This window comes from Apostichopus japonicus, chromosome 15 (genome assembly GCF_037975245.1).
Source record: "Apostichopus japonicus isolate 1M-3 chromosome 15, ASM3797524v1, whole genome shotgun sequence".
Classification (NCBI taxonomy): Eukaryota; Metazoa; Echinodermata; class Holothuroidea; order Aspidochirotida; family Stichopodidae; genus Apostichopus; species Apostichopus japonicus.
The window spans coordinates 7,868,089-8,080,000 of record NC_092575.1 but is presented as its reverse complement, the minus strand read 5'-3'; the positions used below and the strand labels follow the sequence as shown (position 1 = coordinate 8,080,000).

At 36.5% G+C, this 211,912-nt stretch overlaps 1 protein-coding gene across 4 annotated transcripts; it reads left to right on the top strand.

Moving 5' to 3' along the window:
* The first annotated feature begins 28,769 nt into the window (after positions 1-28,769).
* Positions 28,770-208,781, top strand: LOC139980704 (RNA-binding protein Musashi homolog 2-like). 4 transcript variants are annotated; one of them, XM_071992556.1, is made up of 15 exons: positions 28,770-29,026; positions 32,738-32,778; positions 40,401-40,482; positions 55,008-55,092; positions 66,827-66,868; positions 103,478-103,570; positions 152,985-153,033; positions 182,565-182,647; positions 183,802-183,898; positions 186,110-186,157; positions 187,894-187,983; positions 190,821-190,913; positions 198,613-198,815; positions 202,245-202,329; positions 202,959-208,781. In XM_071992556.1, exons 1-14 carry the CDS (start codon positions 28,965-28,967, stop codon positions 202,290-202,292), a joined length of 1,116 nt encoding a protein of 371 aa, XP_071848657.1. In that variant the 5' UTR covers positions 28,770-28,964; the 3' UTR covers positions 202,293-202,329; positions 202,959-208,781. The 4 variants fall into 4 exon arrangements, with proteins under 4 accessions (XP_071848657.1, XP_071848656.1, XP_071848659.1 ...); XM_071992555.1 differs by having other exon boundaries at positions 186,110-186,166; XM_071992558.1 differs by lacking the exon at positions 190,821-190,913 and having other exon boundaries at positions 28,771-29,026.
* The last annotated feature ends 3,131 nt before the right edge of the window (positions 208,782-211,912 follow it).

Genomic DNA, 211,912 nt, shown 5'->3' with positions numbered 1-211,912 from the left:
CCACCCCGCATTTACCCCGGGCCCGGGCTGCATCTCCAGACCCCCCCCCCCCTCCCCCCTCGATACCCTTCTTCTCAGGCATGGTCGCATTTTATCGTATCAATCCTTATGTAAAGTAATTCTTATAGCCTACTTACGAGTACGGTATATATCTAAAGATATGGCTTGCATTATAATCCTTCATATGCACGCTGCGGGAAGATCACGTGCTCTTGAAGGTTCTATGCTAATTTGCATTAACTCGCCCCGAGATACGGTCGGTGTTCAATCACTGCTTGTGACGTCACGATCAGGCAAGAAGCTGTCTTATAAATTGATTCAGTAAAAAGTTACCAGGTGACGTCACTATAATAGATTCGACTACATGTAAGCAAGCTGCAGAGTTGATGTAATATATACCATAACTGCAGCTATAGGTGGTAAATGATAACATAAACGTGAGCATTTTCATACTGAACGATACTGTTAGGATGTGCTGTTCGTTGCAAGTTAAGTGTTAAACACGAACAGCACATTTCTAGAATCCTGAAATGTAAATGAAACTCGAACGGCATAGGTCGAAAAAGGAATAGAGAGTCACTATGCAGTGATAAAAACGCGAATTAGATTAGGATACTGTTAACGGGAGTATCGTGATTGGCATGAGTTAGCTTTTATATCAGTATAGGATATTACAAGTTGTAAACTCTCACACTCTCACACATAATACACATCCACACATGCATTCACAAATATAAAGACTATTCCATGGAACAAGTATACAAATGTCTGATAGTAAATACTCAGTAGGCTTCACTCTTCTGTCCAGGTCTTCTTTATTATATGCCTCGTCTTCCAGTTTTATCATCTCTTTGAGTTCTGTTTGAGGCTGAAATAACTAGATTGTTGACATTATGTCCTCGAATTGATGTCAGTGGCAGACGGATCCCGTTGCAACCTTTATTACATGATCAATGGATGACAGATATACGGTTATTGTATATATTATATTATAAAGGTTTATATTACGATTAATATCGCTCTTAGTTTTCAACAGCGAAAAGAGTTGAAATGTGGGTTTGACCTTGTCCATTCAAATGTATATATCTTTTCGGTATACTAAACCTATGAACATTACCGTTCTGAACAAATTTGTGCAATATTTTTCCCAACACTGGGTATGTATGGAACAAAATGTGAGCAAAAGTTTGCCCCAAAAAACAATTAAAATGCAGACAATTTTGGTAATTAAGTTGGTTAAACATAATTCTAAAGGACAACGTCAATAACGTTGACTGGCTTGTATGCACGCACCATATAGGGAACACTACTTTTCACCATCATGACCCTAGTACGGTCCTAAAGGTCATCAGTCTTGTCAAATTGAAAGTCAAATAATGGCCAAGCAGGCCCAGACGACTTTATTCAGTTAATTACCACCTCCGTATAAAGTTGATTTGTCCAGACTCTAAGAAGGCATCTCATTCTGTAATGTACCGTAACACATCTCATCACGAACCAGTTCCACGAAAATACTTTTATAAACCTATATAAACAGGTTTTAGCAAGCTAAAATGTGTGGCTATACCATGATGCCCTTTAAGCACTGGCACCCATGGCCATTATGACTAAAAGCATATACACTCTATTTCATTTTCTTTAAGCTCATATGTTACGATTAAATTATTTCCTACAGGAATCTTTGTATAGTAGATATTGGCAAATCCATAAACTGGGTGATCAATTCTGAATAGTGTACTTCCTGATGTGAAGAATAGTAGATACGAGAAGCGAACATCCTTATCGACATAATTCATAGATGCTACAGGTTATCAATACGGCGTTGAAATCTTTTGAAGGACGAAAGTGTAATTTTAGCAATAAGAATTGATTTCTGAAAGACGCCATTCAAGTAATAGGCTACATCTCCCGTGCAAAATTCCGTCCAAAGTCTATTGTGAATACGTTAGTTATTAGGTAAGCATGCATGTATTTATACACACACACACAAATATATATAGCCTATATATATATATATATATATAGATATATATAGCCTATATATATATATAGATATAGATATATATATAGGCTATATATATATATATTGTCTTGGTTTAGGTATACTGTAGTGTATATTATTGCAACAATAACAGTTCAAACGTTATATTGCATATGCATCTAACTAGTTGAGAGATATTGATGTGCTAAAAATAATAGCTCACAATATACTGAAAAGAAAAAATGAAAGGCTGGTGTTATCTACATGAAGCTTAACAAGTTAAATATTTTACAAAATAAATGACGAATTAATCAGAACATATTTTACCGGTAAATATTTTAACATTTTTCTTGAAATTTTTTTTTAATGATGAGATTCATATTTAGTCGATTCAGCGTTTCTCGGAACCTTCTTGAACTACTAACTTACTTTATAACTGAATAATATACAACTTGAGAAAAAAATACACGTTACGTAAGTCATACATTTGTGGCAAATAGTTCACATATTAATGAATCCATGTAACAGCTAGTAGAAAATGATAACTTATATTTAAATCACATTTTATCATTTTGAAAGAATGTTAACGTGTCCACAGTAGCATGACACGTCTATAGTTGGTTGCCTTTTATAGTTGTCACAGTTGTGTAATTTCGAGAGAATATCATGTCAAAGCGTACAAAAATACTTTATAAAGGCCTATATATGCCCACATCATTTCTGCATCCAGTCCATCCTAATCAAGCCTGTTGCCAAAGTTCGATCCTTTTTTGGAAGGGGGGGGGGGGAAGAGGTGGTGGGGACATCATCTTGGCAGTCCTTCCTAAGAAGGGGTCTAAGCGGAGAAGATTTTGCTTGGGTAAAGAAGGAAAATGGTGCTATCATATAAATTACATACAAATGTTACGATATGCCACTGTCCACGCATTTCTTAAAAATGTATGCTATTTGAAAGAGAGTTTGAAAACTCCCCCCCCCCCCCCCACCCGTGACTACGGCCCTGATCCAAATTTGCATAAATCAATTAAGGTGAACATTGTTATTAACAATATACCGTAAGTGGTTAGGCTAATTACCAGTTCATATCAACTTGATCCACAAAGATATTCTTTATATCGTTTGTACTCTGGCCTGTTACCTTTTTTTGAATCTGGTGATGGCCACAAGCAGGGAAGTGTTAATAATGATGTAATGTTAATACTAAAACGCTATAGAGGGCAGTAAGGTTAATGCACACTACTGTGATGTGGCTGGGAGTTAAACATTACTTTAAATATTACTGTAAATTAATACTGTAAATTATATCAATCAGCATAACAGCTGAGCTTTCGGACTTGTTCAATTAGTTGAGGTCACGTGCCCATATTTCCGCCCCTTTCCTGATTACAGCCCTTCCGAAACGCCTATATACTTATAATACTTCACGACAGTTAATTAATTGTGGTAATAGGAATGAAGTTAAAACGAATTACGGTATCCAAGGATGAGGGTGAAAGCCAAGGCAAGACAGTGTCACTGACCATTTGTTACTGCATTGTTATCATCTTTTAAACCCTTATGGTTTGCAAACTGGAGGTCACGACCATTTCAGGATCGCTAAACATACTTATCGGGAAAATTACCGATATTTCTTCAAAGCATGCAAAATATGACACCATTTTGCAACTTAGCACGTTGAACCATATAAAACAAAATCAAAAGGGAAGGGAACTTCACGTCCTGTCTGTAGACCCCTTCCCCGGGTAACAACATCCACCACTGGAGGGTTGCCACCATGATGAAGGTAAAAGTTGGGGTCCATCAAGCAAAAAGGTCTGAATACCTGCAGGGATTTAAACAGTATTACAAAGATTATTCATGATGTTGATACGTCTGAGCATGTGTGTGTGTGGCGGAGGGGAGGGGGGGGGGTGTTCTCCATAAAATTGAGTGTTTTATTATATTTTTAAAGTGGTCGCTTTACTGCCTTAGATTTAAGTTTTAATCAATAAGGCTGGAGTTTCAGTCAATCTAGCTCAGAAAACCCATATGTCACATGATCCTTCATTCGTTTACCCTTTCCTATCGTTCAAATAGGCTAATGAAAAGTAACGCTTTTGTCGCCGATGACAGCACGAATGCGAACAAGTAACAATATATGTTTAAACTCAGCCACCGTTTCCTTAATTCCTTAAATTTATTTTCTCAACAGAGGGACTTACTTCAATTAACAACAAATGCAGTCCGTCTCTTTCAAGCGTTCATTCCTTTGAAAATGTCAAAGAGTGAAATAGTCACGGATGACAAGAACTGGTCTCGTCCTCTCAGCGTGAATAGAGCCGACAAAAGATGATGATAACCTGAATATTCTCATCTTGTAGTCACCTTGAGCAGAGACAGGTCCTGCCTTCATCTCTGCTCTCAGCGTCAGTTACCATCCTGTTCAATACCAAACAAAGCAAAAATAAAATAAAATAAAAAAGACAAAAAAAGAAAAAGAACTTCACAAAAATATTGAAAACGTATTTATGTTATGGCTATCTGTCAGAATCAGAGCACCCAGTTATTCTCTCAGAATATATATATAAAGATCAGGTGAGCGTAAAATGGACTTTTTTTCCTTCGTTGGATATGCGATGGCTCGAAAGAAAATTCCACAGCGGGGATCTTTTTAATGGGCAGTGGCATAAAATTAGCTCCACTACGTGTTCAGTTCGTGGCCATTTTCATATGCACGGCACGTAAAGACAAATTTTAATAGCTTTACCCCGAATAAAAGTCTTGAAGGAATCGATTTCTTCCCGAATGAATTCTTCGTTTTGTCGTGGAAACGTGGATTTCTTGACCTGAACATTGAAGTTCATTTTTTTACCCGGTCTGGGGAATCGAAGTTGTAATGGATGTTTGACGTAGCAAATAAAAAGTGATATATATTATACGCGCGTGGACAATGTGTGTGACTCAGTAATACAGATCCTAGGCTGTCAACAAGTTTGACCTGCTTGTTCGCGTCTGCTTACCTTAGTCAATTTTTATGTCATGAGATTTACATGTTAATGTTATCTAGTGTTACTAGAGTTATCTAGTGTTACTAGTGTTATTTAGTGTTACTAGTGTTATCCGGAAGGAGACTGGTCTTGATAGTGTGACTGGTGTCGGGACTGAAACGGATCTCGACTCAGAAATAAGTCTCGAGTCGGACACAGTTCTGGAAGCCAGGACTGGTCTGGCGCCTACTGCTCTGCAGAATGTGCCTAGTCTGAAGACTGAATCTGATCTGAAAGACATAGACTGGTCTCGACAATGCGACTGGTCTCGCAAACTGAGACAGTTTACGATCTGTGACAGGGACGGAGACATATCTCGAGACTGAGTCTGAGACTGGTCTGGTGATTGATATTTGCCTGGTTGTGTCACCGACCGGCCGAGACTGGGACAACTGTTTCGACATTGGTATACTGCCTTGCAAACTGAGACTACTTTGAAGACTATAAGATTGGTATCGAGACCTGGACTGTGTCGAGACTGATACTGGTCTGGAGAGTTGGACTAGTCTGTAAAATCACACTGGTCTGGACACTGAGACTAGTTTGAAGACTATAAGACTGGTCTGTAGACTCTTGGTGATCTGGAGACTGAAACTGGTCTCTAGATTGAGACCGGTCTTGGAAATATGTTTTCCATCTCCGATTCAAATGACGCGATATCAAATTTAAGGGCTGAATATCGCGAAACCCAAGGAAGTCTAAGACCGGGAAACTCTGTCATCGCTGTAGTCTTGGTCCGAGACCTGGAAACTCAGTCATTGATGTAGTCTCGGTTCGAGACCTGGAAACTCAGTCATTGCTGTAGTCTTCGTCCAAGACCGGGAAACTCAGTCATTGCTATAGTCTTGGTCAGTGTAGAAAAGCAACTTCACAGAGTGAGCTTGCACTGTTAGACAGTCTGCAAGATGGTGACTATTATAAGGAATGATTCCATACTTTGCTGAGAGTAAATTCACCTCAAGTGGAGTCAATAGTATTAGATCTAACTTCATTGAAACCAGTCCTTGATAAGAATGGAATTCACTCATTACTGTGCGTGGATTCTATCAAAGAGTGAATTATCATTGTTTGTACTTTTAGGTGTACCGTGTTCATCCGAGTATGGACTATCAATGATTTTAAAAACAACTCCATGTTAAGATCTCCCTCAATTAATCGAAAACTGACACTAAGCAACTTGAACATGAAACCTTGGCCATATATCTATATGATTAATATGTAGCAACCATTTATCTCAACAAAGTTGCAAGCAAGTATGAAACAGATAACGGCCTGATATGTTTTTAATTTATTAGTTTGTAAGATGAAAAACTCAGCGAATCAAATGCACGAAAACAACATTTCTATCCTACTTTTATTGAATCATGTGGAACACGAATGTAATTAATTAGGAGGTAAACCCGGGAAAGCATGAGAATAACTTTGGCTATTCTTAATTTAAAGATTTCGCCTTTTCAATGTGTTACATCTCTGAACATCTCCCTCAAGACAAACTGGATGGTCACATAAGCTTCTTTTTACTAAATGTTAATGTTGATTCATTGTCTAACAAAAAAAAAATATATAATTCAATCAAACTATGGTGATATTACTTCGTTTATAACAACAGTACACATTTTCTTTTTTCTTGAAAGAAATTGTAATGCATTGTAAAGCAGGCATAATGGTCTTTTTGTTAGACTAAGTAGTCCAGCCAATTAAATTGATGACCCTCAGATGTTAGCATGGTCATTTCTCTAAAACTGGAGAAAAAAAATACAGTAGAAATTCAATCTGGACTGACAAACAGTGTGTTTTAAATGTTGTCTATAACATATATTATGCCTGTACCAGAAAATAGGAAAACAGCCATTCAATGTGTTAATACAGATAAAATAAGATGGCCGATGACACTAAACTGGTTGTTTATCGATTGATGTATCAAGTGTATCTGGTAATCCTAGTATATTGGTCGACAATTCATGTTGAAAATTGATAATCCTATTTTATAAGCAGTTTGAACCTGTTTTACCTCTTGGTAGTCCAAGTTCATCGACCGATAAATCACGTTCATCTATTTTTGGACTGTCATAGGTGGCATATGTATGTAATGCATTTATTTATGTATGTGGCGTATGTATGTGGCGTATGTATGTGGCGTATGTATGTATGTATGTCGATGGGTCAAAAATATTTATCAAAGAAATACTTCCCTCTAACTATGAATTGCTGGCTACGGGTCTGCAGTTAGTATTTGCAATATTGCTGTTGACATTATGAAGCTTCTAACCTTATAATGTCACTAATTTCAATAACAGTTTACGGCTCACTGTATTCAATAACAATGTAAACAGAAAAGCAGAGAATTATATCATATGTGGCTTCCAGATGGCACTGCATCACAAGTGTGCAGCCTCTAGCAATAATTGTGCATCTCACAAGGATCAACGTGAATATTTTTTCCTTAGTTGTTTCGAGGGAATTGCTCATGATATGCAGAAGTATATGTGATAAAAGATGTAGGTGGTTAGTGTGCTAACCACCAAAGATGGTTAATGTGCTTCTCAGGGCCTGCATGAAAGCCATCGACAGAAACAAATATTTCCATTCCAAGTTTGAATGTGTAAGTATTCTCAATTTGACAAGTCTCTCATATGTAAATGTGTGGTTGCTCTCTGACTCTGAAACATGACAATTATAGAATAGAAAACAAAGAATAAAGACTCTCACCTTTAGTGTACGACATTTCACGGGGTATGCTGACCCTCAACAATGCAAGCTACTGAATTTTAATTGAGATAGGCGCCCTCTTTTGTTGTACCTCTTCCTTGCCCCTCCAACACAGAGGCGGTTTCATGAGAAGAATCGGTGATGGATCCCGTCTAAAGCAAAACGTTCCAACTGCAAATACGTATGAGAGTATAATATTGTCTCGCTTGAAGTGATTCCAATGATTCTAATGACTTTAAGAGGGGGTATTCTAGTAACTTTTCAACTTTCAGTTTCGATGACAGTATAACCTTTGCAGCGTCATAGGTTGTGTTCGAATATGTCTGCGTGTGTCCAAACGTGTCACGTGATACCTATATTTTAAAGCACAATACCCAATTATGTACACGTTTCACAAATATCATTTTTTTTTTTTGTATATGTTTGACCTATGATGAGTTCATGCAATATTTCAGGCAAATATCATTTAAAATTATCAGAATTTTAAATGTGAAATGTCTCAAATATCAAGTATGTAACTAAAAAGACAAATTGAGAAGGTTTCCTTACCCCACACTGACAACAAGAAGAGCCTCTGTTTCAGTGCAGGTGAAAGGTCATCTGAGGTCAGGAAACACCAACATATCAAACCATGTTAACATGATATCACGTCACACAAATGTATAATATTAAGGACACATTAAAACTGTTTTAATGTGTCCTTCCTGTTTTCTTTTCAATTTGCCTTTTAATAAGATCCTGCTAGGGATCGAAAGGTCATGCCCCAAAAATTTCACATTTAAAATTTGTAAATACGATACTTTGCTTCAACACAGTAGTTAATATTCGGCATACTTACGATAAATACGTCTAAGTTAAGACGCGATCAAATATTACCGACATGGGCGTAGGAGCCCAATTTGATTGGGGGGGGGGGCGTGTAACAATGTGTCACGAATGTAACGAATGTGTAACGTTGTAACCAATATTGGAAGGGCGTACTGGTGAGATCGCCCTCGCATTTGAGAATTTTTTTACCAGATGCATAATGGTGTGACAGTTGGAAGTAAATTCGAATTCGTTAAGAGGAACGCCAATAGTGATACATATCATAACAACGTCTTGGACAGGGAAGGAAAGCATAGAGCGCCAACTATATCCAAACTCCACAACATCAATGTCAGATTAGTCAGCAAGCTTAGTCTAATTACCTGAGTAGTTTGGAACTAGTTATGGAACTACTGACTCTCATCAAACAAGATTATTGCAGGTTATTTTTTTTTTTGCAGTGCCCGAAACATTATCAGCAGATTGCCCGAATTTTCACGGAAATATCGTGTTTGGGGGCGGGGGGGGGGGGGTGTGCAGCCCTCCCTCCCTCGCCTCCTACGCCTACGGTTACCGAGTTGCAGAATATTCAGGTTGTAGAATAAAAGTAGGCCTACATGTAAACTGCTTAGCTCGTACATTGCATAATCGAAACCGAACTGGATTTTGGCAGTCTTGACTCATTGCTTTAACTTTAGTCTCATTGATTCTTTTCATTTTTATTTTCTCCTTTGGTTTTCATTTTCTGCTTTGTATTAGTTATATTTTGTACCCTGATGAGAAAGGGGTGGTCAGGGGAGGGTGGGGGGGGGAGGTATGGCTATCGGATGTTTGGTCATCAGATCTGTTAAGGCCTGCGTCCACGTAAAATCACACAGGCTCTATCTATGATTGATACATACACATGGCATATAGGCAAGGTTGAAATGTGTCATGCATAAATGAAGTTCAAAAGCGCAACAGCTTTGATATCATATTTAGAGGACGGTTTTTCGTTTTCATTGCCCTTCGGAGGACTTCCTGCTGAGGCAGTGGGTTTGTGGAAGCTTCTGAACACGCAGGGCTTGAGTCTACAATTTCAACTTTCCCACAAAGATTCGTTGCTAGTATATATGATGTATATGTCACAGCTAAATAGTAACACCTGGTGTATGGCAAAATGTTAGCCAATGCACAGATTGACCAACAACTCGTGGGAGCGGAGCGAACTAGTAATTAGTTGCACCCTCGTTATCGGCTGTACGGTAAAAGCCACAAGTTCGTCACAACAACACCCAGACAGTGAGGAGACCGCCAAAATATGGTTTCGCTCTCAGTCATAGAACGAGATTGGACACGATTACGGAACAAGCTGGTTTACTTACTTTGATGACGTAATTGTGGCTATTTCAACAACAAAAGGTGGTGGTGGGGGGGGGGGGGACAAAAGGTAAAAATGGAAAAAGAAAGAGCTATCATTTTATATGGAAATATCCTCCCCGAAGACTTTCTTTTTTCGAATAATCGAGCATTTGCTGAATTTGTTTCGGATAGAATATCCGGGCCGCTCTGCGCTCTTGTTTCACTCGGCAGAAGAATTATCTCGCGGAGTGAAATGATAAAGGCTGGACATGAAATTTTACTAAATACTTATTCATTTCACCAAACACGGCATCATCCTCGCACCTATGTTTTAGGAATTGCTAAATGGCGAAGACATCTTTTTTTCCCCGATCTAACAGTTCTTCGTGCAAACCAATCGCATGACGAAATAAATATTAGATCGTATATAGTAGGTACAGGTCTTTCCCGTTGTGATAACCTGTTTATACAGACAGACTGTTACCGACATGATCTACACAACCAGTCTTTATTAATCATCAGGGCGGAGACTCACGATATCATTGCTTCTGATATAAAGTCGGTCTGTAAATGTATATGTTGGCCTTCCATGATGACTAGATATCCGCTCACTAAGAAATAAAAAGAAAGAAAAGTAAAACAAGACAAACAATTTTATTGTAGTGTGTGTTTCCTGTATAGGGCTATATATGCGTCATGCATGCACTGTCCATGTTATATCTCTAACATTATTGTACGGTATGTATAGGTCTATGTATGTAATTATACAGCCTACTCATTATGACTTCCATGCAACTCAGCACATGTGTTTCTACTTATAAGCGTGGCCTACATTTTTAAAATGCTTTGGTACTTTACATACAGCAAGCTATTCTCATCAAGCTTTGTAGTTGTTACTGTTATACACCTCCGGAGGGGGGGGGGGGGGGGGAACTGAGACATAAATTTATACCAGCGCAGTGATCCAACCGTGTGGGCTGGGCCCTTAAAGAAAGCGTCTCGGACCATCTGGCGGCGCCATATTTGGCGCCTCGAAAACAGCGACGCACTTTTGTCTTTGCATACAGGCTCCTCCTTTCCGTCTTCGAATACTATAAATGAGATTTAAAAAAAGGGTCCATCATGACCGACTGTTTTACAGTAAAGATATTACAACCTGCTTTTACATGCATGGTCACTTATCGAAACTGATAAATTTACAATGAATATTAATTACTGAATGAATGTAAACCCCCTACCCCCTCCTGCCCCCCCCCCCAAAAAAAACAATTGATTCTGATGTCATCCATAGGTAATGTCACAGTGTCTGTGATTCGATTCCTGGTCCAGACACTAGTTTGAGTTGAGTTTCAAACAACCCGATCATAGGTACCAAATTTAGCGGAATTCCGCGCCTTCATCGCAAACCCTGTTACGTGTTTTATATATAAAGGCGAAACTACTTTTGTCAGCGAGTTCAAATACCCTAAATCCGAAACTGCTATTTTAGGGCAACAGCCAGCTCTCTGGATATCCGGTGTTCTCCTTGGAGTCAAAATATCACCGGTTTGAGAAATAACAGAAAACAGCTTTCGCCCACCCAGGTTAATACTCTTCTCTTTTTGTCGCACTCAATCAATTGAAACCGATACAGCCTCTTTATTTCACCAGTGACTCTTCGAAAACCCATCAAAAATGACGAAAATCTTTTCTTTTTGTTAACATTTTGCAATACGACCTAAGTATAGTTTCGTCACGTTCCATTGTGTAGGTTAAATAGCGCCTTTTATCGCCTGTAATTAGGACTCGTTAATTACAACGAGTTTCTCACGTTACTGCTTAACACTAGGCTGACGAAGTTATGAGTCATTCTATATAGACGATGGAGATAAAAGCGTACACATGAGAAGCTGTCCGCGGCGAACTTCAAAACCAACACGTTGATGTTTTATTTCTCTGTTTATTTGAGTAAAAACTTATCAGGCACCGTAATACAACACACGAATAGGTTTTATATATACCCTTTTGGATTTGTTAAGCATCGCTTGTTCTTTAATTAAACAAAAGATCAACAGAAATTTATGTTGGTGACGTCAGAAAGGTCCGTTTGAACTAAGATGTGTACTTTAGAGTCACAAAAGGGAATTTGGTGGTCTTCAGTGATGCATATAGACAGATGTGTGTACCTATATGTAGTATGTAATGGATGACCGTACACACACACACATATATGGGTATACAGAATAATTCATTTAAATCGAATAATGTTAATATAATGCTAGTGAGATAAGGGAAACGTTTTGCAAAGTTAACCGTTTTCTACCACTTTTCATTAAAAGTATGGGATTCATGGTAGAAAAAATGCAATGAGTCCATCATGATGGTCATTCGAAGCAAAAGAAGGACAGATAACGAAGACTTTTATCTTTTGATTAACGCTAATGAAATAAACAGCAAAGAAAAGTTACAAATAGTTACTTGCCTGGGTTTCACGAGTCTAGCTTTTCTAATTAATTCGATTAAAGTGTGAGCTAATGGGGTTCATGAAGTCGCGTTTCAATTCATGTGGAAACATGATTATCCATGACGACTGCTTATAGAGTCTTTCAATATTTCGTTGGTTGCACGATTTCATAGAATACAAGTTCTTACAAGGTCAAATTTTATTCTAATAATTTGAAGGGTTTGTAGACTCTCATCCTAAAACAGGATGCACTTATCCCTACGACTTTCACAACCTAGTCAAACGTTAAAAAATACTCGGTTTATTATAATTATTATTATAATTATTAATGATAAAAATAATAATAATAATAATAATAATAATAATAATATAATTATAATGACAATAATGATAATAGTAATAATAATGATAATGATAATAATAATAATAAATAATAATAATAATAATGATAATAATAATAATAAATAATAATAATAATAATAATAATATTATAATAATAATAATAATAATACCCCTCCTTGACCCCTCCCCTGTCACAGGTTTTCCCTTGAAGCTCAATCCTTCATTTTGATAACCATTTTCGTTTACGCCCTCCAATAAGTATCATGTTTGTTGTCAGTTTCAGTTGAAATAACATCGTCTGCTGCAGGGACTATTTTAGAATCATGACTCATCTGATATTGTGACGGCAGACAATTGTCAGTGTCATGGTTTACCTATATCCTGTGTTATCATATTATTTATTTCCTCGTAAAATGTTCGTTTCGCTTACTTGTATGTGACGGAATGGTCTAGCCTTAATCGTCCAGGCGTTTTTTCTTTACCCAACATGTGTATGTATACCATGCAATATCAATTCCACCAGTTGTGACTAATTTTCCTTGTGTAGCATTTGGCAAGGCGTTCTGTGACTTCCACCGTTGGAATAGATGTCTGACCAGGATTTTACTGGTACATCCTTGGTCTGAGTTATTTCCTTTCAAATCAAGTTGAGCGAATCGCCTCTTTTCCGAACTAGTAAGCAGATTCATTTGGGAAGGTATAGGTCAATGACAAGGTTACAATTACATTGGAACGCCAAATCAGACAAAATATACCAAGGAAACGTCCCTCGAAAATATAATAATAATAATAAGAAAACGAAACAGGAATGAAAACAAGAAAACAGTCACTAAGAAAATAAGGATTCCTTCAGAATATTCAACGTATAAATTGTTCGGGACTCCCGAATAAACCCCGTTTGTATAATGCCGAAAGTAGATAGAGGGGGAGAGAGTGTGTGCCAAGGTTAATTATAGTCAGCTAGAACACACAGGGACCTGCATGCTCAGTGGACTAAACAGCAAATCACTGGGAAGCTTTGGTCCATCGGCCTTGGTGTGACCTGTTCATTCACCTTTAATTCCAAAGAGTCACAATTCTCAGAGTATCCAGGATGACCAGCTCGATCAGAAAATGTCCTCTTGCGAAGATAGGCCTATTAACATATAAACCTAAGAGCGCGGCCCATGAGCAGATTTTATGTGGCCCTGAAGTTTTTCAAATTTCTAATAATGTTTTTTTTTTTTTTTTAGTAATCAGAAAATGAAATAGGCTATGTACACTTTGGTGAGTTATGGGGTCTTTGACAAGATATTTGAACATATAAGATGAACTTTCTGATCGACCCATGCATGCATGCATGTAATGTAATATTTCTAGTTTTGTCACGAGACAAAGTACTGTGGCCCGCGGATTGGGTACAAAATTCGTGTAGGCTGGGCGACGAAATTCCTAAAATTAAAAGTTATCGTTAATTATACTCACTAATTAACGTTTATTGGGAGCATGAATCTAAGAATTTATCCCAGTTGAATCTTTTACAATACAGTAATTTTGAGTAATTCTAGACAGATTTGATAAAACGGCTGGAAAAGGTAGACCAAACGCAAACACCTAGAAGTTGCCAATTCTTAAATGGCATCACCTTTTGCGACGATGTATTGAGTCACGTGATTATAATAATGACCAAAATCTATTTTTGCTGGAACAAATGAAAATCCCTTGTTTGCTATAAATTGCTGTCTAAGTTTCAAAAACCTCCACGGATCCATAGCGGGTATAGGACAAAATAGAGCATAGAGTTTTAGCCGGCTGAAGAGTCTGTAACAAAAAAATTGCTATTGATTCTTGGGAAATTTATACGATAAGCTATAACCCGAGGTCCTTGGTTGCAAGGCATTTAATATAACATGCACTACTTATACAGTTTAACAGTGACACTATACCTTGCCTGTGTATATCTCTGGCATTTAAGCCGGTTGATTAGAACTATATGGCATTGATGTGGGTGAAAATGTCCAATTAACCGGGCAATATGATCACGATTCCAGCTTCCTTTGTATTGTGGCTATGACCATAAGGTATATTCTTAGGCCGGATATTATCCTCAGTTATGTCAATATTTTTGTTTGATTTTGGGCTTGACTATAGTCAAGACCGTTCGTTCTGGGCTGCAATCTGATAGCGTATATTGGTTCTGCGTGTACATCAGTACTGAAACTCACTGTATACAATGAATACTAGTGTGTATAGAACCGATACAGATAAAGAACAGTTAACGGTAATATATATATACTGATATATTTTCAACACGGTTATTGATCCATTCAACCTCAAACAAAAGTGAGGGTTGAAGACTTCCAGTTTTCATTACAATTTTTCCTATGGGAACTGTTGACCTCTGAATTATTCCTTTAACTCTCCTGAACTTTGCCCGCAAAATTTGTGCATAACAGAGCATGTGGAAAACAAAATGTCAGGGCAATTGACATTGTCATGTATAGTTTTCCTTATGCTTGAATAGAAATAGCCAAACAAAAATAACATGTGCAATGTGCTCGGTAATAACATGGTCTGTGTACTAAAGAGAGGTTGACCCGTGTCCTAACGCCTAATAAAGCACGATTCAAAATGCACGCTGTCACCAAGGCACCCTCCCTTCTTCACGACTTTCCCCTCCCCGTCCTTTCTGTCCTGCCCCCATCCCTCCCCTACATGCCCTTCTGATACCCTCCATCATTTTCCAAGACTGTATATATTGCAAGTTTAACTAGAAGTCCTTCATGCATAAATTCATGATTGTAAAACCCAATCCACTCAAATCTGAGTGAACTCTTTTGTGCGTGTTTAAATGAAAGTCGTATCAGATCATAAAAGGAGCTGTTCATCTCCATGTGTATATTAAGACACCTTTAACTTATATTTAGTTCTCTGTGGAGGCTTATATACCAGATCTACAGTTTTACCAAATTTTTGATAGGTGTATATGTTGAAATCTCTTTCTCGTGAAAATTTAGTTTCATTTTGGATCCATTATTCCATGGCCTTAAATCCATTGTGTTTTCATATATGAGACATTGACCCAATGCTGTATTCATCGGGCCTTCTGCATAGCGGCCCCCCCTAGCAACGTATCTCCACTATATATTAAACACTATACCTTTACTGATATAGGTCAAATAGTATATTTAACAGACCTATACATTTTTTCTCTTCATTCTACTATTTTACGGTAAGAGTGGTGGCTGGGGTGGGGTTTGGGTTGGTTGTATAGCTTGTTGGTGACTTCATAAATAACCACATTCGGGAATAAACTGATAAATGTTAGCATGTTTCAAGCTTTGAACTTAACCACGACTTGCCATTATTATATAGGCGTTACACGTATAGCGGTAGCGTGCCAGTTTAAACATATTTGTATGCAATAGCAAGCTGGTGACAGCCAGGTTCAACAACTAACTTGGATACGTAAACTGTCCAACACATAATCGTTTAATTGCCATCAATATTATGGAACTTTCATGACCTCAATAACTGCTTGTTTGTCATTTTCACTTTGTTTATGTTCCCTATTGTTAAACTTTAACCATAAACCGATAAGAGCAGGATAAATATAAATATCGCGTGTTTCTCTTCCTGATAAAAAAAAAAAAAAATTATGAAAATAATGCATCATTTTCCTTTCATTTTTCCTTTCGACAAATACATTTCACGCGAGAGTACTTTAGTTATTCAAGCTAGAAAAGTTGTGATAGTCACGCGAATCTGCCATAGTTTCGAAAATATGTTGTATCTTGATAACAAGTCAAATAAAATCTATTTCCTCTTGTATCTTCGTTGGGTGTCAACAGTTTTGTGCTGGAGAACATTTGCAGCTTTCATCACGTCACTCGTGTCCAGATGGCGACCATACTGCTTAAGGTTTTAACTTGCTCGGGACATATAGAGACATAGAGAAGTTGAACTCTGTAACGGAAACTGACATTAACGATAACATCGTCCGTTATCGCATGTTTAAATTCAACATTTGAGAAAGGTCTCAAAGGTCCTTGACCACCCGACTCTAAAAATATAGGACAAAAGCAAGACTTCAGAGTGCATAATCATTCCTTCACAATCTTGCATAGGTCTATATGGTAAAGTTTAACATTGCTTCAACAACCACTTCTTGGTGCACTTAATGTAAACAAAATGATTCAAAGTCAATTGATAGCACATTTTCAGACAGATTCGATCCAACTCTTTTAATTTTTATCTCGTACTATATATATGAGCCTGCAAGGCTGGCTAATGGTCAAAATAGTTCTTGTTATTGTTGCATCTTTCTCGTACTATATGAGCCTGAAGGACGGGGTATGGGGTGGTCGTCCCGTCGTCAGACGGAGGTGGGGGGGGGGTGGTTCAGTCGGGAGACTTTTAACATTCAGCCGGGGACGAATTAGACTACTGTTACGTGTGAGTACCACCTTTATCGACTTCTCACACAAAAGAATCAAGAGTATTTATTAGCACGACCCGATTGACACTCTCTTCCTTTATTGCCCTATACACACACACACACACACACACATATATATATATATATATATATATATATATATATATATATATATATTTATATATATAAACCCGTTCATCACCAAACGAAAACGGTTCAAATATTGTGTGGCCGATAGCCTCTAAGTGTCGCCGTATTGTTACGGAACAACTCCCTGGTGTCGCCGAATAAACCTTTGCGTATTCACTCTACATTTTAAAAAAAGAAGTCCGATTTAAACCGTTTCCGCCCTTTATATATATATGCAAGCCAACAACATCTAGTTTTGTTTGTTTATTTATTTGGTCAGTAGAAGACTTTCCATTACTGGCAATGATGCCTTAGACTTTTTACAGACCTCTTAAAAATTTGCCTTATATATAGACTATATAACGAGAGAAACTTTATCGTATAAATCAACCTAATGAAACCCATCAATGGGAATCTTGAACAGAACTGAAAGTCAAAAGGGGGAAAAAACAGAAAAGCGAATCTTTCCCTCATTATGAGTGCGTCACAAAATGAAGTTGTTAATGGTCTCATTTAAGTTATGCCAATATTAGTCCATATCGATTCATATGTCCTTACATGTTAATTATACAGTGACTGCCAACTGTATAAAGGAATAAGCAACAACGATTGCTGACGTCATTAGGCCCTATTTTCTCGAAGGTTTTCATGATACGTACATCTGATATATTTCTGTTTTACATACGGAGCATTATACTGAAGGTTACTAGTTCACATTTGTACGTAAAAGTAGGGATAAAGGTTGATTGGATGGGAATTCTACGACATCAGTAGTGAAGCGAGCGAGAGCGCGCGTGTGTGTGAGAGGGGACGGGTTTGGTAGGGCTTAGTTTGGAGTGTCTGGGGGTATAGTTGTATTTCATAGTGAGATTTTATAATTTAATCTCTAAATTGATCTTACGTTTCGTATTGATATGGACGACCAGGTCGTAACTGAAGCTAACTGTGGGAAGGAATCCCATAGTAACGCTATACGTATACTGACTATAATGACACATTAAGTGGTGAATAATTATCGACATATATAGAGTAAAGAACGATCCACGTGGTGCGCCGTACGTATGTACATGTACCGTATCATATATACGGAGGCATATAGGATAGCCTATATCTGGTACAGATAAATATAAATGCGAACGACAGAAAGGCATAGCCTATAATGTGGCTAATGGAGACTATGCAGTCATTAACAATTTATCAGAGAATGATAAACTCAGTAAGGTCCGTGACTGCAGCTAAAGTGGATGGACCGCCATTGGCCCGTGAAGTAGAATCCCTGGTTGTCAGTTATTGTTCTTATAACTTCCGAGGTTCTACATGTTCTAGTGTTTTGTATATATGATAACTTTGAACATTTTGGTCAGGGAGATTTGATACCTATGTGGTTGCAGACCGCTTACTTCGGTATGACTTTTATCCATCAGTTTAATTTTTCATCATTGCTGGGTGACTTGTCAAAAGAGACGTTACCGTCACTTGGAAACCGTTGTATGTAACAAGTGACTACTTACATGAGAATTCAACAACACGAATCAGGAAGGTTACCCTGGATAATGCAAAGGGGAGGAAATTGGTATAACGCATCATCAGACATGATTGAACGTATAGTCAGTGGCGTCACCAGACTTTTCAGTCTGGGGGGGCACAGGGGGGGCACCAGCATTTGATGGGGGGGCACTGAGGTGGATACGGATAAACGTCCTGGGAGGGGTCTAAGGGGAGGGGGTGCCCCTCCAGGCGCGGCGGAACGGGAAAATTATTGGGGGGGGACTAATGTGTAGAGACTATCTAAGCGGAGCGCCACCATCGGTTGGCGCGGAGCGTACAAGAAAATTTTGGGTTTTTCAAACCCCCAGATGGCCGGAAACGGCACTTCCCGAGTGTTTTATGCTGCGAATACCTAGCCCTAAAATATGGGTCTCAAGCCTGCAATTTCTCAGATTGCAAGCCCCCAAGCCCCCCCCGGTTCCGCCGCCACTGCCCCCCCTCCCCTTTGGAAAATTTTCGCATACGGAGGATGGGCTAGATGCAAAATGCTGCCACATTTGATGCTAAATTCGATCTGAAGATATCTCCAGAAATTGCTATTTTTGAGGGTAATGATTTTAACAAGGCGCAGAATTTTGCAGAGGATATGAACCACATGCTGTCGATATTATGCCTAACCCTATAAATAGAAGCTACATTTGTTGAATTAATGTGTGCATGACCCCGACTCCTTTCTTGTCCTTCTCGTTTTCGCCCATTATCTATTAAGATGTAACAGGTTCCAGCATCGTTATTGGCTCCTATCAGGGGGATCTCACCATGCAATCCAAAGTTTTATCACACATCGAGTATGGCTCAGTATGCAGGTGTGAACATTCGCCATTTGTTCCTACAAGCATCTGACCTCAAATGACCTCTGCACCCCTTACACAACAGGGTTAATATATGGGTCCACAAATATAGGCAAGTATGGTGCCTGCGGACCCTCACATTCTCACATTTCGTCAGCTCCTAACCTGTCAACCTCAGACCAAGGCAACATATTGCAGTACCCTCCCTTCTCACAGTCATGTAGCTCGCGAAGCGGACTTGTATATCCGCTGGTATGGCGTGAGCACTGACACATTCAATGTAAATATCGACACCTGTTGTGATGGCGCGGGTTACGACTTCGATACCCGACGTTCAAGGATAAACTTGTTAATTTTTTCGCAGCTCATTTGAAGAAAATACGAATTACTGTGCTTCTTTGTCCTTATGAAAAACCAACTCAGATGATGGGAGTTGAATATAACAAAATATATATATATTTTTTTACCAACCCAAATCTCAGATGGGGGGGCACCCGGGGGGCACTAGGTTTTCCAGGGGGGCACGTGCCCCCCCTGGCCCCCCCTTGGCGACGCCACTGCGTATAGTGTTCATTGGATTTTAACTTTCTCTTAAATGAATGAAGGCTTAATACCAACCCACTAACGCCATCGATTGTGAATCGACAAATCAAACTCCATTCCGCTCTCTGTATACAGCAAGCAATTGTGTCATTTTACTCCGGAATGCAATTTATGATCATAACTCAATGAATGATATGAATACGATATACCACAGCTTGCAGTGACATGAAACCTTAAAACTGGCGAAAACGAGGTCGTAAATTTGGGCAGTTTGGCCGATAATCGGTAGAAATTATATCCTAGAAACTCTCAAAAACATGTCGCAGTTAGTATCAGGCCTATATATACTAAGAACTATACCCAGCGATGACGTTAGATTTAGATTGCAGCGAGAAGGTATATCTTATTTTACTGCTGTAATATTCCATAGATATCGTTATAGTCAAAAGATCTGGTGATTGGTGCTAGGAATGGGATTAGTTTGGCAGTGTTGATGTCAATTCTGGTGGTAGTGCGCATAACTTAATTGTCTATATGAGGTTGACTAGTTTCGTACAGCCTGCTAATAGACGTGTAGTACCATACGTATTATGTGGCATTTCATTCTAAAGATAGATATCACGTTGTGAATAGACCGATGACAGTAACTTTGGCATGAAGCTATAAATAGCTCCGTGCTTTGACCAACCATATGTGCACCTTTGTGGATAGTGAACCTGCGGTCGGAGCCCGGGGGGGGTGCGGGACGGGGGAGGGGGGTCAGCAATACTCTTTTCAATGTTCGTAAGTGTGACCGTATTTTAAATTTGTTCTTCAATCGATCGTTCGTGACAAGTGACCTTTTCTTGAAAATATCTCCTCATCTTGACACCATAGACAGATTTATTGTTTTCTTAAAGTGTTGTATCTTTCAGCCTTCGCTGTGCTTTAATTATCATTGTTATAGTTGTTATTATTATTCTTATCAACACAAAAAACATGAATGTTGCAATATACATTGAAGTTGCTGTATACCTAATTAAGAAACAAAAATATACATTAAATGTTGTTACAATAACTTCAATCAAACACTGACTGTAAATGTGCCCACCCCTACCTCCGCCCTCCCCCTCCTCACCTAGTAGAAATGAGGAGCACAATCGAGATCATGCATAGAGCTGTAAAATATGGTGTAGGTCGTGGGGTTATGGTTGTGGCAAAATGTACCTACGCAGGGCCGATTGAAGGAGCTGCGCGCATGGATACGTACCTACTGCAGCCATGTATTTGGTTTGTTATTCTTGTAGGTTTATACTGCACAGGTGTTCCTGAAAAGTTTCCTCAGAGTTGATGTCCTAATGATTGTATTAGTAGTGTACCAGCTAGCAAACATGACAACGTATTAACCAAACTGACATTTAGAGGCGTAGGCGTGATTCAAATACAAATCAATAAGTCAACAATGTTATCTTATTTGTGTTGAGAGGTAATCATGATTTGTATACACAGATCCAGGTGAAGGATGGTATATGGTATACGACTGGGCTATTCTAACATTGTAGCATCGTACAGTCTGCAACAGCATGGGCTATAGACATACGTTTCTGATCCAAGTTTCATCGAAATTATTTATGTTAAATATAACTGTTTTTTTACTAATGCCGTAAGCACAGTGTCAAATATGTATACAGTACATTGTTTCAATGTCATTCAGAGAGTTACTGTACATTCGTCAATAGGATATCACAGTTTATGGGAATCGTATATGTAGGCTTATACCGGATTACCGGTCTCTGTGAAGGAAATTAGACTTATTAGGTTACCTTGTTAACAAGCATGTATATAATATTAAACTAGAAGCATGAGCGTAAACACACACACAAAAACGTTTAGAGAAAGATACTATTGATTTCATGCAGTGACTGATACATGAAAATACAAGGAAAGTGAGGGGGGGGGGGGGGTGAGGCAATTTATATATTGCCCAAACTGATGTAACGTATATAGGGATGAGCCTAACGGTGCCTTGGACCCGCACGAGTGGTCTTTTTTGTCCTCGACCGACTGAATGCACAATATTTCCCGACTGACAATAGAGGTGAGGAGACGGCTTTCGCACGCCATTGCTTCACCGTGTTATTCCTCACGCCGCCAAAAAAAAAAAAAATTAAGCTGAATTTTGCCTTGTATTTACTTCAACCTGTTCATTACACACTGCACCGTGCAAGGAAACAATTGAACCTATGATGTTTTTATTTTATTTATTTAGTTAGTTACTATTATTATGGACGGGTTGTTCACACTCTCGTTGGTGTTCCTAGTCTACCCCCCCCCCTCCCCTCTCCAACCACATGCTTTGGGTGGCATTCCCATATGGTTCTCTATTTCACCATGTAGATCACAAGACCGTCACATGGATGCCATCTCCAAGAATAGGAAAGATGACGTGATGATGGGAGGCAGTGATGTCACAGTATATTGAGACAAACTCCAGCTGCAGACATGAGTGCAAGTCTCCTTTAATCGCATTTTCGAATCAATTACCAGGAATTTAAATAATCAATAATTCTGGATCACAAAGACTATATTTATAAACACAAAAGCGATACGAAACAAAAACAAAAACAAACTCCGAATAGAAGTGACTTTCTCTTCCTGTAAAACAACGAATTTACAGGGATACGGTGCTACTCTAAACTGATCTATGTCATTTCTTCATTTGAAACGAGTATTTCTGATAATATCATTGACTTGTGTTTATTCAGTTGTTCTGGACAGCCATATACAATAAACTATATAGTTAGCCGATTCCCTATATCACCTGTATATGGTACAGCCTGTATAGCTGCAGCACTGATAACTTACTAATCAAGATGCTGTCCACTCTCGTACTAAAAAACCAACATGAACATTTTCAATTCAGTGAGGTGTTCCAAATACATCTTTTGCTGGTATTCGTTCCCGTCAAGGTAGATTTACGCACACGCAATGTACGGGTTGGAGTTTCCATACGATATTGGTTGGAAAAAGCTGTTTTTTTAATCAGGATGCAGACATGTTTTTTTTTTAATTTGATAAAACTATGAATGCATATAAAGGGTTAGTCCAATGTCGACCAATTATAAAGAGATTAAAGTTGAAAATCATAGAGGAGGTATAGGCCTAAGATTTAAATTTTGGAAAGAATCAAATAGGCCTAGTACAGTCATAACTCCCCCCCCCCCCAACCCTCGTCCAAATAAACATGGTTGGGTCTCAGTCGAATAATATGGTTGATATTTATGAGGAGTACATGGTGGGTGTATACCTTATTGGCATGGCGGGAATAACAGAAGAAAATTAAGAACTTAAGCTAAATACAAATTGTGAAGTAACTTATCATCAACACAAATTTATTTTGTATTACTTTAATTGTTACGTTTATGTCATAAATGATGATTAGGTTCTGATATAAGCCTTCTTCAAAGAGCTGCTTTATATTTAACACAGAACCATGATAAGTTCATTGCAACACATTAACAGTAGATATAGGCCTACATATTGATATATACATTATAGGCCTATACTTGGGAAGAAAGTCGTTATTGTTATCATCATTCACTGTATAAACGTATGTTAGTTGAACCATGGAGGTAAAACCAGCAGGTAATAAAACCAGGGAGCTGCTATCTGTAGCTCCCTGATAAAACCTGTTGGCAACTGTACTATAATACTTTATTGTTCATATGGAACGTTTCACTATTTCTTCAGTGTACATGAATATTTATATATATATATATATATATATATATATATATATATATATATATATATATATTTGATTGCTAGGAAATCATTTGCAAACTCTTAACTCCAGGCATATACGGAAGCAGTGTCAAACATGTTAAAGAATTATGTAAAGTATGTAATCCGTATTCGTCCAATATTCAAGAAAGGTTTCACACATTTCATGCCAATAACTTCTTTATTCTTGTCGTGATTTCAAAGCAACGTAACAGTAATTCTTCTCATTTTGTTAAGAATACCCCAAAAAGCTTTGTTAAGTTCAATTTTTCAAGTTCATTCTGTCTGCATTTGTAGCGAAAATTAAACAAAGGGAAGAAATGGTGTTGTAGTGCAAGTTTACCAACACAATGGTCCATAGACAATTAAAGTTGCTCACTGGGGAGAACTATGACTCACGGTAACAGGTCAACTGTAACCCCGTCGGGTCAAAAGAAAGTTCACAATGAAGTTAAAGGAAGTCACAGCCAAGGTATAGGCTATATGTGTTAAAAGGACCTGTGAAGTGTACCGTATAGTACGAAACACTTTTTGGCGGAATACTGAACAAATAGCCCATTTTATAGGTCTTTATTTTGTGAATGGCTGAACTGTGTTAAGCGCACGCGCACAAAAGGTTTACCTAGTTACTTTGTATGTTGCTCTACTGAGTTATGAAGGAGCATAAGGAAAGGCATATATCTTCTTTACCGTAAATGGCAGAGGTGTTTGGAAAGACGAACTCCGTCAAAAAGCTAACCGTCACATATCTTGCTTTCTGATCTGATAATGATGTTAGGGGGGGGGGGGGGGGAGACATTTTCTATATATTAGCCTATATATGCAATAATGCCATTTGTTGCAGCTTGTTTTTATCAACATGGGAGCACACATTCCTAACTATCATTAAAGTGTATATTATGTTTCTATCGTTCGTTTGTATTATGTAAAATCACACATAGATCAACATAATGTAGAGTAGCATTATTTTGTTGTTTTTAAGTTTGTTTTTAGTTTTTTGTTGTTTTCTAAGACAGCGTCCCCTCACCGTAGATCAACAGCTTTACCGTGACCGTGCTTGCTTCGTTTCAAGGGGCTATATGCCGAAATGGTCACAAAGATTCACAGTAAGCTTAAAACAAACTTTTCAGCTATATTAGGATAAATTTTGAACAGCTATTGGAATGGCATCATTTTGTATCAATTTTGTTTTCCAATTTTTCCATGATGTCATAAAGGACTCTGCGTTGAATATTTGCACCATCAAGCGACGCTTCGTTTGTTTCACTTTGCAGTCACTGGTTCAAAGAAACAAAAATTGTCGGCATCCTTCGTTCATATTAGTTTGTATATGCATGCTATAGGTTAGAGGCAAAATTGAGAGTATTTTACTCGTTGACCTTATTTGATTTTGGTTTCATTGTTTGAAGAATATTTGGTATGCAAAATAAATATACTCATGACAGAGCATATACTATAAATATATAGCAAACAGTGCTACGCGGCTGCATACAGGGCTCACACTTTGTGACCACGCCGTAGCGACTGCTTTTCATATGGGAAATGGAGTACTAATGGCCTTCCAAGGTTATTACATGATTTTAATAAAGTGCTTTGAGCGTACAATCCAATTCGGTTATTACATATAACTTTCTGATCAATTACTTTTGGCATTGCAACTTGACTCTACCTGCATCAGTTTAAGGAGACACAAACTACAATCGTGAAATTTGGATTATGTCATAGAGAGGTAACTGTCATGAATAACTCCCCCAAACAGATAAGAAAAATCTGATTCTATTTGAGAGATTTCGCAGATTTAGTGTTCCTAATTCAAACACCAGGCTGAAGACTTGATCAAGTCTATATATGACATCATCGAATCACGTGTACTTCAATTATTGTGTCTTTCCCAATTTAGCATAACGTTTATTTTCGGTAATAGCGGTGGGTTTTGCAAATGTTGAATCTAAAAATATTGAACCCCATATAATGATGTCATTTTGGCTTCAGGTTAAACACTGTTTACATTCAAACTTGACAAGATGAGAAGAGAAGCAGAGAAAGTAATAGGTTTCATATCCTAGACCTGGTGGCACTATGACATCACAGACTTACAAAATAACAGCTCAGAGACACTACCCTCCACCTACGATGTAATAGGTTTCCTATCCTAGTGGCACTGTGACATCACAGAATTTTAAAATAACAGCTCAGAGACACCACCCTTCACCTACGATGTAATAGGTTTCCTATCCTAGTGGCATTATGACGTCACAGACTTACAAAATAACAGCTCAGAGACACTACCTTTCACCATGGAGCTCTGTTTATAGCTCCATGCTTTCACCTACGATGTAATAGGTTTCCTATAGTGACACTATATATGACATCACAGACTTATAAAATAACAGCTCAGAGACACTACCCTTCACCTAAGATATCTCTCAAGCGGAACAAGATTTTTCTAAGCTGTTTAAAGAGGTTGTTTCTTCACAATGATCTTTGTCATACAAGCCAAAGATAATGCCTCCGTTTATGACACCCTTCGGGAGGGGTATACTACGCGAAATAGGGTCTACATATATATCCCCAATTTATTGTCATTGGCAACACTCTCATTCAGGAGTAAAATGCTTGATCTTTCAGTTAGGCTATATTCCACAACATTCCTTTCCGTCCCAACAACAGGCACACGACATACACATATATACCGGTACTACACTGCATTCTCCTAATATTCATGCATACATGCATGATGGCCTATACATAATAATAATACACGACACCATGTGTTGTTATTTGAACACTTCTAGAATTTTCATCTCACGTCACGGTGATCATTTCTTTTAATCATTTGTATATTTCGTTGTTAGGGGACTGAATCTACAATACCATATATCATTATGTATTCCCGGTGCTACAGTTTCGCTGTCATATTTGCTACAATTTATATTTCTATAACAACGACTCTGACGTCACCAGAAATTGTTGGCCGAGTTCCCTTTAATTAGCATCTTAGATTCAAGTTATTTCATCGGCGAAGTTGATGAATATGTTACGCGTCATCAGTTCACGTGGATGATGGGGATTAAGTTGGCTTTTTATTAGTGTCTTTAGCAAAATACATATAGCCTAAGTTATACTTAACCACTAGAACGGTAGGTTTTAATAGCGCAGTGTACCCAAATGAGGAAGGAGGAGGTGGGGGGGGGGGGTGGGTGGCACGAGAAGAGGAGGAGACGATACATGGGGGTAGGGGATTGTCCACCATCGGCTAGGAACTTTCTCGTAGGGTGGATTGTTTAACAAATTGTCTAAACATTGCTCGCCCGTATTGCACAGTTTTTTCATTTTACGGTGCAACTTTACAAGTATCCATGGTGATCTAATATTAATATTTTCTAGAAAAGCTGGAGGTGGACCCCCCCCGCCCACCCCAATTGACTGCGTCTCAACCCCTCTAATACCTCCTGTTTACCCCCCCCCCCCCCATTTACTGTAAGTTTCTTCCAATCTGAACAATGGTTTGAGGTCATACCGTGCTACCCCTCCACCTCTTCTTATATACCACCCCTCCCCCCATTTCGTTGGTTACCAACTTGTCCTTTATCCACTTAGGAAATCCCTATCACCAGTGGAAATAATCTGTCATTCAGTAGTTCCATTCGACTGGTTTTGTGTTCCTGTATAGACCTATGTTACATACCGTACACTCAATTTACACTTAACATTATTTTTTTTGCAAACAATACGTACTGTAGCCACTTGGCTTATATTGCTTCTTTAAGTAATATTCTTTTCACCTTCGAAACACGTACTACGAATGCGACGAAGTGATTAAACATCGTCACCGTTCAATCTTCATTTCGTCCTTAAATTGCTTTCGGTATATAAATCCCTTAAAAACGGTATACGGGCCCTGAACGCAATCGACCGAAAAAACAAACCAAAACATTTCCTTGGATTTCAAGTTTGGAGGCGATCCTACGAGCAAGGTGTAGCCATTTTGGTTCTCCATGGTAACGGCACGGAATTCCGTTAGTTCGTAAATTCCTCGATATTTTAGATGCCTTGTATTTCACCGTTCGTTATGACCACATTTCTGAAGATCGCTTTCCTGTCGTAATCGTACCTTTTGAAGTAAATAAAAGACGTAGGCCTAATGAACACGGTGGTGTCTAAAATTACGGGAATATAAACTCTCTTCTCCTTTTTAATTGCATCAGGCCTGCAACATGAGAAAGTTTCTCTTTTGTCAAATACACCAAAACGTTTTTCCTCCATTTTTTTCAGGCGCTAAACGTGATAAATTTTGCCTGCCCGAGTCCTGTTGTGATATCAAGTTTGCTGTTAAGGCCCCACCCTAAACATAATATCTTTATATTACAATATGTTATTGCTTGCGGTATGAAATAATGTAACGTTCACGTGGGTAAAACCAAAACATTCAGGAAAGTTTTGAGACCTACATGATTCCTAGCTTGCCCGTCGGCTCGATTCCTTTTATTGTTCCAGTAACCTTCCGAAAACAATTCAGATACATGCAGTTTAAGTTTGCACATTTTCCCTTGATGCAATGCACGAATTACAGAGAAATCCTTCGATATCCTTTCCTATCATCAAAAGCAACCGTACAGCAACGAACGTTTTATGTATAAAGAAAATAAAAATATTGCGAACAAATTTCTGGTCACTCCTTTAATACATTTCTCGTTGAGAAGTTTTACAGCGTTATGTAGTGTTCGAGGAGTGCCGGAAGTGTAGTTGAAGGTGACGTCATCACCATTGATCTAATCGCTACGGTGACCAGTGAATGACCGCATTTTAAGCCAATCAAAATCGGTCTAAATCTGTCAATCAAACGCGAACGCGCCCTTTGTGAATGCCGCGCGTTTCAATTGTTCCCGCCCACACACAATGTGTAGAGTAAGTTGGAGCTCTTTGTACGTATTCTTGGCTTAGTTAGATCACTTTATGTACGTCGACTAGGACACTCACGTGCGGGACTATACAGATTAGTAGCGTGGGGACAGTTTACAGTACCTTCTTCCCCCGGTGTAGATTATTTTGCTCTTAAGTTTGTAGCTTACTTTCCTCAGGATCGCATCTCTTAGATTTTTGTAGTTCACAGAAATACCACGTAATGGATTCTACGAGCCAGCAAAGCACCCCTCGCATTGAGGATAGCAATGTTCACGACCCCGGGTAAGTATGATCAGACTGTACGGGCGAACGCCGTTGAGTAATTTCGTCCTCATCCGCATAGACCGCGAATTTTGCAGATGTTATTGTGGTTTGAAAATCAGCTGTGGTGAGATTTTTAATGGATGACTCACGTGAAGTACTCCATAACAGTGGATTGTCTATATAGAAAGTGCTTGAAATGTGTACCGATACAATGTTTTGCGATGGATGACAACCAATCTACACATGCTCACTGTAATTCAAGTGATGTTTGAATTAATTTTCGAAATATTTGAGAAGTGATGTTTGTAAAATTCGCAAGGATATACTACGTAGAGTTACCTAAGCTTATCAAACCATTTTAATGTATAAACGTGCTAAGTATCAATATAACGTTAGTCATAGCGCGAATCTGGGGTCCATAGTGGTAGAATGTCTTTAGGTACAGTTAGGCCTAGGCCCAGGTCAGCAGCTCGGAGTGATAGGCCGATTATTTTCAGCTTAATACTTGGCTCATTTGTAGGGATGCTCAGTCATGAGGAGGTAAACAGTAGTAGTCACTGCTTTTTCGATCATTATATAATTTTTATAGCAAATGTAGAATAGTAGAAAGGCAATGAGTGTTTTCAGCAAACCTTCAAGACCTAGGTATAATTAATAAAGACTAAAGTTAGGCGTATTCTGGGTTTGAAGTTGTACAGTTAAGGTCGAAAACTACAGGCAGGGGGAAGGGAGAGCTCAAGCATCAATGGAAAATCAAATATTAATAGTGCAATATAATATAGCACAAAGTTCATCAAGGTATAATTTCCAAAATACATCATCCAATTAAAACTATCAAAGAATTCAGAATGCTAGAAGGAAAATTTAAGTACATTCAAATTTTTTAATGAAACAGCTCATTTCACATTGATCTGGTTGAACTGAAAACAAGTCTACACTGCTGATGATTTAACTATTTCCCAAATATTTAATCTAGCCGCAGCTAGGCCAAGTGAGTAGCTTTGGCTACCTACCAAGTTACTTACAATCAGTTCCAAGAGCTAACAAGCTTTCAAATCTGTTCCAGCTAATAACTAGGAAATGAATTAATAGCCCCCTGTCATGGGAAATTACAAAGCCATGTCAATAAGGCTATTGATGTGACCACCTGTATTATTCCAGGTATTGTCCTAGCATTACTGTTTCTGGTCTACCTTCTACCTTCCCATAGTTACAGCTTAGCTAGATCGTCTCAGGTTGTGTGCTAAGACTCATGGTTACTACCCCTCAAGTATGATTTTGTCAATGGCATGAGACATAATTTCTCAATCAGTTAGATTCCTGTCAGCCAGTTTGGTATTTCCTATGGTTGATTGATACCCCAAATTTAAAGGCACATTTCAATTATGGCAGATGGTAGCATAAATGCTGTTTTTCCATATTCCTTCACCTCCCCCCCCCCTCCAAGTTGGGCCCATTGTTGCGTTACTCAGAGTTTGCATCATCGTAATCTTCACAATTATTTTGGAAAGTGACAGTCGAACAGATGAGCATTCATGTATAATAAATGAATACTGCCGAATGATTGTCAAACACAATTCCAGCTCTGCTTGGTTGAAAAGGGCTTTTATATTTTGTGATATGACTTTGCCCAAGATTGCTTGTCAAACTTTGTTAATTCAGTCCCGGAGTCATGAAAATATTGAGAGATTGTTTCTGCAGTGACCTTCTCTTGAGATCATGCAGGGATATTCAGCTTTTAAAACCAAGTAGAGGAGCACAAGTAAAACTTAAAAGACGTCTTAATTTAACTGTAGGCTGTCTTCCAGTGTTCATGTTCGCCAATGTTTGCTGATCAGAAGAGACATGTGTGACTAACATACAGTATTGATCCATCATAGGGAACTTGCACATAGTTGACTGTTTCTTGTTTGGTTGACAAACAAAATACGATTGCAATTGAGGAAATTAAAATATTTGCTTTGGCTTAAATTATGTTAGTAAGTAAACAAAAACATTACAGCAACCAAGGAATAGTTTTCAGTTCACCTTTTTGCATATCAACTTTGAGGTTTACAAAAATTTTTTTTTTTTTTAATCATCAAATAATGTTAGGGTACTATGGTACTATGTATCTTAGCATTGTAGTTGCCTAATTTGAGTAGCGCTAATTCTGTAGCTTAACGATACCAGATCATTCTGTGCATTCCATTGCTGAGGCCTCTTATTTGCCAGTACTTTCACTGCCTAATTAAGCTAAGCTATTGATACATGATAGAATTATAGAGACACCAAACACTGCTGGGTTAAATTTACATGACATCTACCCAGTAGAAATGTCGTCGGTTCCTTCTTTGCTATTTAATTTAAGCTATGGGCCAGTAGGAGTTAAGTCAGTAGAACCAAACCAACTGAATATAATAGCATTTTGAATAATAATCCCTGTTATTACAATTCCTGAGATTTCTTGAAAATCTTTACAGAATCTCTTTTGCTGCTGTCAGTATTTCTTTGACAATTTCCTCCTCTGACTCTCTTGTCATTATTAGAGCTGTTGTCCTTCATCAGGGGTCCATATGTCTTAAAGCTGGGACAATATTTGATTAAGATTAATGGAGTAGCGGGCAAGCCTTTATATTTGTCATGGAGTGATGTAAAAAGGGGATTGGCAATGCCCTTTTTTGCTCTTTTTGTTCTGAAAACAATAGGCCTGGTGTGCACAGTCTACAGTGTCAGATCATCTCTCTGGTCACAATGCTAAGTTTAATGGACTGTGCAAACACCCCCATCTTACTAGGGACCAGGAAATTCATCCATTTGGCTTCAATCATCAAACAAAGGGCAAGGTTTAAAGATATTTGTCTATTTTGTTGGTTGAAGTTTGTTAGTTCAAGGTTGCACGTCTTTGGGAGTTGGTTTTGTAAATTCTGAACAGTTTTACTTTGCATTGCTGTGCTGAAGCAAGAGCGAGATTGTGCAACTCATGTTAACAGGTTGTCTTACTTAAATAGTGGGTTCTATGTGCCATTTGGGCTACTTTGAGGTTAAATTGATAGCTCAAAGTTTTGATTTCTATAACTTGTGGAACAGAGATATGATATGTTTCGATCCCAACCAATCTGGCACGACATACAGGTGTGACATAGGGGACCATTGGGCATAGCTTTATATTAGGTTCAGGGGGGGGGGGGGGGAAGAGACAGCTGGTTACTGAGTGTTATGTAAGTTTGCTGGTCTTAGTCACATGATGATCAGTGCTAAGATACTGTACCAAGGTGGAAGACCACTAAGATAACATGTTGACAATAGCTTACAGTGATTATATGTGACATCATATATGTTACATGATTATATGTGACATTATATGTGACATGGTGGCAGTAGATACAGTTAGCTCTCTAAATAATCCAGTTGCTTATAAGTTTCTAGCAAGCAGATCAAGTTTGCCGTGTAACCGTTTATTTGTAGTGCTCAGGAATCTTGACATGTAAGATGCATTTATGGGTTCTTTTTCCAACACTACTACTCTCCAGTCCATCTTTTGCTTCCCCAATTGATCTGAGTTGTTTGGTCGCTATAGTACTCAGGACAGCATGCGTTCCATTCTTAATTTTTTCATTGATCATATCAACACTTTGACCTTTTTAAGAGCTGATAATTGGTTATGGATTTCCTGCATATATATATTTAGATGCTCCCAATTGTGAAATTTGAGATGTTGTGTAACTGTTTTTGTTATTTATTTTTCAGAAAAATGTTTGTCGGTGGTCTCAGCTGGAATACCACCTCTGGTAAGTGTTATGATTTCCGTTGTTATCTTCGAGTTCCCTGGTTCCTGAATTTTGTTTTTTCAAAGCTTTTTTGTAAACACCTGGTCATGATTAGATGAAATGAAATTGAAGATTCAATAGAGCGCGGGCTGGCTTAATTATGAATGATGAAGGCTGTGTTAATCATTAGTATTAACAGCTTGCTGTGTTAATAATTGTAGCAGTTCACTGTGTTATTAATAGTACAAATAAATAAAAAATAAAAAAATGTCTATGCATAACTATCCTTTTTTGAAATGTGATTTTATCCATAAATAATGTTGCTAATGCCAGTTAAACAGATTTCTTTACAGTGCATTAATCGACGTACAAAAGTATTATTTTGCACTTTTACAAATTTTCCCACAAGTGGGTCTTTGATATCACTTACATGGTTGGATGGGCAAGGGTGTACAATGCCTGCTTCAATGCCTGCTTTATTGAAGGAACAATGGCGTGTTAAACCTGCGAATACAGGGAACAAAAAAGGATTTGATCCTTCCAGTTTAGGACAATGAAGTGTGAACCCTAACCAAGGGTTAGCTTGATAAAGAGAACTGTAAGGAAGTCAGAAAACTACACAACGTCCTCCTGTCATATTAGCATGTGCTTTAGTACAGTACAGTTGATACATACATGTTGAGTGTGTATGATCGAAAGCATTCAATTCATGTCTCATAAACAATATATATATTTCATTGGTAGTTACTGTAAAGTCTTAAAACTCCTTAGTGAGTACCTGAATATCCGTCAAAAATTTCTTTTTTGAAAATTTGGTAATGTTTTTTTCAGTAATAAAAAAAAGTTTCTGTTTAATATGCTTTATCACAATAACATAGGTTTATGTTTAAGTGGCCACATACTTTTGTGTCTTTTGTTGTTGTTGTTGTTGTAATTGAACATTTAACTTCAGTCTTGACTACATTTCAAACAGAACACAAATCTGAAGTACTATTCTGGAAATTTTTTGAATCAACCAGTTACTTTGCTTTAAGTTTAAGACTATTAATTTTGTAGTTATTGCCAAAAGTTAAACTGCCAATGTTGTTAATTAGTGTGCTCAGCCTTTTGTTGCCAAGGCAGCATTGGAGACCTTTCCTCTGACTGCACTTATTTCCAAGAAATGATTGTATTTTATGGCTGACAGGAAGTTCCCTGATAGTTGTGTGTGTGACTACTGATTGTGTGGGTAGGAGTGGAGAGTGAATTTCCCCAGGAGTTAGTTCTGACTGTTTCTGTGAGCTCAGTACCTGCTGTTTTGTGCGTTGGTCGCCTACACAGTCGCAAGTTCCCATTGACAAGATGCTACAGTGTAGCTGTGCACTGTTACAATGTGTAGTAAACAAAGGTCTAGAACTGTGGTCTGCACTTTCCAGTGTAGTATGTAGTACCATTTCCTACCTATTAAATTCACCATGCAAAACAGAGGAAAAAACAATGAGATTGAGTTGTGTATTTTGTTTGCATATTCTAGTATTGATCATAATTTGGATATAGGTACCATTCTTCTAGCTTCCTTACATCATTTGTTTGGACAGGGAACTGCTTGAACTGAAATTTTCACTTTTCTGCCAAAAGTAAATAAATAATGGATACTTTCTTTATCCTTTGATATATGACTGAAGTTGGTTTCATTCTTTTAATAGCTTTCTCAAAACGAGAGAACCATGTGTGATATCCTTCTAGCTACATGTAACTGATGTGGGTAATTATTGATCACAGGGCAAGAATACTCAACCTAAGAAAATCAATGCAATTTGGATTACAGTTTGAACCTTTCTTAGGTATCTCAAAAGGGTGACATTGTTCTGCTATTGTTACAGGGGCAGCCCCTAGTTAAATAACATTATGGCTGATTTTGAAATCAATAGGTTGCTTTTAATTTTTCCACTCAAGAGTGTGTTATTTATGGTCCACAAGCCACTGATTTTAAATTGAATGAAGCTATGTTGCATCAACATGCGGACGTGTCTTTTATTCGATACCTTGATTCCCGATATGTATGGTCAAGTGGAGTCATTCTGAAAACACATGGACAAGATAGACAATATAGCATAGTTGAAGCTCGGTATTAGTTGCATACAGTACCTATGTTGAGAACCTCAGTGTGTTAGTTCTAAGCCTGAATACAATGTAATGATTCCAAAAGTTGTAAATTTGGTTGGATCTCATGTATTGTAAATGTTTTAATGGAGATTAATATTAAATGGTACAATGATTGTTATACATTACAAAGAAAAATAATATATAAAATGCAAGGAACCAATTGGCAAGTTGCTGGTACATGTTTGTGAATACAAATACTGGCTTTCACAGCTCAGAATGAACCATATCATACAACATTACACCCTTGATTTACCACCCTGCACAATACAGAGAAACAATCTGTCTGTGAGTCTGTCTATTCCAAAGGGAACTATGTTGATATCACATTATAACAATTTGATAAGCTGGTTAATGAAATGTTAAAGCCACACTTTGAGAACATGTAAACAATTTTTCATATTAGCGCAACACACCTTATAAAATGACACGACTGTGTTCAAGAAGGGTTGTATGCTGTGATTTGTGAAAGCTTTACCTTCACTGTTTCACATACAAACAACACTTTTAAAATACCCCAATAGCCTAGATTTGTCTTACTAGGTCACTTGGCATTCAAAACACAACCAACCAACCACATAGTTCGCACACAAAGAGCAGGAAGGGAAGTTTATATTTATAAACTAGTTTCAATCTAGCTGCAGTATATAAGTGTATAACATCAGCAATATGGTCGAAATTGTTATGATACTGTATATATGGGTGGAGGAGGTACTACAGTGTATATATATTGGAATCATGAACACTGCTTGTCTTGATAAATTTTATACTTTGAATTGGCGGATACATTACTACTGTAATACTAATACTGTGGTGTATTGTAGAAGCCCTGAAATGAAATATCTACTTATTGTTCATTCCTAACAATTCTTCTATGGTTCAATTCTGTTATCTTCTGATTGAAATATTAAATAGCTACAGATCAAAACACTTCCAGAAGTCTTCAAAAAATCTGTCAAAAATACTTGTGGCTTGTTGTAAAAGTGGCTTGTTGAGTTGATTTGGATAGATCTTTTGCAGACCAACACCGACAACAATGATATAATCCTAATGCATTGATTGGCCAGTCTCACTTGTTGTTACAAGTTAAACATTTACCAATTTGGTGGATTGCAATGTTCCTCCTGAAACCTGATGTTCCTCTACTTTGAGACATAATGTTGTTCAAAATTGCTCAAATGCATTGATTAATTATCAGCCTTTGGAATTCCATTAATAGGGAAGAGAGGAATTTTTCTCCAGGGCTACCAATGTTTTTTTTTTCCTTTTTGAATTTTTTAACTATCATGAGCGAATTTCCCAACAAAAGAATTGTTTTGGAGAGAATTGCGGGTATTTTTAGCTTCCACTGGAAAAGCCTCTCAATGTTAGGTAGTGTTAGTGTTTGTTGATCTACACATCACTCTTTGGAAAGTTCTGACACTAATCCAAATGCTGCTGTTGAAAGATGGAGTGTTGTTGGATAAAAAAAAATGGCTTTTATCTCAGGAGACCTTCTCCAGATGTAAAGTTGTCAAAGACAGTGTGCTGCTGTCTGAAAAAAAGAAACTCTGGATAGGACAAAGTTACTCTCTGTGATTTCTAGCAGAGATTTAGTTGTTGGATGAACTCTGGGAGTATTTCTGAGAGAAGAGAACAGGATTAAAATTATGATCAGTTGGAAGCTTGTTTGACGTTTGGTGACGGGAGGCTAAGGGAGAGCCTCCTGTCTACTTTACAACTCATAAGAAGGTAGTTGTGATGATAAAGGACCTGTTTAGGTACTTTGCTTTTATCAGAATTAAGGTGATTATGGGGTCAATATTAGTTTGTAAAAAGGGAAATAGGGAGGATGGTTTACTTTGACAGGTTTCCCTGATGTCTCACCTAGATTCAAACAGTGTATTGACATAATGTTCTAATGTCAGTGCTGCAATCAGACAGGGCCTTAAATCTTAATTTTCAATTCCCAACTCTGGTGACATTGAAGAGATGTTACAGTGTAGACAGATAACATGATCTGGGAGGCACATTATTGTTAAATGTCTCGAGCTTGAAGACAATGCTCGCTCTGCTAGATTTTATGTGAGGTAATATTTGAATTTGTCTATTTATGTGGCCATGATCTCATGCATCAACCTCGATTTTGAGCTATAGTTGCTATGGTGATAATGAGTGTTTCTACTTTCACCATACTGCTGGTAGAGTCGTTGTTGGTCGGTTGCCTTGAACTTAATACTTAGTATTGTAGATACAGCTTGGTGAGTGAAATAATCCTATTGAAATTGGTTGGGCTCAAAGGTCACATGAGGTCAACAGGCATCAAAGTCTGGAAACCTGTTAAATATGATAACTCCAAACTCAGAGCTACAATTAACCTGTGAATTATCCAATGCTATGATTTTGGTGAACATAGTTTGGTCAAAGTCATTTCGGTTTAGTTTGTGAAGGGGGCTCTATAGGTCTTCAACGAAACATACATTGGCATCCAGATAATGAAATCTGCTTTGAACAGAGTTTATACTCATGCATTAAAGTTGCTCTAAAACCTCCCATCAGTTTCCTCCTCTGAGCCTCAAGGGGTCAAAAGGTTATCTCAAATGATGGCAAGATTGGCCAATTTCTCAAAAATATTTCATAAATGTATAAACAATATCATGTAACTCTGAACAATTTTTAAAGGGATTGCTAACTTGAAATTTGTAAAAATTGGAATGCGTCAATTATCACATAGGAAGACTTCTTTCTGGATATTGGAACAGTTTGGTTTAAAATTCTATACTGAAAACTTCTCACCAATGAATGACATGGTTGATGACCACAATGGATTGCTAAGAACCTATTCTGGTTCTTTCTAAATTCTTGGGTAAATCTCACTCGCTCTACATTAAGTCAGATTATTATCTTGAATTTTGAGGAAATTGTATGGCAAGGAATCACAACGCTTGGCCTAACTGGCTTTCCGGTTTTGTTTCCACCAAGGAGCTGGAATAATATTAAGTATGTTAGACTAAGAAATCCAGTCACTTTGCTTGGTGAGCAGCTGTCGCCTACAGACATTTCTCTATGTACAAAAGCGGTATAGAATTACAAACTAGACTGCTTGTAGTAGTGTCTTGTAAAGGAGATGCAAACCCAACCATAATTATTGATCTATGTGATAGAGATAACACTGTCATGATCAACCCTCCTCCCCCCTCACCCTTCCATCCTCCCCCCTCCCCTCCCCCTCCTCCCCCTCCCCTCCCCCTCCTGCCCCATCCCTCCCATCTTCTGTGTGGCTTTTTATGATCCAGTACAAGAAACTTGAAGTAACATTCATCCTTTAGAAGAAGTTTACATGTGATTTACTGTACTTCATGGCTGGTGATTTATTGAAAGAATGAAATCATTAAATTTACCTAGCTCTCCTCTCTGTTGTTGCCCTTTCTCATCTACATCTCATCTTTACACCCCCTATTCTGCACCCTTTGATCCACTTTTGGTCACAACTACTGCCTCCCTTGTCCAATCCTTTTGTTAGGCCTGCACTGTTTTAATTATACAGTTTGCATCTATGCAAATTTTTGGGGACAAAATTACCCCGTCTGTTGATGTCAAACTACCACACATGCATACTTAAAAACTTAAAAAATGGGTGAGCATTGACCTAGGTAATTGGCATTTTACACAGTGAGTGGATTCTTGTCCATGTGTTTAACTGTAAGACTCTAACCCCCCAGATACCATTACTTAACTGATTAATCTAAAATTATAAATCAAAAGTCCCTCTCTCTCTCTCACTATTCCTTCTTTTAAAGTTTTTCCGTGTCCAGTGCAAGTAACTTGTTATCCAATTTATTATACAGTCTAAAAATACACCCATATTTATGGTGTCCAAATAGCCTAACGTAATAGATACCCCTCTGCCAGGCCTCCACTAGTGTTCAAACTCACTAATATCTCGGACATGGATATGAAATTTGTCAGAAACCTGAAAGCTTTGCTGAGTTACAAGATTGAGGAGTTTTTTGTTGTTGCTTTTGTGGAAAATTAACATGAAGGATTGGGTGGTTTGGTTCTTTCTGGTGAGGAGCTGACATTTGAAATCTAGGCCAATCTGGTGCGCTTGAATTATGCCAGAGCAAGGCTCTAGGGAACGTTGGACGACCGCAGAGTCGCAGCGCGCTAAGGTAGCAAAGTTTTCAGGTGTAGTGTCAGTCAAGCCGTACATCAGGTGACCGTTTATCCTTACATCAGGGGCCTGATATGACTGCTCTTACCTTGAAGGCTTTTCATTCGAAGAGAATGATCTATTTTTTCTCTTACTTATCAAACTAAATAGCAAAAAGAAATGAAATAGAAAAGGGAAGAGTAAAGAAGGTGTACAAGGTTGTATTTTTAACAAGCCTGGTAAGAGAGAAAGTTGTTTCAGAAGTGAGTCACCGAAAATCTGATCGGACTTGTTTTCCTAGGGCAGAGATAGTTTTGAATTCAAAGTTGACACTTTTGTTCAATTTAGGGGAAAAAGGGAGTAAAGGATGGCAGGCAAAGTGACGTTATTAATGCAAATAGAGTAAGAATACAGTAGGGAAAAAGAAATTCATGCAGTTTTTACCTAAAAAGTTGTCAAGCATATGCACTGGCCTGTAGCAAGATTAGGAAGGTGTGACAAGCTGACTGTAAAATCTTTACGCAACATACAAATATGTTGCTGAAACCGAACGAGTGCTGTGTCGTTGTCTTGAATGAATTATCAGTTGCCGTGGGAACAGACGATGTAACTGACTGACTAAATGGAGCCCTTTAAGACCTGAACCGTTGATAATTTTGAGTGTAGAGGAATGCACAGTTTTAATCATTTAATCCGTACTATATTTGTCATTATAACCTGTCATGAACTTGAAATCCCTTATCTCACCTGTTTTCAGTATAAGAGCTGTTCAAATAACATATTTGCATATTGTGAGCTAACAATCGTATTTGAATAATTTGAGCTTTGGTCTGGCATTTTATGTGTTCCCATTTAATGACTCACATGGTACAGTTGATGACAATACACTATTCAAATTACTCTTAAAAAACTAACATGCTTATCTTAATATCAAAATTCAGGAGTATAGAAATCTTTGCTTGCATTCTGTACATTTATACATGTACCTCTTTACAACTGCATTGTAGTACTTTCATATCTTCTGCGGTTAATTTTCGTATTAATTGGTACATCACCAACACTGTCCCTATATGACACTTTCTGTTGTCATGCACAGTACTTATATGTAGAGTTTATCTGCTATCCTGTGTCAAGGAGAGTAATATGTTCATTTGGGAATGCATTCACTGTATGTCAGTGTTGCGATGAAGGGAGAGAGAGAGATAGCTAGCTAGCACGGGATACGCATTTCAGAGGAGATTTGAGAGAGCTTGTCAAGTCTCCCCATCATGAATGTAAACACCTTGTCAAGGCTCTTCTTGCCATATAAAATTAATGGTCAACTTGCCATCCAGTCGCCATTTCCCACTGTTTGTGTTTTGCCTTTCAGATACCCTCAAGGAATACTTTTGCAAGTTTGGAGAAGTCCGGGAATGCATGATTATGAGGGATCCAGAATCCAAGAGATCGAGGTGAGAACAAATTTAAATCTGACTTATACATACTTATGAATATACATGACTTATGAATGACTGACTTATGAATATACATGTCTATTATTGAGATCAGATAATATTCTTTACACTTTGTATCCAGAAATGAATGTGTTCCAGTGTATAATGATTGCAAGGAGCCTTGGAAAGTATTTATGCCCAGCCGATGCTTGTGTTAGGTTTGGCTGCAGAGCACAAACTGGAAAGAAAGCTTCCTATTGGTTTCAAGTCTCATACCATCCATGTTCAATATCGTTGACTTCATTTACTGTTTTTGGCTATCTGTTGCCATAATTTCATTCCATCCTAAACACATAACTGTCCAACTGCTAACACAGAACACTCGGTATACATATGAACGCTGAAAAATATCATTGATAATAAAATAAAGTAATCTCATTACAAGTCAGCCAAACAGGAAACCTTAATAAATAAAAAAATGAAGTTAGGACGGATCCGTTATCCTTACAACAATGTTCAACGAAGGACGAGATGTTAATTGAATGCGGATAGAATGTAACCATCTGTTACTGGATGTTCATGAGTGTGCGGGGAGGTACTCCTGACCGTTGTCATCCTCCTCGGGCTTACATGATTCCATTCAAGATGTCTTTGTTTAATGTTACTGCGGGTCAGAGTGAGGTACGGCAGCATGACATCCTGATGAGCTTTGTTTAACTCTGATGGGATGAAAGAGGAGAACATTAACTTGTAAATCAATTCAAACAAGTCAACTCTGCCAGTAAAAGTTAATGTTTTCACCTCTGACACCTTTTGACTTTCCTTGGTGATTGATATACTGATGCTGGTTCATTGTCACTATGTTTTCAGTGCTGTAGGGAGCCATTACTTTGTACTGTTTTGAAGGTATTAATGTCTCAAGTTGACAGTTCTTTAACCCGTTGTAGGTAGAGTAAAAGTTCTTTGGTTTCGAGGATAAAGTTGATAAAGTTATAGGTATTTATAGATTAGAGTGATTTTATATCTGTCCAACCTCAAAAAAGAAAGTTAAAAAGGAAAGGGGAAAAAAAGAAACAATAAATGTTGAATGGCCATAAATAAATCTGCTTGTGATAGGGCCATATATAAACCTGGTTGTGAAAGGGCCATATATAATCCTGCTTGTCATAGGTCCATATATAAACCTGCTTGTCATAGGTCCATATATAAACCTGGTTGTCATAGGTCCATATATAAACCTGGTTGTGATAGGGCCATATATAATCCTGCTTGTCATAGGTCCGTATATAAACCTGCTTGTCATAGGTCCATATATAAACCTGGTTGTGATAGGGCCATATATAAACCTGTTTTTCATAGGGCCATATATAAACCTGCTTGTCTTATAAATAATCCATTTTGTTAAATACATTTCAAAGCTTTAATTTTGTACCTCTGGGCCAGTGTATCTGAGGACCTTTGCTGACTGTTAATAATTGTCACATTAAGTTCCCAACATTATTTACACATTCACGTCTCCTTTACAGCTCTTGGACTTCCCCTTGCCCTCTCTAGCTCCCAACACCCTGCGTGCAAAGCATGAAAGACAAACTGTAGCTGACTGCTGCAAGAAACACAGGAAACCCTAAGCTTGCAGTACTAGTAAAATAAACATTATGAGGAAGCATTAAATAAAAATGACATTAAAAGAAAAATGAGAATGTATCGAGAGATCTATCAACCGTGATCTCTTGGCTGACACAGCAACCTTTTTAATAGTGAAATCACCAACTTAGGTAGAATTGTTCTTAAAGTCATTCTCCTTCTTTGCCTAGAAGGGAAAAATGTCTTGGAGGTAAAATTTGGCCCCCATATCTAATGACTGTCAGATTTGCTCAGAATTCGTGCCCTTGAATAATTTCTTTACCAGATCGGGGAAATCTTATTTGTCAGCAGAAGGGATCCATACAGTGTTTGACATTTGAAAATATTATTGCAAAATACCCCACCAAATCTTGACAGAAACTTAATGGTTCCAGACTTGGTGGAGTTTTCAGGGCTGTTGGGATGGCTTTGATTAGTTTTCAATATTTTCTGAAGTAGATATCATCGGATGAAGGGAGAGGTATTTGTAGGTTGAGGTAAATCTAGAGCCTGGAGAATGCACTTTGTGTTCGTTGCTAAGGACAGTCGTTGCCTTCAGTTACCCTGTCTTATCATGGTCTATGAAAGGGTTCTGATCAAGTTGTATGCCCTTCTATGACTAAATAAAACACTTATATCTGAGTTTTCAAGTTATGATGGTAAAGTATTGTTATTTTGCTGTACAGTAGATTTCTGTCACCTTCATACAGGTAATTGTTTTAATTTGATAGAATATGCCCATTTTTGTCTCTGCAATGTTAGAGTACATGAGAATTATTAAAAAAAAGAAGAAAAAGAAAAAAAAAGATAAAAATAACAACAGAGAATTGTGCATTCAGGCTCAAAACATTGTGAAGATTGAATAACATGCATGGTTTATAGTAATGTAATACTCACAACTGTGAGTATAGCAGTGTTGAAATGCCACTGTACAACACTGCAGGCTTTCTTCATGTTCCCAGACTCAGAAATCCCTTTAACCTTCAGAGCGAGCGGGCAAACTGATTAGCTTTTGTTGAGGACAGGAAAAGAGGATTGCATCGCACAAATCTCTGGTTCCCAAATAAAAATCCTTACGCAAAGATTGAATGGCCTTTTGTCCTGAAGTAAATATGAGTCTCACCAATAGGGTGGAAGGGGGAAATCCTCTTAGTCATACCAGGGAGCCATAACAACTCTCTGGTCATACAGTACCTCAAGATGGGTTCACTGTAGATTCAACAGTAAAAATACTTGCTAGTGTGGACTGCATAATTATAAAGTTTTTGTGAAAGGAAAGTTATTTCTATTCCAAAATACCAACTTCAGGTACCAATATCTATCATCAAGAATAAAATGAAACAGCGTTTTCTGGTGATAGTGTCTGGCCAATGGATTATGTTGCTCATTGACCTTTATGTAATGAGAATATCCAGGAAGGTGTCATAGTTTTATCAAATGAAATCTTATTTTTGAGTGAGAATCTTAAAGAATGGTTAAAAAATGCAAACCGATGGCAACTACTGTAGGATTCTTTAACTGTTAAGTTATGATCGCTAAAGTCTGCAGTCACAGTAAGCCTTCGGGAGTACGCTGTACTTAGGGTAATGATAACTGATAAGAGGTTGGTACTCAGCACCAGATAATGAAGATTTACTGTAGGTAAACAGCTAAACTACTGTTCCTCTGACTAGATGCAACTACTGTTTATTGTTTTGTCTTAAGTAATTTGTTTTTAGGACTAATTGCTTTTGTGAAGTTTTGATAAGATTTGTAGTCGAGGTGAGTGCTTTTTGGTTCCTTGCTTTTTGCAAAGCAAGGAACCTATGCGTTCAACTTGGCGTGTGTGTGTGTGTATGTGTGTATGTGTGTGTGTGTGTATGTGACGCTTGGCTTGTGTACACGATATCTCAATAAGGAAATGATGTATCATGATCAAACTTGGTGGATGGATAGCCCATAGTAAGAGGAAGATCCCTATTGTTTTTGGTGCCCGCAAAGGTCACCAAAGGTCAGTTAGATGCCAAAAACCAATATATTAAAAACAGCAATAACTCCCATTGACAGGGTCCGACATGGTTGATATTATGGGAGTAGTTGTAAATGGGGTAAGGGATCGTTTCGAAACATAACGGTAATGTGATCGAAGGTCAACAAAGGTCAAATAATGATAAAAAACTAGTATTTTTGTGATAACTTGAGAACGAAATGTCCGTTAGGGTTGAGAGTTACTTCAATGTTATCCAATTGTCGACCCGCATCTGGGTGACCTTTGACCTCAATTTGACCTCTGGTGACCTTTTCGTGTTTTGTGGATTTTTACAGTTTCTATGCTATTTTCAGATGTTAAAGGTACCTTCTGATCATAAATGTCAATTGGTTGACACCCGTGTGACCTTCGTGTGTGAAGTTATATGAGGTCAAAGTTAATTTTCAGACATTTAATGCAATAACTCCCAGTGCCAAGGTGTGATAAGGTTGATTTTTTGGACAAGTTGCAAATGGTATATAGGGGAATATTTTCAAACTTAACGGTCATGTGATCCAACGTCACCAAAGGTCAGCTAATGTTAAAAAAGTAGTATTTTGGGGGGAGAAAATGGGCAAAGTAAAAATGTTTAAATTTTTACAGTCATGCTCTATTTAGGTCTCACCGATCAAATATGTCAATTGGTTGACCTCCGGATGACCTTTGTGTGTGAAGTTATGTACATACAAGTTCAAAGTTAATTTTTAGACATTTAATGCAATTAAATTTCAATGCCAAGGTGTGACATGGTTGATATTTTGGAACAAGTTGTGAATTGGGTGGTGGAACATTTTGAAACTTAAAGGTCATGTCATCTGAGGTCACCAATGTTATCATATCTGTTGACACGCTTGTAGGTCTCTTATATTTCTTACATTTTCGACGCCTTATTTAGATCTCAAAAGTGACTTTTGATCAAAAATCCGATCACATTTTGTGATCACAAAAGTGTTGGCTATAGTGATGGTTACTTTATGGGAACATGTAGGACCACAATTACTTGGACTATTTGAGCCCAATCTTGCTTGATAATATTATGTGTATTGTCATATACCCCAAGCAAGGAACCACAGTGTCCTTGGGCTCTTGTTAATTTTAACACAAACCTCTCCTCTCCCCCTCACCCAAAGACAAAACAAAATTACACAGACAGATTCAATAGATTTGTCTTACTTTCATTACTTTAAAGTAGCTTTTTACTTTGGTGATGGTAAATTTAAAGCACTGACATTAATAAAAAACAATCAGGAGAAATGCAATTTGATAACTGAAATGACCTGTCAAATTTGCTGCGAATAAATGATGATGAATTTGAAAGTTGTGCAAGTTTCCAGACCTTTTTACTGTTGTATTTGAATGAAGAAAAACAAATTCTTTGTTTTTCAGATCTATGAAACTTTTTGATGACTGAATCAAATAATTTTTGCAAATTTTTAGCTTTCGATTGCTAGGAAAATGTCATTCATTATCTTTGCAAGTTTGGTGAATATTCCTTAGTTTTAGCCAACATTTGTGGTGAAATTGATGGAAACTGCCGTTAGTATTAGTAAGTTTAATACATTGTAACATTAACCATTTTAAGAATGGAAGAAACAGGAAGTGAGAGTTTTTGGCTTCATAACTGTACAATGTTGATAAGATGCCTAGTCACAATGAGTAAGTGGTTCTTAATGACTTTCGCTATCTGTCTTTTCTTGCCTCCCCCCCAAATACCTGTTATTTCTTACAAGTTCTTTTGGCACTACTTCCTGATTCATTTCAGAGATAGGACAAAAAGAGGAAAGAAAGGTTAAAAATTGAGAGCAATCCTGTAGTTTGTTTGATATTCTGTGCAAGCCTGGTCTTTGGTACGTTTCCCTTTATGCATGACAGGATAAGTCAGCCTTTGTTTGATCCCGGTTCAGCACTTCCTGGTTGGGACTTGTCCTGAATAAGTTTACATTGTACCAATACTGACCTACTTTGAACTGCCAAGTCCCCAACTGTCTTGAATTTCTAGCCTTATCTATCCAGATTTAGTGACAGCTTTTTACTTAGGTCATGGAGGTAAAAACAGTTTAATCTCCATGCTAAGGTGAAAAAAATTTTTGCCTAGCGTTTGTAATCAGAGTTCTGCAGTAAGTTGGTTGGTGACCTAAATTTGCAAGTTTGTTTTGTTTTTGTTTTTTTTGCATTGCAACCATTTTAGAAGTTTCTTTATCTCAATTAGCTTATGGAAAACCGCAGAATAAGATAGCTTTTGTCTTTGAACTGACTGTTTACTGGGTGTTATTCACCTGGCAAGATCCTAATGGGATTCTGATGAAGACACATTGTTGCATATCGTAACAACATTTAAACTTTAAAGGTTGATGTAACTTGTAACCCTGATTAAAGCCTCAATTTCCAGTGAACTATTGGCTTGCAGTTCTACTACTTTGAAGCACTTTCGTAAAGCTTCGGGAGATTTAGCAATTTCTATGTGGGGGAACAAGGAGAGGGAAAAGGAAAAATGTAACATCTTGACTAAATTCACCCATTATACCATTTTTAGATGTGAACTGCAAATTAAAATATGCTAAAGGAGTATCAAGTGGAAAAGAAAGGTATTTAAATTGTTCGATTTGGTTTCTGTTCACCCAAGCTACTACTAGTGCACACTATTATATTGATCGTTTTGTAGCCAAAAGCACATGTGTCGGGAGGGGGTGCACCTCTTTTTTTGGCAACTGCATTCGTCAGTGAATGAGAAACACATCAAGGGACATCTCGGAAACTTTAAACTGCTGAAAATTGTCAGAGGTGTTGGAGATAGTGATGTGGCTGAATTTATAGATGTGTTACACCATTAGTATGTGACGTAACCTTGTCCTATGTGAAGTTTATCGATTCACTTGCGGCCAGCCTTATCCTTTGATTTCACACTTTGCAGACTATTTTGGACTTTCATGAGCTGATAAAATTTCAACACAAAATACTTCAGCCTTTGATGTGAATTTTGTTTAATTGAGGAAACTGTATGATAGGATATGTTGAACTTTTTTTTTTTGGAAAACTAGAAGAGGTTAGGCAGGGAAGAGTGAGTTTTAGGCCTTGGGGGAATATTTCTTTGCTTTTAAATGTGTTCGAACTACACAGATATTCAAGGAACAGTGAGGATAACTAACTATGCGGTTATGAATTAAAGAGAGCACAATTTTACTATCTAAAGTTTTTATGTACTTTAGATCAAGTACAATTTTTGTGCAGTTTAACATACATGTGTATACACTGCACTGTTAAATGCTAAACTGGGATATGTAACATATGTGTTGACAGCTCCCCAGATCAGGAAAGAAATAAAAAAAAATAAACAGAATCGTGAGTTTATAAACTTTAGCACTTCAAAGTATATTAAGATTCATAAGCTTTGCAAAATGGAATGCCGTGGTTTATTTATAAAATGCTTTATTTCCTGGTTGAAGTAATTGCTCCTTATGCAAAAACAAAATGATCCAAACTGTGTCAGGACTGGAATAGGTTAATTGTTCTGATGTTAATAAAATCAAATTGAGATTATAATCTAGTGAGGTTTGCCAAATAGGTAACACAGTGTGAATGAAGTAGGTATGATACTGTATGGTTCGTTTCACTGGCTGTAATTGTAGCTTTTAATAGTTTCTATAAAAGAATTTTGGAACTCTGATATTATCCTTGCAGTTTCTATTAAACTTGGAATTGTGTACAGTGTAACCTTTGTCTTGAAAAAGCAAAAAAAAAAAAGAGAAAAAAATCATACAAAAAGCAAAAGCAAAACAAAAACAGGAAGTCTTTCAAGAATATTGTGTTACTTTCACAGCCTAGGGTAAACAAAGGCGGAGAGAATTGGAGGAATACATGCTCCTTTGATTTAGTATTTAGTTGTTGTTTTAACATTTTGTTCCAGGATCATGCAGTTAATATTGGTTAGTGAAAGGTGAACATGGTCAGGTGACATTTATCCATGTCTTAGACTTGAAGCCCCAGTTAATAAGTTAGATACAGGTTAAGAGCTAAAAGTGTTTATAATAGGAGGGTATACAAGCTCCTACTGATATTGTGAACTGTCAATGCACCACCGCTGTGTGGAAGTTTGGAAACCAAAAGTTGTAAGAGAGGGTCATGACTTGACGTAATATAACGTGAGGCCATGCCTCCATGCCTTTATTAATTTCAGCCCGATTGTCATGTTAATTCACACAGTTCGCATATCATTAGGCAAAAATGAATATTAAAGGAAGAGCTTGTATTTCTGTTTAGTTGTTATCAAATTTCAGTTGAATATCTCGACCACTATGTAATGTTGCACAGTTATAAATTAACGGAATCATTTCTTGATTACTTTGTGACTCTGTTGATTTTGATTTACGATGTCAGTCGATACAAAATTCATTTAAGCAATCTAGTTCATTAACTTATCTAAGTAGGTTTTTTTGTACAAATCATGAGAGTAAATCATCAAAAGATGTAGCACTTTTGTAATTTACTGTTTATGTGAGCTAATTCCTAATATGAATAAAAAAAAGGTGGCCAGGATGATGAACTGTATGTAATCATTCATTGCTGTAATCAGTACTTGCTGGCTGAATTAATTATTCGGTGAAAACATCAAAGGGGAGGTTTCTTACTTTGATCAATTTGCAAAACTGAGAGAGTACCAAATATATTGTGTCCATAGCTGAGAGCCCGAGACTTTATATAAAGTGCCTTCATGGATATTCTGCTCGGTTTACCGCTCTGCAGTACTTGGGAAATTTAACCCTGCTGTACTAGATGAATTTTGTGCCGAGATTTCTTTCTGCATTGATAAACTACTGCCTGAGATGCTGCTGGTACAGAGTGTATCTAGAGATTAATATTTATTCCTGTCAGTAGCATCTCTTGCCAGAGGCAGTGGGAGCGGCAGCTTACCTGCTATATTGGTTAGAGATATAGTCATTGATCTGGGAAGGGTCAAAGGTCAGTCAACCGTACTTGAAAACAGCCCTCTCATCCAGACTGACAAGTACTGATAAGTTGAAACCAAACCTTCCAACAAACAGCCTAGGCTGATTGCCTATGGGGATATAATGAGAGTCATATTCCTGACCTAACAGCCAGTGGTTTTCAATAACCTTGTGGTCTGAACTTCCTGGTTCCTTGCTAAGGACACCAAAATAAAAAGTATGTTTTCTTTAAGTTGAGGGTTACTTTACTGGGACACAGGCACTTGGGCATGGCTTTTCTTAATGAGATCCACATGTATGGTATATATTGCCTATTGTTCCATGGAACACAACAGGGATCTGGAACGGGTGACACATGGGTTCATATTTAAAGGATTGTGTGTTTCCTGTGCACTTAGTGGTTCCCACATGTGTAATCAGGTATGTTTCCTGTATTGAGGGATTCTAAGAGCATTTCTGATGGCTACAAGTGGGTTCTGTCTAGTCCATTGCTTTGTCCTGACCTATAGTGTCCCTCACACACACATTTGAATTCAGTTACTGTAGGTAGTTGATGATGTCAGAATTGAACAAAGAAATGGACCAGTGTTACAGTATCTAAGTTACAGAATGTAAAAAAATGAAAAAAATGAGCAAATTTCATAAATTGAATGATTTCATCAGCCATTATTGGCTTACAATGTCTTTTTAGTTTAAATAAAGCATAAGGGACAGAATTTGCCTAGTTTCCAAATTAGGAAAATTTCTTTGTTTTGTTGAATAGTTGGTGTCAGTTTGGCAGTGTTAACAAGTTACTATTTATCATAGAATGCATACAATAGTTTTAGATGATAAGTTCAAGATTAATTTTTTGGTGAATGTCAAGGTCAATTTGGGAGGTCACGAGAGGTTATTTATGAAAACCAAGAAGGGGAAGTTGGATGGATCTCAATTTTTCTAGGCCCTGCGTAATGAGTTCTTTAGCTCAGGTAAAAATGTGAAATTTTGTGAACATGATCTCACAACAAGGGAAAGTTTGGATGGTTCTCATTCTTACTGTGAAGATGCCTAATGAGTAGAAAGCCTTATAGTGTGTAAAATAGGCCAAACTTCACTGAGATCAATGTTATATATATCTCTAATTGCAAACATTGTCAACACTGTCTCTAGAGGATTATCCAGGTGCATCTAGATCATTTTCCCGAAAAGTCATAAAAAACCTCAGTGCATTTAATATAACAAGAAAGTTACATTTAATGTGGTAGGTGGACCACAGCTGGTTTTTCTAGCTTTTCACATAACATTAGAACAGTGCAAGAAGATCTCGTCCCAGGGAAGTTGTTTACACGTCTTGTGCAAGTGTTCCCTCAGACCTCAGTCATACACTGTCCGCTTATTATTACAAAGTCCTATGGCACCCACATGGAATGTGTTTGGCTGGAAGGCAAATATTTGACCTGTACAGTTTATGCCATGTCCTTAGTTACCAACCAGCCCTGTAGATGGAAGTACAGTACTAATGTAAGAGATGTTAATCACAACAGAATGATGCGTTAGAATTGAATCCATTCAAAATGTCACCATTGGTAGCGTAGCTTTCGGAAGGCCATCAATGCCAGGTCTCCCCCCTCGAGTAGATGAAAAGTGCTGTACTCCTTGATTATTTAGATACATAATTCATCTGGCCCGCTTGACCTTTCTCCCAAGCACAAAGTGGGATTTAAATTTCAATTTAAAGTTTCTTTAAACCTTTGATGAAGGAAGAGATTGTGACATTCTTGTTGTCAAAGAGTTGATGGACAGCTCAAAATGTTATTGACTCTGGGTAGTCTGCCTCCTGCAAGCCTTTTAAATAAAGATATTCTGATGTTAATTTCAAAGCAGCGCAGATTGAGTTATGTCTATGGAAATGAATAGTTAACTTGAGTAAAGTGTAATATGACTTGCCTAGTCATTGCCAAATTATAAACTACTGTATGTGCCATTATGCTGGTAAGGGATCATGCTTTGTCCAATTTTGTGTTTCTGAATAGTTTTTCCCATGTTCCAAATGTCCATAACTTTTGACAAAAGTCCATAAGACTTTTCAACCAAGGCTTCTTATGACAGTAAAAAAGACTGAATGACCTAGATGAAGAAGGTGAGCTATTTTAAGGCTAAGGAATGTGAGGTTATGTTAAACTTGACCTTGTACCATATTGAGTTCAATTAAGCAATCTAGGAAACTATTAGAAGGATTGATCAAGATATGCAAGTAGTTCATTAAGATTAAAGTCAGAACCAATTCGGTAATTTCTTTTGTTGTTTGTTGTGAACAAATGGTAGGGTTTCTCGTTTCAATTCACTGCTTTTCAAACTTTTCTCTAAAAAAATTCTACAGTAAAATGTTTACTTCCAAACTGTATTATATCCCAGTCAGTCAGTCATAATGGAATTACATTTTCTCGTATCTCGTGATTCCCCCCTCCCCCTCCTCTTACGCCCATTTTCATTTTGTTGTGAAAAGATATCCTCAAGTATCTGTACTTAATTTTTCTTAAAACTAAATAGAGTTTGTGAAAATCATCCGATAAATTGCATATGATAATATTCAATACATGAAGCGGGAGGGGGGTTTAGGTTATAAGAGTCTAAGGAGAAACTATTTATGTTTGCTTCAAACAAGCTTCCTGACGAATCATGGATGCATGAAGAGGAGTCAGTCCTTTTTCATACCTTCCATTAATCACTGGTAAAATGCAAACCGGGGAAATTTTGTAAATTTTAACTTCATTATTTGGAATAGAACCTTGACAAAAGGTCATGAAATACACTGTTATGGGATTTAAGCATAGCACACCATAGAATTGACAAATTGACTTAAGTAAGGTATTGTTGCTATGTTTTTATAGTGTTATCTATAGATGTCTGTATTCCAAGTACCAGCCAAAACTAGTGTAAGCCTTTGGTAGGCATCATAAGGGGTTCAGAGCTTATAATATCCTGTATGACTCACCGGATAAAAATTACCACCCACTACTGCAGGATGGTAATGTGGAATGGATATTGTTTAACATACCTCCGTGGTATTTATTCAGGTAAGAAATAAGTAATGTGGAAAACATTTATTAAATATATTAATAATTATGATATAGGCATAGTACCCAACCAACAAAATACAAAAAATATATTGGCTGCTTGGGGGGGGGGGAGGGGGACTTTATTGTGTGAGGGATGATGCTTTGGGGCAAGTTTTGGGGCATCGCACTAACAAACTGAAATAATGTTGGTTGTCTGAAGTCCCAACTGAGCTGTTTGTTTTGGTTAAATGGAATTCTGTCCAGCCTGTCAGAAACATCAAAATTGTTGTTCATCAGTTAATGCTTACAATTTAAATCTAGATTTTACCTGTTTGAAGTGAGTTGTCTCCTATGGAGTACATTTGGAAGATATTTTTTCATTAAATACCACTTCTAGCTGTTTGAGGATCCATTTGTTTGATTCAATGCAGCTAATTGAAACTTGAGCACTGCATCTTGGGAGTCCCTGAACAAAGGTTTATAGTACCTACTGACACAGAAACACACACACACACACACACACACACACAATGACCTCTTGTGCTCTGTGCACAATCCATACATACAGTACGTTTGCATGTCCTTTGATAGCTTTGAATAATTATAACAATGGAACTTTAGTGAAATACTCTTCAATATGGAAATTTAACTTGACTCGGTCTAGATATTATTCTGAAAGATTCAGATCATCGCTGGGCATTAGTTTGTATTCTTGTTCTGTGTTATTAACTTGGACTGTGTGTAGTTCATTAGTAATACAGTTCAGTACAATCCACATTGGCTTTTACAGCTCATCTTCAGGTATTACTCCAGATTTGTGGTTGTCATGGTTTTCTTTAACTCTGTAATTTTGAAATGCAATTAGGTCATGTCAGTTTGATCTGATGGGATGATGTAGTGTGTTTTGAGGATTGCGACCAGTGAAGGCCGTGACCTAGGATCAGAGTTTTCATGTATGTGGGGATTTGGTCATGGATATTCTATTTGGTCATGATTATTCATTAATGAAGCATCAGCTGGTTATGTGTAAATCAATTTGATTGAGATGTGGTGAATGTATAGTAGACTTTTGTCATAAGCATCGCTATACATGTATTTGTTGCTATCAACAAGATGCAAAAGGACTGGTATTATCTATACATCATAGACAGCTAGCTAGCTATTAGATAGTATATAACTGTGATCATAATAGTGAATAGCTAGATGTAGCTATGTGTACATACTTACATACATTATTGATCAATAGCTAGATGTAGTTATTTGATTATATTGATAGCTTGTATATACATCATGGGCTGTAATCATTAGAGCTAAGATAGCTAGATTTAGCTGTGATGTATGTACATGATTGATCAATAAAAGCTAGATGTAGCTATTGCATAGTTTGTATAAACTACTATATTGACTACTATCTGTTATCATATCGCTGTATGTACAGTAACTACTGGGTAGTGGGTAACTAACTATATACATGATTATTAGCTGCGTCGCATGTCATGTTCCAGGACATTACAAAACGAGTAATGCACTATTAATACCTACGAATTCAACTCGTTTGATTAAAAAAAACAATTGTAAAAATGTACAAAATTATAATTGATCAGTAATTTTATGACCAATAATAAACTTGCATGATAACACTTTTCTATACACTTTGCTTAAACTTTTTCTCACTCCTATAATGGTAAAGTTTTCCATTTATTAACTATGAGATAAAGACAGTTTTTGTATAATTAGAAAGTTTACTTCCATAAATTATTATTCAAAATGATGAGCATTCAGCACATGCTCATAATCGTAGTCAGCAAACCAACAGATGAGATAAACGTCATTCATGTCTACAAAATTCTACTCAGATAAAATGTATCCACAATTCTCTTTATATTAACATATTATATTTCTATAATTTCGTTTAATGGTGTACATTCCTGATAGAGAATCTTGTATTGTAAACGAAGGATATGAAGATTTTAAATCACTATGAGGTTTGGTACATGTGCCCAGAGTGGAATTTAAATTAGATCCCCTTTTAAACACAAATACTGTATCAAGCCAGAACAGGATACTTCATCCCATCGGGCATGTCTTGAATCCTATATGACAAGTGATACTATTGAAGAAATAAAACCAACGGTAAAGAATTATTATAAACTGTAACACATCCAATATGGTTAACTTTCTCTAATAAAATGTACATAATTTAAGTGAGAACCCTATGGAATATTGAACTGTATTTTTGGGGGGGGGGGGTGAGGGGATGGGATGTGATGTGATCTTGTTGGTCATATGAACTATGTATGACTCTCATCATGTTAGTTGCCACTACACATGTTGCCAATTAGACAGCTGATGTAGGATTTTATATGAATCCTTGAATTGGTGAGGAGTATGTGTGACAACTGACAAATTTGCACCTTACTAGGATTTCTTGTGAGCACTATTTTTGTGAATTCCACCTTTTCATTTTTGACGACAGATTTTGTTTCATTTCTGTGCAGTATCCCAATTGAAACCACATTGTATGCCTGGGTAATTGAGAAGTTTTTCCATGTGGTCTTTTCAACACTATGAGAAGAAATCAATATGACAATTTCTGTTTCAGTTTGATCAGGTTTAACTACGTTAAGTCACTGGTTTATAACTTTTGATTGATCACTTTGGTTTAAACAGTGTAATAACACTTCACTCCTTCACTCTTTGTCTTACCTGCCTCTCACTACAATTGCATTCTTCCCATATATGGTATACCAACAGTACAAACTGTTCACAAGGCAGTTGGGATGAGTACTGTTATCACTCTTGAGTTGTGTACAGTTAATCAGTGCTGTCACTCATGAATACTAAACATATATTTGTATCATGGATTAAGGTACATGTCAATATGTTGAGGTTTTTAATTGATGTTTTTTTTATCTTATGTTCTCTCGCCAGGGGTTTTGGATTTGTGACTTTTGTTGATCCGCTGTCTGTAGATCAAGTCTTGCAAAGCGGAGATCACAGAGTAGATGATAAAAAAGTAAGTCAACACTTCCCACTGATTTTTCTGATAAGGGATAAACCCTTTCCAGTTTGATGTGATGATGAGTCATCGCCGGTCATGCTAAGAGAGGAGGGAGGATGGATTAAGAAAGATATGACCATCAACAACAGCTAGTGTTTCCCAGTTTTTATCTAGTCTAGAGGCATATATATATGTTCTACCAACACAACAACTAGCGGACAGACCAAGTAACAGACTTGCAAATTGGCATTTTATGTTAAATTTTATCACATTTTTGTGGTGCTATATTCCTCCGCTGTTGAAGAAATGCTTAGGAACCTGAAAAACACCTGAAAAAAAAAAATGAAATTAGGATTGAGCTATAAATTTTTTTCAAATAAGACAATCAATCACTTCACTTAATCTGAGGGACACAGAATAACATTTTCTTAAGTGGATGAAATGGTATTTAAATTACAAATTACTGCATGGTGCGTGCATTCAAAGGTATTAGCATCATCAAAGGTATTAGCATCATCATCAATTGCTTGATCCGATTGAGAGCATATATACGTGAACATTACTTGGCAAAATAACGCAGTGTGATGATGATACAGCCCTTATAGAAGGCTTTAATATTCGAAAGAGATGTGCAAATCCATAATTTTTCTATGATTATTTTCATATGATTGGCTGATTTGTCAGAAACTGGGAAAGGAGGAGTGCAATTCCTGATTAACTGATTATGTCTGACAAAGGGAGAGAGATCTTTAAATTGGTTTCTCCCAGAAAACTGATTTGTAACCACAGGGGACAAATGGTATTTGAAAAACCTTGCCTGCTTTATAATGCATACCATCTTAAAATCATATGCATGCATACCATTCGATGAATGTCAGAGCAAGACATGTCAAAATACTAAGTCTCTGACAAATTGTTTTGGGAGGGATTGAGAATCCACTAAGAAAGGAAAGTGGACCTCAGCTTGGTAAGCAAAATATATTTTGAAAGTCAGATTGATCAGCCCTTTATGAGTGGGAATAAAATAGAAGAAGCTAGTTGTTCTGGTGAATCGATAAATGACTCCAAGGACTTCTTAGAGATAACAAACTCAGGAGGAGGAGGACAAGAGGATACTGTAGGTTCATTGAGGGAGCAATATGGAATGCATGCTGCTGGATTGAAATGGTGGTGGGGCAGGGTGGACAGGAGTGGGAGGGGTCAGTCAAGGGGAGGGATGATCGTGCTACTGAATGTAGGATGACAAGTTCTATTACCTGGTTATGGAGGGTACTGGGAAATTGATAAACATCAAGCAATCACTTCTTTGGGAAGAAATTATGTTGCACGACCCAGGACTATGTCATGAATAATTTATTAAAACAATTCATTATTAAATTGTTTTGAATTCAGTTGGTATTACGAATCTTTAATGAATTACCTTTCACGTAGATGAAATTAACTAGGATTCAGATTTAGCTTCCTCATATCTTCTCTAACTCCTCCCTGCCAGTCCCCATTAAAACCCACAACGATCCATTCCTCTTAGGTAGGCCCAAACTCCCTCATCCCATTTACACCGGTTGCAATGGTAAAATACAAAAGACCACTCCCTTATAAACTGCCCATAGGTGCCAGTTATCTTGGGTATATTTTCCTGGATACAAAAACTATTTGATGCAATATTTTCAGATTCCTTTAAAACTCTCTCTTTCTTTACTTCATTCTGAAAGACTGTCTTCCTTTCTTCTCCATTATTATGGAACCAAAAGTTTTTTTTTCCCCAGTTTGTATTCCTGAAGTTATTGCTTTTACATAGAACATTTCACCTATCTTATGAATTATTGATGCGTGTGTATGAAAATAAGTGATTACATGTAGTATTGAATATCACAAAATTGATTTTCTTCTCTGGCTTTGGCAAAAGTGAGTTTGAATTATGTTTACAGGGGAATGTTCGACGCTGTTTTATTGATCTGCGGTTGCTAATTAGTCATAGTTAATGCCTGCGACCCACAAACAATACAGTTAGATGAATTAATGGCCATTGCTAGTTAGGAAATGCAGCTGAAGATGTAGCTGTAAGGCCTGATGCAGCTGTGTGAAGTAAGAATAAGTCTAGCAATGTTTGTAGGTGAAGCAATTCTTGGCCTATGGTTATTATTGGTTACTATTATGTGTTGACGAACTGTGATATCCTAACACATTGACTGCACTTGGCAGTTGGTATAGTTCTAGCAGCTTTCAGTGTGATGTAAGCTTAATATCTTGAACTGACACAACACCTGCTGCCACTGTGGAGAGGATTATGGTAATTAGGAGGAAAGGGCTTTTGTGGACCTTAGGTTGGAAGAGGCAGAATGTTGTAATGTTTTAAAAGATAACATTAATTTTAAGTTACATTTTAAGAGGAAAAAACTGCTAATTTTCTGTTGTTTCATCTTAATAGAGGGCTTTTTGGAAAATATTCCTAAACTTTGTATTAAAATTTGGTGACCTTTATTTCTGTTGACTTTTTAAACAACACAAGAGAAACAGTTGCTATGACTTCAATGATTTAAAAGATTATACCAATATAAAATAATTGAAATGTAAGGAATTCTTAGTCACCTATCTCCAATGTGTGTAAACTTTTAATTTAACCCTCTAAAAATGATAACTCAGAAGTAAGAATTTGTATGAACTTCACACTGATTATTTCCTTCACAAAAGTGAGTATAATAAGAACCCTATTTTTTTTTTGGTTGGGGTGGGGGAGGGGGGGGGAAGTTAGTCAACAGTCACTTGGACCAAGAAGAGGTCAAAATATGATAATCTCATGATTTGTGAGTCTGGATCCATAGATGTAACTCTGTTGCTTAGCCCATTATGGTTTCACTGTTAGTAATAATGTACCTTTCCTACAGAACAAAGTGTATGTCACCAGAATATTCATTGAAATTATCTTGAAAATACTCCTTATCAAGCGAGATTTATATAGTTTTGCCCATTTTTAGGACTGCAGGAAATGAAACAGCATAGTAGAAAACGTTGCCAGTGGATTTTCTTTTTTGGGTTGAACTGTAACGCTCTGTTAACGGTTCCAGGGGCACTGACATTTCTACTATACCGTAGTAGAAATATGCCGGTAGTCTTACTCTTAGTATAATAACATCAAATTCCCTGTACAGTTGCAACCCTGTTTGCTCAATTTAGCAAGAACAGTTGAAGTGTACCGCAATATAATTTTATCCATAATCTGTCCAGCAGGTTGTTGGAAATAACAGGGTGTGAAGAAGATCTTAGTCTGTTAAGATTGAATTATTTATCTGGAAGTTTGCATTGGTTGTAAGAGCTCTGTAAGTTTGCACAAGTATTTAATTGGTTATGAGGATTTTAGAAATGTTTGCCCAACATGATAGAAAAAAAAGAAGAAGAAGAATAAAAGAAGATATATACACCTCCTGAACACAAGATAGGAAATGTCCTTTCAGTCTCACTGTAATGGCGGATTCATTAAGACACTGGAGACCAGTCAGGCTGTATCATGATCGGCTAACTTTGAAAAGTTAATCGGAGACTGTTAATAGGTTTCCTTAAATCAGACGGTCTTATATTTGGTGACTTACAGTACAGTGAACATTACAATTACAGCACTGTTGTTTTTGTCTTTAAAAATCATTGAGACATATGGTACTAACAGTTTATATGTACTCACTGAACTACAGTAGCTAACACATTCTGCTATTAATGGTGTATACCTTTTAGGCGATATTTTTCTACTATTTGTTTTAATGTTTCCTGTATATTAATTGTTTCGATTCCTGTAAGGCGCTTCGAGCAGCGTTGCTGATGAACGCGCTATAAAAGTACTATTTTATGATATTATTATTATTATTAAAAATGTTTGACCATTTTCACCAAACACCCCTTTATTCTGCAGACAGCTACTGTTGTAGACAATGTCAGTGATCCATGTAGTAAATAGCCTCCCACTGCATCATAAAGAATCACTGACATGAGCTTAATTTTGTGCAATGTAAGTTAGTTCCACTTGACACTTATTGATTGTCTAAATCAGAGCTAGTTTCATCAATGGATAATGTTGTTTGTACTACTACACTATCATATATTATGTAACTGTTCTCTACTTCCGATATTCCTGTACAATGATAAAAGAGTGGAACCTTTTTTGGGCAATGAGTTTGGTAATTGACAACCATTTCATGACACAATTTTTGTCCCTTGTTCTTCACACTCTCTGTCAATGTACTTTGAGTGCTTGAATGTTTGGCAATGATTGTCCTTAATTGCCTGATAAGTGCTATATCCTTGAAACAATAATATCTCTGTAGTTCCCTGTTCAACTCTAGGAGTCAATTATTCATACTGTTTACGATGAACACGACCAATAGGGTTATAATTGCTTCAACAATTAAGTGAGTACTTACAGATAAGCAGCAGTCTACTTTAAAAGTTGTTCTCCTAAGTTATCATATCTTACGTTGGAATATTAAGTGATTTTTCCGTGTGAGGTGATATAAAAACAAACTGCTTAAAATCGTAACATAATAGTTGACATTATCGTTGACATCATCTGAGGCCAAAAATCATTGATGTGTTCAATGATTTCTCATTACAAAAAAGTGTCAAAAATGAAAAACAACTGAGCAGATCAATCATAGAGAGGTGTGGACAGTAACCCTAGAAACTGTTGCAACTGTTCAGGAATTAGCTATAGGTTGTAGGTAAGAACAGGAAACATGAATGCAGGCACATTATGCATAAAGTCTACTTAGTATATATCTCAATATTTAGAGTAAATTATGGAAAAATCATTAACATCCTTCATGATATCAAATCGGAAATGGAGTGTCCAAGAAGACTGCTCACCAAACCGAGAGAGTTGAGACAAATTCCTGTCCACTACCTTTTGTTAGGTGAATATGATTTCTAGTGCAAGATAAAAGGATACCAAGGCTAGTTTCTTGATTTTTAGGTGATATCAGCAGCTATATATGTTCCGTGCATTCCCAGTGGAATATAAGATTCAAGATTTAGTCCATCCTTATTAAACCCCTAAAAAAGGACTTTTTGTATCAAGGTTATTGTAATACTGGCTAACTTCAAAATAATTAGCTTTCAAATGTTCTTCTTATATTTGACTAAGATTAGTTTCCTCAGGGCAGTTTGCTTTCCTTTGACCTGTTGTGTATTTTACATGTTCTTCTACTGTACTCGTCTCATACTTATACGTACATACTGTCTGCTCAGGCCTTCGAATATTCTTCTTGCATTATGATTGTACGTATCTGTCACCATTAACACCTTAGTCATGTCCATCAGGTACCAGACAGCATAGAAATATTCCACCAAGATCTGTAAGGTCAGTTGCCGTCATTACTTGCCTAATTACGTGATCATTTTCTCCCATAAATTTTGTGAAATTGACAATGTATGAGTCATTAAGATACTTTTGTCTTAAATACCCCCCCCCCCCTTGCCTTTATCTGTGATGTGCAATCAGCCACACTAGTACTTAATAAAAATACCCAGGTGATTTAAAAAATTCCCACCTGGAATCATCTGTGAAGGCATAAAATGAATGTCTTTTATGCTTGTCACAAAATATAGGTGTATGTTAAACAGCCATGGTTTATTTAGTATCTACTTGGGTTGAAAATATTGCAGACCATGTAGTACAGTAGAATTATCAGCTCCTTTTGTACGAAACCAAAAGAAGTTTGAAAAAGTGTTCTTAACTTTGTAGTCTATATTCTCTTTCGTGGTGTAAAGGTTGGTTTTATGTTAACAGGCTACTAGTGGCACATACAGCTTAGCTGTTGAACACTGGCATACATGCTTTGTAGCAAATGTGAAAATGGTCAATGGAAGCTAAAGATATAATACTGTAATGCACCCACCAAAGATATAACTGCCTGGTTTAGCTGACGAGCATATATACATAATATATCTGCTGGCTTGACATTAATATATTGCACTTTTCTATTTATTTGTGTTGTGTACATACATCTCCCTCCGGTTTACATGCTAGGAATAGTTAGTTTTCCACATAACCTAGCATCCTCTATAGGAGATTAAGAATTCCAGTTATTTATGATGGCTTCTAATTACCACCAAGTATGAAAATCATCCCAAGAGGTCGTACACTCTGAGTAATGACCCAGCTTCACACACAACAAGCTGAGCTCAGCATTCTAGCCTCCTCTTTATGTAGTTCTCGGCTCTGAGGCTTAACTTGTAGCCATGGGCTACGTAGTTTAATCATGATTGAAATGGCCCCCCATAATTATTATTCTAAATTTTTGGCCCCTTAAATGATAGGATATGCCTCGATAAAAAACTGTTTTTTTCACAGAAAAGGGATGCTGTTACTCTGCAGTAGCTACAATGGGTATCACTTTTACCGTTTTTGGAACAGGTCATTATGATTATGATAGATTGATGAGAAATGATAGACCAGTGACTATTCAGATCTGCTAAATAAACAGGTACTGAATATAGTGCAGGTCGGGGATTCATATTGTATGTATGATATCATTCAGGTAAAATGAATAGCCAAATAATGGTTCTTTTTGTACATAATAACAATAACAAGGCCATGAAAAATAAATTTGAAAAGACCCCTGTACTGTAAGTATTATTAAAGGCTCTATTCTCATTCCTCATTCACTCACCTTCCAAGTGGTTATCCTGACATATACTCATATGACATACATCTGTGATGCAGACTGGTAGCCAGGATTTTGAATTGGGGGGGGGGGGGGGAGGAGGGAGAAGGGTGGTGGCGGAGGGACAACACAAATGTTGGCTGATTTCTATCTTGGGAAGGGGTCTGCGATGCTTTTGCTGCTACATCTTTTATGTGAAGAATTAATTAATGCTATTGTACATTCTGTGTATACTGCAACTGTCCAGATGTACTAACATGTTCAAACTTAAAATACTCATGCCAAAAGGTTCAATTCTTCAATGTTAACACAGAAACCACAGCCTACACAGACATCAGTTAGATGTTACAGAACACGTTTTTAGCATGATTGCACATTTATGTGCAGAAATAATTGGCAATGAACCTCAAACAACTTTCAGACTCTGTTTTTACTTACATCGACAAAGAACCTAGAAATGTTAAAGCTACAGTAAGCTACTGACAGTGCCATTGTTATAGCCTTCTAGGCCAGTTGCATTCAACAATGCAACCCAAAATATACTTTAGTTGAACATAAAAAAATCCTTTTAGAGACTAATGCTTGAAGTGAGATTGAACAAATAAGGCATGTATGAGGAACAAGGCATGTGTGTCAAAAAAATAATGAGCTCTTGTCATCCAGTTAAGTAAAGGATTAATTTTCTGTGGATTGGCAGAAATTCTTCCCTTTCAGGAAACTCATAGCTGCCAGGTTTGGTAAGCAAACCTTTAGTTTGGCTATCTTAAAGTGAAGCTCTCTCTCTATAAATATATATATATATATAGCTTTGAAACCAAAAATTGTTGTAACCATGAAGTGCAAGTTAGTCTTTGAACTCAAGATCAAGGAACTGAACTGAACTGAACTGAAGCTTTCTTCAAAAAGTTAATATTTTCCTAGAATCGACTGTGGGATAAAGACCTGGCCTGCTACCGTAGAACCGTGACTCTTGGATGGTTAAAATTTACTAAAGAGTTTTGCTGTAATTGCATAGAAAAAGCTTGGATGATTGCCAAATTTTCTTTCCTGTACAGCTGAGCCTGATTGAAATTTGTTCCCCTTTTGCACGCACACTTTGAGTTTGTGGCTGCAGCATCATTGGTCACAAATTGAGCGCTTCAGGCCTGGGGTACTCATTAGATAGGAGAAGAGAGGCAGGCTTGTGCGGGAATATCTGAAAGGACTTGAAGAAGAAAAATGAGTCTAGAGGGCAGGTTTAAATTGAGGAAAAGTGCCCAGAACTTTCAGCTGTTGCGGCCAGTTGAGCCTGTATTTATTGCTGTGGTAACAATGTTAGTGGGGGTGGAACAGGGTGTCAACAGAAGATTGGGCTACTAATATTGATTAGTTGAAAGAGATGATGCTCTAGTAGAGCTACAAACACCAGCGGGGGAGGTGGGGGGGGGGAGATTCTCCTGCCTGAGTGCACAAAAGAATGGGGTCCCTTGGGTTAGTTTTCGTATAGTGTAACAATGAGTTAACGTGAATGACATGACAACATCTGCAACAGCTCAAAGTTAAAACAATAGTGTCCCCAACCATACAGCAGCCTCAGATCAGATGGCTAACAAGCAGGAAGTGAGGCTAAATGAGGAATTGGCAACGAAATGAAAGATGAAAGGAACATTCCGATAGCTAAAGTTGATAACTTGATCAAATTTTGCTGATATTCTGCAGCTACATATCCAAAGCACATGATCGTAGCATTTTGTGTGACGAAGATATGGCCTTTTTTAAACATCGTCGGTTTTATTGTGAATGTATCTGGCATAACAGAGTAATGATGTCATCACAGAAAATTCAGCTGAAATTGTTTTTGGTGATTTCTTTGTAATTTCTAACTCACTTATTCAAGGAGGAAAATAGTTCTTCTACAAGACTGGTTGTACTTTGATAACATTCTAGATACAGAGAACCTTGGCAGCTAGTCTAACATTCCCAATGTATCAGGTTTCAGGGATAAATCAACCAATGAACTTTTGGGTAATTGGACTGATCAGTCAATTTTGACCACAGACCTGTAGGAATTTAAAACTAGAGGCCCTAGAAATTGATCAATCAAGCAACCACAGAGCAGCCATATTGATTTCTGATCGATTAATTTACATGGACTTATTATCAATAATTTTATATTGGCTATATAAGTTGTACAATCAATTAGTAATAGACCTTCATCGAATGGTCATCAATTGATGCGGTTATCTTTATTAGTAGATCAGTCAATGCCACAAGTTATTGATTTATGATCAATCTCTTAAAGATTACATCAATTGATATAAGAACATGATAAGTCACATCTTCACCTAATGTTGATAAAAAAGTTAAAGGTCAAATGATATCATACAATGCAGTCATTTTTTAAATGTCATTTAAATGACATAACTATTCTCTCATAAATGTTATACATTCTATGCATAGCATTCTTAGTGTAGCTACTGCATTTTCATTTAGCCTATTTAATTTACAAGATTTGTTTTTAGGCTCATGGTGTATATAGCACTTAAGTGACTAAACATTGTATTTTGAGGTGAATGGTATTTCAGTGTTATTAACAGGCTACTGCATGCTGTCCTAAAGAGTGATAATCTTTGTAAAAGAAAGTGCTTCATTTCTGACCATCTCAAAACTTTAGTTACTACATTCTCCTTTGTGGTCCTTTAATGTACCATGAGATTAAGACCAGTTCTGTATCCTTTACCTTCTTATTCAGTTATGAACCAATGATTTGAAATGATAGTCGTTTATAAGGTACAGCTATTGTCTCAAACATTGGTCAAGAAGTCTAAAGGGACGCTATAGGAAGGTGTTCAGGAGTGGGATGGAGGGGGAGAGAGAGGGAGTGAAGGAATCATCCAGGCTAACGGCATTTCTAAAATATCTTATGTGGATATCTCAGTTTAACAACATTGAAATTGAGCATAGACTTTAATAGATAGATATCTGCAGTTTAAACTAGCATGTGGCCTTGAATGGTGCTGGGCGCTATAGTGTCCCAAGGTTTGTGATAAACGTGGACAGTGTTCTCATGCATGTTCTCTCCCTATTGATGTAAGTGCAGGGAGAATTTAATACGGGGTCCTTGAGAACGACAGGTTTGAGTTTGGGAAAGGCCCTTGAAAAGTGCTCAGGTGGGGCACTCTTATGATCTTTGTAAAAATATCAACACTGTATATACTACCCTTGAAAATTAGACAAAGAAATAATGGTGTTGTCCTTGTGTTATTATCAAAAAGTCAATTCCCTTGCGGAGCTTGATATATATTCATTATATTGACCACTTTGTTAGCTGGTTCATGCTCGTCGTCATGGTAACATGGACAGCAAGGTTATAAGATTTCTTTGGATTCCTGTGAACTTTCATTTTACCTAAAGTTATAAACAGGGAGGGAGCCTCTAGTTGTCCAAGTAGCAGCTCTTTGGTACAACTATAAAACCACATGTTATTTTCTTAGGTTTGGCTTAAACAAGATGAAAAAGAAAAGATAAAAAATTGAAAGCAAATAGACTATAAAGCATTTTATATCAAATTTTTGCCACTTAATTACAGCAATTTGTTGGACAGTTTCAGGCCAAAGGCTGTTAGTTTAATGGGATTGTAGTATATAGCAAAAACCCTTTCAATTCAATGGAATGCTTCTTCAAACCAAGCTAGTAGAAAGTAAAGTAGAAATTGAAATTTGAGGAGATGTATTAGTCTAACAGGCACAGTGTATAGTATGCCTGTAGATATGAATGTTTCAATAGAGATTAATTACTGTTCTTATAAGGTCTTTCCGGTTTCTTGATTGAAGAAAGAGTAGACTTGAAATACTCAATCAAAGTCACATTAGTTCAGGTGGTTTACGTTTATTGACAACTTGATCGATCAAGGCATGTAACGGGAACAAGACAAGTTGTCATAACTTTACCTGTAGCCAAACTTGCCAGAAGATGAAACATTATTTATCAAACATCATAGAGCTTTATAGCTAGTTCTTATACTGGATTTTTTTGGCCATAAATGAATTTTGTATTTAATGAACAAAAATATGCTTGTTGAGTGGTTGAATGAAGCCTGGGTTGGTTGGTACGTGGACAGGTTCGTGGTCGTAATATTAGTAACTTTATGGGGCGGGGGGGGGGGGGAGAAAATGATTTCATTATGAAGCATCAGGCAGGGGATCATACTTTTGTTGCAAGTGTCGTGGAATGTTTCTAAGGTATTTGCATATTTGTACAAAGAATACCTACTTATCTGTGCAATAATTTTTAAAGCAACCTGCTATTTAATACCTTCAAATGGGTTCCATAAGCCCTGAAGTGACTAAAATGATTTAGAAAAAAATTACTACAGCTGTCTCAACTCAAAGAATTTTATTTTTCTGCAACTTTGTTCATTATGATGATGTTCAAATATATGCAAACTATTATACGAAGAACTCACACTTGAAAATGTTAATTACAAAAGTTTGTAGTCAGTTCATAAGTGAATAGTTTGATAGAGGTATTAGAGTTCTCCCTGATATCATTGAGTTTACATGTTTAGCAAGTATTGTTAGTACTTAGTCAAGTACCAAATTTCTTATTTCTCATTGATTTTGTTTGGACTATTACAGTAATGGGACTTGAGTTTCAGGCGCCTGGTTGTTCCCTTCAATAATAGTTGGATATAATATGGTACCAGTAGATTATGATAGCAAAACTGCACAGTGCAGCCTAATACACATATACAGTATAGTGTATATTAGACTGTATATATACAATGGTGGAGGTTGTCATAGTTATAAAACAGAGAAGTCTAGCAGGAATGGCTGGTTTCAGATTCAATTTAGCTGAATTATACAACCAAGTAATGGTTACGTTGCACTACTCTAAGTGGGTTGAGGTTCATATCCACAATGATGAGTGATATTTAGAAAAGTGGAAGGAAAAGAGCGGAGGTCTTTGTTTGTTTCATTACGGTTTTTTATCAATATCATGAGAGGAAATACTTGCTGCAAGATTTATTTCCATATGTCACTTGCATTCCTGCTGCCCAAATCTGGCAATAATCTTAATAAACATCAATTTCCGATATTTCTAATTTTGTATCTTTTCAGGTCGATCCTAAGAAAGCGATTCCAAAGAAAGCACAAGTGAAGGTAAGTCCTGCATTTTGGATGTGGTTTTGTTTTTTCGCTCCCCGTTTTTTTTTTTTTTCTTGGCTTCTTTCCTCTTCTTTCCGTTGTTTTGTTTTTAAGACCCATTTTGTTGAAAGGTTTATATTTATCGCTAAGCCTTGGGAAATCAGAAGGAACTGTGCTTTGTGAAATCCATCGGTTGGATAATCTTGCTGCTAAAGAAAAGGATTTGGAAAATGGAGTAACGGATCTGGTCGAATTCAATTCCATGTGGCTGTCAGTTTCTTGTCTATCCCTGATTATTTTAATATTTTGCTGAGTTCTGTACAGATTTGCTGTGGAGGTCCTCGGAGGGGAACATAAAAAAACTTGCATTTGAGGTGCATACTTTGTCATCATAAAAGTGATGCTGATTGCTTGGATGTTTGTGTAAAAAAAAGGTCTAAAATGGCATTCCAAGGATATACATGCTTGCTTCTTGAAAGTCGCTGGATTTTATATTACTGAGCTTAGACTTGAATTTATGTTGTCTGTACACCAGTGGGATGTTTGGAAACCCTTCCAGATATGTACAGTGCAAGAACAGGTTGTCTGTTAAAGTTTTAGCTTGGTAGGCTGCTGTCGGTGTGTCCTACTTTTCTTAAATCTGCATCATGCATTTGAAAAGTGTGTAAAGAACTTGGTTAACTTGGAAAACTACTCAACAATTTGACCTTAAATGACTTAAACATGGTAGCAATTGATTAAGAAATTTTAGTCTCCTCACAGTTTCAATAAACATTAATTTAAAGATTGTGTAACAATCATTCTAAATTGATGAGCATCCGCTACCAGTCCTCACTGTCAAGAAAACACATTTGCTAGTTCACAGATGTAACCTTGTTAACCAATAACTAAATACATGAACCGACTATTTATTAAGTTTGATTTACCAAATCCGTCTCATGTCAAATGGCGTGTTTGGTTAATTGGTCATGGTGCAGCTTCCTTATCTTTGCAGTCGTTAACATTAATTATGTTTGAAAATGGGTAGAGGGGCTTTTGCATCATAACATTGCAGTACCTCTTCTTAGTTGCCATGGTGATGACAAGATCACAAAACTGCCCCAATTGAGTTGTAAAAATTTCATTTCCTGTTTTGATATGATGTTTGACAAAGGCAGTGTTGGAACTATGTACTTACATGTTTGCACTTTTCTTATATCACCTTCAATTAATTTTCGCAAAGGCCAGTGTTGGCTTGTAACAGTGTGTACTGAAATCCATTTCAAGTATGTACAGTAGTGTGTCTGAAACACTGATCGTTATCCTGGTATGAGAAATCATAAAATCTGAAATCCCAGTATGCCAAGCAGTAGGAGGAGGGGGAGGTCCAATGTATTTTGAAGAGTTCGGAGGTATTTCATACCAATCAAATAATAACCCAACAAATACAAAACTATGGAAATCCTATGTAGACTATTGATCTTAGTGCAAATAACTTGTAATTGTATTTAACTGTAATGTAGCACTAGACTGGCAAGAATTCAACTAACGAGAATATTGGTAACAACCAAGCAGTTTGTATCACTTATTGATACATAAATGATACTGGCAAGCATCATGACCAAAATGTTTTCAATCTATATGCCAGCAGATTCTAATATAGAATGAACAATGCTTGTGTTTTGTATTTTACTAGCTGACAGCAGTGTGTACCCCTTAGAGTTGTTGGGGGAGCAACAAACAGAATGCTGTCAAAAGTTAAAAACTAGTGAAAAAAATCTTAAAAGTCACAAGTTGTTATTAAGATGAAATTACAATAAATGAAACTGGCCATTTAGTGGACAGGTCTGACCTCGACAGTTTAAACCGCCAAACACGAGTGACAGTTGAAGAGAGTAGTACACTGGGCCAGTCGATTCATCATATAATACCTGTAAATCATACAATTCCAATGGAAACACCTTAAGCTGCCTCCTTTACAATCAGTCATTTCTTATTGATGGTTTTTTTTTCTGTTTTTTTCTTGTGTTTCTTGAAAATGTCCCTTTGGAAATTCATCCTGATTACTTAGGCAATAAATTCAGGAAAATGCAGGACGTGGAGGCTTGGAAAGTAAAACAAATGTAGCCACGGGCTGTTTGGATTGCCTGATGCTTGGCCCCAAAGATGAGCAGATGAATCGCAAAGCTAAGCCAATATGGCGGAACTCGCCGGGAGCAAAGATTGCCCTATATCTTATGCGGGAGGGGAAAAAACATTAAAAATGCTGGCGATATGTTATTACCAACCCCTCCAGGTAATTTTTTGGGGAAAAAAAAAACAAGGAAAAAGATGATTAAAGAAAAGAATTGGGCAACTTTGAAATGTGAATAGGTGAAGAGATCAACCGCTGTTGCGTGATCCATCCACAACTTGGGCGTTGTCAGACTATAGTGAAGTGGCATATATGTAAGTAAAGTATAAGGTCATACAGACTGCAGGTCAGCTTAAATGATTCTAAAATATGACCGAAACATATATCTGTGAGTAAAACAATGCATTTTAAATAAGTTTTTCACTGTATGGTATCGAGTTAATGTTTGTTATCTGCAGAAAAATGTTGAAGAATGGCAAATATTTTGTCCCTTGTTTCGCGTACTGACGAATGTTAGAAAGTTATCTATCACGATCCAAATCAATTCACTGCTTTGCAACTGAATGTTTGATCACAAATAATACCTTTTAAGCAGTATCCTAATTTTATGTTACAAGACAACAAATTATATTTTATAGCCGTTTCAAATTTAAAGGATGTAGAACAATTTTTAAGGGCATATAAATGTTTTAAAAACATTCGTCACTACGTAAAACAAAATAAAATAATATGCATATTCGTCAGTGCGTGAAACAAGGGACGATTTGTAGGTTGCAGATGGAGAAGCTACTGAAAATACGAACACATTAGCAATTGATAGAGGGCTGAACATCATGTAAGCGAAATCTACAGATGTAATGAAATTTTGCACTCCGTTCTTAGTGGTGCTTGAAAATATTTAACATGTACAGTAACAAACAAAACAATATGATGTAATGTTCGAGGAATTCATGCAAATTATGAAGATTGCTCTCAGAAATCTAACAGACTAGTTGATGCAATTCATCGTCATGTCACTCGGTGTCAAACATTTTTTCAGATGTGGAAAATGGTGTAAATAAAATATAAAAGATGTAAATTTCGTTTTTTTAAAATTAACAAACAAAAATCCCATTTAAGTTTCAGGCTGGTGGTTCAAAGCCAAACGTTTGGTTGCTTCATAACAAGTGGTATGAGATTTATGTATAGCAGTTACGTTTGTATTCTTTGGCTTTTACTGCATTTAATAAAAAATAAATAAATGCAGAAGCCTCAAAATTGCTACACAAAATGTAGTTGATAAGTTGTTAATAACATCTACTATTTAATAATTAATTTAAACGCCAGCTGTGTTGTACCCCTGGCAGCCTGCCAAAAATACAAGAAGGCTGTCTTGTTTGTTGAAAATCATCTACCTTTTTTGTCCTTTTGCACAGATAATTTTTGTTTGAAATGTTGTAAATTTACTAAATTGCAAGGATGCTTAAGGAAGGTAGGAAAGGGCTATAGTACTGCTAATGATGTAAACAACAACATTAGCTGTGGTTTTATAATATAGATTGTTGGCCATAAAGATTTTCATACCAATGAAATTTATTCAAATAACTTTTTGTTGTTATTAAACTAAAATCTACTGGACAAATGCCTTTTCACACTTTCAATTGGGAGTAGTATAATGGAGTGCGTATTTAAATTTCTATTCTGATGAATCGGTGGAGATATACTTGACACTTACAGTGTAATGTTAAGAGCTGAAAGCAACGGAACCTGTTTACGAACTCCCGCTAATATTTAACACCTCACTCTAGCCAGCTTTGAAAAGTAATGGCTCCCTCGGGTCAAACACTGGTGAAAGTGAGTCAACATGTTGGTTTAACAAACTGTCATCCTGATACATTGATTAACGAGATGGATCATTAATCCCGAATTGGATTGGATTGGGTGCAAGCAGGGGATGGTCAGAGTATAGAAGGAAAAAACCCCCAAAAGATAATTGACAAAAGAAACTACCTTCACTTGTCACAAATAGATAACAGTTTTAGCAACGGTATCGGTGATGTTCGTTAACAACACCAAAGTAAGTTTGCGATAAATCTAGGAGGTGAAACTTATTAGAGTATTTTGGATTGAGTTTGAAAAAGCAATTGCAAATCAATAGCTTTAAATGTTAATGTTTATTCATGTTGAAGTATCAAGAATATTTATTCGCAAGTATTATGAAATTGAAGCACATTGGCTTGCATCTAAACCAGTGATGATGTAAGTGAAAGCGTCTTGTGTTAGAAATGTCTTTCAAGGATTGAATGGAATTCTTTTCCTTCTTGTCTTTCTTCATTTCTTTGCAAAATTAGAAATCTTTGAAGGCTATGGTTGAAAGCTAAGATGAAATTCCCTTAGTTTGATTCATTATTTTCAACAGTTCTGGATAGGTTCGATATAAACTCTACAAAAATCAGTGATGAAACAAATACTTTTAGATGATTCCACACAGGCTTTTTCATGTATATTTGATCTCATTTCCAACACCAATTAATTAACTGTTTATTTAGTTTTATTACTTTTCACTAGGTGTGCATTACTATTTCTACGTAGCGTATATTGTTATTGATTGGAAGATGAGCCACAGCCACATTGATATATATATCTGAAAAGTCATTTCGAGATGCATTTTTCGAGAAAAACTGAAGCAGTTTATCTGTGTGTTTTCGTCATATCTGGGGATTACATTTGTTTACATACCTTTCTCTCCCTAATCCTGTACCACGAGAACCTTTGCTTTAATCTTCGTTTTGTTCACCTATCGCTGCTGTCTACTTAAGCCGTTAATGGCCTCCTCAGTCCTTTTGTTGTCCCCGGGGACCAGTGGATTAGCAAACCAGGCCAGGTGAAAGAAAAAGGCCACTTTTGGAATAGTTAAAACAAGTCTAGGTCAATTGATGTTTGTGTGGATAGGTAAGATCTATGGGTAGTAGACCTGTATGTCCTACCGATTGAAACCAATTTGGCTCTCTTTGCTTTCAAGTAACCATGAAGTAACCAAGACCCCATTAGCTAGCTGTATATTCTAGACCATGTGAATTTGGCAGAGTTCTTGCTTACCTCAGAGAGTATCAGTATTTACTTAGTTTTTAATTTCCATTATCTCTGAATGATATTCCTTTGAAAATGTGATTTATGCACACTCTACTAAAAAGATTATGAGAGATACATAGGTCTGGCTCTTTGTGTTTGCTTATTGTGATAGGCTAGGCTGAACATGCTTCAAAGGGTTAATGACTTGCAGAGATAAGTTATGCAATGTACTGACCAAAGACCAATCATAATTTGCAACTTATCAACCATATATATACAGTAAAATGATTGAATTCTGGAGCTAATATTATTTTAGCCTGACCGTAGGAGAGCTTTTAATCATGAGTGATCGGTTTCCATAAGCAGTACTGAGTTCTTCCCCTGCAGAGAGCCAAGGTTAATTCTTTGTCCTAGGAGGCTGTTTCTGTTGCTGCTACATTAAGCATGTAGACCATTGAACTACAGGTGTCCAGTTTATAATAGTCTAAGTGGCTTTGTCCAATTTACTATATTGGTTGTTCAATCAGTTATCTGTTAGTGTTCTTGAAAACTGCTTAGACTCTCATAGGTTAAGGCTTCTCCTGTGTGTAGGCTATTGATTCTGGTTTTGTGAGATTCAGGTATATAAGCACAAATGACAGATGGTAATATTTACATTTCATAGTTTTATGATTTTGCACTTTTGAGCTAACCGTGGAAAATGAGTTTGATTGTTTTTACTGCATTGTTTTTGTCAATAGTTTGTTGGTTTGTTTGTGTGTGTGCTGCAGGTGACAACAAAGTCTAGCAGCTTGACGAGTTTCCATTGCAGAATGTTGTAACAGGCTGGATTCAGTCAACAACAATTTAGACCTGATGAGTATTTCAAGAGAAAGGTTTTCTCCTGAGATAAATGTAAAAAGAAGGCATGTTGCCAATTTTAATATAGACTGCAATTAATAAGATTAACATTACATTAAATGAATAGTCCAGGTCAAAAGTTCTTTTTGATATGGAGCAAACTGGTGTGACGTCATTGTGACACACTAATAAATAATGTTTTGTTTTCCTTTTTAAATTTACGTCAAATTTTATGCTCCACAATTGGATGCATCCATAATGTGAATGTACCATAGGTATTGGTATTTTATAATCTTCACATCCCCTTTAGACAAACTAGTAAGCCTATCCAATCCAAGGTCAAATCAATAGACTGAAAAATAAAGAAAAAAACAAAACATTTTTTTTTCGGTGTGTAACTATGACATCACACCTGTTTGCTTCAAGTTCACTTGTGGTAGAATATTAGATAACTTCAACGGTCAAAATCTCAAAAACGGTACATAGGAATTGAATACAAATTTCACTAGAATGCTTAGATTGTTCCTCTGTAACATATCAAAAAGAAAGTTTGACCTGGACTATTCTTTTAAGTTGCGAGTAATTAGAAAATTCCATTAACTAACCAAACTGTTGTCACCCAGACTTTTTTGCCTTAAAGGTTGGTACTAATCACTTTTGCAAAGTGAATTGGAAACTTTGAGATTTGCAAATGGTCCAAATGTTTGAATTTAGTCGAACTTGATATTTGATATGAAACCTGACCAAGGAGTCATTGAACTACACAAATGAGATTTCAGTATCAAATACAATGCAGTATATAAAATCCACTCTTTTTTTGGGCAGTCTGTTTAAGCATCCAATGGCAGCATCATTCCATCATCCAGTAAGTACATGAAGATTGCCAGCTGTTGACAAACTGTTTTCACAATCATTGAAACATGGGGAGGCCCAAGGTTGAAAAAGTACCACATAAATATGTAGGCTGCTTGATATAATGACGTTTGTTTTATAGTTTATTTATTAAGCTGAGCTGAATTTGTTGAGAAAAAAAAATGACAAATTCAATAGAAAAGAAGAAAGCACTAGGTAGTGAATATTCATTTATACGTTATGATATCTTGGATTTTGGACAAACTGGACACTCTTCATCCTAATATTTTTGTATTTTTCTACTGACCAATCAAGTTACATACAAATTATTTGGATACTTATGGTTGGTAGTTAATGGACAGAAACTCGTTAAGTAACTGTCTTGTTGCTCCATTACATTACGGAATTGGTAACTTTGCTTCCTTCTTGTACGTGGTGATAAAAAAAAAATATAAAAAAAACCCTGTTCTTTGTAAATGTTCATTTAGGGTATAGATTCATAATTGCACAACTAACAGGTTTAATACCTTCCAATGCAACGTGGTGCGCGATAGAATCTGTTTGCCGTAACCTTGATTTTTCTCACAGACAGAACACAAGATATGTGCGAATTTGGCAGACTGAAGCTAGTTGCATTTCAATCACCCAAGGATTTCACACATAATACACACCAGCAGCTTGGCTCCCACCCTCAACATAAACATCCTACAACCTTCCATTTGTTTTCTACAGACCACAGATTGACGAACAAGGTCGCAGCAGCTTTAGTTGTTCACTCTCTAGCTAGCCGATGATGAATTGTGTACAGATTTGAGGCAAACTTTTCCACTAGAGAAGATATAACTTGAACTTTGACCTTCAATGCAAATATATGTGCTGTGTCTATGGCTTTGATTGACAGGGCCACTCATCCCATTCATGCCTATGTATTGAGATGAATAAGCAAATTCTCATAACACATTCCAGATGGTTTAGGTTTAATTGAACACTGGGATCTGTATAGACTGGATATTATTAAGCCTCACCCTTCCATTTTAGGATCCTAAGGACACATATATATCTGACAATGCTAGATCTGAAACTAGCATATTATAATACAGTTTGCTAAAACCAGGAATCGTTTTTGTTGAGTTCAAATTGTATTCCCCAGAGTAAGAACCTTTCAATTGTATTGCCAACAGATTATCTGGTGGAGGATAAAGGCAACCTGCTAAGGCAGCTTAAAGCTGTTTTTTATGCGTTGAATTTGCTACAGTCTGATGGTAGTCATACTCGAAGATTAAAGGAACAAGAATTTGTACCTGAAAGAACTGTACAGTTGTTAACCTAGAGTCTATAAAATTCATATAAGAACTTTGAAATTAGCCTTTAAAGTCACAAAGAATGCATTTATGGAAAAAATGAAACATTTACATTGAATTTGGGGGACACACAATATTTACGGTATTAGACTTAACCATATTTTGCTTCTTCAAGTTTTTATATGAAATATAACACTAAGAAATCTCATGCAAAAGTGTTTGATTCCAAAAAAAAAACAAAAAAAAAAATTACACTGCTTTAAAATTACAAGAAAACATTCCAGGTGCGTCCTTACTGAGACCACCGTCAAATTTGAACTCTTTCTTTATTTTGCTTTGATATGGAAAACTGTTACACCTACCTTGGTAACAAAATAGTTTGAAAAGCAATCTGAGGGTAGAAACACGAGTGAAAGTTTGTTTTCTTGAAAAGTAAATTAAAAACAGCAACCCTTAGTATGTTGCAGCTCCCCCCAAAGTATGTAATTCTATAAGAATTCTCTCCTCAGAGAGTTTCCCTTCTGACATTCAGAGGTTAAAAGGGTAATGGATTAGACCCTTTGCAAGCCTAAAGAAAACAACCATTTAGTGCAGTTGCTGGGAGATGCATGAAGTACGTATAGTAGTATAGGAGGTTTGTTGTGTGTAAGGTTTGTAATGTAGTAATGTTACCGTATCAAGGGTGTTAGGACAGAGAGGAGGTTCAGGGTACAGACCAGCAAAAAGAGATTAAGGGTACAGCCAGTAGGACCAGCAAAATGAGAATAAGCAGGCTTCATCTATGATTTTTGTTCCCCATGAATTGTGTGGGTTTGTGCTATATACCAATGTGGTAATGGTAGGGACCAACTCAATGTGAGAAGTGGATGCTTCAAGTCAAGGCCATGGTCGTCACATGTCTTGGTTCCTATTTTGGGTCCAGGGGAGTGATTGCTGAAGAATGAGTGGATTTACTTGTGTAATAAGTTCTACTTTATGTAGAAGGAGAGGAATATTTCATCGACCTTATTATTATCGAGAGATAGCTAGGAAAGGTCTCTCTTGTCACCTCAGGCTCTGTGTATCCTTGGAGATGACTCATTCTAATTACTACTAAAAAGACTGTCATTTATCTTTCTGAATAAAACGAACCACAAATATTGACTAAAAGATTGTGTTGTTGATACGTCTCCCATCAAACAAACATAAACTGTAAACACAAGTTAAGTACCAAAGCCTACAGGACCAACAGTGATAGCATGTTGTTTGGTTTGACAATCTTTGCAGAGATCATGGCCAAGGAATATTGGATTAGTTTTAATTGTTCTGTATTGGTTAAGAAGGAGAAGGAAAGGGACTGCTTGCTTTGCCTTGATGAAAAAGGTTATGTTGATATGAGGCTCCTGTGTTGGGTTTAGCTTATTACGAAGGAACATAATTTTGAATTTCATTAACTGTTTTTTGGGTAGATATCTGTAATCTGCAATAAGTGTCTATATTCGTGCTCTGAAGAAGTGTTGGTCGAGATTTAAAGTAGGTGTTTGCATCCCTCCCGATATCATAGAATTAACATTAAAGTGACATGACTTCAATGGACACAATCTTATCATTCATAAATCTGTGAGTTTTACTGCACTCCATGACCTCTTGCAGTTTCTTATAATATCTCCTCTAACCTTGCAACTCATAAAAACAGACAAGTTTCTCCCTTTTATTTTTTTACACTCCATGTTGTTTTTCGGTTACTAAGAATCATAAACAAAAGAAAACACTTTTGTTTTTTGCACTAAATTGTCCAGAGCAATAGCCGAAAGAATCAGAAGTGACGTGATAAAAGGGCATCGCATTTAACACTTCTTAGATTGATAAAAAAAAAAAAAAACTAGTCACAGCATCTGGAACGTGAATATGCTACTACACCAGAACGATGAAACCGGCCAATCAAGTTGAAACTTAGCAACAAAGCTGCAGCTAACAGAGAAATGTCATTACGGACAAGTGGCAGGATTCTTTGCGTTCACTGGGTCAGAAAAGGAAGGGGAAAAAACGTAGAGATGGATAAGAAACTGCAATCCTGAATAAGCTCAACGAGCGAGCGGGGAGAGTATAAAGCAAACCATCGCCACGAGTATGAACCGTGAATATTGTTTACTAAGATTCAGAAAGGAAAGGAAATTTAAACCAAGTATTATAAGTTGGTAATAGAACCCAAAGAGCTTGAAAAACTCTTTTGAAAATGTCGTCATCTCGCCCTGTTCGTTTTATGTTTTTTAAGACGTAGATAATTTCTCTCTTCTTTCTGCTACCAGCATGATTGACCATTTGCTTAAAACTGATTGCTGAGAGTAATTTAGTTTGATTTTATGTGACATGTACTTTATCCCGCCCCGCCCCCCCAAAAAACGTAAAAAATATAGCTATTCCTTATTATGGCTGCGATAGCCCTAAACCTTCGAAATCATGTTTGAAAGAAGGCTTATTTACGATTGAATGAGATGTACGGATCATAAAAGCCGGTAATAAAAAGGAACTGTAGATAATTTTTGCTCAATAAGTTGACCTATCATGACGTTTATATCGCTATGCCAGGAACATTTGCGTGCAAATTAACAGCATAAAGCCACAAGTACCACCGCAGTGCACTAACTTCGGATGTAACAACAGTGGAATTGGTATTTTCATCCAATTATGTTACTTTAGGAGAAGGAATTATTTGATTTTTAGGAGTTTTGAAGGATGATTCAATTATTGTCAGTAACGTCATTCTCTCGTTAAAAAAAGGACAGCATGAATGTAGCAACTCGAACTAGAAGTGTGTGCCATTAAGCCACATAAGTGTTAAAAAGCATTTAAATCCACATGATATTCTATATCAGTGAGATAGCATAATGAGAGAGTAGCGTTGATCATGAGCTCCTTAGTAGTGTAGTGCAAGTAACAAAGAGTTGTTCATTCCCAGCTTCCATGTGACCTGTGTCATCATTTTGCGTCTTTTAATATCTTATTGTTGGTCATTATATTTTGACCATGCTCAGTATACGCTGTGGCATTAAATTGACGATTCATAATGTTCTGATTAACTAGTATTACTTCGAGGTCCTCCCTCCTCTGTGATAAGGTGAGTGGGATACTGTGGATGCCATTGCAGACTGTGGCAATGTCAGCTGAAATCATGAAATATTACTTTAATGAGATTATTAGTCATTGGTTTATTTCTCCATACTACACAGTACCTATAGCAGTCCGCACTAGCTGCTAAAGAAAATTCTTATTTATATTGTCATTTGTCATGCTGCACATAACATTAAGAGCCCCCCCCCCCCTGTTAAGCATAACTATATGTCTTATATTTTTAATCTGGCAGTTAATGCAAAAGATCTAGATTTCAATGGCATCCAATAATTGAACGGGAAATCCAATTTTAAATTATGCATAGCAAGTCTTACACTTTCTAAAAAAAACGAAAAAAAAAAAAAACGTATGCATAAAGCCACTCATACAATTTTGCACAGATATTGTATGTGTAGCAATACGACCTACTGTGCATTGGTATAGATATATTATTGCCGGTTACTGAATAGATGAACGGAAATGACATTACCTCTCCAATAGCAAGGTGCTCTCTCTTTCTACAGGACTGAACATTATATACTTGTTCCCATTATTGTCACATAATTATCAAATTTCTGTTCAGACAAGTCTAATAAGCATGTAACATTTTTTAATTGCTTTCGTTTATGCTGTAGATAAAATCAGCTTTGATTGTTCATGAGAATCACCTTTCTCATCAGTATCCTCATAACTGCTCTGTCGTTCTTCGTAGACTTTATCCAACATTGATGCAACATGAAGAAGACACATTCCCGCAGCCCTCACGGAGGAGGGAAAAAAAAAAAAAAAACACCGATAGAAAAAACATTTTAAGAAGTTTGCAAAAAAGATTATAACGATGTTGAGAGGCTTCATTGTTGTACATATTTGTCTGCGTTTAACAAATTAACTTGTGCGTGATGTTATTTGAGTCAGTAAAAATATAGGCCTTCAGTCGACGTCTTCGTCTTCATATTTTAAACTGAAGAATTATGCAGCTGTCCAAAGGTAAACATACTGCTGTACCCACTGTAGTATCGCTGAAAGATAATTTAGGGAGTCGCAGAGGAAGTGCATAGCAACCAATATCAATGGAAGCTTATAATTCATTCCAATTTTGACTCATAAATTATGAAAGGCGAGGAAATAACTGGAAGCACTCCTTCTTTACGATGATACAGGTAGCAGGTGCTGTAACACAGTCAGGATCTTCATTTGACACGTTTGGAAATTGCTTTAATCTGCCATTTTGTAGACTTTTCACCAGTCAACACATTTTAAGAGGTTAACACATGCGAGCTTTCATCTGTATCAGCTCTTGAGAGTGTGAAAACTGAGATGGAATTTTGCAGCTTTGAGATATATAGCAATAAGGGGAGAAACTAGTCATTGACTTTGTACTAACACACACACCATAGAAACACCAAATGTTCCTTGCTTAAAAAAAAAAAAAAAATTACCAAAGGCCATCTAACCTTCTAACCAAAATAAAAGAAATTGAGTCTATAAGCAATACATTAGTGTTGAAGAACAGGTAATACGTGCTGATAAAGATATAGCACAGAATCAAAATGTACACAGCTGCTTGCATATGTACACTGTAGTATCAGTTTATTGAGCATTGTTGGAGATTTTCTCGTCTAAACATTCTAATTCTATTACTTGTAAAGATATAATCTCAAAAAGGAATTTTGCATGGGACGTTCTTCCATACATGGACCTCATTTTAGTGGATGTTTGAAGTAAATTTTTACACGCATAGTTATAATTGGCATTAAGGGATATAAAAGTGCAATTATTTAGTTTATAAGGCATTTATTATCAGTAATAATTCATCATGGAAAATCACCTATATAGTATTTGTACACAGGTTTTTCAAAATGTGTCATTCAAGATACACATGGCATGAATTATTTTTGCACTTTCAGCATGCACAGGTTATTAATAAGAAAGTGGAATTAGGTACTGGGTTATTACAATTAGGCAATTATAAGCATGTGCCTGTATCTATTTAAGTAAAACAACTGAACACCATTCTTAAAGACATAGCGCTCGCTCGTTCCTTTCCACTTAAGTCATTGAGAGGTCTTCCTGCTGTTTTTAGCCTCATTCTCTGTTATTTGAAGGAAGAGCATTGATGGATGATCAAAAATTAGCTCACATGGATTTCCTACAAGTCATAGCAGCAGCGATGGTTTCATCTAGTATTGAAGCAAAAGTGAAACTAACTACAGTACACAGTCATTCATGTAGTAAGTTTTTCCTTGTTTCGAAATGTGTGCAATGAATGGTTATAGGTTCGAAAATCCCGTAAAATTTCTCCAATATTTTTTTATGTTTCCTGATTGTACAACATCATTTTCAGAGTACCTTCCTGATTATTGCATCTGACAGAGAGAAACGCCATCTGGATATTTTGTAGCAGTTCTTTTCTCTCGAAGCAGGATTGTATCGTTCGTCGTTAACTAGCTTCAGCTGCATCTTGGTTCGAACATTAAGATAACACAGAGAGCAATTGTGCCTGGATTTTCCAATCAATACACTAAGTAGTGAGAAACCAGACACCACTGGGCCTCTGTCCATAGGGTCACAGGAATATTCACTATGAAATCATATACACTTCATCCATTGCAAAGGGATCTTAAAGATCTGCCAGTTACCCTGGGCCCCCTGATAAATATCGCTGCTGACAATTCTTGACCTTCAACTATGGCCAGATGAAGAGATGCTTATTATAAGAAAGAAAACTTGCTGCAGTAGCTCTTGGAAAGTTTTCTTTTACATTAAACAAAATAGCAGCAGCAGCGCCCAATCTCTCAGGTATCATACTTATACTCATACTTACTATCTTTACAGAAACAGTTTGTCTGTACAGTCACCTGATATATTTAATGGTGCCCTTGATCCCAACCAGTCTGGACATTTTTATGAGGTTAACTTTTCCCACAAGTTTACCAAATTTAGAGTCTCAATGTGTCCATTAAAGCAGCATTTTGTTGTATTAGGTTGAAGATTTTTGCAGCAATTTTGACTTAAAAAAATGTTAAATATTGTTTTGGCATATGATGGGAATGTAATCAATTTGAGACTCCTGTTGATCTTTTTATTTTATTACTGAAAGATAATAGCAAGTAATTTCTTCCTGATGAACCCAGTTTTACTCAGATTGTTTGTGCATTGTTTGTGGAAAAGCCGGTCGGCGACTTCAGTGTTGAAGGGGTTCCTATGTTATGAAATATAAAGTCTTATGGAAAATGAGGAATCATGATGGAAAATATGTATTTAACTTATTCAGAGTTTAAAAATTGAAAGTAAATTTGAAGTTTTGCATTTTATGATATCTAGTGATAGAGTACATGAATAGTTTCTGATTTTATAAAAAAAAAGGAAGTTCATGACTCATTAAACTGATTAGTTAAATTATCTAGCAATATCTAAGAGCTATACTTGTGGTCATTGATTAGAATGGGTTTTTTTTTCATTGTCACTGCTTTCACTTTTGACTTAATTGAAAACAAATCTGAGTAATATTTTGTAATGATGTATGGATTGGATACATAATACTTCCCCAAAAGTTTAGAAATAAGGTTGGCACAGTATGTGGGGGAAGGGAAGGTGAGAGGAGTTAAGGTTTGTACAGTAATCTTCAGGTCCTATGTCTGATATTAACTTGCGGAAAGCAAAGACCCACGATGTAAAGGATCACAATAGGCCAGCATACAGAGAGTTAATACTTGGCTCAATTTGAAAGTTTGGAAGTTAGAGATGTTCGGAAGACTAGAGACTTCGATGGTAGAAATAATATGGAGACAGGAAATTCTGCAGTTGCAGTTTACTACCTGTAGCATATTAAATGCTCTGTACAAAATATTTACAAAATGCAAAATGCAAAGTGGTAGGCTCAGATTCTCAGCTCAAGAGTGACTGTACTGGGATTAAAACTACCAGTCTTTATATACAACTCTGGACTCTCTGGAGGTCGCACAAGCCTCCTATGTTAGGTGTGCTCTCCATACATGTTAACTGTGCTATCTCTCATATGTTAGCATATATGTTAATTGTGCTATCTATCTCTTATATGTTAGCATATATGTTAACTGTGCTATCTCTAATAATAGCATATATGTTAACTGTGCTATCTCTTATATGTTAGCATATATGTTAACTGTGCTATCTCTAATATGTTAGCATATATGTTAACTGTGCTATCTCTAATATGTTAGCATATATGTTAACTGTGCTATCTCTAATAATAGCATATATGTTAACTGTGCTATCTCTTATATGTTAGCATATATGTTAACTGTGCTATCTCTAATATGTTAGCATATATGTTAACTGTGCTATCTCTTATATGTTAGCATATATGTTAACTGTGCTATCTCTAACTTGCTAACTTGTTAGCATCTGTTAGCAGTGCTGTCTACCATATTTTACTATATATGTTAGCATGTTAGCTGTAGTACTGTACTAGGGGAATACGCAAGGTCCCGTGATCACAGACTAATTCCCAGAATGCTTACAGTTGTAAAATGGTCCAATTCACTAACCAGATACATTGAACAACTAACTGACTGAACATGTCCAAATATACACTAACAATATAGCAGGTTAGAAATCATGATAATATTTAGCAAATGACAATAATTGAGCAAATACTCCAATTATTTACACGTCCATCAGTAGACTTCAAGTTTTTGAGACATCAGAGAATGGGGCTTGTATGTAATTCCTTGTCACTTCAACATCCATTGATGTGATAGTTTACTGGTGACATATTTACATTGTTGTATATTAAAAAGCAGGTGGGTATTGAATATGGGAAACTAAAGAAAAAGTAACACTTAAAAAAATTAATTTTTAATGCGTCTCTGAATTTTTATCATCTGTTCGGTAAGGACTAGTCTAGATTATAAAATTTAGACAGTTATACTTTAACGGCACACAATTAATCTGATCAAGAGATATTTTTTGTCTGAAGTGGCTTGTTCGTTTAAAAGCAGTCAATTTCTTTAACTATATGATACTGAAATCCTATAGTATCAATGGAATTCATGAAGTCCTTTACTTGGTCAACTTTCATTTCGAACGGAAGACTGAAAAAAAAAGGGAGAAAGAAAACAAAATCCAGGTTTCTACTTTCTAGTACCCTGCTTGCATCTGATCATTGCTATGAACTTAACTGAGCTATCCAGTTTGGAAAATCATGCATTAACATACTTGATAAGAAATGCGCATCTGATGAAAACCTATTTAGCACTGTGCCCACTCTGTTCACTATTCTTGGGTTTAAATGTCTACTTAAAATCCAGAAGCCACACCACAGACGTAGGAAGTGTGGGAGTGAGGGGAGTGGGGAGCTTCAGCCCCCTATCCAAGTGTGGAGAGTGGGGGGCTTCAGTCCCCCCAACAAGATACTTCCATGAAAATTTTGGCAATGTGCTGATATTGTTTTCGGCACTGCAAAAAACATACTTGTTTATTGAAGTTATTTTGGTTAATTTTGCGATATAGAAATTATAGAAGATGATGTATTTCTTATCCAGTTAAGTATGCGAGAAGAAATTGTTGTTCAGCTGATTTTTATTAGGGTGACAATTGTCAATTCATAGGATATACTGGCAAGTCGGTGGCAAATAGCTTGTGAGTGAGTTCTTTCCTAGTAAATGCACAATGTGATTGCTTCCAACGTTAAGCCAACCCTATACTATAATCGAGATCACAACTGAAAATTCTTGGATATAAATTTTACCTCCAATGGGTAGCACCGTTATGCATCTAAGTACCCTTAGTTTGGTCAAAATTCTCAAAGGTGAGGGGGATCTCACCAGTAAACCCTGCCATATTGGTTACTTTTGTCGGGCAAATCGTTACAGCCCCCCCCCCCCCTGCACTCAAATTCCAATGGGGCTCCTACTCCTATGCCAATGAGTCTGACACATGTTTTATTACACATTTTCATCTATTCACAACAAGCCATTTGAAATGTTTCTGAAGAAATCATTCAAGGCTAATTAGAGGGTATTTCTTCTTATTTTTCCAAACTGCCCTTCTACCCAATTCCCCTCTTCCTTACCATCACTGGGTGGATCTCCTGTCTTTAAGCAATGTTTATTTCAAGTGCAACAGGATTTATATTCCTATCAGTTCATGGTTGGATATCATTGCCTTTGTCTAATGAGTATGGTTTGAAGTGCATGCTACTCAATGCACTGAAATCTCTCTTGGCCGATTACCAGCACAATAGCGAGTGGCATGAACAATACAGCAGAAGACTACGGAGAGAAGAAAACCGCAGAAAGCTATCAATAGTTATGAAGGAAGTAGTTGTCACCTCTTCAAACTGTATTGAACAACCTCCCTACTTTTGTTATCCACAAGCTTAGGGTAGGTGGTGGGTTGACCAGTAATCAAATGGGCACATTGATTTACTCCTGCAGGTGACAAGGTCACTGGTATATCAACATAAATAGGTTTTTTATATAGCTTTTTTCAACCTAATGGGAATGGTCTGTTTGTTTATGTAGGACTTGGGACAAAAGTGGCCACAATAAAGATGAATGAGTGGTGCGTAGCTAGTAGCAGTATAAAGCATAGAGTTTGTATAATGATTGCACTGTCAAGGTTGTGGAATGATATGAAAGTTACTTCAGTCAGGTTATGGCTTCATCCTGCTTGGGGGGAGGGGGAGGGTAGGAGGGATAGGGGAACTGGCTTCCCCATGTTTTAGGCAAGTGCTCCATGAGTATGTTTATTTATAACACCCATTGTAAGAAAGAGAGAAGTTTAGTGTTCAAAGTAACATTGAAACTATTTTAGTATTTCATGGCAGCTCAATTGATACAGGTTTAGACTATTTGCTGGCTATCAAGGTCGTCATGGTTATTGCTCTCAAATGTGTTAGGATTATAATGTATCGGGTTTGTTAAGACTCAACATTTCCAATAGCATCATTGACCTGCCACCCTTATAACATCTTGCTATCATTGAGTATGTATATTGAATTCTCTCCTCACTGCCTGGATACAATTTTGTGGATATTAGTACACGTATGTAGGATTAGATACACTTGTAATAACAATTGTTAGCATGCTTAACTTTGGGGCTACTGCCTCTTCTTAAATATACTCACTCCAACAGTGCTATAATTACCAACTTATTACTTCACCTTCAAGATTGTCAAGGAACATAACCTCAAAATACTTTTAAAAAATAAGAGAAAAAAATGCTTTGAACTTAGAAACATTCAAATAAATTGATTTTGAAGAAAAATTCCTTTCTAGTTATTTTCTGCAATGTCAAGAGAGCTGTAGATTTTAACCTTTGACTCCAATGTGACCCCTATGGCCCCATAAGTCTGAACAATTTGTTGACTGACAGACTCTTATTTGTTTGGCGTGACCTTAAGGTCTCTTGTGAGTCACTACTGTTGACTGGAATGAAAGTTATGAAACAAGGGTAGGCTTTGTGCAGTAGTCTGCTGTTAATATATATATATATATCACTACGATTTCAATTCCATATATATATATTTATATTTAGATATATATATAGCTATCTGTCCTTTGGAAAACTTTGAGAGGGAGTTGTTACACAACACAAAATAGAAAAACTGATATTCAATGGCATGTGGTGTGTGTGTATGGGTTATATGCTTGATGAAGAAAAGAAAGAGTCTTGTAGCTTTTGTCATCATCAATGAGATGAGTTGAAGTATGGATAGAGAGGATTAGAGAGGTTTAGAGAGGATTAGAGAGGAAGTATGGATAGAGAGGATTAGAGAGGAAGTATGGATAGAGAGGATAAGAGAGGTTTAGAGAGGAAGTATGGATAGAGAGGATTAGAGAGAAAGTATGGATAGAGAGGATTAGAGAGGAAGTATGGATAGAGAGGATTAGAGAGGATTAGAGAGGAAGTATGGATAGAGAGGATTAGAGAGGAAGTATGGATAGAGAGGATTAGAGAGGTTTAGAGAGGAAGTATGGATAGAGAGGATTAGAGAGGAAGTATGGATAGAGAGGATTAGAGAGGATTAGATAGGAAGTATGGATAGAGAGGATTAGAGAGGTTGGGGAGGAAGAAGGGTTACAGGAGGGGTAGAGAGGAATGAGGCAGCAGACACACATGCATTCTACCAAATAGTGACTTGATCTACTTCTTGTAGCAATTGATGATGATGATGATACTAACTTATTTTAGAGAAGGAAACCTGCTTCTGTAAAACTGATGACAGGTTCTTTTCAGGTAATAGTGAGCTTTCAGATATAGGTTTCTGCATTAGTATGTTTATGCATGAATAAAGTTCTGCTTCGTGGTACTGTTGTCTCTACTACCGCGTAAAACCGTGCAATGCTTGTCTTTGTCTTGCACAGGCTCTCTGACAGAAATTAATGACTATATAGCCTTATAAAAGGTAGATCATTTACTTGCTTTCCCAGTTTCTGTAGTTATTTATTTAGCAGCTTGTCCGCCCCTGGTGTATTGTACAAACATCTCAAACAGAAACCAAATTTAGTTCCAGTTTTATGATGAGAGAGTGTACACAGAAAGTAAAACCAGTACTATATATATTCTGTAGTAGTAGTAGCTTACCAAGTCATTATGTTTTGAGATGCTTTGAGCTATATTATTAGTGTTGAACTTAAACAAAGGAAAAAAAGGGTTTTTAAGACTGAAATGTCTCAAATTTTGATGGAACTGAAAGTGATGACATCATTCTTGATGAACAGATGTTGACTCTTCAATATTTACTAGTGATCATATTTGATGGTTCTATGTGCGTATATGCAGTTTGTATTATCATGCATAATAGATAGTACTAGTGATGGGGTTCTACATGGGTATATGCAGTTTGTATTATCATGCATAATAGATAGTACTAGTACTAGTGATGGTATTTGATGGTTCTACATGGGTATATGCAGTTTGTATTATCATGCATAATAGATAGTACTAGTACTAGTGATGGTATTTGATGGTTCTACATGGGTATATGCAGTTTGTATTATCATGCATAATAGATAGTAGTAGTACTTGTGATGGTATTTGATGGTTCTACATGGGTGGGTATATGCAGTTTGTATTATCATGCATAATATATAGTACTAGTGATGGTATTTGATGGTTCTACATGGGTATATGCAGTTTGTATTATCATGCATAATAGATAGTTCTAGTACTAGTGATGGTATTTAATGGTTCTACATGAGTATATGCAGTTTGTATTATCATGCATAATAGATAGTACTAGTACTAGTGATGGTATTTGATGGTTCTACGTGCATATATGCAGTTTGTATAATCATGCATAATAGATAGTACTAGTACTAGTGATGGTATTTGATGGTTCTACATGGGTATATGCAGTTTGTATTATCATGCATAATAGTTAGTACTAGTACTTGTGATGGTATTTGATGGTTCTACATGGGTATATGCGGTTTGTATTATCATGCATAATACATAGAACCAACTACATGGTACAGAACCCTTGCAAGGTGTCTGAGGCATGTGTGTTACGATGACTGCCCCCACCCCCACAAAAAAAACAAAATAACAATGGTACAAAATAATGACCTGTATTTCTGGAAGCTGGCATATAAATGTGAACAAGTGTTTGGAGCAAAGAAGATTACTAGATCTCATCAGTTCATATTTGAGTTATGGAAATTATGCCACAGCCATTAGAAATTGAGCAACTTCTACTTAAATCACTAAAGCTACTGTTTCGTAGAAATAAAAAAAAAGAAGAAAAAAGACAATAACAATGTTGTCTCTTGTATCAGTGTTGTTGATCTAACTTCAGCCGTGCAATGACATTACAATCGATACCAAGTGAAGGAGTTACGATTAACCAAAAGTGCCAGAAATGTCACTTTCTCTCTGGCTGGGAGTCGTAGTTGAAAAGAGTTCCAATGTTGTTTAACCGTGTAATAGTTTGTAAATGGGTGCTTGTCATATTATCAGCTGAAAAGTGTAAGTTAAAAATCGTTATTAAATATGCACGTCTTCCAGTGGGCAGCTATTGGTCAAGCCTTCTGTCAACATTATTAATAGATAAGCAGCAATGTACAAAACCTAACTGGACGCTGACTTTAATATTGAAACGGGATGCACACTATAAGCATTTACAGTTCCTGAAACTAAAGCATAAGTATCTAGAGCAATATTTGGCAATTTTATGAACATAAACATAATTGTACTCATTCAAAATAAGATTAAAATTGATCAAATATCGGACAGTTTGTTAATCATTTCGTTTGTAGCAGACTCAGCATTACTGAAAGCAATTGCAGAATACCAATTCAATATTAAAATCATAGAGCCCAATATAATACTGTTTATTTCTCATATTACTATTTAAATAATTATGAAAAACAAAAGGGTAAATTTTCCATCCACAATTTTCAGTTTGTTTCATTCAAATGAAGACCAAACAGCAAACTACATGAAATTTACATTTTTTTTGGATGATAGCATCCAAAGTTATAGAAAACTAGAATCCCAAAATAAATTAATTGAAGCTGACGATGAATTTAGAGAGCAGTGTGTTCGTAGAACCGTAAGTACGTTAGATATCTCTCTCAAATCCAGCTGTCTAGAGTGATAGTAATGGCGGTTGTGTAAAACTCCTCTTCACATGTTTCAGTTTGAACATTCAGGGATATTTGATCATGAATGGGTGTCTTAAATGTGCAAAGATTTTTTATATCATTATTTTTATTAAGAATGAAGTAGAAGTATTCATGAGTATTGGTGACAATACTTTGATGTTTCACACAATCAGATGGAAGTATTTGTCTGTTTTTTCCGCCCTTGTGGGCTTAAAAAATACATGACCGTGAGAGCGGATTGATGTTTCTTTATATTATGATTGATTGTTAAACACTACAGTACTAGAAAATTCTCATGGCTGCAAGATCACATTCTTCATCCTAAATGGGACACAATTTCCTAAAATGTACTTAGAAAATAATGATTTTGTTGGAACAAATTTCCCACCAGTTGGCAGTCTTGTTTTAAAATATTTGAGCTGGAAGAGTGAGAAATGACTTCCAAATTGTAAACAGCTTCCTAGCTAGTTATATCAGGACTGCTGTCATTTACTAGTTATATCAGGACTGCTGTCATTTACTAGTTATATCAGGACTGCTATCATTTACTAGTTATATTAAGACTGCTATCATTTACTGGTTATATTAGGACTGCTGTCATATACTAGTTATATCAGGACTGCTGTCATTTACTAGTTATATCAGGACTGCTGTCATTTACTAGTTATATCAAGACTGCTGTCATTTACTAGTTATATCAGGACTGCTGTCATTTACTAGTTATATCAGGACTGCTGTCATTTACTAGTTATACCAGGACTGCTGTCATTTACTAGTTATACCAGGACTGCTGTCATTTACTAGTTATATCAGGACTGCTGTCATTTACTAGTTATATCAGGACTGCTGTCATTTACTAGTTATATCAGGACTGCTGTACTAGTTATATCAGGACTGCTGTCATGTACTAGTTATATCAGGACTGCTGTCATTTACTAGTTATATCAGGACTGCTGTCATTTACTAGTTATATCAGGACTGCTGTCATTTACTAGTTATATCAGGACTGCTGTCATTTACTAGTTATATCAGGACTGGTGTCATTTACTAGTTATATCAGGACTGCTGTCATTTACTAGTTATATCAGGACTGCTGTCATTTACTAGTTATATCAGGACTGCTGTCATTTACTAGTTGTATCAGGACTGCTGTCATTTACGAGTTATATCAGGACTGCTGTCATTTACTGGTTATAGCAAGACTGCTGTCATTTACTAGTTATATCAGGACTGCTGTCATTTACTAGTTATATCAGGACTGCTGTCATTTACGAGTTATATCAGGACTGCTGTCATATACTAGTTATTTCAGGACTGCTGTAAATTATAAGCAGCCGACAGATAAACATATTGCTCACAGGGCGTGAATGTCTGCAGGAATGAAGGCAATTGTCAGTAGTGTACATTTTTACAGTTTACATAAGTTAATCAGCGTTTACATGATTGGGAATGAGTTTGAAAATGTATGTGCATATGGCTATAGGGGTCCTGACAAGGGAGGCGATGAATGGGCATTGGGCAATCAAGATGTTTTGAAATGCTTTTAAAAAAATTGTACATAAATGGAACTTGTATAGTCCAGCTATGAAGTAAAGTTTCATTGTTATGTGAAGAGTTTAATGAAATTACAATACTACGGAAAAATAGCCAAAATCGGGGCAAACTCTTGTTCAATAGGAAGAAGAATAGAAATTACATACAGTCTAGTAACAAATTCTACATTTGTAGGGATTTTGCTGATCCTCTAGAACTTTGCTGCAATTTTTATGTTTTGCTAAAAAAGATTGTCTTCATTCACCTTGTTTTCTATGTGTGAGAAGCTTCACAGAAATATTGAAAAAAAGAAGGAACCTTTTATCCTAATTTTCACACCACAGAATTGAAATCAGATCTAACATAAAAGGCCTTGTAACCCTACCTAGTCAGGCATGGCCTAGCAACCAACATGAAAACCACTATCAAAATGTTAACATGTACGTTAACAATGACATGTACACAAACTTGTGTGATGCCAGTCTTTGCCAGATATAATTACAACATGTTCCTTAACCTATGCAACAAATTGAAACAGACATAAAAAAAAGAAAAAAAAAAAAGAAAGAATGTTTACTGCTTTGTGCTTGAAGATTATTTAACAATTTCCATATGGCAAGCCCCTTAATTGTCTCTAATAAGGAGACTTTCTGTGGTTATTCCCTTGTTGCTAATTGTATTTTAAGTCTCCACTTTTACGATTTACATTTCCAAAGTGTTGTTCGCATTGGTATTTCTCATCTGGTTGTATTTTGTCTTTGGTCCTCTTTAAAAAAATATGGAAATGTCACAAGGGTAAAATCAAATTGAATTAATTGCTATAATTGGTGGAGTTTCAGGTTTATGAATTTGGTTTCAGTTGTATTCAGATTGAGAACATGAAAAAGAAAGGAAGAAAAAAAAAGAGAAGGAAATATCCAAATGAGAATCATAAACGAAACACAGGGGGGACCAATTGATAAAAAGCAGAAAGTTAAAATAGGAACCTAGTTTGTTTGTGTGTAGGACTGTTTAAATGTAACAGCTTGTGGTAATCAAACATGTTAGCAAGGTTTGCCATAAACTGTGCAGAATAAAGGTTCTCTTTGTGAAATTGAAGGATTTAAACTTAAGTAACCTTACAGCTATGCATATCCAATCTCCATGTAAGAAGGAAGATTGCTCTGAGTGATAATAATATAGAAAAACCTTGTTTTACTCGCTTAGGTTGAAAGAAATGAAAACTCTGCTTTTGTTACCAAATCTATAGGTGATTATTGCAAATTCTAACAAAGTTTTAAAGGTACTTGCTAGAATAACCATGACTCCACAATTGCTAGGTTAAGGCTAAAAAAATGTGTATAGTTTTAGAAGACTATTTTTATACTTTTAATACTAATTTTAATACTTCTGTATTAACAATTAGTTGGAGTACATTTGCCAAGATATTCCGCGTAGTGTTTATCAAAGCACTAGACTGTTTCGATGAAGGCTGTCAACGTATTTTGAAACCTTTGACACATTCTTTATCTTGTTGTTCACTGTGTCTAGTCCTTTGTAACCAGTTATGGATTCATCTAACTCAGCTGTTAGAAACGTTTTGACAACATTTTGAAACATTGTCACTGCAGACTTTTCCTTTTCAATCCGGTCGCTTTTGGCAACTATATAGCGCTCATGTGTGCTTTTACTTATCGCCAAAGACTCGCAGCAGCAGCAGAGAAGAAGAGGAAGATTTTATAAATGTGCAATCAATCATTCAGTCAATAATGCATGTGAGCCTATATTTCATCTAGTTTCTCTTAACAGCCATTGATTTCTCAGGTTCTTATGCCCGTAATCACCTCATGAGCTTCAACCTTGCCAAAGGGCAGTATGTTGTCTTCCACGCATACGACAAATACTTAAAGGAATCGTTCGGAAAGCCATTCACCTTAAAGCAGACTCTGTAGTTTTGCATCCAGTCGTATTATTAGGTCACCTGACCATGCCAGCCCTGTAATGTTCAGGCATTGTACTTGGATGACTCTTAAAGGAGACACAAACCCAAACTATCATCATTATGTTTTGGATTTTGTTATGAACAAATCCTCCAAACAGCATAAAAAAGTTTTGCTCAGTTTGGGAGATTTTCTAGTTTAAAATTCATGTCTGGGAGCTGTCAGTTTGTAAATATGTTTTGTCATGGGATCTGATATTTCTTAATTTTCTGGTAGTTTTCATATTTGTATATTTTCACACAGTTTTGACACTGGCAACCAATGCCACCGTCATTAGGTCATGTTTAAAGCCGCCTCCATATTTTAGAATTAGTATTTGCAAAACCAATATTCATTACAAAAACTATGCATTGTCATCAATAAGTATGAAACAATTATGCACAAGTGTCTTGATGATTTTATATTTAGACTTGCTCAAGTCTTTAGCCTTTGTTGGATGATTGAACATTAAACCTGTGATTGGTATATCCCAAATGGATTCTTAGTTGTATGCACCCTAGGCTACATCAGTTGTATGCACCCTAGGCTACATCAGTTCTATGCAACCTAGTCTACATCAGTTCTATGCACCCTAGGCTACATCAGTGATATCTATGTACTCTAGGCTACATCAGTTCTATGCACCCTAGGTTACATCAATTCCATTCATCCCTCATCTTTGTCCTTTCTCTCCACCCTGGTCTCCAGGTTTCTAGTTTTAGTTCCCAACCACTGCTGCATGAATTGACAGTATTATCTGTTCTTTCTTTGTATTCTTTCTCAGTAACAAAAAAACTGATTTATGATCCTCAACTACTTGTGAATGGAAGCTGTAACTGAACATACATTAATGGTTGGCAGAGCTTAAGTAACATAACTCACCAAAATGGTTATTATCAGAGAATATTCAGGGAGAACTCACAAGATGATGAAATGAAGTTAAAATGTACCATTTAATCTCGCTAGCCTGTCACGAGAGTGAAAATTAGAGCTAACAGAATAAAAATGCTGGCTGGTGTGTTGTATCACAGTCTGTAGTCAGTCGACAGACTATCAACCGTTTGTTTAAATTGAATTTTAAATCAAGTTAATGTCCTTCCTTCTAGTCTCTATTCCTACCAAAAGAACTCTCCTTTAAGCTGTTAAAATGTCTTGGTCAAGAGTTACTGAAGATTAACGACTGTCTGCTCAGGAGAGGAGAGGAGTGGAGAGGATTCGGTGCATACAGTTGGCCGTTGTGGGCCCCTATTGGTGAATGTGCTTACCGGGTGGGCTGTTAGTGCCAGCTAATGCTACAGATAAATCAGACCGATAGTGGAATCAACTTAAAAAACCTGGCCTCAGAGGGCGACACATTTATCACTGTTTCGATCGTGGAAGTGGGGACGCAGACCTTTACTGTGCATCCAAGCAATGAAAGTCAATTTCTCTGCTAATAACTATTGAAAGTTTGTTTCTTGCTGTTGCTAGCCAAATAATGCTTTTGGATAGAAAATATTTGGAGATAAAATGGGTATCTAGGCTCTGAGGAAACACTTCCAGGGTCTGAGGGTTGAAACCGCAAAGTTGTTTTCGTTGACTGTGGTTGTCGAGTGTAAATGGTTGTATGTGTGGGTGTTAAATTGGAATGTACCAAAATATTGTCAGAGTGTTTTGAGACCTGTCAGGTAACTCTGGAAAACGAAAAACACTTAACCATAACCTAAAGCTTTTTGTTATTTCGACTGCCCATAAAAAAAAAACCTTTGACAACCAGAATGTTAATTTTGTGAACCTTCAAGATAAGTTAGTTCAGCCTTGTGTGGATAAGATTTAATGGCTCGGTCAGCCATGAATGTGTCTTCCTTACACAGATTCATCACATTTCAATTGGCGTTTTTTCTAGAATCTTATCTGACCCAAGAAGTGGCCATTCACATAGATCCAAATCTGCTTTATTGTAAATGGTTATTTGGCTATTTGTCATATAGTGATAACACACAGTAGTAACCATAGTAGACCAGGAGGTCTACATGTGACTTCTCTTTTTTTGCCAATTCGAGAAGCTTCTATTACGTATCTTGCCTGAAAAGTCATAAAGTAGACTACTCTTCTATATGAGATATTATTAGTTAAGCCATGCTGGGAAACATTGCTCTGATCGTTACTAAGCTTGAAGCAAGATTCTCACCCTGCTTCGTGGCATTGCGATCTAACTTCTACGTCCGTAATTGTGACGCAAAAAGTCAGGCAAGACTGAGAGTGAGTCAACATTGCCTTCAGTTTGTCCCTAGCAACTCTTGTTTTCTTTACTAAATATACACAGATGTGTAAGTAAAGAATTGTTAGGCTTGGGAGATCATTTATTTGACCCTGGCAACTAACACATAAGAGAAGAATGGGAAGAAAAGAAATGAAAATCTAAAAAAAAAACCACAAGGACTTATATGAAAATAGAAGAGCCTAGTCCATTCAAGAAGTGTGTGAAGTGTTGATATAGGTGATCGTGATTAAGGTGTGTAGGATCAAATCTTTTGCAACCTGATCATGCTGCACCTACAGTTAAGTGTTGCTGCTTTCAGTAACCTTCTTCAATGTGCCTATAAGGTTATTAACTAAAGCAAACAGGTATTAAAGGCTGCACGCATGGGAACCTTTATACGCTGGGAATAGGCCGTTGAACATGTTCAATGAGTTTGCAAAACTTGTGACATACATAAGCAAAATGCGTAGTGACAGAATGTGGAGGTGTCTGCAATGCTACGGTCCCATGAATGGATTCCTGTTTGTGAAAACAAGTGACTCTAGCTTCCTTGGATGTCTAGAGCTAAGCTAAACATTTGCCTTACCATGCTCAGAACAATATGATGACATCACCACTATGGATGTCAAAGTATGTGGTCAATGTATGTGGCTCTAGATGTGTGTGGCTCTAGCATGGATGTCAATATTGAACTCACAGGCTTTTAACTTTATCACCGGTAACAATTACACAATTCTAGTAGTCCACTGGTCACTACTGGCCAATTCTAGGGATACATGTTGATCCTTGTGACCAGTTCTTGTTTTGGCTCTGACATGTATTAAACATAACATAACTTTGTAATATTGTTGTATATGTTACATTTTAACCTTTTACCATTTCTGCCTATATAGTGAAATTCCAAACAAATCCCTATTGCTGCCAGTTTCAGAGTGACTCATTCATCCAGTTATAGCTGGAAGTCAAATTGTTATCAGCAGAATATTATTTTTCACGCTTGACTGGGCATTGCATATTGAATTCAGGCCAAATGGAGATTGAGAGCATGAATGATTCTGTGCTACCATAAATACAGATGCTCTGTGACTTTGTTTAATGCATCCCTGGTAAAAGAGTTACATCAAGCTGTTGCCATCATTAATATTGCAGATTTGGACCATTGTTTAAGGAGTGCTTCATCTGGTGGTATTTTATTTTTTCACAAGTAGATCTAAGGCCAGTTATTAATGAACTTCCCACAGCTATTGTTTGGCAGGTCAAGAATTTGTAAACTTGAAAAGTAGTCTTCCTTTCCTGCACTTTATATCAGATATTTCACTTTTGTTATTTGCAAAATGTCAGACTCTAGAGAGCGATACATTACCTGTTTACACAGGCAGTACTACTGTACTTACAACGACCTGCATATTCGGTGGTACCTGCCTGATTATCTTACAGGCTATGAGATACACAATCGTAATCCTAACAGTACTTAATGCCTTTAATGATACATGTTTAAGTTGTGCTTGTCTTTGGTAGGGATTGGTTGCTTCACGTGAACTTACCCAAGCATGTCATCTTTTTAAGAACAATTGTTGTAAATTGTTACCTTTAAAACCTGTCATAGGATTATCATGAATCTTGTGAATCTAGCTAGCATTTTTGACATTTTTAGATGTTTTGGTCACTACCGATGCCCACAAGTTTAGGAACAGAATATATGTCAAGATATTTGTCTCATTTAAAACCCACTTCATTAAGTTTTAGCTGCTTTTCAATTTGTAGTTGCCATGCTGATAAGTTTCTTTGATATAAGAAAGTGTAGTGACCTTTGTCCCCAAGGTCAATCATTGGGATGTATTTCTCAGTGGGAAATGGCTTCCATTTTATTGAGATGATTTTTGTCCTAATATCTTCACTGGTGGGTGGTGGAAGCATTCCACAGCCCTTTTTACAAAGTGGTCTGTCTCCTTGGTGGTGATCTTTGTATCATTGTTTCCTTAAATCCACTGTTAAACTGTATGTGAACATTGTAATGTGTTGGTGAATGATGTATTGTTTAATACAGTGTAGGAGAACTGTCATCAATATGAGATATTAGCTGTCAAGAAGGTACTATACCTAAATGGTCACATGGTCCGTAAGTAAGCTCGCTTGATTGGATGTTTCTATGGACAGCTAGAGAGAGATGTGGAGTAAACTGTTAGCCGAAAATGAGAGATATATTTACCAGCTTTGGCAGTCGGTACTTGCTTAGATCCTAAAAGTAAAAAAGGAAAAATCACATGAGGTGCTAAAAGATATACTGTCCCCCCCTCACCCACTATTTTCAACTTGATGACATTAGAGGTAAAACCAGAAAGGCTCATGTAGCTGGTAGAATTAGATACCCAACAAACCAATTGTACTGATTGTCCCAAGGTGTATCATCAATACAGCAATGGCTTAATGAATTAGCTGACAGTATCGCTGTTTCCACCAAGCTGTAGATACATATACTGCCACTCAAGGAGCTATCAGCCAGTTTAGATTCAATCACTAACTGTTATTGATTATCCTTTCAAAGCCACATAAAGATTTTCTCCTAAGAACCTCCTCCTTTAGACACCCCTATCACAATTCAACAATGACTTTCCCTAACCCATACTGAATACTGCTCTCCTTGAGGGGACACAGGCGTGCACTCTCTAGGTCTCTCTGCATTCTTAGTTTGAAGTTTATAATCTCATTGTTTGTTATTTAAATAACTTAGAATGAAAGAAGTCTCAAGGATGGGGGGGTTTCTCTGTCCTTAGAAGTTCCTCTCCTGCAGCTGCAGAGGTGAAAGTTTAATATCATATCACATGGTTTTCTCCAGCTGTGTGACTAATTCCAGGAGATTGTTGGGTCACACAGGATTCAATAAACTCCCATATTTATTGGAGCAGTCGTAGGTCTACGGGATAACAACTAAAATAAACTTGGCAGCATTTCCAGCCAAGGATCTCTGTCAACATATTATATACACAGTACTTAATAGTCTTATGGATGGTAAATTTTAACTAGTGTTTTGACTGCAATTTAAACAGCAAGTAAATTGTATATTTTAATTGTGTGTAGAAATTGTATGCTTGAGATGAAGCATCCTTATATGTTTGTTTTGAAAGTAAATTCTGCAGCAAGGGATAGCTTTATTTTCTTAGTAAACTTTTTGTGGACTTCAGTATTTCGACACTGAGGAAACTCAGGAAAGAACTGCCTTGATCCACAGATGCATAGGAATCTTTACCAGCAGTTTCAATTCTGCATTTTCTGGTTACCAAAATATACAAGTAACATTTCATTTAGTACAGACAATGGAAAGCATATATATCCCTCTAAAGTGGACCCCTTCCACTAAATTACAAGAAAGCTGGATATGACTTACACTGTAAGAAAACTGACTACTTGGTATGAAACCTTAAGTTACAGGCCACAGACACATTTACATAATTGATAATACTAAGGCTTAAAGGTCATCAGTGTTAATTGCCCCTAAATATTCTCAAAATTCACATTTAATGCACGGTCACCCATGATGGAATTTCAACAAGCATTTTACTGCCGCCACTCTTAACGTCTATTTAATCACTCCTGATTGCTTTTGAAAGAGTAGAGTGATCAGAAAATCCAGGAAAAATTATACTGTTGAAAACTGAAGCTATTTCTAGTGTGCTTAAATACAGATTATATGACCATCAAATGCAAAAGATTAGTTGACATTATGATTGCAACCTAGGCCGTATATTGTTTGACCGATCTTTTCATTTAAAGCAGTTCCCCAATGAATATGCACATCTGGACTTCCCTGGTAGTCATTAAGGTTCAGACATGGAAGAAGGAAGTGGTTGTCAAAATTCATTCAAACCAAATAATAATCTCTTAACTATCGAATGTTCATGGTAATTAGAGTTATCTACGATTATCATATGTTTGATGCACCTCAGCCTTCACTTCCAGATGTGTGGCTCTGTCATATGATTGGTATGATATTATTATTATTATTATCATCATCATTGTGGTTTACAGCGAGCGGCACAGGTACAGAAACTTGACAAGTTGTAATATCTGTCCTATGTGAACCGTAGATCTAGCTCTTTGGTGGTAAAAGTAGTGTACGTGCAGGGAACTGATCGGTGCGGTAAAAAAGTCAAAATAAACAGAAAAGAAGAGAAGAAAACCAAAAAAAAAAAACAGTGTTTCCTTTGAAGACTCAAACATACTTTTACCCTGAAGGGAAGAAGATCAGAGTGAACTGAGTTTACATGTATGCGTGTCCACGTTCTCTTATACAGGCTTCAAATGTATTAAATATTCCACATGATCTGGTGTTACTGTCATTCTCATGGGTTGTATTATCAAACCACGAAACAACTGCTGCCATCATCGTCAATGATGCCGTTTAGGGACATACATAGTTCAAGGTGCTTGAAAGAGTCCTAATTCAGGAATTGTTGTTATGTTGGCCAGATCTTTTTTCTTTTATTCATTTCTTTGAATGTCTGTAATATTATAACTGATATTCATAAATATTACTGCAATGTTGTCAGTTCAGGCATCTCATACACCTACCACACTTAACCAAAGACAGGTTAGAAGCACATTCCATGACACACCTTATGTAGTGATTTTGCAATAACGATAAAACCTCAATTTCTCCTTAATGTTCACTAAAGAAAATAGTTCAGGAACCAAAATAATGATTTTTATTTTAATTAAATGAAATAAAAAAAAAATTATAACATTCCACCTTACAAATCTCTTCCAGATTTCCTTTTCCATCCCCATCCCCATTCCCTCCATCTTTTCCTTTTTGTTGACAATTTGAAAAACAAAAATGACAGTGTAGCTAAAAAGAAAGTAAACTTCAAAACACAGGGAACACCAATACCCTTAGCAATTGCTAGAAGAAAGGAAATTAATAAGAATATCAAAGAAGCAAAAGGCAACTTTGTTTGTAACCTGAAATACTTTTCGTGGAACTTGAAAATAAACTCCGAAGCAGAATTTATACTTCATCAAGGATTTCCAACTGAGCCGTAGCCCAGATTCAATTTGTTTCAATTGAGTCGTTTCTTTGTATGTCATTCTCACTTCAAAGTTACAATAACCTGCAAGCTTGTTGCGTTATTAGTCCCAGATTCAATTTTCTGGCCCCCAACGGTGCGAGATATTCTTGTGTGTATGAAATGTGTGGAATGTGATATACAGTCAATGTTATATTTTTTTGCAGACATTACAAGTAAATTAGGGTATCTGTTACCCTAGCTAAGATGTCCAGTTGACATAAGTATTATCGCAAGTGTGCAACTACTGTATGCATAATGAATGGCTAACAAATCAAGACTGATGTGTTGCTGGTAACCAAGTAAGATATTAATGGCAATGGTTGTCAGGGCATGGCACTAGGTGTCCATGATATTTGAAATCCTTTAACAGCTCACCTCAATACTTGTCAGGTCAAAACACTGCCTGCCATTTGCCAAAGGACCTAATAGAGATGACAGTTGCAAGCTTTTAAGCAAAATTATTAAATGTGGAATCAGTGTGTTAAATTAATTATTGCATGGGAAAGGAATGTCTTAATGTCTAGTAACTTGTCAATAAATATAATTCGCAATTTTTTACTTTATTAAGTACGAAAGTAAATCTAATGTTAATCCACCAGGCTTTTGTAAATTAGAGCAGACAGCTGGTAGCAGCTCCCTGATTGGATGTATGTATTATTCTCAAAGGAACCCTAATTCAATGGAAAAAGCAAAGAAAGAAGAAACAAAAACCCTTTGTGTTGCTATGAATTTATTTACTATTTGCTCTTCATAATTGATATGTCATAATAAATAAATGTTCGTCGTACCAAAATATTTTAGAACAAAAGTGTCATCTTCAAATTATTAAAAACAATAGAATAATTTACAGAGCTCTAACTACAGAATCACCCAAATGGAACAATATCTGTTTAAGTTATATATAATGTATGTATGTTATAAGTGATGTGAAACTATTTGTTACTTATGGTTTGGGTTACATGGGTGTGTACATATGAGAAAATGCATTAAATTTTGCACTGATGGAATATGTATGCAAATTATACCTAGATACTTTGCCTAGTACAGCACCCCCTCGCTTCAACTTTGCATGACCTCACTGACCTGACTTCTCAGTTTCTCCGGTTGTCAAAGAACCTAAGATAAAAAAAGCCAGCGAGGGTCTTCAATCTTGCCATCCAGCCTTCGAGTGATTTTAGCCGCTCAATAATATGACATTAATAAGAAGAGTAATCTTGTCTGCAAATTTTTGTATTAATTGAGTAGTAGAATCTCTGTAAGGTTTGAAGGCAAATCTTGACCTTACACTAGCGTTACTAGTGTTGTCAGTGGTTTTTCTTGCCCTTATTAGCATCTTTGGTGGTTTCTTGCCTCTGGTGTGAAATGTTTTTAACCTAAGAGTATTGTATTACATCTAGTGCCCTGCTTACTGCAAGCAGGTATTCTGTCATAATCTTAAAGGAGCATATTGCATTGAAAGTATCACCCCAAATTGATGCCTTCATACCATTAATTGTGATCTGTATGCAGCTATTCCAAGCATGTACGAAACATATTTTGCAGGAAAATATGTCTAGAATCTTACAAATGTTAACAAAAAGGATGAACATTTTTTGTCAGCAAGATGGCTAATTATCCAACGATAAAAGCCACGCCTATAAACGTTCTCTCTATATTACTGTTCATTTCATGCATAAAGCTCATGCTGGGTTGCCTCAGTACTTTGCAATACTTGTGAAATTTCTGGATTACTGACCGTCCTGTATTATGTATCAGTGTGCGAACGATATGTGTACTCAGTACAGTGCATTATAGTCCTATACGAACGAAATAAAATGACCTTGCATATTGCGTTGGAAATCTGTTTATTTTTAGCAACACTTACCTGCTTTCAAATTAGAAATTAAACCCTTTAAAATGTTAAATGAAACTTTCACTGAACAAAAGTTACAATATAAACAAAGAATGGTGTTAGTCATCATTAGTTTACCGAAAATGCATTGCTTGGTCAATTTGAACAACACGTTAAATTAAACTTTGTAGAACAACGAAATGTTTGGGAATATAATGTGGATTATATCTAAGGCCTAACACGTTAGGACTAAAGCGGAAGTCCAGTATATCATTTATTGTATTTATACGCCTTGCATTGTCCATGATTGCTTCGTTTTACAAAAGTCTAATGCATCAACTGACGTTACTCGTTTAATAGTAATACACTAATCGTAAAGTATGTGTAGGCTGCAAATAATATGCCTATGATATTAGCCCGCGTTAGGCTAGCTAGCTCGTTCATGTTAACAAAAGCTTCAAAACAGGTAATGAATGTTTGTATGTACGTCTATTAAGAGCTTTCTTCTTCTTCTTTTTGGTGGATTTGATTGGCAGTTATTGTTACGTGTAAAGGAAAAGCTGATGTCACATGATGGAGGTGATTGAGATGGTCGGTATTAACATATGAATAAGAAATGTATGGTGTGCACGCATAATTGTTTGGGCCAACAAAATTGTCAGTTTTAAGAAAAGCTTAATTACTCGTTAATTAGGGATCGCTGAGTACAAATTCTATCACAGTGATAACTCTTTCATCAATCGCAAGTTGCTGATATGTAAATGAAATGTAAGTGACAATGGAATATTTACTAAAATTCCAGATAAATGCAATATGGACAGTCTTTAAGTTTAGTTACAGGTTACAGACCGTATAAATGGTCCCAGTCATTAATGTTGTTGTCTTTCATCTTTGTATGTCTGGAAATTTTTGTCAATAGAATGAAGAATGGAAAGACTTTTTTTATTATTCTTGGGTGTGGCTGCCACGGCAGCATCTGTGATGGTTTTTGGTTTTTATCCTGGTATCCTTGCATTATAGACGTAGGTTATTTTAGGTCTGCCTGCATCTTTGGTGTAAATTTTCTCTGCAGCTGTATTACAGTATGTTTAAGGGGTATAGTGATGATAGTAAAGTATAACTTTGCATTGTCCTGTGGGTCAGCAGCTCTGTAAATGATAGTTGACAATGACATTTACATAAGCTATAAAGTACAGATCATCGAAATATCCAATTGTCCTCAAATTAGCTCCAAAATGGTCAAACTCTTACACCTCCTTCAAATGCTACATTTGAAATAGTGCTGGTTAGTCACAGAACCATCTAGTCATCGAACTTGACCATAATCTTAAATACTGTTTGTTCCCATTTAATTGTATCAGTACTGATTAAATGCTAACACCGTCATTCCGCCCCCCCCCCCTATCTTGGACATCATGCACCCACGTTAACTGCTTTCACCCTACCGAAAGATTTTGTTTTAATTTTTAAATTTTTTATAAAGTATCTTCAATTTAGATAATGGTAGTTAATAAGCTATTAGAATCCGTTTCCCCACCCCCATTTTTGATTGTCCATGATAACCGGCAGACTAATTCTAACGAAGCATTTTTTATATTACACACGGACAGATTTTCAGGTGTCTGCTATATAGATAGTATTTTCTGTAATTACTCTTCTTTAGCATGTCAAATTTTGGACCCTGTTTAGACTGTGCCACTTCTGTGTTGTATGTACGTACTCAGCCCCAAACTCCCTCCCTTTAGAAGAAAAGGATACTTATCAGGCTGTAAACGGCTGTAAAACGTTCTGAAATCCAATAGGATGTAAAGAAGGTAAAAATCCAATATATTCTGGGCAATTTCCGAGAGATTTTAATCCACTACAAAAATGTATGTGTAAACACTTTGGATGGTAGAATGAGAAGGAAGGGCAACGACCGGAGAAAGGTCGATGAAGGTGCACAGTGTTAAAAGATTACCAGGGCATACTACTGTAGACACGGTAGAATGAGGTGCTAAGGTTGTGAGGAGACAGGTAAGCTTGTCACTTGTAAATATATAAACCAGTAAGTTTTATTATTTTTGGACCCTATTTAGACTATCACTTCTGTGTTGTATGTACGTACTCAGTCGTCACTATATAATGATCATCATCCTCTTCTTTCTCCTTCCAGCCTGTTACGCGCACAAAGAAGATGTTTATAGGTGGATTATCACAACAGACCACGGTAGAAGATCTTAAGGCATATTTTGCAAAGTATGGACAGGTAAGTGTCGTTATGTTCTTCTTCTAGTGCTTTATATATCACATGTGCTGGATTTTGGCACTTTTGAGACAGTTTAGTATATCATTCCATGAAATGCTGCAAACTTGTATAAAATGTATAACTTGTGGAAAATGTAAACGTTGGAAGATGACAATCATGCAAATCAAGAGGTCTCTCCCCTCCCCTTGCCCCCTGGGGACATTTTTTTAATTAAATTTTTGGCGAGACGAGGAAAGTTGTTCTTGTTAGTTATAGCAATATGGAATGACTGATTGCTGAGTTCTATGCTTTGTAGGCTGCTACTGGCCCATATAGTATGGGCTTTGTACATATATACTGTATGGTCCAGGCATTCCGTTATTACATCAACCAGTTGTATGTGGTGTCGCATTTGCTGTACGTTCAGTTTGATTTGTTCCGAGAGATCATAGGACTACGTGCTGACTGGAATGGCATTCTCAGCTATCAATAGTAGGTCTTCAATATGTCATCAAACCACATGCTGAGTAAATCTACCCTTTCCAAGTGCAAACAGGGTTTAAGTCGCTAACAAAACTCACTGGTAGGCTGTATCGAGGAACTCTGATGCACTCGGGCCACTTGTGTCCATTAGTCAAATGGTTTGGAATGGTTTTTAACTGCTACTTGATACAGATTACGGACAATAGTAACGGGTAGGTATGCTAACTTACCCACTCTATGGATCTCTGTCAATAACATTGATTTTTAGTGGGTGGGATTGATGAGTTCTTTCTTGTGGACTGTTAATTACGTCATTCTATTTAATAAGCTGCTGATAGCCGCATCTCACCGGGTAGGAGGAGGGAGGGAGGGAGGGATGCAATAGAATTAATAAAGATGGTATGATTGGTTATTTGTCAGTGGCAACATGTAACTGGCAACAATAATTAAAGGGAAACAGTAGTACGCCACTTAATGATGAGGTCACAGCTAGTTTGTGATCAAGTAAGTAGTACAGTCTGCTATCCCAGTGAAATATCAAGTCATTGGAATGTTGACAACGGGTGTGACATGTTGATAGTCTTGAGCCCATCCCAAGTTCCATCTTGAACCTTTTGGTATGAAAAAGACTATACCTCATTTAACCTAGCATCAGCCACTTGCTGCCATCATCTCCATTAAAAGTCCAGAAAAGGATCAATTGCCTTGCCAAAAAAAAATTCTGTGCCCAATTCTCCCTCCCACCCTCTATCTCACCCCTACCTCACCTCCTATCTCACCCCCTATCTCACCCCTACATCTCAGAAATATCCATCTTTCAATTTCAATCATGATGACAAGGGCATGGATTCTATCCTTTGTTCAGAATATGCCATGGTTGTCAGTTTTCAAATTCCTAGACTAAGGCTTTGTGTGTAAAAAAAAAAATTAAATTTAGTAAACTGTGTCACATACATACATACAAATGCAGCGCATTTCAAACTTTGCTTGGTTTCTATTTCTTTGGTATGTCAACCACAAAAGTATCTTTTCCCTTCAATCCACCAATCTGTAGTGTAGAATATAAGTAAAGATAAAAAAAGGTTTGTTGTTTTGGCTACATAACCTTCACTCTGGTTATTGCCCTCTCCCCCCATTGGTTAGCAATTTCTCTCCTCACTACTCTCTGAACTGTTAATGCTACAATCTGTTTTTTCCCTCTCCTTCTTCTGTCTTTTTGCACTGTTCTCCAAGGTTTGGATGGTTTGGATGGCTTCAAGGTTATTTTAGGAGCTTCTTCTGTTGGTTCTACGATTCTAAGCTATGTCAGCATTTTTAGAAAAGATTTAGACATGTGTGACTCGCTCAAATTTGATAAAGTTGAGGAGTGACATGTTTTCCGAGAGATATATATACTTTTAAAAGAGAGTATACGAGTCTTTCAATCAATATTAAGAAGCAGTTTGTGTTTGGTTGGCTCTAACGTTTCCGAGTATATATCTCAAAATTAGACAGGAGAGAAATTAAATTAAGATACTCATGGTTTTTAACAAATGAATATTTATTTCATAGTTATTAATTATTAAAACAAAAAAAACAAAAACAAAAAATGTCCCCCAAACCACTAATATTCTTAATACCAAAATGCATTCTTAAGAAAGTTTCAAACTTTTTGACTTTCCCGTTCTTATTTGTAATAAAATCTTTGCAAGTCAAAACTTATAAAGTCCCTTGTTGCTAGTGGTATTAAATTTAGGATATTATTGGAAATTTTACTTCAATCAAAACTAAAAGCTACTTGAAATGATATAATATGCCAGAATGTAGACTGTATGATCCTTTTTGTGCAGCTTGCTTTTATCCTAGAGTACTACCATTGATTGATACAGTGTATAACATCTTGTAAATTGTGCAGATATACCAAAGATGAGCGCCAGAGCCAATGGAGGCTGTTCATGGTTTTAATAATGGGTTGTTCCTTCCTTCCCTACCAAGATCACAATGTTAGAAACAGTGCAATAACTGTATACAATACCTCAAACTGGTGGCAACTGTTTACGAAACAGAGTCTAATTATGATGTTATCACATTGTGAATTGTGTTTTTGTTCTGGATTTAAAATATTAGTAACTCGATTTCGACAACGTTAACTAGGAAGTACGGTTTGATAAGTAGTTGCATTGAGCTAGTACAGCAAAATTACATAGATTTGTATAATTTACTTCGTTCCTCGCTTACCTGTCTCCCCACAACCTTAGCACCTCCTGTGGGGAGACAGGTAAGCTCATCGCTCGTAAATATCCAAACAAGTAAGTTTTGGAATTTCAAAGAAACTACTATGAATTGATCAGCCACTATACAACATACATACCGTAAAATAGATCGCCTTAAATGGATGATTTTATCACAAACGTTTTTAAGTAAAATGTCACTCTGTTATTATATAAAACAATAGAGTCAAGACTTCTTTACCACTGGCACAATTTGCATGTTCCTGCCAATTGTTCCTTACAGACAATATGACCCCCCCCCCCTCCCATATGCCACAATTCTGTAATTCTGCATCTCTTGATCAAATATCTATTGGTGGGTTCCATTTTCGAAAGCTAAATAACACTTTGAACTTTGGTAAATGGTGTTTATTTTTATGAGCTTCAACTGCTGTGGAAGTTTGTTCCGTTGTCGGCCAAGTTGCAAATTTAGACAAAATGCTAATCCAACTGGGGGTACGATTGGTTCTGCTCCAGGGAAAATGCCTGGCTTTAAAGAAGTCATAACTTTGTATTGGAAATTGCATAAATATTTCATAAGCACATCTGTTTATGAATTGGCAATCAAGATTGAAGGGTGTATATGTTCTCCCTGTCTCGTGCGATGGTATAGTGTTGATCGTCGCCTTGTCTTTCAGGGCAAAATAACTCTGCCCATTCTGTAAAGATATATAAAGCAAGGTGGGAAGCAATTTGCATGACATTAATGTCAGTCACCGTGGTAACATACTGCAAGTGTGGAATGGAGTGTGACAGTGAGTTGTAAGGGTATGTTCCAAGGCATGTTCCGAGGTATGTCATCTGGGAGATCCCCTAATAGGAACTACAGTTGGTCTTCCTTTACTGCCACTAATACCCGAGCAGAGGTGAAGTGCACATGGGTAGTCGCGAGTCTTCGGTTCTCTGAAACTATTGCTAGGGGCAAACATGAATAATGTTCGGAGTTAGACTGTAGAGAAAGTGGATGGAAAGACCTTTAGTAATACCTTGAGTTGTTTTTCTCCCACATTGCAGTAGAATGTGTATGGACTTTTGCCATGTATTACGTGTAAGATTTAGTCAGAGAGCGAGATGGTTCAAATGCACATTTTATCATCTCAAAAAGTTCAGAGTCCCCCCCGGGCGATATTCTCCTGACTTGAATATTAAATTATGAAGTTTGCAGGTTTATTATTGGTTAAGATTTGTCAAATTTATGCATTGTGTCTTTCTATTCTTTAGCTGTTAATCATGTACAATCTTTATTCAGTTCTTAAAACGCCAGCTGGCTAACCGAACCTGTCCTTGCGGTACAAAGTAAATGTTCGTTGAGGAAAGACTCGAACAGTAATTAAGGAATAGAATAGCTACAGAAAATGAAAATAATTGAAATATTGATATTTCCATGTTGATGTGAGTTGTGGGACCTGTTTTAATTAAAAAAAGTTTTTGTTGCGTCTCGTTATCATGGACTCCCTTAATCATTGTGCGAATGATTGATCATTCTAATATTCCTTTTTATTGCGGTATTTGTATTTAACTTGTGTACACATACTTCTAATAGCCGTAATCCACTCCGACTGATCCGGCTGTTTACCGTAGTTAAAGTTCGCTGTTGTTTACCTTAGTTAAAGTTCAGAGAAAGAAACGCCCAAAATAAGGCTGAGACACCAAATCCAATGGGGTCAGATGATACTGAGTGGAGAAAATGATGGCCCTCGAAAGGTCAAAGATTTCTTTGCTTAACAAACAATTTGGATGTTTGAGTTTAGAAGAATAGTCATAACAGGAATAAATATTACCTTTGAATGGAAGGTGCCTTTAAAGTGCATACAGATCGGTATGGCTCCTGTACCATGGGGGTTAGCTCCGAGCCTAGCAATATTCTCATTAAAATTTTAACTTCAGCAGAATATTAACTGAATTTTAATTCAAATCAGAAGCATAAATTATTCTTGCACACATCATATTGGAGCCTATTAATGTAATAACAATTATAGCACATCATTTGCACACATGATGTTAACAAAAGAGTTTGGCCTGGAAAGTAAAATAAAGTTTCAGTTACCTTTTTTGGTTCCTTGCTTTAGCAAAAGGAACCTATGCAGTCAGGTTGGCATGTGTGTGTGTGTGTGTGTGTATGTGTGTGTGTGTGTGCGTCTGTGACACTTGCTTGGGTACGCTCTATCTCAATAAGGGAATGTTGGATTGAGGCCAAACTTGGACTATAGATCCGCCATATGGAGAAGGTGTGCCCTATTGTTTTTGGTGCTCACAAAGGTCACCAAAGGTCAGTTATGGTCCAAAAACCAAAAATATTAAAACTGCAATAACTCCCAGTGCCAATGTGCGACAAGGTTGATAGTTTGGGACAAGTTGTGAACTGGTGAGGGGAACATTTTCAAACTTAACGGTCATGTGATCCGAGGTCACCAAAGGTCAATTAATGATAAAAAACTAGTATTTTTGCGATAACTTGAGAACGAATTGTCCGTTTGGGTTGGGAGTTGCCTCAATGGCATCCAATTGTCGACCCGCATCTTGGTGACCCTTGACCTCAATTTGACCTCTGGTGACCTTTTCGTGTTTTTGGGATTTTTACAGTTTCGATGCTATTTTCAGATGTCAAAGGTACCTTCTGATCATAAATGTCAATAGGTTGACCCCGTGTGACCTTTATGTGCGAAGTTATATGGGGTCAAAGTTTTTCGGTCGGAGTTAGGAGGGTTGTACAGACTTTTCGTTTTGTTTTTTGGAATCAGGAGATTAAACTACAGCAGAAACCAAGGTCAAAAGGTCAAAGGTCACATTAGAAAAAATGTGCTTATTTTGGGAGGAAACAAGCAAAAAAGAAAATGTTTGGTTTTGATGCTAGATTTGGATATCAAAGGTACCTTCCGATCAAAAATGTCAATTGGTTGACACCCGTGTGACCTTCGTGTGTGAAGTTATACAAGGTCAAAGTTAATTTTCAGACATTTAATGCAATAACTCCCAGTTCCAAGGTGTGACATGGTTGATATTTTTGGACAAGTTGCAAATGGTATAGGGGAATATTTTCAAACTTAACGGTCATGTGATCCGAGGTCACCAAAGGTCAATTAATGTCAAAAAACTAGTATTTTGGGGGTAGAAAATGGGCAAAGAAAAAAATGTTTGAAATTTTATAGTTTGATTCTCTAATTTAGGTCTCATCAATCAAAAATGTCAATAAGTTGACCCAAGGTGACCTTTGTACGGTAAGTTATATGAGGTCAAAGTTAATTTTCAGACATTTAGTGTAAAAACTCCCAGTGCCAAGGTGTTACACAGTTGATATTTTGAGACAAGTTGCAAATGGTATAGGGGAACATTTTCAAACTTAACGGTCATGTGATCCGAGGTCACCAAAGGTCAATTAATGATAAAAAACTAGTATTTTTGCGATAACTTGAGAACAAATTGTCCGTTAGGGTTGGGAGTTGCTTCAATGTAATCCAATTGTCGACCCGCATCTTGGTGACCCTTGACCTCAATTTGACCTCTGGTGACCTTTTTAGTGTTTTGTGGATTTTTACAGTTTCGATGCTATTTTCAGATGTTAAAGGTAACTTCTGATCATAAATGTCAATGGGTTGACCCCTGTGTGACCTTCGTGTGCGAAGTTATATGAGGTCAAAGTTAATTTTCAGACATTTAATGCAATAACTCCCAGTTCCAAGGTGTGACAAGGTTGATATTTTTGGAGTAGTTGCAAATGGTATAGGGGAATATTTTCAAAATTAACGGTTATGTGATACAAGGTCACCAAAGGTCAATTAATGATAAAAAACTAGTATTTTTGCGATAACTTGAGAACAAATTGTCCGTTAGAGTTGGGAGTTGCTTCAATGAAATCCAACTGTCGACCCGCATATGGGTGACCCTTGACCTCAATTTGACCTCTGGTGACCTTTTCGTGTTTTGGGGATTTTTACAGTTTGGATGCTATTTTCAGATGTTAAAGGTACCTTGTGATCATAAATGTCAATGGGTTGACCCCCATTTGACCTTCGTGTGCAAAGTTATTTGAGGTCAAAGTTAATTTTCACACATTTAATGCAATAACTTCCAGTGCCAAGGTGTGACAAGGTTGATTTTTTTGGACAAGTTGCAAATGGTATAGGGGAATATTTTCAAACGTAACGGTCATGTGATCCAAGGTCACCAAAGGTCAGCTAATGTTAAAAAAATAGTATTATGGGGGTAGAAAATGGGCAAAGAAAAAATGTTTGAAATTTTTATAGTTTGATGCTATATTCACGTCTCACCGATCAAAAATGTCAACATGTTGACCTCAGGGTGATCTTTGTGTTTTAAGTTACATACAAGTTCAAAGTTAATTTTTTGACATTTAATGCAATTAAATCTCAATGCCAAGGTGTGGCATGGTTGATATTTTGGGACAAGTTGTGAATGGGGTGGTGGAACATTTTGAAACTTAAAGGTCATGTCATCTGAGGTCACCATTGTTATCATATCTGTTGACACGCTTGTAGGTCTCTTATATTTCTTACATTTTCGACGCCATATTTAGATCTCAAAAGTGCCTTTTGATAAAAAATCCGATCACATTTTGTGATCACAAAAGTGTTGGCTATAGTGTTGGTTACTTTATGGGAACATGTAGGACCACAATTACTTGGACTTTTTCAGCCCAATCTTGCTTGATAATATTATGTGTATTGTCATATACCCCAAGCAAGGAACCACAGTGCCCTTGGGCTCTTGTTTTTTTTAGCACACAAGAGTGATCATTTTGTTTTTTTAATGCATCATATAAGAAGCAATTTTGTAGTTACTAAGGACTTGCATGAAAACATTCAGACCTTGATTTAGTGTCTGGGGCTATGGCCTAAATTTTATATGCCATCACTGCCAAAGAAAAGGCAAACTTTGATGTTACCTAGAAATGCTCTCAACAATGCTATGTATGAATGTAATGTTGACAGGCCTGTGGATTTATCTGCCCCTGCCTATTACTCGATGCAGGGTCCCGAGAAGCATGGCATGGTACTGTTAAATAATAATAAATAATTTGAATATTGAACCAACCTTTGGTAACTAAATTCCTTGCATCATTGATATTTAGGAAGTTACTCTTCCTCATTTTTTTTTAAGGTAATTTTGGTCAAAATAATTGGCACAATTTCTAAAACAAAGCAGGATCTTGCTGCTGATAACTTGAAAGATTCCATGATGTGACCTTTAGTGGCAGTCACTTTGGTTTATCATTGAAGTTGCAGCTGTAACCATCTAGTCATTGAATAATAGTATGAGAGGTCCTCCACTTTATATTAATATAGATATATTGGTCAGCACTCAACCCAGGGAAGCTTGTTAATCTGGGAATCAGAGACAACCAGAAATGTCCCTTCTAATTATGGGAGGGAGAGAGTGAAGTACTTAAGATGATAAATGGTGGGTCAGGACATGGCATATTTATAAACAATGACCCAACCTATCTGACAGTTGTACTCAATTACATAGACATCCTATCCGTTTACCCTGTAGTTAATTGTATGTGTAGAGCAGAAGTAGCCATTACTACTTATCTTCTTGAAGGAAGACTGTCCTTAACTGACTTCAGAAAATTCCATCAGTGATGTAGGTTAAAGGGGTAGAGGTTGCTAAACAGTTAATTGGTTTGTGTGCCAAGTTACAATGTAGAGTGTATGAGGATAGTGAACATTTGACCAAGTTATAAACCAGCCAAGGAGACCATACAGTCCAATTGCCATTTAGTTTTGTTATGCACAGTATGTTAGACAAACAAAAATGTCTTAGGCATTAAAATACTTTTGTCCTGAGATTTTAAAGTTGTGTGAGCCCTTTTGTTTATTAATTTAACGAGGTGGTTGAATTTAATTCATATTTTCCATTACAATTCTGTATACCTTACCTGCCTCCTCACTATAAGAGCATTCTTACTTTCTGAATTCCATACAATTTGGTAACTTTTACTGTACAAAGCCTGACCAGCTGTGTCAACCAATGGCAGATACTTTACTGCCATGTATAATGCATAGCTATTTAAGTCACACAGGTTTCAAGAAACATGAGATGACATCAATTTATTAATTATTTCAGAAGACTTTTTACTCTGAAGAAGCTTTTTTACCCTGATTATTCTTCCATTTTATGTTACTGTACCTCCATGCCTTAAGCAAACCGTAACTGAATACATGTGAATGAAGAATCCTTAATGGATAAACAATAATTTGCATACACATTGCACAGTACTAGATAGTTCTGAGAAGGAAGTTCCCATCAAGCTATGACTTCTTCAGGGCAGTAACTAGCCTAAATAGTAATTAGCCTAAATAGTAAATATATGTTACTGAAACATGCGATATAGTGCCGTAAATCTTCCAGATATCAAGAGGCGATTGATTTAAATGACACCTTTATAGAAGTGAGTCATATGAACATGGTTGGTTGGGATAGTCTGTTTAAATAATCCCTTAAGTACTATCTGCTATAGATCACAAAGAAATTGTGTTAATGGAAGAGCTGTTAAGTGGAGATAAGTATATAAATTCTTGCAGTTGTTTTTCAGTGTGACAATTTTACAAAATTCATCATATAGTTATTACCACTTCATGTGATGTTAAATGCATTTTACAGAAATAACCATGCATTTTATTGCACCAAACTTGTTTATAATATCAGCCATTAGACTCCAGCTAGGAATGATATTAGATGTGGATGGGTTCATTTCTTTCTTCCGTGTTAGCTTTCTGACATAGCAGACCGCCATTTTGAAGTTTTGTTAAAATGTATGTAAATATTTAAATATGTAAAAATGAGAGGCTCTGATGTTTGGATCATCCACCAGCCTCTGAAGAAGACTTGGAAATGACTTTATCGGTATATATCTCTTTGCATTACCTCGGTTTCCACACTTTACTTAATGTAATGCAAATTTATAAAACTCAATATAGGTAGATGACTAATGGAATCGATGCGATGTGTATTGATATGATTCGGCCATGCAGTGTTGTTACTAGTGTCAATTATTAATAATTAATAACCTGAATTAAAACAAACTCAGTATCCAGCAAGTAAAAAGGGATGTCTTCTTTAAAGAGACATGTAACCTAGTTCTATTGCCTTACACTCATCATTCCTTGACAAGTTGACTCACTTAACAAGATATTATCACACCCCCAAAGCTCTTCAAATGCTTATGAATTATAAACATTCTCTTCATGGCCTTGCACCATCCTTTTCTTCTTCTTTTTTATGCCATATAATTTTTTTTGGTTAAAAAATAGATTATCCTTGACATATATTTCTTTCACCGTAGTCATTACAGTAGAAGCATATATATATATAGATCTACATAACATAATGTAATAAAAAATATATATATATATATATATATATATATATATATATATATATATATAAATATATATATATATACAGTATATATATATACATATATATATATATATATATATATATATAAGTTATAGTTTTAATACATGCGCCACTATTATAGCATGCATTAACATCACAAAAATAGCCTCTAGCATGCTGAGAAGGTTGTAGCATCTTTTACTTTGTAGTTGGCAGTAGCTGATTTGGTGGTACACTGTCAGGCCTCAGTGTTAATATTTGTTTGCCATAAGTAGGTCTTGCGTGCTATTAGCTTTTAGCCCCGTTGTTGCTGCTGTTGCTGCTGCAGCCAATGCTATCGGTATGTCTCCCAATGACAGCCCAAAATTGACCTTTCACTACTCTATTCCATAATTACAATCAGTGGCATGGATAAAGAGTGATGGAAGCGTCCAGTATATATATCGCTAAATACTGTATGTAGCTGGAACAATAAGACTATAATATTACGCATTTCACTGTCAAAGAAACTCTCCACAAATATGATAGAAGGAAGAATGGGGGACGAAAAACCTGCTGGTAAACGAGAGTCCAAATTTAGCAACACTTTCCCCATGAATACGGTTCTGCGTTATTAACGGCTTGTAGAAAAAGAACCGGCTTTTTCAATTTACGGTCGAGTTAAATGGGGTACTGAGCTATATTTTTTTACTGCTGCAGGGTTTCTTGCTCTGTCAACTATGGTGGTTTGTTTGAGAATTGTGGTATCTGTGTTAATGAATGATGAATATTAATCAACTATTGGGGGGGGGGCTTCATTTAGCCTACATTATTATGGCTGTCATTGTGATAACTGTTTAGTAATTAAAATCATGATTGCAGTTTTTTGCTTTTTCAAATGAAGAATAGAAGGGAGAGACTGGGTTTACTTTTTTAAGGATGGAAAGTTTGTCATTTGGAGGAGACTTAACTGTGGAATGGGAAATTTAAGTATTGTATCGGGTGTGTAATGTGTATGTGAGATACTGTATCAGGTGTGTACTGTGTACAGTATATGTGAGATGGATTAAGGATGTTTGTGGTAGTTAACCACTTTTTTTTTTGGATTGGAAATTCCTCAAAATGTTGAGCATAATTTTAATAGCCACATGTTTAATGTATGGCATTGGTTGAGGGGGGGGGGGGGGGAGGGAAGGGTAGGACAGTGATTGTAGATAGTGAATAGGAGGAGAAAGAGAATAGAATGGGATGAGGGGATCACATAGTAAGTGGGAAGTTTTACTTGCATGAAATAGATCTTATAACGGGTAATCAATAGACGCCAGAGTTATCACCGTAGCAACCTTAAATCAATTCATAGAGCTTAAATATTACATATCATATGATCTTGGCCCCAGGTCGTATTAGTATTATAATATAGATCCTTTCTCATGCAGTGCATCATATTTTTCACCTCTAATTCCTCAGTGAAATCATGTAAGCAAATTAATGGTGCATGCAGTGCACTGTGTGGTTTAACTCAACTTCCTGCATAATTATCTACTGTTAAGACCGATCATGTTATCAATGGTGGAATGTTTAGGCTAATCCACTCACGGTGTATTTGATTTCTTAAACTATTTGTTGATTGTGACTAGATGTTGGATGACTTTCTTTAGCCATCGAGACTTGTGTGCTTGAAATAATGTTCCTCTCCATCGTTTTCCTTTCCTATCATTTATTCTTTGCCGTATGATCTTTCAAAATGAAATTGGAAACCTTATTTTCGTCAAACTCCTTTTGGTTCGTTTCTTAGTCAGATAGCCATGAACCCTCTCAAAGGGGTCTTGAATTTCAGGTCGGCAGAACTGCTGCAGTTTTTGCTTTATTATCTGTTAGGACAGGCTGTATAAATTTGAATATAAATACTTGGGTTCTGTTTGCACTCGGCATCATGGGTAGTGACCGTATAAGATGAGGAGGAGGAGGAGGAGGAGAAGAAGATGATTCGTGATGCTAAGCAGAAAACACTTGATGAGATTGCAGCGATTACGTCGTACTGCAATCCTCAGAGTGTGAAGGCAGAAGCCCGCAGAAGAAGACATCAACTAACAACTCGATACATTCTCTCTTCTCCTCGTGTATTTGTACGGTATTTTCATCTCGTTCTCGTTGCCAAGGTCATCGGCTCACTGATTCATATTTAAAGAGAATATAAATTTTTTCATCTCTTCCGAATTATCATAATTGCTATGTACAGGAAAATAAGATAAGTATATACTGTACTTTATAGGGTAAAATATTTCTGTTCACCATATTACCAAACCTTCTGGTATTGAACAGAAAGTGGATGGGGTTTAATGTGACCGCATTGGTTTGTATATAGATCGGAGTGCTGCATTGTGTGAGCATGTGTGACTGTTCATGTAAGCTGGAGCTCCACGCAATTATTAAAATGGCAAGGCTGATGGGCATTGAACATGTAGTGCAGGTAACAGGATTAGACGTATGTGATTTTGTTTCTAACTCCTAGTTCTAAGGAGATCATGCAACCAAGATAAAAGGTGGTAAAACTGAAAACCTGATTTTGAACAATATATGCGTGCCATTAGAGCAAGTGAACAGTTGTATACGAATGTAACCCAGTCAAGACGTTGCTACCCGGTAACCCCTCCTCCTCCACAGAAAGATACCTGGTAACTTCTCTTCCTTCCCTCCAAAAAGTAGAAAAAAATAAAAAGTTGGAAACATGTTGGATGAGATTGGTCACATCATGAGTTCGTCACTTGTTAGTGTATGTTCTATTCTGATTAGGTTATTTAAATTTGGATTTGATGAAATAGAATCATTGATGAATGTGTAGTTTAGCTATATACACACATCACATGTATTCTGATCTCTGTTCGATTAGCTGAAGGTTACTCAGAATCTTGCTTTAAATACTGCTGGTTGGTATGATCTAATATCTTTACATTTGGTATCGGTGGTTGGGTGTTTGGTTTGGGTGTTTGGTCGGTGTTTGGTATTTGGTGGTTGGGCTGCAATATTATCTTCTCTTTACAAGCAATATGGTATTGGTTGGTTCTTTTTACATATTGTACTTACAAGGACGTTCAGTTTGCTGTGAGTTGAAGAAACAAAGTTGTTAATCAATGGATTATTTGTCTATCTTGGCTTTCCATGGAATGTGAGAGCAGACTACAACCCTCTAGATACTGCTCATATGTTGTTAGGTAGAGAGATGACAACCAACAGACAGAATGGCTCTGCTTCATCTTGACATTGAATTTCTAAATTTAGACACAAAAAAATAGAAATACTTTTATCATTTTCCTTCCCCTCTCTGACCTTTGATAAGGGTAATTTTGCTTGTTGCTTTAGGGTTTCATGGCAAAGGCTATAGGCACATTCTTATGGTCAGTGAACCCAGGGAGGGGAAGGGTTTTTTGATGGATGCAATTGTGACGCAACTGTGATGTCATGGAATTTTGTCAAGGTTATGTGACAATACATGTATGTGAAAATACTGGATGGTAAGCACAATTATCAGATGCTAGGATATAAATAGTGGATGTGAATAATTTCTTACTTCAGATGAATGTGGTATGTTAATTGTTGAGTCTCAATCACTTACTATGTAACTGTTGCATTGTAGAGTGTCTCAGCAATATTGAATCATTGGGTCCATCATTCTATATTGTGGTACTGTTGAGTTTGTTAGCTGTAATGTGTGTTACAATCATGTTAACTCTCCCAGTTTATGTCGGTCGAGTGTCTAAGCTGGAATATTGCATTAGTGGGTCTCAGTATAATGTATGTAGGTACAGTATAATGTATTGTTTTGTCTCCTTGCAATATGGTTGCATCATTGAGCCTCGATCTCAGCTGTTGCATCGTTGAATCTCACAGCTATAATGTTGCATTGTTGAGGGGGTCTCTTAATAGCTCTAATATTGCAATGTTTAAGCTTGTCACAGCTAAACTGTTGCATTGTTGGGGTCTCTTATCTCTAATGTTGTAATGTTGCATTGTAGACCTGTGTCTCTTAGCTCCATTGTTGCAATATTGAGATTCTCAGCTTGTAATGTTGCATCGTTGCATCGTTTAATATCTCAGTCACAGTATACTGTTCCATTGTTGGATTGGTCCGGTAGCATAGTCATGTGGTGTTGAGTTTCTCACAGCTCTGTTAAGTTGCACTGTTGACTGTGTCAGCTGTAATGTTGCATTTTTGAGTGTCTCAGTTTAAATGTTGCATTGTTAAGCCTTTAACTCTATAAGGTATTATATATCTCAGATGTAACATTTGCTATACATGCAAAGTCTCTCAGTTATCTGACAGGTTAGTTGCACTATTGAATCTTAGTTAGATACTGCGTTGCCCTCTTTTTAGTTTCCAATCCAGCAGTTTGTTAGGAAATCTCTTTGGATGGCGACACCTTTCTGGACTCAGTGACCTTGAATGTTACATTATACAAAGTTTTGCCAATTTGTTTCAAAAGTATAACATATTTGAAACCTTGGATACAGGCCTCATTTCCTCTTTCATATTTCCAGTTTACTTCCTCATAGTTACCTATCGGTTAACGTGCCGTTTTTTTCCCTCGAAAACGGTGGTCAATTTTACCATCATAAATATCTTTCTTGTAAACCCTCTTTCTTGCAAGGGATCCCCCTTATACTTATAGTTGTCCCAGTTTGCAGAAGGTTTAGCGAGCTGATTACTGAGATAGGCATCAGATATTGACAGACACTCTTGTGATATTACAACTCGTGTAAGAGGCTTTTCGCTTCTCTGAGTGTTCGTGATAGTCTCTCAAAGCATACCTGGTCAGCGGTCGTCAAGGGTTGTCAAAGTGATTCTTTTATAGATTTTTTATACGCTCCGCTTTCCATATTCAACGGTCATTTCTCTCCAAAACGCGGTACGTTGTTCAGTGGGTTTGGGAGGCTTGCGAGAGGTTGCAATTATGTCCGGGTGGGATGTATCTGAAATTAAGCACCTGTTAGGATGAATTGTGATGTAAAATGACATAAGTAGAACTTGATGGAGATGCAGATAAACAACAGAAGGGTAAACTCTTTTCCCATCAATTTAAAGCTTAACCTACATGAAAGTAATGCCGGGGGATTCTCGGATACTTTTGCCTTGGCTTGAGGAAATTCAAGAATCTTCAGGCTTTACCAAGTCTTTAGGAAAGTTACCTCAGCATGTTAAGTGACTAAAACATTTTTTAGCAGAGACCAACCAGTGAATGAGAGTTGTCAGGAACAATTAAGTTTTAGTTTACCCTGAGTGAGGAAGCTTTTGTGTACCATTTATGGCTTTGGTGTCCTCATTTGTGTATTTTGCAATATGGACAAACACTTCCTTTTTAGCAATGTCTAGATAAATGTGGCTATATCTTATGTTTTACTCTTGTAGCTAGATTATATGCATTCCTCAATCCCCATGATTTTACAACCAATTTGGGTGGGTGTGTTCTCGGTCAAAATGGTGAGCTTTCATGGCTTGTTAGTTGCCCAAGTAGCTATTTTGTGAGGTGACTCATAATATCAGGCGGCAGTATTTTAAAATGGCTGCTTAAATTTATCGTCTGATGTCCTGGTCTCAGGTCATCCTCCTCCTCCTCCTCTTCTCTTGATTGGGTTTCTTTTGACTTCCATCAGATTTGGTTTCATTTGTGACTAGTTTTTCACCCTCTTGGTTACTCTGTGGGTCCATTTTCAGAAAGTGACACCCTTTGTTTGGGCGACACCTGACCACCAACAATTTTTGTTTGAATGGAAGGCCTTAAATTTTAGAACGACTCCATTTCATGCACCCCAGGAGGTAGGGGGGCCCGGGGGGAATAACGAGGCATGCCCTCAGGAAATGTGAAAGAACGACTGGTATTGGTTTCAGGCAAAATAGATATGGACACTAATATTGTAAAGAAAGGAGACCTTTTTGGGGGGAATGTTGTTTACTGCTGAGAGACAGTACCTTTTCATAGTGAGTGATAAACAAGATATCATGAGAGGATACGCTCTGAATGCCGATTACAACCTTAAACAATGATCGTTTGAATATCAGTTGGGAGGGAGACCTTAGATGGTTTGTAACATGAATCGTTAGTCGTTAGTCTGTTGATCATTGCAATAATGCTTCTCTCTATAGTCTCCATTGAGTATGAGCGTGTAATTGATCTTGTACTGTAAATTTATCGTTGAGGCATTTACATGGTTGAAGGAGCCTAACTTCCATAACTTTCTCTTTATCCCCCACAAAGTCAGAAGAAATCCGCTTCTATTACAACATTGACCTACTTCTAGAATTGAAAGTTGAAATGGTCATTGCAGGTCAGGCATTCAGTCACATGGTTTTTTTCTGTAACATGGATCTCATCGAGGTTGACATATGTTTTAATTTCTTTTCAACTTTGTGTTAGACTGGGACAAATTTGAAGGCTGCTGCTGCCCTCAATTGACCATGCTACCCTCAATTGACCATGCTGCCCTCAATTGACCATGCTGCTGCCCTCAATTGACCATGCTGCAACTAAGTTTATATTCAACAGGAGGGATAGCTCCCTTTGTCAGCCAGTTCACTGTAGATACTGTATCTAGACTATTTGGAAATGGCATTAATTTTAGCAGAAAAACCTTCAAGTTTGGATTGATAGTCCTGTACATGACCCTAACCTTATGTCAGATTCTTTCTTAAATATGGACTATCAGCTTGAAGGAAAATAAGCAACTATTTGAATTGATTTCAATAAATTTGTTGTTAAAAGCCTGTAACAATGTGCTTTATTAGCAACTGTAAATTAAGTCAAAGGTTCTTTTGAATGGATGAATAAAGATCGTTTTTTTTTTAATTCTTTCAATGTTTGGGTTTTACATTTAATTTCAAACATGGATAAACAGCCAGGGCAACAAGCTCTGAGAACGGAATATAATCATAAAATTGCATATTTGTTATCTTCCGCACTTTGGTGAATTTATCTGAAGGATTTTTGGGGAAAATATGAAATTAACAAATTGATGTAGAGAGTTGCTTTTTTTTCCGGCAAGTTTACATTTGCTAACAATTCTGTGTCCTTACTATAAACAATCACAGGGGCCAATGTCATCTCTGTGATGCAGAGATGCCATTGGCTGTTACTTTTCTTATGAGAGTAGTAAAGCATCGGAAGGTTACGAAACCCATCACAGGTGGCCTGCCTGCAGCATTAACCCTTTTTTGCATGTCTCTCTCTGTGGTATAGTGTATATATCGGTCGGCTACTTCAATGGAAACTGTCTTAGTTACAATTCAAGATAGATTTACATCATTTAGCAGTATATTCATGAATTTAAATGACATGCTTGAACTTGAATTCTGTATTAGAACTTGAGGCAAATCAGTGATCCAGTAAACATTATGCCGTTCCCGTCCTCTAACTTTTCCAATTCCTTCTATTATTTCAATATTGGCATATTACCTGCACCCTACATTTGAAAGAAATAGATACAATGTAATTATCTGAAAATCTAGGTTTGTTCAGGGAGTTAGTTACAACTCACTGGTTTATTGCTATGTAGTAACAATAATGTGGTGATAGTAAATATTACTTACTGTGGTCGAATAAAATAATGTTGATAACTTAAGTAAACGACTTTAACTTAGTATTGTGGTGTAATAAAATGATGTTGATAAATTAAGTAAATGACTTTACCTTAGTATTGTGGTATTGTAAAACAATGTTAATAACTTAAGTAAATGACTTTACCCCTTAGTACTGTGGTGTTATAAAATAATGTTAGTAACTTAAATAGATGACTTTACCTTAGTATCGAGGTGTAATAAAATAATGTTGATAACTTAAATTAATGACTTTACCTTAGTACTGTGGTATTGTAAAACAATGTTAATAACTTAAGTAAATGACCCTACCTTAGCACTGTTGTGTTATAAAATAATGTTAGTAACTTAAATATATGACTTAACCTTAGTATTGTGGTGTAATAAAATAATGTTGATAACTTAAATAATTACTTTACCTTAGTATGTTATAAAATATTATTAGTAACTTAAGTAGATGACTTAACCTTCGTGCTGCGGTGTTGTAATATAACATACTAAAGTAGATGATTTAAGCTTGTTACTGTGGTGTTTTTAAATAATGTTGACAACTTAAGTAAATGACTGAAACCTCAGTACTGTGGTGTTATAAAATAAGGAAATGAATCGACTCACATTTGTAGGCATGTTCTTTTATTGATTTCAAAAACTATTTGCTTTTGGCAATATTTAAGAAACTCACTGATATTATTGTTGTCAGCAGCTGTTGTTAATTAAACTTAAAATAACATATAAAACAGAAAACTGATACGATTGAGATGTAAGATTTGTTGTTTTAAACATTCTTGGTTGTATTAGTTTCCTTCAAATGGTTCAACGACTCATCATTGGCACAATTTAAAAGAAAACAAGTGAATTAGGAATGTATTTGTACTACTGTACGGTAAATACCTGATAAACAATATCTGGAACTTATTCCCTTGCTCCTTTATCTTTATCCTTATAGTTCAAGTACTCTGTTTGAGTCCTGAATATCCTCACAAGAGTATATTGCTCACCGCATGGAATAATATCTCATCAGGCAAACCCCCAGTTTATATATATGTTATTATTAATAGAGAACTGTTCTTCATTAACAGGGAGACCCGACTCAAGCCGTGATTTATACTTCTCTTGAGAAACAACTCCCAGCTAATTTTCTTTCATAGGGAATATTTTTTTTAGCAAGATTCCCTCATATTTCAAGTGCTCGGTCCTCTTATGAAATTGTAGCGCCAGTTCCAACCCTGGATCTTTCATACCATAATTAATCATCGCTTTTCTCCCTTCAGAATTTCATTTTATCAGATTCACGCACAAAAAAGAAAAAGAAAAAAAAAAACCAGAGAGAGGTGGAGAGAAAAGGAGAGGTTTTGAGTTTCCAAGCAGGCTCGATGAATATCGTGTCTTTGAACATCAAAATTTGAAATCTATGAATCACTTCACAGTACCTTGGATGGTGTCAATTTTTTTTAATATATATATAGATATGCTAGGCAGTTTCTTCTTGCAGTGGCCGAAATGGAGAGTTCATTTTCAAATGAGTTTCAGAGAATGGAGTAAATGAATTGTTGAAGGGAGTGGGGGGGGGGGGGGGAATTGCTAAAGATAACGTTACTTTTGTGCCATGCTGAGATTTAAAGGCAATATGAACCGAAGAAGTGAATGTACAGTAGGTAAAAATATGGCAATGGAATAATGAATTCTTTGTCTGAGGTAGAAAAGGAAAAATTGAAAATATGATATCTGCAGACAGTGGATATCTTTGCTAAATGCTTTGGGAACATGGGCACAAACTATGTTTTGAGAACATTCAAAATGATTGCTTTCAAGTTTACTAAGTGGGTTAAGACAGACTTGTTATATGGTTTCCATTGCAAAATTATTCTCTCCAATCACCTCAGTCCCCCCCCCCCCCCCGCAGTCCTAACCCCTTGGCTCTTAAAAAATTATTGTTATGACATGATACCGTAATTTTGATCTAAATTATCCTATATGTATTGATCGATCGAAGAATTATTCAAACTACCGGTGCTGCTGATTTTCGACCAATAATACTAAAAATACTACTTTCTTTCTAACAGCTTTCATTATTAGTCAATATTGGAGTTTTCAAGTCCACACATATTAAGTGATATTTAACCTGTGATACCGCATGGACTTGTTTATGTATTGAATACCAGTTGCTGCTGAATACTTCAATACAGATTCTTACATGTCCAGATTTTCATGAGATATAAATATTTCTAGTGTAATACGACAACGGTTATATAGTTAGTATCTGACTTAACTCCAACCTAAGGCATGCATCCAAAATCCATACCAAAGGATGTTTTCAAATTTCCTCACGTCAAAATCGGTCAATTATGCTAATCAGCTTGGAAAACCATATCTCTCAAGTTGGGTTGGTCAGTCAGGCCTTGCATGTTATTGATGGGCATACAAATACATGGAGATAAGCAAGGCATGTAAGCCTCACTTTATATGTTTTTTTTTGTTTTTCATTTATGTTACTTTTAAATTTATCTCATTAAATTCAGGATAGGGTATATCATTAAATGGACAGTTTTCATCAGTCAATCAATGCATGGGTGATGTCAAATAGGAGCAATACGGATATTACGGTATCAGTTTTTTTGACTGTCGAAGAATGTCCGTTCTCATATTTAAGCGTAGTCTTCACAGAGAATGATGACTGAAGGTGGATTTGATGAACAAGATCGTGAATCTTCCTTTAATAGTTGTCGAAGGATAGAACATTCTGACATTTACTGAAATTTCATTTGGAGATTGGTTTTAATTTAATAATATGGTCAACATGAGAAGTTCTGTTAAGTGGTTGATATGGGCTGTATGAACAAAGGATTCTGTAGCTTTCAAGCACACAAGGTATTGGATATTGCAAAATTTGAATCCTGGTATTCCTAGAAAATCTAAAAGGGCGATGAAATGTCCAAGTGATATGTAGCTGCAGGGATCTTCTTACATGAACACAGAGTGGCATTTACCCAGGCTGAGATACAGCATGTAGGTTAGTAGGCTTTTGATTATTCCACATTTTCATATGCAGTAGTGTCTCAAGGTAAACAGAGGGGAACAGCAGTGTCTTGGAATGTATTCCTCCACACGAATCTATGCCAACATAGTCACAATTGAGAATTCTGTTACTTTCATGTTTAGGTATTTCTGGAGCTCAACGGGCAGAGGGATTATCAGTAACTTGCAGTTCATGGACAACATGTTCTTTAACGATTTTTTTTATATTTTAGGCATAAGTAACATCCATCAAACCTTCACCATTTACAACTGTATATATATATCCTGTATATATCCTACTGGATTATATCAGCATCGTCAAATTAACTGCTTCATTTGCATTAATTAGACTTTCCAGAGAAAAAGACACCACTGTCAGTATTAGAATGGTCTACTAGTATGAAAGTCAGTGTTGATCTGAGATAGGTAGTCCTGTATGTGGCATCAATGTACAGCGCCCTCAACTTACAGCACCCTCAATTTACAGCGCCCCCTGTGCATTCTGTTTTGTTGAACAACTAGTTTGATTAAGGAATTCATGTTCCCTTCTTAAAATGTGTCATTAGAAGCCAAAAGACGAAAGCAAAATGATTTTCATCTGTCAAGACCCATGTTCCTGCACAATGTTAAGTTAATCAATTTGTCGCTAGTTTGAAGTCACAACATGAAATCACACAGTCTGCATTTTGATTTCTTGAACAGACATCAAGTGATGTGAAACAATTTTTAAGATATTATTGGGCTTCATCGTTACAATGACAAGATACATTCTGCACGGCATGTACAGAGCGTATAGACATGACGTGTGACGTTCTTTGCAATTGTGTGTTCTTTAATTGGACCATTTCCTGTTGTCACAGTGGGCATATATTAAGTCAGTCTTCATCAAGAAAGTAATGGCTTCATAATGACATTGTGAAATGTTGTGTGAAATTAGTTATACGAAACAGTCCAACTTTTCCCAATTAGCCGGGAGCCATTAGCATTATATAGGAGAGATTTAAGTGTGTTGATTGGCGTGGAGGTTTTTTTACTTCATGTAATGGAACGTCTGAGGAAAAGGTTGTCTCAATAATTGTATTTCAATTTTGCCCCTGATTTTATTTAAGGGTGATGGTAATGGAAATAACTACTGATATTATTGATAATAGACTAGTCTGTTCTTTTGTGATGGAAGCTGGATTCGTAATGACCACATTTTAAGCAGAAATAATTTACCGTTTAATATCATAACAATTTAATATGCTGTAGTTTCAAAAGCTAATTTTGGTAGTTTAATTGTGTATTTCCTAAGTAACCAGCGTTCTTGAATTCCTGTGTTAATGGCACTAAATGCGTCATACACTTAAGACATTGATCATGCAATACAACATTTAATACAACACTCACGTGGCACATTCTGAAGATGTTCTGATATTTCATGCTTTGAAGAAGGAAAACTTGTAGCAGTTAAACAAATCGTAAATTTCTCAGATCCAGATTTAAGGTGATTCACAATTAAAATTTAAAGCTCAAGTTAAATAGCAATGCATTTTGTTATTTGCGTTTATATTGAAGCAAATTATTTCTACAGTTCTATAAGTTTTCGAATTTCTTAAATTCTTTGTCATTTATATGAAACTCTGTGTCCATCTATCCCATAGATGGAGAAAAAACGAAAAGAAAAAGAAGGAAAATGTTGAGGCTTTTTCGTTTAGTTGTTTCTCCTTTTCCTAATCTTACCTAAATACTTTCTAGTGAGGTTTGACAAATTTGTTTGTATTTCCAGCATATTAATGTTGCAAACACAAAATGTTGTGCAACTTTGTTACTCTTTCCAACTTATATGGAGTTGCACAACCATTTTATGAATGTCCGAATTTTTTTCACTTGATAAATTCTGATTAAATTGCATGAATTTATCCTCATTGGTTATTAATTTACAGATGTCCTACATTACAAGATCCTGCAGAGACTACTCAGTCTCTTAGGACAATCTATCTTAGGGACATTTTATCTTTTAAAGCAAAGAATTGTAAGTTACGGTATGGACTTTGGAGGACAAAGTAAGCCCTACTAATTGTGTGGCCTGCTCATACAACCTGTCCTAATCCTCGGGATTCTACAGTATCGTGTACCCTGTCATCTTCAAATGATTTATGATTTTTGATATTAAAAGATGGGTGTTCATGATGGGAGAGAAATAGACCTTGGACTTAACATCAATCTTACCCATAGTTTACCTGACAATTAAAAACTAAAGATCATGAAGGGAAACCTAAGAAGACGTGAAATATATGAACTCTAGCTTAGTCAGGGAATTTTTTTTTTTAAATGATCTAGGAGTAAGAGATTCCACTGGCATTGACTGACAAATTATTGTTCAATATGTATGATACACCTTGAACTTTAAACTTAATGATATGAAATGAAGAAATCCTCATTGTATATTATCTTAAAATATGATCTTATGAGGTTTATGGATTATGAAAGCTTTACATGGGAAGGAGCCATTCTATTTTAATTCTGCAAAACTCATGTTTCAGTATACTAGCATACATGAAGAAAAGAAAGTCTGCCTGACTGGGAGAAAATAAGATAAATATTTATCTTTGTTATTTCCTTTTTGAAAGCAAATGGGGTAAGAGGGGCCGTGGGGGGGGGGGGGAGACAGCAGGGGTTGGTTGGGTGAGAGACTAGGGATAATGAACAAACTTTCAAAATATTACCTAAGTTCACATAAACTTGTAACCTCATTGACAAGAGCCTGTCTTGACTTCTATTCTTTGATTTTATTGTTGTTATCATTAAAGTTGTTTGTCTGTGTGATAGCCGGCTGCATCTATAAGCTGATTAATACAGGCTTGACTTTACTATTTGCTTAATTGAAACTCTTGATTAATGTAATTAAAGTCTGAAAAGTGATTAAGGTGATTGGATTGGCAGAGTATGTACTGCAAGGAATCTTTAACAGAATACGAGGAAGATAAAAACTTGGTAATTACTGGATAACTTTTTTGGGAAATTAACCCCATCAGCTCCGAGAGGCTGACTCAATAGTTGAGGCTGATAAGTGTTTGGGGGAACATTGCAGAGAATCCAACTAGCTTTATAAATTAGTTAATTGACTGTTTGGGGAAATCATTGATAGCGATCAGTTACGATGACAAATTTATGTCATTGACAGAAACCTTTCAGACCTGCGAATGTTAAGCTTGGTGGAACATTCTCAAGGGGGCCAGAACTGCTAGATGTGAATTGGCAGATGATAAAAACTGTCAGAAACATTATTAATGTCGTTTCTTTAACGGAGGATGAAAGGGTAATCTAACTCCTACTGTTTTAATGAATGATGGTTATATACATATCCCCCTTTGTGATTATATCCTTTTGTATATATATATACATATGAACCCCTATTGTGAATATCCTTGCATATAACTCACTAATGTTAGCAACTGCACAGGATGAATTTTGATGTTATGAAACAAAAATATTGCCATTTGATATCTTTATTTGGTTTGTCAAAATGACCAGAAAATGGTTTAGTCCTGTATATGTACTTTACCAATCTGCATATTGTGCTGAGATGAGTAATACAAACAGGGGCTCAAACTTCAGGCCGTGTGATTACCGACTGCTGTATCATGGAAGCCAGAAGGAAAATTGTATGACTATCAAGATACTTATACCTGTGGGCTAACTTTTCTCTGCCTAAAAATATATAAAATTCTCTATGTGACACCATGGGGAGGGGGGAGGGGGGCCTCAGTGCATAACCTCTCCACTTGTTCTTTGAAGTGCAAGAGAAGTTTCTTTAACATGGTGTATGTTCTTGCGTACTGTAATTAGCATAGTTCCATACCTCGCTCCTCTTATATTTTGAGGGGTGGGGCCGCGCTCTCAGTCGAAGGAGGAGGTCTTGCCAGAAATCTCTCACTTTCATCATTTTATGAGGTATTTTTTCTCCTGGCATTTTTTTCCCTTTCAGACTCTTGACCTATTTATATTTTCTGAATACTGCTTGAATGACACTTGATGGTTCTCCAATAAATTTGAGATTTGAAGAAGATGGAAATCTTCAGGGTTTGGTCATAAAATAGATATCTATCTCCTCCCCTCCCCCCCCCCCCATAAAAAAGGGTTGTTTTTGAATGAACGTAAAAAAAGTTGAAACTTTTCATATTTAAGACCAAATGGATGGATGGACGGGATGGTGTGCAACTGTGCAAGACAGAAAAGTGAATTAGTATTAGGGGTAGTGAGCAGGGAAAAAATAGTCATATATCTGTTATGGTACTGAATGAGTATGATTAATATTGTACAACAGTTGTGCTGATGCTTGCCAAAGGTAAATCTGAGGGGGTGGTTCTACTAAAGCGAAAACAATGCTAGTATTAGGCTGTCAATAATGTCCCCAACATTTGCAGAGGCCACTTTTAAAAGATAAAATGATTTAAAAGATTAAAAAGATGAAAGACAGTCTGAAAATGTAGCAAATGCACATCTTCAGTGGCTTATAGTCATTTGTAGACTTGTTCAAGTCTTTCCTTTCATGTGAAGTTCCATTATTATCCTAATATCTCGCAAATGAAAAGAGCTTTGCTTGAATGTTTTTTTGGGGGGGGGGGGGGTAGGGAGGAGGGAGGTAGAGGAGAAGGCATGTGAGATTTAAAAAACTCACTATTAAGCTAGACAAAGTGTGTGAAGGGAATGAACGTTCTAATGGATGGACGTATGAATGACAATATAGATTCACCATTTGTGTGGATGAGTGAGCAACGATACCAATTAAATTATCCAAGGATTTATGAGCTTTGCATTTGTTTGTGAACTCGGAAATTATTGAAGCGTTCCTTTCTGGTTCAACTGTGAGCTCCTCCCATATTGTGGAGACATCACCATAGAAATGCCAAAATCAATGACCGTTTAACCCCATCAAACCATTGATCCCAATAATACCTGTGAGTTCACTCTACTATTGTTCAGCATGGATCTGTAGACGTGTGTTAAAAGTCCACAAAAGAGCTTCCCTGACACAATGCGATGCATTTTCCCCGAGAACGTCGTCTTCCCTTCTTCGGGGCTTTTTACGACGGGCCTCCCTTTATGTGGAACAATTGTCACAAATTGGTTTTTTGAATAATTCATACTGTATATGAAAGGAAGAATGACATCAGGTGTGGCGATAAGTGGTGAGGAGAAGTGTTGGCAAATAACTGTACCTTTATTCGCCCCCATACTTCTCAGTCTGCAGGTAAACTAGGCAGTGCTTTTGAAGTGGCGGGATTGACATTGAAATGAAAACCGATAGGGCCGCAGCACTGCTGTAGGATGATGATGGAAGCTGATGGTTTAGGACTCAAGTAGGCAACACATTCACAGGATGTCAATCAAACGCTACCAAACACCTCGCAGGAAAAACAGAAAGATAATATTTGTTGGGATTGCTAATTCAGATTAAATTACACCCAGGCAGCAAATTTCTTACCTGAATTCCGGTTAATGGGCTGAGCGACCCTGTGGTGCGATGAATAAAAAAAACGGGCAAATTTTGGGGAATATTTTTGCTAGCAGTCCTGAATAAATTTCCAAGATAGTTGCACACTGAATGAAGAAGGGATTTTGCATTTGCTGGACTAGTTATGTCAGGTGTAGGTGTTGGCTGTTGGTGACAGCTCTATGTAGAGGACTGTCTGTGTTTGTGTTCAAAGGTTGACCATATGTCAATCTTGCTAGTCTGCTAGATCAAAAAGCTATTAGCTCTAACATTTATGATGATGATATAATACTGAAAGAAATTCAACTGGAAAGTTACAAATGGAGGGAAAAAATAACCGCTTTAAAATGCTGTTGTTGATTAGCAGGGCATATTTATCAAGCATAACTTATAAAATTTATCGATCAATAATTACCTACGTAATTTCTTAATCTATTTCTATGATCAACTAGTCTTTGAGATCAACTTGTCTTTGAGAGATAGAGAAAAGGGGAAGGGGAGGGGATGGGGGTGGGGGGAGGTTGGGTGGGAATCAACTTATGCTAGTCGGGCAGCCACATGTAACCGAATTAAGTAAACAACCTAAATTATTAAAAAAAAACAATATGATTGAAAAAGATATTTTTTCAATACTAGAACAAGCCTGTTTTGAGAAAACCATCATATCCAAGCAATTAATTAACTCTTAGAAGTTGTTTGTAGCAAACTGCACTTCACTTCATTCACTAGTTATAAATATCAACCTACAAATGTTATGGACTTTCAATAGACAAAAAAATAATATATTTAATCAAAAAATTGATGAAACTTTAACTTCCCACACATGCCTGCATTAATTTTCATTTGAAGGCAGAAGGTAATTGTTTAACTTTATTTGGCACGAGCTAGAGTTGGTCTTAATTATATCTTCTTCATTCAAGTATTGTCCTTTAGTGTGTTCATATTCAACCAGTCTGTTGTATATGCATACATGTATACACATCATTTCTGAGTAGGCTAAAATTTTAATGGATGCCCAAAAGGGACCTTTTTTGTTTTGTTTTGTTCAAACATCAATAATTGTTATATGCATACATGTAGCTAAAAAGGAAGATTTTTCCAAAGCATCATTCTCTACCCGGGAACGACTGCTACAACTGTGTGCATAAATTTTATCGATTTGACTTGCATTCATCACTCGCAATCTACTTGCGCTGCTCGTGAGAGAAAGCAGAACTTGGGGATATTCCCCCGACCAGCTGCACGTGAAGGCTTCAAACAGAGAGAATTGACATTCAGGAACCGGAGATTTTGCTCTAATGTACCAGGAAAGTATGTTGGTTATCTGGTGCTTGTAATTGAGCATTGCAAAAAAATATGTTTGGGGGCAAGAAAGGAAGTCTGTTTCATATGGTATGAGTTAAAAAATTGTCAGAGGTCAGGGTATGTGCGTGAGAAGAAGGTTGGAAATAAGAAAAAAAAAAAAAAAAAAGGTAAAAGTTCAAGGATGTGTTACCAATATGTAAATAATTTCTTCTGCTTGTAACAGAAGATCTGTATGTATGTGATATTAATATTACATCTGTATGTGATATTAATATTACATGGGCTGGGCATTCTGCTCCTGTTCAGACTTGTTTACATAATGAGCTGGAATTTGTCGATGGTATTAACTATCATTTATTCCCCTTCCACAGTTCCATGTTTGGCAAAGCCAAGGCACTTCATTGGTTGAGAGCTCAAATAAGTTACGGTCAAGCCATTAGACTTAAGACTGATTGATTTTGCCATTCAATAATAATGTTCCCACACCAGAATAAAAGAGTGGAGGATATTGTATCACTGTGACAACATGTGTGTACATGTTAAATATATGATGTAGTATACACACTTGATGTAATGAAACATTCTTAATAATACTAATTACATACTGTACATGTATTATATTTAATGCTATTGTATGTGTATGTATTACATGTTATGTTACATTAATTAAATGTAATAGCATGTCTTTATATGTAGATAATAGGTAGAACTAATAATTAAATGACTGATTACATACTTAAGCTTGATACTTAATTTTGAGTAATGCTGAAATAGATATAATAGTCAGACAAGAATTCCAACAAAGTGGTTAGTTGGGTCTTAAATATTTTCCGCTTTCAATCCGTCCTTTCATCCTTTGTGAGTTTTCATGTGAATACCGTACATCCTAGTCTATGCAAAGAGTACAACATTTTGCAGCGTATTTTGTAAATTGAAATATGTATTTTGCTCTGACAAATTTATGAGGTTGCCACCTATCCTATCCTATCCTGTCCATCAGCCTATCCATCAGCCTATCCATCATCTTTCATAAACATCTCTTCCTTATGCGTGACCTCTGCTATGGAAAGATTGCACCCCCAAAAGTGACTGCACTTACTACTTTAAGCTTTTTTCTTTTTTAAATAAAAAACTTCTGAAAGCAGGTTGTATTTGGTTAACTTTTCTTCTTGGCCATTCTTTAGGTAACTTTGCTATTTGGTAATAGAATATCCATTTTATGGCTTAATGTGATAGGTTCTGTGCCAGCTTCGTCATCAAAGGTGCAGGCAACCTTGGCTTGCCTGAGTGGGCATTGAACCTTCTTTTGTTGATACAGCTACAGAGTTTGCAGCTAATTGGTTAAGTTGCTTCTTTTCACGGCTATGATTTTTACGAAGCACCCAAGCCATGCTCGGAGAGTTGGAAGTCTAAGCTTGTTGTAGTCATTCTAATATGTAGGTGCTACCATTTTTACACCACATTGCCATTAATCATGGCTCCAGGGAGATTTGGTTGGGGGGGGGGAGAAGAGTCTAACATTAAAGTAACATATAAAGACAGTAAGAAAGAAGAAGAAGAAAAAAGAGAGAGATAAGATTTGTTTTATGTCTGTGTCTTGTCTCTTATCTTTTGATTCCGGTTATATTAACAGGAGTGTGATACCTGTTCTCACGTTTCAATGTTACCTCAGAGCTACAAATAACAGGTATTGTTCAAAAGGTAGATGGATTTGACAAATTTTAATCAACAGTGAGATCTACCTTCAAGCAAGAATGCTTTCCTCTGTACGGGCAATATTTCAATAAAATATCACATAAAACTCCTTGAAACTATGACAGAGTGAGTTTTGTTTTAGTTCACAATAAGTCTTTCGAAATAATTATATATGGTAGGAATATGGAAGGAAAATAGAATTAAAAAGAAAGGAGAAAAGAAAAATAACATGAAATATGTACTTCTGAATGAGTCATTTTATCTATAGTTGTAAAGGAAACAATTCTGGTGCAAACATGTTGTAATGCTTCAGTTAGTTTAATTACATGAATTTGTTGAGTCACTTCTTCAAAACATACGTTTCTATATATATATTATATATGTATATATATATATTTAATTTACCACTTTTGCATTTTTTTACGAAGAAAACTAACGATACAAAGATTTGAGTTGAACGACTAAAGAGGGAAGAGGTGGAGAAAGTAGCAAGCACAGGTTTTATTTTTCTAATGTGATAGTTGAAGCAGTAATAGGAATGTTTAATACCTTAACAGCATATTATGTATCATGAGTATTCCTATAAAAATCCAGTAAGTTCAATAACTTGCTAAGAATATCAATTTGACAAAAAAGAGATCAAAGCTTTCATCATGTTGCTACTAAGTTTACTTATTGTCCAGTATTATATTTGCTTCTTTTGAGCACTTAAAATCATTCCACATTCTTTCATAAAGTCTGTAGTCTGCATCTCTGCTAATGTATAGAGCTCTTCTAAGGGTTAAAAGGCAAACCCAATTGTCTCCATGTGAAATACATTGATTATTTTTGGTTACATTATATGCAGATTTATGCATACAAATAGTCACAATGATTTGAGAGTAAATAATAGCGGGGGAAAAAAATCTAGGGATTAAAATATAAGTGTTTCAAATTTGAGTGTAGTTAAACTGCTTTCATAGAACCTGAGAAGAGACAGGTTTTACTTGAGCTAATAGCATTAGTTTGCTCTTCATTCCCATTCAAGTCAGGTTTTCACTTTTTTTTTCTAATTAGTTTTCTTTTTTAATCTTTGCAATAGAATTAAACCACTGCTTTAACATATTCATGCCCTCTCAGGTAGACTTATCATTCTGTCAATCAGCGAGTGCAAAGACACGTCGTTACCATGTCAACGACCAGAAATTGCCTTATACCTGGAAACGATAGTATTAATTCTCAGATTATCATTGACTCTGATAATTACAAAATGAATATTCATGAAATATCCCAAGGGATTTGCTAGCATATCTCTGGAAATGTGTTCTGTCAAAATATTAGTTTAGAAGAGAAATGGATTTGGATTCTTTTAAATAAATGAGTTGATAAATGTGAGATATTGAGCTTGTTTGCGATTAAGGTTATGACAATCATGTAGAAGAAATGTAAAACTTGGACCAAAACATCTAACTCTAATTAAAGTAATAATGATCTATTTGTCGTTTAGTGTACTAGTTAACAATGGTATATATTATAACCATTACATGCTATGAATGGCATCATTTGTAGTGTGATATTTAGTGAATATACTTAAATTGTATTTGTTACATTGCCTAGTATTTGTTCTTAAAAATTTATTTGAGATATTTCACATTTATATTCCAATTTTCTTAATAATCCCCATAAAGATGTGCAACAGACAGACATAAAATCATTTGGTGTTGATATATATCACATAGCCGGTTTAACATTAACACAGTTTGTGTATTATGAAGTATAATAATAATAAAACAACTTTCGCTGTACACAAATTATCCTCTTTGACAATGGTCAAGCAATTTGCTTAATTTATGTCCAACTCTGTGATACATTACATTAGATAAAATGTTGTCTTCAATAAAACACAATAAAAAATAAAATGAAAGAGAGACAATAAAAATATTAATTTCATTATCATCTTAATTTTGATTTAAAGGAGGGAAGAATAAGTTAGAGAAGAATGATAATAAAACTAAAATTAAACATTACAAAAATTAGGGAAAGGTAGTCTATGAAGTTACAAAATACATAAGTATTTTGGGATATTTCTGCATATCAAAATGGTTATTAATAGTTTATTAACCATGCAGTTTCATTGGATCAGATATATGCAGAAATATTCATGACAATACTGTACATGGGTCGTACATCTACTGCAGTATCTGCTGCTCAGTAATCTAATGCTAGGCTGCTCCTCAAGCAAAGAACTCTGACTACCGAGAAAATTCAAGAATAAAGATGCTGACGAAATGACATACTGTACTCCATGGGAAGATCCTCATTACTGATTCAGATAGGAGGAATTCCTAAAAGATTCTGACTGTTACCTGATATGTGGGTCACCTGACCTAATTCCTTCTGTGCTGTATTCATTCAACTAGATACACACAAGTGTAACACTCTGCATATTGAATGAACTCGTTGTTAGGCAGCTAGGCCTAGTTTCTTACATCTCCTACCACGTTCTATCCTAACTTTTCTGTTTATTATTAATCCAATAAAGAAATTTTTCCTTATTTGTTTCATTTCTTCTCGTTGCCAAGATTGAGTTTGTGCTTAGCAACCATAATTTTTTACTTTTACAAGATCTCCTTGCTTTATAATGAGAAATGTTTAGGGCTTTCCAAACGAACTTCTCATTTCCTACACAGATGTTCTTCTTTCATGTAGTCCAATTTGTAGTGTTCCTCGACACAAATGAAAGCACTTCAGTTTAAGTATTGAATTCAAGTGCTGATGAGTGTTTGAGTGATAGAAGTATGTATTCTGGCAAGTAGTCCTTCCATGTTTGAATTACCTGCACATATCTAAGGACATCTTTGTAAACTAGGTACTTAAATGTATAGTTAGGCTAGAGGCCTAGTTACCTGCAGCCTAACATACAAGCTCCCTACAACACATGGAGATGCTGCTGTTTTTTGCACAATTCACTGCAGAATCACATCTAAGGATATTATCATATTTGTTAATCAGCAGTGTGATGAGCTCAACTTTAATAGGGGAACCTTTCATTTTTATATTCAGTCTAACCTATTTCATCGAATCGTTTAACCTTTTTCATAAAAAAAAATAAAGGCTTTCAAACTGTGTAATAAGTATTTATTGGTGTAGTGTTTACCCGCGTTGTTTATAAATTGATTTTTCAAATATTGTTATTCTGCTAAAAAAAGTTTTTCGAGTTTGCCAGAAAAGTAAAAAATTCTGTTACACCCAAGATCTATGTGTGTGACTTTGACAGGGTTGTTGACCGAGCAGGTACCAATCCCTAGGAGGTGTTTTGTGTCGCGGAGCAGACGACGAACCGTGTTTGAAATGTAGCAAGTTTGTCAACCCACTCGGTTGCCCCACGTCAGTTTTCTCTCTGTACTAATTCACATAGAGTGATTGGTGGATATGCCTTTTATTCCTACTCCCACACCCCTAGTTGCAAGTGAACACAACATAATAATAGATCATCACGCCATGTTTGCTCTCCCTCTCCACTCTTTGCCTTCTGGCAAAAACATGGCATCAATTGATCACTCTCAACATTTCTTGGCAGTTTTGAACTTTTTGTACATCATTTTATCATTTGATTCTTTGTTACTGTCTTTGGCTCAATTCATATTTCTTTCTATTAATTTGACAATTTAATCAATGTTTTCTCTTGCCTTATAATTTGATTGTGACAATGCTATCTTAAGTGTGAAATTTCATTTGTGGAGAAGTAAGTACATTCTCTAGTTTATTTCAAAGAATCCTCGAGTCTATAGTTGACAAGGGTACACTAATATTCCCTTTTCTATCACACCAAACTTCACAATGATTCACTAGCTTACCTGACAGGTCTTATCAATTTGAAAAATCAGTTCTGGGTGACAATAGGGCATTGGTTTGTGAATTTTACATGTTATCAAAACGAAATACAGAAATGTATTTATGATGAAAACTCTTGTCTCATCAAAAGTTTTAAATTTTCCTTGAGGAGGGTAGAAGATGGCATATTGTTGGACATCCAAAAGATGGAGATGTGGGGAAGGGGTGTTGCAATAAGTATCAATGTGAATCAAAGAAGATATCATATTTGAAGAAAGAGAACGTTTAAGCAGAAATTGGCTGATAGGTTCATGCTCATACAACTACTACAAGTGCACTTGCATTTGCTTCAGCAATAGCAAGGATTACTTTTTTTGGTAAATGCAGAAGTTGCGTTAATGAGTTCTCCTTCCCACCCAATCCCTTTGCCCCCCCCCCCCTCTGCCCACCGAAGAGCTCCCTCAAGTTTTGTTTGATAAATTGTTCAATATTTAGAAGTTGAATCTTCAGTTTACTTCACCAATGAGTGTGTAAACACCAAAATTTGCTAGAATTGCCCAAAAGTTTTGTTAAAACATTTATTGAAACAAGTTTTACTTAATTGTAAATATATGTAATTTGCAGCAACATCTTCCTGCCATGTTCCACAATGTGAACAAAATTTGAAGTTAGAAAAGGTGTTGGGACTATACTTTAAAGCCATGGCTAGAATTCCTATGAGTGTGAGGAAACTATCATTTGAAGCACTAAAAGAAAATGAGGACATGCATGAAGTCACTCACATATTGTGGAACTTCTTTACTTGTCTCTTGTCTGCATGTACTGTTACTCTTACCAGTCTAAAACTGTGATATAAACCAGGTAATGGCTGATTGCCAACACCAGATCTTTTAGGTGGCCTTTATGACTATCCCTGCACCCCCCCCCCCCCAAAAAAAAGTAGCAGAAACAAAAGGTTCCTTAGTTCAGCAAAACCAAAGGGGGATGTGTGAAATATAATGATTGAGGGAGGCAAAATATACTTTGTCAAGCTTATCAATTTATGAAAGGTTAGGTTGTCAAACATATTAGATCGAGAAAGCACCAACTACTAGCAAGTTGTCTCATACAGGATGGATCAATGTTGTATTTAATAGGGAAAAGATGAATAAGATATGTGATTGGTGATTGGTGATATGAAGATGTCAGGGAAACGCAAACACATACTTGTACCATAGATGCCAACCTATCAGAGAAATACATACACAGTCAGGGGTCATCACATGTATATGTTTGGGAAACTCAAATAAGAGTTTGTCAGAAAAATACTTAGTTATAGCACCTAGCTGTCATGGAAATGAATCAGACCTTTTCTTGTACCATAGGCCGCTTTCAAATTTCCATTCATGCCCCCACACTGTTGTGTTCAACACTTAAAGCGATTATGTGCGTTTCCAAAAGGAAAAAATACATAAGACAAATGTTTGATCTTATGTTTTTCCTAATTTTTCAACATACCACCAGTGTTGTGTTACATGGATGAAATATGTCATTTGATGACTGAAAATGATAGTGATAGTTGATATAACTAACGGAAACCGCTTTATAAAAACAGTAAACATTTGAAAGCATTTCAAGAAACGGCTCTAAATTTAAGAGCTATAGATCATGACACCTAGATGTTAGTTTTGTAACACTAAACAGTGACTGTGTCACTGGAGTAACACATGCATGCTTCTCAAGTTATAGTTTTAATTTCCAAATTTGAGTTAAACTGAAGAAGTTGTAATCTATAAGCCCTTGCCAGCTTCTCCGACATTCGCGGTTGCTTAGCATCATAAAAATAACTGCCTGGTGGCCTGTATTTATTTAGCCACATTTTCCAGGTACTGCTACACTGGTAGCAGTATTCTGTACTGATGATGGTAATACATTGCTTAGGTATGAATATCATACATATACATACTACACACTAATCCTACAAGATAATAGTAGGCTTATTGATATCGGTTGTTTTCTTCTCGACTTAATCCCTTCTCTCTCTGCGTTAGGGTTTATCACAGGACAACTATTTTCATATCAATATAGGACTATGGAAGCGAGAATATTGCTGAAATTGAAGGTCTGTCATACCAAGTGTAGTATTATGTGTGACAATAGGCTAAGTTTTGCGTACTTATTCCTGTTGTCACAGAGTTTTCTATAGTAGCATAGCTGATCAGCTGTTCTTCAAGCAAGTAGAGCTTCATTGATACTGAAGATGCATTTAATACAATGCATTCCCCTATTGGCTTGTTTAAATCAAGAGGCAGAAGGCAAAAGGTGCAACAGAATATATGTTATGAAATCTGTCTTCAGCGGATAAATGTTTTGATAACTTTCGATCATTAATTTCGTAATTAATCATTTTTGGCAAAATTAGCTTGGTGAGACCTTCTCAGATAAGCAGCCTAAACAAAGTTCCATTTTTTAAAAATGAACAGTTGTATGTATTTCCTTTATTCAAAATACACAGAATCACTTTAAACAAGTTGTTTCAATTGATTTTGAACCTTAGAACACTGTGTTGTACCTCTGACCCTTTGCTCAGTATCACACCCATGTCATACTGTTAATGCCTCCTGCCACTGTGTCATGTTACGGCACGGAACAAACAAAACAGGAAGTTAAAGGTCAACGCTGATCCCAGGTCAACCCTGAGCTACCTTTACATCACAAAGTTAACAGTGAGAGTGGGGTCATCCTCCTTTGAACCTATAGTCTATCGTGGAGTTCATCACACATCATGGAGTGCGATCCATGTTTACACAATAAATCGTATCCCAAGCACAGGCTTCAATTGTCAGAGGAATATAAACAGATTTGTTTCCGTAATCACAGAATCAATCAAGTACAAAGCTTGGATATTGTGAAATGTTGCATCAGGATTCCCTAATCCTGGATATTACAGCATTAGTGTTACCTTTATAGGAAATGTCAAAGGTCAGGATATAGGGATCATCAAGTGATCTTAAATCTAGTTCCACTGAGATTTTATGATAAATTTATTGACATTGTGTGGCTTATGTTGGCACTCAATTGGGAGGTCCAGATGCACAGGTGGTTGCAAGCCACCACCCAGTAGTCACTCTGGGCAAACTTTATAATTACCAACGTCAGAAACCTCTTGAAAGTACTTTTGAAGAAGTTTTAAGCAAGATTTAACATGTTAAAATTGAAGGTCCTCTGACGAACCTATGCATGTACTACAATGGATGCATCACTCTTGATTTATACTTCCAAAGTGTAGCAATTAAAAGAAAAGTCCAGGTCCACATTTCTTTTTGATATGTTAAAAGAGGAACATAATCTAAACATTCTGGTGAAATTTGCATTCAATTCCTATGTACCATTTTTGAGATATTGACAGTTGAAGTTGCCAACTTTCGTACCAAAAGTGAACTTGGAGCAAACAGGTGTGACGTCAGTTTTGACCTGGACTATTCTTTTAAGGGCTATAAGGCCCTTTGAAAGGTTTCATTTTTGCCTACATTAACAGGAAAACTTGCTTTTAAGACATTGTAACATCTTTGGAGTTTCAATCAGTTACTTAAATTGTACTAGTATAGTTTTATTTCTTATTGTTGCATTTAATATATGTCCAAAGTTCTTATAGATAGTTAACATTCTGAGAATTGTTTATAATGCTGATTTGATTATCCTTATGCTGGCAGCTAATTCACAAGAAGTAGCTGTATACTATATAAATATATATACCATATATATACCATGTATACCATATATATGTATACCATATATAGGAACATGTTATATTCATGTAGTAACCTGCCATGTTCCCACATGAGCAGTAATTGGGCGCAAACTGGTATCAATTTTTCTGTAAAGGAAACAAAGCATTTTAACATCTCTAGCGTCATAACAAATTCTGCTCTCCCAAGGAGAGATAATGTGGCTGTTCATCTGCATGCAGTATTAGCAGACTTTAGCAAGTCTAAAAAAGGACATTACGGAGCTTGCCGCTCTTTCACGTAGGTTTTCTTTAATGGGAGTAAATGTATTCAGATGATTTGATTGAACTGTCACATATATTATAAGCCCTAACGGAGTAAGTAATAGGCCTAGTAATGATATTAGTTTTATATTAACAGAGTATATGTTTAACCACAGAAATATTACCAAAATTCATCTTTGGTCACTTTGACATTAGTAGGTTTTTTGTTTTTTATTAGCAGCTCTTACTCCATTGTTAAAGATTATAGAGTGTCATATCACAGAAAGAGCATCAGCTCACCATAATACCTCCAACTAGGATGCATCCATTTGACAAAGGGGTTTTAATTAGTTATTGTTCCCATGGTAATTATAGAATGGCATTCCATGCATGCTGTCATAGTTCTTACAACCACTTAAAACATGGGGACATTAATAAAACAGGCTATAAGAAACAAGTACTTGATTACTGTTTTAATTCACACATGGTTTATTGGTTTTCTTGATGGTTTCGATATTAAGAGGGAAAATGTAGCTACAGTATGCTTATCTGCTGAAAGACAGATTGCTGAATTGAGGGGGGGGGGGAGGGGGGTGTATAACTAACTGTTCCTCAACTGAATGCTCTCCTTGGTAGGTCTCCTGGTTTATCTTCTCCAAAGAAAATACTCCCTCATTCTGACAGGGTGTTGTGAAATCTCTTTGATTAGAGCAAAAGGTCAAGTTTTAAGGACAAAGGAAACCTCAGAATAAAACCCAGAGGTGTCAATGTGCCCTGTGCTGCTATACAGCACTGCAAATAGGATTAGTATTAAAGGAGTGAGAAGACGATGAAGTAACATATATATGCTTCTTAAGGCCACAGATGATAGTCTGTCATTTAACAAAGCAGGGTCTGTTGTTAGTAAATAGTTATTATTATTAATTCATAATGATGGTCCGTGATAAAGCAGTCTTAGATTAAAATGTGTATTTGCTATGAAGTCTACCAATAAAAGAATGTTCAAACTACTGTAGGTCATTTACTGAGTATTTTTACTAATTAAAGGTTAAGTAATGAATAAGTAAATCATGGGCCAATCCATTTATTCATCTCTTCAACCTGACAGTTTCACATAGATGTATTTTTCGCACAGTAAACAGTAAATTTGAAATGTTCAATTATTATAAAGTTTGTTTCCACGATATTTCAATTGAAAAAAAAAAACCCAAAACCTTGACTGACATGTAAGTCAATCTAAGGAACTGTATTTTGTAAGTAGAGGAAAATAAAGATTTCGCCCAAATTTGTACTTTCCGAAATATCCATCCATTATCAATACAACAGCTGGTAAGATGTAAAAGCCTGGTGCAGATTTTTTGAATATACAATGGATATATAACACTTGTGTAAATGAGAGTTAGGCCTGCCTGTTTTGACTCTGCTGTACACTGCTGGTCATAAATTCAGATTGTAATGGAGAGCATCATGAATGAACTGTTGTATTCATGAATAATATATCATAGAAATGTTTACACTCCTACTGTATTGTCTAACTTCTACTCTAACTGGGGTGAAATAAAACATATTTCTCTTCGCAGGTGTGTGACAAAACGCATTTATTTACCAGTTCTCTTCAGAATTTTGCTACTTAATTGAATGCTTGTTTTAATTGCATTATAACATAGATGGCAGTAGTTTAGTTTAGTTTAAAAAAAAGGATCAGGAGGAACACTCAAGTCCCCATCAAGGACCCTATAGGAGAGAAAAAACACTGAAGACACTAACACTCAGACCCGATAACAATGCTTAAAGTGCTTGTCCAAAGCATTCTTAAACCCATAAAGCATTAATAGTAACCAATGGGAGGGAGGGTGGGTCAATGCGCTGGTCTTTTGTTTCTATATATATTTACCGGGTTAAAATCGTTCACCAGTTTTAGTTTTATTGCTCCATGCCAGCCATTTTAAAGTAAGTTTAGTTTCCAACAGCCAAAGAGGAAGTTGAAGACGCAAGTTGTATTAAACAAGGTAAATGTTGAATGCTGCTGCGTATAGTACACCACCCTGTGCTCAATCAATATTACTTCACCTGTACGTCTGACGTTCAAGTTTTAGGTTGCTTATCAATGTGAAAGACATAAACTGTACGTAACTACGTTTTGATGCCTCCAAAGAACATTGATCATTCTTGATCAGGCATAATATACTCTGCTGCAAGATACAAAATTTAACATATATGGTCTGAGGCAAACAATTCTGCAATGAAGGGATAAGTTTTGATTTTGCCTTAGTTACCTGTTTTCCCCCAAATTTGCTCCCTAATGTATCCTGCCATTGGGAATTGTCTTGGTTAGGCCAGTGACTAAGACACCATGTTTTATGTTAACAGTTATCGATAAATATGTAATATTCCATATCTCTTTTTTAGGCTGGTCTTGTTAAACATGCATATGTTTCAGTGCAGTGAGGTCCTAGGCTCTCAAATTTTGAGGATCACTCAATCGTTCAAGAGAAATTCTGTGCATGAGTCATGTTGGGTATTTTTTGGCCTCAAAATGAAGTTAACCTTTCCAGAGAAGGTGACCATGGAATGGTACAATGATTCCATTATAATGGGACCATAACAAGAGGCCCAGCCAGGTATAGTCCCAGAGAAATATTAGGCTCTTGGCATATAAGTTTGTTTGTCTCACACTTGAAACTGACTTGAATAAAGCAGTAGGGATTTTTAACAAATAAATAGATATTGAAGAAGGAAATAAAAACTGACTACAACAAAGTATCTACCTCCATACATTTTTTCCCTTCACATACATGCATTTACCATCATTAACCAGGGTTCTGCCGCTGCCGGTCGGCGCCGGTCGGGCCCGACCAGCACGCTGAATTACCGACCGCCACAATCTGCCTGAGTGACTTTTCCGACCGGCACTTATTTTCGATAGGAACTCCAAAAAACAGCTCCATAGCCGGAGGGTCGAACGTACAGAAACAATCTGTTTGAGACTAGGGGAAATCCAGTTCATAACTGTTCAAAATATCCAACACATCACAGTGTCATACTTAGGTGTTAGACAGGGGATGAGCTCACAGTTGTTTGGCAAGGTACCTGGGAAAATTCGCAGCACATGTACCGTGGTAGTTGGGTAGGGTAATTATGTAATTATGTGATATCTTTTCAATGGACCGATTTCATAGGCCCGATGTTGAATAAATGAGAGAGAATACATAATTCATTATGATTCGTCTTTATTTGGGAGTGGACTCTCACTCACTGTCCATCTAAAATTATCATCTCAGCCTGAATGATTTATTTAATAGGCACCACCGGCTGGTCTGTACTCTGGTGCTCCAGATATTTGTCCTAACTTTTTTCATTAATTATGAAAAATTCCAGACATGAGATCTCATTTCAAAGCTGTCTACATGTGGCTCAGAATACTCGGGAAGGGCCGTTTCCGGCCATCTGGGGGGTTTCCAAAACCCAAAATTTTCTTGTACGCTCCGCGCCAACCGATGGTGGCGCTCCGCTTAGATAGTCCTGCCGGCACTCAATCCACCTTGGGCAGAACCCTGATTAACAATTTAAGTTTTTCCCTGTGAGTCGTTATGATGCTTTAAATGGAAATAATCTTTTGCCTGTGATTATGACCATTGTAACCTTTATTGCTGAACAATTCAATTCAAGAACTTGTGTTTTTTTTCATTTTTGGGAAAATATCCAATCGTTACACTTTGACAAAGAGTCTTGACATTTGCCTCTAGCTTATGATCATATATCCACCTGTACATTACCCTTCACATCTCTTTCACACACTAAAAAGAAGCCTAACAGCCACAAGTTCCTGTTCTATTGTTGCCTAGCAACATGATGGATAAAAAAGGCAACTCACATGCAGGTACTTTGTGTTCGATTTGCTTTACAATTTATCCTCCAATTAAGGTATAGCATACCTGAGGGATATTTCTGTATGCCTAAGCATCAAACCATAACATAAATACTCAAATTTCTGATCATAGTACTTTAAGGTGAAATAGCATTGACCTTAACCGTAGAAAGATTGGTTGAGAATGCAGGGCGTCATAGAAAGATGATTTAATTTCAATTTTCTCCTGTGCATTATTATTTTTATGATTCTTGTTTTCCCTCTCTCTCTCTCTTTCTTTTGGCCAGAAAAGTTGTTTATTTTGAAATGGCCATGATAATGGTTTTTCAAGAACAAATAGATGAAGCCATCATATCAAATTGAATGAGAATGAAGACTTAAGGGGTACATTAGGGAGTAATGAAACACTAATATTTGGTAGTCTTTAGAGATGTCACATGGATGGATTATATACCAAATATAGAATATAGGGATTTGATATTTTCTTTTGCATTTTTTTGTTGATATTTTATTGGTTTTTTTTTAAAGTGCAACTTGGAGTCATTCTAAACTGTTTGGATAATGATGAAAGCCCTCTAAGGCTGATAGTGACAGCAGGTAGAATGTCTTCAGCTTTCCTTTCATTTCTTGTTAAACTCCATATCTATGAGAACATCAATTTTTATGATTATCCACGGTTTACTGGAGGTTACAACTGTTCATGACAGTGCAAGAAGAAAAGGCAAAAAGAAAAGCAATTCTGAGTAGTTCATTGAAATGATTGCAAACTAGTATAAAGGTTTGCTTCTTGCTCTTTCATTTGAAATTCAATAGTTGCTCCGAGATGTTGCTGAACTGATATCCAATTTTATCGTGATTGTGTGAGCAAAATGCAAAAGCTGCATTTCTGTTGCCATGACAATGGCCTTCAATTGCAAAAATAGTTGTAAACATTAAGAGTAAACGAGAAGACCATTTGTGGAGAATTTAGTTTTGTACACCTTTCTATGAAATCTCTTCTCCGTAAAGGGTCCCTTAGGGAGGTAAGAATCCCTGTCGACATCGATACGTAACACATAATTATAATGAATTTATGTCGAGTGTGTACGTAACGTTTCAGAGCGTTAGATGGATTTGTGATATCAGTTTTTTTGCAATTTAAAGTAACACAGGAGAGCACATCAAAACAAATATGAAGCCATCCCCTTTATAGTCAGCACTACCCAAATTGGAACCCAAAATTAATGGGAGTTAACGATTAACGGCAAGAAACTGACTTGATTCGATGGTGAGCAGTGCAGCATTCTAAAGGTTAGCAATAGCATGTTACATTGCAGTAGTCACTGTGTGGGACGTAAATCATATCCTCAAAATGATAGTTAGGCCATAAATAATTACTCTTAAATCGACAACTACCATTATGATTGGATCAGCTTACATTAGACATTTCCACTGATTGAAAAATGATCCTGCATGGCAATGTTTGAAGTGGCAGCAGTTTGAATTACTGCATCGTATCGTAAAGGTAAAGACCGTCATGAATATTCATGTCCTGGAAGGAAATAAACAATCTTTTCTTGCGAAAGGTATCACGGATAATTAGCAGATGACATGAGAGATTAATACAGCCATACTGCATTGCTGCATATTAGCTGAGATGAGCGTGATAACTTTTACAAGGGGTAATAATCTTCAACGGCAAATGTTTACAAGTGTGTATATATGCAAGTTGGCATTATGCATAAAGATGAATTATATTTCTTTGGGCTGCCTGTAGAATGATTTTCAACATAATCAGAAAGCACAGATGGTATAAGTTGCTGTGCTACTAATAGTATACAGAGTTTGTATCTATGTTAATAATTTTAGGCTTTCTGTGATAATAACTCTTTCACAATATTCTGTTGTATACAAATCCCTGTGCTTGGATTACCAATAGTTGACTTGTTTACATTTTATAGTGGCAAATTTGTTGAAGTAGGATCCACAGATTTGAGAAGTGTACACATTTAACTGTGAGAAGTTTACACATAGTTAGCTGTGAGAAGTCTACACATTTAACTGTGAGAAGTGTACACATAGTTAGCTGTGAGAAGAATACACATAGTTAGCTGTGAGAAGTGTACACATAGTGAGCTGTGAGAAATATACACATAGTAGCCTATGAGAAGTGTACACATAGTTGCCCTATGAGAAGTGTACATATAGTTAGCTGTGAGAAGTATGCACATAGTTGCCTATGGGAAGTGTACACATAGTTAGCTGTGAGTAGTATACACATAGGTACAGTAGCTGTGAGAAGTGTACACACAGTTAGCTGTGAGAAGTGTACACACAGTTAGCTGTGAGAAGTGTACACATAGTTGCCTATGAGAAGTCTACACATTTAATTGTGAGAAGTGTACACATACAATAGTTGTCTATAATATCTGAGCAAGTACAGTATCAAACATATCCTGTTATATGTTATATTAGAATTGAGTGAAATATTCTACAGTATGTTATTTCATTTCAGTTTGTGTATATAAAGGGGTCAGCGAGAAATCAGACCTTTTGAGTCATTGCTTTTGTCCCAAATAAACACTTTAAAGAAGATTTGTATGTTGCTTACTGTCTTAAATCTTATGATGAAACATTGAACTGGAAACCCATTCCTGAATACTGCACCTGCAGAATTGAGTGCGAGCTGTCTGTTTCAAATTGAGAGCTGCCACATATGCAACTCTGGTTAGTTTCAAATTGTGACATGAATGTTTGGCAAAGTTGACAGCGGTTTAAGTCAAATCCCCTGCCACAGCGTTTGATTGTTCAGTGGTTAAAGTGTTGACAATATGCTCCTGCAATCAATTCATTTATCTTTCAGGAGAATTACCCCCCAAATAGCAGATCAAACATACTTTATGAAGAAATAGAACGTTCTGATTCTTTCATTATTTTGTATAAGAACATTTTTCCTCATCTACTGAAAAACAGAGACACAACTTTTGAATAGTTCTACTGGAACAGGGCTTTCAATTTTTGATTCCTTGATGGAGGCAAAAGGAATCTATGCGATGTGTGTGTGTGTGTATGTATATGTATGTATGTGAAATAATGTGACACTTGCTTGTAAAACACGGTAACTAAAATAGTTCATGGTGGATTAACTTCATACTTAGTATTTGGATCGGTCTTATTGAGTACAAGAAGCCTATAGTTTTCTGTGAACTTCAATCATCATTTTGGGTCAACAGAGGTCAAAGTCTAAACACATTGTGAACATGATAACTCAAAAAGTACATCTTTGTTGAACTTCATACATGCTATGCATATTCAGCTTGTTCAGTACAAGAACACTATTGAAATTGGTGGTGGTCAAAGGTCATTTGCAGTCAACATTTAAAGAAAGGCTGAAAATCTTTTTAACACGATAACACAAGCAGTACATCTTACATGAACTTCGTACATAGTATGTAGATCCAGCTTGGTGAGTGCAAAAATCCAATTGAAATTGATAGAGGTTAAAGGTCACATGATGTCAACATGCATCAAAGTCTGAAACCCTTTTAAACATGATAACTCCAAAATTAAAGCTACAATTAAGCTGTGAATTCTCCAAAATCTCCAGTCCTATGATTTTCATTTGGTGAACATAGTTTGGTCAAAGTCATTTCAGTTCAGTTCTGAAAAGGGGCTCTATAGGTCTTCAACTTCATTTGTTCTTTCTTAATATTGAAACATTTTGGTTTAAAATGCTATAATGTAAAGTCCTAAATGAGTGAACGACATGGTTGATAACATTGAAGATGAAGGGATTTCTACAAATCTTTTCTGGTTCTCACTTAATTCTTGGACAAGTTTATCTCACTTGCTCTACATTAGTCAGATAGTTACAATATTTTGAATTTTGAGCCTCATTGTATGGCAAGGAATCACAAAGCTAACTGGATTTCTGGTTCCATTCTTTCCTGCTTTTCTACGTTTAGGGATAGTATAAATATCTAGTAAAAGTCTACAAGGATGTGAAAGATTGGTGATATACACGCAATGTTTCTTTACACAACTAATAAGGAACACATGTTCAATCGTGTTAAGTTACATTTAAGTTTCTTGAATTTATGGGACACAATTGTTTTTGCCAAAGATATTTCATTTTTCATTTTCTTCTTGGGCAGCAACTGTCATTACTAGCAAATTGAAATAGAATTTATTTTGAGGGAAGGTCCCAAGAAAAAGCATCTTTGACATGCTGGAAAAAATGTTCCATTAAGGTGACTGGCTCTTGTCTTCTGATCTGACAGAATAATTGAAAATCAAAATTGAACTTGCCAAAGTTGATTTCATTCTTCATTGATTCATAACCATGACATATCACTATAGCCTTGAGTTGAATGGCAAGATACATTTTTTTTACTTTTCCGTCTTCGAGAACCTTTCAAATCTTTGCAAACTGCTTTTGAATTTGTTGTCTTTTCTTGAAAAATTTGTTAAGAATCATGATGAAATTGATCCATGGAAGTAGTTGAGAAATTTGATCTTTGAAAGATGAAAGATGAAGTAGAAAATATGGCATATGATACGAAGGATATACAATATGTATTTACTTAAGCACTGTATGTCGTAGTAATATGTTGAATATAGTATCTTTTCCTTGTAATGTTTTGGGAGCTACTGTTTCAGGTTAAAGTCATAAATTCTCTCATCACAGGAGATTTTGACCCTTGTATGTATTTTGCAAGATCACGGCAAAACCAACATTTTGGTAGAGACGAACAAGTTACGTTTGGGAAACGTCAAAATTCTTGATAGTATTCGCAGTTTGTTCCATAATAGCAGGACTTCTCATTGTTAAAATAGTATAAAACATATTAACAAAGGAAGAATAAGACCAGTCAGTGTACAGTCAATTTCATGTTAATAATGACTTCCATGAGAATCGTAACGTCATCTGAAGCATGTCTCCTTGCCTACTAGTTAATTCTTATATCTCTTAAATGACTTGTATTCATACATGTGCAGTCATTGCATATTTTACTACCACCAGTGCATGGGAAATTTTGCAGTGCCAAGATTTCTTGTGATTTGCATAGGTTTAGTGGTTGTTTTAGAATAATATAATTTTTCATTTTTTTGAATAATTGTTATTTCATACCAAGATGTGTCAAGTTGTTACCTTCTACTCAAGCTCAGTCAGGTGCAGTCACACTTCTCTACAGATCCTTATCCTTAAAATAACTTCGATCATTTTTACGAAATAAATGTCATGAAACATGGCTCAAGGACACACCGGCTACTTGAGTTGGTGATTTTTTGAAATCCCTCAACCTTCATATCCCTGGCCATTAAAAGTGTAAATTTTTATAACATTAGTGGTTCAAATAGATACCTTTTTGATACGAACCAAATAACAGTTGGCATTAAAATTAATGACCTCCCTCCATTAAACCCAATGATTATTGAGTCTATAGAGTGTTCGCTCGATCATACCGGTGCAATTTATGCAGTTACTCCCGAGTGAAAGAATATCTCTGGGAAATTAAACCATTGCTTTTGGCACTTAAGCTGCAGCCCTTTGTACTGTCGGTAGTTAAACCAATTAATATTTTGGCATGTTATTTTTCAGCGATACACCTCCTATTTGCCCTGCGATTGCTACATGTGCATTCCTTGTAGGCTTTTTAAATTAATTCAAGGCCCTTTGCTTGGTTTTTGTTGATATGAATCGCCTGTAGCCCTTGGAACGCTCAAAGTACAGTGGAAGGACAGCATTGATAGGGTTCCCATATTATGTGTGAAGGCATTAAGTGTGAGAGTGCGTGCAAGCAGTGAAGCTTGAGCAGGCTGCTGTCAAGAGCATTGCACTTTTTAATTTCTTGGTCAACGACATTTTACAACGAATCTAGAGTGTTTCATGGAATGTCGAGCCTGTTCTGATGAGCTGTTTGAAGCCAACTTCACCTGGTGTGAAAGTGGACTGCTGCATTGGTGGAGGAGGATACCCTGTATGTTAACTGTAGTATCTCCCTGTACTCAGACCGCAGTAAATTAATACTTGGGGAATTGTGGTTGTGAGTCAAGTCTATTAAACTGCAGTTAACTGCATGTGGTCTTAAGTTAACATAGATATCTTACAGTAGTATTAGCTGTGATATAATTGGCTATTACATCTGTCTGTTTACTTTAATGCTGTCTATGATATATAAATTATACAACTGTACTTATAGTTTTAACTGAATCAGAATGTTGGTAACATGACTTAATTTGCGTGTGTACAGTATGTGTGTGAGACTATTTTTTTACTTTTCTGTTTTTCTTTAGTTATTGATATTTTATATGTAGTACTGAAATCTCTGTGTTTCTAAGGATAATTTTGCACATGAATGGCGATCGGCGAGGGACGCTGCCTTGTTTGTTTACTCAACGAGGGAGCATGATTGCTAGTTCAAGGGTGTCCGAGTGTTTACAAACAGAATCTGGCAAGCTGCAAATGTAGTGTTTCATTGCGTAGAATTGCAATTTGATTGGCTGACCGGATCAGGTGTTACAGTATTCAGTCATTAATATTGCATTTATTTTGGAAGTTGATGTGCACTTTTATATTGATTATTCAGTAGTACCATCTTCAAAAGAAATTAAACAAATTTAGGTTTCTGCATGCATGCAGTGATATCGCTCCTAAAGATAAGATTTGATTTTGGTGTTTGATTCCAAAATGGTGTTGTTCACTTATGTAATAATACTTTAAGTTTTGCAATTTTGGAATTTAGAAAATACTAGTTAAAATCAATTTAATTATGATATTTAACTAAATAAAGTGATCTAGGCTACTGCATTGTGAATTTAAGTTATGTTGTACAAATCAACAAAATATGGCTAGATACATGTACTGTACATTTTTGGTAGAGATGATTTTGATGAAGTGACTTACCACTGGTTGGATGTATTATTATATTTTAGCTAAGTACCTGATCAGGTATAACAAGCAATTACTCATTTTCAGTTTTTCATACTTTACTTAATCTATAATAAATTCAAATTCTTAATCTGTAAAAGTGATTGATAAAAGTGATTGATAAAAGTGATTGATAAAAGTGGAATACATCAGAATGAGGGATATAATTTTAAAGTAGACTAAACATGATACAGACAAATCAAAATGTCAGAATTTCATGTTGTATAAATTAGCTTCATGTAGGTCACATGTATCCCCCTTTGTATGACATTGTCTCTCTCTCCCCTCGCCCCCACTTTCCCCCTGCTACAGTGTATGTTACTCCCATCTTTCCAGTTAATGTTCACCCCCCCTTTTTCACTAGTAGTGTTTAGCTATGAATGTTCCCTGCCATTATTTTATCTTTCATCATGGGCTCCATCTAGCTTCAATCGTAGCACAGATTGATCGAGCAGTTGAGATAGAGCTTATGGGAGAATATTTCAGCATTGTCAGTAATTCTGCACCTTGGCCTATTTTTCATGCTGGAACCGTAGATTGTTAGGCATAAAGATTCACGTTCTCTGGCTATTTGTGTAATGCCCCTTGGGTACCTTAGAAGGGATCCTTTTGCAGTCACATGGATAGACTACGCCACGGTAAAACCGAACGCTATGTCCCTGCACGGGAATTTTATTCCTCTTTTAGTGCCGCCAATTCTTGACAGGGCTTTAACTTGAAGAAATTGGGTCATATTCTTTTACTCGCAATTTCAATTTGCATATATTATCACCAAATTTCCGTCCTAGGTGATGGTGGTGCGCTACTTGTTGTCGAGACCAAGAGAAACCTAAGCTGTTTATTTCAAATTTGATGTCAGTGTTAGGATAACTCATGTTCTGGCTTCTCAGAAACTTTTCTAGTGATTTTGAACAGCGAAAAGAAAGGATAAGGAAGCAGAGTAAATGACCCAGGGGAAAGACTCCTATCAAATCAACAATTGAGGCTAATCAAATTTGTTTGTGAGACGACCCAAATGTGTCCTTAGGGTTACTGACCTGATGCTGCTGTAGCCGAGGAGCTGGCTAAAGCAGGTTGTTCTGATCAGGTGACCCAGTCTGGCTTCCTGATGAAACTTGGATGGTAACAGAGAGAAAGAGTGAACAAAGATGAGAAACAATCAAATTTGTCCAGATATTTTCTTATATTGTTTTTATCTGTTATGTGTAAAGGTGTGATTTGGTCAACACCAGTAACTAGCAGGTGGCTCAGAGTTGTCATGGATTAGCAAACAGCAGTTGTGCAGGGATGGGAGAGCAGTAACAGCTTTATTTCTAAGGTTTCTCCCACGATATGGCCTCAGGGACTGGATACTGCAAATAAAACTAAAACTGAGAGACGTTTTTAGGGCAATTATTTCTCAAATTTTTCTCGAATGGAAAATAACTGGTTGTTTTCCCAAATTCCAGAAGATCAGGTGGACATGTGCATTAAGGCATCGATCCTGCTTGATAGGTAACTGCTGTGGTAGTTACTGTACTGTAGGTTTAGTTTGTGGCTGCTACAAAAAAAATGTATTATTTTTAAAGGAAACACCCTACAAACTGAAATGCTTGATTGTCAAAATCTGACGTTGTATTTATTGCCCCTGGTACCAGAATATATCATCTAAATTAGGTCATCGCAGAGTTGGGTGAAGTCTTTGGTAATTCACGTCGCAATTTTTTTTCTTTTCTCTTGCAGGTTGAAGAGGCATCCTTAATGATTGACAAAAACACAAAAAGAAGTAGAGGTGAGTACATTGTATATAGTTTTATCCTTTCCTTTTCAGCAAAGCACTGATAGTTGTGCAAATTTTTTTTTTTGGGGGGGGGGGGTAGTTGTGAAAGAAATAAAGTTGTATTAAAGAAATCACAGAGATGGGGTCATGGGAGAGAAGGAGTGGCCTACAGAAGGGGTACAAAACACTTGTATTGGCTTTATTGGTAGTTTTCGTTTGAAGGGGGAAATTTACAGTTATTCTTTTTAAAGTTGTAATATTTGGAACCATGTACAGACATGATGAACAAAGGACATTTCAGTTTACTGCATACCTCTCCCCCCCCCCACCATGCCTCTTGTGCCATTCTGATCCTCCATATCTTGGATCCTTCTATACACCTCATCCCAGCAGGCCCAATCACCCACGACAGTCATCAAATGTTTGTGTTGGTCAAACATCACAATGGGTGGCTCCTTCATTACAGCTGTGAGAATAATAAAGTAGAGTTAATAATACTAATAAATAAATCCTGACAGTGGAAGATTTCTGAATTGCAGATAAAAATAAGGGTGGATAACTAAATTCTGTTCCTTTCTGACACTTTTATTTGGGGGGGGAGGGGGTGAGAAAGCGTGTCATTCCTCTGAGGACACTTATCAGTGATGTAAATATATTGCATGTGCAACTTCACGTCGGGGTCGGATTTGACCTTAAGCTGACCTCCAACAGACTTGAATCACAGGCTGAATGTTTATTCAAGTTTTCTGTGTTTTTTTTTGTTCATGGATTCATGGTTGTGCCATCATGTTTGTAAACTAGGTATCGCAAGATTGCTTTGCTCGCAGTAGCTCTGAGAATTTCTGTAGTTCTTGAAGGTCAGGATAAGATTGTGTCATGTTTAGTTAAATTAACTTGAATCAGTATTATTAAGACTTTCTGCATGGCGAGCGAGATATTACGTCTATGCTACCTCGGTCTGAGTCATTACCCAAATGAGAGCATCCTCATCGTTTATTAATTTTTTTGTTTTGAATCTGGAAAGCATCAAGTTTTATCATTGAGAACAACACACTAGTCCTTGTAAGCAATGGCCTTTAAACTTTCCCTCGACTCCCAAAGTTGAGTCCTTCTAATGAATGAAATCCGTCAAAATGATCTCCTCTGGATAAACTAAGACAAGAATGATTTTTTTTACAACATGATCAAGAGCTTACGGAATGGTTCTGATGAGCATGGACAAGCAGGTCTTGGGTAAAACACTCCTGCCTCGATAGTTGTCACGCGAGGAGAAAAACCCAAGGCAGTGGTCTCTTGTCTCTTTGAATCATCGCTCCCTCGGATGTTAATTGATTCTCCAGATGAAACGTTTTCAATGCAGATCTGCCAAATGGAGTGGGATTTCTCCTTGGAAGTGAGCACTTGAGATCAAACGGCTTGACCTTTGTTTTAAGCTGTATATAAAGGTTGATCATCCAGGGGTCACTTTTAAGGAAAATCAAGCATTGTTAACATATTTCCCATGATGTCCTATGATTCCTCAAACTTTCGTCGGTGACGTGTGTTTTGGCAAATCTTTCCGAGTTGAATGTCATATCATGACTTATTCGAAAGTTGCAGTAATAGGGGAACGACCACTAGCGTACTTTTGGTGTACCCGATCAAAGGGAAACAGCACATACACACATACATACAGGCACACACATGACCTGGTATATATTACATGACATGGTAGCATATTATTCTTAGAATAGATACTGTCTAGTCAAAGTGTAAGGTTATACAACATCAGATATGCTTTGAAAACTAAACATATAGTTACCTATTGAAGCCATTTTCCTTGGGGAAAGGTCAATGTTGGAGCTTCCTTTGTAGTCAAAGCAATTATGTGTTTTGTATTAAAAATAGTACATTAGTACTTTTAGTATAGATATTCAGTTGTTTGGTTTATATTTCAAAATATGGGGTTCTTGTCCAGCAATGACCTATTGTCACTTCAGATATGCAGGTTAGTTTTTATTCAAAAGTTCAGCTACTTCTTATGAGCAAAGAATCTACTTTTGAAAGGAAAAACAAATGGTAATTGTCAGAGATGTTGCTTCTACTTTCTGGCAACTTTTGATCACCATTTAAAATGGTTCAAATGTGTTTGCATGCAGAGGATGTGTTATATGTATACACTTTACAAAGCCTGTTTACTTAATGTCTGAATTGTACAGGAAATTTAAATATGGTTGTAGTCTTTGCAGTGTTTATAATAATACCAGAGTTGATGTTTAGAAGTGACTCATCATGACTTTCATGTATTAGGGATGTTCTTTGTGGATGTGAATAACAATTTAATGTCTGCCTGCAAATCTAGGAATGTGAATGCTTCAAACTAATCAGACTGCCGGTCAAAGTAAGTTACCCACGGTTACAGCTAGACGTACTGCAAAAAGCATCCTCAGCAACCATATGCTTCCATCCACCACATTAGTCGATGTAACGATGGAACCATTTCCTTGTGAATGTTAGCGAGTACTGATTCATCTGACTCAATTAAGAAAATATTAATACCTGATAAATAGCCATACCAGTTCACTTTATCATTATCACATGCAAAACAGAGTAGGCTTACAACAGTAGGTTCATCTGAGCCTAGGCTAAGCGTTGAGATATCACATAGCAAACTTGATGGTCGCGAGGACCTTTGTCTTTTGAGTTGTCTGATATATTGAAGTTGTGAAGTAATATGCTACACCAAGATATACCACAGCCACAGTTGTGGAATACGCTACACAAATTAAGTGTTGTTACTGGGCTGCCCCAAGATTAGAGCAAACTATGCATTAATATATTCACATTCAACAATGCACATTTAGCGAAAACGTATGGTTGCCATTTCATAAGTTGTAGACAATTAGCTTTGAATCAACGCCAAGTATTTATTGTACTTACATAATATACTGGCAGGGGAAACCATGACAAATCTTGTAAACACAGGGAACATTTCAACAAAACATGCCGCAAAAGTTAGCTCAACTGAATACGTTAGCATACGTCACTCTCAACGTATTTATAGAGCCATCTGTTCTGTTAATTTTTTGGGGGAATGGTCAGTTTCACATGCTGCAAGATGCAATTGGGAAGTTTTGTTGCAAGCTGACCAGCTTAACCTAGCTAGCTATGTAACATGTTTTATTAATCTTCAGGATCAAGGATAACCTTTGTAAAAATGAAAATTTGTTCAAGGAAAAGTCAAGCATACACCAGTTAAGATCTTTTTTCAGTATATTTATGCCTTATTGCCTCAGTGGAGTCACTAAGTCATAACATTTGAAGTACCAAAAAAGTCAAAGATGTATAATGAAGCATTTGGTAGTTTTGTGGTAAAGTGAATTTTACACCATATGACATATAACTGAAAAAGGCAAAAGAAGACATAGTTAGATAGCATTTGAATAACAATAGAAGAATATGAAAGATAAAACTTTTGGAGGATTGCATTTTACCAGCAGATTCTTTTTGAGTGAAACGTTAGCTTTAGGAGCTGGCAGGATCAAATTCTAAGTATTAGTAAAGCATGCAGTAGAGAGTCATCAATTTAGTTTTAGTTGTCAGGGTGATTTATATCTGTCCATATGCTGGAAACAATTATAAGATACAAGTCTAGTGAGGTTTTGTCCTAGTCAGTTTTGGTATTGAGAGTAGTAGTATACTATGTGTGGTACAATATGTAAATATCAAATACTGCCATAGGCAGACATGCATGGGAAGAGATTCATCTATAGTACTGGTTCTGCAACATTTATGTGTTATCTATGTAATGATGAAAACAACATGCGATGTTACAGAGTTTTAACAATCCACTTACAGTGTTGTTAATAGGATTTTAAAAGAGACGCAACGTCTTAAAAATTGTTTGCGTCTGCTCAGTAAAACTTGCGTCCCTGCAGTCTTCCATCAAAACATGCATGCACTTAAAAATACCTGTACAGGAACACATGTACAGTAATTAGCTATAATGACCCTTCACAACACATTGTCTTGGGCGCAACGGAAACCTGTAGTGATAGGTCTACAATATGCATGAAAAAAAACCCCAAAATGTTGAAACCTGTAACCAATATGCAACAACAATATTACTATCAAATTCCGATGCAGGAAATTTTGCCGTAAACTAGTTACCATGTATGTAATGCATTATTACTGTATGGTATAGAAACTCCCTGATATAGTTTTGCTAATATTCTTAGAAACAATTCAACTACAACTTCTGCCATGATCCCTTTTTGAAATGTGTGTCAACAAGGCCTAATGTTATGATATTTGAGTGCGCACATATGATAGCCTATGCACAAACTTCACTATATCAACACATGGGAAAGTAACTTACAAGTAGACCTAGTTGTTGTTAAACAACATACTTTGTGTTCGTTGAGCACTACAGATGCAAGAATGTGTGCGAATAATTGGTAAGGGACTATTAGCCAATCAGAACATGGGAAATTTGGAAAAGCATCGTCGACTATTTTTTAGCATGAAATCTCTGTAAAGGAAATGTACCTTGCAATTGATGTTATGAATTACTTGTTTTCTAACAAATTCAGTCAGCTGTAGTATTGGAAGAAATTTTGGTTCTCTTGAGGAGCAATTATGGAATTTGTGGTACTTTTTTTATTCAAAGATGTGTTTTATGTTTTTGCCTATAGGCCTAGTTGTGAGTGTCTGTACTTGGGGTGTGCTTCTCCAAAAAGGAAATTTTGTATCAATGCTGCATTAATGTATATCAAGGTTATCTCTTTAGCTGTTCATCACAGTAAACAAATGACCACAGTAATGAGGTGTTCAATCCTAAGGGTCAATGTTAATTATATAGACAGACTTGGAATACATTCATTTATTTAATGCTAGCGTGAAACATTTATATGCTTTCTTAGCAAAAAATGCAGGAAAGAGTTATCAATTTAGTTTATAGCCTTCGGGGTGATTTACATCTCTCCATTACTGGAAATTTCATCATGATTAAGAGATCCCAGAATGATAAGTCTTCTTTACTCAATTGTTAGTATGTGTTGAAGGCAGATTAAATGCCCTGCGGTACTAATTATACTTACTTCAATGGTATAGGCAGACCTGGAGACATGCATCATTCAATATTGAATGTGCTACAATATATGTTAGCTTAGTATATACCATGCAGAAATGAGTTACTAAGCTAAGGTTGAGTTGTCATGGTGTTTACACATCTCTCTATGATAGTTCTAAATAATTCACACATTTAGAGGTCCTAACCATACATTTGAACAGCAAAAGTTTGGATGGGAGGCTTTGTGTACTGTCAAATTGCTAGACTACATGATGTCCACCAAACTGAATGTATATACTGAAAGCAGAATGTATGGAGAGCAGACAGTGGTCTGATGGATCAATGAGATGTATGCTATAGGTATAGGCTGTGGGTCCTAACAGTATGAATTGTGAGCAAGCTGGGTCACTGAACAATTGGATATATATGATATGGATAGGTCTGATGTATTAATATGTGTTGGGAATAGACTAGGCTCTGCTCAATAAGATATATGCTATAGGTAGGTAATGAGGTCCACCAATGGAATTGGTGAGCAGACTGGTGTATGATGAATGGGTTATTATATAGATAGGTCTGTCATACTTAATGTGTTGAGAACAGAATGGTTCCTCTAATCTATAGGGTATGCTAAAGAAGGCAATGTGGTCTAATACTGCATGCATTGAAAGCAGACTTAGGACTGAGCATCTGTATCTATCATACTGGTAGGCAATGAGGTCTCATATCGTGTGTGTGTGTACTGTATATGTGTGTTGTAGGCAGTCTCTCAAGTATTCAGTACTAAATTTTGCTGTAAATTATGACTTCCTTAGTACGTGAAGACATTAGTCTGTGACACCAATGTTCTATTTCTGGTTCACGTTTTCTCATTGTTGTTTATACCAATGCTTTGGAAAAGAAAACATGTCGAGGGCTTTATTGTCATTCTTGGACAAAAGATAATAATCCTAAGCTGCCACATTAGCCCTTGAATTAGGTTGCCATCTGGATAAATCCGTTATACCGGGTGATCTTGTTGGCCAAGGACATAATGTTACACACGTATGAGTTGAAAAGAGGACTATTTTCAATGTTTAACTTCACAATTTGCATTGTAACAAGCAAAGATATGTTACCAGGTGTTTTAGGATGTGTAATGTTTGAATGTAAGGTATGTGTTTTCTTTTAAGAATGACAGATGGAATTATAAGTGCTTTTTTTGCCCCTTCAACAATTATTAGCTTGATTTTCATACAATTTAATGATTAAAGCTGACTCGAACCATCTACTGATATCTGCAGATAATTATCCTAGATGGAATTCTTCCCTCAATCCATAGCATCTGGAATAGTTAATTCTTTCTCATTTCTATCCACATTGTGATTTTGCCTGTAATTTCATGCTCCCATTTGATTATCTGTATTGTATTCAAGGCTTACATGTACCTGTAAGGTCCTCTCTCCCCCTTAGGATAGGGCCATCTAGTTCCTGGACTCGGTCACATAACCACGTATTCACGTTCAGGATTTCCTTTACGTTTCGTCTCTTATTTAATGTTTTTTCCGGGCAACTTGTATTATTTTCACTTACTTCAGAAAAAAAAGGGGATAATCGTAGGCTTAAAGGGAGACCACTTTAACCCATAATTTGGCAATAATTGTAAAATATTCAGATGACTGTGGTGTGAGATCTCTTCTTTTGTTTTGTATGGATAAAAATAAAGGTAATTGTTACTTATGATAAGTATAACCATCCCCAATTCTATTAATTGTGCCCTATTATAGGAAATATTAATATTTGAAATAGACAGTTAGCATACGATATATGGGGCTGCACAAATAGTATGACTGCCCTACAACTCCTGATACATTCTAAGATGCCCAGTATTTAATAAAAAATTAAAAAAAATTATCTTTGGAAATTTTCAGTTTTAGTGCAGCCAAATAGATCTAACCAACAAAAAAACTATTACTCCATCTTAATAATGATCCTCGTGAATAAGATTAGAAGCAGAAGTCCTCCCTATCCTGAAAGTACAGATCATCACTCTCGACTTGTATACTGTAGGAAGTACGTTTGATCAGGGTTCACTTACATTGGATGGGGCTGTTAACAATGATTTTAAGCAAGGACACATAAAGTCCATGGAACATAAACGATTCTTTCTTTTATGATTTAATTATCTGTTGATGGGTTTTAAGCTTTACTCAAATTCACTATAGAAGAAATATGAGAAAATGGAGAGATATAAAGTGAAATTGCGTTGATTCTTGTTGATCGATCGGTATATTATCAAGGTATAGAAAATTTATGGTCTGTTTTGGAATGTATGTAGCTTAATACCTTATACCATAACATCATTCATCAGGTCTGATTGGTCATTTGGAATTTAAGGTTAATTACAGAATAGTTACAACCTAATTACAACCACAGCTAATTCTTCAGCTGTGACCATAGAAGACTGGCTACAGTATGTTGAAGTCAGTAAAAATCGGTAATGAGAAGTAAAATGTAAAAGCGTATGTGGTTGGTCCATTGGGGCTGCTTTTTTTCCCCCTTTAATTATACGTTTATCCACAGTTCTCCCATCTGAATAGTTTTTTTACCAGTTGCTAATGCAAATTGAAAGTGGGCTTATACTGTTATTTGAATGACGGTCAGTGAGAGGGCTTTATTAAGCCCCAAGCTATTTGACAGCACCTCCCCCAACCTCCCCCCCCCCTCCTCCCGACACACACATGATATACCACGAAGCTGCTACTGCTCTAAAATCATAAAGTAACAGATTGTTGATTTATCTCTAATCTGTACATGAAGCAGGCAGCTCTTTAACTCTCGGAATATCTTGACCTATGTCGGGCCTTCCAGTCGTCGAGGGGAGTAATGATCTTGTGATTTGCCAAATAATGTGCAAAATGAAAAAGGGGAGTTAAAAGAGGTTTCTTTGTTAAAGCAGATAACTATCGTGTTCACATTCATCTTGAAAAATAGGATCCCTGCGGTTATATTCAACTTAGCAATGTCGTGGAGTAAATAACCCGTGGGCCTGGAAAAGAGTTAAAGAGAATATATGTCGCCAAGGCAATAGCATACAGCTGTATCTATAGATAGCATGGTGGATACGCAGTGTAGGTACTGTAGGTATGCAGTATGCAGCTCCATCAGTAGTACATCAGTGCTAAAAAGTCTCAGTACGTGTTTGCCAGATTTAAACTTTGACCTTTCCAGCTTCCTGCACTAAAAGTTCAGTGAAAATGGCACCATTCTATGCAATTTTCATATCAATATTCATTATTTTTATTTTAAAAATTTTGAGCTGAATAAAATTTGCCATATTTATTAACGAGTGTGACAGTCTGTAGATTCTACAAACTTCAATCAAATTTTTGCAAGCCCCGCCCAACAGATCATTTGCCAATCAAATCTCTATTTTTTTGTTTACGACCGTTAGGCCTAGGATCATTTTATTTTTGTAGCTAGCCTGTCTTAGGTCCCTGCTCTTGTATCTTTATCTCGGTCTTACCGATGTGGCTTGCGAAATTGTGTCATTTCCTTCCATTGCAATGAATAAGCAAGTGTTTTCAGACGTTTCCTCTGTGGAATTGTAAAAATATTAAAAATATTAAAATCTTGATCGGGCTGCATGTGTAGACTATTTTGTTTACATTTGTGTAATGAACATGCTGACATGGGCGTTCGCAGTGATTTTACAGTAAATCATTAGCGCCATAAGGGCAACAGAAAATAAATTTATTTCGATTGCGACAGCTATTCTCCATTGAACCCACCTACCTAAGAGTGCATTTAGAATTAAAACTTTGAATCTATTGCGAAAGTCTGATTTCCAAAATTCATCAGCAAACACGTATTGAGACTTTAATGTGGCTTGAGTGAAACAATTTAGATGTTGCCGTGACTTTTATTTGTCAATCAGCATTTTAAGTGAATGAAAGATTCAAAGATGGCAGAGACTGACTAACTGGATAAAATAGCTAAGGATTTGATTGCAAACCTTCTTGTCATTCCATTACAGTGCAGAGGCTAATGTTTGTCCCATAATATCATGATGGTGTGAGTTGTGTAATTAAGAGTGTAAGGTGGATCAATCTCTCAAGCTCCCTGCCCCTCCCCCCCCCCACCCATACTCTCTTCTGCTTCTCTCCTCCTTTGCCCCTCCAAGAAGATAATCTTAAAAACATGTAAAGAAAAGAATATAATAGCAATAATTGACAACTATGGGTTGAAAACAAAATTGAAAAGTCTGCAAATTGCTTTACCCAACTAACTGGAATTTTAAATATAAATGTCAATAAGAATATATTATGTTTCAAGTTACATATAGTGCTTTGGCATAATCTATCTATAGAACGTAGTAAAGAATTCATTAGGAAGCATGTATGGGGTTATCTTTTATTCAAGATTTTACAGTAGTTATAGTAGATATCTGCATGGTTGTAGATTTGTAAAAGATGAAAGGTAATCAAACTAAAGTCATACGTACAGTAAGATGATGACTAATGCATGATGTCAATATCAAAAATTATCAGAGAAACTGAACATAAAATCTTTCAGATTATGTAAATGGCACGTTTACGGCCAGCAATACCCGGTTGTTGTGTGTAATCTGTAGCATAATTATGCTGGCATCTTACAAACTTATCATCATTTGACGATCTATGGATACAGTTACTCGATAACGGAACGATGTTTTTCTCTTTGCTTAGCAAGTTTGTTAAAACTGGGAAGTGAGAATTTGACTACAGTAAACACAGGAAGGAAACAGGCCAAACCATCAAAAATGGGGGGGGGGGCTGATGGGGGGAGTGTTGTATATTGATGAAGAATTACTTAAGTAATGGTCATTTCAGGAAGCAGGAATCCTTGTTTTAAATCTGCCTTGATTACTATACAATAATTGGCCTATAGCATCATTAGTTTCCTGAACAACATAAGGAAACTTTCTGTTGATTAATACCAAAAGAAATCTGGTGCAGGGTTATTCTGAGTTTTGACTCAGTTCGTGGGTATAATCATAGCCCTCAGATCTGGTGAAGGATCTGGTGATGAGCTAGTTTGTCCTACCAAAGACACACATGTTGGATCTGTGATTGAGATTAAGACCTGCTGTAGGTTTAATATAATGATGGCATTATTATATGCTACAAGTACTTTACATGTATTCTTATCAGGAGAGTTAGGTATAGGTTTAGGTATGCACTGAAGTACATATGGGAGTACTGTGCATCATCAGTGCAGTATATATAGGCTTTTAGTAATTTAACTCAGTAGGAAATCCTATGCTGTATTGAGAGAGATGTCTTTGTGCTACTATTCTTTGATATGGTCAGATCCTTAAATATTCATTCATTTCCATACCATGATGGTCCTGAAACAAAACACTCTTCTTCAAGTTTTGCAATCCGAGTCAGAACGTACCTCCAACATTCCAGTTCAGACCAGTAATAGTCCAAAGTAAATTCTTATATTCGATGACAATGAGCAACGATGGGCAATTTCATTTTTTCTAGTTATAGTTGTTATTTTTTCCATGCGTCGTATTTATTCTCAACGGAAACCCACCAAGTAATACTTAACCATTCAGTCTTCAGTCGTCAGTATTGATTTCTAGAAATTTTGGAAAGTGCACGACCTGGTACAGTGCCAGAAGGCCAGGGTGTATATACATCAGGAGCAGACCGTTAAATGCCATTGCGCCCAAGTGTACACTTAAACACCAGAAATAGCCGCAAAATCTCCCAGAGTATATATGTGGGTCGAGAAGGTCGTAGTTGGTCATTCGCACAGTTTTAAAACAGGTCTGTAAGAATTTAACAGGGTAGATATCCGAATGTTCAAGTACGAAAATCATCAGAAAATCTCAGAGTAGATTGTGCAAAACTGAATTTTCTTTTAAATCATGTCCGTGTACTGTACATGCTTGGAAAAACTTATTTAAATCTTCTGAATGCATTTCAGTATTTAAGATATATACATAGCCATTACACTCCTCATCAGGTTCCCCCAAAGTTTTGGTAGTAACAATGCATATTTCAATTTACAAGGTTAAACTTGAGTTACTGTACATAATGACCGTATTAAATTATTGCTATTGTGTATATAGACATACTGTTATGATTCACTCCAGTTGCTATAGCTACCGTATTCAACCTCCTATTTGGTTCACAAAGTTTATTATAAAGGCATTTGTTCCAGATCCCAATGCTTGTAATTTCTCTGTTAATGTCCTCTAAAAAAAAATCAGGCCAAATTGGCAGGCAATAATACCTGTATCAGTTAAGCAGCCAAACCACAGACTCCACCCTGATATAAAACTAGGCTTTGGTTTATGTGTAATTCACCATGAGAGTATTTGGAGGCCTGCAGAGCTAAAAAAAGTCTCATACTTAATGCTGACAGACACATTTATTTTGAGTGAAACAGCAGTTACCATTTACAGCACACTTAAACTAATACACTGAGAATAAACTTAGTAAGTAACCAACAAAATTGTTTGGTAATACTCTTATATATATTATGTGGCTGGCACTGAGCTTGTATCTTACAAAACAGAAGACCTGTTGTTAGTATTGCGGTGCTTGGGCAAAAAGTGCACAACTATTTTCCATAAGTCTCCATCGAATTTGTTCGTTTTTGTAAAATGGTTGTTGGAGAGTATGAATTTCAATGAAACCATATTGCAGTAGAAATTTGCATAGCCATTAACTAGTGCCATTGTTATTGTATGTTAGTTCCCTTAGTGTGATGTTTGCAGTTTACCCAGCAGGACTTGTCCGTTAACCGGTTCATCACCAAGCTGTAAATCATCCCACGCTAATGAATATGAAAATGTTCATAAAAATTAAATCTGCACGGTTAGGTTTTATTGACTATACACCCTAACTATTGTACTTGCCAATATCTAACTTGCAAACACTTCCCGTTTCATATCAGCAGAGTTTCTTTCGGTTTGTGTAACAAGCATTGTCCTGAAACGTAAAACTGCTTCGTTCATGGGAGACCAAAAGATGTACAGTATTCTGTTCTAAAATCCATAGTTTAGATGAGAAATCTTAGTATGAAATAAAATCTGTCTTAATCTTGTGTATTATTAGTGCTAATATAAATCGTTAACAATTTAAAGTTGATTACATGGCTTAAACAGACGTTATTCTTCTTTTGTATCAGTCATTCAGTTGAAAATTGAAGGAAAAAAAAAACACTTTGCAATTTGTACTCTTTCCTCATCTTCTTGATTTTCCACTGAATAATCCCAAAATATGTATAAGTTTTGTGCACTGTCACATGGCACAGTATACCGTGTGCTGCAAAATGCAGCTTTTGCTCTAGTACCGAGTAGATATAATTTCCGGATTTGTAGAGTTTTCTGTGGTCAGTTGGTGTCAGAGACGATATCATGACCAGTTGAGCTGGGTGTTTGCACTCTCCTCCGAGCCAGAATTTAATTAAGGATTTGAATGGTAGTTAAAGCATAAGGAATACCTGGGAGAAAAAAGAAAAAAGGGGGGGGGGGGGGAGAGGAGATTGAAAAAAATGAGATGGAGATGAAATAGAAAACCGAGAAAAGTCAGTTGAGTCATACATAGGGCGAGGAGAAAAAATAGGTCAATATAACACATTCTGACAGCCAAGATATAAATATATATATTAAAAAAAATGTGGACATGATATTACAATAGATATGTTATGGGAGCTATATACCCTAGTTATGTTTTATGTGCAGCTTGTTGACAAGAACCCAAAATGTCAATACTAGAGAACTAACAAAAACATAATTACATTAGTTTGTCTTGTGAGAGAGTGGCTGTTTGTCGAGTCAACTTATAATGAAAAAAAAAAACACATGAAATGCATTTTAATATTCAACCAAATGGAAACTTGTCATTCGCTGTTCAAAGTAATCACATTTAATGATATTGTATTGGTAACAGAGTAATAGGCTGATAGAAGTTAGGTATTTGGTAGTACATGACCTCCTTTTCTCGTTTGTATTTCTCTTTTGTATTGCCTTGGCTGTCTATGTTGTGTTAATGATGGGTTAATTTAAAAAATGTTGGGGGAAGGGTTTTTCTACTTTTTCTAAAGCAGTATGGTTCATTGGATATGAAAGTATTTTCCACTTCATTATTTTGCTTGACACTGTTCTCGCACTAGCTTTAATTTCATTTGAAATACAAGTGAATAGCATTCTTTTATATTCTGAGTCAGTGTTTGATTGGACGTAGTGTATCTGCATGCACGCTTATTTTTGAATACTGTACCAAATATATAGTGAAATATGAGGGGAAGCAATTATATAGAAAGTTATTTCTGGTTTGACAATAGCAGCCATGTTTTGGGCATTATTTTGAGGCAGAAACTGGTTATCTGACGCTCTGCTAAACAAATCATTCACTATTTTCTAACCTTGTTTAGAGCTCTGACAATAAATTCTGATGCGGTTTTATTCAGTTGGGGGGAAGCTACCATATTTGCCAGCTATGTGGGTTAATTAATATGTAGGATATTCTACTCCAAATGAATGACTATTTCCTGTGTCTAGGTTAACAAATAAATTGGTGCATTGCGATCAGGAAAGTTTTAATAAGGATGTTTATTATTTCCATTAACTATTATTCATTATGACATCTGTAATTTATGACCTTGCTAGGTGAACACTTCCATTCTTAATTTTTGTATATACTTAAACAATGACACTTTAATTTTTCATATTGGTGAAAATGTTTATAGATTTTTGAAGATAAAAAAAAAAGTTGTTTTGCTTAATGACAGATGCTTTTATATAGCAAAGGATGTAAGTAATGCTGGGCACTCTCTTCACAATTGGAGCACATAATACCCGATAGCCGTAAAGGACGGTAGGGTGCTGAGTAAAACCTTCATAATTTCTTCAAAGTTCACAAGCAAACCAGCTGCTCATGTACCTGCTGCCAAGATAATAAATTACTCCTATAATTGGTCTAAAAATATCATTTTTACATTAATTTTTACATTGACTGTGTGCAGACAAAGAGTATATTAATGTATGTATGTTAGCCACCCTTATCTTTTTCACACATTACAATGGTATACATGTCATCTTGAAAGATTGACGGTGGCATGTAGATACATGAAAGTAGTCAATTAAGCTTAAATTTGGGAAAAGATTTAAAGTATGTGTCTACAGCTGGGGTTGGGCAACCTACGGCCCGCAGGCCACATGCGGCCTGCCAGTGATTTTTTAGCGGCCCGTGAGATGTTTCAAGGAGAAGGAAAAAAATTAATCACAAAAACGAGCAAGCTGCATAGAATTTATCGGCAATAATGATCTAGTCAGGTAGGCCTATTATCCCATTAATTATCGACTGTACTGTATTGACATCATGTTTTTGTGAATACAGATTAAGTACACACACCTATTGCTTGAAAGTCCTCGGAATCAAAGGTTTGAAATCAACAGCAAGTCGATGGTTAGGTGCGGCCCAGTCAATTTTTCACTCCTTATATCTGGCCCATTCATTCAAAAAGGTTGCCCACCCATGGTCTACAGGGCTAATAATAAAAATAAACTACTCCAAATAGGAATGAATCCAAATATGAATACCATTAAATGTATCCAATGAATGAATGAATCGCTCTACTCAATTCTAAATGTCACATGCATTCCACCTTCTCCTGGTCATGTTATTAAAAGCACCTGATCAATTTTGAACCACCATTGTTCAAACTTTGCACCTTTTTTGTTTTTCATCATTGGAAGTGAAATTAGACTAACTTGTGTGGCTATTAAATGAATCTAATTTTGTGAGAGTTTACATCTTAACAAATGTCATGTCATAAAAGCTACCTAAAGATTGGTCATCTGGAATTACAAGAATGTTCAACGTCCCGATGCCGTTGGTTTTTAACTGCAACATTTGTCTGATTGGCCAGTGCGTGACTTTGTGAAAATTACGGTCACGTCAACCAAAGAAGGGAAACAGTTAGTTTACTGGAGGAAACGATGGCTGATTTAATCGCTCATCGGGGTAAGCGATACTCCAATAGTCGCTTCCTCTAGTTAGCAGCTGCTTGTAATGAATATGAACATGCACTTCTCCTACGTTACTAACTTAAAAATCTCTCTTCAAGAAATATTAGTTCCCTTTATTTTGATAGAGAGAAAGAAAGAAAATATAAAACTGGTTGGAAATTGTTTGAATAAGTTGACTTTGTCATTGGCAATGATCGTCACTATTTTCAGATTGTTTCCATCATAGCATATTTCTCGGAGCTTTGTTGCGTGACAATGAAAAACAGGATGGTTACTGTGACATTGAATGTTTGCTGGATTAGACATTGCCTAGCTCTTGCTTAAACAGAACTGTTCCATCCTCTCCCCCCCCCCTCTCGTGATGTGGTTTACTCTAATGTTAATATTATGTTCATAATACTGACGTGATGTGGTTTACTCTAATGTTAATATTATGTTCATAATACTGACGTGATGTGGTTTACTCTAATGTTAATATTATGTTCATAATACTGACTAATTTAATTGGCTTGATATAGTCTTTAACCAGCTCAGGACATTTCAGTTAGCTTACAAGCTGAGTGGAGGCCCCTCTTCCATAGAAATCCGCTCTGGTTCATATAAGTCCTGACAGGCTGTTTTTGATGCTGTACATAATTCGATTATCCAATACGATCAAGATGCGATTTAAGATTCATAAGGACAATGATACGGTTGTAATTAATCATTTTATAGTTGTGCAATATAGTGCTCGCATGATGTGCTAACATTATAGAATCACCAAAGTTCAGCCAGGAATCTGCTATGACAAATAATGTCAGGAATTATTACTTCTATTAATGATGTGGAATTATGTTAAGACTCAGTATCATCGAAACCAGCAGTACATAATGAACTATTTATATTACAGTTTTTATGACAGTAATCCTTCATTGTTGACGTGGAGATGTTTAAAATGTATTCACAATGAGCACATGTTTGACTTTCTGACAATATTTGATCACCAGTTAGACATTTGCACTGCAGGGGCTGTGGTCTTTCATGCAATGGTTATTAGCTCTTCTCTCTGTTTTATAGCACAGAATAATTTGTGGTAGTGTGGGTTCGACTATATGTTTGATTTCACCGTGGATATGTTTTATAGAGAAACAGAAATTTGCCAATCGTCATACAAATGTTAATAGAACAACTTGAGCTTCATCTATTGATTCTTAAAGGTCAGCGGTTTGTGCAACATCGCCGACCTGCAACATATCAGCATGCTAAAAATTTTCCAACAGTACTTTTCTAGTTTTCTGGAAATGGCGGCCTTCTTACCTCCTCATCTGGCTTTCCAGATTTTGAAATTAGGCAAGAAGATACAGTATCTCATATGCATTGATACAGAGACAATGCTTTGAAAGTGACAATATTACTTGCTTTTTTTATTTTTTTCTCAAATGGGTGAAGATTATTCTGTTGCATCATAAAAACTAAGAAGCATGATGAAATAACCTGAGCCCCCAACAATTACCTTTTGTTGGACAGTTTAAATTAGCACTAATGTAAAGTTAACATTCAGTCTGCTTATGTTTACAAATATGATTCGAGGGCGGATAATCTTCAGACACACATGAGTCGCTTAAGCAGTAGTTTATACTAAATGACCCAGTTTAGAGAAAGACTGTCATACATAAGACTGCGGAATACCCATTGGTTTTTGAGTGCTGTCTTACAAATCTGTCAAACTGGCTGCTGTTATATAATGTCAATCTTCATCGATCTAATACCCCCCTCCCCCCTTGCAGTTAAAATAACCTTAGGGGGTCAAAAGCAGGTCACCTGATGACAGGATTCATCCATGTCCCCCTGCTGGAGAGAGATAATCAAGCTATGCAAATAATGCTTCCAAGTAAAAGTGCCTCCCGTTCCAAACTTAGTTGAGTTAGCTGATCAGGCTGAACAGTTTGTCAGTGACTTGCTGTGAATTCAGTTGAGTTCACTGGAAAGAAACAACTAATGATCCTTGATCCAAGATGAACTCTCTGCAAGTTCTTTTCCAGGAACTCGTCCATGTCTGAAATTCACCTATACAGACTGGCTTTTATTCTCTAGCGTTTACTATAATTTCTTGTAACCTTTTATTTGTATGTCCTTTTAATACATGGTAATTCATATCACACTCTTATTCAGGAGAATTAAATTATTATCGACCTCTTTTATTTCCTAGCCATATCCATCTCGTCTTAGCTAACCCTAATTTCTTTGTTTAAAAAGTGGATGAAAGATATCATATCATCACTCAATTTACTCAAATATTCAACATTTGTAGAGGAAACTAAGGTTTGCAGTAGCTTGCTGCGTACTACATACCCCCCCCCCCCCCGAATGGGGAATATTAAATTGTCAGATTATTGCAATAAATAGCAAGAAGGGAACAAATATCAGCAGGTATACTGGGCCTATCAATTATAACTGATACAATGTGTTCTTATATACTGCTGCGCTAGGCCTAGCCTCTTGTACCTTGTCTGAACTGCTGCTGCAGGCCCTAGCCTAGTGCACTTTGCTCATAATCAGGGCAGAAGTCATTTACTGGCGTTATGACTCTATTTATCAAGTAATTGCACTTTTGGAGGCGAGAAAAGAATATTGAGATTTGTTTGTTTAGAACTGCAGTGCACTCCATGGAGCTAATATGGTGTGCAGTGCACTGGAGCTAAAATGGTGTGTTAAGTGTTTGTTTATATATAAATATATATATTCGAACCCCGGTGGAGGCTGGAAGTTTTTTCACTGTTCTGGATTTTTTAACTCACTACGATTTCAATTATATATAAATACACACACACACACAACATTAATGCTTTTATAGAAGCTATGCCAGCTTTCATGATGTCCCTTATACATTGTTTCCCGGTACTTTAATATTGGTCAACAACCTACCTAGCCAACTTATCTCATACCCTTAAATTAGGTCCAGAGGCTACAACAGTAATTCCTGCAGCTTTGTTTGTTTGTCTTTCTGTCAGACCATCCGTTCGTCCATCCGTTGCATGTGTTCTGTGGTCATATCATAGACTTGTATGAACATCGTGGATGGATTCATTTATTGTTTCGAGGATATCAGATCAAGCTTTCTGTAAACAAGTTGAAATAGTTTAGGTAACACGTACACGTCTTTGACTGACCAATCAGCTGCAATGTATCACTCGGGTGGTTTATGTTATTTCTAGGACTTTCAAACTTGAATTCGATATTTGGGGGTGCTCTGGGGGTGCAAGCAGAGGTAAAGGAGAGAATAGCCACAACCATCTACACCGGGCATTAGCAGACTAAGTCATCTTGGCCGGTCCCTGTTGACGGTTCTTTTTACATATTGCTTATGGCCATGTTCTCTTTAATTTGGATTATAACGGACAGATAACTCTAGTATCTAGATCATCTTAAACATTGCACAGTCGGCTCCTTTTCAACCCTCTGGGCTTTGTTGGCAAAGCAGTTTTCACGTTATTGGAAATGAGGCCTTTTTGACGGGTTTGTAACAAAATGATAGGTGAAACAGATCTAATTTTGTTTTTCCTCTCTTTTTCTTTTTTCTTTCGAAAGAAGAAATTGGGGGAAAGGTAAAAAAGCCAAAGAATTAGTGAATACTTTAAAAAAAATAAAAAAGAGAAGAACCCCCCCCCCAGTTATCTCAATGTTTTTACAACAACTTGAAAGCATAATGTCAGCTACCTGTAAACCAGCAGATTGACGGGGAAGTGTTTTCTTCCGAATGAGATTCACAGATAAGTGAGGGATGGAAACTATATTGACATTGATCAGGAACGTTTCATAGATGTTACATAACCATGGCAACGTTTTGTGAAGCAATTCCATGAAGAAAAGACAATATTTTGAGGAAGCAATTTGACTGCATTGCACGTGGAACACCAGTCTTTAAAATCTGTTGTCTAATTCCATTATCCAGTAACTTCTGCATGGAAGGTGTATTTATTCTATCGAAATGCATGTAATGTGTGGTGGATAACAGTTTCACTTGTTCTTCCCTCTCAGCCATCCCAACCCCACCTTCCCAACCCCACCCTCCAAACCCCACCTTCCCCTACCCATGCTCCCATCCCATGCTCCCTTTTCACTGACCTACATCAAAATATATGACAGTTATTCACCGTCATTCATTTGTTTCTTTATAACTGTATTTATGGAAGAAAAAAAGGGAACTTTAGTAACCATGCAACTTGAGTCCTGAAATGAGGGCAGTCTTTAAGTTTAAATGAGATCTGCTGTTTGTCTACAATTTAGAAATGGTAGAAAATCTGTTTGAGAACTGAAAATAAGTAACAAATTTGTAAGATGTTTTTTTCTGTACTGCAGCTAGATTTGTTTGCTATCTCCTAGTGTTCGACAATATGTGTGCTGCATTCTCCTCATGCTGGTGTCGTTCACAATTAGCTCAGAACTTATCCTCAGGATTCTGTGAGTGTTTGCTCTCCCGGTTAGTTCATTGGACTAAGTGTATGCCTGTAGTTACGGAGCTCCCAATGGACAATGTGTGTATTTTTCTTCCTTTGGGCTGGTAGTGTGAATTGACTCACACGAGCCGATCTCTATTCTTTATATGGTCCGTCGTCCTCGTTTAGTGTTGGAGGTAATTTGGATAATATCTCCTGAACCCCTGTGGGACCCCCTCCATCCCCCCCACCCGATGCAGCGATCTGTGAACAGTAGTCACATTAAAAGGCTAAGGTCAATGTCAACACTCCGCCACGGTCTGATCTAATTTACGCTTAAATGTCATTTGTATTCAAGGTAGAAAACACATCGTTTTAAGTAGTTGACTGGCAGTGGCACGCTATATGGCTGATGCGTTGATGGTAACCTAAAGTAATAATCATTCCCATGTGTTTCACTTTGAGATGGAGCCTCAATAATTAAGATACATTTCTGATGGTTCTGAAGATGGAGATTGTCGCCGAGCAACTGGATAGTGTCGTATACATCTTCATATAGATATTTGTTAGGTTTTTTGGCTTTAATGAGATGCACTCAATCATTCAATGTTAGAAATGTTAAAAACAGAATCTTTTCCGGCAAATTTACATTTGATAATGAAATTTTAATTAAAGTAACGAGAAAAAATAAGTAACAAAAATTTTGTGGTAATTTCCAAAATGGATCAGTCGTTTTGAGTTAGACGGTAGTTTGATGGTAAATTGTCTTGTAAATAAGCATAAATATGGATGGGGGGGTGGGGTGTCACTTCAATATGGCCACAAAACTTTTCATGAAGTTTTATACTGTTGTCAGAAATACAGAGTAAATCATTTGATAAAATGGATGCTGTCAGTGGTAGTGTTTGGTTTCTTCACAATGCACGGAATTGGAAAGACTATGTTAAATACTTCAAAACTTGAACATGATGCAAATAAGGCATATATGTGCCACACAAATTGCAATGTTTCTTTGCACATGGCATAATTAATTGGCAGGATCCTAAATTACTTGACCATATCATGATTAAGAAGAGCAGCATTTTACCTTAAAATGTTGTTGCCAACAGAAGGAACTTTTATCATTCTTTCTGTATTTACCAAATCAGCAATTGTTAAGATTGGTTTTTCGATTGTGAATCTTTTAACACTGAACCTTGTTCGATCCAGCAAGCCCGGTGCAGAATGGGGGGGGGGGGGTTGGGGGTTGTTACCCTTACTTGACATAAAGTGCTAACTTGTGACCAGTTATTCAATCACCTGTAAATGTCCCTTCATTTCCTAGTTTACAGGCATTTACAGGTACTGTCTCCTTTCATCGTCAACCAGCTGGCATTTGTACCAACAACCTTTTGAAGTACACCACTTGCCATCAATCATTTCATTTCACGTAATTTGAGCCCTCGCAGTTTAATCAGAAAAGGGGCTTAGTCTTTCTCTTTCAAACCAACTATGAAATAATTGAGCCAGGTCAGGTTCTCCCTCTTTCACTTTTTTCTCTCCCTTCCTTTTTTTTTTTTATTTTTTGGCAAATTTCAATCCCTTTCCTTTGATTGAATGATTTAAAGCAGCTTTCCAAGCCGAGGACGCATTAACAGCATCACTGTTCAGGATTTTTTTTTTTTAAATGTTTCTAAGGAGGGTTGAAGTCTAGATGAAAAGTTTTGGCTTTAATTTCTCCTTCCTCTTAATGTATTAATGAAGATGACAGGCAGTTGAATTGTCCTGCCTGGTTATCCTAATCAAATAGTTATTGTTTAAATGATGGTAATAATCACAAAAGTTTGCATTATAAATTGTCTGTGTGCTAATTGTGAGGAAATTAAATATGCTCAGTTGGCTTATAAATGCAAACTTTACAATGAGTTTTTATGTTTCAAGAAGCAAAATTCATGGGATTAATTTACATTTTGTCTGAGCATTTCAACAATATTTGTAGATGTTTCTGGCATAAATGTACCAGAAATTTTTTTGGGGGCCTTTTTTTTTTAAACCTTTAATAAAGAATCAAATCTTCAAGGGTTTTTCTCAGCCAAGGCAATTGTTACACGTACCAGGTTGAGATGTGCCTAAGTATTCAAGATATTGTTGTACTGTGAAACTTGATATGTAATCTGTTCGGGAATAATCATTTACATATCATGCCCAGAAACTTTGCGATTGTGGAAACAGACTTAAGTAACATTGGGCTTGTGTACGTTAGTCTCATGCATGGACTATATAGAACGTATAATGCTGTGCATACTACCTAGAATGTACACAGCAAAATTACAATAAAACAATACAACTGAAATGAGCCAATCAGAGTGTGGCAGACAGCAATGTATGATCATAAATATGATGTCGTTATCACTAAACCTGCCATAATATGTGAACAGGTGGGTTGTAATTAATTTTAATGTGAAGAAAAGCTGAGCACAATATTCTTACAAAAATAAGCAATATTTACAGTGAGCAAAAACCATTTATTAAAACTGTAGCATAGATATAGAGTTGGTTTTATTCACGGTTGTCCATGGATGGTAATCTCCTTTAAGCTTGGTTTGATAAAGATCTTTGGACTGATGAGTGGCCATTTACCATGAGAAGCCAAAATTAACCGCAAGAAACCTCCTTTTGGGGTTCCCCCCAAATGAAAAAACCTATCCCAAGGGGTTGGTCGGTATTATTTCTAAAGTGGCATTAGCCGGAGAAGGGTGTCCTCGTGAATTAATCGGCCATATATGAGTATGAATCTTTATGTGGGTCAGTAGATTGATTGGCTCTCGCTTAGTTCACACAATATTTTCTCGAAAATACCTTAATCATAAAGTACAGTGGGAGGCAACTTGGTGATTATTATCTGTTAAAAAGTCTGCTGTTATTAGGATGTGCTTTGCCTTCAAGCTTGCATAAATGTTGATTGCATGGTTTAAAAGACAATTTTAAGTCAATTAAGTTGTGGCAGAATGCACATAATGGAATTCTATTCTGGAGGGGGTGGGGAGAGGGGAAAAGGAAAGAGGCCACGGTTTAATATGGTAATAGAAATAAGTACTATGTTATCTTTGCAGAGAAAATGGCAGTTTGTCTCCTGGGATATTATAGTATCAATGAAATGTGGCATATTAAAACCACAAAGGCACATTTTTATCCAACACTCAAACATTGAGGAATGTAGGAAAACATGTGATGAAGTACCTCTGGGAAGTGGAAAGAGGGGAGGGTGGGGGGTGGGAGGAGGAGTTGTAGAGGCCTGATATTCATTGCATACTTTCCATGATACATGAATGAATCTGTGTGATAGTTTGAAGTTGGAGAAAGTAATTCCAGTCATAATGAATAAATTATAAACATCAAAGCAATACCCTCAAGTTAATAACTGCTATTTTTGTTTAGATGCAACTTTTGATATATTTTCCAAGCACTGTGGTTTTCATCATACCATGCATGTGACTCTATGTTCAACTTCAACAGACCATTATTTCAGTGTGACCATTCCATGGCCAATGATGATTCTTCATTGATGCAGTTCAATACATGTATGAGTTTATGAAAACAGGGTCAGAGGTCACCATCAAGCTGTAAAAGAGAATTCCGTAGTCATGAACATAAAGAATGATGTGAAATAGGAGTTCAATGAAGACACATTATTTTGGATTATATGTATACATAATTATGACATTCACAAATTAAGAGTCCCAAAGCACACTACAACTATATACTGTATTATAGCCCCAGGATAATTACACTCAATGTTCATATTGCTCTCAGCTGGCACAGTGGGAATTCCACAATAGCCAACGAATCCAAACAACCCTAGGCATGTAACTTGTCTGCGTGTAAAATATGAATTGCGATTTCAGTAACGATTCCAGCTAATTCTCTGCCACTTTCAGACTCACTCATCAATTCTTATTTGTATGAGATAGGCGAATCTTATTTTGAAGGTCAGATATGTGCAAGCAGCAAGATTAAAATGAACAATGATGGTAATGATCAGGATTTCTATGAAGTGATCAGTATTTTGGGAATCATCTGTAAGTTATGAGGAGAAAATGGTAAGCAGAATGATTTAATGCTACAAGCATTTAATCAGATTCTTAGAGAAGAAAAGACTAAAGAATTGAGATATTTAGTAAACAAATCTATGACATGAAAGCCGTCAAATTATTATTTCGTTAAACAATATCATTGCAACCACAGGCACAGTAGAGATTGACTTTAATTTTTTGATGAGGACGTGGAAATAACTTTGATGTTTGGAGAAGATAAAATCCAACATGGGGGGGGGGGGTGGGAGGTTGGACGAACACAAGGACGTAAAGTACTTGTACGTGAGCAACACCTTTCATGTCCAAAGGTTCCAGTTCCTCTGAGTACTTACTGTTTCTCATAAATATTCATGATGCCTTCCACACTAACCCCTTGAGACATCTCTATTCAATTCATTTCTGAAGAAAAATTCCATCAAGAAGTGATTTTTATTGGGGGAAAATACCCACGGCCATAGTCTGGATATTAAATCCAAATGTTATTTCCCTCCGTCTTTTTCCCGGTCGTCGTCTTTGCGTGACTCTGCCCGTCCGGGTATTACCGGCACATTCCATCTAAATTCTCCGCTATCGGAATCCGTACTTGTCCAATCTCAAGATGCGTCGAGATTGTTAACTGTAAGGACAAGTTGGCTCTATGGAAGGTCATACTAAAGCAGGTGACTTTTCAAAGCCTTGTAACCCATGGTGCACCTAGGGGGCAACTACTTTGTTCAAGAGAGCTTACAATGTTAGAAGGAAATATCCATCAAAGTGTTCGTCAGGAAATAATTCTGAAAAGTGAATTCTACCGGAAAAAAATGGTGTCATTTTGCTTTTCGTACTTTGGGGAGTATGAACTCTTTAACCATTTGTTGGTGAAAAATCAATAACTTACCTGGTATATAGGAAAGATTACAAAGAGTTTGGTTATGTGTTGGATTTATTGCTATGAATAAAGCTTTGAATGGGCTAATTCCTTTAAGAATGTCATTAGTTCTGACCATACATCTAATGTATACATCAGTGAGAGAGTGAAACAAGAACAATTTTTGCATAAATTTCATCGAGAGAGGTTTGGCAGAGAGTGCAAAAGTTGAGATTCTTCCCTCAAAAATACAGTGTGAATCATTGTTCATCTTTGTTCAGACAGTTAATATTGAATATTGGATTATTTCAGAATACTCCAGCTCTCACATACTTGACTTTTGAAGTAAGATGGATGAATGGTTCCCTACATGTTTTGATAAACTGCCATGAAAATTGGGGGACAAAAATGCGACATAGATGACCAATGCATTATTTGAATATTAAACTCAAGCCTAGAATCAGCAGTTCTAAGGGATGTTAGATCCTAAATTTGCTCGTTTGTACGTTAATGTTTGTGGCCAACACTTCAAAGAGGTACTGCACACAGTAGTATTAATATCACAGTATATTATAATGATATTAATATCACAATTGAATATTTATTCATAGTAATGTTAATAACAATTAACAATAACAAATTAGAAATGATATTAATATCACAATAACTATAAATATCACAGTAATTATGAGAGAAAAATAGAATAGACTAATTGACCTTTAATTGAGGACTGGGAAGTTGAAAGTTTAATTGGAACAGGGGCTGATGGGGTGTTCCCCTTAAGGCTTCTAAGATATGGAGTGTCTTTTTATCACAAGGTCAAAAAACGATAGCAAAAAATTTGGATCAAAACCTACAGACAGACCGTTTTCTATTTTTGCCTTTCTTAGTCAAAGAATTTAAAGAAAATGGAATGACATTGAAATCAGATAAGAGTGAACGCTATCATATCTTCAGGAATTGGTTGGAAGAGAGAGAAATAGAGGTGGAGGGAGAAAAAAATACTGATGTAATACTGAAAATGTGATTGATTACTCAATATCACGGCTATTGAAATGTTTGATGAAAGGGTGAAAGGAACACCAAGTGAAGTGAAATTAAAGTCCCAACTTCGCCACTTCTGGTTGAATAAACACTGTTTGAGAGTAACAGATTTATCAAGCAAGACGACAGGTTTATTAATAAAATGATTAAAAAAAATTGAAGGTAATACGTTATGAAATCTGAAATATAGCATATGTTATATGCAGAGAAAGAAGTGAAGGGAAGAAAAAAATCATCAAAATGAAAAGCCATCAGAATAAAAATTCAAGAAGGTTTTTTTTTTAAATTTTTACTCTGGCACCATTTTAAGATGTCAGTCTGTTTAGTTTGGCAGTAGAGCTTAAAATATGAATATGATATCCAAGAGCAAATGTGTTTATTAAATATCAGCAAGAGTCTGTCTTTTTTTGTATATATGGATATAACTATCAGTAGAAAGGTCACCGTTCTTTATGTTTGTTAAAAGGAGCTCAGGGAAAGTGCTATCATTGTATGTAAGGGAGTTCTGGGTTGAAAAGTACTGGTGCCTCTTTAACTTTTAATAATTTTCCTTTGTTTCTCAACAGTATTCTAGCTACAACATCAATTATGTATTACTATTCAGTGACACATTAGAGCAGAAGGCTTTAACAAACGAAAAGATAGCGTGCAAACAATGTGATCAAATTGTTTCGCTCGATCCAGCCGAATACTACGGCTAAATTAATATTTCTTAGTCATGAACCCGTCGCCTCACCTACCCTACTTCACAGCAGAGCGTTTTCCTCATGAAAGATTTTCACAAGTTGAAGTAATTGAAGTAAAATTACAACGTAATTTGATTTGGTCTGAGTTGTTCAGGAGGATGATATGGCCCAAGATCAACTCAGTAATTAATATATTGATAATTCATGAGTTGATAGACCAGAAAGAGCTCTGCCTATATGGTGGGGTCTGTATAGGACCAGAGACGGGCAATAACTGGGGCAAGCATTACTCTTAGTTTTATCTCTCCTGTAATTATCACAATTTGGAGTTGGTAATGTTACTACACTCTTATCAGTTCTTTGTAATTCACTATGGATAAGAGAAATACAAGAAAATATCAACAAGAAAATGGAAAAAAAAAAAAACAGCCTCCAGTTGCATTGCTTTCCTTCCTAGCCGATTGATTGATTGATGGAATCATCAATGCATCCACCATGACAACATCATCTAGTTTGTGTGTGTGTGTGTGTGTGTAATTCACCCATTGTATTCAGACATTGTTTAATATCTTCCTGCCACACATTATACCTGCAGTAACCTATATATTTGACCTTCACAACAACCTATATTTTCAGTAAATTGCAGTAATTCTTCAATAAAGAGAATGTCAATGGTACATGTTAATATAATGAAGGGTATGGACAGAAAGAACCACTGTGTGACGTCAAGTAACTATGGCAACACGAAATGTCTACCTAAGATGAATATGCCTTTATGGAGCCCATTTCTTGAATCCAAGGCCGTGAGGTGATCATATCTCTGTCTGTTTACCACCTCATTTCTCTCATACCTGCGATGGCTAATGGACTTTAATAGAGGCAATAGTTCCTACAACTGGTTGCTCTAAAATAAGAGAGTGACATATAGTTATGCATGCGTTGCCATCCTCTATAGTTATGCATGCGTTGCATATCCTCTGGTAGCTAGGTTATGACTGGTGTGTGATTGGTGGTCGATTCATCTTACTTGGATCAGCCAGAACTATTTACGTTGCTAAGGAATGCAATTACCAGTTCTTTTCGGACACTAACCAGCCAGTCCTACAGTATTATCCATTAGTATTGACTGTATAGTTCTGCTCAGGTAAAACCATAATCTCTTATCATTGTCAGCTTATATAAAGACTGGCAGATGTGAAAATGTGCACAATTTTGTTTGGTTAATTGTTAAACAAGATGATATGAGGCTGTCGTAGTGTAGTTAACTATCAATTTGAGACTCTTCACTTTTTTAGAGGTAAGAGCCTATTAAAACTATGAGGCTATTAAAACCTGTATGAGGCTATTAATTAGAACTGTGAAGCTATTAAAACTATTAAGCTTAACTAAAGGTTTATAACTATGCAGTTATTAGTTATGGGACTATTATGTTTAATAGTGTAGTTTAATTCCCATTGTGCTGGGAGGAAGGAAAGTATGTTATTAACCATGAACATAAAGGTTTGGCACAATAGATAAGCCTCAGGTGGTTCTTTGCCTTTCTACTGTAGTTGTGTGTTCAAATACAATATGTAACCATGGTTACACTTCAATATATTCTGTATTAGATTCTTCCGTTACCTGTCTATCCACAACCAATGCTCTGTTTTTATTTTTCTCATATCTTTCGTCATATTTTAAGTCATATACTGTATGATCTCTATTTATAAAACATGAGTTAAGTGAAAGAAAATATAATTTTTGATACAGCAAGAATTTGATTAACCTTAGCAGCTAATCTGACTAACTAAGATGGTGACAGTTATTGCAATAGCAAAATTTATATTTTGTTTCATGTGAATCCACATGTCAATGTATTACCTACATTTGTACAGTAAATGATTCACTTCAAACAATTTGCCTGCACTACAAAGAATTGCGAAAAAATTGCGGAAAAGCTCATGTTCATTCCTTTGCCTGCTTCTTGCAGCGAATCCCCCCCTTACCCACCCCCCCACCAAAAAAAAAAATCAACAAATGTCTCTTTCAGAGTAAGTGTAATTTCAAGTAAGTCGTTCGTTCAAACCTCAGGATTATACAATTCATTGGTTGACTTTAAATCCATATCCCTGAATGAATTTTATATGTTTTACTGTGGATATTGCCTTACAACTTACAAGGTTGCCTTGTAAAATCCATTTTCATCCAGCAATGCTGTATTTTGTTGACCCATTTTCTTGAAAGCTATTAAATTAGTCCAGTTTTTTTTATACTTAAATATCCTCCTATATCATTTACCACTTGTCTCCGAAATGCTGTTTATGGTCTTACCTTAAAAAAATTCACATTTTAGGTTTTTAATAACCTTCTTTTTTCTGATATTGAATCAGCTCTCACCCCATTTGTTGCCTAGCAACAATCTGTCAGAGTATAATTCTGAAGGAAGTATCAGAGCCTTTTACCTGTAGTGTGTGTTGGATGAGGTCAAGTGACACTTGCGTCATTCACAGTAAACAAGTATCCTGGCAGGTAGTGGTGAGACTAAACCCTGTTTCCGAAAATGACAAAGGACTTATCTTTGAAATAATTGATCTGCTTCATTTTGAGAAAAATGGAAAACTACCAGATCTCTAAAACAGCTGCAACAAAAAATAAAAAAAATTAACAAACTTTAAATAATACAGGACAGTATGACGATTAAGTATTTTATTTTATTGCTTGCGATGGGTTTGCGATGAGCTCTCAACCTGTTCTGTCATATATGTTTTAATGCAAAAAACAAAATGGAAGAAAAAAAAGAAGCAACATATTCTCTTATTACAAATAGTTGTGTAAAATATGGTTAACACATAAGGAGATCATTTGTTGGAACAATATTACGATTCACTGCATATTGAAATGCTGACTATAGAAGCTATGTATGATTAGAAAGCATGGATGGTTATAACTATGAATGTGTTGAAGGAGGACGTAAAAGCTGTTACAGATATTAAATAATACCAATGGGATACTCATTAAAATATTGAAAAAGGAGTTTGAATTATAGTAAATATTTATATATATTTTTTTGTGTGTGCATTCAACATGAAAATATTGGTTCATGAAACGGTTGGAAACAAATGATAGTTATACTTTTTGTACAGTACAACAATCCGGTTTTGATTTTAACTGTTTGCTCACCAGTAGTATAAAGTGGATGTACTTATCTATATATGTTATACTAAATGCATGTATGAAGCCATATTGTCCATAAGTGTTGATTACATTAATTCCCTACACATTATGGTAAATTGGTCTTTTCTTTCCAATAGATTTGAGCATCCAGCATTTACAGCAAGTAACATGAGTGGTTGTTCAAACAGTGTTGTCGTTATTTCATCATGTCGTTTATTCCGTCGTTAATTGACATATTTGTTTATTTTGGTTGTATCTTTCAGGATTTGGATTTATAGTATTCGAAAGTGAAGACATAGTGGACAAAGTAACAGAAGATCACTTTCATGAAGTGAACAATAAGATGGTGAGTTAAATCCACATGTTCGTCAAGTTAGGGATCATGTGTCACAATGCCCTCCCTACCCACCTTGCCCCCCCCCCCTATTAAGGTATAAAATAATTCCATATTATATTAATATTCCTAGAATCCCAGTGACCCGATTTGACATAAGATGCTGACTAATATTTCTGAAAGCTAAGGAAAGGCAGAATGTGTTGTATTGCATGATGATGGGAAGGAAGCTGCTAATTAGATATGTCTTTCTACATTTTAATTGTTACTTGATTCAATTAATTTTCCCATGCCTAAACAAAGGCTGAGGGTGGAACATTTTTCACTGTTTCAGGTATACATTTATATATATATACAGGTATATATATATATATATTAAGGATATATATACATAGGCCTACATATATAGGCCTATATATATATATATAATTTATATATATAATATATATCATAACATATTCATAATGTCCATAATTACATTCACTGTTACATAGAGTGACCTACAAGATCACTAGTAAAACACTGACAGCAGGATATGTTCGTACCCGTCTGAACTGAAAGGCACTCTGGTTTCTGTTGTGGTATTATTTACTAAATCAATTATTTAATGCAAGCCGCAAGGAAACAATATCCTCAATGGAAATGAATTGTTCATCTGTGCAATCAAGTAAGAATCAAATGCATGAGAGGCTATAACCTCACATACTGTATTGATTGATTTGATAAATCACAAATGTGTATTGTGGGAATTAAGTTGTAATTATTTGCATGAATTTCATCACCACACATTAAATGCTGGTTGATTGATGTTACCCAGTCTATAAGTCCCACTACATTCCCTAGTTGTTGCCTAGCTGCGAGATAAGCCTCTTACAGCATGATAGCGAATCACACAAAAAGAGCTAGCAATAACACAATAGACATGAACTTCATGAATGCAATTTTAAAAGCAACTGGCCGTAACTAAAATTCTTCTACTTAAACAATAGCTGCCCTGATAATTTCATATGAACATGGACAAAGCTGCTACTTCCATGGTTATGGAGGTAGTATTACTGTAGTGCTGCTACAAGCTATTTATCCTAACTCCTGGTATGACTTTGGCATATTCAATTCCATTATTCAATTCCATATTTCAATTGTTCTTTGTTCTCATTTTTCTGCAGGTGGAGACGAAGAAAGCGCAACCAAAGGAAGTAATGCAACCCCACCAGAATGCCAAAGCCAAGGCATTAATGAGGGGACTTTGTAGCAGTTTCTACGGTAACTTAATAATGAGCAAATCACCATGGTGACCCATTTCAATGTGTTTACCTTTGAACTGCCACCATGAATCATTAGCCAGCTTAATGTTTTAAATCTTTTTGTGTATCTTAAGTTTTTATTCTACTATGCTGCATTTTTTGTACTCATTTCGTTTCTTGTAAAGCGCGTTGAGATCGCCCATAGAATGTGCTATGTAAATAGGTATTATTATTGTTATGATTAATTATGACTTTTCATGTTTACAATCAGGGTCTAAGAGACTGAAAATTATAAACGTAGGAAATCCAACATGATATTCCTAGTTATGTGATTCCTAGTTATGTGATTCCTAGGTCAGAATTGAAAACTTTTTCGTCAAATGCCAAAAATATTTTTCACAGTCTACAATACTGAATAAAGTCTGAGTAAAGCTGAGTAAAGTGTGAGTTAAGCTGAGTAAAGTCTGAGTTAAGCTGAGTAAAGTCTGAGTAAACCTGAGTAAAGTAAGGCAAAGCTGAGTAAACTGAGTAAAGTAAAGTAAAGCTGAGTAAAGCTCCTTTGCTGTGATGTATCCATCATGGTATAGCTCCGTAGTTGTGCGTCCTTTTGTTGCTTACCCCTTGTTTACCAAAGTCTCCTCTTTGCTGGTCGAATGACTGACAGTTTGTGGGTAACTTCATTCTATGAGCATAAGTCCCTTTTCATGTCAGTTCTGTACATGAAACTAAGCCATTGTCTTTCTAGTATCGAGATCCACAACGGGAGTCCCACAGTGTCGTTTAAACGGCACGGTGTGTATTAGTATATTCTTTTCTGTGACCTGCAACTTCTTACTACAGGCAATCCTGCCAGTATCCAGTTCTGTTTAAGGTATAAGGTTGCATAGTAACTCTGGCCTCCTCACCCAGCATGAGTGCACTTTCCTTGGGGTGAAGAGTACCAGTGTCCCGGTGATATATGTAGGCCAAATCCTAAACAGGAATGAAAAACTTTGGTATCGATTACGGAGTAAAGACTTTGCGGTTTAGGTCGGATTTGATTAAGTCACCAGTTTCCAGTGACTATCACACCACATAAAGGTTAAATGTCCCTGATAGGGGGTACTGGATTTCATTCCTTTTGTGGTAACCACTGGTCATTAAATAATATCATATGTGGCTTGTCCTTTGTTGGTTGGATATAAATGGTAAATTTAGTTTGCACTACTTCTTAATATTCTCAGTTAAGTACTTTTGACAAAAATTAAGGACCAATAAAATGGAAGTTTACAATTACAATTGAATTGAAGTCAAACTGAGATAAGAGTGAAAATCTCATGAGCATTTCTTTGTTCAGCTATAAAAGAAAATTGTAATATTTCCTTTCCGACTGGAGAGTACTTAGATCTGAAGTTTATTTTATTGCAACTTTGAGATTTTTAGTCAACAAAATCTGACCAAAGTATTACTCCTCCAAATCCGGTTGCAGTTACACCCTCTACATTTCACCAAATTTATATAAGATTAAAAGGTATACTCCAGTCAAAAAAGTTTTTTTTATTGTTTTATATTTTGCCATGAAAGAGAAACATATTTGTAAGCATCCTGATGAAATTTGCATTTAAAATTCTATGTATCATTTTCGACAAAATATGTAGCATTTTTTTTTAAAATGTGTTTGGTTACAAAAGGTGAACTTGAAGCAAACATGCGTGATGTCATAGATGCACACACACATATTTTTTTAAGTATATTTGTTTGGCATGCAGTTCCATGAATCCACACTACTGTCAATTTGGTATTGATAACTTACACACCCTCAAAAACACCAATGTGGAAAGATTAACATTCTGTCAACATTCTGTTGGCACTGTACAACTATGATATCACACCAATTTGCTTGTTTGTGGGTTTTTTTCACTGCTTGAAATTGCTTGCATCATTATTGGATTTTAGTGCATTGGAAAAATGTTTGAAATTCACCCACACCCAATGTACTGATTTTCAGCAAATCTTTCAGAATTACCCATGAAATTGAGTTAATAGTGATCACAGGAAGAATTTTTTCCAAGAATTCTTATCTTTGATGGATAATTGATTCTGACTAGACAGGGTGGTAAAATCTGATTTGTATTACTGAGTTATACAGTACACACTGTCATTACATTCTGGCATTCTAGTTGCTCTTCCATCTTAAAGATCATCTTCTGTTTCATAATTTTTTTCTCATTTTTATTTTATATTTTTACAGGCTTTCCATACCCTGCACCTCTGTTTATTGACCAACCGGGTCTCAAAGGTATGTCCAGTAAGTGACCATTATATACTTGATATTATACAGCCATCTCTAAGTTTTTTTTCTTCACAGCAGGTTTGTGTTACTGATGACTTTTTATCAGAGATCTGTAAAACGTCTCATCAACTTGTCAAAATGGGACATTTTTTGCTGGACATGGTCAATATCTGCTAATAACCAGACCTGTTTGAAGGAATACAGGAGTGAAATGGAGACTGGAGTGTTCCAATGATATAAAGTTTGATATCTGTGTGAATTCACCATGACCAGTTCACTTGTAACAACACCTCAGAAAATAGCCAAAATCCTCAAAGACTGTCCCAGAGCTGAGCTATAAATCTTCTTCTAAATTGCAGCAAACCCCAAAGGGGAAGGTTCTCTCCACACCAGGCAACTCCTTGTCACTCCCCATCCTTCCAGAATTCGCCCTCTTGTAGCCCTGACTTTTATCTGCCAACATATTAGCTGTCACTGTCAGCCATAAATCTTACTCCCTGCTAACCATTCTCGTAAATTAGGAGTCTTAAACAGGTACTTATCAATTTAGGAAGTTTCTCCCCAAGGAAGAATGATGGCCTTGTCATGGTTTTGTCCATTTTGTTGGCTGTGCCTGGAATCGGAGGGAGGTTCCCTGCTACTAGTCTGTCTACTACTAAGTTGTCTCTTCTCCAAGGTGCTTTATTAGAGGCAAATTTAGAGGCCATTATGAAACTTGATGACAGTTTTAAAACTATATCCCTCAAATAAAAAGCCTGAGTATTTTTCAAGGATGATGAACCAAAAAATATTCAAGAAAGCTTTTGATGCAAATGCTTGCAGGTTGTGTAGGGCAAGAGGTGACTCTAATATTGTGTATGAGGGGGGGGGGGGAGTTTTAATGGGAATAACAACCAGGGAGGGAGGATTAGAGAGGGAGAGGTAAATCAAAATTTATGGCAAGCAAAAGTCAGCAATAGTCCATAACTGTACCAGACAGTAGTCATGGCAACAGCTCGTAAAGTCAGTTATATTGCAAAAAAAAAAATAAATGGGAGCCCTTTTCTACTGAGTTCAGTAATGACATATTCTCTGTTGTTTACAATGATTTTCTCTCTAGAAATGTAACTCAGTATCAACCAATTTTCAATAATTATTCCATCTTTATATTAAGATATAATGGTATTGTCATTGTAAACAATTGTATTTGCAGTAGATACCTTATTGCCACAGTTTTTTTTGGTAAAAAATTTAACAAATTCAGAGATTTTTCAACTCCAATTTTAGTGGGATTTCTGAATCTTAATACAGGTTGTGTCGTTAGACGTTGCATATCTTGTATAAGGATTAAAACGAATTCCAGTTTTCATATTTCCAATTTCACTGGGTTTCTGCTACAAAAAGTGCTTAAAATGCTCAGGTTTCTGTTTTCGCATGCACAATGACATTTACATTCAACTGTTCAATGTATGCAAGTCACAGAATACCCTACAAAAAGTGCATCAAAATGATCCAGTTTCGGTACTCGCATGCACAATGACATTAACATTCAACGGTTCAATGTATGCAAGTCACAGAATATGATACACACATGACGGACTAGCATTAGCTCTTGTCAATAAGGATTACAAATTAACAGATATTGTCATTTTCTCTCTCTCTCCTTTCTCTCCCTCTCAGATCTCTTACACCCCCACCCCCACCCCCCCACTCCCATTTAACCTTCTGAAACATGTTTACATGCTATTTCTTTTCACTTTCAGTCAATCCAAGCCCATTTCATCAGGCTGGCTTTCACCAACTTCCCAGAGGTGCAGCATATGCATGTGCGCCAGTTTCACCCTATGTGGCAGGTTTGTTTGCAACAATTTTATTCTCTCTTCTCCTTCCTCTCCTGTCATGCAAGAGCAACTGATCTTTATCTGCTTTATTGATAAACAGCTGACTTTTAATCTTGATTTTAGATGATGGAATTATCTGAAGAAAGTGGGAATCAAGTTTTGATAGGTATTTCTTGCATTCATCTTGCTTACAATCTGTTGATATTACTGGTGATATCATACATGATGGTGTTAAAGAAATACCAAAGACCTGAAAATTGAACCTGTCTAAATACTTAAGTTGATCAAAATAGCAAATGCAAGAGAAACCGCACTTTCAATTTGCGGGACATGACGGTTTTCTTTATTAGATTAAACAGTTATTAAATAGCTAAGTCAGAGCAAGTATAAAGTTGGATCGTAGGGTATCCTGTTATGTATGAAGATTACACATGCTTGATCCAATTGTCACACATCAAATATTAACTCAAGTGCAACTTTCAGTGTGTTGGGGCTTATACTCCTTTAGTGTAAGTAAGCCTTGGTCCTGTAGTGTGTTAGGTAGTTGACAGCCTAGTGTTATCTCACATGTTGCTTCAGACAAGCTGTACTGGTAAAAGAACAACTGCACAAGAAACTTTGAAACAAAAGCGCAGGATATCCAGCTACGCATTGGCAAGTCTGTTCCTAATCAGCTGAGAGAATCAAGAGTATAAACCAAAATTAAAGTCATGAATGTGAAGAGCTGGCTGACATGTCAGTATTTTTATTAGGTTGTAAATAAAAGAAAAATGATATATTAGCAGAATCCCAATAAACGGTTCAGAACAGGAAGATGGGTCTTATTTATGGCCGTGTGGCTCGTCAACATTTAACTGAGCCCTCTTTCATTAGTCATCAATTACTCTCGGTTATTAGAAAATACTTAAGATTATTTGTTTAGAATTTTTAAGATCCATCATGTCCTGGAGGCTATAAAAATTATCAACAAAATGTCATATTACTTTATGCTTCCATAAGCAGCCATATCTCTTGAAACAGAGCACACTTTATGTACATTTTTTTCCCCCCATTTTTATACAACTAAAGTCAAAGTGAATGCAAGTACCTTTTGTTTCTTAGAAGTTATAGTTAAACAGGTTTGATGCATTCAGAGTTCTGGTCACACTTACTACTAATGGTGTACATTTTGCATTAATCTCCATGGCAACCACAAGATCTCAATAGCTGATTTTCTTTGTGTACATTTTTGGTGAAGGCTTAAGAGGGAATTTGGAATAGACAAATGTCTCACGTTGACAAGAGTTGACAGGAAGCCTTTTGTTGGTAGGACTGTCATTATCACTTGGTGATCTGACATCAGAAACAAATGTTGGCTGAGTTCTTCTTTTTTTAGGCTTTAGAGAATATCACCTCCTAAGGGCCTGCTGGAAAAAGAGGCCCGTCTGGGGCGATTTTGATCTAAATTGGACCGATTCTTCATTGCCTTGGATGGTTCCATTCATTTGGGAGGCTCATCTTTCTTGATGGGAGCAAATATGTTGGTGATGCATGGGTGCATTTGTTTATGTTATCTGTAAATGTTTTCCTTTGAAAGTTTCAGTAGGTTGAGGACTTAAGCTGTCATTAGTGAGGCCATGTCGACCTCATTTGGTATTTACCCCTAAACACAGAACCCTCCCAAGTGACAGTGAGTCTGCTCTGCCCTACAATAATGCTCTAGCTTTCTATTATTGTAGCAATTACTTTGAAAGTGTTTCAACGGCAAGCAAATGTCTCTCCCTTTCCCCCATGTTCTACTTTCTGGATCGATAACTTTAGTATCAGAGAAAGTTGATGGCCTTTCAAAGTTGCCATGGTAACATATCACCATGCCAAAAGTTATTGCTTGCCCTGGTTAGGTTTGATGTTTCCAAGATGCTAAAAAATGAGTGGATTGGAGACTTAGTCTTTTATTGTTGAATTTCACTATTTAAGTAGGTTTTCATTGCTTGAATCCTGTATGTTCTTGAGTGCTCTGGTGGCTACTGTGATTCCTTGTTATATCTGATGATGGTGGTGGTGTTATGGATAAAAGGTGCAAGTTTGTAGGTGCGTGTGGACTCTCCAGAACACATTCTCTTCTTCTCCGGCATAGGTTCGCTCTTTTGTAATAAGTAAAGCATCTTGGACGAATTGTGGAGAAGCAGTTTAAGCTGTTTAGTTGCCAAGGAAATTTCATCTTCACTTCAGCAGTATTAGATTATTACATAACTTGTTGTTGTCATCCTAATTAAGGTTCCTTATTAAGCATCTGCATATTCAAAGGCACAAGTTTGGGCTCTTCAAAGCTATCTCTTCTAATTCGGCGATGTCCATTTTAAGTATCATTTCTCAGCCAGTAGCAGCTGTTAGGTCTAATGAAATAAACTTCTTCATTTCGGGTGTCATTGAGTCTGCAAATTTAGAAAGCTTTCAGATTTCTTGCAACTTTAGCTGTTCAGCTCCATGGTTTTGTATCGGGCAAAATCATATCATTCGGTATGATGTATGCATTCAACCTGGATTGGGGTGGGGATGGATTGGGGTGGGGATGGGTCATGGTCAGGAGTGAAGGATTCTCCAGAATGACATAACAGGAAATCTCTTTGTTGGAGTATATTCATTTGATTATCAACTGACGGTTTTCTCTTTTTGGCCAATCTCTGCACACAAGTGTAACAGGCTGTAATGTTATGGCACTTAATGTTGCAGATGGATATACTTAAAAATAATGAAATGAGTTGATACATGACATCATGAGATTACGTGTTATTACGAGGTGAAGTAAATTCTGTAGTAGCATCTTAGACTTTCAATTAATGCCACTCTCCTGTGTACTACTGACCTAGGATTCGGAGCTCTCCCCTTTCCGACGGCCTACCAGAGCTCGGCTTCCAGAGGAAGTGGCCGAGGAGGGCGTGGACCCCACTTTGGCCCATCAGGTAAAACATACCCCCACTCGTGAAATTGACGTGCTGTAATGCCATTTGGTTGGTGTGAAGTTGGATTTTGTGGCTGGCTTCTTTCCTTGTGCTTTTTTGACTATCTACCGCCCTCTATTATATTCTTGTTTTCATAGTTGCACGCCTGTACAATTTGCAGTATTCATTTTCTGTCATTAACACACCACTATATCCCTCAATCAAATATGAAAACAAATTTAGAGAAACAAATGCAGCATTTAACAAAAAATGCACTTTTGTTTGGCTGTTCTCTTTTCTTTTCTTTTTTTTTCTTCTTTTTTTTTCTTTTGTTGTTGCTGGCTAAAGGTAGCTAAGATCACCATGGGACTTTAATTTCTGTTAAAAATGTTTTTTTTTTTTCACTTTCTGTCTCAAGGGGTAAATGGTTTTGCTTGGCAAGTGAGATACCTAGTTTTTATATTAGTAATGAAAGAAATGTAAATGAAAAGAAACAAACCTTGGTAAGGTTTTGGTCACTTTAATAGTTTATAAAACAATCATTAATAATAATGAAGAATGCACAGATGGCAAAAAAAAAGTATCAGGATAACAGATGAATACAGTTGCCAAAAAATTACTTTCAAACCGTGATAAAATGTCATCCTGAAATCAGCTCTTGTTATCAGCCACTGCAGAATTATTTATCAGACTTCTTATCTGGCCGTCTAACAAGGCCGTTGTTTGACCTTGTGAGTCTTTTAATTATTGCTATTTGATATTCAAAGAACAATTTAATTACCTTGCGGAATTTTTCTTTTGGTCCCGGTTCATGAGGCGAGTGGTTCTGCAATTATTTGAATGGGTTTATTTTCTTTCAATCATGCATGGAAGGTGTCAGTAGATTTTAAATTGACCAACAACACAGGTGCCTAGCATTTATCTACACCTAGCCCATATTATAAGTTTTTGCCTTTTCTGTGATGAAAGGGATTTACGGTGCATCAGCTGGGTTCCCATTGCTTTCGTCACAAAGTGGCGGCTTAAAATGATACTTTATTTGCCTTGTGTGCCGGTGGGGAAGGGTCATGGTGGGGTAGAGGGAAGGGTCATGGTGGGGTAGGGGAAGGGACATGGTGGGGTATTGGGAAGGATCAAGGTGGGGTGGGGTGAAGGTCATGGTGGGGTTGGGGGAAGGGTCATGGTGGGGTAGGAGGAGAAGGGTCATGGTGGGGTATGGGGGAGGGTCATGGTGGGGTTTGGAAAAGGGACACGGTGGGGTATTGGGAAGGATCAAGGTGGGGTAGGGGAAGGATCATGGTGGGGTAGGGATAGGGTCATGGTGGGGTATGGGGAAGGGTCATGGTGGGGTATGGGGAAGGGTCATGGTGGGGTAGGGGAAGGATCATTGTGGGGTGGGGGAAGGATCATTGTGGGGTAGGGGAAGGATCATTGTGGGGTAGGGGAAGGGTCATGATGGGGTATGGGAGTGGGGTATGGGGAGGAAGGATGGTGCAAAATGTGTATTCGTATGACACTAGTCGGTCACATATATAGCATCTCACACCAATCACAGACATACTAGAGCAATATTTGCCTTGTTTATAGTTTGATGGATTTCTTGACACAACAAATGTTAAGTATGGCTGGAGTGTAACTATTGCCTACACGTAGAAATAGCACAGAATGGTGGAGTCTCTTGATTGGATGTAGCCTGCAACAAGAACAAACGAGGCTAATTAAGTTTATCACTAAAATCAAATACAACCTTTTATTTTGACAGAGAATTGATAATATGGTATTAACAAACATATAAACGAATTCCAGCGTAATGAGTAATAAAGCCTAAATTAAATAGGATAGGAAGGCCTGTGGATAACATTTGCGAGACAAATCAATTGGCTGTGCTTTCCTGCAGTGCGGGTCGTAGCCAGATCGAGAAATATCGAATGGCAAGTTCTTGTCGTCTTAGATTATCAGAGCAGGTATAAATCTGGAATGAACCAGTAGGTTGTCTCAAGAGGTCGCGCTCATTGGATAAACAAGACTCTTGTGACCTCAAATCGATGTCAGTGAATGTTTCTCCCTACCCAAACTGGCTATGTGTCAAATTACTCATTTTGAAATAGTTGATAAGGCATTGTGAATCTGGTTTTATTACCTTCAGTCAAATTAATTTATACCAACTTTTTACCTATGGAAATGATTCAATTTATCAAACTTATCAACTCCTGTAATTTTCTTCATCAAAGAAATACAAGCAGCGAGTAATTATTGACTCCATTGCAAATCGTATAGACCTTTCATTGCCATTAACAACTCATATAGTACAAATCACACGCAAACAGTGAATCTAAATTGACCCAAATATTTGCTACGTACGTTGCTTCTTTTTATGAAATAAGACTAGCCAAGCTAATGAGCTGAATGGTAATGTAATTGTGGTATAAGATCATCAAGAATTCGCCAGAATCCATGAAAAAAAACACAAAAAAAACCCAGTATTAAAGCTTAAGTACTGCAGGTAGAAATTATTTATGGAGACTAGCTCACCTTTCATAGTTACATACATTGTCACTCTATTAAATGAACTGTTTGTGGAGCCTAACTCACATTTCATATATGTACCTTGTCACTTTATTAAATGAAGAAGAGTATCATAATATTCTGTCTTTTCACTTTGGAAATCAAAAGAGGAACCACTTAAAATTGCGTGTCAGCCTATATTCAGGGGAAAAACGTCGGTTTTGAACGAGCTTATGCAATATAAAATCAATTTTCAACTGCAAGTCTTTTTCTGTTTGGTCATGGTTAATACAAATGTCCTTGACTTGAGAGAGGGAAAATACATTTTTTCTTGCTACCATTTTTGTTGGTGATAGGCTGAGATAATTCGTTAGAAACCGTATCAATGAAACGTAACACTGTGTATATGTGTAGGATTGCAATGAAATGTAACACTGTATATACGTAGGATTGCAAATGTTAGTTACACTGCTTATACACATAGGATTGCAATTGTTAGTAACACTGTGTAACATGTAGGATTGCAATGAAACGTAAAACTGTGTATATACGTAGGATTGCAATTGTTAGTAACACTGTTTATACACGTTGGATTGCAATTGTTAGTAACACTGTGTAACATGTAGGATTGCAATGAAACGTAAAACTGTGTATATACGTAGGATTGTTATTGTTAGTAACACTGTTTATACACATTGGATTGCAATTGTCAGTAACACTGTGTAACATGTAGGATTGCAATTGTTAGTAACACTGTGTATACACTTAGGATTGCAATTGTTAGTAACACTGTGTAACAAGTTGGATTGTAGATGTTAGTAACACTGTTTATACACGTAGGATTGCAATTGTTAGTAACACTGTTTATACATGTAGATTGTTATTGTTAGAAACACTGTGTAACACGTAAGATTGCAATGAAGTGTAACACATATACATTGGATTGAAATTGTTAGTAACACTGTGTAACACGTAGGATTGTAAGTGTTAGTAACACTATGTAACATGTTGAATTGTAATTGTTAGTAACACGTAGGATTGTTATTGTTAGTAACACTGTAACCCGTTGGATTGTAATTGTTAGTAACACTGTGGAACATGTAGGATTGTAATTGTTAGTAACACTGTGTATACACGTAGGATTGTAATTGTTAGTAACACTGTGTAACACGTAGGATTGTAATTGTTAGTAACACTAGGATTATCATTGTTAGGGGCTTATCGAGGGAGTGGAAGTTTGGTCATCTCAGTGTCAGTCATTGGGTCAGTGCAAGGTCACTCTGGATAGGTATCATGGAAGCAGACAATAGAGTTGCATTATAAAACATACCAAAAAATGTAGTTTTGTTCATGTAACTTAAAATTTTCAGCCTTTTGATCAAGGTATAAATTGCTTCATGTGAAGAGAGAAATTACTGAAACGTAGGAGTCCCTTAGGATGTAATGAAATACCTCTGCAGAGTTAGTGTAGTGAAATGTACATATGCCTGCAGTTGAATCCTACTGTCATGCCTGTTTCAGTTACCATGGCAACTACTGGTAGTATTTTATAACTAAAAGCCAGTTATTTTAGCTGCTATCCGTTAGGCAGTTATGCTCAGCACATATGTGTACGTAATGGTTCGTTAACTTCCCTCAAGTATTTCTTGCACACCAACGCAGATGCTAGACGAGGATAAAAATAATAATACGTAGCCTTTCTCTGTACTATTAGATTCCGCCACAGTCTGTTTCCCATTCACTCTTTAACATTTAGCTCTCGCCATAAACAATGTTGTCACCGTTAAGTTCATACATGTGTTTGATCTCGTAGTACATTAGTCGTACAGTAGTATAAGTAGCAGTGAGAGAAGCCTAACCTTGACAGACCTTCTTTCTGTCTTTAATGAGGTTGGTCAGCCACACCCTAAGTGTACTCAATTAAGCATAAATTACTCACATAGAAGCTACCACCTGCCAAGGTAGCCCTTAGTTTATTGGTGGCCATAATAGTAATGTTTCTAAACTGCCAACAAATGTTGACATAAAATTCTATTTAAGTGAATAATTGGTCTCTACCTGCTGCCATGTTTATATGCTGCATGAGTCTGGACATAAGATGATTAATACACACCGCCCTCAGTCTGCAGTGTTTGGGAGACCAGGCAGTAATGGTGAACAGATATAATCACAATTAGCCAAGTGGTATTATTTGGCCAAGGAGAACTTTCTGTTCATTTAAGTTGGTTCGAGTTCTAATCAAACCCTATTGGTCATCAAGTGCCTCTTTTATATTATATGATAACAAGTTAAATTGTTATGTATCAGTAGCCGTTCCACCTCAATGCCGAGTGCAGTTACTCATGTTTTTGTCTAACTCGTAGACCATATAATCCACACTGACGAAGACTCAGATGCTGTGTAAAAGCAAGGTCAGAAATCTTGCTGCAGCAGTAGTGCTTGAAGGTTGGTGTATTTACTCCCAGATGAAATCCTTGATCTTTGAAAACCAATCCGTTACTTCATAACAGAAGCAATGAAGGAAGTGTATTCTTGCATCTCGTGTTTGAATTTAATTTGTAATATTTCGCTTGCTTTTAAAATTTGGACTAGCATGTTTTTTTTACTCAGATATAACGATTGGTGCGATTTCTGCTTCTTTGTACGTAACGATTTGTAAGAGTGATAACCACTAGGATCAGAGGAAAAGATGTTTATAATGGAGTCATAAACTTTGTAAACACAAAATTTAGACCATTCAGTGGTTATTAACCTTGGATATTATTTCTTTGCTATAGTGCAATCATGGGCAAATTTAAACGATTTATTGGTTAAAAAATGGCTGTCTGCTTTTGTTTTCTTAATTTATGTCAATAGTTCCACCTTACTACTATTTTTTATTCTATAGTTTAGGATTGAAAATTTTACTTAATTTTTCATTATTCAAGCAAAGGATATAAATGGTTTGAAATCAGTTGAGAAACCCTTACTTGATACCCTTACAATTTAAATATTGATTTTTTTTTATATGACAACACACTTTGTTATACCTGGAAAGTAACATTTAAGAAATACCTTGCAACTTTCTGCTAGCTTCTGCACCGCTAGTTTAATATTTTGTAGCATTTTAGATCATGGTTGCGTTGTTAGTCTACTAACCATTTAACATCTACATGTCTGTGTAAAACTCAGAAAGAAAAACTTAAACCCAAATCCTCTTGGCAAAATGATATCACACATTTAATTCCATGAAGGTTAAACTTTAGGAAAGCTCTCTTTTCCAAATATGCTCAGTCAGGCCCACATTGTTGCCAAACAGATCACAGGTTTCTTCCCTCAACAGCCCCCCTCCCCACCCCAAGGGACCAACCGACCCTGCCGGATTGGATTCGTGTCACCCGGATGTTTGTTTGGCCTTGAGATACAGGCAGGGGATAGTATATTCTAGCCTGACAGGTGATTGGTTGAGTTTGTAACCATGGAGATGGGGCAGTCTCCCCACCCCCCAACCCCCCAAAAAAATCGTGTTTAGATGTAAGATGTGGAATTGATTCATCAGTTTATATATTTCATGCTCTAGCAAAAAGATTCATGTTAACCTAGCTTTTATTAAATAAATCACTGTGTTAGGTAACATCAACTTTACAAATTTGCCAAGCTTTAAGTGAAACAAAGGAAGCAGTCAGTGTAAACAAAATGAATTTCTGAGAGACCTTGGATTCTTAATATGCTTCCTGATGAAAAAGCCCTGAATGACTACATTGCAATGAGAATGCCACTTACATTTATGAAGCAATGGAATTTTGCAAATGCTAGCTATTAAATATAATCTTAGTAATTTTGCTTTATTGAAGATTGGGTGTTCACCCGGATGTATGATGTCTTGAAGCTCTTTGATACAAGCTTTTGACTGTTTCCTTCTTTACTGATAAAATAAGTATGCAAAATTGCTACTTTTTACAGTTGTCAAAATTTTCAGTCTGTACGGTTAAACCGGCTTGGTATGTATCAATTTATTCTTCGAGTAGCGCCGAGACTTCCGTCGCGCTGGTTTGTGGCAGTAGGTCGTTCATAGGCGACAACGTTAGACTCGCGAGGTTTTCTGACTGGTTTACCTGTATTCATTTCACTCATAATTACATTACGGCACATATCACATTGATCCTGTCGTAAACGTCAGATACCAGGCGATTCCGTGATCAATATACTAATGTGGTCTCTCCCGGCAACCAAGGACTTTCCAGGATATTCATCCCTCGAGTTAACCAGCAGAGTAATGTTAAATTTCTTAGCTGTTTAGATCCCATCTCTTCAGATATTTATCGTAAATTGGTAGCATCCCTAGGCGTTTAACCATTTCAGTGGCTCGTCACCATGGCAACGGGGTTGGCAACATTCTTAATTGGAATGCCAGGGACGATTGTCGATGTTTTACTAATGATTTTTAAGCAATACCGCTACAGCAGCAATCTATTGATGAGGTTCATGGTAGTACCATAGAGATGATGATGCTCACAATTAACTTAAAAGTTCAACAAGACTGCGAAAAAGTTTGATGTTTAGGGAAAAAGTCTCTTTGGCTTTTTCAGAAATCCATGCTTTGGAATTCAAAAATTGTTTTGATGCTGATGATTGGTAGATGGCTGTGTTGAATATTCAGGCTGTGTTGAATATTCAGGCTTTGTTGAATATTCACAGTATTAATTGGTAGTGTCATACTGCTCAGTGTTATGCATTACTCTTGCGATAGAAGATTTATATTACTGTTGTATTGGTGAACCAGTGCTGTGGTTATAACAGATTAGTTCAGTAGCTAGGGTTTTAAATTTTTAAACGTGTAAAGCAGAAACATCAAGAAAACATCATGTAATTATGACACACAAACACTTGAAGGACTATGGTTACTTAAGGGCCACTACAGTGATGAGAAGAAACTATTTATTTATTAGATCTGCTACATAAAAGTAGTGAACACCTGCTCTACCTGCATATTGTCTGTGACAAAGAGGGGTCATCACAAGGCTACAAATACCATGTATACAAAATATTCCAAAATCTTTCAATGAAGTTTCTCAAGTATTGTGGATATTTAGCATGTCTGGCAGACTAATGTAAAAAGTCTCTTGTAGAATGCAGGAGAGAAGTTGTATATTGTCAGTTACTGATATTATTATAGTTGCACCGAGTTTGTCCAAAATTCTGTTATGAACGGTTCGACATGTTTGTATCGTTACAGTTGCGGTCAACGGCTTCGCACAGGGCTTTGCTGCATCACCATCCCAAGTCAACAGTAGAGGCTACGGAACGGGGAGCAGTCCAGGACCGCTGGACATCTATGGAAGCACTACCACTCAGGGAGACCAAAACAGCCTAACCGGAACGGGGGGTTACATTCAAGCCACAAGTCCACAGCCTTCAAGTTATGGCATCGGAGCACAGGTGAACAATTTATGCTTTTTATTTCACAGATATCTGGTGTAATGCGTCGCCACATAGCTCTCAAAAGAACCCTATGGACTAGGACTAGTTGGCAACTTAGTCAGTGTTGCATTATAATAGGTAGCTGATTAGGCTAAGAAAGAAATGCACAAAGTACATTTACTGTGTATGTTGTGTGTTCTGTGTGTGGTGTGCTGAAGGGAATGCTCTAATCAAACACTTTGGCCGACCCGCCCCCCCCCCACCTTCCTTCCCCCATGGATGATGATGTCTCAGTTGAAGGTCCTGTGGTTCTGTTCTGGTACTTCTGTTCCAGTAGTTCCATTCTGGTACCTGATTGTGATTAATTTATGAATGGTTTGTACTCCAGCTAACCTACCTACACAGCAAGCATTAGTTGTTACTCAACTACCATCTGATCTCAGGCTTTCAAGTGTTCCATTTTTTCGATTCTCATTAACATTTTATCGACAAAAATGGATTTTTCAAGGAGTTCTTCCGTTTTCTATGTGCCTGTTACTTGGAAGACCTCATAATCTTCCTTACCATGACTGGAGGAATTAATAAAATCGGCCAAGCAAACACCCGACTTGTTTGGCAAATAAATATGAAATAGAAAATAGAGAAAATAAAATGAGATTTGATATGGAACTTGAAAAGTTTTTAAGGGAATATTCATCCTGAGAGAAAGGATAACTGTTTGTCATTAATGATCCTTAGCAGTGAATGGATTTCCTGTCAAATCTGATCCTTTAATGATCCTTAGCAGTGAATGGATTTCCTGTCAAATCTGATCCTTCAATGATCCTTAGCAGTGAATGAATTTCCTGTCAAATCTGATCCTTTAATGATCCTTAGCAGTGAATGGATTCCCTGTCAAATCTGTTCCTTTAATGATCCTTAGCAGTGAATGGATTTCCTGTCAAATCTGATCCTTTAATGATCCTTAGCAGTGAATGGATCTCCTGTCAAATCTGATCCTTTAATGATCCTTAGCAGTGAATGGATCTGTCAAATCTGATCCTTGAATGATCCTTAGCATTGAATGGATTTCCTGTCAAATCTGATCCTTGAATGATCCTTAGCGGTGAAATGATCTGTCAAATCTGATCCTTGAATGATCCTTAGCAGTGAATGGATTTCCTGTCAAATCTGATCCTTGAATGATCCTTAGCAGTGAATGGATTTCCTGTCAAATCTGATCCTTAGCAATGAATAGATCTCCTGTCAAATCTGATCCTTTAATGATCCTTAGCAGTGAATGAATTTCCAGTTAAATCTGATCCTTTAATGATCCTTAGCAGTAAATGGATTTCCTGTCAAATCTGATCCTTTTGTCTGATGTCACTCCATATTTCTCCCTGTGAGGTACCCCATTACCTGTTTGTAATTTGAATTTGGTGACATTTGGTCCGCTTGTTTAGGAGGTCAGTTTTCATAATTCAGCTTAACAAGGATACATTTTGCATATTCAGTGACTGCATTTTATATATTTTCTTCTTTTTCCTTTTCAATAAACCCTGCCCATTGCACTTAATAACTGCAGAAGGTAATTAATATTTGTCCATATTTGGGCTGTTGTGCATGATCAGTTAACCATCCTAAATCACATATTATAAGGGTATGTAGCCGTCTAGACCTTAGACAAGAGATATCCCATGCTTCCATCACAACTAACCCCTTATTAATCCAGCCCCCCTTACTACCCCCCCCCCCCCAGTCTAGTAGTTTGTCACATATTGTTGTAGCTTTAGCACCTACTTTTTTTATTTTAAATAATAGTCCTTTACACCCTTCTGTGTGTGTGTGCTGCTGTGTTAGTCAAAAGTGGTATTGATGTGCTGTCCACACTCAACTTCCACAGCCTACACTCTTTTCAAAATCATAAATTCACAAAAAATGCTGTTAGCTATAAGCTGTAGAAAGTCGTAAGCAAACACAAGTTTCCTTTCCGATCGGTCCTCTGTTGCTGTAAGAAATGACCTTTGAACTATAACTCATGTTTGGGGGGTGTGGCTTCTCAACAATCAAAGAAGGTGAGTTAGAGACGAGCCACAGTTTTGGGAATGGGTTATAAGGTGGTTAAAGAGGACCCCTCTCTCCCCTTCAAGAGTCAAGGTTTAAAAGTGCCTATGGTGTCTCCTGCAGTTAATAATGGTTTAAACTTATTTTATATTGGGACGTTTTATTTTTGAAGGGGAAATTGGAATCATGTTTGATGTTTTCTTGTTTCTCTTGAATTTTGATTTTCTTGTTACAAAGAGTAGAGAATACCACAGTTATGCTTGGTACTTTTATCATGTTGCTAGTTCCATTTAACAAACACCCACTAAATATGGCACTGCACTTTCTTCTTCTTCTACTATTTTCTATTTACTTATTTTTTATTTTTTGAAACTCAAAATGTTTTGCATATTTCATTTCATTTTTTGTTGATACACACTGACAAAGATTTATGATTGCTTTGCAAAGATGGAATATAGAAGTTGTTGTAAGATGATTCTAGGGTGACCAGTTTCATACATTTGCAATCAGTTTAATCATTATGGGATGGTTGCTAGAAATTCCAATCAATGTAAGAATACTGCCTCACTGTCTTTCAAATGACCTGGCTGGTACATTTTAGGGTTTTGGTTACTTGCCATAGGCAGGGCTAGTAACCTATGCAGTCAAGTTGGTATGTTTGTGTGTGTGTATGTGCATGTGATGCCCTAGCTTGTAAACATGGTATCTCAAGCTAGGTATCAATGACTTGAACCAATGCATCATATACAAAGCAAGCATTAGTTTCACTTAATTATAAAGAGACTCCTTAAGACCAAACCTGGCAACTTCCCCTTTCATTAAAATAAGTTTCCAGCCAATCGGCCAGCATTGAGAGTGTTAAGTACCTAAAAGTAGAGAAGTTTAGCTTGCAAACCCTGCTTAAAGTTATGCTTGTAAATTTCTGTCTGTGTACTATAGAAAGGGTGTGGTAGTTTGTACTATACAAAGAGTGTGGTAGTTTGTACTATAGAAAGAGTGTGGTATAGTTTGTACTATAGAAAGGGTGTGGTATAGTTTGTACTATAGAAAGGGTGTGGTATAGTTTGTACTATAGAAAGGGTGTGGTATAGTTTGTACTATAGAAAGGGTGTGGTATAGTTTGTACTATAGAAAGGGTGTGGTATAGTTTGTACTATACCAAGGGTATAATATGCCGTGTACCAAGGATGTGGTATCCAGGCCTCAGGCATTCAGTTTACAACAACTGAATCAGGCATATCAGCATACTGGCCGAACTCAAATATGAATATTCACCTGTTTTGCCAATAATCTGAGGAAAGAGTTTTAATCACAAATTAGATGACATTTTGTTTCTTCTCTGCTGTTGATCATAGATCTACGGAGTACCATTGTATAAATTCATTTCAATTCTTTTGTTCACAGGCGCCATTGACAATTACTCATACTTTTCACAATGGATTTTATCATTGAGAGCCTAACACATTCAGACAACTTCAAGAAACGCAAGGTAAACTTCATTTTCCTACGTAATATAAAGCAATTTAGTGGGTTCTATGTGACAATATATACCCGGTAGTATTAAGCACATAAGGGGAAGATACAGGGATTAATCCAAAATTGCATCACAAACTCCTTTGTAAAATGGACAATTACTATACAAGTACAAAGATATATAGCAGTTCTTTTTACACAGTAACCATAGTATTTTATGAGTGACAAACCGATAGAAGGATGTCAATGTTATTAGAAGGGTGTATGTCAATGTTATTAGAAGGGTGCATGTCAATGTATTTAGAAGGATTTATGTCAATACTATTAGAAGGGTGTATGTCAATGTTACTAGAAGGGTGTATGCAAATGTTCTTAGAAGGGTGTATGTCAATGTTATTAGAACTTTGAATGTCAATGTTATTAGAACTTTGAATGTCAATGTAATTAGAAGGGTGTATGTCAATGTAATTAGTATGAAAGAAAGAATTCTTCTTTTCAACCTTCAACCAGATACTTGTTCATATTACAAGTGGAGAGGAAATTGGAATTTCCACTTTAATGCTTTTTTTGATTTTTTTACTGAGAAAGATATGTCATTCACACTTATTCATCCTGGAGTTTGAATTATTTTGTTATCCTTTACAGGCAGGGTACGGTCTGCAAGGGACTTTATCGGTGAATACGAAAGCAGCAAACAAAGGAAACAGTGACAGCGCCCTCTCTCCCTCTCTCTCTCTTCCGAACCCTTACTGTGTTCAGTGCTTCGTTTCATCTGGAGTCTATTAAGTGCTGTATATTGAAAAGTCATTATTTAATTTGACCAAAACCTTTTTGTATGATGTAATGCCTTACTTTTTTTCTCTCTCTTTTTTTTTTTTCCTCAAAAAATTATGGTTCTTTTTGTTCTATTGCATCCTGGTTGCTGGATAGCAAGTGCGCAGCCTCAATTTACCCTCTTGTTGCAAGAGGTGTGAAGGGAGCAAAAAATATCTCTTTTCATTATTATCATTATTAAAAGTTACTATTATTATCATTAATATTATTTTACTTTTGTCTAAAGGCTAAACCATGCATACCTTGTGAACAATTTTTATTATTTTAATAAGTGTTGGCGGCTTGTATTTTTGGTCATCGGCTTGCAATTTTGTTCCTTTTTTTTCCCTCTTTCTTTTAGTATTCCATTTCATTGTTTTTTTTTTTTATTTCCGGTTCTTTTTTTGCTTAATTCTGGACAGGCAATTATTAACCAGGGTTAAGTACTTATCTCAAGTGATGTTTTAAATTTCTTTCTTTCTCTCTCTATTTTTTTTTTTTTTTTTTTTTTTGCTGCCTTCTGAAACCTTTTTTTTTTTTTGAGTGATCTCCCAGACAATTGACCAGTAAAAGTACTTGAAACACAAACCTCCAGTTTGGATCCATTATTTTAAAGAAAACAATAGCCTGCTTTTGATCAATTTTTTTAAATGCAGGTGAAGCTAAAAGTTTGACCACTGTTTTTTTTCGTAGGGACAGAAAGGTTGAACTGAAATTAATTGGACAAAGCAGTTTAAGCCTTGTGGCACTTACGGCACAATAAGATTTTATTAACTTTTATTACCCAGAATGCAATGTACTGATAGATTATATTTTAACATCAGGTCCTCGACTAATTCTTAAATTGCTGCCTGCCTGTCATCAAGTTTATGATCACCCGGTTTGGCTGCACTGTCCTTTGTGCGGGGAAAGTTGTCAAACTCATTTCATACAATAAAAGATATTTATATCTCAGGGCTTGTAAGAGATTCTTAATGTTCTTATCATATTTTTTTTTTTTTTTTTTTTGGTGATTTTTTTCCACTATTTCTGTGCATAAAGTGATAAAAGTCTTCATTTACCTGTGAATGTTGCTATGAAGTAATATTAACTAAGAACATTTGTTGTGGTTCAAACTATTAAAAAAAAAATGCAAATTGAAAAAAAAAGAATGGGCCTTGGCAAAAAAAAAATAAATATGAACCAACTTCATGAATATTAAATGTATGATATGAATATTCAAATATGTGCCAATCAAAAGAAAAAAGGACAGCTCTGTTAATTATGTTCCTTTCTGGAGCCAGCAGCGTTCTGCATCAGGCTGTTATTCTTAACTCCTTGTGGTGTCTTTTTTTGTATATTTATAAAGCTCTGGACAAAATTAATGTAACAAGGTGTTTAATCAGAACCTTATCATCATCATCATCGTATCAATTTTTTGAATGTGGTGTTTTTTATCCCCTTCTTGTGTATTATGATTTTTATTTTTTACTCTTTCAATTACAGTGTCTTGTAAAAAAATTTAATGCATTATGTTAATTTTTCTCTCATTTTGATTTTACTTTTAACTCTCTTGTTTTCAAAGTTTTTCTTTTTCAAAATGACAATTTGAAGACAAGTGATTTGGTGTTTGCCTAACATGGTACTTGTATTAAGCCTAGTCTCTGTGTGTATACTTTGGAAGTTAATATCTAAGGATGGACTCTTTTTGTTTTTACTTTTCAGTTATCCCAAGTATTTTTGTTTTGTTTTTGGGGGTGGTTGTGAGTACAGTAATCCCTATGTGTTAATAGCCTTTCGGAGAACCGTACTTACTAAAGCTTTTCAACTTGGCAAGGAACTAACTACTTGGGTAAAATATTCCACATTGTATCATCAACTTTGAAATAATGTCATTCAAAAGAGAAGTTCCATTACAGAAAATGTGAATATGTAGCATAATGTTCCTCACGATGCTCTCCTGACTGCTGGGACGTAAAAGACATAAAATAAAGTTTGAATTAGGCCATTCAAACACATAAATAAGAAATACATGTCGATGTTAGAATTTTTGGCTGTACATATTTCAGGAACAGATTTTATGATGTCAGAAAGGATCTAATTTGCATATTCATCTCTAACAAAGAAAAAAGAGAGATACTTGTAAACTCAACAAAAAGATTGTATTTATTTGAGATGCTATTCTTTCGACTTAAATTACAGTCAATGAATTGAATTTAGTGAAGAAGAAGAAGAAGATGAAAACAAAAAAACACAATTACCACTGATGTGCCTTAATCTTGAATAGTTGTGTTGCCAGAGAAAATGTTGAGAAATTTGAGGAAGGAATGATTTTAGTAGAAGGACATTCTGGCTGAGCAGCATGGCTTTAAGTAAAGACAGGGATAAGGCTCATTTTGTAAGTTGTAGAATAAGGTCTTCTATATTACTGGTTGCATTTGAAGGCAAAAAGAATGCTTTAAGGTCTTCAGATTTCCTTTGTATTACACCATACTGCAACCTTGACCTGCTCTAGAAACTGTGTATTGGCAGATGAAAGGAATACTTCTTACTAAAAATGACAATCTGTGCATACCACATGATAAGCAAGAATGAACTGAAAATTTTCCAAAACGGGTTTAGAAGGGTTCAGTGTATAAGGGAGTTTCATTATTATTATGATCATTTTTTTTTTTTTTTGGAAATCAAAAAAATCAAAAAGTTTTGAAGTCATTTCTGAGTAAGGATACTTGCACCAGAGAATATGAGGCTAAACGGCAAACTTCTGACTGAATTTTGTTCTCTAGTTGTCAAAATAATGTAAATGATCATATCATCTGTGTCGATATGCATGTGGTGGATATGTGTGAGCTTGTCGAAATTACCACATCGGTGTGTATTATAACCTACACTCAAATGCTTACTGTTCAGTGATGTCTAGTGAATAAAATCCAGACCTTTTCAGTTATGATTGAATGCTGTTACTCTGTTAAAAGATCATTGACGTAAGGTTGCACGCTGTTTCATCCCACTGCTGACACCATACGTACAGTCCACAAAGGTTTCATATGTGCTGCCAACATTATCATACCATGGGGTAAAAAGGCATCCTCTTATTATCAAGCATGTTTTTCCATTAACACACCATCGTTTTATGCTAGATTTGATTTTCTTAAAAACTCTCTACCAATGGGTCATACTCTTTAATTAGTTGGAAGCTACCTGCCATGTTTGGTCTGGAAGTTAAAGAAAATGAATGGAATTTTAAAGAATAATGAATGTATGTTTCAAATCTCTTTTATTTTTTCTGACAACACAGCTTCTAGAATGTAACACCTCAGTGATTTTAAAAACGTTTTACCTTATTCGGCAGGATTATAGATGTTTCGATATACAAAAATTTAATACCGGAGTAGCTGTTTATTTGTAAAGCTATGTTGTCGCTTCTAGAATTTATTTTGTATTTGGAATCGGTTGCTTGTGGAGGCAGCATTAATGATGTCAACATTTTGTAAACAGTATCAGTAATATGTGAATGGTGTTGTCTAGCTTGAATTGATAGGGGGAGGAGGCCTAAGGTCCAATCAATTAAGAGATCAATCATTCAAGTTTTGTGTTTCCATAGTACTTGTTGCTTGAACATTCTGTGAATGTTAAGTGTTTCCTTCATCCACTTGAAGATGCTAACCTTTGACCTAGGCAGAGCAATATTTTTATATTTAGTAGGGGCAGTTATCTCTTCCCCTCCAGCATATCTGGAAATTGGATAATATTTCAAAAATTGAGAGGTCGATCATATTGAAAATATATAATTGTGGGGTGAGGTCAGTAGTTACCTTATAACTGAAGACAACTCAATTGTGAGAGGCAACTTCGATATGATCTTGCTTTGAAGGAGCAATCATTTCTGGAAGATGGTGTCGTCTGCTTCATTTTAAGCAGTGTCTCTGGGTCAGATTCATATAGGGGGCCGGGGGGGGGGAGGAAGTGTGGAATATTTCCAGAATGATTCCAAAATCATGTTCATGTCTGTGATTAAGAATGAAGAAATTTGTAATGGATTTGGTCAGTTAGGCCAGTTTGAAATTGAGAACTGACTGTTTTGAAACTTTAGATTCAAGTGACACAGATGAATCCCTGAAATGTTCCTATGTAAAATCATGTTCACTCATAAAAACCATTGTAATACTATGAAATAAATCATTTGTTTTACCTATTTCTCACATAATACATTTTATTTTTACAAGATGACTAAGGAAAAAAAGAAAAACAGCAACAACAATCATGGTCTCCAAATCTGTATTTTGGTTCAAATTGTTGCTGTGATGTATTTTTATTGTCTTGAATAAAGTTTGTAATTTCATCCTAAAATAAAGCATGTAAGGGCGTGGGGGGGGGGGGGGGGGCAGCCAGCTCTTGTCAGTCGGCTGTCAGAGGCAAACACTTACTAGCATTAAGACAAAGAGGTATGTTACTATTGGTCTAGTCCTAGTTTCACCTTCCATACCAGTTAACACTGTATATTCAATGTTCCTTAACATCAAAGCTCATTCTTCAGTTTTTCATGTAATATATAAATAATAAAAAAAAAAATTCTAAATTCTATCTAAGAAACTTCCATTTTAATATTTGTACAAAGGTCAAAGAAAATTACTTTGGGTAAAAAGAAACAGACAAAACATATTAACGTAGTTAGAACATTAACAAGCTTTTTTAGATTAAAGACATGCTCTTACACAAAGCTGATATGCCTGTATGCTGGGTAGTACTTAGTACTAGTAGACATTTATATCTTAGTGCAAGGAGCCCTTTCTAAAGCAGTGTGCCAAAGTTTTCAAACAGTAACATGGAGAATGTTCTTTCCTTTTTATCCCAAATGCTAACTCTTAACAGTTTCCGCCAGTTTCTAAGGGCTGCTACCCGCAATGCCTAAATGGCCATGTGTTGTACAAGCTGTAGTGTAACAGTGCTATATGGAATATTCTGCTGCCGCCTCACTGTGTTAATCAAAGGTGGTAATAGTTTGTTATGGTATAACCACTAGCCAAAGCTTTGCTGTGGAACAGTGAACAACTTAAGGTCATGTAGATAACTTTTTTTTTTAAATGGAATAGTTTAAATTTGCACTTATTTCCAGTAGTTTTAAACCGTCTATGTTAACACCAAACACTTTTAACCAAGACAAAGACCAAAATTTGGTTGGGTGTGGCAAATTCCTGGCAAAAATATAACAAATGACAAAAACACAAAAAAACACAGAAAATTTGCTGTTGAGGTGATAGATGCAAGGCGGTGGGGGTAGTTTCATGAAGAACTCTGGAAAATGCCGTTGCTGGGTTTAAGGGGATAGGCCATGGATTGATTTTGAAGGTTAATTTTTAATTTTTATTCCCATTGATGGTAGTATGTGCACTTTTAGTAATTGTAGAAACGATATGTGTAGTCAAGTTTGTGGCACGATTTATAGTCTTAAACTATCATGATGCATTAGTTGATTATTGCATAATAATGTTTTTTTTGGGGGGGGAAAGATGCAAGTTTTTTGGTGACAATGATTCTTAATAAAAGTCTGTGAGTGTATCAGTATAAACAACTTCCCCCTCTATTTTAATTTTGTGAAAGAAAAATTACAACAAAAAAAATCAATTTGGAACCAAAATCAAGTCTGCCAAAGATTAAAAAAAAATTGAAAAGAAATTAATCTGTGTTCTTCTCTTTTCTTGTTATCTCATTTTTTGTTCACGATGGAAATATTAACTGATAAGCAGGGTTTGTGACATTCCTCCACCAGACATATGCTGATTATGTCCAATCAGAACACTGGAAATCTGAATAAGCCAATGGGAGCCAAGAAAACTGACATGCCAGTTTCATTCTACATGCATGGGTGTACATACAGGTGGATGTCACACTGCCCGTGCCCCCCCCCCCCCCACACCTACCCCACACAGTGAAAATCACAAGTTAGTGCAAAAAACTTGCCAAGGCCATTCCAATATTGTTAGCTGAATTTTGTGTAGGCCTGCAAAACCATTTTTCCCATCATAATTCTACATTTCGAAGATTAAGGTTGGGATACCAGGTTGCTACAGATTCCGGGGTACACTTCACTAAAATTAAGATCCCTCTCTGTGCGTTGAAAACACTGTGAGAGAAAAGGTAAACATTTAGAAACTCAGCTTCTGAGGGGTTTGCACCCACCCCCCCCCCTCCCTCCTGTTTGAAATTCATTCCAAAGAGCTTAAAAACCTCTCTCACGTGTATTTTTGCCCATTGATTGAACACGGCACGAAAAACAAGACATTTATGAAAACGCTGCACCTTGCAGGGGCTTTTCCACCAGTAATTTCTCTTTCTATCTTTAATAGATATAATTTTTTGTTTTGTTCTATGAATAAAGCTTCTGGGGGCTTGACCCACCACCAGGACTCCTTGCCAATTGCAGTGTATAATTTTGATGCAGATTTGCCGCTGTTGTTTGTGTATTATTTCGCAACGTTGCTTGGTCAGTCACTGCAGTCGGTCTCAAAAAGTCTAGGCGGTCTCGAAAACGATCCTACACATTCCGGATGTACGCCCCTCTGTCTACATGTGTCGATTTCAGGACTTAAGTGTGACAAAAACGTTACGTTCTACCCCCCCCCCCCCAAAAAAAAGTATAGAGTTAATTTGTTTAAGTTGACTCATATGTTTAAGATAATTAACAGCTCTGCTCCAAGCTACTTGTTAGGCTACAATGGCTTTACAATGTCTAGGTCGTTGCATAGTTATGGAACTAGAGGAAGTGAACACTGTTGCAACTCATTATTATAGATCTAGTTTTGGGCAGTCTACTTTTCTTTATGCTGCCAATAGGCTGTGAAATTCTCTTCCTATCGAACTTCAGAGCATCACTAGTCTTGATGCATTTAAACGGGAAGTGAAACGGGTACTGATAAACGAAGAGTCCCAGGATATTATATATCATATGAGCCAATTGAGTGTCTTGCTTGTCTTAGGATTTTTTATGTCTTGATTTATTGTTCTTTATGTAGAAGGACCACAGTAGAAAAAGGTCTACTGGAACTTTCTGTGTTATCCATACATCATGTGTCTTGTACTGTCTTTTGTATTTTAGTGTGAAATAAATCAATTCAAATCAAATTCTGTGGACCTCGCTTAACAAACTTTGACCAACTGATGGCGCTAAAGTGAAATAATAGAAGTACAGTTATAATTCGCCACGGTTACGTTTATTGAATTGCTTTATTCAACGTAGCTGTATCCCATGCTTATTGCATACAGTCGTGGGATAAATTTAGTTTAGTGTGATTAACATACAGTAATCAGATAAATCCAGTAATCAGATGATGTCAAAAATTCAGTGGATTGATGACAGGTAAAAATTCAGCCGTCATTGATGGACGCGACAATGGGATCACAAACGATGCCGATACCCTTAAAGGGTGTGAAGACTCGCCCCAAAAGAAACGCCTTATACACGGTTATTTGACCTAGTTTCGAATGAGGTGTAACAGAAGTGTTAAACACCACCATCGATCCCAGAAAATACACACATAGCTGCCACCGTCGGTAATTCGACACGAGTGTACAGTCAGTACATACAGCTGCGGTCAATACCCACAGCACAGTAAACAAACGATAAAGCGATGGACATTTCAGGTCCAGCTAAAGATAACAATTAAGGTATCACGTTTCATTACTGTCTGCACTTTGTAGTGACACGAACAAAACGTCACTTGCAAGCAACAGAAAGTTAACTTTTTCAGTTGGCTGCATGCGGTTTGGGGCGAGTCTTCACTGCCGTAGGCAGGTTACATAACCCGAGAAAGGCTGTGGGTGATGAACTGCCACTTCAGAGATGATATCCTTCAGGCTAATCCTTGGATTATCGAAAGACACCTTTATCTATATGTACTCTGAAATGGCGAGTCATACGCATTTTCTGATGTTATGAGTGGTACCACAGACGTAATATTAATTCCGTGATGGATACTGGTTTCAAAGTGCGGTGGAGACGATCGCCGCAGTTAAGATAGCTCTCCCTTTGATTCCACTGGGACTTGTTCAATATGCCTTTGTAACGCTAACAGTTGCAAAACCTTGCTATGCGGGGCATCATTATGGGCGTTGATTTTCTGTCAGACCAAAGCGACGGTCGTCGGTGAATTTAGAAGGATAGTCAAACGAAAGGTTTCGGGAAAATAATTTTTGGAACTTCAAAATTCTCCTCAGGGCGATCAGGGGCATCACCATAGGAGTTAGGGAAGGTGTTGATGTGTAGCTTAAATTATATCGCTTTCACAAGTTTTTCGTTTCTGTGATACCGTGTTTACAAAGTTTTCTGACATTTGACATCCAACGAAAACAATAGGGTTCATCTAGTCAATGTGGAGCATCAACGGCTCTGCTAGACAGACAGAATATTACCAATGTTTCCAATGTTAACATTTTATCTTGTAATTATCAGGGGTTTCATCTCTAATCTGAGATGTGGACGCTTTTGACTATAAAATTCAGACGTTCTATGTCGAAATTTCCACATTTTAAATAGGAATTACTACATTATGCAAGTTTCCATGTCAAAGTCTAGTTCACAGACAAGACAAAAATGGTAACTTCCTCTGAAAGCAAGCTCATATATTGTGCTACCAATTTTAACCAAAATTATGGGGTTTTGCTAAAATTATGACAACCACCTAGATTTTATCATTACATGAAGATGATCCACGTCTCGAATGATTCCCTTCAGCACATTTCATTTACGAGACACTATCATGTATTAATAATGATATGTTAATAGCAAATTGGAGACATATCTTTCCACA

What these genes read in the sequence shown, in the direction of transcription:
- LOC139980704 (XM_071992555.1), top strand. Translation starts at nt 28,965, where the DNA reads ATGGATTCTACGAGCCAGCAAAGCACCCCTCGCATTGAGGATAGCAAT. An exon ending in AAACACAAAAAGAAGTAGAG is followed by an intron (nt 153,034 to 182,564) that starts GTGAGTACATTG and finishes TGTATCTTTCAG; the next exon opens with GATTTGGATTTATAGTATTC. An exon ending in GGGTCTCAAAGGTATGTCCA is followed by an intron (nt 186,167 to 187,893) that starts GTAAGTGACCAT and finishes TTTCACTTTCAG; the next exon opens with TCAATCCAAGCCCATTTCAT.